Source organism: Ictidomys tridecemlineatus, chromosome 12 (genome assembly GCF_052094955.1).
Source record: "Ictidomys tridecemlineatus isolate mIctTri1 chromosome 12, mIctTri1.hap1, whole genome shotgun sequence".
NCBI classification, from domain to species: domain Eukaryota; kingdom Metazoa; phylum Chordata; class Mammalia; order Rodentia; family Sciuridae; genus Ictidomys; species Ictidomys tridecemlineatus.
The window spans coordinates 37,324,647-37,564,358 of NC_135488.1; the positions used below are offsets into that span (position 1 = coordinate 37,324,647).

Here is a 239,712-nt window from a genome sequence, read left to right on the forward strand (position 1 = left end):
GTATGTGTGAGTTCTTTTATCCTTTATTTTTCCCCAAGCAGCTGTGATAAGCAAGGCCGGAGTGCTCCATGCTCTCTTGCTTCACCAGCAGAACACAAACGTAGCTCCTCTGGGTCTTTTCTCATTCGGTCCTGCTTTTTTTTTTTTTTTTTTTTTTGTACTGAGCATTGAACCCAGAGGTGCTTTACCACTGAGCCACATCCCAACCCTTTTTATTTTTTATTTTGAGACAGGGTCTCACTAGGTTGCTTAGAGCCTTGCTAAGTTGCTGAGGCTGGCCTCAAACTTGTGATACTCCTGCCTCAGCCTCCTGAGTGACTGGGATTACAGTCCACCTTTTTTGTTTGTCAAGACTTTGGATTTGACCAGTCAAGGGAAACCCCATTCACAAACCTGTACATGTTCCGTTGTTCCAAGAAGGGATTCTTGCTTTTCTCTCCGGGTGTGGCATTTACTTTGAGGAACTAGGCTTTCCTGGCTTTGATGACATTTCCAACTGTGCACATCCTCTCCCGTTACCTTCCCACGGGCTGACTTGACCTTCACTGTGTCCAAGCCCTTCCTCATCTGTTTGGGTTTGGGGTTATAAGTGTCTCTCGAGTTCTTTGAAGATAGAGTTTTGTTCCTGTTTCTTAGTCTCTTTCTTACATTTGGGTGATTTCTCAGAGAAAAGGGAAATTGCCCCCCTCAGGCCACAGTTCAAAACCAGAAGGCTTACCCTCAGAGAGTCTTTTGCATACAATATCATTTTTGGTTTCAATTCTGCTTCACACTGTAATCTTTCAAGAGTCAGTTTAAGTCATGATGAGGGAACTAAATCAGAGTTTAAATTCAACCTTTTCTGGTGCTACCAATGCAAATAACTCCATGGAAGTAACACTCCAGCCCTCCGATCCTGTCGCTCATGGCTAAACACGCATATTACCTGCAGCGAGAGACAACCACATCCGGGTCCACGTCCCTGCCTGGCAACGGATAAGCATCCTTTGACATAAATTTCTAATGCCTCCCCAGAGCAGAAAGGGAAGCATGGGGAAAAATGGAGTGTGGCACTTTGCCTTGCTATTGGTGCCAATGTGGTCTGTGCCCACCAAACTCACGCTGAGGCTTGGTCCCCAGCGTGCTGATGTGGAGAGGTGGTGCCTTTAAGAAGATGAATGTTTTTTTCCCCAGGAGTGAGTGAGCTCTCACTGGAGCACCTTCTTGCTCTCTTGGGACTGGCTACGGCGAATTTGGCTTCCTCTGCCTGCTCTTTCACTTCCTTTTGTGCCACGTGACCTCCCTCACGTATGCGCTCCATTTCCCCGCGTGCTGCTCACCACTCTTGCCGGAATTCCCACCAGGTGAGGCCACCCACCATGTTGTCATGTGGCTCACACTTTCAGAGGCTCAAAGTCCAAGATCATCTCATCCCACCGGCTGAGCCTCTAAAATGGTGAGTTAGGTAAACCTCTTTATTTCATAAAAGTGCCTGGCCTACGGTATTTTGTTAGAGCCACACAAAATAAGACAGTTCTTCCGCGTGTTCTGAAATTTCAGCCTTTGCGAGAGTTGATGCTGTTTGGCAGAAGGACCTCCCTGTCCTGTTCCCGTTACCCAGTCTTCAAGCCAAACCAGAAGAATCAAACAGCCAATCGTCCGACTGGGGAGGACCATAGCATCCTGTGGCATGTGACACTTCTGTTGAACTGAATGCCAATTCTTTTAATTTGGACATGAAGCCCCCCAGCGTTCTGACATGCCCACTGCCTTCCCACTGTCTAGAGACCATTGCTGAAATGCTACAGTCTGCCAGGCAAAGCCCTCCACCCCAAGAAGCCAAAACTCATTGGAAGGAACTGACCAGTCGAATTCCTTTCCTTGTGTGATTTGGTGGCATCCTCTCCATCCCCCCTTGCTCCCTGGGACTGGTGGGAGCTGTTTGGCAGGTGTCCCAGAGCTGTGCCAGGGCTCATTCTCTCTCTGCTTGGAGTTCAGTTCTTTTCTTCCCTGAGAAGAAATCCTGCTTACCTTCCCAAGCCCCACACCGCCTTTCCTGATTCCTTCTTAGATGAACTTGCTTTCTGCCTTAGGGTCCTGGAAAAATCCATTCTAAATTGGAAGTGAAATTCATAACTTAGTCATATCAAGAATAACTCATTCTGAAGAAGGAGATCGGATCCTTTCCCAAACTCATTGTTAAGAAAAATACTTTCAGCCAGGAGCTTCCGACCCGTGGAGGAAAGTTGTTTCCTAATTTGGAAGACTCCCTGTTGGATTGGAAACCACTTTCTCACTTTGGAGACACAAAAACCAGCCCAAGTTTGTTTTGTGTGGCAGGAGGGGTGGAGGGCGCATTTCAAAAACATTCTGCCCGAGCAGAAGAAGCCAGACACCAACGGGTCTATTTATATGAGATCCTGGAAGAGTCAAAACGGATCTATAGTGACAAAAGGCAGATGGGCGTCGTCCGGGGGCTGGGGCTGGGGAGAGGACTGACTGCAGAGGCTGGGGGACCTTTTGGGGGGAATGGAAATGTTCTCTGTCATGGTTGTGACAGCGGTCACACTGTTTTTGTCAAAACACAGCAGATGTAATTTGTATGTAAATGACGCTTCAGTAAAATCGATCTAAAAGTGCCATCTGGGGCTAGGATCTGAATGGACAGGAATTCTTAAATAAATGAGAAAATGTATATATGTATATTTATTCATATACATGTACAAATTTTGTGTTTCTGGTTTTTTTTTCCTTTAAAGATCTTTATGGAGATCTAACTTATGTACCATGAAATGCACCTATTTGGGGTGGGGGGTGCAGCTCAGTGGGAGATGGTGTGATCTGCGTGCTCATGGCCCTGGGTTCAAGCCCAGCATCAAAACTCGGAGAGGCCCTGGGGACACGGCTCAGTAGTAGAGTATGGGCCCCGCATGCAGAAGAAGTGTTGGCTTCGACCCCAATGCCACCACGACTTTCTTTCCCCCGTCTGTTCTAAACATATAATCCAGTAACTTAGTAAACGGACAGCTGTGTGGCCACGGTCGCGATCCACCTGTGGACGATGTCCCTCACCCCAGTAAAATCTCTCGTGCCCTCAATCATGCTGATGATGTCAGAGCGCTCGGGAGCCAGTCACTCCCCCAAAAGGTGAAGGCAGTCAGTCCCCAGGGGCTGAGTGTGTGGTTTTGCCATCGACTCCCCAGCCTCTGGGGAGTGTGTGTGTGTGTGTGTGTGTGTGTGTGTGTGTGTGTGTGGCCTCACACATGGTCCCCAGGCCCCAGCACAGGGGACTTCCCATCCTTGCTGGCTTTCTGCAGATGCGTTCACAGGTGTGTCCTCTGTGTACCTCTGTGCACCCGGAGGGGCAGAAGGGCGCCTGGGTTTGTCCTTTGGGCACACCTGCTGCTCTCTGGGTCCTGCCAGTCCCAGGGCGGCCGAGGCCCCTCCCCCCGGCTGCCCTGCCCTGTCCCACCTGCTTCCCTGGATGTTGCCCAGGGTGCTGCTGGACGCGGCTCAGGCCTCTGCTCTGGCCAGCTGCCCGGGAGCAGGCCCAGGAGGAGCCTGTCCTGCAGTCAGCTGTGCTGGGAAGCAGCACAGCAAGAGACAGCAACACAGGGTCTTGGTGGGCCTGGGGCAAAGCCGGCCCCACTCTGGGCAGGAATCATGTCTCACCTGAAAAGACGGACAGGTGCCCAGAAATAGGAGATAAACTGCCATCCTAGCCACCAGAGGTCAGGGGACACCCTGACCAGGAGGGGGAGGACCGCCTGGGCCTGCCCTCCCTGCTCGAGGCCTGGACTCACAGCCTGACTTTGGACGCAGCTCCCCATTATGGCATTTAGGAAAGAGCAGAGTAAACCCCACTGACTGACACCCCGAATGCCACAGTCTCAGCCCCTCTGCGGGTAGCTCTGGCTCTCAGGGGTGTTGGTAACTGGTCTGCCCAGTTCTGAGCTGCAGATTGACCCCGGGACTGCAGTGGGTTGGAGACAAAGTGACAGTCTGCATGTCCCCGAAGCCCTGCTTTCCTTATTAAAAGCAGGGCTTTAAGGCTTCACCGTGGTGGGGGCTATGTCCCCCAAAAGGCTTCACAGTGGTGGGGGCTATGTCCCCGAAGGCTCATGTGTGGAAGGCTTTGTCCCCAGGGTAGTTCAGAGGTGCTGAGACTTTGGCAAAGCTGTTGGATCACCAGGGCTCTGACCTCATCCGTGGATTAATCCACTGATGGATTCAGTGCGGAATGGACTACTGGAAGGACCTGGGGACGGAGGGGGTGGGGCCTACTGGAAAGGCATGCCCTTGGGGACTACAGCTTGGCTCCCACCCCTTCCTTCTGGCACCCCCTCCGCACCTGATGTCCCCCCTCCACATGGAAACAATGGAGCTGGCCAATTGCAGACTGAACCTTGAAATCCATGAGCCAAAACATATCTTTTCTTCCCTAAGTTGATTTTCTCAGGTATCTTGTCACAGTGACAGAAAGTTAACCCGTGGGGCCATGTCGAACCAGCCAAGTTGCTAATGGGCTCCTTGGCTCATGAACTTTGCTTTTACAGAGACTATTTATTGGAGCAGGGCAAGAATAAAATGTGGATCTTTTTGTTTACAAAGGAGAAAGAAAGGCCCCAGCAGGGTGGAGACAGTAGAGGCTCCTGGGCCGGGGCAGGGAGTGGGAACTGAGCTAGGTGGCCTGCAGACAGCCAGAGGTGGGCCTCTGTGAGCTGAGAGGCCAAGCCCTTGGCACATGCTCAGTTGTGCCCCTGGACTCCACTCATACAGCATATATATATATTTTTAAAAAACCCCACAAAAACAAATAATTAAGAATTTCAAGGGAATTACCACGGAGCACTAAATCCAAGCACCAGCCTACCCTTGCTCATGGCCTTGAGTGGCTGACTGGTGGCAGGCTTAGGTATCGGACCTTGATTGCCATTTCTTCATTTCTGCCCAACTTCCCACGGGCAGGATTTGCACCCAGATGTGCCTGGAGTCCCCGAGGTGAGCAGCAAGGATTCAGCTCTGGACAGCAGCCAGCTGATGGCGGGCTTCCTATTTGCTGGCAAAACTCACTTCATCTTTTACTTCTCCTTGTCTATGGAATGGATGTGGAAATAGCTGCTTTTCAGAGATGTGGTAAAGGTCAAATGAAGTAAGAAGAAAACATATGATCATCCTTCGTATCTTGGGGAGTGGTCCTCTGGCCACATGGACACCCAAATCTGAGCTTGCTCAACCCCTTTATATAAAATGGCGTAGTGTTTGCTTATACCGCCCCCACCCCCTGCAGACTCGATGACTCATAGTAACCAATACAACGTCAGTACTACGTAAAGCGTGTGTATTGTTGGAGGCCATAAGGATGAGAAAGCAAACTCTGGACATGTTCAGATACCACACCGTATCTGCAGACGCCAATTTCCTCTTTTTCTTTGGCAGAGCAGGGCTGGACCCAGGGTCTCGTGCATGCTGGTCAGGCCTCCATCCCTGAGCCCCAGACCACTGGATTTCTCTTCTGAATATTTCTGATCCACTGTTGGGGTGAAGATGAGGAGGGGGAACCTGGGGATACAAATGGCCGATTGTATATTTAAACTCACTCTGTCATTTTGGGGTTTCTAGCGTCAAGCTTAGCGCCTAAATCTGAGAGAGAAATTCTCTGCAGCCGTGCTTCTTGAGCCATTTCTGTCATCCGTGATGGCCTCTGCAATATTTTTGACTCAGTGATGTTTATCTTCCAGCTCCCTCCCTCCTTTTCTTTCTTTTTATCTTTTTTTGGTACCAGGCATTGAAACCAGGGGCATTTACCCACAAAGCCACATCCCCAGACCTTTTTAATGTTTTATTTAGAGACAGGATGTCACTGAGTTGCTTAGGGCTTGGCTAATTTGCTGAGGCTGGCCTTGAACTCACGATCCTCCTGCCTCAGCCTCCCGAGCCTCTGGGATCACAGGTGTGCACCACTGCACGCAGCCTCTGCCTCCTTTTCTATAAAACCTTTTCTCCTCATGGCTCATGCCTCTGATGCACTCCCTAGGCAGTGGCCTATGGCTTCAGTTCTTCCAATTCTCCTTCTTAAAACTACCTGTTCAGGGTTCCCTTGGTTTAAGTCTCTGTATTGTCTTCAGAGGAAGCAAATTGAGTTACTGTTGTCATCTAAGCTAATATTTACATTAGAGCCAGTAACTTTATGGTCTTAACCCCAGGAATAGGCAGTTAGGAATCTCAGAGCCCTTAGAACTGGGGAGGTGTTTGTGACCAACTGAGGCAACTATAACAGAGCAGGACAGCTAGTCTGCCTTTGGGGGGTGGGAAGCCTTGTCCCACACGATATCTGGAAGGTGATGGTCGGCACCAATCTGCTGGGCTCCTGGGTTGCTGTTAGGTCAGAAGAAAAATTTCCAGGCGGCAGAGCTGAATGTGACCCTCTGGCTTTCCTTGTTTGGACATCATTACTTGATTTAAAAAAAAAAATCGAATGTCCATGCTTGTGAGTGGGGTGAGCCCTCTCTGGTTGGCTGGAGGCCCCCCTTCCTTCTTGCTTGCGGCCTCCCTCTTGGTGTGGTCGTTAGTCTGCGCCCTCCTTGTAGAGGTGAGAAGTTGGTTTGGTTAAGAGAAAAGTCGAGGCCAGAGGGCCTGGCGCCAGCAGGGCTCTGCTCCTGTCCCTCCTCAGAGCCTCTGTTAAGTTGTGCCTCTGGCCTAGGTGCGCCTTCGCTCCCAGCAGCTGCGACCTGGCCATCAGCTGCGGGTGGCAGCTTCCTAGGGCTGTGATTACAAAGTTCCCAAACCTGGTGGCTTGGAACACTAGGAATATGTCCTCTTCAAGTCAAGGAGGCTGAAGGTCTGACATCAAGGTGCTGGTGAGGTCCTTCTGTGGGAGGCTCTGAGGGAGGGTCCCGTCCCCGCCTCCCTCCCAGCTTCTGGGGTGCCGGCAAGCCCTGGCGCTGGCTCGGCCACGCTCCTCTGCAGCTTCTGCCTCGGTCTCCACAGGGCCTTCTCCTGTGCGTCCTGTGCACCTGTACCCATCGGCTGCCTGCCGTTCCTCGCCTTTGGAAAGACTTGATTGTTTCATCAGAGCCCATGCTGTGCAGCACGCCCTCCTCCCAATGCTTTCCATCAGCAAAGACCCTGTTTCCAAACAGGGCCACATTTCTTTTCGTTAATCATGATTTAATTTGTTGTTTTTAGATCTACGTGGCAGTAGAGAGTATTCTGACATGTTATGCATTCATGGAGTGTGACCCATTCCCACTAGGATCCCATTCCGGTACTTGTCCATGACGCGGAGTTACCCTGGTTGTGTATTAGATTGCAAAGAGGTGTCCCAGCCCCCCAACCCCGGGGGTGTCAGAGAAGGCCTGGTGGGGAGCCAGGATGCTCACCATCACCTGGTGACGACAAGGCCACCTCCCACGGTGTTGATGGAGCCAAACTCCTGTCCTGTCCTTCCTAGTCGAGAAGGTAGTGCCGACGACGGGGAGCCAGGACTTGGCCCTGCACCTTGTAGTGATGAGGAGACCACTCCCTTTGAGTGTCAAAGGAGGCCATCAGGGGACCTAAGCTTCTCCCATCACCTGGCAATAATGAAATAATGACCTGCCACCTCACTTCTTCTGCTAGACAGCGTCAAAAGAAAGCAACTAAAACAGTCTCATAGGGCACTGTCTAAGGTGTACAGGATTCAATAAAAATATCACTCGTTATTTCAAGAGCCAGACGGATCTCAAATGAATCAATGCCAGCACAGTAATTGATAGGAGAGGCATGTGGGTTATCTCACAAATATTTGAAAGCAGCTGTAATAAAAAGGCTTCGGTGAACAATTACAAACATGCTCGAAACAAATGAAAATCTGAAAATTCTCCCAAGTAAAAGCTATCCAGCACCAAATGAGAATTTTAGAATGGAAAAGGATAGCAATCAAGGATGCAATAGACAGGCCCGACAGCAAAACAGATGACACAGAGGAAAGATCAGGTGAACTTGAACGTGGAACAGCTGTCACTTACCCAAGCTGAATAGGAGGAGGAAAACAGACTTAAAAACCTACTATTTATTATTTTATAACAAAAGGTCTAATATTAATCTCACCAGAGGCTCAGAAGCAGCAGTGAAAGAAAGTAGGTCTAAAAAAAAAATTACTGGAAGATACAATAATTAAAATACTCCCTGAATTTGGCAAGAAACACAAACCTACAGATTGAAGAAGCCGAGTGAAACCCAAATGGAATTAATGTGAAAAAATCCACAGTGAGACCCATTACGTCAGATGTCTGAAAACTAAAGAGAAGAAGAAGAAGAAAAAAAAAATCTGGAAAGCACCAGAAAGAAGCAACACCTTATATATAGGAGAAAACAAGTTTAATTACAACAGATTTCTTGTCAGAAACCAGGGAGGCCAGAAGGAAGTGCCACCAAATGTTTTGAGTGCTGACAGAAAAGGATCATCAACCCAGAATCCTGTGTCCGGTCAAAACAACCTTTAAAAAATGAAAAGGAAATCAAGGAATCCTCCGATGAAGAGAAACCAAAAAATTTGTCACCAGCAGATGTATCCTCAAATAATGGCTAAAAGAAGTTCTCTAAACACAAAGGGAATATAAAAGAAAAAAAGATAAAAACCTTGAAAAAACAAGAAGAAACAGCAAAGTCAGCCGAAACATGATCTGCTCTCTTTTTCCTCTTGATTTTCTTTAATTATGTTTGTGATGGAAGCAAAAATTGTCACATTTTCTGGTGTGCTTCTAAATGTAGGTGGAGGAAATAGACGAGGCAATTATATTACTGACACCTTCAACATTTAATATACTAAATTTGAAAGCTATACAAAGGTGCATACTGAAATAAAAGTATGGAGAGATCAAAGCATAATTCTAAAACTGTTCAAGTAACCCAAAGGGAGTCAGGAAAAAGAAAACAGAGAAAATTAAAACAGAAAAGAAATAGAAAACAAAACAAAACAAAAAAAGAAATCACGGATTTAAGCCCTAGTACATTCCATGTGAACACTGGTCACAAAGAACCTGGGTGCGTTCACTTTCAAGAGCTGCAGCAACAAGATACCACGTGAGGCGGTTTGAGCATCAGGAATTTATTGTCTTACAGTTCTGGAGGCCAGATGTCCAAGATTAGAGTACCATCAGGGCCATGCTCCCTTTGAAGATGCTAGAGAAGGATCTGTCCAGTACTCTTTCCTTAACTTCTGGCAAGTCCTTAGCCTAGGGCGGCACAACTCCTATCTTCACAGGGTATTCTTCCTGTGCATTGTGTCTGTCTCCAAATTTCCCTTTTATATAATGGCATTGAGTTGTACTGGATTGTGGATATCACGTTAAGTCATTGCATCTGCAACAGCCCTATTTCCACATTAGGCCAAATTCTGAGATTCTAGGGATTAGGACTTCTACATTATATTTGGACTATACAGTTCAACCCATTCCACAGGAGAAACTACATTAATGTCAGGGAAGAGCAAGGAAAATTATCAGAGGTAAAGAGGAGATTTGCATAATAATAAAGGGGTGAATTATTCAAGAAGATATAGTAATCCTTAATGTGTATGTACCTACCAACAGAACATCAAAATACACAACACAAAAAACTGGTAGAACTGCAAGGAGACCCAGACAAACCCACTGTTACATTTGGGGACTTCAATACCCCTCTATAAGACAGAGCACCCCTAGCATGTGCACCAATCAGAGTGTAAAACACAAGAAGTAAAACTGGTAGGATTGAAAGGAGAAACAGACCCAGCAGGCAGACAATCAGTAAGGGCATAGGGAAACTGAAAAGCATCACCCATCAACCAGATCTAATTGACATTTATAAGCCCTTCCACCCAACAACAACAGAATACACCTTATTCTCAAGCTCAGTTGGAAGTTTCACCAAGACAGATCTCATTTTGGGACGTAAAAATGCATCTTAACAAACATCAAGGAGCAGAGACATAAAATATGGCCTCAAACCACAATGGAATTAAATTAAAAGTCAGTAACAGAAAAGTAACTGGAAAAAAATCATAAAAAGTTAACAACATATTTCTAAAAAACAAAAGGTTATTTAGGTTAAAGAAAACATCTCATAGGAAATTAAAAAAATATCCTGAATTAAATGAAAATTAAAATACAATTCACCAAAATTTGTGAGATGCAGGAATTTAAAGCATCAAAGGCATAATTAGAAACAAAGAGTAATCCTCATGACTTGGGAGGCTGAGGCAGGAGGATCCCAAGTTTGAGGCCAGTGTGGGCAACTTAGCAAGACCTTATCTCAAAATGAAAAAATAAAAAGGACTGGGGATGTAGCTCAGTGGTAGAGTGCCCCTGGGTTTAGTTCCCAGTAATGGAGACAGACTGAGAGACAGAGACAGAGGAAGCAAGGATATGAAGAACAAATTAAACCCAAATTCAGCAGATGAAAGGAAATAACAAACGTTTGGGCAGAAATTAATAGAGAAAATCAATGAAACCAAAAATTAGTACTTTCAAAAGATCAATAAAATAGATAAACCTCTACCAAGACTAACCATGAAAACAAGAGATAAAACACAAATTACTGATTTCAGAAATTTAAAAGGGGTGATCATTACTGATCTTGATGACATTAAAAAACAATAAAGTACCAGATGCAATCGTAAAAGACACACATCTGTAATCCCATCGACTCAGGAGGCTGAGCAGGAGGATCAGAAGTCTGAAGGCAGCTTGCACAATTGTGTAGTGAGACCTTGTCTTAAAATAAAAATAAAGAAAGAGCTGGTGGTGTAGCTCATTGGTAGAGCACTTCTGGGTTAAATCTGCAGTACTCCCCTCCCAAGGATAATAAAGGAGTACTAATGAACAATTCTATGCTAAAATTTTGATAACTTAGATAGAATGGACCTGGAAAACACCACCAAAATCTACAAAAAATCACACAAGAAGAAATAGATAATCAGATCAGGCCTGCATCTATTAAGAAAATTGAACAAATAATTTATAAATGTCCAAACCAGAAATCACCAGATTCAGAAGTGTTCACTGGTGAATTCTATTGAACATTTAAGAAGGAATAATATCAATTCTCTATCATCTCTTGATTGAGGAAATAAAGTGGGAGGAAATACTCCCTAACTCTTTCTATGAGGCTGGCATAATACTAAAATCAGACAAAGACATTACAAGAAAAGAAAACTTCAGATCAATATCAATAGATGAAAATATTCTGAACAAAATAATAGCAAATCAAATATACAGCGTATGAAAAGAAGCATACACAATGATCAAGTGGGATTTATTACAGGTATGTAATGCTACTTCAACATTTAAAAATCAGTTGGTGGGCTGGGGATGTGGCTCAAGCGGTAGAGCGCTCGCCTGGCATGCGTGCGGCCCGGGTTCGATCCTCAGCACCACATACAAACAAAGATGTTGTGTCCGCCGATAACTAAAAAATGAAATATTAAAATTCTCTCTCTCTCTCTCTCTCTCTTTAAAAAAAATCAGTTGGTGCAATCAACAAACTAAGAAAAATCATATGATCATATCTATTGATTCAGAGAAAGAATTTGACAAAGTCCAATACTTATTCATAATCAAACTGTTAGCACACTAGGAATTGAAGACAACTTCCTCAACATAATAAAGAACATCTACAAAATATCCAGAACTAACATTATACTTCATGGTGAAAAATAGATGCTTTCCTTCTAAGATCAGGAACGAGGTAATGAAGTTCATTTTTACTACTCCTATTCAACAGCACACTGGAAGTTTTAGCCACTGCAATAAGATGAGAAAATTAAAAGGCATATGGATTGGGAAGAATGAAATAAAACTATCATTGTTCACAGGTGATGACATGATTGTGTAGAGAATCCTAAAGGATCAACAATGACAGCGATAGAGCCTGTAACTAACAAGCAATTTCATCAAGGTTCTAGAATACATAATTAATATACAAAGATCAATCTTTTTTCTATATCCTGGCAATGAACAGTGGGAATTTGAAATTAAAATATAATACATTAATATAAAAGGAGTAAGAGGAGGAGGAGAGATAATAAAGTATTGTCAGTGATTTGAATTTTGTTTGATGTAAAGAGGTATCTTGTGGATTTTATTTAAAATTTCCCTGTGATATGTGATAGTGATCATCTTTTCATAGGTTTATTTGACATTTTTTGGTGAGATATCTTTTCAGACTTTTCTGCCCAATGTAACAAATGTACTACATTAAAACAATATATTAATAATAAGAGATCTTGTGGTGGGAAGATGGGACCTCTGTAATTTCTGATAAGGTTGTCTGAAAACTTATAATAAGAACTATTGATTTAAAAGAAGTCACACCTAAACCCTTACATAGCAATTATTACATTAAATGTAAATGGTTTAAATATACACATTAAAAATAGGGACTGGAATATGGATTTAAAAAGGTGATCCAAGTGTATGTTCTCTATAAAAACTCACTTCAAATGTAACAAAATGACCAGGTTGGAAATAATAGTATGAAGATATGTAAAGACTAATTAATGGAAAGAAGGAATGATTATAATATTGTTAGATAAAATGGACTTTAGAACAATGCAGAGTACAGAGAGTAATATCATATAATTATAAAAGATATTTCACTAACAAGTCATAATCATCCAAATATGTATATACCAAACAGCAGATCTGTGAAGTAGGAGAAGCAAGACTGATAAGACCAAAAGGACAAATAGACAAATCCAAAATCACAATTTTAGAAAATTCAAATCTTCTGTTAACAATTAATAGTGTAATAATGAAAAATCAGTTAAAAAAATTAGTCTCATCAACCGAGAGGATCTAATTGATATTTATAGAAAATTCCTTATGACAACAGGGAAATATACATTCTTTTAAAATATCCATTAGTACATATACAAAAGTAGACCCTTGGCTGGAAAACAAACCTCAACAACTTTAAAGGAATTGAGATGATAGAGTATGTTCTTCAATCACAGTGAAACCAAGCCAGAAATTAGTAATAAAATAATAGGAAAAAAATTTAAACTCTTGAAAACCAAAGACACTTCCAAACAATCCACAGGTAAAAGAGGAGCTCTTAAGGAAAAAAAAAATTAAATACATTGAATTGAATGAAAATGAAAATACAACTCATAATTTTGTGGGATATGGATAAAGTAGCACTGAGAGGAAGATTCATAGCATTGAGTCAAATATTAGAAAAGACAACATGTTTCAAATTAATCATCTAAACACCCATCTTAAGAATCTACAAAAAGAAACGTAAAATAAACATGAAGCAATTAGAAGGAGGGAAATGAAACAGATCAAGCAGAAATAAATAAAATTGAAAACAGATCAATAAAACAAAATTGGTTCTTTGTAAAGATCAATAAAACTTACAGACCTGTGTCAAAACTAATAAAGGAAAAAAAAAAGAGATAGTGCAGAAACCACCAATAAGAGAAATGAAGCCGAGTGTATCACTATAGCTCCTGCACATATTAAAAGGATAAGAGAATACCATAAACAACTCTATTCCAATTAATTTTAACCTTAGGTGAAATGGGCCTATTCTTCAAGAAACACAAACTACTGCAATGTATCCATTACAAAAAAAGATAATTTGAGCTGGGCACAGGGGTGCTCCCTGTAATCCCAGCAGCTCCAGAGGCTGAGGCAGGAGGATCGCTAGTTCAAAGCCAGACTCAGCATAAGTGAGGCACTAAGCAACTCAGTGAAACTCTGTCTCTAAATAAAATACAAAATAGGGCTGGGGATGTGGCTTAGTGGTTGAGTGTCCCTGAGTTCAATCCCTGGTACTCCCCCACGCCACACCAAAACAAATGAATGTGGGCTTAGGAAGAAGGAGCTAAGGCGGGCATCAATTGTAAACAGAACACTCTTCCAAAGTTAAGGCCAAATGAGGCCATGAGTTGAAGGAAATTTCACAACAGCTCAAAAGGAGAAAGGAATGGGAGGACTGAGTCACTACAGGGAACACTTGGGAGAGGCGTTTTTTTGTTTTTTTTTTGTTTGTTTGTTTTTGGTACCAGGGAATTGAACCCAGGTCACTTAACCACTGAGCCATACCCCTATCCCTTTTTATATTTTATTCAAAGACAGGGTCTCACTGAGTTGTTTAGGGCCTCCCTAAGTTGCTGAGGCTAGCTTTGAACTCACAATCCTCCTGCCTTAGCCTCCGGAGCCTCTGGGATTACAGGTCGGCACCACTGCATCCAGCTTCTGTAAGGTTTTCCTCCAGGGTAAGCAGCAATTTAGGACCAAAAAATTGGTATTATCTATCACATTGAATTAATAATGTCATTTATTAATAAATAAGAGGAATTAACATTTGTTAGTATATATGGATTGCATTTTATTGTATTCATTGTCTTGTTTCAAAAGTCTAAAATCATTTGTGTAAGGAAACGTCTAGTTTTAGGATTACGTGTGTGAGCAACATTTTGACTAGAATTCTCAGAACCCATACTGGAGGGCCACGAGAAAACTTTTTGTTTGAGCCTTGTGCAGTCATAGAATGATTTTTAAACTGGAAAGTTCTTCAGAGATTCAGTAGAGAGGAAACTAAAACCCCAAGAGATTAAAGGACTTTCCCAAGGCCAGACAGCTAATCCACAGCAGGGCTGTGAGGAGCATCAGGTCGCATGGTGTCCTGTCCGGGCCCCCTTCCAAGGCATGGCTGTTCAGAACTGTGATCCAGGAAGGTGGATTATTCAGCCCAGGAGGCCCGGAATGCAATGTCTTGTCTGAGACAGAGCTTTGTTTTTCCTTTTGCAGGACTCTGACTTGTGGGATACAAGTTGAAAGACAAGAAGTTTAGAGAGGAGAGTGAAAAAGACAACCCACTCCACCCCTAGCACCCTACCAAGGCCAAGGTCACTGCAAACTCCAGCTCCTGCCCGTGCAAGTACATGCCAAAGAGGGCAACAGCTGAGCCGAAGGGCTATTTTTAACATTTCTAAACCACCCTGGTTGCATGCCTTAGAAAATGGGCTACATAATGGTTCTCTGTTGGAAGGTTCTTTTTTGCTTTAAAAAAAAAAAAAAAAGATTCACTTTTCTAAGGGCATCTACACTGAAGGGCAGTGGATAAATTCTAAAATTCATCTTCTTGTTTTTAAACATTTAGTTGATAATGAAATGACAGCAGTATGGTAATTATTGATTTCAAACTTAGAAATTTCCCTGTTTGTAGGTGGAATTCACCTGAAACATTCTAATATGACCTATGTTCCATTGGTTCTAACCCTGCACCAAATATGCAGGGATGTTCCAAGCTGGTTTTTAGGGGTGCCCAGAGATTCCTTCCGAATGCTCACAAATGCATTGACTTAGTTGCCAAATGGGGTCAGCCCGTCCTACAGCTTGATTTCCTCTGTCCTGGCCCTGATACTGGTCTGACCTCCTGTCTCCCTTACCCAGGCCTGTTCCTACCCCGGCGCACCTGCTGGTCCTGCTGCTGTCTCTCTGAGAGCCCACTCCTTCCCGGTTAGTAGACCCCTGCACCGGCAGTCTACTCTGTGACCTCTGCCACCCTGGGCTGGCAGACTTCTATTGTGAAAGGAGGGACAAGATGAACTGGATTTAAGAGCTGGCTGCAACGTTAAGCTAAGAAAGTGGCAAAAAATCACCCAATGCAGAGAGTAGTTTTTATACTGAGGATGGGATGGCTCTGCGACCTTAAGGGTCAGCTTCCATGCTGGAACGAACGAGCGAGCGCTGGAGACAGCATGCACCTGGAATCTCTTTATTTTTATAGGGGGACTAACAAAGGAGTTTCATAGAATGTTCTTCACCAAATAAGGCAGGGATAAGGTTTCAAGGGTGGAGTCTTGCTTCCTGATATCTTGTGGTCAGCAGATTGATTGACATCTTGGCAAGTCACACCCATCTCAGGTGCCCTGTGGGACCTTAGGCAGAACTTGAGGGGGAGGAGCACCGGCATCAGGCGACCACCCCCCGACCGGGAGCCCGCAATGCCATGCCTATCCCCTCACATGGCTGCAATGCACAAGAGCTCACACACAGCCCATGGATGGACGGCCACAGGGAGTGGGGCGAAGGGTCTGTATGATGTTAAGATCATGAAGTGTAGACAGTGTCATGGAATGAACATATATATATATATATACACATTATATAATATGTAATATATATTATACTATATAATGTATATATATTATACTATTTAATATATATATAATACTATTTAATACATATATATATATATATATATATATATATATATATATATACACTATTTTGGTATTTTTTTGGTACGGGGGATTAATCCAGGGGTGCTTAACCACTGAGCCACATCCCCAGCCCTTTTTAATATTTTATTTAGAGACAGGGTCTTCTTGAGTTGCTTAGGGCTAAGTTGCTGAGGCTGGCCTTGAACTTGAGGTCCTCCTGCCTCAGCCTCCAGAGCCACTGGGATGACAGGCATGTGCCACCACACCTGGCTCATTTTTAAAATTTTAAAGCATTTTTCCCCCTGAAAAGGGGTCCATAGGCTTCCTAGACTGCCAAAGGGGTCTGTGGCACAGTGATTAAGAAACACTGCCCTAGAGGGTGGTTTATCATAAAGGATATTAGAAGTTATTTTTCATTTTTTGTCATCAGAGAGTTTATGCCTAGAGACAGTCAGGTTGTGAGCTCTGCTCTTGCAGAATGAGAAGACTCACTGGGACATCGCTTGTTAGTTCTACTAAGATCTTGGGTCCCATTTTTTCTTCCCTTGACAGAGGACTTTGTCATCTGACTTAACAAAACCCTGGTACTGGCTGGCGGAGTTTCCAGGTGGGGTTTTGAGTGTCCTTTTCCAGCAAGGTGCATGTCGAGGGCTGAGTTCTACCATCCAAAAAGACATCGAGGTTCTAACCCCTGCCACCTGTGAATGTGACTGTGTTGGAAATGAGTTCTTTTTTATTTTTGGTTTTTCTTAGTTAAACATGACAGTACAATTCATTTTGATAAAATTAACTACCCACACACTATATATATCTTATTCTCATTAGGACCACATTCTTGTGGGTGGACACAAAGGTGGGGTTCACGTCCGTGTTTTCATATGTGTCATAGGAACACTGTGTTAGATTCATTCTACTGTTTTTTCTATTTCCATCCCCCCTCCATCCCTTTATTCCCCTTCATCTAATCTTTTGAACCTCTCTTCTTCCCCTCTCTACCTTTATTGTGGTTAAGCATCCACATATCAGCCAAACACCTGGCTTTGGGTTTTAGGGGGGATTGGCTTATTTCACTTAGCACAATAATCTCCAGATTCTTCCATTTACTGGCAAATATCATAATTTTGTTCTTCTTTATGGCTGAGTAAATACTCCGTTGTGTATATGTACCACGATTTCTTTATCCATTCGTCTGTTGATGAGCATCTAGGTCAGTTCCGCCGCTCGGCTGTTGTGCATTGAGCTGCTATAAACATTGATGTGGTTGCCTCACTGTAGGGTGCTGACTTTAAGCCCTTTGGATATATGCTGAGGAGTGGGATAGATAGATGAGAGACAGATGTTAATCTTTATCCTAGTATGGATTTCCATAATACATGGATTCCATTCTATATGGATTTCTGGTTTTCCTAGCACCCTTTGTTGAAGAGGCTGTCTTTTCTCCTGTGTGTGTGTATGGGTGTGTTTGGGGGCCTTTACTCAGTGTGAGGTAATTGTATTTAAGTGAGTTTGTCTCTGTGTCTTCTATTCTGTTACACTGGTCTTCTTGCCCATTTTGGTGCCAATACCATGCTGTTTTTTTTTTTTTTTTTACTTTAGCTCTGTAATATCATTTAAGGTCTGGTATTGTTTCTTTTTTTTTTTTAAGAGAGAGGGAGAGAGAGAGGGAGAGAGAGTGAGAGAGGAGAGGGAGAGAGAGAGAAAATTTTTTTAATATTTATTTTTTAGTTATGGGCGGACACAACATCTTTGTTGGTATGTGGTGCTGAGGATCGAACCCGGGCTGCACGCATGCCAGGTGAGAGCACTTCCACTTGAGCCACATCCCCAGCCCCTAAGGTCTGGTATTGTGATGCCTCCTGCTTTGTATGGAAATAGGTTCTTTACAAATATAACCAAGTTAAGATGAGATCAAATTCCACAAGTGTACTCCGCATGTATGGTCCTTGTAGATGTAACCGAGTGACTCCAATATGACTGGTTCTTATTAGAAGTGGAGAAGGGACACACAGAGAGAGAATGACATGTGACCATAGAGACATTGATGATAGTGATAGGGCTACAAGCCCAGGGACCAAGGACTCTTGCTGACAACCAGAAACTAAGGAGAGGCCAGAGACTAAGGAGGACTCTAGAGTCTCAGGGGGAGACTTGCCCTGCTGATACTTCAATTTTAGACTTCTAGCCTATAGAACTGGGAGAACACATTTCTGTTGCTTTAGGCCACCAAGATGGCAGTACCAGGCTGGGGATGTAGCTCAGTGGCAGATCACTTGCCTAGAAGCACGCACAAAGCCCTGGGTTCAGTCCCTAGTGAAACACACACTTGCACATGTGCGTGCACACACACACACACATTGCAGTACTGTGTTACTGCAGCCCTGGGAGGAGTGTGTCCCAGTGTGTCTCAGGGACAATAGAGGGAAAGAGAGTGGAAAACCAATTGAGGTCACAAAACTGGTTTTGTGACTTTTAGAAGCTCGTTGCTAATAAGGTTTGTACACCAGGCAGGATCTGGTCTGAGATGAACATTAATGGTTGCATACCATCTGGCTGTGCGATTGTGGAAATATATAGTTCCCACCCACGTCCAACTGGCAGAGCCTAAAGCTACCCAAAATAGCCGTACAATTGTTTGTCCTGGAGATTGGCTTAACTCAGCAGACAGCAGGAGCCTCTCGCCCTTCTTGTGTTACCCTTGGCTAAAGCGGCCCTTATCTCACAAATGCTTCAAGTGAAAGTGTCTCTTACATTTTTGCTCCTTCCCCCCCTTTCCCCTGGTGCCCAAACATAAGTTTAGGGAAGACTGGGTATCTCTGTTTTCCTAAGGATCCCCCGCCCCTGGGGAAGGGCTCAAGTTTTTATGCAGCGATGCAGGAAGTCTGCCCAGCAGGTGTGCTAGACTTCCCTCTCTCCTGACTCCCAGGAGTGAGCAGGACCTGGGCCAGGTCAGGACTCACTTGGTTAATGCTGCAGAAGACAACCGTGTGGCCATGTATTAGGGCACCAACTCACACACCCACTTCAGAAAAAGACCTTGAGCCGGCAGGCAGAGGCATTCTGGGGCGCTGAACGCCTTCCCTCCCTGGTGTGGACCCTCCGGGAAGGGGTGGCAGAGGACAGGAACCAGTCAGGGCAAGGACAACTGGCTGTTTGGGTCGTCCAGGCCAGCATGTCCACACCACGCCCCTCCTCTGAAGTCCCCAGTTCCCTCCTGATTGGCTCATTTCCTGGAGGTGAGTCCTGAAATCTGCTGTGCTCCCAATGGGTCCATGAATAAAGCCCTTTCCATACATAAGAGCATTCCCCAAAGCCACGTGATCTTTCAATAAATAGAATCCCCTGGACTAAATGCAAAGCCAAATATTGACCCACTACATTTATACCCATGGAATCTAATCTTCATGTCAGAAAAATAACCTTCAACCCTGTTCCTGATTCAGAGAGAGAGAGAGAGAGAGAGAGAGAGAGAGAGAGAGAGAGAAATTGCTGCTCCTTTGGTCTCACAGAAAACCACGATATCTAGTTCTGTTCCCAAAATCAAGTTTCCATTAGAGAGAAAACTTGCCGAAAGTGTCCACCGATCAGGTAAATGACATTAATTAAACCCATCTTGCATCCCCAGAATAAATCCATGTGATCGTGGTGTACAATCCTCTCCATGCATTTCTGGGCTCTCAGTTGACTAGTATGGTGTCCAAGAGTTTTGTGTCTCTATTCATGAAAGATATTGGTCTATAATTTTATCTCCTTGTGACATCTTTGATTTAAATATCAGGGTTCTACTTGTCTCACAGAATGAGATGGGAAGTGTCCCTTCCTCATCCATTTTTTTGGACAGATTTATGAAAAATTGGTGTTAGTTCTTTAAATGTTTGTTGGGATTCACCATGGAAACAAGTTGGGCCTAGCTGGGGTGGTTTGGTTCTGTTTTTGGTTAATAGCTCTTTAATGGTCAGAGGTCTAATCAGATCTCCTGTTTCTCTTTGAGTCAGTTTCAGTGGATTGTGTACGTCCATGTGGCTTTATTCCATCCCATCCAGGCTGGCCAATTTGTTGGCCTTCAGCCGCTCATGGTATTTCCTTATAATGCTTTTTATCTCTGTGAGGTTGGTCACAACGTTCCTTCGCTCGTTCCTGATTTTAGCCTGTTTTTCTTTGGTGAATCTAGCTCATTAAAGGTTTATCAGTTTTGCTGACTGTTGGTGTCCCTGTTTTCCCCAATGTTTCTGTTGTTCACAACATTAATGTCTGTCCTGATTTCTTTGTTTCTTCCTCCCATTGGCTCTGGTATTTAGTTTGTTCTTCTTTTCCCCAGTGTCTTAGAGTAAACAGTTGGGTTATTGATTTGAGATTTCCTTCTTTTTTTAATATAGGAGTTTAGAGCAATGACAATCTCTCCTGCTCCAACGCACCCCATCAGGATTGCTGTAGGGTGTTTTCATCTTTATTCATCTCAAAGTGTTTTCTGATTAAACTTGTGATTTCTTCTTTTTAAATTCCGACGTATTATGGATTCCTCAAATTTCTTTCTGCTTATACTGCACTTTCAAGCATTTCTATTATCTTTTTAAAAACCCACTATTCTCTCTGTAGAAGCTCATTATTTTGAATCTCTGTGTTTTTTAATTTCCACTGGAGGTCATTTATATTCAGCTTAAAGAACTTGCTTTCCTATTTCTTTAAAGTGGAACTGGTAGCCAGGATTTCTCCTATTTTGTCTCTCATTGAATCTGTCTTTCTTTCACTCCAGCTTTTGAATGATATTTTGTTGTATAGAAGCATCTTGGCTGATAGTTCTTTTCCTTTAGTGCTTCAAATACATCACCCTACTTTCTTCTGGCCTCCAGTATTTCCAATGAAAAGTCAGCTGTTAGTCTTTTTTTTTTTTCAGATCTTTCATATAGAATGAGTCATTTTTCTCTTTTTTGCTTTCAAAATTTTCTTTTTGACTTTGGCCTTCAGCATTCTTACTATGATCTGTCTGGGTGTGGATTTTATTTGTGTCAGTGTAATCCTCCTTGTAATTCATCAAGCTTCTTGCAGTTAGATTGTTGGTAGGCTAAATGTTTGTTTTAAAATCCATTTTAGGACATTTTCAGCAATCATTTATTCAGACTTTCTGTGCTATTTTCTCTTCCTGTCTGGTACTCTAATTAGTATATTTTGGTGTGCTTAATGTTATCCCACATTTGCCTAAAGTTCTGTTCATTCTTTTTCCTCCTTTTCTCTCTCTGTACTTCATATCTCATAATCTCTAGCTATCTGAATTAGTCAGTTCTGATGACAATAACAAAATACCTGAGGCAACTAACTTTATAAAGAAAACTACAAGCTAAACCTTTATAAAAGGTTTAGCTTGTAGTTTTGGAGGTTCACAACTTACATTTTGGGAAGTTCAACATCCAAGATTGGGTGGTCCCATTGGTTTGGCCTCTGGTGAGGACAGCAAACCATGGTGAGAGTACATGTAGGAACAAATGGTCACATCTCAAACCAGAGAATAGAGAAAAAGAGAGAGATTAGAGTTCCACAGTCTCCTTCAAGGGAACACCCAATGACCTAAAGATCTCCTGCTAGGTCCCATCTCCTAAAGGTTCTACCACCTCCTCAATAGCACCACTCGAGGGACTAGGACTTCAATACAGGATCCTTTGGAGAATAGTCAACATCTAAGCCACAGCACTGTCTAGCTTCAATTTTGCCTATCCTTTCTACTGCCAGTTCAAATCTACAGTTTAGCCTCCCCAGTGAATTTTTCATTTAGGTTATTGTAATTTCTAACTCTAGAATTTCTGTTTTCTTCTTCTTCTTCTTCTTCTTCTTCTTCTTCTGTTTTTTTTTAAATAATTCCCATCTCTTTATTAATATTCTCTACTTCACGAGACATTATCATTGTAACTCCATTGACTTTTTGAAGCATGATTTCCTTTTGCTCTTTCAACATATTTATAATCACTACTTCAAGTCTTTCTCAAATTCAACATCACTTGTTCTTTCAAGTAAAAATGATGTTTTATATAAAAAAAATTTGGATAGTTCAGTACACAATACAAATGTTCTCACAGCTGATTTCCCTTGATGCAACCATTGTTCTTTGATCTGCAGCCACATACCTCCCAGTTTGTCACCCCGTGTGGGCGGAGATATGTCTCTGCATAATGATCCACATGGCCCTGAAGTAGAGATTTGAATCTGAGGATTTTTCCTCATCCTGTGAATCTAATTTTAGCACATTTTCAGACGACCATGATGAGCATAAATGGTTTTAGAATGACTCTAATTTTCAGTGCTTTGCTTAAATTATGGCAGTTGAAGCTTTCTGGACTATAACAGCTGTTTCGGAGGGCGAGACACAAATGCAGAGCGGTAGGGCAGGTCACCTGCCTGGGGGAATGAGACTTCACTGATAAGAACCAAGGCCCGTGGGTCATGAGGATGTTCGTTTTGATCACCCTTTTCTTGGATCCCCTCAAATGGTACTGGATTTGAGATGGAGGAGGAGATTGGAGTCAGAAACTCCTTCTTATCTTGAGAAAAAGAAATGATGATGATGATATGTCTAATAAGGAGCCCAAATTTCTAGTTGCAAAAAAATTCCCTTTTGACTACACCTACTATGTCCAGTGCAGGATCTAAAAATGACACACTCTCAACTATCACACACAAAGAAATGCATCAGATTCTTATCCAATTCAAGAATATTTTTAGCTGCTATGGTGAGAAATTTAATTAATTTATTAAAAGAATGAAACCAGGTAGTTAATGTGTCTTGTTTTGGAGTTTCTTAGTTTATTCCTCCTCCTTCATTGTTTTGACTTTTCTTTGATTTTCTCTTTTGGGTCCCCCAGCCTTGGTGCTGTGCACTGGCTGGTACCAGGTGGTGACTGTCTTTAGGATCTTGGTGAAATAATGTGTGTGCTGAGAGCAGGAGCTGAGTGGGCAAATCTGCTTGATATACCCATCCGTCAGTATTTATTGGAATAATTATCACTAAAGACCAAAATATCGATCAAGTCTTTTTCAATCAATATAATAAATTCAAAGAATAACTTGGTTCTGAGATAGTTTTGAGGAGGCAGGATATAACATTGAATATAGGTTGTATCTGTCTGTTTTCTGTTACTACAACAAAATACCCAAGGCTGGTTACTTTATAAAGAAAAGAGGTTTACTTAGTTCATAGTTCTGCAGGTTCAAGTGTATGGTGCTGAGAAAAGCTTGTCTCTGGTGATGCCTCAGGATGGATAGCATCTCCAAGGTAGGAGAGGGAAGAGATTACATGGTGAGACAGGAAGCCACTGAGGGGAGGAGCCAGGCTTGCTCTTTTATAACTCTCTTGAGAACTGAAGGGACCCGCAAGAACTATGCTAATCCCTTCTGAAGGCAGCTCCTCTGATGACCTGAATTCCTCCCACGAGGCTCCACCTCTTAAAGGTTCTGTACCACTCTCAACTTCATCCTAGTGGAGGACAAGCTTCCAACAGAGGCACCCATGCAGGACATACTCAAACCATCTCCAAACCACAGCAGGTTCATTGAAAACCCCAGCATAAAACTCACGGTTGGCCCAAGATGCAGGACAAAGGCAGAGTGGCGTAGTACTTGCTGTCTGTTGCCATACTTCCTACAAACATTTGTAAGTACCACCGCGTGTTGTACAGGGAGCTAGCAAACCCCAGGGTCTCTGACTTTAACGCCTCAGATGGAACAGTAGGTGAGTTCAAGGACAGACTCCACATGCCTCTATCTTGAGGCCTGAGCAGGTTCTCCTAAAGGAAAAAACGGCCACTCTCCCTTGCATTGTTTTATTGTCTAAAGACGCACCAACATACAGGTGGTGATGTGTTACATTAAAACCAAAAGGAACTGACAAATCAAACACAGAAAGGCCCCCAGGCCCAGTACCACCCAAGCTGGCCTTCCTGGTATTACTGCCAAAGAGCGGGGCCCAGGGTCTAGGTCCTGAGTAGCCCACAGACCTGAGAGTGGAGTGGGAGAGACAGCTTCATGGCCAGGGCAGCTGAGCGGGGCCTCTGGACCCTCCATGCACAGCACAGACTGGAAGCAAACCCTGCAGTCAGGTTGAATCAAAGGCATCTTGGGGTTCCGGGAGGAACCTCCCACGGGGGAAGTCCAGGCCTGGCCATTTGGGTAATAATGGAGTGAGAGCTCTGCTCAGTTTTGAGGTCTGTGTATTTTACACAATGAAATCCACGACTCTCCTTCGCTGACGCTTCTCACTTCCCAAGGTGGGTGGCAAGCAGGTCACTTGCCGAGCCAGCAGGATGGAGAAACCGGCAGCTTGAGATGTCCACTGTAGCCCCTGGGCCAGTTTAGATTCAGTTCTGCGACTCTTAGCATTCATGTTCCCGGGAGGAGCAGACAGGATGCTCTGGGAGCACGTGTCCTCTTCTGTGCCCCTCGTGGTGGGACATGCTGGCTGAGGGTCCAGGCATCAGAGGAGCCTTGTCAGCGACCCCACGGCAAGGACTTGACCGGGGTTGATCAAGAGAACTTGCAGCTAACACTGATGAAAAATCTTAATTTCCAAGCTTTAATTAAGTTAATTCAGAAGACATAAAAGAATGCTGAGTGAAAAACTTCTCTGTCCCTAAACATTTATTTTCTTTCTCCAGTTTCCTTCCAGAAATAGCTTATGCAACCAAGCAATCACATATATGTTCTTAAAGAAAAAAAAAAAATGGATCTGTGCCAGATTTTTATATGGTACATAACACTAAGTGTACATTTTCTTTCGCTTCAGGGGAAATGGTTTTCAGTTTTTCAAATTACAAAATCTGCATATTTATTATAGAAAATACACAAAGGAAAAGTAAGAAAATGAGAATTGTTCATTATGTTGCATTTGGACATAGCCTCGAGTGACCTCGGATTATTTATATATCCTTCCAGTACTTTTACGTGACATGGGTAATATATTTCCTTGGGGTCTTGTTTTGTTTTTCTCTTACTACAGTGAGTTGCAAATCAACCTTTCCAAGTCATTAACTGTATATTCTGGACTTTTTTTTTTTGGTACTAGGGATTGAACCCAAGCACACTTTACCACTGAGCCACATCCCCAGCCCTTTCTATTACTTTATTTTGAGACACCATCTCACTAAGTTGCTTAGGGCCTTGCTAAGTTGCTGAAGCTGACCTCAAACTTGTGATCTTCTTGCTTCGGCCTCCCATGCCTTGGGGATTACAGGAGTGTGCCTCTGCGCCAGGCTTGACTTCATTTTTTTTTTTCTTTTCATTTTGTACTGAGGATTGAAACACCCAGGAGGGCTTGACCACTAAGCCGCATCTCTAGTCCTTCTTTAAAAAATTTTATTTAAAGACAGGGTCTCACTAAATTGCTTAGGGCCTCACTAAGTTGCTGAGGTTAGCTTTGAACTTGTGATCCTCCTGCCTCAGCCTCCTGAGCCACTGGGATTTCAGGCCTTCACCACTGCACCCAGCTAGACATCCCTTTTCAGTAGCTTGTTTATATGTAACATGACTTATGTAACCAAGATCTCTTGTTTGAAACTGACTTTGGTTATAGTTTTGCACCTTTGTAAGCCTTAATTTGATATATAGTTAGCCTTTATTTATGGAGGACTTTATAATTTAGGTGAACATTTCCTAAGAGAAGAAGACAGTCCTTGTCTTGATTTTGTACGTCTCCAGGGCACTGGACCTAGCTAGATGAATCTGACTATTACAAGGACATATCTGTAATAAACACAAGTTTTAAATGTAATCAACCTCAGAAAGGATTGGGTTTCTGATAGAAATTGCTTTCTGGAAGACAGGATAGCCTTCTTTCACTTAGAGCTACAGATTCTATTGAGGATTCACCAGGGATCTGTTCATTCTATTTACAGAAAGAATTGTGACTTGGGGTCTTACATACAAAACAAAGTCAGAAGAAGGGCATCTGGCCTGGCGTAGTGGCACAGGCCTATAATCCCAGAGGCTTGGGAGGCTGAGGCAGGAGGATCACAAGTTCAAAGCCAGCCTCAGCAAAAGCGAGGCACTAAGCAACTCAGTGAGACTCTGTCTCCAAATAAAATACAAAATAGGGCTGGGGATGTGGCTCAGTGGCTAAGTGCCCCTGAGTTCAATCGGTGATACCCCTCCGCAAAAGAAGAAGAAAGGCATCTGTTTACAGTAAGCACACCCTCTATGATTCCCATTCAGTTGGGACAAAAGAATACATTTTGCATCCTGGAGAGCTGTAGGGCACCCAGACCACCTGAAACACACCAGATAAAATGCTTTCTGCACTCTACAAAACCATTTCACACATTATTAAAAGCTACTTTCCCTGCTTCTTAGGACGGAGTGTGTTTTAAACAATGAAGTCTGAAGGCTTGGTGAGCATGCGTGAGGTCCTGGGATCAATCTCCAACACTGTGAATGTCTAAAGGATGATGGTCACAGGCCTGGGGGGTTGTCGCTCAGGAGCAGAGTGCTTGCCTAGCATGCAGGAGGATCCGTCTCCTAGCACTAAACACTGAAGAGGATCGTCATGGACCATTGTGTTCTTGTTGATTATTATTCTCAGTGAAGCGGCAGAATCTTTGTAGCTTCTTCAGTCTCCAAGGAAGTCTTCTCCATTCCTAACCGTGAATCTCTAAGTAGGAACAAAGAGAAATGCTTCCAGGAAAAGGACCAGATGAGCCAGAAGGAGGGGAGAGAGAGCATACCTTTAAATGTGCGCTCCATTTGTGATTCAGCTGCAGTTTGACATTTCGAGTCAAGAGGGATATCTGGAGACCACTGCTGTGCTGACAGAGCCCGTGCTCGGCTATGGAGAGAGCCAGGGGGACAAGGACAGAGTGTGCCCCGTAGTCGTGGCGACACTAGGGCACTTGATGCCTTTCTTCTTTTGAAGGACACTTGCACCATCAGCCCAGGCTGGGTTTAGGCTTGTGCCTGTGGACAGCAGTCTCCTGCAAATCTCTGAATACATTTATAGAGAAGAAAATCTCAGGTCTTTTCTTCACTGGAAACTAGACTCTTGACTATTATCTGCAGAAGGAAGATATTTCTTGGGTTTGCCTTTCCTGGAAGGTATAAAAAGCTTTTCTTTTGAGACAGGGACTCATTAAGTTGCTAAGGCTGGCCTTGAACTTGTCATCTTCCTGCCCAATACCACCTCCCCTGCAAAAAAAGCATTTCTATTTGTGAATTTTTTAATGATCATCCTTAGAATGCTGATAGAAGAAGTTTCAATACTCTCAAGAAGACTACTTTTATACCTTTCAAAAAAAAAAACTGTTTTTTTTTTCTACAATGCATCATGCATCTGATCTCACAATGGGCCCAACACCCTAAAAAAATTACAGTTCTGGCTGGGTGTGGTGGTGCACACCTGTCATCCCAGGGACTTGGGAGGCTGAGGCAGGAGAATCACTAGTTCAAAGCCAGCTTCAGCAAAAGTGAGGTACTAAGCAATTCAGTGAGACCCTGTCTCTAAATAAAATGCAAAATAGGGCTGGAGATGTGGCTCCGTGGTTGAGTGCCCCTGAGTTCAATCCCCGGTACTTCCCCCCGCCACCTCCCCCAAAAAAGTTGCACTTCTGTCTTTCAGGAATAAGATACAGTCAGCCAAAGTTCATGAACTAATCTACATAAGCCTGGAAACATGGGCCACTGTTTTTTTTTTTTTTTTTAATTTTTAAACTTTTATTTTTAAATAATTGTAGACTCACAGGAAGTTATAAAAATAGTACTGAGAGTTCCCCATACTTTCCCCTCAGCTTCCAAGGGTAACACCTCATGTAGCTGCAGTGTACTCTCAAAACCAGAAAACTGGCATCGATATTGGTGCTATTGCTACGATTCTTTTTTGACATCTGACAGGGTAAGACCTGAAAATTGAAAACTAAAACCCATGAAAAGGAAGGAGTTCCATCTACTGAGATGGACTTGTCCCAGGTTTAAGTTCTCCACACCCCACCTGCTGATGCTGTCTGGGTTTTGTAATTTAAGATGCCGTCTCCTGTAAAAACTGCGAATCCCAGTCTCCAATAGGCAGGGCGGCCTCTGTGATCTTTTGCTCCTTGTCCCTAGCAGACAACTTTCCCTGGTGCCACTGAAGGGGAAGGGGGCTTCCTTGGGGGCCTCTCCTGGGGGTGTCTAATTTCTTTTCCTCCCTCCCTCCCTCCCTTCTGGTATCGGATTGAACCCAGGGCCTCACCTGTATCAGGCAAGGGCTGTACCACTGAGCCACATCTCCAGTCCTTTTTTAAAACATTTATTTTTCAGGTGTAGATGGACGCAACACAATGCCTTTATTTTTATGTGGGGCTGAGGATCGAACCCGGGTCCCGCCTGTGCCAGGCGAGTGCTCTACCGCCGAGCCACCATCCCAGCCCCTCCAGTCCTTTTAAATTTTTTTTTTTTTTTGAGACAGGGTCTTGCAGAGTGGCCAAGGTTGGCCTCAAACTTGGGGTCCTTCTGCCTCAGCCTCCCAAGTCGCTGAGATGAGAGCTGTGCCTCCCGTGCCTGGGTTGCTCACATGGATTTATTTATTGCTTTTAAAACCTTTTATTTAAGTGATTCTGGATTCATTTTTTTCAGGTTCCTACAGTGGGAAAAGAGAATCAGTTCTTGTTTTGTTTTTTTAAACTAGGAAACATCAACACTTTTCTCTACTCCTTTTGCCCAGTAAAAGAAGACCCGTGAAAGATGTCCAACTGAAACTCTCTGATCCAAGGAACTGGGGCTAATCATTAACCAGTTCATTGAAAATGTAGGAACCGTCACCAAAGAATGACACACAGATCTCCCGACTTCCTCTAACTTGGCTCAGATGGATGTTTTCATTCCCCGGTGTTTTGATGTTGGGTTGCAGGGGGAAAAATGTGCTTTAGTGGAAAACTATGCATTATTAATAGTGCCCCCTCTGCCTTATCAAGTTGATCTGTCAGAGTTATTGTAAAAATCTATACTTTGCTGGAACTGAGAGACGTGCAAACTGCCTCGTCAGCTAAGGATTGGCTTTCCTCTCCCCAGGAGAAAAGTCGGTCTGTGTCCATCTGCACTTGCCATTCCACATGACTCCTTATAGATGTGTTCTGTTTTGACTTCTTCTTTGCCCATTCCTTCATCTGATACATGGAATAAGATCTTTGACACGAATTCACTTTCACATCTGAATGAGTGTCCTTTTCCTTTTTCCTCAACTTTGACCAGGGTCAAGATTTTCTCTTTGAAAAATTGTTCACTGGTCAGAGTTTCTTCTCTTTCTCTCACAGATGACACCCAGACACCGATGATTTCCACTTCCACTCTCCATAGAGTGGAAATAGAGCTTCAAGATACCTGCAAGACAGTTTGGGATCGGAACACTTGTGGATTGACGTGACTCCTCGTTTCCTGTCCCCAGTCATTTAGGAGGGTCTCACCTACTCTGAAAATAATAGCAGTTACTTTTTGACTGTGATGGGTTGGATAAGATTTGCCCCCAGCAAAACTCATGCTGAGACTTGGTCCCATTGTGGCAGTGTTGGGAGGTATGGCCTGGTAGGAGGAATTTGGGTGGAGCCCCCGTGCATGGCTCAATACCCATCTGAGTTGAGTTCTCGCTCTTGTGAGACTGGATTAGTTACCTCTAGAGCAGATTGTTACAAAGTGAGTCTATTTTTGTTTGTTTGTTTGCTACTGTTGATGCCCTCCACCACACTATGACATAGCACGGGGGCCCTTGCCAGATATGGTGACCTTGACTTCCCTGCCCCCAGAGCCATGAGGAGCGTAAACCTCTTTTCTTTATAAATTTCCCAGTCTCAGGTATTCTGTTAGAGTCAGAGAAGATGGTCTGAGACAGCGGCATGGTATTTCCAAAGCATTCATCCTGAGTTTCATAGACATATAATTTTTTTCCCTTTTAGTACTTATTATTCACTAATTTTATTCAATCACATAACACGAGTCTAACCAGTTTCAGTGGATGTGAACATGAACATATCTGACATGGTAAACATATAACGCCGTTGGCTGGAGCAGGGCCTACACACCACTGACTTACCAGTCCCGGGAGCTTTCTGTGCTGTGGTCACTCTGAGGTGCTGGTTAACCCTGTGAGGACACCGAGGGAAGGCCAATTCCCAGACTGTGTGGCAGAGACTGGCTGACTGTCCACACACATCTTTCTCCCAATGTGCGCTCAGCTAGACCTCATATGCCAGACTCCCTGGAACTCCATGCTAGCCGATGGGGTTTAAGCAAAAGGGACAAATGTCTCTTCTAGGTCTGCCCCATGGAAACCTCCTCCTGACTCTCTCCAGCTTTCTTTCCCTTCTGCTGGATTGAGTGAGACAACCACCTTCAAAGTCGTTGATCAAGACGGCAGAGCCAAAAGACATTAAGAAGCCTGCTTCCGCAGATCACTGCTTGGAGGACGATCACATTTTGGCCTCTATCTGAAGAAGATACGAACTTCCTTGTGCTTGAGGCAGTCTGGATGTCTGGGTGTGCTTGGTACAGCAGTGAGCACCCTTGTCCCCGAGCTAAAGCTTCCGGGCAGCCCCACGGCTGACCCCTCTGTTTCTTGAGAGGAAGACCAGTCTTTCCGTGGGATTCTCTGCTCAAAGCACGTCCACAAGCGCAGTTAGTGTGACGCAGTGCCCCCCCCCCCATGGGACATCCTTCAAAAGGAGAGCAGCTGGATTTAGGCTTCTCCTATCTTTTCACAAAGACGCCTTGGGGGCCTACTGCGTATCAGGCCCTGTTCCAGGCCCTGCCAATCTGCAGCAAAGTTGACAAACAGTGGGGACAGACAGGAGCAAAATGACTGATGCTGTACAAGACAGCTGGAGATGTGTGCTACGAAGAAGGGCCATCAGGGAGGGCCGATGGAGAGCTGAGGAGGCAGGAGATGTCTGGGGTCTCCAGGGTCCTGGTCAAGGAAGGGCTCAGTGAGAAGGTGGTGAGGGGCGAGTCAATGCCTAGCTGGGGGAAGAGCCTGCCAAGAGGTCGGGTCAGAAAACACAAGGCCTCCTAGAGATGCACTCAGGTTAAAATTCTACTTCCAGGACCCAGTTTACGCCTAATCCAACCTGGGCTGGGGTGGGAGAGGATGTCTTCAATGGCCACGCTCCTGAGCACGCAGGCCCTGGTGCTCCTGTTTTCTCTTAAACTCCAGACCAGTACGCCATCACAGGGGGCTTGCTTGGCCCCTTGGCCACACCTGTGGTTTGGGCCATCTTCACTGTTTCTGCCTTGCTGCAGGACCACGGTGGCACCATTCTTGGTGGTTTGCATTCCACCTGGCTCCTCCTTCTCTATCTCTGTCCCGTCAGTCTGACCAATGAGACCATCACTTCTAGGAAAACTCAGGCTGATCAGGCTCCTCCCCGGAACCTCTGCTCCTCCCCTGAACCCCTGCTCCTCCCCTGAACCTCTGCTCCTCCCCGGAACCTCTGCAAGGTCTCTCTGCAGCCCTTTTCTTCGCAGCCCCTCCAAGTGCTACCCTGAGCTGCGTCTTCTGGGCCAGTCCATCCTGGTCCTCTGGCTCTAGCAGCCTGCATTGCTGTCTCCCCCGCAGCCCTGGGTCCAGGAGGAAGGTCTATGCCTCAGAGCTCATCCAAGTCCCTTCCCACAGATTCAAGCTCAGACAGATGGGGTCATTTTGAGACTGGGGGTTTGGCCAGCGTTCACACCTGAACCTTCCAGAACCACGTGGTCCCTGACAAACGAGAACCCACGAGGGCTCAGGAGTGTCATCGACTTGACCCAAGAGCAGGGTTTGGGCCCAGCATCTCTGGTTCTCAGCCCTTCCACATTCTTACTGTATTTTGGTGAGGTTACATATGACAGGAATTATTTAATTATCAATTGCTGCCACCTGTGTGGCCATTAATTCAGGTACCAGAGGGGGCGATGAGAAGACGAAGAGAAGACAAACAGACACACAAACAGAGAAAAAGCTGGGGCTTGGTGGGTCACTAAACCCCAGCAGGGAGGGAGACGGTGACCCAGAAGCAGCTCAGAACATTTACTACATAAGTTTTAAAACCAAAAAGGTTATTATTTCTTCGAAACAAGCAAAACCAAGATCATAGGTATGAGCAGCCCAATTATGATTATCAGCTTCTGCCCACAATTTTCTACCCCTGGGAAGTTGGTGTCGGAACTCCAAGGTCAAAAACTGATAGTTCTCTGGCTGGTACAGAATCCCCTTTTGAACAGGGTGTCACCATAGCAACTGGGCAATCTTTAATGGGCACCTTCGCACTGAAAGTTCCCAGGAGAGGTATTGCCTGTGTCCCAGGACAGCTCAAGAACCAAAATTCAGTCACTGCTCCCAACACTTCATGTTTGTCAGGTTTACAATTTATTTGGTTAATAATCCTCCAATTGTAAGTTGTAGTTAAAAGAAAGACCATCTTACTACAATTGTGCAGTCACGAGGTTCCCATGTGTGGGATGAGGGAATAAAGAACAGTATGCCCTGACTGTGTTCAGGTTGACAGAGCCGCGTACCAGAGGCCGGGTGACTTATAAACAACATAGATCTATTTTGCACAGTTCTGGAGGCTGGAAGTCTGAGCTCAGGGTGCCATCATGGTTAGGTTCTGGCGAAGGCCTTCTTGGGAAGCTTCAGAATGCCAGCTTCTTGTTGTGTCCCCACATGGTGGCCAGAGTGATGTAGCTCTCTGGCCTCACCTTGTAAGAACACTATTCCCATCATGAGGGCTCCACCTTCATGACTTTGCTACCTCCAAAGGCCCCACCTTCAGATACCACGACACTGGGAATTAGATTTCAACATATGAATTTGGGGGACATATAAACATCTAATCCACGTGGAGCCCCATGTACCAGGCCCTTGATTTTATACGGTCAACAAACACACTCACTTCAGTAAATGGAGTCACAGTTGCTTTTTTGGGGGCTTCCCTTTTCTGCATCCCGCCCCCAAACTCCAAAACAAAATAACAACAAAAACCCAAAAGAAGACCTCTGTCTGTTCTGAAGAAATCTAGAAGCGGAATGCTTCACAGACAATGTATGCATTTTTATATTTGAAAAAGCAATTGTTTATCCAGACATACGCCTGTAATCCCAGAGGCTTGGGAGGTTGAGGCAGGAGGATCCCCTGTTCAAAGCCAGCCTCAGCAAAAGTGAGGCACTAAGCAACTCAGGAAGACTCTCTCTCTCTCTCTCTCTCTCTCTCTCTCTCTCTCTCTCTCTCTCTCTTTAAATATAATTTTTTAGTTATATATGACACAATATCTTTATTTTATTTGTTTATTTTTGTGTGGTGCTGAGGATCGAACCCAGGGTCTCTCATGTGCGAGGCTAGCGCTCCACCATCCCAGCCCAAGACTGTGTCTCTTCATAAAATCCAAAAAAGGGCTGGAGATGTGACTCAGTGGCTAAGTGCCCCTGGATTCAATCCCCAGTAGCCTGTTCTCATGTCCTCCCCCACCCCCCAACCCCCACCAAAAAAAATAAATTATTTAGCTGGGCATGGTCGTGCACACCTGTAATCCCAGTGGCTCAGGAGGCTGAGGCAGGAAGATTGCAAGTTCAAAGCCAGACTCAGCAACTTGTGAAGGCCTAAGCGATATATTGAGACCTTGTCTCAAAAAAAAAAAAAAAAAAAAAGGCTGTAGATGTGGCTCAATAGTTCAATGCCCCTGGGTTCAATCTTTGTTTTTTTTTTTCTTTTTCTTTTTTAAAGTAATTGTTTAAAAAATATTCTTCTGAATTCAATCTGCTAGCATTTTACCTAGGAATTTTGTGTTTAGATCCATGGATGGGAGTGTTCTGTCTTCTCATGTTCTTTCCCTCAGTCTTCAAGGAGGGGGGCATCCTGATGTAAGTGCGTCAGAGTCCAGGACGTTGGTGGTACTACGTTCATGCGTTATGGGCTCTATATGCTCCTCCCTCCTCTGCAGAGCCTCCTCTCCCTCTTGATCTCACAGAAGCACTGGCAGTCCAGATTTCCCCTCCAGGCTTGGGAAGAACCTGGTGCAAAGATCTGAGCACCGAAGGAGAGAGGGTCTAGCCTGTGTCCACGGAGGGCTGCAGGTCACCTAGGATAAGGAGGACCCTAAAGCCCCTACGCCTTTGTCCACCTCTCCCAGGAACCCTAGGAAGAGGATGACCAGGGCGAGGCAAGATTCAGCCCATTCCTGAACGCCATTTCCATATGTTCAAAAGCTCATCCCAAGAGCAGAGTCTTTGCCAAGTTTTAGTCTTGGTATCTATTTTGAAGAGTGATTTAAAAGTGTCAAGCATGTGGGACTTTTGGTGTTTATATGAAATATTTTTTGCACCTTCTTAATTTATTATTGCGATATGATAGATGGCCTACCAGGCAGCTAGTTCCTTCAAGAGCAACACCCTGAGGCCAAGGAGTTGTTAGCAAGTCCAGTGGGAGGGAAGGGGAATTAGGAAACAGAGCGGCTTCATGTCCTTTGAGATGAAAATGTGTCCTGTTATAGATCCATTCAGCAGGCGTTTTGCTGGGGCTCCATTTCCAGCTCTCAGTGAGCACTTCAGGGGGAGATGACACAAAATTACTTTTGGAGAAGAGGAGACCAACAATTGATCAATACAGCATATAATTAAGAGGAGAAAGTGAAGAGTCATTGGGCCAAGATTCAAACTCTGAAACTGTTAGTGAAGTGGCCCTAGAGATGTTACTGAATCTTACATCTCAGTTTATTTATTTACCTATGGAGATATTTTCCCAGCTCCCTTGAGGAGCTTATCTAAGTTTTAAATAAGGTAATATATTTAAAGTGCTTAGAACATTAGTTTGGAATTCAATAAATTCTACCTTTCTTTCTTCCCCGCCCCCCCAGTTCTGGGGGTTCAACCCACAGCTGCTCTACCATTGAGCTACATTCCAGCCCTTTTTATTTTGAGAAAGGGTCTTGCTAAGTTGTGGAGGCTGACCTCAAACTCATGATCCTCCGACCTCAGCCTTCTGAGTCGCTGGTATCATAGGTGTGGGCCGCCTTGCCGGGCTCTGGCTATTGCTTATAAGGATTGATTCCATCTGGTAGAAGCGAACACTATAATCATCAAGGATGGAAGACTTATGCCTAAAAGCTTTGTTCCTCATGAAAACTGGTAGAGTGACAGCCAGGATCCTGCACTCCCTCCCCATATAATGAACACTGGACCCAAGAACATCAAGTATAGGTGATCCCTGACTCAGGATGTTTGATTTGTGATTTTTCAACTTTAGGGAGATGCAAAAGTGATAGGTGTTTAGTAGAACCTACATCTGAGTCTCGAATTTGGGTCTTTTTCTGGGCTAGTGTTACAGGGTATGAGATGCTGTGATACCTTCACTGGGGGGGGGGGGCGCCGTCCGAAGCGGACACTCCATAGTGTGTTGCGTTGCTCAACTATGGTGTGCGGGAAATTGGATACATTAAATACATTCATTTTTTGGCACTGGAAGTTGAATGCAGTGTGTTTAACCACCCAGCCACAACCCCAGCCTTTTTAAAAAAAATGTTTTATTTTGAAACAGGGTCTCTCTAGGGCCTCGCTAAATTGCTGAGGCTGGCTTTGAACTTGTGATCCTCTTGCCTCAGCCTTCCAAGTTGCTGGGATTACAGGGGTGCACCACTGAGCCCAGCTAAATGCATTTTTGACTTACGATATTTTCAACTTGTCATAATGAGTTTATTGTGAATGTAACTCCATTGTGAGTCGAGAAACATCTGTATAGACAGATGTCTGTTGAGACTCTGCCTTCCCCTGACCCACCTACCTCTCCCAAGGCTGCCCATGATGACCAAAACCCCCTTCCCCAAAAGTGATAAAAAGAGTTTAACAGAGACTGTTGCCTGACCCAGTTGCTCCATGTGCCCCTTTCCTCCCTTCTCTTCAGAGCGAGGGCCACCCTTTCAATTCCATCTCAGGCTCTTCCACATACTGCTATACAATTCCCTTGAATGCGCTCTCTCTCTTTCCTCTAGTTCCAGTTTTTGTAGTGGGTTTTGGAAAATTGCTTTTTCTCTTTTCATTCCATTTAACACTCTCTGTCCCCCACCAAAGATCTCAATCATCCAATCAGGGTCAGGGATAGATTTGTATAAAGAAAAAGAAAAACCACCCAACCTGAAAAGTAAACAGCACAAAGGTCAAATGACAAGGAAATGGCAGTCACAAGAGTGTATATGGTTGCTGAGAATGTGGTACTGATAGGTCCTCCTCCCAGTCTCAGAAGGCGGAGAGCAATTACTGGGGTTGGAGCCTCCAAGGGAAGGCTTCCCTGAAGGACCTGAAAAGCTGTATTTCCCAGGCTGTGGCAATCCCGATCAAAGGGGTGGCCTAGGAAAAGCCAGCCGTACTTAGAGGCAGGGACTAGTTAGTCTCTCTTGGGAGGTTAGTATTGGGTGAACCGATTCTTTAGTACTGTGTAGTTTAAAGATTTTTAAAAATTGTCTTTGGTTTTTGGAGATATGAACAGCAGAAGTCATTTTCAGGGCCAATGCTGTACAATCTTATAACTTTCTAGAATGATTTGTGATCCGAAGTGAAACTTTTCACTATTCTTTATAAGAGCACCTAAAAAGGGGTGGAGGAATAAATCTCTGTGGTTGAGGTAGACTTTTCTGTTGGGGACAGAATTACTTAGTTCTAATATTAATTGTGTCTTATTAGATCGTTGACTCATAAACCTACAAATGATCACGTTACTTCTTCAGTTTGAAAATCGAAATCACAGCATAATAGACCCCATACTAAAAGCAATACTTGCCTGTGGGATCTTTTATTCAGGATTTAAGGATGATTTTCATAAGCACATTTTTTTCTGGTACTAGTGCCTGAAAAAATCATGGTATATATTCTGAACCCTTGATGAGGCAAAACTAAAACAAGGGTTAAAAATAAAGTTGAATGGGGGAAATAATGCCTACAGAAATTTATTTTATATTTTGGTACCAGGGCTCCAACCCAGGAGTGCTTAACCACTGAGCCACGTCCCCAACCCTTTTTAATATTTTATTTAGAAACAGGGTCTCACCAAGTTGTTTAGAGTCCTGCTAAATTGCTGAGGCTGGCTTTGAATTTGTGATCCTCTTGCCTCAGCCTCCCGAGCTGCTGGGATTACAGGCATGCACCACGGTGACCGGCTGCCTACAGGAATATTAATATCTAATGATAAGATTTGTTTTTTTGTAACTGCAACCCAAAGTAACATTGCAACATCCTAAAGTTGCAATTGTAACAGTGCAAAGTTGCTAAGTTGCTACTCTCTGTTCCTTCTGTCTCAGCTCCACCCATGTCTGGTGGCTGAACATCTGTAACTGACGCTACTCTTTCAAGTTTCTTTCCCTCCACTGCACAAGGAAGAGAACACCACTTCACAGTGAGGAGGTGAAAACCACGCAGGGGCGAGTACTAACAGCCTGGCTCCTTCCCCGGGCTCTCTGCATATTTATTTGTTAACTTAATTCATTCATATCCCCCACTGCTAATTTTTCCCGTGGCAGTAGGCACAGGGGACAAAGCCATCCTCTCTGTGCGCTGGGCGTGGCCCCTGCGTGAGGAGGGTTCCTGGGAGGTGGCGGACGACCGCGTTCCCACCTTTCCCGGGAACTGGGCCCTAGACCCGCCCACTCCGCGGCCTGGGGCGCGCCCTGGGGGCGGGGCCGGACGGCGAGCCGCGCCGTGATTGGCTGTGTCCGAGCAACCGCGGCCACGCCTCCACAACAGAGACGTGGACCCGCTGAACCTTGGCGCAGCCGGCGGAACCTCGGCTTTGCCCATTAGCAAGATGCTTACCTCGCCCGCCCTCTCGGGTCCGCTGGGCCCTGGAGGGTGGGTGGGGGGCTGCTGAGCCGGAGCCGCTTGCCCTCCATCCGACATTGCCTAGTAAGTGGGGGACACCATCCCTGCCACCCCAGGACCTGCGAGGCGCTGAGCTTTCCATCCGGTGGCGCGGGGGGAAACTTGGAAGGTTTCCTAGCTGAACTGCAATCCTCCCAAGTGCTCGTCGACCTCCCCATGCTCACTTAACTGTGGTTGTCCAGGGACAGGTACCTGCCCATCCTGCCCTAGAGAGCTTTCTCTTGGCACCTTGCTCCCTGCAGAAGCTTAGCCACTCGGGCAGAGAACTAGCTCCCAGGTTTCTGTCTGTGCCACAGTTCAACATAAGGTGACCAAGTCCACTTGGGCTTTGGAAGTAATACGAGAACCAGGAAAACTAATTTCTAATAAATAGTGATCAATATAAATAAAACCTCAAAGTGATCTGCTTTGCACTAAAGCTTTCCACAGATTTCAGTTCCGGAAAGGCCTCTGGCTGCCTGCCATTCCACACGTGGTGTCACAATCACACCACTTTCTTTGACTCTTTTTATATGGGCATAAAACTTAATAGTTAGCTTTAGTTTCCATGTAGTTTCATCGCCTCAAGAGCTGTGCCTTTCTTTCTTCTCAGCAAGGGTCCACCCCCAAAGCTCTCTAATTATTCTTAGGTTTTCTCTTCTTGCCCCTATTTTCTCAATCCTGGGACAGTCCACTTGAGTCTCCTCACTGCTGCCAACATTTTTGGCTCTGATGATCACAGCCTGGCTTTGCCTTTTAAGGGCTGAAAAATGGGGTCTGTAAAGAATTGCAGCAAAGTACATCAAGGAGCGCCGGCTCAGTGTCCTTTCTTCTGGGAGCATGACAATTCAGAACTCTCAGAAATCACAAGACATAACCACCTCGCCTAGACTTTTTTTTTTTTTTCAGAAGATACCAAGAATAGGAAGTTTGGGAGGCTGATCCTAAAGCTTACCAAATGCTGAAGCCAAATTGATGAACTCTAAGTCTTGCATTGCCTCTCAGCCTCTTACCACATAGGATATGACCTTGTAGGGCATGGGACTCCCACCACCCCAAAGCAGCTGTGGGGCATCAGTTGAGTGCCCAGGACAGGCAGAAGTCCAGCAGGGATGGAAGGACATGGAGCCCCTACTTCCTTTGGTTGTGGCCCTTGGACTTAAGCCATAAACTTTCTATTTTCTCCAAAAGCTTTGCCTACCCAAGGCTTCAGCTCAGACTTTCACTTCCATCTTTTCCTCTTTCACTTCCTCCTCTTACTCAGGAAATCCCTTCCTCTTTCTTGAAATTCCACGATTCTTGGCATAACTTTTAAAACTTTGGACGATGTTCAAAATGGAATGTGTTACATTGTTCTGACTTCTGGGTTCTTTGGTCTCCCAATTTGAAAGTAATCACAGATGATAAAACCTAAATAACAGTAGTAAATAAATAGTATACTTATGTCCAGAATATAATGTCTATAGTTTAAAAGATAGCTGTTTCCCATTCTTAGCCTCCTTAGAATTGTGAATCTTTACTTGGTTTTGGAAAAAAAAAAAATCAGGATTCTGTCAGTAAGTTCCAAGTGATGGATTTAATTCTTCTCAACACTTACACAACACGCTTGCTGTATATAAGGCACTGTGCTGAGAGCCTTCCTAGAGTTTGCCAGTGCAGCCGCAGAACCTTCTTCTAGTCTAGAGAGGACACACCAGAAGTGTCCAAGGCCAGAGAGATGAAGTATCAAAGTAAAGGGGATCTGGAGAGGCAGCATTTGATGCCAGATCTGGAGGCTGAGATTCCCCACAGAATGCTAGAGATTAGCTTGGAGGTGGGAAAAGCATGGGTGGGGGGCTGTGTGTTGATGGGGTGGGATGGGGATTCCTTTGCTAATCCTGGCTCCAGGCAGGCTTTCTTGCTCTTAGAATAGTTTTTTTTTTTTTTTTTTAAATCCTATTTGAGTAGAAGATCCCTCCTGTTGGGAGATGCCCTTTCTCTTTTCTTCCTTGTTTTCTCTGGCTTGTTCCACTTTCCACTTCCTTTCATGTCTGACGGTACAGGTATTGTCAGGCTATAAACTCTGGAGCTGAGGTTTGAGTCAGAATGAATCATACATGTTCTCAGATGTTATAGAGCCAATCCCACCTTTAAAAAAAATAAAATAAAAAGTCAGATAATCCCAAAAGGAACTGGGGATGTATACCTGAGCTAAGCCGGGGAATTTGGCTACCTTTGATTTGGAATCAAGAATGTGTCCTTTTAAAATTAATTAAAATTTGAAAGCAGAAATAAAGAAGTAAAACCTCTTCCCTTTTAAACCCAAGACATGTAGCTCCCTCTGGCAAGAATGTAGGAGTGGGTGTGTTTTAGGGAAGAGGAAGATTAACTGGAAATGACGAAATAGTAAAGAAATCTTTCTTCTGAGCTTCCCTTCCTTGTTTCTATAGGAACAATTGACCCAATTTTAAAGAATTTTAGCTGTAGCCTTTGTGGACAGATTCCCCCAAAGAAAGTTGAAGCATATTGATCTGCCCTTGTTCTCATGATCTGTGATTTATTCTGAACTTCATAGTTCAAAATGACTGGAAATTTTGGATTAAAAAGGTACTTGAAATAAAAATGGATGTCATGAGCCAGGCTTGGTGGCACACGCCTGTCATCCCAGTGGCTGAGGCAGGAGATTTGCGAGTTCAAACCCAGCCTCAGCAAAAGTGAGGTGCTAAGCAACTCAGTGAGACCCTGTCTCTAACTAAAATACAAAATAGGCTGGGGATGTGGCTCAGGGGTTATATCTCCCTGAGTTCAAAAAAAATAAAAAAATAAAAGTGGATGCCGTGAAACAACATATAACACTAAAGGAAAATGGCTTTTAGATGGTTTCTTTGCACACAGCTCTTTCCATGCAGTAATTGCTTATCCATGCCTAAGTCCTACATCACATTTGATCCTTGGAGTAACCTGGGGTTCGGGCGTGCCACTTTGGTGTTGCTATGGTAAAGAGGTAAAATCACTTCCTAAAGTGGCATAACCGGCTTACACTGAGTTTGGATTCTAAACTTTTCTGCTCCTCTGTCATGTTCTCCAAATAATCTTGTAACACACTAATCAAATTGAGCCTTGTAGGCAGAAAGTGGGTTCTTTAACAGTACGAATGTATGTACCTTTGGAAGTCAACATATAGGAACAACACAAAGTCATACACAACTTGACATGGAAAAGTTAAAAGTTCTAGAGCGATAAGCCAGGAGGCACGTTGAGCCTGAGCTCTGAGAATAAAGGTTAATGCTATCTGTGTTGGATGAGGACCAGGAACCCTAAGAAAATGTGCTTCTACTGGAACACAGCTGTCGGCTTGTCCCATAGAATCAGGCTGGAGGAGGCTAGCTCTAAAGATAACAGAGTGGTAAAGCAGCGGCTTGGACTCCTGCTTCTGCCACTTACTGGCCATGGCAGAACTTGCAATCAAGTTCTTTATTCTCATAGTTTCTAGTTAGCATCACTAACCGTGTGGTTATGAGGAATCTGTGGGCCAGTGCTCATCAAGGGTTCCGCCCAGTGCCTGGCCACTGTGGAAGCTGCTGCCCTTATTTCTATTATAATAAAAGCCACAGAACACAGACGCTGGGGATGAATGGCCGGGGTTAGAATCAGAGTTACACCTGCTACCAGCCGTGAGATTGGGTGGTCTTGGATTCCTCATCTGCAAAAAGGGAATAAGAATAGTGCCTGCCTCCCGAGGTTATTATTACTGCACACACCACCTTGTTAAATAAGTGTTTGCAAACCACGGAGGCACTACTAACTTCTCTGCACACAGGCCTCCCTGGCTTGGGTCCAACTGATTTTTGTGTTTGACTGAATTTCCATGTCAATAAGACAGAGCAAAGAAAGGGTAGCAGATTAACAAAGGAAAGGAAATGAGTAGATAGCAATTCCCATCACCTGGTTGCTAACAGTGTCCGAGAAGGGGGAGGATCACACTTTCCAGCCATCCCTGGGTGGCTCTCTTCCCGCCTTTTGGTCAGGTACACCTGAGAAGAAAGGAAACTTTAAATCTATAAAGGGGCAAAACACCCCCAGAATGGTTACCAGCTTCCTCTCTGGAGGATGGGTAGTGTCTCTCTCTCTCTCTCTCTCTCTCTCTCTCTCTCTATCTATCTCTCTGTTCTATCTTTCCAGTAAAATTTGCTTTTTTGCTCTTGCCTCAGTTTTTCCCCAGTGTTTAATCTTCAACACTGGGGAAACGAGGATCTGATACTAATTTTCAAGACTGTTTTCATCATAGTATTGAGATTTAGGAAACACAGTTAAGAGTCTTAGAGGGCTGGGGTTGTGGCTCAGCGGTGGAGCACGCAACTATCAGATGCGAGGCCCTGGGTTCAATCTTCAGCACCCCATAAAAGTCAATAAAATTAAGGTGTTGTGTCCAACTACAACTAAAAAATAAATATTTCTAAAAAGAGTTTTGGAAAAGGGAATGTTTTTTGTTGTTGAAAAGTTTTACGGTCCGGGCAACCTTCTTATGCATCACGCTCTGGATATAGATGTAAGCAGAACTTTTCACACTTCCTCCAAGTCATCAGGCCCCACTCAGTTGTGGTGGGTTAAGATTGCATTACAGTCAGGCGTGGTGGCGCACACCTGTAATTCCAGAGGCTTGGGAGGCTGAGGCAGGAGGATCACAAGTTCAAAGCTAGTCTCAGCAATTTAGCGAGGCCCTGAGCAACTTAGGGAGACCCTGTCTCTAAATAAAATATAAAAAGGGCTGGGGATGTGGCTCAGTGGATAAACACCCCTGGGTTCATTCCCAATAATAATAATAATAAAAAGGATTGCATTACAGTGTGGCCATTCCCTTCCCCTGTGTATACTACTTTATTTAGGTGAGTTGAGAAAAGTTTAATAGGTTGCGTATTGCTTTGTGTCCAGTTGATCCCAGAATACCTGGTTCTATGAACCAGAATGTTTCAGTCCAATTTTAGAATGAAATCCCAGAAAATCAAACTCTGAGAAGATGTGTGCATGTATTCCATTAGGGCCCAACTGAGATCTGCTTCTGCCTGCCACCAGTCCCCAGTTAGCCACTCCGTCTGCAGACCATGCACACTTCCTCTATATCCTTGTGGGTGCAAAATGTCAGGTGTGGTTATAATTGGAATACTGATGTGTGATGCAGTTTCTGGGGAGAGATTTTCTGTTTATAAAAGCAATTCCTATTTTAGAAATGTTCAATATCCAACAATATGTGCTGGGCGCAATGATGCCTGTCTGTTATCCCAGCAGCTCGGGAGGCTGAGGCAGGAGGAAGGACCGAAAGTTCAAAGCCAGCCTCAGCAACAGCGAGGTGCTAAGCAACTCAGTGTGACCCTGTCTCTAAATAAAATTTAAAACAGTGGGGCTGGGGCTGTGGCTCAAGCGGTAATGCACTCATCTGGCATTCAAAGGGCACTGGGTTCGATCCTCAGCACCACATAAAATAAAGATGTTGTGTCCACCGAAAAACTGAAAAATAAATATTAAAAAATTATATATATATATATGGCTGAGGATGTGTCTCAGTGCTGGGGATTGAACCCAGGGCCTTGAGTGTTCCTGAGTTCAATCCCCAGTACCCCAAAACAAAACAAAGCAAAATAAAGCAAAACAAAGCAATATGCATTTTTGCAAAGGTGAAAAGAAAAATTTAAACAATATAGAAAAGGCAAAAACCACCCATACTTCTGCTACATATAGATAAGTATTGCAAACTTCTTGGCATATATCCTTCTAGATGCGTTCTCTCTCTCTCTCTCTCTCTCTCTCTCTCTCTCTCTCTCTCTCTCTCTCTCTCTCTCTCTTTCTCTCTCTCTCTGTATTGAATTTTATGGGTACCTCTCAGCAATATGTGTGGATATCTTTGCCAACAAATGTATATCTATATTGTAATTTTAACTGGTAAGTAGAATTGCATGTCATGAGTGTACTGCAATTTTCATGAAATCAGTCCTCTGTTGATTTGAGATTATTTTCAAGTTTTCAGGAAGTCTGAATTTGACTCAGGAGATCCCAGTGACTTGCATCTTGACTCAGAGATGGAGGAATCAGATTCATCTAAACAGCAGCTGCACAGACAGGAGGGACTGAGCAACACCAAGACACAATTGGTTGAACAGAGTCTCATTTCATCTGAGAAGTGGCTTCAACTGCATGGACTTAAGAGCAACAAATTGACCTTGAACCAGATTCTGTCGCAGATTGGATTTCCACACTGTGAAGGTATAGTACTCATGCCCAGCCAGCATGCTGCTGATGAGCCTTCCGGAAGGCTGGGTTTATCCTGAAGGCTCCCCGAGAACCTCAGGTCTCTGAACTTGCTTTGATCTGACATCTCTGTAAGTAGGAAATCCTTGTTCTCGCACCCTTAATGTATATTATATAGAAATACAGCTGTCAATCCACATTCTCATTGAGTAATGCTGAATTTCATTCTTTCATTTTTATAGATGAGACGAAAAATAAAGAGAAGTAATTTGTATTTATCCATACCCCAGCAGATGTCGTACTTATCCCTTGGGCGGTGAACCCCTTTGAGATTGATTGAAATAATCCCCTTCTTCCTGAAGACAATAGCTGGGTGTGATTTCAGGGAGCATGGTTCAAGTTTTTCTTAATGCATTGGCTGGAATGCTGGTGCTTAGCTCCCAGGGGCACTTTTCTCTGTAGGAAGCATGAACATGTATAAGGTTTTTTTTGGGGGATGGTGGGGGAGTGCTGGGGATTGAACCCAGGGCCTTGTGCTTACGAGGCAAGCACTCTACCACCTGAGCTATATCCCCAGTCCTTTTTTTTTTTTTTTTTTTTTAATGATACACTGAATTGGGTTGGTACAGAAATACAGGGTCTAAGAACCGGGATCACAGAGTATTTTACCATGGGTGAGATAGCAAGTGTGGAGGAACTGCCCTGTCCAGCACATTCACCTGATGCGCATGCTCCTTGATCTGATTACGATTACTAGGATTTTACTCAGTAATTCTGAATTAGTCAGTCAATCAATCAATCAAACAAATATTTATTCAACAGCTAGTGAATAACCAAGTGGGTCACCACTTCCTTTGAGACCTTTTCCATACCTGTACTGTGAATGGTCTAGGCGTGTGGCTGTTATAGAGCCATCGGGAGGCCCACCTGTATGGCAAGACCTGGCTCTTTGGGCCTCAGTTGTGCTTTCTTAATTACCCTTCCCCATGGGTTAATATGGTCTTGTGCTGTTAAATACCTTTTGAGTGGCAATATGCCAGAATCAGGGCTTGTGGGATTCCCATATAACGACACAAACAGAAAGGTTTATCTCATTTTCAAATAATTACAATTTGCAACTATAATTTAGTTATTAATATTAGCAAAACAGTGATTCCTTGTATTTTACTAGGGATTTTTCGTCTAGGTTCATCAGGGACATATTGCTTTGTGATTTTCTTTCCTTATAACATCCTTGTCAGGTTTCAGCAACAGGATTATGCCTCATAAAATGATTTGGAAGTATTCCTCTCTTCTCTATGTTCTGTGGGTGTTGGAACATGATCGATGATATATATATTTTTTTTTTCTTTAGAAGTGTGATGGAACTCGCTAATGGAAACGTATCTGGGCCTGGAGCTTGGTTTGTGGGAAGAGTTTGATTTTTTTAAGAATCAACATGGGGCTGTTTGGGCTTTCTGTTTTACCACGCCAATTTTGTGTTTTTCATGAATTTGACCATTTCATCAACGTTTTCTAATGCATCAAGAAAGCACTTTTCATATTATTTCCATAACAGCCTTGTAATCCCTGTAGGAGCCGTAGTGTGGTTTCCTGATATTGATAATGTGTGCTTTCTCTCCTTTTTTTTTTTTCATTAGTAAGTCTTAGTAGCAGTGTATCTTCTCAAAAAAGCCAATTTTGAGTTGTTTTTTTTTTCTATTTCATTAATATCCACCTTATTATTTATTTCCTTCTATCTACTTGGGATGTGTGTTCTTTGTTCTAGGTTTTTAAGGTATAAACTTATATAATTGATATAACTTTCTCTTTTTGGATCATCATTTAAAATTACAAACATGCTTCTAAGCTTTATTCTAACTGAATGCCATAAAAAATGGTTGGAAGTGTTGAAAACTATTATCGATTTAAAAATACTTCTTTCTCATATCCCACCGTCAGCTTTAGAGCAGCTTCATCTCCCCGAAAGGCAGTCACCCTGTGCTCCTCAGCTCTCACTTCCTCTGCCTGACCCCCACCCACCAGCTGTGAGGAATATGGTTTTGTCTGTCATAGATTTGCTTGCTATGGACATTTCAGATAAGTGGAAATCACAATAAGTGGTCTTGGGTCACTGGTTTGGTTCAGGTCTTAAAGATTCTCTACACTGTAGCACGTACCAGTTTGCTATTCTTTTTTATGGCCACATCATATTCCTGGTGTGGAGACACCACAGTGTGTTTATCCACTTACCAGTTGACAGGTGGAGAGCTGGGTTTTATCCTAGCAGGCAGTTAACTCGGCTGAACCCAAACTCCAAACTCTCTCCTGCTAAATAAATAGTAAATTGAACCCAGGGGAACTTAACCACGGAGCCATAGCCCCTTAATTAATTAATTAATTAATTAATTTTTAAAATTTTGAGACAGGGCCTCCCTAAGTTGCTTTGGCTGGCCTTGAACTTGGGATCCTCCTGCCTCAGCCTCCGAGCTGCTGGGATTACAGGCGTGTGCATCACACCGGGCTTGTGCCTTCCTTTTCAGGATGAGTGGTACCCCAGTTTTTGCCTGTTCCTGGTTGCCCTCCAGGGCCTTTGGATAGTTGTCTCTACGTTTCTTCCACAGTTTATCACTGTGTGAGGTTCAGCTAATCACATCTACTCCCGACCCCTGGATGCAGAACCCCACCACACCTCCCGTTCCAGTTGGCCATACAGCTTGAATGCTGCTGGCGACCTGAAGTCCCTCCATCAATGCCAGCCAGGAAGGTGAACCCTCGGAAACACAGATTTCCAAGTGGGAGAGGTCTCTCGAGCAGGGGTATCGCTGACCACGAGAGCTGGACCTCGAGGCGTGTGAATTTTATCACCCCTCGTGACGAGGGACCAAGCCTGGCCAGGGCGGCTATAAAGTTCAACCTGGATCTTTCCACCTTTCCAAGGTAGCTGTTACCCTTTCTCCCCAGAAAGGGGGAGGTGAGCAATGCCTCCGGCTGTCTGCCACCTTTGGGGACTTCACCACCACAATAACATCATCGTCATCCTATAGGAGCACTTCTGTGAAGCTTCAAGCTTATGTCCCGCGGGGTCCTTGTTGTCCCTAAAGCCTCTGTGGCCTTCTGGAAGTTCCAGGGAGGAGTAGGAGGATGTGTTAGGGAATGTCGTCTCGTCAGCCCCAAGCCCAGTAGGCAGCAGCTGCCGGACAGATGTTCATGAGGCTGGGCACCTGATCTGATAAGGAGAGCCCCGTGGTTCTGACTCCGCGTTGGGGTCTTCTGAGTCCATCACTCGCATCCTACGTTTCGTGCATTTAGTCGTGAGCGTCCGCTAGAGAGGACGGTGGCTAGATGATATCTAAGTGGAATTCTCCAAGTTCCAAAGTCTTCCAGAGAAGTTTTCAAGGATTAAACACTTTACCATGCCGTCCATTTGCCTTAGTTAATCTGGACGAGAGAACCAGGGAGCCAGGAGGGGAGCTCTGTTCTGCCTCCCAGTTGTTCATTCATTAAAAGATTCCATTTAAGCCTCTGGGGATGCTTCCCGATTTAGGACAGAACACAAAACATCACCAATTGTCGGTGTTGCTGGGGGTATAACTTGAACGGTGTCAGGGAAAAAATCATTGTGAGATACAAATAAGAAGCTTTGACCGTGCACCATTTTTCTTTCATGATAGGGTGCATTTTGACATATTATATATACACGGAGTGTGACTTATTCTGATTAGAATCCCATTCTTGTGGTTGAACATGATGTGGAGTTTCGCTAGCCATGTATTCACATATGAACCAGGAAAGTGATGTGTGATTCATTCTACTGTCTTTCCTATTCCCATGCCCCCATTTTCCTTTGTCTAAGCCTGTGAACTTCTATTCTTCCCTCTCCCCACGCTCCCTTATTGTGAGTCAGCATGTGCATCTGAGAGGAAACATTTGGCCTTTGGTTTTTTTGGGATTGGCTTATTTCACTTAGCATGATAATCTCCAGTTCCATCCATTTACTGGCAAATGCCATAATTTCATCCTTATTTATGGCTGAGTAATATTCCATTCTGTATATATACCACATTTTTTTTTTTATCCATTCATTTGTTGAAGGGCACCTAGGTTGGTTCCAATAGCTTAGCTATTGTGAATTGAACTGCCATAACATTGATGTGGCTATTTCACTATAGTATGCTGATTTTAAATCCTTTGGATATATACTGAGGAGTGGGATAACTGGGTCAAATGGTAGTTCCATTCCATGTTTTCTGAGGACTGTCCATACTGCTTTCCATAGTGGTTGCACCAATTTGCAGTCTCACCAGCAAAGTATAAGTGAGCCTTTTCCCCATTCCTCACCAACATTTATTGTTACTTGTGTTCTTAATATTTGCCATTCTGACTGGAGTGAGATGAAATCTCAGTATGGTTTTAATTTGCATTTCTTTAATTGCTAAAGATGTTGAACACTTTTTCACATAGTCGTTGACTATTCGTATTTCTTCTTCTGTTCAGTTCCTTTGTCCACTTATTGGTTAGGTTATTATTATTATTATTATTATTGGTGTTAAGCTTTTTAAGGTCTTTTTCTATCCTGGAGATGAATGCTCTCTCTGAAGTGCAGGTGGTGAAGATTTACTCCCATTCTGTTGACTTTCTCTTCATGTTCTTGATTGTTTCATTTGCTTCGAAGACGCTTTTTAGTTTGATACCATCCCATTTATTGATTATTGATTATTACCTCTTGAGCACCATGTTGATTGTCTTTCTTTATAAAAATGCAGATTATGTGGCTTCTCTAAGGAGACCCGTGGCTTCTCGCTATGCCGTTGGCCTGTTTCCGCAGTTCTACGGAGCAGAAGATGGCAGAGTGTACAACGTGAGTCAGAGTTGCCTCCGAGGCCAGGTCTGGTGACATGCTGAGGTCACCTCAGGTCACAGAGGGGGTGGCCATTCAGGTGGAAGGGTTCCTTTGGCCAGTGCCATTGATGAGCTCACAGCCCAGGAGCTGTGTGCAAGGAAGCCCTGGACCAGCAAGAGATGAGCGCAAAGCCCTTTTGGCCAGAGATACCTTGTGATACCTAAGGCCACGTCCAGGCCATGCTGGCAGCTCTTTCGTTAATTTAGGGCTTAATGACAAGGAGCAAAGCCTGTCCGTCCGTCCGTGTTCATCGCAGATGCAGTTTGCTTCTGAATATTTTCCATCCCAGGCTGGTTGAATCTGAGGATGCTGGAGGGCTGACTGTCCTAAAAGATGTCAACCGAGTCTGGCCCTCGGCAGGAACCCAAGCTGAATTCTCCAAGTCCCGACACTGGCCCCGCACCAGCTCCCGTGGGCGCCATCCATCCAAGGGCATCGCGGTTGGGAGGCTGGAGATTTTTCCTGCAGGATTTGGAGGATCGTTTGCAAAGCTGTTTTGGACCCTCAGCTTTTGCTCGCGTCGCTGCGGTCCGGGTGACTTATTTTGGCGCCCTCTTCTCATTTCTGCTTGTTCCTTTTATGGTCATCCAGCTGACGGCCAAATCGGAACTGGTCGACCGGTTGGCGGAGTCCTTAGAAGAGGCCCTGGAGAGCTGCAGGCGGCGCATGGACTGGCTCACCAGCGGAAGCCGGCAGGTTTTCGGGGTCATCCTGGAACAGCGCATCACCTTCGTGCTGGATTTGGGCGACCTCCTGGAGGGCGAGCTTCCTCTGTGCCAAGAGGCTCTGACCATGGTCCTGCGGGAGCAGGTGGCCCAGGTCGCCAGGTTCAATTTCATATGGTGAGTCCCCAGGGGAAGCACTGAGGGGGGGGAAGAGCCACAGCGATGGGCAGGTATTTGTCCTTCAGAGAGGCACAGCTCTCTCGGGCGAGGGGCGGGGGACCATCTTGAAAACTCCTAGAAGAGACAATTTTAGCAGAAAACTCACAATGAAAAACTATTAGGAAACTTTAATCTGCTCTGCACCAAGCATCTTGATGTTCTTGTTAAAAGAGATTTAGGGGCTGGGCTGGTGGCCCAGTGGTAGAGCGCTGGCCCAGCCCGTGGGAGGCCCTGGGTTCCATCCTCAACCCCACAGAAAAATAAGTAAAAATGAAGGTCCTGTGTCCATTTACAAGTATTCTATGTATAAAAGAGAGAGATTTAGGACCCGGAGTGCAATTCAGTAGCAGAGCCCTTGCCTGCTGTGTGCAAGACCCTGAGCTCAGTCCCCCCGCCCTGCAGAAATAGAGATTTAGAAACATACTTTTTAACTTAGGGAGGTTGAAAAATACGAGGATATGAACCCTCTGCACGTATTCAACAGATATTTAAGGCCATAAATCCCCTCGCTCAGTTTAGATTTTAGCTAAGACAATAAATTCAAAGGCCACAAACTTCACTTGTTTTTCCAGACCGAGTTTGCAACTCAAGTTGACCTCTCCTATAAGTTGACTTCTTTCATCCAAACGACAGGTGGCTGGCTTTACAGATTTTCCCGGATCTTAGAGTTTTCACAGCCAATTATTTACGGATTCCTGGATCGGGAAGAATTTGGGCCTGGGTGCTCACCCTCCATCTGAAGCAATGGTTGCACCTCCTGGAGAGGAAGCACCTGGTTGCCGAGGGGGAGGGGCATCCACTTGGCTCAGTTTGTCTTTTTTACATAAAATGCTTTGGGCTAAATAGAGGACCTCTTAGGGGCTGATCCTGGTGGTGTACCCCCCCCCCTCCTGTTTCTGCCGCCGGGTGTTATTAAAGGAAGCAGATGCTGAAGTTTGCAAAAGTTTTGCTTCCTTGGAACGTTTACTGAAGTGTACATGCCACTCAGTGCTCAGTTTTTCCTACCTGGAAAAGCCACACAGAAGGGACACTAGTGTGAGCTAGCTCTGCCTCTGGAGGCGGGCCATGAGCGACTGTCAGGCCAGTTTATTTGCAATTATAAGCACACATCCATTCAAACGGCTCCGCATTCTGGAGTTTTCCACCTGTTGTTTCCAAACTCAAACTCAATGGTTTTACCAAATTTTCTCAGGATTTAAAAACCAATGCTCTGTTGAATTCAAAACAATTCAATTTTTGATCTGAAAAAAGGTGACCGATGGGAATCTTTTTCAGAACAAGGAAATGTCAAGAAAGAATTGGCATAGTAGCACCCGCTTGTAATCTCAGCGGCTTGAGAGGTTGAAGCAGAAGGATTGAGGGTTCAAAGCCAGCCTTAGCAACTTAGTGAGGCCCTAAGCAACTTAGGAAGACCCTGTCTCAAAATAACAAAATTAAAAGCGCTGGGAATGGGACTCGGTGGTGAAGCGCCTCTAGGTTCAAAATCTCATACCCCCCCCCCAAAAAAGAAGAAGAATTAGAAATAAAATTTATGCAAAATTGTTATACTGTGAGTTTTTTGTGTATTTGTTGTTAATGAAAGACAGTTTCATACAAACCTGCCCATTTAAGAAAATAGCTTATCTGGATATTTTTAAAGAACTTGTTACTGTTTACATTTCTTAGTTTTTCTTATTCTCAAGTCAACATTGTTTTTCCTAGTCAGTGGGTTGTGGAAGATAATGTCACCTCAGAATTACGGGGTGCATTCAGAAGGTACACTTTCCTCAGCAAGACAGGCCCATCCTCACCAAGTTTTAAATTTTCCTGGTGACTCTGAAGGGCCTGGGAGCTGGCTCCTTCCTCACTGCGGAGGATACGACATTAGGAGGCCCATTGTTTGTGGCCCGGGAACTGAGGTTGGACATTCATCTGGTGGCACTGATCACGACCCTGTGACCACCCATGTGGCTCCTTTCAGGGTTACTCAAGAGCCTGTGAAATGGCAGGAACACGCCATCCCGGTGACCCGACAGTGCATAGCCGCTGCCTCGTGCTGGGTCCAGGAGCTGCGTTTTGAGCTGACCACGACGAGCGCCATCTGCCGCCTAGACGCTCTGCTGGAAGCTGGGAGAGACGAGACTGTAAGTGTGTGTCCATGGTCCGCCCAGGGCCCCAGGGTGTCTTCACACTGTCCTTCAGCTGACCTTGACTTCCCCACACCCGCAGCGTTCCCGAGAGGCCCCGGTCATTGGCACCGGCGAGGCCCCTGGGTGTTGACCTGATTGAACTCTGAATTTTGAGCCGATTGAGAAATCGTCTGCAGGGCCCAGAGGGGGAGGCAGGGAGCCGCCCTGGTGACAGTGGAGCTGGGCTGGACCGACCACACAGAGGCTCCCTCAGGCTTGTGCCCTGAGCCTGGCTGGGCTTCTCTGGGGTGGCCGGGGCTGGGGGAGCTGGTGCCAGGAGAGACCAGCACTGCTCACAGCCCCTGAGCATCGGGAGAGGACGGGGAGGGAGGCCATCGCTGTGCAGCTCCAACACATTCATTCCGCTCTCACCCTCCGGCCAGCTAGAGGCCACCTTCCTTCCCTGAGGGGAGGAGAGGCCAGAGGACTCTGAGGACCCCCTAGTGCTCCCAGAACAGCACTAGGGGGTCCCCGGCATCAGCACCCGCGTTCTGAGGCTTCCCAGGTCCTCTTCTTCGTAGATGGAACTGTTTTGTGCTTTCCGAGGTGAAGTATATCCAAGCCGAGGCGCCTCCATTCTTGATCATTAATGTACTGACAGAGGCATTTCGAAAGGAACCTTCTGGAAATAAAGCCTTACCCAGAAGGAGCGATTTTACATGGCAGTGTCTCGGGTCTCTTTCAGTCCCAGGATCACTGGGAGGACTGTGAGGGCAGTGCCAAGCTGGTAAGGGACTTTCTGGAGAGGAGGGTCCCCAGGTCCCCGTGGGTCTGCCCGCTGTATCCGCACTTGCTTCCCGGGCTCTGGAAGCCTGGCCTTTCTGTAGGTTTCCAGCTTTCCCCGGCTGCCTTCAGAAGTCCTGTCCTGGGCAAGCAGGCCCTGTGCTGGCCCCCATGAAAGGACCGCTCCCGGAGCTCACTGGTCTGCGTTGATCAGTGACGATTTGAAATGGGAAACACACAGTTTTCCTCGGAAAGCCAGACCCACAAATGTTTTCTGTTGAGGAAGAACCAAATACAAGCCACTTTGTTCTTTGGTCCTTCCAGATTGTTTCAGCATCTGTAAAAATGCCAAGATTCCCGACACCTTAGTATTGCATTTCAAGAAATGGGACGTTTTCCAGTCTCCTGGATGTGTGTGCTCTTGAGTGCGCCTTGAACCTGGCCGGCCGGCCTGGTGTAACTGCAAGATCTCCCTGGGACCTTGCTTCTTTCCCCTTCCTCCCTCCGGCTGGGCTCCCCTCTCTCTAATGTGCATCTCTAGCCTGGAAAATGAGGAGCGCTTCAGCGAGTCCCTGGGAGGTCCTACAGAAGAGGGGGAACCCAGGAGCGAGCTCGCAGGTGCTGATCTCCAAGCGCAACCCGCAAGCTCTTGACAAAGAGCTGGGAGCGCGTGGGAAATTCCAGGCGACACAGGCTGCTCTGTCCCTCTGCCCGCAGCCTCTGTCTGGGGTGGTCCCAAGTTTTCCTCCAGTGAGTGCAGCTGTCTCCTATATAAAAATGCCATGCCTGTATTCTTTTTTTTTTTTTTTAAGAGCATGCATGTGTATGTAAAAGGGGGGGGATAGGTTCCCAGGGTGGCCTGCTCCTCTGCTCCGGGCCCCTCCTGACCACCCCAGGGAGTTTCGCATTCCAGCATGTAGCTGCCATCTGCTAGGAATAGAAAAGATGTAAGGCTTAAGAAACTTCTGGAGCAGTAACTGTGAATTTCTCACACTGATGATTCCTCGGGTTTGCCTGAGCCTCTGCCCCCATGAGGGTGCACCAAGAGGAACCAGGACCGTGGGTATCATCCTGGGTCCAAAAATCAACACGGAAGCCTGGGTCTTGTATCAAGTCCATATGAGGACCGGGCTCTGTGGCCGCAGGGAGGCCGGAGACCCAGCAGGGAGCCCAGGCAGCGCGAGGGGGCCTTTGAATCGTGGCTCCCGTAATGGCACTTGAAGAACACCACTGACGGGCGGGTTCTTACTGAATCCCGTGGGAAAGGACCTGATGCCCGGGAGGGTTGTTGACGAGATGCCTGCAGGAGAGGGTTGCTGTCCTGCGAGCCCAGTGTGCTGACCGGCACGGGCTTCTGTTCTCCAGCCTCCTCTGTGCTCTGGAAGTCGGCAGCTTCCCTGGCCTTTCTGAGGAGGAGAGGTCTGTAGGGAGGCCCTGGCCTCCCCTTTCCCAGGTCCTTGGGAGAGAGGACTGTTTATCCCAGAGCCCTGGCTTAGGCCACCCAGGAAAGCTAACTGCCCTCAGGAGAAGGCTCCATGACGAGAAGACATCTGCATTTCCATTTTTTGTTCTCTCCCATCTGCCTGGTAGTCATGAATCTGTTTTTTTTTTTTTTGGGGGGGGGGCGGGGGAGCATTACTGGGGATTGAACTCAGGGGCACTCAACCACTGAGCCACATCCCTACCCTATTTTGTATTTTATTTAGAGACAGAGTCTCACTGAATTGCTTAGGGCCTCACTTTTGTTGAGGCTGGCTTTGATTGCACGGTCCTCCTGCCTCAGCCTCCCAAGCTGCTGGGATTGTAGACATGCACCACTGTGCCTGGTGAATTTGTTGGTTTTTTGGGTTTAAAAAAAACCATATTTGGGGCTGGGGATATAGCTCAGCCGTATAGAGTGCTCACCTTGCCTGTGGAAGGCACTGGGTTCGATCCTCAGCACCACATAAAAATAAAATAAAATAAAGGTATTGCGTCCATCTACAACTAAAAATATATATATTTTAAAAATCATATTCACTGAGAGACCTGACCTGCACCTTTCCATAAGGAACCTGTGCTGACGCTGGTCAATAAGCTGAAGGCCTGGCCCTGTGGGTGTGTGAATCTAGCATCTCATTTATTTCCTTCTGGTGGCTGGGACAGGATCAGATCTTTTCTTTGTGTGTCCCTGAAGCTTCCTAAGAGTTCTATAAATGTTTGTTGGACATTGATGGGATGAATTGGAAATAATGGTCACATGCTGGAGTTTGGGGGCTAGATGTGGGACCAAGAGATCTGATCCCCAATGTCCAGATTTGAGAATTTGGGGTTTTTTTCTTTTTTTTTTAAATTGGAGGGAGGTGGTCTGCTCAGGACCAGAGTGGTGAATTTGCTGAGCCTTGTAGGACCCTGGTGGGGTGAGGGTAGGGACAAGGACCCTGAAGCCTGAGAGGCTGGACAGTGGGTGGTGACCGATCAAAACGGGCCGAAGCAGGAAAGGGCTGTCGCAGGCACAGGGAAGACCTGGAGGCGCACCCTGAGGTCTGGCGTCTCCCCAAAGGAGCAGCGTTCCCAGGTCAAGGGAGAATTCTGCTGGACCCCTCTTCACTTCTCCTGGAGCGTGGGGATCTTGATACCCAGCAGGACGTCAGGCTGGTTCACAGAGGGCAGTGGGAACAGAGACGGCCACTCCCTGCTATTCCTTCCCCCGCCCCCACCCCAGAGCAACAGCTGGGAAGATGCCAAGGGCTTCATGGGTGGGCAGAGTGCCCACGGCTGTGAGGAGCTGCAGAACAAATGGCCCAGACGGAACAGGCCTTCCAAGCAACGGCGTGGAGGCTCCACCTTGTCTTATGTAATAAAAAGCTGTGAGAACTTGTGACTCACTCTTAGGAGGCCGAATGGAGCCTTTGCATTATTTTATCAAATTGGGTGCACATCAGTCCCTAGGGGAAAGCCGGCCAGCCGGGACGCTGGTCCTGCTGCTGGGTTTCAAGGCTGGCCCGGGCCCTGGGGGCTGAGCTTATGGCCATGGGTGAGCATTCCCATGAGGACAAGCCCCTTACAGCCACGGTCAGCAGTGTTGACATCGGGCGGAAGAGTCTGAACCCTTGGACAGTGGGGGAGCCCATCGGGTGAGCAGAGTGCCGGCCTGGGCCGCCTCCTCTGCCCCCTGACCTTGACTTCATCATTCCCGGATTCACGTTCATCTCTCGTGGGCGACCAGCCTTTCTGAATCCAACACTGCATGGTGGTCAGAAAGCAGGACAGAAGCTCCTGGGTCAGGCAGCCAGCTCCTAGGCCAGGTCAATCCACCACCCTAAGCCTCAGTTTCTTCATGTCTAAACTGGGCATGCTAACGGTAAAAGCAGGCTCCGCGAGGCTGTTGTGAACGCGGAATCAAATAATCCATTTTCACCTACGGTCCCAAGAAGCAGGTAACTGTAAAGCCGTTTTACTTTAAGGAGCAGTTTTGTCAGTTTGGAGAGAGAGGGGGATAGGTGTCGCGTTTATCCCCCTCTCTGTTTGAGACCAGAAAGGAGCCTGTCTGCAGAAGCGGGTGGAGCCGGGTGGCCTCCATGCTGAGCACGTCCCAGGGCCTCTGCAGCCCGAAAACATGTGATTCAGAAGCCGAATTTAATAAAGTTAATGAACAGTGAAGCATGCCACAGGCTCCGCGAAGGAAAGAAAATTCTGACTCACTGCTGGCCACAGCGATCTGGGGAGAAACCATCGCTGCCCAAGGAATGTGGCTGCTTGGGTTGTTGCCACACAGGCGGGGCTCAGCGCTGCCCACGACCCCGCGGCACGCGGTGCTTACCTCCCGGTTGATCTGCAGACACATCAGCCATCAGATCACCTGTGAATCCCAGAAGGTGCCCCGTGTCTGTCCCTTGTCTTGAGTCGTGTGTCATTTTAGGACGACCCTGTCCCCAGGATGCTAAACTTGGGCCCAGACACAGCTGAACAACTTGTCAACAGTGGTGCGGTGAAGTGGGACCTGTTAGGGCGTCCTCTGCCAGGTCATTTATATCAGAACAAAATAAGGTGCACTGGCTGGAAGAAGAATTGAGTTGCCTAAGAAGTCACTGGGAGAACATGGTTTCTTCCTCTATCTCCCTCTGCCTCCCAGGAGGCTGACTGAGAGGTTGGAGCTTGGTCTTCACCTCCCTGTGGTGCTCCTTCATGTCAAGAAGCTGGTGTTGAAAGATCGGAGAGATGAGGCTTGGAAAGGAGGGAGGGAGGGAGGTGTCACCTGGCTTCAGCTCTGACTCTGGCCCCAGTCCTCAGCCACCCTGCCCCCACCTCCACCCTGATTAGCTGGGGAACCAACTGTGAGTCCACCCCCCTCTGCCAGGTGAGTTGAAGTCCCAGGTTTGGAGTTAAGGGAGGACCATTTGCTAGCAATCTGCAGCTGGGGTTTGGGATGAAAGCAGGGAGAGGGTTGTGAATCCCCAAAGAGGGGTGAAACCTATTTATCCCTTAAAACGCCGCACACCCGCTGGGGCCTCATCCCCAGCTGCCTGTGGAGACCATCACTCAGGACGTTTCTGGGCTGAGATGACGGCTTTCCTCGCTCTCCTTGGTTTTCACTCTCTGAGGCTGGTGTAAGTACATGTGCACAGACACAAATGTCCGTCAACCACGAAGAGGAGTTCACTGTCTCCCTGCTGAGAAGTGAAGGCCCTGAGGCGAGGTCCCTGTCCCAGAGATCACAGAACTCATCAGTATCTGGGGAGATCCACGTCCTGGAAGCCAGTCTCGGGGATGCACAAGAGTGGAGTGGTGTGTTTGGGGGAGGACCCTGTCCTGAGGCCCACTTGGGTGGGCATCGGTCTGCATTAAACAGGGACCCCTTTGGGGGGATTGTCTTCCAGAATCCCTGGTTGAAGGTGTCTGTGGGGGGGGGGGCGGTCTGTGGCCCCTGACCCAGGTGGCTCACTGTATACAGTGTCAGCCTCGGGCGTGGCAGCGTGGAGTCAGCCTGGGGCCGGCCCGGCTCCCAACCCGGCTCCGATCCGCTCCCTAAGGTCAAGACAGCCTCACTTCCCCAGGCCTCTTGCTCCCTGGTGACAGGAGACCAGAGCAGGAAGCAGCTGGATATGCCCCCCATTCCCACACCCTGCCTCCGGCTGAGGATGGGCGAGGCGGCCCTGCAGAATTCTGGCACCTCCTCGGGAAGTGGCTAATGAGCTCCCTACCCACACCCCACAGCGGTGGTGCCCAGGCCTCCTTGGCTTCTTGATTTGCACACAACTGCTCCTAGATGTGTGACAGCCACGTTCTTCTCATGCAACCGTCGTCTCTTGGCGACAGCCCTGATCACCTCACTCGCTGACTTTACCTCCCAGCATCCCCACAAACATGGAGTACTGTCGCTATTCTAGCTGCCATTTTTTTTTTTTTTAAAGAAGTGGTTTTGTAGAGCGTATGTTGCTGATGAGCCCAGTGCCCGTCAGGGGCACGCAGGTCCATGAGTCATTGATGGGCACCACTGTTTTACAGATTGAGTCCATTTACTACTTCGTGGTGGGGGACATTCCGGCGGAGTCCAGGGAGCTTCTCCTCCAGAGGGCTTTGGACATCCCACATCCTGTGCACACAGTGTCCTTCAACGCCAGAGGAGAAGGCATGGTAGCTTTCCTGAAGGAGCTGAGCGCCAAGACCCACGGCAGGTAGGTGGGAGGACACTTATGGGGGACTCAAGCCGGTGGCCACTTAAGCGGGGCTCACAGTGGGTCTTGGTGGCCTTCTTACCCAGTCAGTTGCTGGATTCTCTCTCTGTTCTGTCCTCCTTAGTCTCTGTGTACCCTCCCCCGGCTTTTTTTCTGCATCCCATGTCATTCACACCTTTTCTGTTTTCTGTAGCTCTGATGCTTTGACTTTTTAGGGACTCTGACTCTGGAGAGACTGTCCTCCCAGGGTGAGCCAGTCCCTAGAGACAGCAAAGCACGGGCCTGGGTGCACCTGTCATAGCAAACCGACTCACCCAGAGCCCACCTCTCAGTGCAGGCTCTCGCACTCAGGACCACTGTCCTCCATGCCGATCAGCCCAGGGCTAGACACCAGACAGCTCAGGACAGACCCCACCCCCAGAGCTCACTCAGATGATTCAGATTAGCTAATCCTAAACCTGCTGACGATGTCTCCCCATCCCTTCCTATGGAAACCAGAATAAAGGCCCCTCACCCCTCTGCCTCCTGACCAATCCTGTGTGGCATGGTGTACTCCCTTTTCTTGGGAAGTATCTTAGTCCACTTGGGCAGTGTATTAGCCAGCTTTGGGTCACTATAACCAATGCCTGAGGTGATCAACTTATAAAGAGCAAAGGTTTATTTTGGTCCACAGTTTTGGAAGTTTTGGTCTGTGATTCATTGGCCCAATTTCTTTGGGCCTGTGGCAGGAGCACATGGCTCACCTCATGGCCAGAGAGCAAAAGAGAAGAAGAGAAAGGGATTGGGCACTCCTCAAATGATCTAAAGACCTTGCATTAGGCCCCGCCTCTTAAAGGTCCCACCATCTCCCAAGAGTGCCAAGCTGAGGACCTAGCTAGCCTTTTATACACGCACCTTTGGAAGACATTCTGGAACTGAACTCTTGCACGCCGCCATAACAAAATATCAGAGGCCAGGTGGGTTAAAGACAGAAATTTATTTCTCAGCGTCCTAGAGGTTAGGAGCCACTTGGTTTCAGGTGAGGGCTGTCTTCCTGGCTGTAGACAGCTGACTTCTCACCACAGCTTCACCTGGTGGGCAGAGAGCAGGTGAACTCTCGGGTTCTCCCTTCCTTTTCTTACAGGGTCACTAATCCTGCCTGCTCAGGGCCCAGCCTGCTGATCCCAGTCAACCTTTACTCTCTCCTTATGGACTCTGTCTCCAAATATAGTCATAGTGTCCTCTGCTCTGTCACCTGGGGCACTCTCTCTGGGCATGCTACAGCCCAGGGAGCAATTCACCACGGGAGAAGCTGTGGTTCCCTACTGACTGTGTGGAGGTGTGTTTTGAAGACAGGGGCAGATGTAGATACACCCTCCTGTGCCTGCCCAGGGCCCTCACAGCAAGGCTACCCACTGCCAGTGCTGCTTCTGCCTGCTCCACCCCTGCCCAGATACCCACGGCTCCTGGTTGCTCTGGCTCGCCTTGGGGTGTGGGCCCCAGATAGAGGACAGTTAATATCTGACCAGAAACAGTATGTCGTGGGCCTCTCAGCTTGCAGGAGGTGGTCCCAGCTTATGGGCCCTTCAGGTGGTCCCTAGACACCAAGTTGGTGTCTAGTGGCACCATCAGGGTAGCACTGCTGCATTAGAGTCGTATTATGTCACCATTAAGTGATTTTCTTCTGCACAAGGAAGGTGGTATCAGCCGGAGGAAACCTTCTCCTGCTCTCTTTTCTAATCTGAAGAATGGATCAGAGTGGAAAATCCTGGGCACCAAAGGCCTCACCAGACTCAGGGTGTGGGTTCTGCCAGGACAGACCTCTCCTGCCTCCCTCACCTGCCCTGCCAGGAGGTCACGGGAGGAAGGAAACTGGATGAAGCTCTCGCAGGGGCCAGGCCTGGCCAGTCTGAGTCTGCTGGCCTTAGAAGGGGGCACTGGAGTGAGATTTATTCATTGCCACAGAGTCTCCCCAGAACCTTGGAGGCAAGGGTGAGGCTTCCCATGGTCCAGGAGGTCCCTAGACCTCTCCTCCCATTTCTTTGCCCATCTATTCACCCCAGGCTCTGCTGTAGGATTTTCTGCATTGAACGAGCAAGAACTAACTGGCAGAGGCGGAACTCTTAGCATTACCAAGACCTTCTCTGCCAATCAAAATCTAATGCCCTGGTGCTGTTGACAATTTGGATTTCGGTTAGGGGGGTTTGGGCATGTGACAGCCCGCCACCCTGTGTGAACCTCACCAGCACTGGTCAAGCTTTAATGTGCACACTCACCCCGGGGGACATTCAAGTGCATGTTCTGACCCAGCAGGCCCAGGTCGGGGCATGGGGATGCGGATCCCTAACCCACTCCCAGGCCCTGCCACTGCGGTTGTTCTTTGGACCACACTTTGGGTAGATAGGCCCTGAAAACTTGCCTGGACAGCAATTCTTTTAACTAGCACTTCGCCTTGGGTCCCAGGCTGACTGAGGCCCGTCCGCAATGGGAGAATGAGCCAGTGCTGCTCCTATCCCCAGCCTTCAACAGGCCCACATGCGGATGGCTGCTACAGGGTCACTGCATTAAAATCCTGAGTCATCAAAACTATTGTCATGTTGGAATCCCAGGAACCAAAGAATAAACAGAAGAATAGAATATCATTTTCCAAAAACCAAAAAATACCATTTGGTTGAGCTAATTACCCTCTAATGAAAAGACACATCATCACGTAAAACCCCAAACCATTTTAGACCGGGAGGCTGAGGCAGGAGTATCACAAGTTTGAGGCCAGCCTCAGAAACTTAATGAGGCCCTAAGCAACTTAGCAAGACCGTATCTCAAAATAAAAAGTAAAAAAGGACTGAGGATGTGGCTCAGTGGTTAAACCCCTGTGGGTTCAATCCCTGGTACCAACCAAACAAACAGAAACAACCTCCCAAACCATTTCCAGTTCCGATACTCTCCTGCCTCCCTGTCTGCTGGTGGAAATTGATAGTGTGCAAAGGAAAGGGGCGAACATGGTGAGATCAAGATGCTCAGCCCTAAGGGGAGAGAGGAGGTTCACAGTCCTGAACACAGAGGCGCACTCACCCCTCCCCAGCTTCACGGGGAACGTCCTTGTGTTTCAGGTTCCACGCGTTTGCCGAGAGGACAGAGTGCATGGAATTGCCAGCTTTCCCCACGGAGGCTGGTGACAACGTGATCACTTGGAATTCAAGAAGGCTGAGAGGAAAGCTCCCCCCAGGTACCTGGAGCCCCAGAGGAGCCGCGTAGTTGTCCTTCTTAACTCTGGGTGATCTCTGTCACTAGGTAGGGACCCCCTTTCCCTTCTCATTAGGATGGTGGCGCAGGAGCAGAGCCCACAGATGTTCATGGGGGATTCCCAGCCTGGCCCAGGGAAATGGCCTCAGCTATGTGCGTTTACTCACCTGGGAACCTTCTGGAGGTGTGGCCTTAGGTGTGTCAATGATGGACACCTGCAATTCTCAGGAGGAAGTCCTGCTGTGGCTCCAGAGCCTGGGCTCTTCCTGCCCCTTGTGAGGGTGGAGGTCACACAGGGACCTTTATAGAGGCTGAATGAGCCTCCTTTTTCACTCAAGAAATGAGGCCACAAAACCAGCCAGAAATAGGAATGTGATCTCAGGGAGGTGAAAGATGGGAGTCTCTTTTTGGGCTGATGAAATTGCAAAGTGCCCAAGACACTGAATAAACGCTGCCAAGGAAAGCAGGGACGCAGTCTGCCATCTGATGGTTAGATGATGTGGCTCCTGACGAGTTAGCAGCTAAGAAAACCCACCCGTCTCCACCCTCCGGCACATCCGCAGACTCCTGGCTCTGCTACTGGCCACTCTTTGGAGGCCACACTGCAGCCTCCAGGTCTCTGAAAGATTCCTGTTGACCTAATGGTGTGGCAAAGGCTCTCTGGGACCCGGAGTGGGCAGTTAGTCCAAGCTCTTTCACAGCAGGGGATCAGGTTGGAAGCCCGCATCGGACACACAACTTCTCGGATTTAAATTCTTAGTGCCCTCTGGGCAGAGCAGGGGGTAGTTTCTGGTAGAACTCACTGGAGCACTCCTGTAGGTGACTGTTCTGATTGTCAAGTGGATGCCTCCAGAGAATTCGAGAAAATGCCAAATCATAAGTTAGATGGATGCTAATCTGAGAAACAGTTACTTCTGGATGTCCTGCTCAGAGTGACAAATAAGACTAATCCTTGGTGGGCACTGATTCAATCAGGGTGAAGGATGTATCACCGGCTTTCTAAGCCTTGCCAGTTACTGTGAGTGGGATTTGCTTTGGGTCTATGTAGATTTCTTGGTGTCTTTGTCTGTTTTCTGCTGCTGTAACAGAATACCTGAGACTCAGTAATTTATGAAGAGTAGAGATTTATTTGGCTCACAGTACTGGAGACTGGTAAATTCAAGGGCATGGTGCTGGCATGTGGCAAAGGCATTCAGAAGCAAGAGAGCAAGAGAGGGCTGAACCTGATTTTTTCTCTTTTCCTTTTTTTTTTTTTTTTTTTTTTTTTGTGTGTGTGGCTGGGGATCAAACCCAGGGCCTCACACCCGCTAAGCAAGCACTTTACCACTGAGCTACATCTCCAGCCCCTTAACTTGCTTTTAAACCTTCTCTCTCAATAACTAATCCAGGCCAGTCATAAAGACCTTAATCCGTACGTGAGGGCAGAGTCCTTTGGACCTAATCAGCCCCAATACTGTTGCGTTGGGAATTGAGTTTCCAGCACGAGGGCTCCGGGGACACACTCAGACCACAACATTGGCCATCTGAGTTGTGAGGGAGACCTGCCCGGCCCCATAGCTTCCCGTGGTCCACAGCCATTATCTTCCCAGCCCTGGGAAGCATCAAATTAAATGGCAGATAAATACCCTTGTCTCACAATGGAGGTGTTGGTCGTGGCTTGTCACTCTGAATCCATTCCAGTGATCACCCGTTCTGGGTTTGAGGGGGCAGAGTGTCAGATGCTCAATATGTGATCTTGTCTCCTCTTTCCGTCACAATGTCCCAGGATGCCAACGTTTCAAAGCCTACCTCTCCCACTCAAGAAGCTGCCCGGAAAACTGTGACAGACTCTTAAAATGTGTGGTCTCCCACTTCACAGCAGCTCTGTGGCCTCTGCTGCACCAAGTCCCTCTCCCCATTGCCACACGGGCCCCTGCAAGCACCTTATTGCTGTGTTTTCCCAGGCCACCCTCTAGTTGTGTGTGTGTGTGTGTGTGTGTGTGTGTGTGTGTGTTGGGGGGTGGCTTCCTTAGGAGATGATTTTGCCTCCATTGTACATAAAACAGAGACTATCCAGTGAGGGCTTGGGGAAGCATTGTTTATAGATCTATTTGGCGATCTTAAAGACTTTCCTGCTGTGATTGTCTTCTGGGGTTCCAATCATTGGTTTTCAGAGCTTTACACCAATGCAAAAACACAAACTGAGCAAAAACTATCTGTGATCCAAATAAGAATGGTCTTCAAATTGTATTAAAATATATCCTTGTGGCCATTTTTGAGCATACATTTCAGTAGCCTACAGCACATTCACACTGTGCGACCACCCACCACCACTTAAATCTAGAACTCTTTCCGCCTTCCCAAACTGGAACTCTGTACCTGTTAAACAATGGCTTCCCATGTCTTTGTTGCTGCTGCTATAACAAAATACCAGAGACTGGGTGATTTATAAAGAACAGAAATTTACTTATGTATTTATTTTTACAGCTCTGGGCACTAGAAAGTCCAAGATCAAGAGGGCTGGCAGATTCAGTGTCTGGTGAAGGCTTTGTCTCTGTTTCCATGATGGGGCCTTGTTGCTGAGACCTCCACAGGGGAGGGACCTCAGGTCCTCCCATGGAAGAGGAGGTGGAAGGGCAGAACAGGGCAAGTGGGAGCTCCCTTCAACCTTTGATGAGAGCACCAATCTCTTCTGGGGGTAGCACCCTCATGACTCCTGTTATGGTGTGGATGTGAGGTATCCCCAGAAGCTCATGTGGGAGACAATGCAAGAAGGTTTAGAGGTGAAATGACTGGGTTCTGAGAGCCTTTACCCAATCAGTGCATTGATCCTCTAATAGGGATTAACTAGGCGGTACCAGTAGGCCGCCTGTGGGGTGTGGCTGGAGGAGGTGGGCGTGGGGAGACGTGTCTTCGGGGTACATATTTTGACTCTGGTCCGTGGTCTGTGTCTGCTTCCCTCCACCACACCCTTCCACCTCCCCTCCAGCCCAGAGGGACAGAGTCACCATCTATGGACTGAGACCTCTGAAACCATGCGCCTCCAAATAAACGTTTCCTCCCAAGGCCCCACCTATGAATATGTCACGTTGGCTAATCAGGGCTCTCAACATCTGAATGCTGGAGTGCATTCAGACCACAGCACCCGCATCCCCTCCCCAGCCTGACAGACACCGTCCCCTCTCCCTTTGAATGTGCCACTGCAGGCCCCTCCTATTAAGTGGAGTCACACAGGGTGCGTCCTGTGCCTGGCTTCCCTCACCTTTGTCCTCACGGTTCACCGATGATGTCGCCTGTGTCAGAAGTTCCCTCCTTTCTAAGCCGGGCAGGTTCAGTGACATGTACAGACCACGTCCTGTTCATTCATCCGTTCACCTGTGGACACTTGGATGCTTCTGCAGCTGTTGTGAATAACACCGTTAAGTCCGCACTGTGCAAGCGTTTTTCTGAAACCCTCCTTTCTGTTTTTTTGGGTGTATACCTGCAGTGGGCTTCCTGGATCATATATGGTAATGCCATTTCTAATTTTATGAGGAAGCTCAAAAGCTCATTTCCCAATTTTTTCCACTGTTTTCCATAGTGGCTGTCCCGTCTTATGTTCCCAACAGTGTAAAATTGTTCTACAAGTTTGCCAACATTTGCTATATTCTGTATTTTTAATAGTAATCATCGAGTAATGCGTGGGAGATAGTGTTTCATTGTGCTTTTGATTTGCGTTTCCCTAATGACTAGTGATGGGTAACATCTTTTTATGTGCTTATTGAAATAAATATTTCAGTGATATATATATATATATATATGCCACATCCCCAGCCCTTTTCATATTTTCTTTTGACACAGAGTCTTGATGAGTTGCTTAGGGCTTTGCTAAGTTGCTGAGGCTGGCTTCATACTTGCAATCCTCCCATCTCAGCTTTCCGAGTGTCTGGGATTACAGGCATGCACCATCACACCTGGATGAATGCAATATATTTTTTATTAGAGCTTTATAGCTCTACATAGTAGTTGGGTTTATCCTGACAAACTGATACATGTTAATGCAATATTTTTAAAACTCAAAATTAATGCAAGAAAATCCATAATAATAAAAATAACAATCCAGCCCCCTTCTGTCTTTTGGAAATTAACCCTAGTCATTGTCAAGGACAGTTCTCTTGGGCCTTAGCCACTGTTCAGAGCTCCTAGGAGGTAGCTAAACCTCTGGAGAGAGGGTCTAGAATGGGACATCTGTTCTGGGGTCCCTGTTCTATGGCCTCACCAGCACAGGAAATCTCACTGCCGTCGCGCTGGGCTCTGGCTGTCAGGCTCATGCCGATCCTGCTCCTCCTCCCTGGAGACACTGCGCAGCCTTCTTTCCAAGGTGCTGCAAAGAACTGGTGCCAGTTCCCGCCTTCTCCTGGGGACTCCCTCATCTTCCCCAAACTAAGGGCAATCTCCTTTTAATCTGAGAAAAAAAAAATGTGGTTCCCTTAGGCTTCTTCAAAGCTTCTGCTTTGTAAACAATTAGTTCCTTTGTTTTTGATGTTTTAAAATACTTTAGGAGTAGGTGCTGGGGAATGGAAAACGAAAACAGGGCACCATGATTGGGTCGGTGAGACGAGACATGGAGAGCTAGCGTACAGGCCAGAAGTCACCGGGCCATATGTGGCTTTAGAGCACATGAAATGTAGCAAGTCCAAATGGAAACGGGCTTTGAGTGTAAAATACACATGGGATTTTAAAGACTTTGTGTAAAAAATGTAACTAGCCACATTAATAATTTTTAATATAGATTATATGTTGAAGTGATATTACATGTTTCAAGTATATTAATAATATTAAGTTTATTTATTTAGTTTGATTTTCTTAAATGTGACTACTAAGAATTCAAATACACAAGATTTGCATTGTACTGTGTCGCTGGACCTTGGGAAACAAATTCAGGATGTCAGGTGGAAGGAGATGAGAGGTGCAGTTGGATAGTAGGCGTGATTGATCCAGAGGCGGCAGCAGCCCCGAGTCCTTCCCTAGACAGACAGACAGACATATATATATATATATATAAAGGCTATGTCTTAAATGTGTAGATTCCTCAGGAGCAGACTCTAAGAGCAAATGTGAGCCCCAGGTCTCCATCTAGCATATGCAGGGACAGTATGCTTCACCTTTGGTGTATATTTATTTGTCTTTATTATGTGGCCACTCACTTATTGATATAAAACTGATAAAATATCCTTTGGACACTTAACCATCTACTCTCAGTTTTTAAATTCTATTATTAAATTCTCATTATCGATTTTAAAATTCCACAGTAACTCTTGAAAGCATGGTACACAATTCTCATGTTTTAAAAGAGAGCAAGATGTGTAAATATCAGAAAGTAACTTTGATCATCCTGTTTCACGCTCTTGCGTTACATGGGTTACGATATCATTGCTAGTCACTGGGCCAGGAGGATGAAGTCCACTAACGCTTTAAATGTTTAGCTCTTGTTCTTTCAAAGCACGTTGCTAGGTGTATTGCCTGCATTAGCTCATTTAAAAAATCACAACAGCCCTGGGAGGCGGGGGATAGTGTTACCTCATTTTTGTGTGTGTGTGTGTGTGTGTGTGTTTCTTTTTTCAGGAGCCAGACAGCCTGGAAAAAATTTGCAGAGATTACAGGGCTGGTATGAGAAGACTTGGAAGTCTGAACACACAAGTGTAGGACACTTTCCAGGCATAGTGTTGATGATTTGGAAAGTATAAGAAGGAGGAGATAAAAAAAATCCTTGCCACCCAAGAATTTTGCTGTTGAACATTTTGGTATCTTTCATCAGTCTTCTTGCTGTATACTTAAAAAATAATTAAAGCACAAATATCATATTATACAATCTGAACATGACATTTTCTACTTAATATTCTGGCAAGTATCTTCCTATTTTATCATAAAACACCTGTAGTTGACATTAAAATATCTAATCTTTCTTAAAGTTCAGTATCAATTTTGTCTAATATTTCCTATTGGACTTTTTCATTATTATAAATAATAATTTTTCATTATAAAAAATGATATTATAATATTTTGTTATTATAAATAATTTACATTTATCTTTTGCATGATATATTTATTTCCTCCTGTATTTTAGTATTTTATAAATTAAAAAATTTATTTCTAGTAGTGAAGATACTGGATCAAAGTGTAATCCCTCATGTGAATTTTGAAAAAATGGTTTAAGATGATTCCATTCACACCAGCAGTATATAAAGAATACCCATCGGAGGGGACCCAAATCAGCATTAGATTAGTATCTTGTTTCCTTTGATATTTTTCTTGATGAAGAAATTAATGCAATCACAGTGAGGAGTAACGGCTGCTTTTTATATTTATTGACTGCCTTCGAAAAGCATCTGCTTGTCTTTTGCCTGTTTATCTGCTGGGGTCATATGCTTATTGTCACGTCATCTCAACTTTGTATATATTAGAGACATTAACTCTTTAGTGTAATATTCATGGATATTTTTACTAGTTATGTATTTTTTTTCATTTTGGCTATTTTTTTATATGCTGCCTTAAAATTCGCGCAGTAACTCTAATCTCTAAGTCCTATAGCTCCTTTGTGATTCTATCCTCCTTCTCTTGGTTGTTTTTTTTTTTTGGTACCACGAATGATTGGACCTAGGGACATTTAATCACCGAGCCACATCCTCAGCCATTTTTATTTTTTATTTTGAGACAGGGTCTCGCTAAGTTGCTTAGGGTCTCAATATGTTGCTGAGTCTAGCCTTGAACTTGGAATCTTCCTGCCTCAGCCTCCTCAACTGCTGGAATCATAGGCATGTGCCAGCACACCCAGCTTCTTTTAGAGAGAGAGAGAGGAGAGAGAATTTTAATATTTATTTTTCAGTTTTTGGTGGACACAACATCTTTGTTTGTATGTGGTGCTGAGGATCGAACCCGGGCCGCATGCGTGGCAGGCGAGTGCGCTACTGCTTGAACCACATCCCCAGCCCTTCTTTTGGTTCTTAATAGCCTGAGTTTAAAACAAAAGCGAAAATCTTTTGGGCCCATCTAGATTTATTTTGAAGTACAATGTGATGTGAAGATATAGGTGGATTTGAAGCTAAGTATACAGCAACGTCTTCCTGCCACTCATCTCTCCTTCCTTTTGAAGTATGCTGTGTGTGGCTAGTGATGGGCTTGATCTTGGACCATCTACTTTGTTTCCTTTCCGAGTCCAAGGCTAATTGTGACCTTTTGACATTAACTGATTTTACCATCTGCCTTGTGTACTTTTTGTAGATGTGAAGAATGATTTTGATGCTATCCAAATAAACCATCATTTTGTATGTTGCTGGCCTGAACTTTTTAGGAGAGCGCACATGTGTGTTTGAGTTCAGTGCTCTTTCATTCAACACACACCGTTTTTCTCCAAATATCCATTGCCATTTAAGCTTCTTGTTTTTTTTTTTTCTGCCTTTTTCATTTTTCCCCTCCCCCCAGCATAAACTGGCTCACTCTAGTGATGCAATTTAAAAAGCAGACAGAAGACTGGGCTGTATCAGCAGTTTGCTTGCTGGCCTAGTAAAACCTTTAAAAAATTAGAACATTGTATTGCATTCATGCCATTAGCAATTGGAGATTTAAAAGGCAAAAACTATTCTCTAAAACTTCTTGAGGACTTTGGACTGCTCCAAAAAAATTGATAGAGGGTGGCTAAATTAGGTAAAGGCATTGTCACAAATCTGATTGCATCTAATTTTGATGTTTGTTACTTATGGTTTTGTAGATATTTATATGAATCTGCAATTTTTTCTTTTTTGAGGGGTGGGAAACAGGGATTGAACTCAGGGCACTTAACCACTGAGCCACGTCCCCAGCCCTATTTTGTGATTTATTTAGAGACAGGGTCTCACTGAGTTGCTTAGCGCCTCACTTTTGTTGAGGCTGGCTTTGAACATGATCATTCTGCCTCAGCCTCCCAAGCCTCTGGGATTGAAGGCATGCGCTGCTGCACCCTGCACAAATCTGCATTTCTTGAAACAGGTTTGACAAACAAGTTGTAATAATATCTGCAAATAAATTAACTAGGTATGAATTTTTATCAACTTTTAGAATGCACATATCTTTTTTATTTTTATTTTTTTGCAGTCCTGAATCAAATGCAGGGCCTTATGCATGCTAGGCAAGTGCTCTACCATTGAGCCACATTTCCAGCCCTATGGATTTTTACCAAATTTTAGGTCTTGAATTTGGGGTGGTTCCTTTCAACAACCTCTTTCCTTGAGAAAACAAAAAGTAGTTTTAGGCTGAGAGCAATTTTGTCTTGTTTCTTGTATCATTGCAAAGGCAAACATAGATATATCATGTAAAAGCATTTATTCTTCATTCTTGAACTTTTTAACGTGCATCCACACTTTATTGAACAATATAACACAAAGATACATTCACAAAGAGTGATTCTTCTGGCTTATAATATAAAATCACTTATTTAATCTGTGCTTGCTTTGGATTACTCTACATGCATTAACTCCTCAGAGGAATTTCTCTCCAAATTTAAATTTTCCCTTTTTGTTTTCTTGGATTGTGCTCTTCGGGGGATGAGAGCCTTTTCCAGTGTTTTGACACAGACAGTGTTTGCTGTTTAGGGTGAATTGCATTTTAAGTTTTTCTTACATTACCTTCTAGAAGTTCATGGCCAATCTTTGGCTGTCAAGAACGCAAAGATGGGGACTGGGACGGGGATGGGATCGAGCCCAAGCTCACAGTCTCTGCTGAGCCGCAGCCCTTCTAAGCACTTGTGCGGTGCGGCTCAGATGGGGTGGTGCCTCTCACCCCTGACCCTGTGGCCTGGTGCTGTCCACAGACTCTTGGAGGCACACCCTCCATTCATTTCCCTCTGGGACACTCTGCCAGCTCTGGGTCTGGTCCCCCCCCCCATTAGTCTGGAAGAAAATCCAGGTCCTCTCTTGCTCCCGCCGCCATCCTCTCCCACTCTCCACTGGGTGGGATTTAACAGCTGCTAACAGCTGGAAGCAGACCACATCCTCCTGGCTTCCCCCTTTCATTTCTGTCCTTTCGTTCTGCAGCTTCCCACCACATTTTATTAGGAGCAAGGTCCATCCCTCATGTCATCCCTAACGTCAGGTATCTTGTACTGAGGGTTCCTTGAGCTTCTTGGACCTATTGGTTTTCATCAAATTCAGAAAAACTCCAGCCATTTTTTTTTTTTAAATCATGCATCTACATGTCAACTCTGGTGTGATCAATTTAGAATGGCCGTTTCCTCCTTTAACCCGTGCCATCCGGTGTGTTCTTGTCATGGTCAAGAGCATAGGCACAGGAGCCAAGGCCAGCCTGCAGCCCCACTTGAGACTCACATTACACCCATTATCCAGAGCAAATCTCATGCCCAAGTTCAGCATCACTGGAGTGGGGAGGTCTGTCTACTGCACTCACACGCAGATAGGCAGGAAAGTGAAAATTGGGTGCCCGATCATACAAACTATTACGGTGTTTTGTTCCTTGGGGATTCTGGTTTTGGCCTAGGAAGCAGCGTTTGCTAGAAAGTGAATCAACTTTGGAATCAGACCTGGCTTCCAATCCGAGTTGTGTCACTAACTGTGAGCACAGCGGCAGGTTAACTCACCCTGCTGAGCTATGTTTCCTCGTTTTATAAAAATAGGAACGATATCATGTCACCAGAGGGGTTCCCAGAGAGGGGGACCTCCACTCAGGGCACGTGAGGTCCTTAGGGCACATGATGGAAAAGAACTTCAGCATGTGCCAGTTAGAGACATAGGCACTTTATTTGGGAAAGCAGATATACATTGGAGGGAGAAGTTGGGCCATTGCGGAGGGAGAGACGGCAACCCATTGGTCTGGGGTATTAGCATTCATAGAGGGACAGTAGCTAGGGGCTGGATTAGAGGAGGAGTCAGAGTGCAGCCAGTTTTTCCTGTGCTTGAGCACTGCCCACACTATGTTACTTTTTGAGGGCAAGGGCAAGGGCAAGGGCCAAGGACATGGGTTATGGTCATGGGCTGCTTTGCTCATAGTTATATTTCAAAACTTATAGACATTTCTTGTATTCATGGGGCTTCTCTTTTGAAATTCAGTATTTCTTCCTTTTTCTGTATCCCCCAATTTCTCTCTCAATAAAGTCTATGGCAATGGTTGTTGGGAGAATCTAAAAAAATGCAACGCCCATCAAGACGGTCAGCCCCCAGTGGACATTCGATGAATAGCAGCTTTCTTTTTCCTCCCTGCAATTCCAAACAGGCTTTTATCATAGACATCGGTTCTCGAAAGTGAGATGATTCTAAAGGGTAAGGTAGCCTTGACCATGATCGTGACATTAACTGGTTTATCTGCATACATAATTATGGGTGGAAATTAGAATTTGAAACCAGGAAGTGAATATGGGAATCCTAAACTGTGTCCTGATAGGAAATGGGTCAACGCAGATACTTGGGACTGACCGCTGGGGGCTCTGAAAGAAATCAGGAGCATTTGTCTTACTCAATGTAAATGGGATTCTATTGGAGGGACCTTTTTGGATGGCTTCACCTACTTCACTGTTGTAAGACTCAGATCAGCAAGTGGCTCAAATGCTACAAGGATATTTATAAATTGGACCTGATGATTTTCAATTTCATGCAGGGATGGATTGTTCTGGATTCGTCTGGGCTTGTTGCTGCTTTGGAAGGAACTTTAACAGCTGGTGCTATCCCAGGGCGGCATTCCTAATCCCCTGGGCAGCTGCTGGGGTGGCTGTGGGAGGCCTGGGAGCCCAGAGCAGGGGTCTGTTTAGTGGTGTGGGGACTCTTTCTCAGAAAGAAAAATAGCTTCAGATCTCTTGGGATTGGAGAAGCCTTCATCTTTTTAAAAAATTTTGTTCTTTTTAGATATCCATGACAGTAGAGTGTATTTTGACACATTATACACACGGAGTCTATCTTATTCTATCTAGGATCCCCTTCCTGTGGTTGTACATGATGTGGAGTTTCACAGGTTGTGTATTCATATATGCACACTGGGAAGTTCTGTCTTTCCCATCCTCCCAGCTTTCCCTTCATTCCCCTTTGTCTAATGCACTGAACTTCTCTTCTTCCCAACTCCTACCCCATGATTGTGGGTTAGCATCTGTGTATCAGAGAGAACATTCAGACTTTGTTGTGTGTGTGTGTGTGTTTTGGTGGGGGGATTGGCTTATTTCACTTAACATGATAGTTTCCACTTCCATCCATTTACTGGTAAATGCCATTATTTTATTATTCTTTATGGCTGAGAAATATTCCATTGTGTATAGACACCATGTTTTCTTTATCCATTCATCTGTTGAAGGGCACTGAGATTGGTACCCTAGCTTGGCTATTGTGAATTGAGCAGCTATAAACATTGATGTGGCTGTGTCACTGCAGTGTGCTGATTTTAAGTCCTTTGGGTACAGACCGAGGAGTGGGATAGCTGGGTCAAATGGTGGTTCCATTCCAGGTTTTCTGAGGAATCTCCATACTGCTTCCCAGAGTGGTTGCACCAATTTGCAGTCCCACCAGCAGTTCCATTCAGGAGCAGGCTTCATCTTTTATTTTGGTTCTCTCTTCCTGTTTTAGCTTCAAAGAATGTAATTAAACTGAAACAGTACAGATATATAAAATTATATTAGACTAAAAATTTTCCCTGTCATCAAGTAAAAGTCAATGATCTTGGCATTAATGTAGCTCCTCAGGCTTAATGAATCAATGACGTTGACAGGAGACTTGTGTGGGGTGGTAGTGGACTTGTGGGGTGGGGTGTCTCATGATGTCAGCCTCTTTGTGCTTGAAAATACAAGGAGCCAAATGGTGGTGAACACCTGTAATCCTAGCGGCTCAGAAAGCTGAGGCAGGAGGATCACAATTTTGAGATCAGCCTCAGCAGTTTAGCAAGGCCCTAAACAACTTAATGAGACCCTGTCTCAAAATAAAAAATTAAAAAGTCCCAGGGATGTGGCTCAGGGCTCCCACTTCAAGCCAGAGCATCATACCCTTGTGGTGGGGGTGGAGGAGGCAAATTGCAAACAGCTGAGGCATAATTTCAACTCACATGGTTTCATGGATACCACCCAAAGTACCAATATGCTGATTTATACTCAGGACACTTTTGTGGTTCCAGTAGGCCAGGGTGGGCACCACGGCAGCCCTTCCATTTCCAGCCTCATCCTCACCCATGGCAGACATCACTAATCAATCCACCCTCTCACCCCACCATGGCAGCCATCACTAATCAACCAATCCACATGGCTCTCCCCACTGAGCCTGCTTTAGCCCCTCTGGGCACAGCACTTGCTGGGCTAAGCATCTTTAATCACCAGTCCCTGTTTATAGGATTCTCTGTGCTCATCACTGGATTTTGCCTGGGAGACGAGGGAAAAAGACTTTGCAATGAATAAACTAAAAGGAGTATTAGGTAATAGCAAAACACAATGTTTCTTTCTGAGTGTAATTTTTGTTAACTAGGACTCTTGGCAAAATGACATTAGAAAAGCTGCTCAGCTCTACCAGCATTAAGTCCAAAAATGTTGTAGCTATAAAATATAAAAATTTGGTTGGTTCTACCTTTGGAAACTACCTTTTTCTGTGTGTTGGTGGAGAAAAATGTTTGAACTAAGACTAACTATTTTAAAACGAAATTTTATTTACTTGGGCATATGTCAGGTTGCTATGCTTAAAGAGAAAAAATAAACGAGTCCTGTTCTTGGCAGACTCTCGTGATCTTGAATTAGACATCTGGAGTCTAGTGGCCCATCGCTCCGGCTTGGCTTGGCTTCTTCGTTTCTAATCTCCAATTTAATTTAGAAGCCCTGGCTGGTGCCAGTTTATAGCTGTTTATACTGACAGCAGGAGGTTCTCAGACGACTCCTTCCTGCTTCCTAGAATTCAGCTCATGCGATGGATGGAGCCAGAGCAGCGGCATTTCCAAAATCGCTGCCACCTTGTAGTTTAGGAGGTGAGGGACCCACGTCCCCTGCAGCCTTGCTCCTCTGACAGTCAGGTGCCTGGCGAGTCTCATCGACTGCGACTGGTTAACAAATGTTTATTAGGGGCTGGGGATGTGGCTCAAGCGGTAGCGCGCTCGCCTGGCATGCGTGTGGCCCGGGTTCGATCCTCAGCACCACATACCAACAAAGATGTTGTGTCCGCCGAGAACTAAAAAAAAAAAAAAATTAAAAAAAAAATGTTTATTAAACACCTTCTGGGGGCTTTAGATTCCCACTAGGGGGTGAGGAAGAGGAGATTCAAAAGGAATTAACGATAAGGTTCCCAACTAGGGGACCCAGGACTCTGAGTGTCCCTTTGCAATTTTGACTTGCTCCTTTCCCTGTGACTCCAAGGCCCTGTTCACCTAAGAATGGTCTGGCTGCCCCTCCCTCTCCTCTTCCCCTAGTTCACACCTTCATCTGACGTAGGTGAAGACCAGTTTCCCAATTAGAGAGTACGTGCCTCAGGGCAGGGCCCCTGGATTCCTGCCCAAACTTGGGCTCAGCTTCTAATTCCTTGCTTAAGTCTAGGCTCCCAGCTGCAGTGCAGACTGCTCTGATTATGTTTGAATAAACTTGCTATGATTACAGAGTGAGAGATTCCACTCACATTTGTTATTTAAAAGTCAAGGGTAAAATAAATAAATTAATTAAAAAGTCAAGGGCATTGCTGGGCTCTGGGGACACGAAGATAAACACAGGAGGCCTCTTAAGGAGCCTATGTTCTAGAACAGCTATTTGGAAGTATTGACCAGGCATCAGGGATGTATCATGGTTACAAAAATGGATAAACATGGTTCTGTCATCAAGAAAGTCATGGTTTAAAAAAAAAAAAAGAAAGAAAGAAAGAAAGAAACTCATGGTTTGATAAGAGAATGCCTTAGTTTTCCATTGCTATAATGAAATACCAGAGGGTGGGTGCTTTATTAAGAAGAAAGGTTTATTTAGCTCACAGCTATGGAAGTTGAAAGTCCAAATCATATAGTTGTGGCTCTGGTGAGGGCCCCTTTGACTGTGTCAGATCACGGCAGATGGCATCATGGCAGGCATGTATGTGAGAAGGAGGGATCACAGAGAGGGGGGAAGCCAGAGAGACTGGAGAGAGACCAGTCTTGCTCTTCTGTAACAACCCTTGTATGAGAACTCACTGGGGGCCCAAGGGAACTGTCTTAGTCTCTTCCCAGGGTGGCATCCCCAGAGACCTCCCACTAGGCCCCTCCTCTTAAAGGGCCCAGCACCTTGCCCTTGGCCACGTTGAGGACCAAGCTTCCAACACATTAACCCCAGGGGACAAACCACATCCAAACCTTAATAGAGACGAACGTGCAGACAGCAGAAGCCCTGCCATGGAGAGCTCTCAGGGCTGACCCCAGCAGGCCTGTCCCGGGGGTCACTGCCCATGACCATTTCAGGGAAACTGAAAAGGGCAGCACACGGGATGGGGTCGGCTGACACAGAGCTTGCATCATGATAGCACCCGAGGATCCAGGATGGGGTTCCAGTGTGAAAGGAAGGTAGGGGCTCTGGAGGCCCACAGACCTGAGTTCCAATCCTGACCCTATAGATGGGCAGCTTTCAGCAAGTTCCTTGATTTTTCTGACCTCAGTGTGCCCGTGTGTGAAGCGGGGCGACTCACACCTTTGCTGTGAGCCCAGCAGTAGTCAGTGCGAAGCAGGTTCATGCCACATTTCAGTTTCCCCTTCTCTGTCCTCTCTCTCCATGCATCAGCAGGATGCAACCGTTATAAGATCCATCTAAAATAACAACACTCTTTTTTTTCCCAGTCCTAGAGATGGAGCCCAGGGGCCTTTAGCCACCGAGCCACATCCCCAGCCCTTTTTTGATTTCAATTCTTGATTTTGAGACAGAGTCTCACCAAGTTGCTTAGGGTCTCGTTAAGTTACCGAGGCTGGCATTGAGCTCTCCATTCTCCTGCCTCAGCCTCCAGAGCCGCTGGGCTGACAGGTACGCGCCACTGTGCCCAGCTAGCACTTGGAAAGCACGGGCAGTGGGTGGCCTGCGGTGGGCGTCCCCAACACTCTGCAGGGGAAACAGCTGACTGCTTGGGCAGTCACTCCGATGGGGCAGAAATAGGGGCATCTGTGTTTGAGAATATTGTTCTTGGAAATCACCCAACTTTTTTTTTTTTTTTTCAAGGAATGTTTTGGATAGTAAGAATTTGCTTACAGGCAGGTCCACCAGTTAGACTAAAACTCTGAGATTTGGTGGCACAAGAATCACTGGGATGCTTTTGGAGTTCTGTTTCCTGCATCCCCACCCTGAGCGTCAGTCTGGGGCTGAGGCAGGGGGATCAAGAGCTCAAAGCCAGACTCAGCAACTTCAACAAGAGCTACCATGAACTGGGACAGCGTGCTGATCACTGTGGGTATCCAGTGCTGGAATGTAATCAGCATTGATGGGGTTTTGTCAGAGTAAGTGAGTGGGTGATATCTTTTCAGGTGGACAGTCCCCCCGAGAAGGGGGTATGACACCATGGTCAGCTTCCTGGTTTCTGAGTCAGGCTCCTGGCATGGAGAAAATGATCCAGAACTTGCTTGCTCCTGAGTGACCCAGCAAAGTGGGGAACAGCCCTGAGTGTGTCAGTGAGACCCAGTGCCCACTTCCCTTGGATTCACCGCATCACTTACTCCCTGTGTTGGTATCTTATAAATGGCCTCACCCATTCTAAACAGACTTATTCAACTACATTCAATCCGGGGAAATTTTTCCCCCCTTGCATTTACTCTTTAGAAATCGCTTCTCTGTTCCTTTGCCTGGGTCTTTACCAGCTACCTGCCCCACAGTTCCCGAGGGTCTGGGCTTGGGCCTCTCACTGAGTAGAAGCTTTCTGACCGTAGGGATGGTTATTTTCAGGTCTACAACGTGACTTACACTGTATTACTTTTGCATGTTTTTATTGGGGGGGGGGCGGTGCCATAGATTGAACTCAGGGGCACTCAACCACTGAGCCACATCCCCAGCCCTATTTTGTATTTTATTTAGAGACAGGGTCTCACTGAATTGCTTAGCACCCTGCTTTTGCTGAGGCTGGCTTTGAACTCCTGATCCTCCTGCCTCCGCCTCCCAAGCCGCTGGGATGACAGGCCCGCGCCACCGGCCTGGCTTCCTCTTGCATTTTATAGTGTTCCACTTAGAGAAAGAGGACCCAGGAGACGGTACCACAGTCACAGATTAGATGATGGCATAAGTGGCTCATCCTTTGTATTTGAAATTGCTTCTGAGATAACACAAGGGCCCTTGTGAAACACATGCTCAGTGACCCAGGAAAACATTAGACACTTGTCCAGAGGGCGAGAGGACTCTACATTTGCTTTAAATTAATTAACAGTTAATTTTCGTGGGGTGGGACTGTGTGCAGTTCCTTTGGTGGTTGGGGCCTGGGGCTGGATCAAGTCAGCAGGAGTTCAATTGCCTCTCACCAACAGTCTGAACATACAATCTAATGCAAATAACTGGGATTTTTTTTTTCATTTTAACAAAAGCTACTGATTTCATCGTCTCCCACCTTTTTATGGAGGTGATATTCCCCCTTTGTCTGATCTAATTATCATTTTAGGTCTCTGGGAATTTTTAATAGCTTGCCATTTATTATCTTTTGAAAAACATGTTGTATGGCTTTCTGAAAATAGAAGCATGTGATACCTTTTTTCCTGAAAAAAACACTGCCTTTTCGTGGTTGTATTGGGACGGCTGTATGGGGGTTCAGGGTCAGGCAGACTGCAGACTCTGGGCCAGCTGGGTCAGGCCCTCACCTAGGAGTCCCACGAAATCCAGTCCACAGTGGGACCTGGGAATGACCCGGGGTTCAAGAGTTGCCACGGTGCTTCTGTTTGTGATTTTTTTCTTTGTTCCCTTTAGTTGTGCATGACAGCAGAATTCGTTTTGACATATCCTATATACATGGAGTGGAACTTCCCATTCTTGTGGTTGTACATGATGTGGAGTTTCACTGGTCGTGTGTCCATATATGAACACGGGAAAGTTCTGTCTGATTCTACTGTCTTTCCTATTCCCCTCCCCCTCCCTTCCCTTCATTCCCCTTTGTCTAGTCCAATGAACCCCCACACCCCCATAGTGTGTTAGCATCCGCATCTCAGAGAGAACATTCAGTCTTTTCTTTTGGGGGGTTTGGCTTATTTTATTTAACAGGATAGTCTCCAGTTCCACCCATTTACCAGCAAATGCCAGAATTTCATTCTTCTTTAAGGCTCAGTAACATTCCACTGGGTGTATGTACCACATTTTCTTTATCCATTCATCTGTTGAAGGGCTCCTAGGTTGGTTCCACGGCTTGGCTATTGTGAATCGAGCTGCTATAAACATGGATGTGGCTGCATCACTGTAGTGTGCTGATTTTCAGTCCTTTGGGTACATGCCAAGCAGTGGGGCAACTGGGTTGAGGGGTGGTTCCAGTCTCCACACTGCTTTCCAGAGTGGTTGCACCAACTTGCAGTCCCACCAGCACCGTCTGAGTGAACCTTCCCCCCTATTGGTCTTGATTTTAAATTGCTCTTGCCCAGGGCTAGTTGTCACTTGGCCCAGTGCCACACCCTCTCTAATGGCTTTCTCCCTCCTGACCTTGGAATGACAGTATTTCCAGTACTTCAGGGCAGTCTCGCCTCACTGTGGGATGGGGACCTAACGGGAATGTCACCATGCGTGCCTGGAACACCTGGGTCATAGCCCTATGAGCAAAGAACCTGCACCTGTCACATACCCCTCGGGAGAGCTCTTGCAGTAATGGGGCTGCCAATGACGAGGGGGGGGTAAGGCCACCAGAGAGGAAACAGTAGGTGCCCCATAGCTGTTTCCTCATCGTCAGTACAGATGGAAACCAGGAAGGAGAGGACTTGTGGCCTAAATCCCTGGGTCCTGTGGAGGGTGCGAAGGCAAAGTCTTTGTCCCTGTGCTTGAAACGTGTGCCGTCCAGAGAGCGAAGTGCAGACAGCACCCCAAGAGCTCATGCTACTGCGGAAGGAGAAGCTGAGCCCACGGCTGCAAGCAGCGGCCTGTCGTGTTTGTGGGGAACCGGCTTAAATGAGACTGGAGTCAAGGTCCTGCGTGTAACAGTGCCACCGTCCCTGGTGCATGCTCCTTTGCACTCTTTGGAATTGAGGCTGGAGTGACAACCAGCCAGGGACTTCCTGTACCCACAGCCTAATTCAGATGAGGCCTGGGAGTGTCCTGGCGGCAGGAGGACGGAGCACAGGGTTGTGGCCGGCGCCCTGGGGAGCGGGAGGCTGACCGCAGCTTCCTGGGGCTTCTAGGCAAAGCTTGATGGTGGCCTGGTCAGCACTGTGCCTGGAGTGAAGGCTGGGGTAAGCGGTGGAGGGCTGAGTCCTCGAGGGGACTGGGAGGAGAGGGCTGCAAGCAGGCTCCTGAGGGCAGAGTGTTGGGAGGGGGACGCCCTTGGGGACCTTGGCCCCCGGACTCACCTCCAGCACCATCAGTGCTGACCCGACTTGTAGACGGCACTCGACCTATCTTTGCTAAGTGAACCTGTTTATCTATGTTTTATCTGACAGGTGAGACGTGAATGTGACAGAGAGGTAGTGTTTGGGAGCAGGTGACTGTGACCTGTCCCCTTTGCCACACTCAAACTTAACTTGTCCTGGGCCTCATTTCACGTGTCAAATTAGCCATCTGGGCAAATCCCTATCAGACGCCAAAGAACCACAGCAGCTTCATGTGAGGAGGATCCCCAGCGTGGTCAGCATTGTGACATGAGCCGCTGTCACCCCATGGCAGATGGGGAGGTCCCAGGTGGCGGCCTTGGGGGCTTTTTGGGCTACAGGCTCTTGGGCACCTCTGCAGGCTGCGTGTTCTGCTGCGGTGTCAGGCCCCTCTGTGGTCGGGACAGAGGGCTACGTGTCATTTCCCAGACAATTTCAAGCTCACAGAGCCCTCTGGTGCAGACTTCCTGTGCCTCACCCCCATCCTCTTCCATTTCCCGCGGCTTCCTCTCCCTGGGCTGCAGCTCCCTGAGAAGTCTCTTAGCAGACCCCTGATGAAAAATGGCAGCACTTCCTCCCTGCCCCAGGAAGGAGCACCTTCAAATCCAACCCACCCTTTGTGCATTGTGCCTTTTAAACGCCTCTGGGGTCTTCAGCAACAGCTTGGTTTTGTCTTGGTTTAAAGCCAACCTCATTCAATGAGCAGCTTTGGTTTGGTCTGCTTTTTGACGGCCTGAGAGCTCAGCTGTCAACTGCAGGCACCAGACCCGGGGAGTGATCTCCTGGCTCCTGCCTGCACCCGGAGCCGGTCCCCTGCTCCTGAGACGCGCTTTCCTGTTCCTGGGTAATCCAGAGCCAACTGCATTTCCTTGGAAATGCGTCCTTGGATGCCGACCTCTGTGGTGCCCTCGCTTTCAAGATGTTGTCCATGAATCTAGAGGACAGCCTTGTCTCATTGAAACTTTTAAAGAGAATCCTGCTACTCAACACCTCCGGGCACAGGCGGGCGGCTGGACCTCACTCTTGGTCTTACGGGTGCACAGAAGCCCTGAGGGCTTAAGGTTCACATTTGGCAGCTGTGAGAGCTATTTTGGGAGTTCCAACTCTGGGCTCAGCACACATAACATGTCACTTCTTGGGCCATGGCTGTCTGCGAGCTGTGCTGGCCATCCATCTCTGTCAGGACCTGTCCCTTGCTATTAATACCCTCTCATCGGATCCAGCCAACTTTGGGAGGGCCTGAGCCCCAACATGCCTTTGCTCCTGCCCTGTCCTCATTGGCTACATTTTGAAAGTCAGAAACATCGACCCTGGTGTGCCACAGTCTGTCTTGGTGGCTTGGGGTTAGTCCTTGGGCTCTAGTGCCCCCTAGACCCAATGGTGGTCTTGCTGTCTGTGGTTCTAAGCTGTGAGGCATCCGTGAGCTATTATGGTCAGAGGGGTCTCGACTACTGCTGGGGGGCTACTTTTTAAAATCTTGAATTCTTTTTTAAAATTTTTTATTTGTTCTAATTAGTATGTATGACAGTGGAATGTATTTTGACACATCATACATGAATGGAGTATAATTTCTCATTCGCCCAGTTGTACATGATGTAGAGTTACACAGATCATGTAATCAAATATGCACGTAGGGTAATAATGTCTGATTCATTCTACTAGACTTCCTACCCCCATACCCCCTCCACTCCCTCCACTCCTCTCTGTTTAGTCCAAAATACCACTATCTCCCCCCCTCGCCTTATTATGAATTAGCATCTGCATATCAGAGAACACCTTTGGCCTTTGGTTCTTTGGGATTGGCTTATTTTGCTTACCATAATAGTCTCCAGTTTCATCCACTTACTGGCAAATGCCATAATCTCATTCTTCTTTAAGGCTGAGTAATATTCCACTGTCTATATATGACCCAATTTCTTTATTCCTTCTTCTGTTAAAGGGCACCTAGGCTGGTTCCATAGCTTAGCTATTATGAATTTTTGAGCAGCTATAAACATTGATGTGGCTGTGTCCCTGTAGTTGATTTTAAGTCCTTTAGGGGTATGGCCAAGCTGTGGGATAGCTGGGTCAAATGGTGGTTCCATTCCAGGTTTTCTGAGGAATCTCCGCACTGTTTTCCATAGTCGTTGCACCAACTTGCAATTCCACCAGCAACATAGGAGTGTGCCTTTTCCCCCACATCCTCACCAGCATTTATTGTTGTATTCTTGATAATTGTGCAGGGTCCCTTTCTGAACACCCATCCTGTTTCCAGGGCAACCTTACAGGGCAGCCAGGTGGGTGATGTCACACCCACATGGACTTCACTCCCTGTTCTGCCCCTTGTTTTTTCTGTGACCTTGGACCATTTACTCCAGTTTGCTTGGCCATACAATGGGTGCAGGTAGATTTCGCCTGCAGAGCAGTGGTGGGGAGAAATGAAAAACCGTCTAGAAGGACTCGAGCCCAGGCACAGCGCAGGTACCCCGGCGAGGACGGTGTCCGTCCCTGAAGAGTTGGACCCAGCTCTCGGCTTTCATGATGGTATCACCGTTGGGCTCTGAGCCGACGGGGATTCTGTGGAACAGAAGGGTTTAGTTTTGTGCTTTAATAAAATTTTACTGGAATGGAGTTTTTAAAACCCAGAGAACACATCTGCTGAGTTCTTTTCTGCAAGATCATATTTATTAGAAGCAAATCCCAGAGTAGGGACTCCCATAGCCCCTCGATGCTAAGTAGTGCTCAGCTGGTAGCCGGGCCGAGGATGTCACTGACAACGGTGGGGGCCGACATGGTTGCCTCCGGGGGTCTCCTTGGTTCTCCCGCACACAGCAGGCTCCGGCCAAGGGGTGCAGGAGCTTGGCTTGGTGAGGGCAAGAGTAGCAATGTGTCAGGCCCTCAGTGATGGTCCTTCCTTTTTGCCTTACTGGAAAGAAATTTTACTAGGAATCAAACAGATACTTCTCAACCAGAGACATACAGTCAGTCAACAAATATAGGAAAAAATGTCCAATGTATCTAGCAAATAAAAAAATGCAAATTAAAACTACACTGAGATTTCATCTCACTCCCTTTAGAATATTATCGAGAATACAAGTAACAATAAATGTCGGCGAGGATGTGGGGAAAGGAACACTCATGCACTGCTGGGGCCACTGTGGAAAGCAGTGTGGAGATTCCTCCGAAAACTTGGAATGGAACCACCATTGCACCCAGTTATCCCACTCCTTAGCATGTACCCCAAAGCCTTAAAATCAGCATTCTACAGTAATGCAGCCACATCAATGTTTATAGCAGCTCAATTCACAACAGCTAAGCTACGGAACCAACCGAGGTGCCCTTCAACAGACGAATGGATACAGAGAATGTGCTATCTATACACAATGGAATATTACTCAGTCACAAAGAAAAATGGAATAATAGCATTTGCTGGTAAACGGATGGAACTGGAGGGTTTATCATGCTAAGTGAAATAAGCCAATCCCCCCAAAGCAAAAGCCGAAGGTTCTCTCTGATATGTGGAAGCTAATGCAAAATACAGAGGAGGATAATAAAGACCAGAAGACAGATCCAAGGAGTAAACCAACGGGAATGAAGGGGAGGGAGGAGGGATGGGTAGGGAAAGTCGGTGGAATGACCCTGACATGACTTTCCCAGGTACATAGATGAACACACCGCGGTGACTCTCACCATCCTATACATCCACAAGACACTCATTTAAAAAAAAATTACCAATAGCAGAAAGACCAGTGGAGGGAGGCCCATGGAGATGGGAGGAAATGAGGGGAAGGGGAAGCTTGGGGACTGAATCAGAGCAAATCATGTTTCATGAATTTATAATCATGTCACAGTAAATTCCATGGCCAGGTAAACTGAAGAGAGCCAGTGAAACTTTACAAAAGAAAGAAGGAAACTCTCCCTGGGTTTTGACTGACAGCGGGACTGAAGGCCTCCTTCCGCCCTCTCACGGGGGCCAGGCAGCGAGGTGGCCGCGCTGTTTGGCCCACGACGTGGCTGTGCGGGGCGCCACCTGCTCCAGTCGCGAGGCCCAGGCCGCTAGTGCAGCCAACAGGCCTCAAGGGAGGCGCAGAGCTCCCACCCAGATCCGCCCCCATCCTTGGGACACAGCCTGGTTTGCCCGCCGTAAATCTGCTTCTCGGGGTCCCTTGCCACCAGAGGGGCCCTGGAGAGGCGCTGGCCCTGATGCACCCAAGCTCTTGCTGGGCCCAGGGGAAGGCGCCCAGGAGGCCTGACTCCATCAGGGGTGGGGTCGTGGGCCCTTCCGCCTCTGGACCCCGAGATGGACCTGCGCTTGGCATCATGAGGCCACCTTGCATCCCCAGGAGACTCTGAGGACAGGGGATGAGCTGGGATGGTGGAGCAGCATGGTCGAAAGACCATGGATTCATATATTTTTTTAATTTTAATTTTGAGAAACTTGTACATTCATATTCAATTATAAAAAGTAAGAGAGAGAAATGATAGAGAGACCCAAGTACCCTTGGGCCTGCTCACCCTTAATAACATCTTGCAAAAGTTAGACCATTATCCCACCAGTGTCTTGACTCTGGTGCAATTCAGATCCCTCATGGTGCACTTTAATTTTAATTTTTTGATACTGAATATTGAACCTAGGGGTGTTCACCACTGAATCACATCCCCAGCCCTTTTTATTTTTTTTTTTATTTTGAGACAGGGTCTTGCTGAATTGCTTAGGGCCTCACTAAGTGGCTGAGGCTGGCCTCAAACTTGGCGATCCTCCTGCCTCAGCCTTCCAAGTTGCTGGAATTACAGGCATGAGCCATCACACCTGGCTTTTATGTGGCACTTTTATTGTTGACCCATCTGTCCCCAGCCTCTGTGCTCTCTCAGTCTCTGGAAACCACTGATCTGTTAGTCTGGACCTTGAGAAAGGCAGACCCTCATCCCAGCCCCATGTGCAATGACCTGGGATCGACTCGTTGAGAGAGACAAATTCTAGATTAAGCTACTTCATTAAAACACAAGTGTCATAGTGAAAACTAACCCGTTAGTCGGACAGCAGAAGTCCAAAAAAGGAGGTCAAAGGCGCACCATGATGATAGAGTACAGGGAAAACTAGTGAAGCTGGTTTCAAAGAAGCAGAAAATCTCAGTCAGGTCTGGAAAGCATCAGAGACCACTGCGTCCTGTCCTTCCTCCTGAATCTCCCTCCCTCACAAGGGTGACTCTGGCTTTTCTGAGGTGCTTGGCTTTGCTTTTTCAGTGCTGGGGATTGAACCCAGGAATGCTTTACCCCTGAGCTACATCCCCCTTTTTCTTTTTTATGTTTTGAAACAGGGTCTCAACCAAGTCTCTGAGGGTCTTGCTAAGTTGCTGGGTCTGGCCTCAAACTTGCAATCCTCCAGTCTCAGCCTCTACATTTCTGGGATTATAGGCATGCATCACCACACCTGGCTTGTGAGGTGCTGTGGACTGTCTTTGTACTTTCCATAATGTATCTCAAAATATCTGGCTGCAACAAATACTTAGCTTACAACAATTTTTGCATCCTAAAGTCTGTGTCCGTGCCTTTTGGAGGTGACAGCATTTCCTTGGGGATTTCAGTTTTGATTCTCAGAGAGAGCTTAGTGGCAACATGGAATTGGATGTTCAGGAATGTTCTAGAAACTTGGTGGGACTGTGCCAGGCCTGCTAGGACCACAGGAGGGCTCCCAGGCTGTTTCGGGGGGCCGCTCACGCTGTGTTTCCCTTTCTAGGGGCTGGAGTCAGAGAAGATGTGTTTCTCATTTGGAAGGAGATGGAGGAGGCCTTCAGAACCCTGGCCCAGGTCCAGAGGCTGCTGGTCGAGCTCCCCAAGTCCAGCACGGCCCCGACAGACTGCGGTGGGTGCCATTTATGTCACTAGTGGGATGGAGTCATAAATGGTAGCCGTTGGGGCTGGGGGTTGTTTCCATGCTCCTAATGAGGAGAGTCTCTTGCTCAGCTTTGAGAAGCTGCTGGAGAGACAGCATGTGCACTGTGTGTGTGTGTGTGTGTGTGTGTGTGTGTGTGCGCGTGCGTTTAAAAAGAGCTGCACAGCAGTTAAAGCCGTAACAACGGATGTTCCTGGAACTGATGCAAGGTGTGCTTTGTCACAGGCCTCAGGGTGGAACCGGGCTCGATCTGCAGTGTGGACAAGTCGGGGTTCACAGCCACAGAGCAGGGTGGTGTTCACTGGATGGAAAATGAGTAGGGCGAAGCCTCAGGGGTAAGGGGATCAGGGCTCAGCTGCTCTAACAGGATTCTTGCTGAAGGCAGGCCTTGGTGATCAGACATCCCCCAGGGATGGGCAGGAGGAGGCTGCGAGAGATCAAGGGTGGGGGATTCTGGTCAGACTCCAGCTGGGCAAACCTGCGGGGGCATCTGCCTGTCATCCCAGTGCCCCAGGAGGCTGAGGCAGGAGGACTGCGAATTCAAAGCCAGCCTCAGCAACTTAGCAAGCAATGAAGCCGTCATCCAGTTCTCCTCCATCCTCAAGGTACCTCCAAGAGCACATGCCTCTTGGCAGAGTCTCCCCTAGACCAAGCTTCAGTTGGGCTCCTCCGCATCCTCTTTTCAATGAGGCCTCGACCTCTGGACTTCTGTGCTCATATTTGGATAGCTGGACTTTTTTTTTTTTGGTACTGGGGAGTGAACCCAGGGGGGTGCTGAACCACTGAGCCACATCCCCAGCTCTTTTTTTGTATTTTATTTAAAGACAGGGTCTCACTGAGTTGCTTAACACCTTACCATTAAGGAGGCTGGCTTCGGACTAGCGATCCTCCAGCCTGAGCCTCCTGAGCCTCTGGGATCACAGGCATGTGCCACTGCACCAGTTTGCAGTGCGATTGCTTTGCCAGGACCACCCCTTTGGGGATTCCAAAGGAGGAACCTGGGCAGGCTTGTTTAGGGGAGCCAATGACCCACTTGTAGGGTCACTGCACCCAAGAACCCAGACAGTGAGTCCCCTGTCATTTGGACCTCGGAAAATGAAGCAGACTCACGTGAACATCTCTGCCAGGGAGAGAGGATGGCAATTCTGCTGCGAAGGTGCTGGTACGGGGAGCTTTATGGCCTGAATTGTGCCCCGTCCCAGTTACGTTGACACCCCAGGTCCAACTCGACTGTTTTGGAGATCAGGCCTTTGGGAGGCAGTGAAGGCTCAAGGTGATCGCAAGGGTGAGGCCCTAATCCGGTAGCATTGGCATCTCCGTAAGAAGAGGGACAGCACCAGAGAGCTGTCTCCCTGCACAGGCGCACAGATTAAGGGAGATGCCGGGACACGGCTGGAAAGTCAGCCAGGAGGAACGGATTCAACAGAAAGCAAGCCAACAGCGCTCTCATCATGAACTTTCAGCTCCCCAAGTTGTGAGAAGGCAAATTCTCGTTGCCTAAGCCACCCAGCCTGCGACATTTTATTTACGGAAGCCCAAGCAGACTGCTGGAGGGAGTATTTAATTTCAGTGCAGTCAGGCCGAAGGGTTAACAGAAGGGTTTAGCTGCTACTTCACCGGGATACAGAAGAGCTCTGGAGCTCTGGAATTGGACAATGACCTATAGTTGTCCTTTTGTTTCAATCTAAAATGTACCCTCCCCCCAAAAAACCAAAGCCCAGAATTGCTCCAAGCAGATGTTTTCATGAACTTCTTTGAAGGTACTATTTTAATTTTCATAGGAAGATCTCATCAGGACAGTCTGTGGGACAGTCATCAAGCTTTTATGACCTCAGTTTGGCCCTGGTGGCTGCAGGTAGGGAGTCTGGCCCTCTTCTGTGCCCGCCCACAGCTCAGTGTCACTGATGTAGTGTCTCACTTAGTCCATGACCCTGCTCTGATCCTGGGTCAAGAGCTTTAGGAAAGAAATAGAAAGAAAAAGGCTTAGAGCTCACACAGACTCATCAATAGTGTTCGCCGTCACCAGCCTGAAAACTTGGCATAAGGTCTGGGGCCGTGGGTAGACCACGCTGGAGAGTCTTGCCTCCGTGACGGGGAATGATTAGCCTTCAACTGAGTAGCATGCTGGGCCCTCCCAAGAAAGCATCCAAGCAAAGCGTCAAGAAGAAATTGTTTCGAGGTGACATAACTGCAGCTCACAACAGAGTTCAAGATTGATAGGAGCACAGGACCATCTGGGGCCCAGCAAGGCAAAGTTCACAATTGGCATTCAAGCCAAGGTTACCAGGCATAAAAAAAAAAGAAAAATGTGGCCTTTAAAAAGGAGAAAAATCAACCAATTGAAACTGAGAGGTGAGACAGGTGGCATCTGAACCAGACCCTGCAGTGATCTCTCCTCACAGACACACCACGCAGAGCAGACGTTCATGCACCAAACAACTTACATAGGAATGAAAGAAATCAGGTATGAGCCCAGAGGGCCTGAGTTTGGTACAACAAAACAAGAAGATGTGTTGAAGAAGGCGGGGAGGAAAGAGTGGCTACTCTTGTCCCAACTCCAAATAGTCCAATGTAAAGAGACGCCTCCCACTTTGGGGAGGGAAGAGAAGTGACTCAGGCTTGAGACCGGAAACCCAGTGCCAGATCCACAATGGTAAAATCCAGTGCTGGGCAGAGCCCCATGCCCCTTACCCCCAAGCCAGGATCTGCGACTGACCACTGGCACTGGGAAGGGGGTTCAGCCAGGTGGCTGGCTGTCTCCACCAGACCTCCTCCAAACTCGGGCAGCAGAGAAGGGAGCAGGACCCCACACAACTGGGGAGCAGAACACGCAAGCTAGCACAGGGTTTTGTCCCTGGGCCTCTTTCTGGGAGTGGGCTGGTACCACTTCAAAATGTGAAATGGAACATCATCAAAAACTCAGCATGTGGGGAAAAATGGATGCCAGTGTAGCGTTTTCTTGTATATTGTGTTAGTTAACTTTGCACTGCTATAACCAGTCCCTGAGGTGCTCAAAAGGGGGAGAAGTTTATTCTGACTCAGAGTTTTGGGGGTACCAGCTTATGGGGTTGGCCCTGCTGGTTTGGGGTCTGTGGTAAGGAAGCACATCATGTTAGGAGCCTCAACTGAGGAGGCTGCTCTGTTCATGGCAGCTGTGAGTCAGAGAGAGAAATCAGGAGACAGGGTCCCAGTCTCCCCGTCAAGGACCCCCACCCCTACGGGGTCAGAAGACTTCCAAATAGGCCAACCTTGTGAAGGCCCCACCACCTCCCAGCAGTGCCATGGGCTAGGAACCCAATCTTCACTACATGGGCCTTTGGCAGATGCTCGTCCACACCATACCATATATTTTCCTTTGTTCTTTTGTTTCTATTCCTATCTTTACAATCATGTAAGATTGCTATCATTTCAAATAGATTGTTAGAATCAAAAGATCGCTTTGCATGCTTCATGATGAAGACAAAAAAATCTATAATAAAAAAATGAGAAATAATAAGTAAGGAATCAAAACACAATACTGGAGTAAATCACTTAACCACCAAGAAGAGGGAGGAAGAAAGAAAGTACAAAAAAAAATTAGAAAACAAGTTATATAATAGCTATAGTAACACTTTTCCTGCAATGTGACCTTAAATGTAAATGAATGAAACTGTTCAATTTAAACATGTAGAGATTCTGAGTGGATTATAAATAAAGATCCAACTATATGTCACTTCCAAGAAACTCAACTTTGCTCCCAAGGATACACATAGACTGAAAGCAAAGGGGGATGGAATGAAATATTCCATGCAAATGGAATCCAAAAGAAAGAAGGAGTAGCCATACTCACATCAAATAAAATCAAAAGCAGTAAAAAGATAAAGTCATCTAATAATAATGCTGAAAGTATCAATTTTGTAAGAGGAAATAGCAGTTCTACACATATATGCACCCAATACCTAAGGTGAATATCGACAGATCCAAAGATAGATGCTGACTCCAGAACAATGATAATTTAGGACTTTGATGCCCCACTTTTAGCAGTGGACAGGACATCTGAGCTAATAATCAAAAAAGCCACAGCAGAGTTAACTTGAGCCCTAAACCAAGTGGAACGAATACATGTCTACACAACATTCTGCCCAACAGCTGTGAACGATGCATTTCTCATCAGCACATGGAATGTTCTCCAGGACAGACCGTGTTCTAGGCTGCAGAACAAGTCTCAATAAATTTTAAAAAGTTGAAATCGTATCAAGTGTGTTTTCTGACCACAATGCAGTAACACTAGAAATCAGTAACAAGAGAAACTTTGAAAACTCCACAAGTCCTTGGAAATTAAACAACTTATTTTTGAACAATCAGTGGATCAAGGAAAAAAAAATCAAGGAGGGGGTTTAAAAATTTCTTAAAATAAATGAAAAAGGAGACCCAACATACCCAATCCTATGTGATACATCAAAAGCAAATGTGAGGGCTGGAGATGTGGCTCAAGTGGTGGCATGCTCGCCTGGCCCTGGGTTCTCAGCACCACATAAAAATAAAATAAAGATATTGTGTCCACCTAAAACTAAAAAAATAAATATTAAATAAAAAGCAAACTGAGAGAGAAGTTTATATCAATCAATGCCTACACAGGAAAAAAAAAAGGAGACAAAAATAAACTCCTAATCCTGAAACTCCAGGAACTAGAAAAACAAGAACAAACCAAACTCAAAATTGGTAGAAGGAAAGAAATAATAAAGATTAGAGCAGAAATAAATGAAATGGACAAAAAAAATACAAAAGAACAATGCAATGGTGCTGGTTCTCTGAAAATGGACAAGCTCTATAAATGAAGAAAAGGAGAGAGAAGACTCAAATGAAGCAGAGATGATAGGGAGACATTATCACTGATACCAAAGAGGTGCAAAAGATCATGAGAGATTATTATGAGCAAGAATATGCCAAAAAATTTGACAGCCTAGAAGAAATGGACAAATTCCTAGACATGTAACCTTACCAAGATGGAGTCATGCAGAAATAGAAAACCTGAAAAGACCAAAGCAAGCAACAAGATTGAATCTATAATGAAAAGTCTGCCCTCAAAGAAAACCCCTGGACCAGACAGCTTCACTGCCAGATTCTACTACACATTGAAAGAACTGACATCAATTCTCCTTAAGTTATTCAGAAAGAAGAAGAAGAGGAAGGAGCTTTCCCAAATACCATCTATGAGGCCAGAAGAAAAACTACAGGCCAATGCCCTTGATAGACATGGATGCAAAAATGTCCAACAAAATACAAGCAAACCAAATTGAACAGCACATTAAAAAGATTCCTCACCCTGATCAAGTGGATGCATCCCAGGGATGCAAGGATGTTGCAACATAAGCAAATCAATAAACATGGTGCACCACACCAGCAGAATGAAAGACAGTCATCTGGTTATTTCAACAGATGCAGAAAAGGCATTTGATAAAAGTCAACCTCCTTCATGATAAAACTCTGAGCATATTAGGTATAAAAGGAAGATAACTCAACATAATAAAGGCCATTCATGGGGGCTGGGGCTATAGGTCAGTGACAAAATGCTTGCTTAGCATGAGTGAGACTCTGGGTTCCATCCCCAGCACCATAAATACAATTAAAAAAATTTAAAAGCCAGTAATCAACACTATACTGAATAGGGAAAAGTTGAAAACTTTCTAAAATCTGTGTCAAGGTATGGTTGACCACTTTCACCACTTTTAGTCAAAATAGTTCTTGAAGTCTTAACTGGAGCAGCCAAGCAAGAGAAAGGAAAGAAAGGGGTCAGGGACAGAGAAAGGGCATCGGATTTGGAAAAGAAATCAAATTGTCACTGTTTGAAGGTGACATCATCTTATATATATAGAAAATTTAAAAGCTCCACTAAAACAACATGAGAACTAATAAATGAATTCAGCAAAATTGCAGGATACAAAATTAACCTACAAAAATCAGTAGAGTTGCTACATGCCAATAGTGAACTATCTGAAATAGAAATCAAGAAGGCAATCCCACTTACAATAGTTTATTTTTTAAAATAAATTTAAGGAAAGAGGTGAAAGACCATTGTATACATCCACAAGACTGGGATCCTTATTAGAATAAGATATATTGCATGTTTGCATAAATATGTCAAAATAGATTGTACTTTAATGTATAACTAAAAAGAAAAAATTAAAAAAAAATCTGTCTAGAAAAAAAAAGAAAGAGGTGAAAGATCTTAACAATGAAAGTTATAAAACATGGATGAAAGAATTTGAAGAAGATACAAAAAATGGAAAGATAGCTTATGTTCATGGATTGGAAGAATCAATATTGTTAAAATGTCCATCCTACCCAAAGCAATTTACAGATTCAATGTATTCCCTCTAGTGCATCAATGACATTCTTCACAGAACTAGAAAAAACCCAATTCTATAATTTATAAGGAATCAGAAAGAAAGAAAGCCTGCAAATAGCCAAAGCCATCTTAAGCAAAACGAACAAAGCAGGAGCCATTACACTTCAAAACATGCTTCAAAGCTGCTGTAATCAAAACAGCATGACCACTGGCATAAAATAGACACATAGATGAATGGAAGAGAATAGAGAGCCCAGAAGCAAAACCATCACCAGCCAACTGGTTTTCCACCAAGATGCTCATAACACACCCTGGAGAAAGGATATTCTTTCAAATAAGGCTTTCTTTTAAGAAAATAAACCAATTTCATTATTGGTTTTAAGCAAATTAATTAAGATGCTTCTCATTTTCTCGTGTTCTGTATTCATGGAATTTCTTGGATCTCTGGGTTTGTGGTTTTGATCACGTTTGGAAACTTTTCAACACTTATTAATCCCATCGACTGTATATTTGAGTTGTCCCATGGCTCCCCAAGGCTCTTTTATTTCTTTTTCAACTTTGGGTACCAAGTTTCAGTGAGTGCCTGGAAAATGAGATATCCAGCTTCAGAGGGGTGAAACCAACCAGCCCTCTATCTATCACTTTAATATAAGACCTGAAACTGTGAGACTGCTAGAAGACAACCCACGGGAGATGCTTCAGGACACTGGGAGGGGCAAATGATATTTTGGACAATTCTCCAAAAGGACAGGAAACCAAAGCAAAAATGGACAAGTGGGATTAGAACAAATTAAAAAGTTTCTGCTCAGGAAAGAAAACTGCCGCAGTCCAGCTGGGCAAAATACCGGGAGGTGACCAGCAACTTGAAGGTTGAGGCGGGAACCGCTTTATTGCGGAACAGCAGAGGTATATATACCTAACTGATGACACACAGCTTGACTCAATTAGCATCATCCAGATACAGCAGTCAGCCAATAAGGAGTCCCCACCATCTTAATGGCTCCGTGGCGTTGCCTCACAAACCAATCCTCCTGGCAAACTGCCAGGCGCCATCTTGACTTGATTGCGGCCCCCAACAGAAAACAATCAACAGAGGGCAGAGACAGCCTTCTGAATGGGACATGCTTGAAAACTGTACGTCTGACAAGGGCTTGATAGCCAGAACATCCAAGGAACTCTAAGATCTCAACAGCCAAAATGAAATAAAACAGCCCAGTTAGAAGACGACACACAGATGGAAAACAGGTGTGTGAAAAAGTGCTCGACATCCCTGATATCACCAGGGAAATGCCGGTCGACACCACACTGAGCTGTCATGTCACCTGAGCAAGAACCACTGTCTCAAAAGGGGAAAGGTAAAAAGTGCCCGGGAGAAGGTGGAGTAAAGGAAACCCTGGGCACTGCTGGCGGGGACGTAAATCAGCACAGTCATTGTGGGAACCAGGGTGGAGGTTCCCCCCAAATTAAAAATAGGGTGAGGACCTGATCTAACAATCCCACCACTGGGTAGGTAGCCACCAGAAATGAAAAGCCAGTCAAAGGCCCATCCGCACCTCCATATTTATTGCAGCACTATTTACCAGAGCGACGCAGTGGAAACAATCCAGGTGTCTATCAAGGGATGAACGCATGAGGAAAATGTGCTACGTAGACCCAATGGGATACTAGGATACTAATCAGCCTTAGAAAGAACGGGATCCTGTCCTTGTGGCCACATGGATGGAACTGGAGATGGCGATGTTAAGTGAAAGAAGCCAGGCACAGAAAGACAAGCATCCCATGTTCTCCCTCGTGGGAGATCTAAAAAGCTGAGCTCATCAAGGTTGGACAGGGAGAAGGGGTGGGGACGGATCATCGGTGGGTACAAAGTTTCAGTTAGTTGGCGGTGGGAAGTGCCCGTGTGCTGTTGCACCAGATCATAGATGGCAGCCATGGGCCGTACATTGCAGGGAGCTGGAAGAAAGACTTTTGAGGGCTTTCATCATGGGGATGATGAATGTAGGAGATGAATATTTTTGACTGAGGCAGGAGAATCGCTAGTTCAAAACCAGCCTCAGCAAAAGCGAGGCCCTTAGCAACTCAGTGAGACCCCGACTCTAAATAAAATACAAAATAGGGCTGGGATGTGGCTCAGTGGTTGAGTGCCTCTGAGTCCAAAAAACAACAACAAACCACGTTTATTTTAAAAATGGAAAACTCATACATTAGAATTCACTGAAAGGGTATTCAAAGTTATTATGTGTCCCAAAGTTAAGAAAAGACAAAGAAGATAGAAAAGTGATACATATTAAACTGTTAGAGACAAAAATTTAAAGAAGGAAATAGATGCAAAATTCCAAATGGGATCAAGGGTAGATTAGACGTGGCAGGCAAAAGAGATTAGTGAACTTGAAGACAGTGATAGAAACTATCAAAAACGACACACACGTGGGGGGAAAAAGAATGTAAAAAATACAGAGAAATAAAAGAGCCTTGGGGAGTCGTGGGACAACTCACGAGCCCCAAATATACAGTCAATGTGATTACTGGGGAGAGGAGACAGAGGAGAGGGGAACGGAAAAATACTTAAAGAAATAAGTGTTGAAAAGTTTCCAAACGTGATCAAAACCACAAACCCAGAGATCCAAGAAATTCCATGAACACAGAACACAAGAAAATGAGGGGCATCTTAATGAATTTGCTTAAAACCAATAATAAAATTGGTTTATTTTCTTAAAAGAAAGCCTGAAAGGTGACCAGAGGTGTGTAGTGGGCGGGGGGATGTTATATGCAAAGAGCAAAGAAAGGGTGACAGCAGATTTTTCATTCAAACAAAGGGATGGTGGGAGCGGTACCCTCTCTTTCAAAGAAGAGAACCTCAACAGTCCACTCATAATTCTGCATTCATTGAAAAATTCCTTTCCAAAATAAAGGCAGAATAATGACATTTTCAGACATACAAAATCTGAAAGAATTCATCATTAGCATGTATTATTCATGGAGTGATAAATTTCCTGATGTTAGACCAGGATAATTTGAAAATGTACACTATACATTTTTTTTTTTTTTGGTACTGGGGATTGAATGCAGGGCCTGCTACCATTGAGCCACACCCCCAGCCCTTTTTAATTTTTGAGACAGAGTCTCCCTAAATTGCCAAGGCTGGGCTCCAACCCGTGATTCTCCTGCCTCAGCCTCCTGAGTCATTGGGGATACAGGTGTGCACCACCGCACCCAGCTGAAGATATACCCTGTTAACCCAAACAACCATTAAGACCACAAATACAACAAATGAGATAAATGGAATTTAAAGTATTCAATTGAAAAGCTGTCAAAAAAAAAAAAAAGAAAAGAAAAGAAAGAAAAAGAGCAAACAGGGCCAATAGAAAACAGATAACAAGATGATAAACATAAACCAATCATTCATAATGTTAAACCTTAGCAGTTTGTACATTTTACATGTGTATGGGTCATTTTATGTTGATGGCACCTTAATGCAGCTTACTGATAAAGGAAGAGAGGAGGATACGGCTTACTCCTGAGGTGCTGAGCTGCTCAGAGACATTGGTTTAAGTTTGCATCTGTGTGTGTGGTCCAGGCACGATTCTCAAACAGGAAGGTGGCTTTTGTCACAACATATTAAAGCATTAATCCACAGCCAGGGAAGCTGTACCCTTCTGGGACCAATGCTGCAGCTCAAGATATTTCATGGGCTCCTCATTGGGAATAACCTTCACAGCCATTTTGTGACCCACCAGAGCTAATTAGCTGAATCATAGTGTGTAGTCACGCTTTAATCAGGAACAGAGACAGCCCAGAGACTTCCACCCGAAACTTGAGATTTGACTCAGACTACTTAGTATCAAAATATCAGACTTAATGTAAAAAGACCAGGAAGTGCTTAGAGGCTTATTCAAGCTCCGTGGGCAGTCCCAATAGCAGCTTCATACAAACTTTGAGCACATTTTTTTTTTTTTAGCAGATGGATGAAGCTCATTTTCATTGACATTGTATTAAATAGCCACTGAGATTTTTTTTTTTTTTTGGACGGATGGGGGGGGGGTAGCCCTGGATGGCAGGGCTTTACAGATTTAGAGTTAGGGAGATTTAGAGTTAGGGACTTAGAGTTAGACACAGATTGAGAGTTAGGGAAATACTCAACCTCACTTTACCCATCCTGCCGTGTGATGCTGGGAAAGACACTTACCGTTGCAGAAAGCTCCGTCCTTGACTCTGACACCAATCCATTAACGAGGACACAGTTTTGAGCTAAAGGAAAGAGAAGGTTTATTGCTTTGCTAACAAAGGAGAAACAAGGGGACTCCTGTCCCAAACGCTATGATTCTGCCCATCCTCAGGAACAGGGGGCTTTTATAGAAGTGATTCAGAGAATGAGATTAGGGAGGAGCGATCAGAAGGAGAAGATCGGGGGAGAAGTTTAGGGAAAAGAAGATTGAGAAAAAGAAAAAAAATGTGTAAGTTTCAAAGCCACAAGGGATATAGTCAAAGCATCAGGTGAACCCCTGTTACATTCTTACTGTGCCTCAGTTTCCTTATTTGCAGACTGTGGATGAATATTAGTGCCTACCCCATGGGACTGTTGTGAAAATACCTGCAAAACGCTTAAAAATGTGCTGGCAAAGGCTCAGTGGCTGAGTGCTCCTGAGTTCAATCCCTGGTACAAAAAAAAAAAAAAGTTAGAATGTAATGATAATTTAAGAAAAGGTTTATCCGTGTGATGTTTTGTTTATTGAGTGCTTACTATATGTAGCTCTGTGCTTGGTGATGAACACAGTGGTGAGTTAAACAGACATGGAATAGGCCCTCACAGAGCAGGACCTGTGAGGACCATTGCTTGCTCAGTGAGCGGAAAATGAGATAAACAGCAGAAGTATCATTACCAATTTTGATTGAGGAGAAGTGGGGGCTCCAGAGCTATTCTCTGGGGCCAAGGGAAGCTTCCCTGGGGAAAAGGACTTTGGAGGTGATACCTGGGGGTTGAGGAAGTAAGTAAATGCGGCGAAGGATGGGAGTGAGGGCTAGTATATCCCTGGCAGAGGGAGGGCATGGGCCATGGCCGAGGCTGGAAGACACGCGGCACTGTAGAGGAGCTGGAGAAGATGGACGTGGCTGGAGCTCAGAGCTTGTGATGGGTCTGGACGGGAAGGCAGGGACCAGATCATTCAAGATGTAGAGTCCCTGGAGCTAATACCAATCGTCAGCCCCTAGAGGATTCTAAGCAGGGAAATAAGATCAGATTCGTATTCTAAAAAATAATTTGGGCTACTGGGTGGAAGACACATTGGAGAGAAGAAGGCAAATAAGGATTGGGGAAGAGAGTTAGATGTAATTTAGATGAGACATGATGACATCCTAGGATGGGGGGTAGAATGTGAAGATGATCCGTCCGTGAACAGGTGTGAGGGTCGTTGAATTGGCAAGACTCGAGAGTGAAGGAGATGGAGGAGTCAAAAGTAAGTTCCTTGGTGCCATCCACCAAGCAGAGAAAGAGCTGGAGGAGGACAAGGATAAGGGGAAGAGGATGAAGTTGGTTTGGACCTACTGAGACCGGAGCATCCTTCAGAGACCCGCGGAGAAGTAAGGGAGGCAAGGAAGCATGCCAGCCTGCAATTCAGATGCCCGAGTAACGAACCAACGGGCTGAAGTGAACATGCGTGGTATAAAGGTGAAGAGGGCACATCAAGTGATGATCTCATGTTTCTGATCTTTGACCCCAAGTTTTTTTTTTTTCATTCTGATATGCATAGAAAAGAATGTACCATTTGAGTTTTCAATTCCATACCAGTAGTGGATGCCCAACCAGGTCATTAGAAAAAGACTCTCCATCAACACAATGACTTGAAAGCAAAATGTGAGAGCAGAACAGACTGCTTGACAGAGCACTTGTACATGGCTGCCTTCCCAAGGCGTCTCCTCCCTTTGCTGAAACAGGACTGCAGAGGAGATCTGGGCAGAATGAGTTCTGGTTTCTTATACAACCAGAAGCATCTTACACACGGGTCACAGTGCTCACACTTCAATACAATAATAGTGTCTCCCAGAATTCACATTTTCCTCCAGCATGGCTTTATACCTTGAAACCGCCTTCATAGTCCAGTGAATATTGACAAGGCTGATTAATAAAGCAAGAAGTGAGAGTGTGAGACAGGATCAAGATGATATTGACTCAAACATGCATGGGTAATGAAGTCTGTGTCTCCCCGACTGAAAATACACACAAAAAAAATATCTGCATTAGAGTCGCCTGTAATGCTTCCACAACTCAGAATTAAGACTCAATTTTTTTTCCCCAACATAGGAGAGCTGGACACTTAGAATTTTATTGATTTGACGTACTTAGTTTAGCAAAGATATTGGGATGCAATGATTCCAGGCATGATGTAATGCCAAAGTTAAAATCATGTTAAAAAGTGATTACAGAAAAGGATAACAAATCCAATAAGTAGTTATATTCAGTATTTTTGAGTCTTTTAATTATGAAAACACTAAAAAATGTGTAGGTGGAAATAGCAGTTAAAGATCTCTGGGAATTCTCTCCTCCATAAAAGCAATGAGGACATTGTTAATTTGGAAATTCATCTGGAAACTAACTGAAAGTATGCAGTCATCTGAGGAGTGTTTCGCCAAGAAAAGTGACTGAATCTCAGTAATGACATTAAGCTTATGGCATTTTAATTTTCCCTATTTATACTCCCCCTTTCTAGCACTTCACTAAATGTGAAGATAAACATCTGTGATCCTAGTGAGAATCAGTAGCCCAGCAGTCATAGAGTGGGGCAACATGGGGCTGGAGTTCCTTCTGGGTCTCATTCTTAGGGAATTCTCATTATTTGACCTGTATGCTCATTATTCGGAAGATGCCATTTGCAAACCATCTTTATTTGACCTGACTGAGAGCTTTCCCAGTGGGAAAAGCCTGGGGGAAATTGTCAAAAACAATGAGAGGTAACTGATTAGCTTTGTGGCTGCCTGAGGCTGTGGACAACAGTTAAAATAAACAATAGGCTAGACTAAAAGCATAAGGGAGAAGCTGGGGCTGAGTTCTATCAGAAGAACTCTGACATGGAATCTAGAAGACCATGCACAGAAATTGACAAGCTGTTCCTAAATTCATATAGAAATGCAAGAGACACATAATAGCCAAAAATAATCTTGGGGGAAAAAAAAAACCAAACCAAAGTTGGAGGACAAAGTACTACAAAGATGTAATAATGAAGACGGTGAATTACTGGCATAAATATAGATGTAGATTAATGAAATAAGATTGAGATTACAGAAGTAAATCCACACATTTATTGTCAATTGATTTTTGACAAGGGTGCCAAGATGTTTCAATGGGGAAAGAATAATCTGTCAATAAATGGTGCTGGGACAGTTGGATATTTATACCCCAAAAATGTACTTGGACTCCAACTCCTACCCTATACAAAAATTTAACTCAAGGTAGATCAAAGACCTCAGTAGAAAAACTAAAAAACTTGTAGAAGAAAACCTAGGTGCAGTTTATGGTGTTAGGTTAGGTAATGATTCCTTGTTATGACAAATTGGGGAAACTATGGAGCACTCTTTACAACAGCAAGCAAAGAAACAAATAAGCAAATTGGAGCCAAAAATATTTACAAAGTTTTAGACTTCAGTGGACACTGTCAAGAAAGAGAAAGGACAACACTCATAATGGAAATATTTGTAAATTGTATGTATAATACGACTCTAGATCCAAGACAGATCGAGAACTCTTACAACTCAACAATAAAAAGACCAACAACCAATCCTCTCTGCTGACCTGTGAATTTCAGGACACTCAGTTTAATTTTCCCAAATGCCATTTTTTTTTCACTTCTTAATCTCAATGTGTCCACATTGTACCAGACATCTGGAATTTGTCTGCTTATCTTGCCATGTCCTGGCTATTTTTAAAGGAGTAGTTGCTCAAGGTACAAATACTTTCGATTTATTTCAAATGTCCATTAAACTGTGGCTTTTTAAATTCTTCTGCACTCCGTCAGTGGTTTCTTCTCAGTCTTCACAGGGCTTGGATGCCACCTGACTATTGCTCTTCATTGCTCAGCCGCCGTCGGCAGGTGCTGTAGACTTTGAGTCTTTGGATGGGCCTTAGCTCCTCTCCCAGGTCCTTTCCATTTCTGGTACTTTATGTTCTCTATTTTGACATTTGCTTTTTTTTTTTTTCCTCTATGTTTTTTATTTCCTTTTCCTCCTGCTCCCACCCCAATGATCACAGGAATCATGGACACTTAGTGTTGGAACCATTTTTCCACTGGTTTATCAACAAATGGGGGAAACTATGGAGCCGTCTTTACAACAGATTTTCCTTGGATTTTATGAGGAGGAAGGAAAAATGGTTTTACAATATTCCAGGGGAGAAAGAGCTAGAATTTATCACCATCCTTCCTCATTCTCTGACTGTCACAGCTACATGCTCTGGTAGGCTTCCCAAGGTTCTAGGACAGTCTGCTCAGCAGACTCGAGAACTGGCCATTTGGAGGTGGTCACATGGTGGACATGTGGTTTCAGTCCCATCGCTGCTTCCTGTTTGGCCTTGGTCCTCACGTATACAGACCCAGGGGCACCCCCAAAATTTTACCAGAGTCTCCTCAGTGAATTAATTGGTTTTGTGGAATATGGCTGTGTTACTGCTGTGGAAAGTCCTCCAAAGCTCGTGCATTGGAAGCATGATCCCTGATACAGTCAGGTTCAGAAGTGGGACTTTTAGGCAGTGAGTAGGGCTCTGATCTCATCAGTGGCTTAATCTATTTGCTGGATTAATCCATTGACGGTTGAAAGGGCTGCTGGGAGGGGAGGTAGAGCTGGAGGAAGTACGTAGCTGAGCGCAAGGCCTCAGACTACACTTGGTCCCTGGATCTCTCTCCTTCTCTGTGTCCCTCTCCTTCTTGGCTGCCATGAGCTGAGCAGCTCTCCTCTACCAGGCCCTTCTTCCATGATTCTGTGCTCAATGGTGTTGGCTGGCCATGGACTGAATCCTCTGAAACCGTGAGCCATTAATGAACAACTTTCCTCCTCTAAGTTGTTCTTGTTGGGTAGTTTGGTCACAGTGATGCAAAACTGAGTGACACGGTTCTCTTCCTCCATCTCCTCTGTCCTCCTTTTCTGAGATGCTCTGAAGTCCAGCACGTATGCCCAGCACATGGTTTTTAGCAAGTGCAGAGTCACAGAAAATATCAGGCCATAAGTATGGCTCAGGGACTGGCTGCTCTCTCGTGCCCTGCTGTGACCACCTGTCTCTGGGCTTCTGACCAGGCTGGGCTTGCTCTCACCTTCAGAGGACCCTTGTCCCTGCAGCTGCTGTCTGTCGAGCTGGCTCGCAGCAGAAACCATACCCATCTTACCAGCAGGTGGGACCCAGCTTCCGATACCTGAGAGCAACTGTCCTTCTCCCCACCTCCCAGCAGCCCTCAATCCTGTTTTCCTTCTCTCCTCCTTCGCTTCCTTCCACTTCTTTCTCAGCTTTCTTACGGCATCGTCTTCCTGTGCCTTCCTGTCACGGTGGCCAAAGGTTTGGTCAGTGTCTCGTGGCACCTGTGACTGGTAGGGGTGTTGGACACTGTGTCCTCTGATGTGGTCTATAAAATACAAAAGCATTTGGGAATCCTGCTTGGGTGGAGCCTCCTTGCCCATTCCCAGGGGGGGAAAAAAAAAGGTTTAGAAAAGACCTGTGACCAAGAAACCCTTAAAAGTTGATTTTCAAGTTCCTCAAACTTTCTGCGTGATGCACCTTGTTTCTGAGTGGCAGCCGCCGGCATGTGTGGGAAATGGTGTTGGTGGATCCTGGTGTTGGCCCCCTGCAGTGACTGAGGCTGCTCCCCAGTTTGGAGCTCTAGTCCATTCATCTGGTGATAGTGTCCTTGAAAGGCCCTGGACCTTGTGTGTCAGGAATGAGGGGCCAGACAAGTAGCTCTCTACGGGGGAGGATGGGGGAGGGCAGTCATGGGGTAGTAAGCCCTCCATACCTGTAGGCCCCCAGGGAACTGTGCCTTGCTATAGGTGAGTGAAGGATGGACCAGGGAGAGGGAGAGGGAGAGGGAGAGGGAGGGGGAGGGGGAGAGTAAAGGGGTGTGTGAGGGGGAGAGAGAGGGGGAGGGAGGGGAGAGGGAGGGGAGGGAGGGGGAGAGGGAGGGGGAGAAGGAGGAGGAGGGAGGGAGGGGGAGAGGGGAGGGGAGGGGGAGGGGGAGAGGGGCTGGGGGAAGTAGGATGGAGGGACCAGCGAGTGCCGTGGTGTGACATGCTCTGCCATCTGCTCCCCTTGCCCATCACTGCAAGGAAATCTCAAGCAATCTGTCAGGTGGGAGAGAAGAGCCCGCATTGCCTCTGCTGGGAGCTCGGGGCTCCGTGGGGGAGAATCCATGCAACACTTTTAATTAAGAAAACTGCAGGGGAATGGAGAGGCCCCCTTAGTAAGTGACGCTAATGACCAGCTGACGCCCTGCCCCTCCCTCCCTGGGGAAAGTGAGGCCCGGCCACTAATTGGTCTAATTAGCCCTGAAAAGATGAGATTTCTCTCACTTCTTTCCGGATTCTTTTTTGTGATTGATCAGTGGCCCATTCTCTCCTTGTTGGGGGTCTTCACCTGAACCCCTCCTTGGGGTGGTTAATTGGGGACTCTGAATCCTGCCCTCAAGGGGTGCACCCCCTGGTCCCCGGGAAATCAAGGAGTTCCACACGAGTCCTTGGCTCCTTCAGAACCCTGGCAAGGGTTGGTTTGGGCGCGTTTCTAGGAAGTTCTCTTTACGGGAAACTTGAATTCAGGCTTGAAGGGCTCTCTCATCTTTTAAAAAGAAGACAACCAAAACAGAGGAGGCATGTGTTGCCATAGAAACGACTGAATGAGAACTGTATTTCCTACCACGTCTATCCATCAGGAGAGAGGGGAGGAGGAAAGGCATCTGTCTCTGCTGCCAGAGAAGAAAGAGCGAGACCCGGGTCTTACAAACCAGGACTGGGCCAGGGGCTGGGGATCCTGCAGAGAGTCGGTGCCCGAGGATGGGGGTGTTGTGCCCCTTTTACAGAACTCAGGTTTCCTTTCTTCTCCCGTCCCTTTCTCCCACCCAGCCTACTGGGTGACCCAAAGGCCGGAAGAGAGCCAACCAGGAGGTGCTGGCTTGCCTTGTAAAATGTGGTCGAGGCTGTTGGCAACCAGGAGGCCGTGGGAGTGCCATCGACCCACTCCCTTTTCTTTGAGGCCACCAGTCCTTGCCCCTGTCTCTAGAGGAGACCAGAGACTGGCAACGAAATTAACAGTTATTGAGAGAGGACCGCCATGGGGAGGCTCCTTCCTCTCTTGGGCTGCGTCCTGGGGCGGAGGGGAGGTTGGGAGGGAATCCGCGGAAGGCCAACTGCGCTCCCTGAGAAGGAAGGGAGAGATGGCCCTGGGGTGGAAGGGCACCAGGAGTGTTCAGGGTGCTGCTCAGTGGGGCTTTCGATGCTAGTCTGGTATAAAGTTCAAAAGCCCAAATCAGCTTCTTTGACAAGTTCCAACTCCAACAGACTGCAGAATGAAATCTTTGAAAGGCATTCTGTTAAAATGTGAGGGGCTGGCTTGGATGCAGTGTTCATGGGCAGCTCCAATTATTGAGGGATAATTGCCTTGAAAGTGTTTTATTTCTTTGAATCTCCTGCTAATGATGTGGCCCCTTATGTACAGCAAAGAGTATGTGTGGGTAGTATTTTATTTCCCTAACAGCGCAACTCTTTCATGGCAGCCAGTGCTTTGTATCCTCAAGTTCTTCATCTGCAAATTCAACCCACAACGGACCAAAAAATATTTGGAAAAAAGTTGTGTCTGTGCCGAACATGTGCAGATAGTTCCCTTGTCATTATTCCCTGAACAAGGCAGCCCGACAACCATTCACCCAGCTCTGATACTGTATTAGTTAGGATAAGCCACGTAGGGATGACTTAAAGGACAAGGGAGGATGTGCCCAGGTTCTATGCAAATAGGCACCATTTTGTATGACAGACATGTGCATCTACAGACTTTATAAACTGGTACCAATCCCCTGCATATGCCGAGGGAACAACTGTACAGATGGCTTCTGGAATCCACAAAGGGACTGTGCCTGGAGTTGGAAATATTTGGGTAATTGACAAATTCTGGGTTTTTGATGATTTGTGAGCCTCGGGAAAGTTGTCCTATCTATAGCTCCAGGCATCAGGGCTGACTTATGAGGCTTCTGAGATACCAGAGCTGAGGACCATGTTCTTAGTAGGGACAAATTTCCCCCCAGGCAGTGGACTTCATGGGAAGCATCCTGCCAGCCGTAGCATGTTGATAGACTTCACCTCTCTGTAGGCTGTGTATCCCTACTTCTCTTTTCCCCCCCATTAAATTACTCAGAAATGCCTAGCAGATACGAACTTCCATCTGCCAAGGTTCAAAAGGTCAAGTGGGGTGTCCCATTTAAATTTGAGCAAGTAGCCCAAGCTAGTAGGTGAGAAGGCCAGGACTCGAACCCACAGACTCTGACCCTAAGTATACGCTCTCCTGACGCAAGGCCCTGGTCTCTCGTGCAGCTCCACCCAGGCACCAGGCCAGTCGACTTCAGTAGAGGAGGAATGAGATGAGAGGTCTTAGGTTCCTGCTGTCCAGTCTTGGGTACTGACCCTCTGCCAGTCCTGCTTTGGACGGCTGCTTTCCCGCAGTGAAGCGTGGCTCACAGAGGCACGTCCCAGCCTGGTGCGCAGGAAGCTGGGGGTGTGACGTGAAGGGTCGGTGTGGAATGAATGGCTCATGAACTGTGATTCCAAAACCAGAGTCGGGTGTGGAGAGTGAGTCGAATCCAGAAGACACCTGGGACTCTAAGAAGTGGCTCCAAAAGTATGGTCTGAAGGCCCAGAAGCTGTCGTTTTACCACGTCCTCGCAGACTGCTCCTTTCGCCATGCTGATGGAGTCGTTGAGATAAAAGCCAAGCCCGAGGACGAGTCCCTGCAGACCAGTGCGGTAGGTGAAGCGAACTTGGGGCGGGGCGGCTGTGGAACTCCCATGGGACCCTAGCAGATCAGAAGCCCAGGGCAGGACCACATTGAAAGGCAGCCAGGAAGGAAATCAGCTCCTGTTTCCATGAAGAAAGAGGTTCCTTCTGCTTCCTGCCCTATTCTTCTCTAAGTGGTACCCTGAGGCAGAGATCTTGTCTGGGAATGGTTTCTGGTAGTCTTAGTCTGTTTTGTGTTGATGTAACAGAATACCTGACACTGGGTACTTTATAAAGAAAAGGGGTTTATTTAGGCCACAGTTTTGGAGGCTACAAGCCCCATATCAGGCAGCCACTTCTTCTTGGCTTCTGGGGAGGGTCCTCTGGCTGCATCCCAACATGGCAGAGAAGTGGAAAGGGAAATGGACATATGTAGAAGGGGGCCAGGTTCTTCACTTTACAACAGGCGGCCGACGAGAGCGCTAACTCACTCTGCAAGACCAGCATTAATCTCCTTCAGCGGCAGTGCCCCCATGACCTTCCAATAGAGCCCCTCCTTAAAGGTTCCACTACCTCTCAACACTGCCACCCTAGGGACCTAGCTTCCAGCACGCAGACCCTTGGGGGACATGCTCCAACCATTTCCAAACCAGAACACTAGACACATGAATTATGGATGAGCCATTGGCTGGGCCTGCAGAAATTCAGGCATTAGAGTCTGAATTATTCAACATTATGTCAAAAGAGAGGACTTGCAGTCTCCCACATTGAAGGGAAAGAAGCCACTGCGGGTGGGTGCTCCAAAGCAAGCATTTCGGTGGTTCTTGACTTTTCACTCTCTCAAAGGTGCATGACTCCTGTGACTACCAGCCAGCACATAATGGATTCCCAGTAAATATAAAATCACTTTCTCCAAAGGATTGTGGCCCCAGATGAGTGTGTATGGAGAACGTTGAAAGCTGTAGTTCCATGGTGCTGAGTGGTTCTCATGGAAACAGAGCTTCTCACGGTGCCTGACTCTGGCTCCCAGTGGAAGGATCATCTCGTTCACAGCGGTTTCCACACTCTAGCATCACACACGGGAGCCAGTAGGTCTGAGTGGAGCCCCAGGATTTGCATCAACAATGTCTTCATTTGTTTTGTGTTACCAAATACCTGAGGCTGAGAAATTTATAAAGAAAAGAGGTTTATTTATCTTACAGTTCTTCAGATCAAAGAGCACGGTGCTGGCACCTGCTTGGTTTCTGGTGAGGTCCTCACGCTGTGTCAATTCATGGCAGAAAAGAAGGAAAGTGGGTGCAGGTGGAATAGCACCCATTTGAGAGACTGAGGGGTAGCTGCCTCTTTATGGCAATTCCCTCCAGGGGTCAATAACCCAGTTCTCAGAGAGTGCATCCCACAAGAAAAACCCAATCTCTCTTAACCACCTCATCGCCTCTTAGAGGACATCACCTCCCTACGCCACCACCTTGGGGACCAAGTCTCAACGTGGTGGGGATGAGCCATATTCAAACCTTGCAAATGACAGTCCCCAGAGGACCCTGAAGCCACGGGTCCAGGGACTGCACTTTGAGAAATAGCCACATGTAGAAAAGGAACCAAAAGACTTGAGATCAAAAGTTTAGAAGTACAGAAAGACTTAAGAAGTGTCCCAATAGGAAAGAAAATCAGGGTAAATTGAGGCTTCCAGATTGTTAAAACCTGAGAAAAGCCATTTCAGGAGGTGCTGAAGCCCCAGGTCCGCACCAAGAGGCGAGAGTCAAACGCCAACCAGAGCAGACCTGCTGGTCACTCGGCTCCACGGAGCCCAGCGGGGAGGGAATCAAAGCCCTCCGCAAACACAGTGTGGAGGCTCTGCTTGACATCAGGGTCATCGCTGAGACCTACGTAGATCCAGGCACGGGAGACTCTGACGTGTGTTGTGTGGCTGACCACTGGGCCCCGGGAAGGGCTGTTTCCCTCCAGCCGCTTCAGCCTCACCAAGTTGTGTCCTTGTCCTCTTGCTGCCGCGTGCTTACAACAAACTGCAGGAGAAAAATATAAAGTTTAAATTAGAAAAATGCAGAATGCAATTGAATTAGAAAAATGCAGAATGCAAGACCTGTTTCCTGGCGTCTCCTAGGATGCAGAGTCATTGCTGCCTTGCAGGGAAGATCTCATTTGTGTCTCCCCGCCCCCCCCCCCGCCCCGCCCCCACTGCCCCAGCACAGTTTTCTAGTTTAATAGACATTATTCAGTCAGTAATGATCAGGAAATTATACATAACTAAATTTCCATTTTAGAAATACATTAGACCCTGGATATTTAAAAACTATTAATCCCTGTTGATTTGGCTGTGGTCAACCATGAACCGTGACCACGCGTTAGGCCTAGAGCTAGCTGTAGGACCGATTTCTTCCTTACTGTTTCTTGACAATTTAAATGACATTTTAGGGGGTCAGCTTGAAGAATTTGCCTTATAAAAGGGATCTTTTGCCTCAATTTTTTTGTGCTAATAATAACATGGCAAAGGTTGAGAATGATAGAGTATAGCTCTTCTTTTCCACAAACACCGATTTTGGAAAATATCCACACATAATGATGTTGATATTGGGGGGGAAAAGGACAGTTCTACTTCTAGTATTTAGACTATGAGTCCCCAAAATGAATTCAACCCTAAGATTGGGATGTGGATAAAGCAGATAGAAGCTGTGTCTGCCCCGTGGGCTCTGCCTCTGTTTCTTTTGTTCTCCCCTTTGTCCCTCTCTAAGGGACAAGGACAATTGTCCCACTCCCTCATCCTTTTTTTAAACATCATTATTTTTAACTTATAGACAGGAAATCTTTATTTCACCCATGGTTCTGGAGGTGCCAGGACAAGACTGGGCCACCAGGCTGACGTGGGCCTCTGTGGAGGGCACTGGCTGGCAATGGCTGGGACCCCCTCACCTCTTCGCTGGTCTCTCTCTGCGCTCATTCATTCATTCTCCTCTTTCTGCTTCACAGCGATAATGCCCTGTCTCTAGAGCTTTCCATCAGCAGATCTGCATTTGGTAAACTGCTCCTGTCCCCATTGTTATCATTTCCCCATGCATAAACTCCCATCCTGGGCGAGCTGCTGTTTTGTTTTGTTTTTTAGTTGAACTCATATTTGCTTCTGGCTTTGCTTCCTTTGTTTCATTCCTGGGCTTCTCTTTAGAATTCAGTTCCTCAAAGGACTTGTAGACACGCCCTCTCTCCTCCCCTTCCATTCTCCTCCAGCGCCCTCCTGGACCCACTGCCACCCAGAGGGGCTCCCCTTTCACTCAGAGTCGGCCAGCATCCTCTCCTGCCTCTCCGATGCCTCTCCGTCAGCCCCCAGGCTTTCTGAAGTCGGCTCCCTGGCCCCCTTCCTTGTACATTTCCACCTTCATCTCACACGTTCTTCCCTTGCCCACTCTCTCTGGCTATGCTGGTCTTCCCAAGATCCCACAGACACGCCACGCAAACTCAGCTCTCCAACTCCCCCGGGCCTGCCTGTGGCCGCCTGGCTCCTTCAGGTCTTTGCTCCTATTTCACCTTCTCCATGAAGTTTTTCCCCTCACTTTTAACCTGTCCTGCCCTCTGCCCTCTGGCCTGGCAATCTCTCTTCTCCTTCCCTGCCATATTTTTCTCCAAAGCCCTGGGCAACCTCTGGCCTACCACATTCCGCTTGGCTCATGATCTGGCTCTTCCCCTGCTGCTGTGAGCTCCATGCGGGCAGGTTCGGGGGTCTTTGTTGTGGATTGTATTCCTGGTGCCTGGCATGGAGTAGGGACAGACCGTGTCGCTGATGAGAGCAGTCCTTGTGGGAGCCTCTGTCCCTGAGCCAGGTCTGTGTGTCCCATCTGGGGCACTAGACGTGGGAGGGGGTTCTTGGCTCCCTGGCTTCATTGGTGGCTGGGAGCAGACATGGAAAGAGGTTTTGGGGGGACTCAAGCCCCACCTCCTTCAGCATGGTCTCCCTGGCCCTCCGGCGCACTGTGAGCTTTCTTCTTTGTCGAAATTTTCTTAGTCCCCTCTGTCTCAACCCAGTACCAGGTCCTGGGTTATCTAATAATTATCTAATAATCTGTACTGTTCTCTCTCTCTCTCTCTCTCTCTCTCTCTCTCTCTCTCTCTCTCTCTGTATTGTCTCCCTCTTGCTGGAATCATTGGCTCCTCTAGGCACAGATGGGATCATGCATGTCTTTCTGACCACTGTGCCTGACACCTAGCACCCTGTGGAGCAGGCACAAGGGCGTGTGTATGTGAATTAATGATTGAATGATTGGATGGTGGGGATGAGTACAAAGGGCCATTTCCATCAGGCAGAGGTGGGGGTATCATCCTGGGGACCTTTCTTCTCTGAATGGTTTCTGAGTGGTTTCTGTCCTTGCCCCTACCTTAGGAGAGCAAGAAGAAGACAGTCCATGCAAAATACTGCAACAAGTTCATCCACGCTGCCTGGAAGGATGGGAGCTTGGTCCACGTCAACATCACCAAGGAGAAGTTCAGGTGGTACAGTGACAGAGTCCACACAGTGCTGGCCCGGATCCGGAGGAGGTTGGTGTGTTCCCAGGAGGTTCACAAGTTCAAAGCCAGCCTCAGCAACTTAGTGAGACCCTGTGTCTAAATAAAATATATAAAAGGGCTGGGGACGTGGCTCAGTGGTTAAGAGCCTCTGGCTTCAATCCCTGGTACCAAAAAAAAAAAAAAAAAGAAAGAAAAGATGAAGTAGCCATTAAACACTGTTAAGTCAAGGTGGCTTGTCCCCTGGTTCATGATGGCCTTGCTGACAGCAAGGGGACATCTGTGACAGCAAGGGGACATCTGTGGATTCCGGTTCCATCCTGCCTTGGTGCCAGTGCAGGTTCTTAGGAAGAGCAGAGGTATGGCTCACAGTGGTCATACTTTGTGTCGCTGCAGGAGGCTGTGCCCTGGGTTTGGGGGGCCATAGGTAAATTGCAGACCACATTTCCCTTGCCTTTGACTCTTGAATGTTCTCTTTCAAAAGCATTTCATTGTACCTGTTGCAACGTTGGGCAATCTTAGAAAGCAGCTGAGACATGTATATAAAAATCAACAAAAAGGAACTTGCTGTCATCCATCCCTCTCGGTGTGGGTGGGTTCTTAAAATCTGATGGTGTTCATGCTGCAGGGCCCCACCCCACCCCCACCCCCACCCCCACCCCCGGAGGATGATCTGCCTGAATGCCTTCGCCTTCCAGGGAACAGGGGACAGTGTGAGACCCCGAAGACCAAATGCATTTAGACGCGTGGGGTCTGAGATCTGAGGGAGCTGGATTGTAATCTCAGCTCTGCCACTTGCTGTGTGACCCTAGAGGAGTTAGTTCATGTCTTCGGGTATCGGGTTCCTCATTTATCAAGTGGGGACAGTAATGCCATTCATAAATTAGATGCTAAGTCTAATGAGTTTTAACCAGTACCAGCCTGCAATAGCCACTTGAGCACGAGATGCCTCCCTCCTCCTGTGCTTTCTGTTAGGCACCCTGAGGCTGCAGGAACCCACCTACCGGGCCTTCACCCCCAGAGCGCAGCCTTTCAAAACCCAGCAGCCCCATGTCTGCAGCTGCCTCTGCTCAGGGTCTGGAGCTGGCTGCCTGCAGGGAGTAGCCTGGATTGCAGATCTGGGAGGGATGCCACCAGGCCGCCTCTGGGTCCCTTTGTCCTTCTCCCCACAGATGTCAAGGATTGTTGGGAAGTTCTTTCTTCCTCTACTTTCTGGAAGATATTGTGAAGACTGGGTATCGTCTTCCTTGTCCATGTTTGGAAGAATCTGCTCCTGACGCCGTCTGAGCTGGGAGTTTTCTTCTCTGTGAGAAGGTCTTAAAGGAGGCATTCGATTTCTTTAAATGCACGTGGACCTGATGTTGACAACTAGGGTCACTTTATTTTCCAATATGCCCGGCTGAAGGTCATCCATTTTGTTGATCTTTTCAAAGAACCAGCTTTTTGTTTTCACTGATTTTATGTGTATCTCTACACACACGCACACACACATATGTACACACTTATACACACATACATATACACATAAGATATATAAAATTATATGTCATGTAAAATATAACATGTATTATGATAACATATATTATGTAGTATTGTATCATGTATAATTGTGTATAATATTCCATTGAATTCTACTCTTTATTATTTCCTTTTTTCTCCTTGAGTTTGTTTCTTAAAATAGATTCTTAGATCCCTGATTTAAGACCTTTATTTCTTTATTATTTACAGAACAAGTTTTTGATTTTATAAATCTCCCTCTGGATACTTCTGTAGTTGCTGCTCATAGATTTTGATATGCTGTATTTCATTTTCTTTTCTTTCTTTCTTTCTTTTTTTTTTTTTTTGTACTAGGATTGAATCCAGGGCTCTTAACCACTGAGCCACATCCCCAGCCCTTTTTATTTTTATTTTATATATATATTTTTGAGACAGGGTCTTGCTATGTTGCTGAGACTGGCTTTGAATTTGTGATCCTCCTGCCTCGGCCTCCTGAGCTGCAGGGATTGTACTTCATTTTCAGCCTCTTCAGAATGTTTGCTGATTTCTCTTGTCATTACTTCTTTGGCCAACGGGGTATTTATAAATGTGTTGTTTACTTTCCAAACCTTTGTGGATTTTCCTTATGATTTTTTTTTATTATTGATTTCCATATTAATTTCACTGTAGGCAGAGAAATGCTGTATGATTTCGACTCTTATCCATTTATTGGGACCTGTTTTGGTGAGCTGGAATATGAAAAAAAAAAAGTTCTGCTTCTGTTGGGTGGAGTGTGCTGTAAACATCACTGAACTGGAATTGGGCAGCCGCGTTGTTCAGGGGCTTCCATATTGTACTCATCTTCTCTTTGTTCTATAAATTATTGAGAAAACAGGGTTGAAATCTCCAACTGTAATTTTGGATTCGCCCACTCCTTTCATTTCTGTCCATACTTTTCCTACCTTGAGGCTCTGTTAGTGGACCTAGCATCTTGAGGATTGTTAAATTCTTTTGGATTGAACCCGGAGTCCCTTAACCACTGAGCCACATCCCTGGCCCTTATATTTTATGAAGAGACAGGGTCTGGCTGAGCTGCTTAGGGCCTCACTGAGTTGCTGAGGCTGGCTTTGAACATGTGATCCTCCTGCCTCAGCCTCCTGAGCTGCTGGATTACAGGCATGCGCCACCTCACCCACTTCAGCTTGCTTTTGATTATTGTCTACATAGTTTATCTTCTTTCCTATGCCTTTACCTTTAACTGTCTGTGTTATGTTTACCTGGGTTTCTTATAGACAGAATATGTATGAATATCATTTTTAAATAAGTCTGGAAAGTTTTGCCTTTGAACTGGAGTGTTGTGATCATTTACATTTAATTTGATTAGTGATTTGGTTGGATTTAAATCAGGCATCTTGCTATTTGTTTTCTGTTTGTCCCTTTTTTTCTTCTTCCTCTTCTTCCTCCTCTTCCTCCTCCTCTTCTTCTTTTTTTTCTTTTCTTTTGTTTATTTTTATGGTTCCACTTTTATCTCCACTATTATCTTACTAACCCATCTCTTTGTTTTGATACATATAAATAGTTGGCATTTACAATACAATATGCATTCTTAATTTATCACAGTCTGTCTTCAGATAACATTACACTACTGCATGTATAAGAATCTTGCAACTTTCACTTCCCTCTTCTTTGATTCTTTTTTTCTTCCCGGTGCTGGGGATTGAACCCAGGGCCTCACACTTGCCAGGCAAGAGCTCTATCCCTGAGCTACGTCCTCACCCCCTTCTATACTTTACTTCTGCACGGGCTATAAACCCCACAATGCTTTACAAATGGCCCACTGTCTTCTAACTGGATTAAATATCCAAATACATATATTTTACATTTATCCACATACTTGGATATTTCTGTTGCTCTGTTTTCCTTCCTTTGGATCCAGAATCCGCTTGGCGTCATTTTATTTCTTCCTGAAGGAATTCCATTAGCACATTTCCTGGAGTGTGAGTGATGAATCTTCTGCTAGCGGTGAGTTGTCTCAGCTGTTTAAGTCTGAAAAACTCTCAGATTTACCTTTACATTTTGAAAGACAATTTTGCTAAATATAGACTTCTAGCTTTAAAATGTATCTTTTGTCACTTTAAAAATCTCCCTCTCTTGTCTCCTGGCTTGGCTTGCATGATTTATGATTAGAAGGCTCTTGCTATTCTCGGGTCTCTTCCTCTCCATGTAAAATGTACTCTTCTGTCGCCGGCTGCTTGCGCGATTTTTCTCTTTGTCACTGGATTTCATCAGTTTTGTTATGATGTACTCTGGCGTGGTCTTCATGTCCCTTCTCTTTGGGTTATTTGATCCTCTTGGATCTGTAGGTATATCGTTTCAATCGAAATCAGAAGCATTTTGACCATATTTCTTTTGTTTTTAATTGCTTTTATTTTTTAAATGCATGACAGCAGAATGCATTACAATTCTTATTACACATATAGAACACAATTTGTATATAAAGCATATTCACACCATTCATGTCTTCATACCTGTACTTTGGATAATGATGTCCATCACATTCCACCATCATTGCTAACCCCCTGCCCCCTCCCTTCCCCTCCCACCCCTCTGCCCTATCTAGAGTTCATCTATTCCTCCCATGCTCTCCGTCCCTACCCCACTATAGGTCAGTCACCTTATATCAGTTGTAGTTGGACACAACACCTTTATTTCACTTGTTTATTTTTGTGTGTGGTGCTGAGGATCGAACCCAGGGTCTCGCACATGCAAGGCAAGCGCTCTAACGCTGAGCCACAACCCTAGCCCCTATGCCACATTTTTAATCCATTCATCTATTGAAGGGCCTTTAGGTTGGTTCCACAGTTTAGCTATTGTGAGTTGTGCTCGAATGATTTATGATTAGAAGGCTCTTGCTATTCTAGGGTCTCTTCCCGATGTGGCTGTGTCCCAGTGGTATGCTGTTTTTAACTCCTTTGGGTAGAGACTGAGGAGAGGGATAGTTGGGTCAAATGGTGGTTCCATTCCAAGTTTTCCAAGGGATCTCCATACTGCTTTCCATATTGGCTGCACCAATTTGCAGTCCCACCAGCAATGTATGAGTGTGCCTTTTCCCCACATCCTCAGCAACACTTATGTTGTTTGTCTTCATAATTTTTGTCATTCTGACTGGAGTGAGATAGTATGTTAGAGTAGTTTTGACTTGCATTTCTCTAATTGCTAGAGATGATGAACATTTTTTCATATATTTGTTGATTGAATATCCTCTTCTGATAAGTGTCTGTTCATATCCTTGGCCCATTTATTGGTTGAATTATTTGTATTTTTGGTGTTTAGCTTTTTGAGTTCTTTATATCCCCTAGAGATTAGTGCTCTGTCTGATGTGTGAGGGGTAAAAATTGGTCCCAAGATGTAGGCTCTCTGTTCACCTCACTGATTGTTTATTTTGCTGAAAAGAAACTTTTTAGTTTGAGTCTATCCCATTTATTGATTCTTGGTTTTAATTCTTGAGCTGTAGGAGTCTTATTAAGGAAGTTGGGACCAATCCCACATGATGAAGATTAGGGCCTACTTTTTCTTCTATTAGACGCAGCATCTCTTGTCTAATGCCTAGGTCCTTGATCCACTTTGAGTTTTGTGCATGGTAAGAGAGAGGGTTTAATTTCATTTTGTTGCATATGGATTTCCAGTTTTCCCAGCACCATTTGTTGAAAAGGCTATCTTTTCTCCAATGTGTGTTTTTGGCACCTTTGACTAATATAAGATAATTGTAATTTTGTGGGTTAGTCTCTGTGTCCTCTATTCTCTACCATTGGTCTACCAGTCTGTTTTGGTGCCAGTACCATGATGTTTTTGTTACTATTGCTCTGTGGTATAGTTTAAGGTCTGGTATAGTGATCCCACCTGCTACACTCTTCCTGCTATGGATTGCTTTAGCTATTCTGGGTCTCTGATTTTTCCAGATGAATTTCATGATTGCTTTTTTTTTTTTATTTCTATGAGGAATGCCATTAGGATTTTGATCGGAATTGCATTAAATCTGTATAGTGCTTTTGGTAATGTGGTCATTTTAATAATATTAATTCTGCCTATCCAAGAGCAAGGTAGATCTTTTCATCTTCTAAGGTCTTCTTTGATTTCTTTCTTTAGGATTCTGTAGTTTTCATTGTATAGAACTTTTACCTCTTTCATCAAGTTGATTCCCAAGTATATTATTTTATTTTTTGATTCTAAAATGGGGTAGTTTTCCTCATTTACCTCTCAGAGGATTTGTCACTGATATACAGAAATGCCTTTGATTTATGGTATTGATTTTATAACCTGCTACTTTGCTGAATTAATTTACTAGTTCTAGAAGTTTTCTGGTGGAGCTTTTTGGGTCTTCTAGGTATAAAATCATATTGTCAGCAAATAGTGCTAATTTAAGTTCTTCTTTTCCTATACGTATCCCTTTAATTTCTTTCGTCTAATTGCTCTGGCTAGTGTTTCAAGGACTATATTAAATAGAAGTGATGAAAGAGGGCATCCCTGTCTTCTTCCAGTTTTTAGAGGGAATGCCTTCAATTTTTCTCATTTAGAATGATGTTGGCCTGGGGCTTAACGTAGATAGCCTTTATGATGTTGAGATATGTTCCTGTTATCCCTAGTTTTCCTAGTATTTTGAACATGAAGGAGTGCTGTATTTTATCAAATGCTTTTTCTGCATCTATTGAGATGATTGTATGATTCTCATCTTTGAGTCTATTGATGTGATGAATTACATTTATTGATTTCCTTATGTTGAACCAACCCTGCATACCTGGGATGAATACCACTTGATCATGGTGCACAATCTTTTTGTTATGTTTTTGTATTCAATTTGCCAGAATTTTATAATTTTTGCATCTATGTTCATTAGAGATATTGGTCTAAAGCTTTCTTTCTTTGATGTGTCTTTGCCTGGTTTTGGAATCAGGGTGATATTGGCCTCATAGAATGAGTTTGGAAGTGCTGCTTCTTTTTTTATCTCCTGAAATAAAAGAGTATTGACATTAGTTCTTCTTTAAAGGTCCTGTAGAACTCGTCTGTTCCTGGGCTTTTCTTGGTGGGTAGGCTTCTGATGGCGTCTTCTATTTCATCACTTGATATTGGTCTGCTTAAATTGTGTAGATCTTCCTGATTCAATCTGGCCAAGTCGTATGACTTAAGAACTTTGTCAATGCCTTCAATACCTTCTATTTTATTGGAATATAAGTTTTCAAAACAATTTCTAATTATCCTCTGCATTTCTGTAGTGTCTATTGTGATATTACCTTTTTCATCATGTATGCTGGTAATCTGAGTTCTCTCTCTCTCCCTCTCTTCATAGCATAGCTAAGAGCCTGTCAGTTTCATTTATTTTTTCAAAGAACCAACTTTTTTGCCAATTTTTTCAATTGTTGTTTTGTTTTGATTTCATTGATTTCAGCTCTAATTTTAATTATTTCTTGCTTTATACTGACTTTGCTGTTGATTTGTTTTTCTTTTTCTAGGGCTTTGAGATGTAAAGTAAGGTCATTTATTTGTTGACTTTTTCTTCTTTTAAGGAATGAACTCCATGCAATGAACTTTCCTCTTAGAACTGCTTTCATAGTGTCCCAGAGATTTCCATATGTTGTGTTTATGTTCTTATTTACTTCTAAAAATTTTTTAATCTCCTCTTTGATGTCTTCTGCAACCTATTGTTCATTCAGTAGCATATTTTTTTAGTCACCAGGTGCTGGAGTAATTTTTATTTTTTGTTTTGTCATTGATTTCCAATTTCATTCCATTATGCTCTGATAAAATACATGGTAGTATCTCTACTTTTTTGTATTTGCTAAGAGTTGCTTTGTGGCATAGTATATGGTCTATTTTAGAGAAGGATCCATGAGCTGCTGAGAAGAAAGTGTATTTGCTTGATACAGGTGGAAATATTCTATATATGTCAGTTAAGTCTAAGTTTTTGGTCTTATTATTGAGTTCTGTAGTTTCTTTATTCAACTTTTGTTTCAAAGATCTATCCAGTGGTGAGAGAGTTGTGTTAAAGTAACCCATGATTATTATGTTGTGATCAATTTGACTCTTGAACTTGAGAAGAGTTTGTTTGATGAACATAGCTGCACCATTGTTTGGGGCATATATACTTATGATTGTCATGTCTTGTTGGTGTATGGGTCCTTTGAGCAGTATGTAATGTCTGTATTTATCCCTTTTGATTGACTTTGCTTGAAGTCTACTTTATTTCATATGAGAATGGAAACCCCTGCTTGCTTCCACAGTCCATGTGAGTGGTATGATTTGTCCCAACCTTTCATCTTCAGTCTGTGTATGTCTTTTCCTATCAGATGAGTCTCCTGGAGGCAGCATATTGTTGGATCTTTTTTAATCCAATCTGCTAGCCTATGCCTTTTGATTGGTGAGTTTAAGCCATTAACATTTAGGGTTACTATTGAGACATGGTTTGTATTCTCAGCCATATTTGTTTATTTGTGTTATTTAACTTGACTTGGTGTATTTTCTCCTTTGATTAGTTTTTCCTTTAGTGTAATACCTCCCTCTGTTGTTTTTTGTTTCCTCTTCATGGAATATTTTTCCAAAGATGTTTTGTAGTGTTGGTTTTCTATAAGTTTTTTTTTTAACTGTTGTTTATCATGGAAGGTTTTTATTTCATCCTCAAGCCTAAAGCTTAATTTTTCTGGATACAAGATTCTTGGTTGGTACCCGTTATCTTTCAGAGTTTGATATATGTTTTTTCCAGGATCTTCTATCTTTTAGGGTCTGTGTTGAAAAATCTGCTGTTATCCTAATTGGTTTTCTCCTATATGTAATCTGATTCCTTTCTCTTGTGGCTTTTAAAATTCTCTCCTTATTCTGTATGTTGGGCATTTTCATTGTGTGCCTTAGTGTGGGTCTTGTGATTTTGAACATTTGGCATCCTGTAGGCTTCTTGAATTTGGATTTCTAATTCATTCTTCATGTTTGGAAAGTTTTCTTATATTATTTCATTGAATAGAATGTTCATTCCTTTGGTTTGGATCTCTATGCCTTCCTCTATCTCAATAACTCTTAATTTGGTCTTTTTATGCTATCTATATTTCTTGAATGTTCTGCTCATGGTTTCTTACCATTATCATTGTGTGGTCTATGTTCTTTTCAAGATTATATATTTAGTCTTCATTGTCTGATGTCCTATCTTCCATGTAGTCTACTCTGTTGGTGATGCTTTCATTTGAGCTTTTAATTTGGTTTATTGTTTCTTTCATTTCAAGGATTTCTATTTGGTTGTTTTTTTTTTTTAAGAACCTCTATCTCCCTGTTTAGGTGATCTTTTGCTTCCTGGATTTGTCTACGTAGCTCCTTGTCGAAGTGATCTTTTACTATCTGCATTTGCTCTCTTATATCTTCCTTGAGTTCACAGAACATTTTAACCATGTACATCCTGAAGTCTTTCTCTGTCATTTTTTCTTCTGTGACTGCCAATAATTCTAATGATGTGGTGTCTTGATTTGTTTGGGGCACTTTCTTCCCTTGTCTTTTCATGTTGCTCGTGTGTCTCCCTTTCCAGCTCTTGGGTCTGGGTTGTTATTGTTTTTTACCCTATAGGTTTGTGGTGCTCTTGTAGGGTTCTAAGACCTCTCCTTTGTGGGGAAGGACAGTGTTAACAGATCTCAATATCAACAATATATCACCTATGAACAATTTGTTGTTATTAAGACATTTACAGTTTAGTCTCAATGTACAGAAATGATGGATTCAATTATTATCTAAAATATAATCAGTAGTTTTGTAAAAAGGTTTATAGTTGTGATGGTGGATAATAAACTAGGGGTAAACAATAATGTGATGGTGGACAATAAACATAGGACGATATGCTGAGGAGGTAGGATGTGAGGATATAGAATTAATATATCTTAGGAAGTGTGAAGGAGACATCTAATGAAGAGGGTTCGTAGCAAGAGAATTGACCGGAAGTAATTTAGGGTAGACAAGTACATGGGAAGACAGTAGAGTATACAAAACAAATACACATATGTATTTAGAAAAATACAGATGTTAAAACAGTAAAATTTGGAGGGGGAAAGAAAAATGAAAGAATAAAAAGGAAAAGAAAAAAAGGGCATATACAACACTTCTATAATATATTATTCAGATGACTCAGTCCTCAAAGTCCTATTTCATGCAAAGTTCTTGGTTTCACATATGTTGGGGATATGAAGGCCGAAGGATAGAGGGGTAGAAGAGAACAAACAAACAAAACCTTGAAGGGAGACGCCAGGATTGTAGCTAGCTTTAGAAATCCGTAACTTTTCTGCTTCTCTTCTCATCCAGTAGGTGGGGTCCTCTGTTGTAAGCTGGTGTCTCTGCCCTCTGGATGCCGGGAGTGGTACCCACCAGTCCCTGCAGAAAGTCTGCACCTCACAGGTCTCTTTTTGGGACCGATCGCTCCTATGATATGAGCGCCCTGGACTATCTCCCTCTCTTGTCTGGAGATTTCCCAGTTCCTGGTCTCTCCTCTCCCCTAGCAATCAGTTCCCAATTGAGGACACTCTCACCCCGGGGCTCTCGTGGGAGGCTCCCTGGTCGCACTGCACACCTGTGTTGGGCACCTACTATGTTGATTTTCCGCTGCTGGGGAGGGGGTAAGGTTGCAAACCTGGTACCTGGCCGCTGGAGATCCGATTTGGGAGCTGCCCGCACCTAATATGCTAGAATGTTGAATCAAGATGGCAGCAGTCTGCTATCAGCACCCGGGTGTCTGGTGAGGTGGGAGGAGCCTGGTGAGGTGGGAGGAGCCTGGTGAGGTGGGGGGAGCCTGGTGAGGTGGGGGGAGCCTGGTGAGGTGGGGGGAGCCTGGTGAGGTGGGAGGAGCCTGGTGAGGTGGGAGGAGCAGGGCGATGGCATTGTGCTGTGGGTAGGTAGCAGCTGAGTGACTTGCGTGGGAGTGGAGCGGAGTCTTGGCGACCTAAAGATGTGTTCATGGGTGATTCTGCTAAGGTGCTTGCGGAGCCTTGTGTGGGCCGGAACCTCAGGCTTTGGGTCCTGCTCCAATGCTGAGGCCCTGAGCCTTGCGTGGGGTCACAGAACTGGTGATATCTGTGGCTATTTCTTTGAAAAAATCTTTCCCTGATCTTTCTTCTCCAACTTTTAATGTATTGTTAATATTTTGCTGCATATTTTTCATTTCAGATATTGTGTCCCTCTGTAAATTCCACTTGGATCTTTTTTACGTCTTCCATTTCTCTATTTCTGTTCCTACTTCTCCTTCTTGAACACATGAATTACATCTCTAATGGTGTGTAGCCAATTCCATTGGGTATGTTCTTTTGGGGTCCGTTTCTATTGATCACTTTGTCTTCTATCATGAATCATATATTCCTGTTTCTTTGTTAATTTTTTATTGGATACCAGAAATTTTGAATTATACCTTGTTGGGAGCTGGATTTCATGAGTTTGCTATTGTTTGTTTGTTTTGTTTTGTTTCTTGGTACCAGGGATTGAGCCCAGGGATGCTTAACCACTGAGCCACATCCCCAGCCCTTTTTTATTTTTTATCTTGAGACAGTCTCCCTCAATTGCTTAGGGCCTTGCTAGTTTGCTGAGGCTGGTTTTGATCCTCCTGCCTCAACCTCCCGAGTCAGAGATTACAGGCAAGTGCCACAGTGCCTGGCCACTGTCTTTTTATGTCTGTTCTGTGATGTGGTTCAGTTACCTGGAATCAGCAAGACCCCGAGTCTTGTTAGCACAGGTCCACAGTTTATTCCAGGGCTCATTTAGTCCTGTGACAAGCTAATGCCCTTTGAGAGCTCCCCTGGATTCTCCCTGCATTAAGGAGGTATAAACGGCCCCTCTGCTGGTTGAAAGGCGCTTTCTTCCTAACTTGTGTGAGCTCTGAGGAGTTGGGCCACGTCCTCCTTCCCAGTGATTGGTTCCCTGGCTTCAGTAATTCCTTCCCCAGCTCTTAGTCAAAATCTGGAGGGCTCTTTTCTGCAGATCTCTGGAGCATGTTTCTCTCTGTCTCTCCCCATGACCTCAACGCTCTCCCTCTTTCTAAGCTTCTGTGCAGTGACGGCCTCTTCAATATTTCTCCCTACAGATTCTGGTTGCTTAGGTCTTACTGAACTCCGAACTGCTTCAGGTCTTTTCTCTCCCTTCCTTCCCTAATCCTAACCCTTCAGGTTTTCCTGGCAGCCTTGAACTTCAGTAACATCCCATGAGGGGCCACAATAGCAGTCCCACTCACACAGCCACCTGGGGCTCGGTTGTTACGGGGCCCTGAGCTGCCTGATACTGTCCATAAGCTCCTTAGAAACATCAGGCATGTTCTGCTCTACCATCTTGATGGTAGTTTGCAGGATTAGAAGAACAAATGTTCTGAATTCATAGCTGAGGTTCCCAGCTGAGGTGACTAGTAGTAATTTCCTCTTGGCTTTAGCTCCCACGTTGGGTTTCGTTTTCTTCCTACTGATTTCTTAGTTCTGTTTTACTTGGATGGATGAGGGTCCGTGGAGGGGGTTGGAAAGGAAGCTGGCCCAAATGGAGGATTTTCTACAGAAAAACTTTAAAGTATCCATTCACTGAAGATTAGGAGTAGGCAATGTATCCCACAGCTCTGGCCACGGAAGAGCATCATTCCATTGTAAGGAAGATGATCTCATGGCCTGCCGGCTCTGACCATTCTTTTTGAAACTTTTTCCCGCCTAGGATTAAATGGCTAGAGGACGGGAGCCAGATCCTCTTTGGAAAGGTGCGTGAGGATTGCGTCTACGTCCTCATCGATACGTCTCACTCCATGAAGAGCAAACTGGACTTGGTGAAGGACAAGATCATTCAGCTTATACAGGTCAGAGGGCGTGGTCAGGTCTGTGCCTTCAGGGCCTGTGTGTTGCAAATGCATTGGCACCAACCACCGTCCAGTGGCCACCAGCAGAGGACAGGGAGGTTTTACACCCCATGAGGATGCCAGTTCAAAAAAGGATTCCCTCTGCCCATTAGAGAATCCTCAGTTCCCCTTTGAAGCAGACCTGTCCTCTATTGGGTCCTTTCAGCCTCCTGTGGGTCACTGAAGGGAGATCCTATAGCCACTGCTTTAGGCTTTCTCTCTCCTGCATCTGTGATACAGCGAAAGCTCTAGAAAGCCCTGTTGTTTCCCAGATATTTATTATATTAGCCCTTTTATTTTAATTTCCAGCATTTATTATGAATGAGTGTGTCCCAGGGTAGATTCATGGGAGGATACATGAGGCTGATGAATAGGAGCTCGCTCCCACTTCTGACTCTGCCTGCGCTGGCCGCAGGTTGTCTGACCTGAAGCAGGTCCTGACCTCAATTTCCATGTCCATGAGTGTGCATGATCATGCTCCCAGGGTCTGTTGTATCAGCTACAGAAATAATCGTGGGGAGTGTTTGAAAATAAATAAATAGATAATTAATAAATATAATAATTACCATATTAATATTATTATAATTATTATATTTATTATTCGTATTTATTATAATAATAATAATAAATAAATTCAGCTTTTGATCTGACCAAGCTGCGGGGGAGAATGATGGACAGAGAAAAGGCAAGTCAATAATCTGTAACTGAAAAATGGTTTTTCCCAAAAGATGGTGATCAAAATGATGAAATCATTTCAGGTTTCTTTTTTTTTTTTTTTAAAGAACATTATATTCAGTGTGCACATTTAGCATACCATTAATATCAGTATTAAAGTCAATATTTAATGCCACATTATATGTATAAACGTATACATATTTGTGACATCTATAATAAACATTCATACCTTCTTATATACATTTGGAAGGGTCTTGGCATTCAAACTATGTATAGATTTTATTTAAATGCCTTTTGTACCAGAAAAGATTTTTTTCTGTTGAACATAATTTTTAAGCTTCTAGAACTGAAAATAGATATTCTAGTGATTAAATATATTAGGCTAAGAGCTGCCCTGAGCTTTTCTTACATTTGAGTGGTTTTATGGTTAAGTAATAATTGTCTCTTACAGGAACAGCTGAAATACAAAAGTAAATTCAATTTTGTGACTTTTGATGGTCAGGCAGTTGCTTGGCGGGAAAAACTTGCTGAAATCAATGAAGATAATTTGAAAGCAGCTCAGTCCTGGATTAGAGACATTCAGGTAAAATAGAGATGAGATCTTGGTGAACAAACCTGAGTTTTTTCAAATGTGTACTGAATTTATTCACAGGATAGGAATTCTTCTTCTTCTTCTTTTTTTTTTTCTTGGTACTGGAGATTGAACCCAGGGGCACTTAACCACTGAGTCACATCCTCACTCCTTTTTATATTTTATTTTGAGACAATTGCTTAGGGCCTAAATTGCTGAGGCTGGCCTCAAACTTGTAATCCTCCTGCCTCAGCTTCCTGAGCTGTGGGGATTACAGCGTGTTGCCCCCTGCCTGGCTGGATAAAAATTCTTGAGAAACATTTTGAGCTAGAGGATGGCAGTACTTTCACATAGACATTCATTTTGTTTGTAAAGGTCACATTAATTTCATCTCAACAGCTAATATCTTAAGGTTTAGAGAAGTCTCTATTCACAGAACAGCCATCCCTCAGTATCCACCGGGGATTGGTTCCAGGACCCCACCCACCACACACACACACAAGGATATCAAAATTCCATGGATGCTCAAGTCCTTACAAAAAATGGCATCGTATTTGCATAGGATCTGTACATAGCCACCAGCCTACTTTAAATCACCTCTGGATGATGATGCCTAATCCACTGCAAATGCTATTACATAGTTATTATATTAGGGAATAGCAGCGAGAAAGTAGTCTTCTATGTACAGTACGGACTCAGTTCCCGCCCCCCCCCCCATTTTCCATCTGTGGTTGGTTGAATCCTTGGAGACTCGTAGATACCAAGGGCTGGCCGAGCTGTTTCCTGATGGGTCCTTGGCTCAGCTCTCAGACACTTAATGAAAACAACTGTCAAAAAATAACATTTTTTTTGTTCTCCGTTGTTCATTTCTGTCTCATGGGACACTTCATTATCATTTCGAAGGATCTGTGGCAGATCTTCACCGTGAACTTTGTTCAGGAGAAATGAACTTGTGGAGATGGGCAGTACAGTCTGGGTGTGCAGGGCTGAGAGCTAGAGGAGGAGGAGGCCAGCAGGACACAGGGAGAGGGCGACAACGGCATCCCTGCGGACCCGCGTTTCCTTTGCAGACCTTGAGAGCTGCCCGTCTTGGTGTTTCCCATTCAGGAGGAGTTTCCTTTCCCTGCATCCCTCAACTAGAACTTGTTTTGATTTTAAAAGTTCTACAGAACCACGTGGCATGCCAGATACTTGAAAGACACTAAAATCGAAACCGAGTTGTTAAAAAGTTCGATATCACAAACATCTTTAGAGTTGGCCAGAGTCCCAGCTTTGACAGGAGGGCCACAAATGGACAGCAGCAGACCTCCCTAAATCTCCCTAAATTTCCCTAAATCTGATGCCAGGATGCATCAGGGTTCCCTTGGGATTTGAATTTTTTAAATGAGAAAGGGAGGAGGAAGAGGAGGAGGGGAAAATATGTTCTGGTGTGTTCTAAAAGAAATGATAATACTGATAAGTTTGGGGTTTTTTTTTTTTGTACCAGGGATTGAACCCAGGGGCACTTAGCCACTGAGCCACATCCCAAGTCCTTTTAAATTTTGTATTATTTAGAGACAGAATCTCACTGAGTTGCTTCAGGCCTAACTAAGTTGCTGAGGCTGGCTTTGAACTTGCAGTCCTCCTGCCTCAGCCTCCCGAACCTGTAAGATTTTGACCTGACTGGCCACCTTATCCTGGGAAAGAGTCTGAGGTTCATGCCCAACTTGTTTAATTTCCAGAAAGAATCAAGGAAGCTACTTATGATGACACATGTTCTCTCTTACAAACTATAGAAAATATCTTGTTCATTCAGAACCCATTATTTTTTAGGGTTATGATAACAAAATATTATGTATGTAATCTCAGAGGATAAATAATGAACAAACTCAATCATCTATTTAGATTTTAGTCCTTGGGCCAAAACCATAATTATAATTGTTTTGGGAGAGCATAGTTCTGCTATCTTTAAAAATCTGCATTGCTGCTCCTTGCCTGGTTACTGAGTGTCTGAATGCAAAAATGAGTGTCCAATGCAAAAGAAAATGTGGTATATATACTTAATAAAATATGACATGGCCCTAAAAATATTATTTGCAACAACATTATGCAAAGAAAACATTACATGAAGAGAAAAAATCTAGTACAGGAACACAAATTCTGCATGATCGCATGCATAGATGACATTGAAAATTGTTGAACTCATAGACACAATAGGTGGTTATCAGGGCCTGGATGTGGGGGACAAGAAAGAGGGAAAGGTTAGTAAGGTGGTGAGTAAAGTTTCAGTTAGACAGGAAGAATAAGACCTAGAGATCTATTCCACAGCGTGGTAACTATAGTTAATAAGAACATGGACTTGAAAACAGCTTAGGGAGTAGACTTTGAATGTTCTCATGATTAGGAAAAACAAGTTAATGGATATGTCAATCAGTTTGATCTAATCATTTCTCAGTGTATACACATATCAAAGCATCATGTCACAGACCATTAGTATGTTTAATTATTACCAATAAAAATAAATGAAAACAACAGTAATAGAGATGACCAAATTCTCCCGTTATTCTTTGGCTAGTTTGTCTAGTAATCGATTATGTACACCCAGTACACCACTCCTTGTGTCCTGTACCTGCTCTGGGCTGGTCTTGTGGAACAGTGGACACAGCCATTCTGAAGTCCACAGAGGGGAAGCCTGGGTCAGCACCCGCTGGGTAGCTGAGGGTGAGGCGTGGTGAGAGGGATTGGAATAGCAGGTACGAAACAGGCACCTTGACCATCTCCCTAGGTCCTGTCCATCTGGCTTGCTCCCAGCTCTCCACCATCTTTTCAACATGGCCCACCAATGGCTGGTCAACCAAGGACTAATGAAACTGGACTCGAAAGGAGAAGTTGTTCTAATGACCCTCTGAGCTCTATCTCTGCAGCCCAAATCCTGCACAAAGGTTTAGTTTTGTTTTAAATTTGAAATTTGAAATGATTTTTACAATATTTGCCAAAAAACAGTACAGTATTCCAGAGCCTTTCTCCTAACTTTCCCTAACATGAACACCTGACGTGGCCGTGGTTATTTACCAAACCTAAGAAACTCACATCGACACTATTAAGGAAAACACAGGCTTCAGAGTCCTGTGAATGTCCCTTCTGTGTGTCAGAATCTCACATTACATTCAGTTGCCATGTCTCCTGTCTTCTTCAGTTGGTGACAGTTCTTCTGTCTTTCCTTGACTTCCATAATCTTGACACTTTTGAAGAATTCTCGTGAGATATTTTGTAGAATGTCCTGCAGTTTGGTTGGTCTGATGCTTTCTCACAGTGAGATTAGGGTTATGGATTTTGAAGAAGAATCTCACCAAGCCATCTGCCTTTCCCAGCACGGTACCCAGGCACACGGGATGTCAAAATGTTGACATTGACCATTTCACTAAGGTGGTATCAGCCAGGTTTCTCCCCTGTAAGATTAGGATGCCCTCTTGGATCACTCTTATTCAATATGAAAGTCCTAGCCATTGTATTGATGCAAGAAAAAGAGATAAAAGCTATACAGAAAATCATTTCTAAGCATAGATAATATGATTGAAAATCCTAAGTAATCTATCACAAATCTCTTAGAACAAGTGAGTTTAGTAAGGCCGAAAGATGCAATGTCATCATACAAATATCAATTGTAATAAAACAAAATTTAAAAATTAAAAGTACCATTTACGATAGTAACAAAAAGACCTAAATAAGTGAAGAGGGAGAGACAGGGTTAAAATGTCAGCTCTCCTGAATTTGGCCTATGGGCTTAATGCTATCCCAATCAAAATTCTAGCACATTTGTTTTTTGTAGATTCCGACAATTGATTCCAAAATTTATAAGGCAGGTCCAAGGAACTAGAATAGCTAAAAATTTTTGAAGAGAAGAAAGAGGATTTGTGACAGGTGATTTTAAGACTTAGTATAAAGTTAAAGTAATAAAGACAGTGTGATGTTGGCAAAAGAAGAAACACCTCATTGGATGAAATAGAAAAGACTCCCCCAGGTAGATCTGTCCCTTGCCTCACTGGAGATTGGTCCATAGAAGTTACAATTAGGCAAGTAGGTCCATTACCAATTAACCTGTGGCTCCAAATTGGAGCCAGAGGTTATCAATGTGAACTCACAGTGTATTTAATGTAGATACAGATAAATAGATACAGAAATCCAGATGTTTATAGATCCTGGTTTTATATATGAGAGGAAGGATAGGAAATATTATAAATAATTTCATGCCCTTAAAATCAACAACTACATATATATATATATATATATATATATATATATATATATATATATATCCCCACCCCCATCCTCAGTGATTTCTTTCCACTGAGAAGGTCTGAAAGTAATGAAACAATCCAGTAGCAACAAGCACATCAAGTACCATGATCAACTTGGTTTCTAAATATTGTTACCGCTGTTGACCGGTGACGAGTCCTTGCTTCTCCAATGTTGAAGAATAACACCAAAGAAGCACGCTGAGGCAAAGTCAGAGTAGAAATTAGAAGTTTATTAAAGGACAACAGAAAAGACTTCTCCCGGAGGAATAAGGGAACCCAAGAGGTGGAATCCATGGAAGTGCGGTTGTCTCCCCTTTTTATAGTTTTGGTGATGGAATCTAAGGGGGACATAACAGCTGATATCCAGAGCTCCAGCTTGGCTATTCTTACATCTGTGACAGTGATTAACCAGGGTGCTTTTTTCAATATCTATTTTATTATTGCATTTTTCCCACATCATAAAGTTCTATTTTATTTTTTGAGCTCATACAAACCTAGGTTAATGTTTTTCTGATCAGTTTTATTTTTTGACTGTGGAGTTTTTAAACATTGCAATGGAGATTTCACCTAGGTAAAGCTACAAGGCCTTTATTGTCTTATGTGTTGTATGTTATGTGTGCACACTTCTGTTTTGTGTTGTATGTCTGTATGTGTGTATGTCCATGTTTCATATATGAGGAGCGCTCATGAAAATATGGATTCAAATTTTTTTTTTATTCACGTGATTTAAATGGTTTAATTTAAATTAGGTAAACAACTGTTAAGGATTGTTTTTAAAGGTGGTTAACAGATCTGTTTGTTTACTAATTTAAATTAGGTAAACAGCTGTTAAGGATTGTTTTTAAAGGTGGTTAACAGATCTGTTTGTTTACTTTCACCTTTCTTTTTCATTATATTTAATAATTCTGTTCAGGATAATGTCTCTTTAGCATCATTGCCAGAATTCCCATCTCCATCCCAATGCCGGTGAAGACTAAGATAAAACCAAACTACAGCTTCTATGATAGCTATCACAGTAAACTGTATAAACTGATGCATCAATGAATATAACTCAACAAGTAATGCTCAATCAAGGACTCGATTTACTTTGGGAAGAAATGGACATATTGATAGACTCTTCCACTTTGAACTGCCTGCAGAACTTGCCTGGACTATATATCAGTTGTATGCATTGTGAACTATTGTTTGGTGCAGCGAATTGTGGTACTGCTGGCATATCTTTGCTGATGGTGTCACCAGTGATGCAATTTTTCCAAAGAAGCCGTCAATTGGCTTGGTGTTGTGGCATTTCTGTATCCTCCTCCCTTCTACTAGTGATGGTCTAAAATTTTGGGGCCAACAGAGGTGAGGCAAAGAACCTCACCCCCCCACTGGCACCAAGGCTAAATTTGGGGGCCAACAGAGGTGAGGCAAGAACCTCACCCCCCCCCCCACTGGTGCATAGGCCTATCCACAAGCATGGCTGAATGTCAGTGACGGGTTGATCTGATTGCAGTGGTATCAACCTAAGACAGGAGGCTGACGCCTAGAGGTCAGTTTTTCCCATGACGGGTAAGAACCATATGTTGAATTGGACAACCTACCAGGCACGGTCCTTAAGCCACATTGCTTGTTGTTTAATTAATCAGAAGGGGGGAGATGCTGAGGGCCATTGCTAAGTAGGAATGATGCATTGAAATTTCCTTGCCAGCATACCCCATGTTAAATGTGACTTTGCATGTGTCTTTGAGAAAGGTGACCCTGCTCAAGGACCAGGGTGGACCCAGGTTTAAGGTGTATCCTTCAGGTTTTAGGAAGTATCCCGGTTTAAGATAATTTGGGTTTAAGGCATTCCCAGTTTAAGACAATCTGGGTTTTAGGGAAGTTCGAGGTTTAAGGTTATTGCTGCTGGGTATAGGGCGTTTCTGCTGCCTGAGTTCCCATTGAGTTCTCGTGGAATTGAGAAAGTATTTTGGGACGTGAATGCGCGGCAGAAAAGGGATTTCCCCAGAATGTGTGTGGAGGCCGGTGTGAGTTGGGGAATAAAGAATTGCTGTTTGAATCTACAAGGTGTGTGGTGGCTTGTGATCTTGTGCCCAGCCAAGACTGCGGCAACTTATTTATATTATTTTTAGTACTTCGCTTTGCATCATTAATGATTGTTCTAGGGATTTTCCTTGTAATGATTGTCCTGAGTAGTTTGTAACTACTGGTTTAAGTGCACAAACCTTACTTCCATTTAGGTCCCCTTACTCTCACTATTTAAAAAATGTAATTAAAGTCTTTCCTTCATAAATATTACATACCATATTAGATGGTGCTAAACTTTTGTTTCAGTCATGAAACATGATTTAAAAAACTCATGAAGTTAAGAATTGTCTATTAGGTTTACTTCTTTTTTTCTTCAAATATTTATTTTTTAGTTTTAGGTGGACACAGTATCTTTATTTTATTTCTACATGGTGCTGAGGATCAAACCCAGTGCCTCACGCATGCTAAGCAAACACTCTACCACTGAGCCACAACCCTGGCCCCTAGGTTTACTTCTATGTTTACCCATTCCATTGTTCTTCTTTCTTTTTCTGAAAGTCTAATCTCTCTTCTCTAAATGTTTTCTTTCTATTTGAAGAGCTTCCATTAGCCATTCTTTAAGGACAGGTCTTCCAGAAATAGAGTCTCATAGTTCTCAACCCGGGAAGATATTTACACCAGCTATATCATGATTTATAGTTAGCAGTTCATTTATTTCAGCCCTTGAAACACAATGTGTTTCAGATAAGAGGTGACTGTCATTGGATACTGATATTCTTTCATAGATGCTACAGGTACTATTTTCCTTTGGCTGTTTTAAGAGTTTTCTCCTTTTTAGTTTTCAGAAATTTAAATACAACATGTACTGGTGTGGATTTCTTTTCTTTTTTTTTCTCTTTGGAGTTTTTCTTAACTTCTTGAATTGTGTTTTTTGTATCTTTCACCAAATTTTGTGATATTTTTTAAAAGTCATTACTTCTTAAATGATTTTCAAATTTTTCATTCTTTCAATTCTTTTTTTTTTGAAACTCTCATAGTAGAAAGATTATGTCTTCTTTATTAACTCACAGATCTCCAAGGCTCTTCTGCTTCATCAGTAGATAGTTTTCTCATTCAAAAGCAGTATCTCTGGTTCTTGGTATGATGAGTGATTTTTAAAAAATTGTATTCTGGACAATTTGATAATTATGTCAGGAAACTAATCCCACTTAAATCTTCTCATTTAGTAGGCATTCACTGTTTAGATTTAGCATGTTTGTTCTGGTTTCAATCTGCAAGTTTCATTCCATTGACAATTTGGTTTTTGGAGCCATCTTGTGCTCTGAAATCCCATTTGCTGCTGTCTGCAGGGGTGCCAGGTACTTGGGCTGCCTGCTGTTTCTGGGTGACCTCCAGGGGTGCAGGGGCAGAAGTTGCTGCCTGAGGGAAAGCAAGTCCCTCACCTGGCATGTGCTCTCTGGGAGTTATCTCTTTTTTAAAAATTTTTTTAGTTGTAATTTGTACAATATCTTTATTTATTTATTTATTTTTATGTGGTGCTGAGGATCAAACCCAGTCCCTCACGCATGCAAGGCAAGTGCTCTACCACTGAGCTACAGTCCCAGCCCCTCTGTCACCACCACTGTCACTATTGCCACCACCACTGTCACTATTCCGGCCTCAGAGGAGCTTTGCAAATAAAATTACTTGTCAAATCCTGAGCAAAATAGGTGTCTGGAACCCCCATCATCTCTTCTACCTAGCTTACTGATCTTTTTTAAAAAAATATTTATTTAATTATTAGTTGTAGTTGGACACAATATCTTTATGTATTTATTTATTTATATGTGGTGCTGAGGATGGAACCCAGAGCCTCGCACGTGCTAGGTAAGCGCTCTGCCGCTGAGCCCCAGCCTCAGCCACTACTGATTATCTTCCCTGCCATCTCCACCCTGAGAAGCCTTTAGCTGCCCACTCAGAGCAAGATGCATCCTGTGCTGGGCATGGGCCGTGACAGCTCTTGCCCAGTATTTGCTGGTGGTTTTCTAGGCCTCCTGCACTGCCTGCCAACCCCGCCTCCAGATACAAAGTTTGGTCTGGCTTCGTAAGTTACGTCCCCTACCTAGCAAAATGCTTGGCAGGTGGGACTTCAGTGCTTACTGAATATCCACAGAAAGGAAGTAAAATCAGATGAAGGTGACCGAGGTGAGAGCAGCTGGGTGGGTCAGGGCGCAGAGGGACCCATTGGTGTCTGATCTGTGGCCTGTGGTGAGGCTTGGGAGACACCTTGGGCAGAGGCTTGGATGCATGTTTGGCCATCAGTTTTGGTTCTCTTCCTATCCTGAATCTCTGTATGGGAGGCAGAGCCTGTTCACCTGTGGAAGTTGGGGGTCCTGGCCTCCCATCAGCTGGAGAGAGCGTTGCATGAACCAGGCCCCACCAGGCAGAAAAGCCTCATGGGCTCTGAGTTGCAAGTCAGCGATTCCAGATGGTGCCAGCAGGGACTCCATGGCAGTGATGGCAAGTGCAGTCTGATGTAGCTCCTTGGGTGACAGGGACAGCAGGCTGCTGGTCCAGCTCAGAGCCAGCAAGTCCAAAGTTGGCGAGGCAAGGCGTATCATCTGGTGCTTGGCAGCAGAGCTGCAGCGGGGTCCCAACAGACAGGTCTGTGGCAGGATCAGAGGCCTTGCTCCCAGTGTGAGGTCCTAAACCACGTTCTCCTGCCAGTTGGGTAAGGCTGTGAGCCATCCCATGCCCTTTCCATAAATTCCTTTCTTCTTGGGTCAACCACAATTAGTTTTCTTGCTTATAATTAAAGCTGGACTGATACCCTGAGCCGGAGAGGAGTGGACAGGCTTAAGGAAACAGTTAGGAACCTCCAAGTCCTGTATTTCTTACTAATAGTCTCTTAGTATTATTTTTGCATATTAAGTAGAGTGCATTCCAGCTGGGCGCCGTGGCACATGCCTGTCATCCCAGTGGCTCGGGAGGTGGAGGCAGGAGGATCACGAGTTCAAAGCCAGCCTCAGCAGTGGCGAGCTACTAAGCAACTCAGTGAGATCCCATCTCTAAACAAAATCCAAAATAGGGCTGGGGATATGGCTCTGTGGTTAAGTAACCCTGGGTTCAATCTCCAGTATAATAAAAAAAAAAAAAAAAAAGGAAAGTGCATTCCAGCGAATTTAAATTTGTCTGAAAGTCCATCTTTTTCTATATTGATGAAGCATTCAAAAGATTTTCTAATTTATAATTGTTTAATATAAGTTAAATATCATTCATCTCTCTTAACATATATCATGTGTATAATTTTACCTTTTTAATATGAAGAGTTGTGGATGGTGTTATGATTGATATAATGTGTAGGAGAGAGAATAAGCCATAACTTATTCCCTTTGATTCTGATTCTGACTGGAACAATCATCCCTTAATAGCCCTGGAGGATTGGCTCTAGAATCCCCCAGGATACCAAAATCTGCAGATGCAATCGTATTTGCTTATGCACATATCCACCTGTGTGCTTTAAATAACCTTTAGATTATTTATAACACCTACTACAATGTAAATGCTACATAAATAGTTGTTCAACTGTATTGTTTAGGAAATAATTAGAAGAAAAAAGTCTGTACATGTTCAGCACAGATGCAAATTTTTCCTCAAAGATTTCCAATCCATAGTTGGTTGACTCCATGCGTATAGAATCCATAGATTTGTGCCAACTGTATTTGTATGTTTATGTCTATGATATATAAAACAGCATTTAGTCCCCCACTCAATACCATGCGCTTTTGTAAGACCTAATGTGCATGTGAACTTCTGTAGTCGCTAGAACCTATTAGATATATCCCTGTGCTATTGTTAGATTGCTAATGATATTATGCTCGTGTTTGCCAAATGTTGGGTATCGTGAGTAAATCTGGGTTTGAAAGAAACACAATCCCTACCAGGGTGCATCTGGGCTGTGTGTTTAAGCTCTTTTGACAGCTGGATGAGATGTAACTGAGTTAGCGTCCCACGAAGAAACCCAAAGATAAAATTGCATTAAGATTTCTGTCATCAAGACAGGAAACCCACAGTCCTGGCTGCTAACAGTTCTTGTACTGCCTAGAAAGAGACTTTGGTGACACACCCAGGGATCTGGTGTCTTGAAATCATTGGACTTAAATTATGATTATTATTAATTTTTTTAGTTGCAGGAGGACACAGTACCTTTATTTTATTTATCTTTATGCGGTGCTGCGGGTATAACCCGGTGCCTCAAGTGCTGTGGATATAACCCGGTGCTAGGCAAGTGCTCTGCCACTGATTATTTTTGGAAGCAGAAAATAAATACCTCTCATTTGTGAGATCTCTGGGTACCTCTTCTTCCCCACAGGTTGGAAGCTCCACCAACACCCTGGATGCCCTACGGATTGCTTTTGCTGATCGAGAAACACAAGTGATCTACCTCCTGACGGACGGCAGACCTGATCAGGTTCTTATTTTTGAAGTTGGGACCCCCAGCACACTGACAGTGAATGCTGAGAATGGGTTTGGGGGACCTTTTTTGATGACTTTAAAGAAGTGGTTGAGAGGTGGCTTAGGGACCCAGAACCAGGTGAGAAGCCGCACTGGGGAATTCCTTTGTCTGCCTCAGCTCTGAGGAGCCCTGTGACACACACACCAACCCCGGGAGGGGAGGCATCCGCCTTCTGTTGGCGTCGGGTTACACTTTACTACAAACTGAGAGTGAGGAGAGTCTCCCCCCAACACACACCTTTGAGGACTCCATCTAAACATGTCACTGCACAACATCCTTGGCTTCGCCCCTAATTTTAGCACAGTCCTCATTTAAACAAAGCATGCCTTTCCAGTGAAATGTTCTTTGTTTTGTTTAGCCCGACTGGGAAATATTTGAAAGGTTCTGGAGAAGCCTGTTCAGCTTCTCTTGAGCTTTGTGAATGAAAGACGACGAGGGTTGCGGCCCTTAAATAAACACAGGGATTTCCAGGCCAGCACAGTGTAGATCACCCACTGGAGTGAATTACTATCAACTGGTTTCCGTCCTCGACAGATGTTTACATAGGCAGACTGCTAGGCAAAGATCCGAGAATATCCTGTGTCGGATGGTTCATGGAGTAAAGCAGTTGGAATTCTCCCCCCTCCGCATGGGCTGTACGGCAGAGAGGCAGCATGTAAAGGGACATTTTATTTTGAGTGGTTTTCCCATCAACTTCGCTGTGTTTTCGATTGGGAAGCAGATTCTTGCCTCTCTCTGACATTCCCCGTGGGATACCAGGGTTAGAGGCTACGCAGGTGAACCATAGCTCATCCTGCCCGAGGGGCGTCTGTCCTCAGGGGGACGAGCTGGACGTGCCTAGACGGTTAACTCTGATACAGTCCGGGGAGCCGGGCTGCCCGCCCGAGGCCAAGGCCCCGGGAAGGATGAGAGCCGTAGGAGATGGAGAGACCAGGGCAGGGCCCACCGGGGAGACCACACTGCAGCTGAGTCTGGGAGGAGGAGAAGGAATGTTCTGATCAGAGGAGATGAATGGTGACCTGAGCAGGAAGGACAGAGGTGTGGACCTGGGGTGGAGGCTGGGTCAGAGAAACAGGCTGAGGCAGGGCTGAGGTGAGAAAGTGGGGTTAGGGAGGTGTGAAGGTTCCTGCGTGCCCTGTTAAAAGGGTGGGCATTTCTCAGGGAGAACCTGGTCCATCCAGGCTTTAGAAGCATGCCCAGCAGTGCCAGGGAAAGGCTGGCTCTGCTCTGCCTCCTGCCTGCACCTTGGCAAGGGCTAGGAACGCCCAGCGGTGGGCAGCAGCAGCAGGAACAGGGAGGTGGGGACCCTCTCCTGAGGTCAGATGGCAGCCACAAGACATGTGACTGGTTTAGGAGCAGGAATGGAGTGAGGAGAAGGTGGGCGCAGGGCAGAAAGGCATCGAGGCGACCCATTTCCAGCTTCCCCCATTATGTGATTAAGGATCGACCTTTAAATTTCAGGGAGCAGGAGGTTTGCCGGTGCTGGTGTTCTGCGCGTGGAGTGCTGGGATACTGAGTTCTGGAAACACGAGGCTGGATCTGATTTGGGAAAGATGTTGGCTAGGCGTCCCGATTGAAGGGTCATCTAGACAGGGCGTCGTCTTCTTTTTAGTAAACTTATTTTCTTAAGGTCTGCATTAGATGAGACTTGGAAAATATGGATAAGCATAAAAGAAGTCGATTGAAATCACTCGTGATTGAATTCTGTGTTCTGCTTTGTTTTCATCTAATGGTCAAAACACGCCTTCCAAGTCACGAGGAATTCTTCAGAGGCCTCCTTCTCGAAGACTGTATCACATTCTGTTTTATGGGCTTAAGGATCCATTTTGTTACTCAGTTTTTGAATAGTCACACATTCACGTGGCCCGAATCCCAAAGGTACAAAGGGCATATGGGGAAGTTCTCCCCCTCCCCCCACACGCCAGCTAGGGGGCAACGGAAGCCACCAGTTATGTCATGCAGGCAGAGATGTATCGACATGGAGATTCTGTCTTCAAATAAAACAGACGCTAGCGCATTCTCCACGCGATTCTGCACCTTCACAGGGACCCTGAGCTTAGGAGCGCTTCGAGTCGAGCGACTTGGCTAAGCAAATCTTTCTCTGTGCTGCTTCTTCCCATTGACGTGTGAGACCTGGGAAGACCAGGGCCCCGCCGGGTTGCTCTTCATGCTGTCACCGTCTGGCGGTGTCCCTTCATTGAGTTGAAATGACACATCTACAAAAAGCCCCGTATCCCTATGTGAGGAACCACTGTTTCGGTATTTTTCTATGGCAAACAGCAAGGGTTCTCCCACATCTTTGTCTTCCTTTCTCTCCCTCTCGTTTCTATTTCAGCCACCCGAGATGGTGATAGAACACGTCAAAGTTTTCCAGAAAATTCCTATTTACACCATTTCCTTCAATTACAACGACAAGACGGCCAATGAATTTCTGCAAGAGCTTGCTTCTCTGACGGGAGGAGAGTTTCATTCTTATAAATTTGGTGGCAAGGATCCCATGCCTCAGGAGGCTCTTCAGGTAAGAGCTTGATGGGCTAAGCGCAGAGTGTCCATTTATTTTAACACGACCAGTGGAGGTGCAGGGGCAGTCAGCACCTTAGTGAAAAACAGTAGCCACAGAGAAAACCAAGTCAAGCAAACAAACTGGTCAACAAGTATACCAGCATTCCCCAGAAGTGGCCCCAGGGCTGAATGTGGTGGTGCAGGCCTGTCATCCCAACGGCTCAGGAGGCTGAGTGAGTCTCTAAGAAACTTAATGAGACCCTGTCTCAAAAAGTGGCGGGGGGGGGGGGGGGCACCATGCCTTACATGGCTTAAAGTACTGTGGAAACCCATGGAATATCCTGGCCACCAGGATTCCAGAGTGCGTCCCTTGGATTCTCAGAGTGGCTTCTAAAAAGTCATTCCCAGCTTCCCATATGCTCTGGTTAAGTCTCCCCATGGAGAGTGGAGGAAGAGCCATTGGTTCAAAGTCCTTCCCGTCACTGGGTGTCCGTTCTGCAACCAGATCTCCCAGTTCGTCTGGCGCTGGGGCTGGGGATGGAGATCAGTGGTAGAATGTCCCTGGGTTCAGTCCCCAAGGACCACCTGAACTGGGGCACAAACTCCATCAGGCTGTGGGCACAGAGGCCCGGGAATCTTAGGGCAATGTGTTTTCTTCTAAACTTTTTGTTATGGAAAGTTTCAAAAGTCTCAACGTGCAAGGACCCCAAGGAGACCATCACTCAAATTTCACAACCATCAACATTTTGTCAAACTTTAGGGATCTGCATTACGTTCAAGGGTCCCTGGGGCTCATGTGCGAGGTCTGTTAACCATTGCTATCTACCCATATTTGTGATACTTTCAAAAATTCCCAATGTAGGGTAGTTGTCTCCTGACTTCTCAGACTATGTGACCATGTGACCATCGGAAAAAGCAAGAAGTTCTCAGGGGTTATCAGGGGAGACTAAGTACGATTCTATTTGCCAATCCTCCAATCTTGGCCAGAGGGTATGTACTTTAAGAATGCCCTTCTAGAAGCTCAGTGGTAGAGCGCCTGCCTGGCACGTGTGAGGCACTGGGTTCGATTTTCAGCACTGCATATAAATATGATAAAGGTCCATCAATAACTAAAAAAAGTTTTAAAAAAGAATGCTCTTCTCTATAGGAGTGTGCTTCTTGAATTATTGTATGCCCTGGGGTGAAAGGTGGGCTGCAGACTTGGAGAAGGTCTCTGCAAATGACATATTGAACAAAGAGTGTGAAGAGCTCTCAGCACTCAACAGTAAAAAGCAAAACATCCCATCAGAAAACAGGCAAAACACGTGCACACACGTCATAGAGGAGGATCATGGTGTCAGATAAGCTCATGAAAGGGGTTCAGAATCATTAGCCTTGGAGGAAATGCAAACTGGATCACCATGAGACATCCCTGCACACCCTTCAGAATGGCAAAAAATCAAAGACTGTGAGAAAACCGAGTGCTGGGAAGGGTGAGGAGAAACTAGAAGGATCAACACACTGCTGGTGGGGTCGGATACTGTCACACCCATGCAGGATGCTAAATGAGAATGGCTGACTCTACCTTGCATCTTCAAGGACATGGAGGAAATGGGACCCTCACGCGTTACTGATGGGAACATAAACGGAACAGCCATATTGGGATACTTTGATAGTTTCTTTAGAAGTTTGACATCAGCATCTGTACGATCCAACAATTCTACTTCCCACCGTGAGAAATGGAAGCAGATGTCCATACACAGGCTTGCACACGAAAATTTAGAGTTTTATTGACAGTAGCCCAGCCCTGGAAATAGCTCACCTGTGCATCAGCAGGCAAATGGATAAATGTTGATACTTAGCATACCATGGAATCATCCTCAGCAACAAGATGAATGTGCTCTTGATCCATGCTGCAGCATGGGCGAACCTCAAAATGATTATCCAAGTGAAGGAAGCCACACAAGAAAAGAGCATGTGCAGCAGGATTCCGTTTATATAGAATTCTAGAAAATTGAAATTAACATATCATAGCACAATATCCATGAGAAGTTTCTCAAGAATTGGGAAGAGGGGTTGTAGGTGTAGGCAGGAGGGCAGATTTGTCATGGAGTAGGAGAGAATTTGGTGGGGGTGGCAGATACATTCCTTCTCTTGATCATCATAATGATCTCAGGGGTGTGAATTTTGAAACTTGAAGCCGTACCCTTCATTTATGTCCAGTTTATTATGTGTGCAATACCTGTCCATAAGTGGGTTAGAAATGGATAAGACAGTATAAGAATCCCGTGGAAGTCTTCGGGTTCTTCTTTTCCCGACGCAGTCCATTTTCTGCTAGAGATGTTTGAGATGGGAACTCTGATGCAGCCTCACAATGTCCTCACCTCTCGTTGCAACAGAATGAAGATGTGATTCTTTTGGTTCAGGAGATGGAGCAGGGCTACAGCGACCTGGAGAAGGTGCAAAGCCTTTATTCCAAGTCCTTGATCATGGACTGGTGGTACCACGGAGAGAAGGAAGAAAGCAAGTGAGTTCACGGGACCCCCCGCTGACCCCTGCCCGGGGGGGTCCTCGCAGACACTATCCTCGCTCTCCTTGACTTCCCTCTCTAAAATGCTTCAGGAGATTTATTTTAGTGTAAGAATCACATAGTATAGATGAATTAGGATTTTTTTTTTTTTTTTAGCAGAGAGAATAATTTAATAGCAATCCATGGTCTTGAGAAAGCCACTTTCATGCTCTACCAAGTGCGGACAGGTCCCCTAACCCAAGCATTGTCAGGACTGAAAGGTGCTGTACAACGAAGGAGCTTTAACTTGGAGATAAGGCGGCCCCGGCCTGGGCTTCCCTCAGAGGGCTCTTGGTGAGGGCCTAACTTGTCCATCACTGCGGGCCTCATTCCTCGTTGCTCTTTCTTTCTTTCTTTCTTTCTTCATTTGCTTTGACACAGCGTCTCGCTAAATTGCTGGGGCTGGCCTGAAGTTGGGATTCTCCTGCCTCAGCCTACTGAGTAGCTGGGATGACAGGCGTGCACCAACGTGCCTGGCTTTAGGTTCCCCATCCTTGACTTGGAGGCTCGAGTGGGAGGGTTTTGTTTTCCAGCCTATAGTACAATACAGTTCTAATTCTTAGTTAAACCCCAAATCAAAAATATTCCCAGGCTGGGGATGTGGCTCAGGCCGTAGCGCGCTCACCTGTCATGCGTGGGGCGCTGGGTTCGATCCTCAATACCACATAAAAATAAAGATATATTCCCAACTCTCAGGAAATGTGTCAGAAACTCATTAAGATGATTCAAGGGTCTGTGACCAGACATTCCAGGGTCACAGCCTACCCTGCCAAGAGGGTATCTTTTTATTTAAGAGCAAAACGGAAAGAAACTGAAGAAAAAAATAAATCAGAATTTCTTGTTCATCAAAATCGACTGTCTTCCTGTTAGCAGACCAGCATTTTACTGTATTATTTTTCAAGTATTTAGGAAAACATAGGTACATCTTCTAAACTCAGCAAATTTAGACAAAAAAAAAAACCAAGACTCAAACAAATGAGCTGCTCTTAAATGGACATTCCCTTCTGTGTACTTTCAGGCCTGTACCTTAAATCCATTCTTACCCTTTTTAATCAAATTTGAGATCTCAGGATACAAAGAGCAGCTGTTTCTTAGAAAGTTGACATGGTCAGTTGGCTACGTCTGCTATTTGAGTGGTGGATGAAGTCCTTTTTATTTTTATTTATTTTTTGTCTGTTTATTTTAGCTTTATTTTTAAGGGCTGGCGGGAGCAGGTCCTGGAGTTGGACAGAGAAACATTTTAATATTCCCCTAGTACATGATGGGTGACCTTGGGCAAGTCACAGAATTTTTCTGGGCCTGAGTTCCCTCCCCAGGGTGGATTAAATCAGAGTGTGTCCAGCACATGATAAAACAGTCTTGCTTAACGTGATGGGAAGTACTAACCATAGCCCTTCATCCTGCAGATACCAGGCTTCCGAACTTCCTTTTAACTTAACTTAGGAAAAGTTATTTCGCCCTCTTATCTGTGGTCAATCCCCAACTACCTCTTTCTAGTTTTTCCAGCAGAAGAAAATATTTAACACCCCCAAAGGCTTTTTCAAACATCTATTGAGAACAGGTTGAACTCAGGGGACCTGGGACGCACATGAAGGTGCGCTTCATCTTTCCGCCAGGGGACGTACCCTGTGGGGACCATCACACAAAGGATCCCAGGATATGGAGTGGGTGCTTTGTGGGGGCATTTGGTGAGGTCTGAGGCGGGCTGGTGAAGGAGAAGGAGCACATTTCAAAGTGGTAGAGTGGGAGAATGTTCTGGAAACCTTCCTGTCTGTGGCTGGTGTGTTCTGAGCTTCAGAGAAAGAAATGTGTCAGAAAATCGTCAAGCATTTCTGGATCTTTCTTGGCTCCAGATCTTCCCCAGAATGGATGGCCGCCATCTCTTCCTGGGATGGGGAGGTCCAAGGTGGGAGTTTGCCTCCTCTGGCTTTTGTAAGAGCTTGCTGGTCGACCTGACCCTGTGATTAGAGAAATGGGTTTCTGTAAATCAGACATGCAAATACCAGGAGGTCCCTCTGTCAGCCCCTGTATCAGCCCTACCTAGTTGGTCCTCCCACCCTGGTGCCAATCCATTAAGGAGTACATGGTTTTGAGAAAAAGGAAAAAGAAGGTTGATTGCTTTGCTCTGAAAGAAGAAACACCGGGGACTCTTGTCCCAAACTCTGTGATTCTGCCCCATTCACCAACAGGAGTCTTTTATGGAGGTGATTCAGAGAAAATGAGATTAGGGAGGAGGTTAGGGAAAAGAAAATTGAGAAAAAGAAAAAAAATGTGCATTTTAAAGCCACAAGGGATATAGTCAAAGCATCAAGTGAACCCCTGTTGAGGGTGCACAGGTGAAATTTCCTGAGGAACAGAAAAGGAGAGTGAAGAAGTTTCAAGAAGACTGTGCAACTTCTACGGGGTCGCCCAGTGAGGAACAGACCTGTGGTGGGAGCCACATGTTCCCACTGACTCCAGGACTGGACCCCTGTTTCCTCTTCTGCAGGGGCAGAGGGTAGATGGCTATTTTTAATTCCAATAATGGAGGGCCCCTTTCTTTAAATTTGCAGTATTCAACACGAATGCATTTATTTAAGTCTTCCTTCTTGGTGGAAATTTTCTTTTTATTTATTTATTTTTTCTTTTTCTCTCTTCGTCTGTGTTTTATCTAAATACAAACAGGCATCAAAAGGAAATCTCTTCTATGGTTGCAACCCCAGAAAAATGTGCTAAAGCTCAATCTGATGTTGAATCAACACAAATCTTACCCTTCAATATATTGAAAGTACCCCGGGACCTCTCAAGTCAGCAGCAGAAGAAAGGCCTCCATGCAGGTATCAGTGAACACAATGGCTTCTTTCTCTTTGCTGGTTTCCCTTCAATACAAGAACATAGACTAGAACCCAGCACACAGGGAATTTCTTTCCAAACCCTAACCTGTGGGGTTTTATTGTTTGGGTGGTATTGGTGATTGAGCCCCCGACCTTGTGCTTTTGCACTGAGGTAGCCTCAGCCCTCTCAACCCTCACGGGGTTTTTCAATTACAATTCTTATTGAGATGATTATATATTTTCATGATCCCCTAGAACTACCCTCAACCCTGCTTCCGCCCACGGTAATGTCTTTCGAAATAATAAGCCAGGATCCTGACTTTGATATAATTCACAAATCATAGGTTTTCCCAGTTTTATTTCTATTTTTCTGGGGTGTGTGCGACCATCTGTGTTTAAGAAGAATTTCATCACCAGAGGAATCCTTCCTATTGCCCTTTTATAACCATATCACCTGCCTTGTGTATCCTTTCTTAAATTGGCAACCAGTAGGTCTCTATTTCTAAAATGTTGGCATTTTAAAAAATATCGTGGTGTGACCTTTTGGGACCGGCTTTTGTCACTCAGTACTTCCTTGGAAACTCACCCAAGTTTCTGCCTGTGTCAGTGGTTCATTCTTCTTCATCGCTGAGTATTATTCTGAGAAATGGATGTACGTACCACAGTTGGAGCGTCTTCAGCATTTATCTGTTGAAGAACATCCAAGCCATTTTCAACTTCTGACTGTTACCAATAAAGCAGTTTCTGAACATTCATCACAAGTTTTATGTAACATACATGTTGGTATTTGGAATAAAATGTCCAAGGGTGTGATTTGCCAGATCATGGGGTAATCAAACGTTTCATTGTTAAGGATATTGCCAAACTGTTTTCCAGATTGACTGTACCGTTGGGCACAATGAATGAGTTCATCGGCACGAGCTGTCACTATTTTCTATCTTAGCCCTTCTGATAGTGGCTGCATCCCCCTAATTGCAAATGATGTTGATCCTCTCTTCCTGGGCTTATTTGCTCTCTGTGGATCATCATTAGTGTGTGCCTGTGTTTTGCCCATTTTCTAAATGAGTGGTTTGTCTTTCCTGCTGATTAGAAGAGGTCTTCATATCGTCAGGATATTTTTTCGCTATCTGTATCTTGTCTTTTCATCCCCTTAACAAGGTCTTTTGCCAAGCAAAAACTTTTAATTTCAATGAGTCCAGTTTATCAGTTTTTCCATTCACAGATCCTACTTTTGGGGTCAAATCTAAAAACAAATGTTAATTCTTGAAGATTTTAGTTTATGTGGTTTTTTTCCCCCAGAAATGTTATAGTTTTATGTTTTACCTGTAAGTCCATGATTCATTTGAGTTTTAGGCCAAATTTCTTTTCCTTTTTGGCCTATAGTTATTGCTTTAGAAGTATTTACTGAAAAGGCGGTACTTCAATTAATTCATCTGAACCTTTGACAAACACCTTTGGGTATGTTTGTGTGAGTTAAATCTAATTTCTGTATTCTACTCAATTGATCTAGTGTCTGTTTCTCTGCCAATACCACATAGTCTTGATCCATGTGTTTACATGGTAAGTTTTAAAACCAGGTCCAGTGATGCTTTCAACCTAATTCTTCAAAATCATTGTAGCTTTTCTAGGACCTGATATGTATGTGTAAATTTCAGAACATGTTTGTCTATGTTTATAAAAAAGATCTTCCTGGGATGTCTTCTGAGTAGCATTAAACCTACAGATCCATTTGGGGAGAACTGTCATTTATAATGCCAGTTGCTCCAGCCCATGAACATGGTATGTCTCTTCCGTTAGTCTTTTTTTGATGTCTTGCAATAGCATGTTGTAACTTTCAGCATGTAGGTTATGTAAAAAAAATGCAGGTGATTTCTTTTTTTTTTTTTTTGGTGCTGGGGAGTGAACCCAGGGCCTTGTGCATGCAAGGCAAGCACTCTACCAGCTGCATTATATCCCTAATATAGTGGGGTTTTATGTGGATCTTCAACCCTGTGGAACTCAATAGTCCTAGAAGTTCTATTGTCTCTACAGGCAAAATGTTACCTGCAAATAGAGTTTTATCTTCTCCTTTCCAATCTTTCTAACTTTATTTCTTCTTCTTGCCTTGCTGCAATAGCTAGAACTTCCAGTACCATATTGAAATAAGAGTGGCCATCCTTGCCTTTTATCCCATCTTAGGAAGAAGGAATTTAGTCTTTTCCCATTCTGATTTTAGCTATATGTGGTTGCACATATTGCTTCAAGTTGAGAATGTTCTCCATATTCCTAGCTTTCTGAAAGTTTTTATCAACAATGGATGCTGGATTTTGGCAAATGCCTTTTCTATATCAATACGTGATTTTTCTTCTTTTGTCTATTGATATGGCAGATTCCATTATGTCCCTTTCAAATGATGAGGCAGCCTTGGATATCTTGAATATTTTCTGCTTTGTCTTGGTGTGCCATTCTTTTGGTATGTAGCTAGGTTTTGTGAGCTAAAGTTTTGTTGAGGATTTTTGAATCAAAATTGCTGAAGGGTATTGGTCTGTAGTTCTTTCTTAATAATGTCTTTGTCCAATTTCGGTATCGAGCTAATATAGTCCTCATCAAATGGGTTGGCAAGTTGTCCTTCCTCTTCTATTCCTGGAAGAAACTGATGTAATTCTTTTAATGTTTGGTAAAATTATCATGGAACCATTTAAATCTACAGAGTTCTTTTTCAGAATGTTTTTCATTATGAATTCAGTTTCCATAATGGTTTCAAATTATTATTATCTTGTTTAAATTATTATTTCATCTTTTTTCAATGTTAGAAGTTAATAGGTTTGGGGGAAGAGGTTCATTTTCTTCTACTTTGTTAAATTTGTGAGCACAAGTTGTTCATGATGTTCCTTCACTTCCTTTCCATTGGCTGCAAGATCTGTACTAGTGCCCCTCCTTTCTTTGTGCCTTAAGTCTATCTTTTCTCTTTTTGTCTTTTTCATTCTTGCAAAAGGATTCCTTTCCTATTTCCTCATTTGTTTCAAGAGAATTAGTGATTAACCATGAAAGCATCTGAATGGACAGCTTCTTTGAAATCCCTGTTGGATAATTCTAATTTCTGACTCATCTTGTTGGCATCAATATTGTTTTTTTTTCTTTTCTAATTGAAGATTTGATTCTTAGTTCCTGAAAGACAAGTGATTTATTGTAGTATCCTGAACATTTTGAGTATTATTTGGGGGACTTTGGATCCCATGTAAGTCCTTTATTTGGGGGCAGTGGCCACTCTGTTTAAATTTAGCAGTGTAGGCCTTGGCCTGCTCTTGTGGGCTGTGGTTGCCATGGTAATTTAACTTTTATAGCCTTTGGGGTATATTTCTGGTATTATTATTTTCTTGTTTTTCTGGCATCTCTGGCTCTCCTTTGGGTCCCTGCTGGTTTTGCCCAAGGTGGCAACAGAGGTCTCCTCAGACCAGAATGCTGGGTCTTCCAGTGTGGTGGCTTCTCCCACTGCTGTCCCTTGGGAGTCCCCATGTCTCTAGGCAGGAGAATCCAGCCTTGACCTCACAAGGACCTAGAGGCATCCTGGAACAAACCATGAGCTACAACTCAGTCCCTTGTGAATAACCTGTCCACTTGCTCCTGATGTCCCTGTACAAGGGAGAAGTGTCTTATGCTCCTGGGAAAAAGACAGGTTTCCCATCCCAGGCCAATTGGTGGCTGCGTCCCCAGTACCAATCAGTCCTGGCTGCCTCACCCAGTAAACCTGAGTCTTGCCAGAGCTGTTATTTGCTACTTGTTCAAAACATTTCACGTATAAAAATCCTTGGTATCGGGCAGGAAACCAGGTACTGGATTTTTTTATTTCATTTTCACTTTCAAAGCAGAAGAGTGCTGAAATGGAGCTGCTAAGCAGAGTCTGGGGGAAGAGTTAGGTGCTTGAATCCACTGCTACATGAATCTGTTTTTATTCAGTATCTTCGGGGTGTGGCACTAGGACATCTTTTTGTATGGGGCCTTTGGGAGCTAGATTTCATTTTCCTTTTGCCACAGTCTTGTATCTGGAGGGGTTTGCCTTGTGATTGTGGACAAGGTGGCCTGCCAGTGAGGTCAGCAACAGGAGCTCAGCTCTCCCATGAAGGTCATTGATCTCTTGCTCACGGACACAGCTCCCATGAAAATGTGTCTTTCTTCACTCCTGGCTACAGGGGCAGCAAGACCAGTCTCACCTTCTTGTTGCCTAGAAAGAAAAGGCAATGAGCACCAGATAGCACAGTCCCATCTCCATGCATGGAGACCGCTGGTGCCACTGTTCTGTGCAGCAGAGAGATCATTTGCAGATTACTGGCTAAGCTTCACTCCCACTATCTAATTTCTTATAGGAGAGAGTGAGTCCCCCTCCTACATTGAAAACACAGATGCATTTCTTTCATGAACGCTTATAGAGAGCCTTGGTGCTTGTGAAGAACACAGAACACATTTACAGTCAGTGTGTGTGTTATCAAGGATGGAAAGGAACTGAGATACCTTGTAACAGACTCATTTAATGCTCACAGATTCAATATCACCATTGAACCACTCAAGGGACCTACAGAGGGTTAATAGCAATTAAATCAAGTCTGAACAGCAGCTGTGGTAGGCAGAATTTCTAAAAGGGCTCACCAAAGATGTCCTGCCCTAAACCCTGCAGCCTCTAATGACAAGACATTGCTCTAGAGGTTATGTTACATTGACTCAAAGCCAAGGTATCCAGGGGGTCCAGAGTGGTCACATGAAATCCCTTGAAAACTGGTGGCAAAAGAGAGAGGGAGATTTGAGCCGTAATAGGAATTCAGTGCATCATTGCTGGCTTGCAGGTGGCAGAAAGCAGGAGACAGGCTGCTGGCTGAGGAAACGGGAACCTCAGTCCTGCAGCCACAAGGATTGCACCTGCCGACAATGTGAGTGAGCGTGGAAGTGGGTTTCTCACCAAGAAGAGCACAGCTTGAATTCTGATACAGGGATCAAGTCATTGTCACAGCACTCGGTTTGCGTCAGGGCCACCCCCCCTGAAGACTGGGACACTAAGGTTGCACTCTTCTTTTAAGGATTTAGGGAAATAGGTGCATTGAATCAAGTATCTCTTTCCACCCCAAATCCCTTTAATCCCTCTCCCTGTGGTACCCACAGAATCAACCAAAACCAGCCTGCTCAGAAGCCAGATGTCCGCCCTCAAGAGCCCACCTAGCAGTGAGAGAAAGGACTGTCTCTCCAAATCCAGCAGCTGGACCCTTTCTCTGAGTGACAGAGGCAAGTACACGAGGGTCCCCGTCCCGGGATGTGCTGGCCAGCCTCCTTTGGCCCCATGTCCCTGTTCTGAACGAGCCGGATAGGCATATGTTGGGGGAAAATGAATCACGATCTAAAGGTTCTCAGATTGCTTCCCATTTGGAGGGCTCCCCTGTCAGTCGGTTCCAGCAGCCTTGGTGCGCCGGATTCCTTTGGGCTAGACCTGTGCTGCTTGCACTTTGGTTCAGGACACACCAGCAGCTTAGGGCCACTCTGTGCTTCAAATTGGAACCTTTTATACTTCATAGTGTGTTTATTTTCTTCCCATCAGTCACTGGTGGTGCTATCTGATGATCCCCTCTCTGCCCCAAATTGTTAGCCTTTGGGGGCTAAATATAAAGAAAACTTGACTTTTCCACTTGGAATTTATTCCTATTGATAAAATTATTCTTAAAATCATAAATTTTTAAAAGTTGAAGTTCCCATATTATTTTCCCCATACATAAAATAGTTAACTAAATAACAAATCCCAAACACACAGACACACGGTCCCCTACTCATGGCTGATGTGCACCTGTTGTCACTCATCAGAGCCTAATCAAACCCTGTTTTCAGGGCCTGCTCTGTGCGGCATTTTTTCCCTCAATGTCACTTACCTTTCATATCTCTGCTACACACACAGATTCCATAAAGGGCTTATCAAACGATGACGAGGATTTGATTTCTTAGGGATTTAGCCAACCCATTTAACCCCTCCCTCCAGATGCTCCTCATTCAGTGAGGTGACATCCCTTTCCATTCATAAAACCAAGGACCTACAAGGGCACACTCTTAAAACTCCAGATACTGACTTCAAAACTTGCCTAACAAGTGTGAACCTCAACTAGTATGACCCTGTGCATTTTGTCACCTACCCGCCATTGTCTCTTCCACAGAGATGAGCATCCTGCTGACGCATGAGTATCCGGACGACAGATCGTCAGCTAGATGGACTGGAGAGGGAAGCCAAGTCTACGATGACAAGTGAGAGCCTTCCTTTGAGGAGGATAATTTCATTATGCTGTTGTTCATGACCCATCGAGACAGAAGTTTTAAAACCCCACAATCCCCTGTTGTTAGCTTTTCAGAGGTGTCCTCAGAGAGCTGGCTTCAGATCCACGGCCTGGTGGCCAGGAAGCTCACCATCATGGACGCCTTGTCAGGGACCATGGTGCCCCACAGCCCCACCTACGTCCCCATCTTGGACAAGCATGTCTCCTCCAAGGTCTTTGATGAGGTAACCCGATGGTCTTCATGTCGCCGCTTGGGATATGTTTAGTTTTCTGTTTAAATAAAAATGAACCCAGTGCAGTTTCCTGCAGCTGTAACAAGCATATTTCAGCCATGGGAAGAAATCGTCCTTAAGGCAGGGACAGGGAAAGAGAGAGGCACTCAAAAGTCCTTGGTTTAAGTTGAGACAGGCGGCGGAGGGCTCGTCCCTCCTGTGGAAGTCCAGAGCTGCAGAAGTGCTTGGAAGCCTAGCGAGCACAGCATCCAGGATCAGATGAGTCTGGAAGAACTTGGAAGCGGTCCCGTCCTTCCTTGCTTGCCATCTTCCTGAATTGAGTGACTTCTTTTTCATCCTAAAGCCCTCCACAGGAAAAGTCAGAGAGTGGGAGAGAGACCAAACCACAGAGAGTGATTGGATAGCCATGTGCTCCAGGAGAAACAGCCTGGAGCAGGGGGCGGGGGGGGGGGGGGGGGGGCTGACGGGCCAGGCAGACAGCCGGCGCTTCCCTATCTGCAGGGTCTGTGTCTGCAGATTCCACTGGCCGCATGTTGAAATACCCAGGAAGACAATGGCATTGTACTGGACGTGTGCAGAGGGGTTTTTCCTTGTTGTTTTTCCTTAAAAATTCATTGTGGCAGCAGGTACAGTGGCACACACCTGTAACCCCAGCAGCTTGGGAGGCTGAGGCAGGAGGATCAAGAGTTCAAAGCCAGCCTCAGCAACCTAGTGAGGCACTAAGCAACTCAGTGAGATTCTGACTCTAAATAAAAGTATGTGTTAAGTGGTTAAGTGTCTCTGGGTTCCATCCACAGAACAAAAAAAAAGAAAGAAAGAAAAAAAAAAAAACCTCAGTACTGCATAACATTTACATTGTTTACATTGTCCGAAGTAGTATAAATCATCTACAGATGATCTAAAGTGTACGGGAGAATGTGCATGAATTGTATGCAAAGACCATGCCATTTGATATAAGGCATTTGAGCATCTGCAGATTTGGTACTTGCTGGTGAGAAAAGGGGTTCCTGGACGCTGAGGGATCCCCCCAGGTACTGACGGATGATTGTACTGAAAAGTTACCATCAAATTTGGCAACTAGGAAGTCCTTGTCCTTAGCAAGAACAATTCCAGGTTCAAAGCCAGCCTCAGCAACTTAGCAAGGCCCTAAGCAACTTAGCGAGGCCCTGTCTCAACATAAAAAAATAAAAAGGGCTGGGGATGTGGCTCTGGTTAAGCACCCCTAGGTTCAGTCCCTGCTACCAATAAAATAAAATAAAATAAAATAAAAAATAAAAACAAAAGAACAATTTCAGGGAGCCTGGAGGCTCCAGTGGGACATGGAACACCAAGGAATATAAATGTGGAGACTGGGCTCCACTGCTTCCCGGCAAAGGTAGCAACTACTGCTTTATAGTAGCTAAATGGAAACAATGTCCTTAAAAGGCCTTTCTCATACTTAAATATTTAAGGAGGAAATGATAAAATGTTTGGAACTTGCTTCAACATAAGCTGGATGGTGGGAGTAGTGGGGGAGGCCAGGAGTGGGTGAAACACATTGTTTATAGTTGATAATTGTCGAGGGGGAGGCTGAATGTACTATTCCTTCTGCTTTTTGTGTATTTGAGATTTTCCATAAGAACAAAGTGATAAAAATCAAAAGCAAAAAATCTTTTTAAATAGGAAAGTTTAAGGCCAGCCTCAACAACTTAGAGAAGCCCTAAGCAACTTAGCCAGATCCTGTCTCAAAAAAATAAAAAATAAAAAGGGCTGGAAATTCGGCTCAGCTTTTAAGTGCTCCTGGGTTCAATCTCCAGTACCCCCCCCCCCCGCAATAAAGAAGAAAAAAAAATTATATCTCCCCCGAAGTCAGCAGGCATCTTGCCAACGTCACTGTTCCTACTCTGGCGGTTGAGTGTGGCCTCATTTCCTCTGGTTCCTGCCTACTTTGTCTCAAGATTCCAGAAGCAACAGAAAGGTGAACATTGATTCAATTCATCCAGGAAACTTGGTTACCTTTTCTTCATGTTCTGTATATTTCTTACATTAGTATCCTTGAGTTTTTATTTAGAACAAGATATATTTAGTGAAGTCTTCCTGGAAATAGACTTTTCCTGGGTTTATGACTCTTTCTAAGCCTCCCAAGAACTTGAGGCACAGTGAAAAGTAAATTTCTCAAAAATCAGGAAGTGTAAGCAGAAAATCAAAGAAAGAAGTCATAAAGGAAAGATTTATAGACTGAATATATAGAAGCGTTTTTTTTGCATAGAAACATAAATAAAATGAAGACAGAATTCAGAAAAATATCTGTAACATATGCAACAAAGGGTCATAAGAGTATTTTATATGTGTATGTGTGTATCTGTATAAATCAGTGTTCAGCAAAGATACACACAAGCACACATACCCATACCACGCAGGAATACGAAAATGATGTACACCTTAGTGGAAAATCTAGGGGAAAAAACTCAAAACTACGTACAAAATTACTTACCTTCCCTGGTTACCAAATAGTATGACTTAGAAAAAAATGTAAATTGGAAATCAGTTAGACACCCTCCCCCAACGAAGTGGTAAGGTCAAAAACTATTGATAAATACTAATAGCAAAGCTAGAATGAAATGAGAAACTTTACGTCCTGCTAGTAGGGGTTTTAATTAGTGTAAGCTTATATACAATATCTTCAGATCCTTAAGGGCTTAAAACATTTACCCTTGTAAATCCATATATCACTAGGAATCTATGTAAGTAAATACTTAATTAGAGATATTGACGAATACATGCAAAGAATAATTATTGATGGCTTACATCTAAAAATAAGAAACTTGAAGTCAATCTAAATACCTACTAAGTACATTCCTATAATCACATATTGTATACTCATTAAACATATTTCTGAAGGATAAGTAATGACCTGGGTAAAATCCTCAATATTATACTGAATGGAAAGATCAGGGCACAAAACTGCAGGTGTCGAGTGTTGACCGCTGGGCTATAGGTGTGCTCGGCACAGGTGGACAGAGTAACTCCTCATTCCCTTCTTTCTTTTATCAAATGTTAATAGTTTGGCTGGGGGTGTGATTGTTGGTAATTTTTTTTTTAATTATAGATGGACCCAATACCTTTATTTTATTTATTTATTTTTATGTTGAGGATCAAACCCAGTGCCTCACACAGGCCAGATGAGTACGCTACCACTGAGCCACAACCCCAGCCCCTAATGTTTGTTTTTTATTTATATGCTTGTATGTTTTTATTGTAGATTAACTCTGAACCTACATGAATTACATACTGAGGAAAAGTTAAGAAAAGCAGAATTAACAGCAAAAGAGAAGACGGCGAAAATACAAAAAGAACTCGATTGTTAATTAGTTAATTAGTTTTTTTATCTGATGAGTGATGTATGAATAGATTTTCAGCATGAGTAATTTAACCCATATGAAAGTCTTCAGAGAAATCTCTGGATGCTTCTCTGACATGAAGGGAACACTGAATAGTTTGGTGAATTTCCTTCTAATTCTTTTTCTATACACACACGGATCAATGTGTGTGTGTATATAACATGCTATTTATACATAATAATTTTAATCAATATAAATAAGGCAATACCATATGGATTTGCTGTTTGGTCTTTTGAAAAATGTGTCTTAGAGGGCTGGAATTGTGGCTCAGTGATAGAGCGCTTGCCTGGCATGCGTGAGGCCCTGGGTTTGATCCTCAGTGTTGCATATAAATAAATAAATAAAATAAAATAAAAATCCATTGACAACTAAAAAACATTTTAAAAAATGTGTTTTAGAGACCTTTCCACACCATAGATCTGGGTAAGTCTTACTCTCTTCAGTTGCAATGTTCTTCTGTATTATTAAGGGACACCTACATCATGTCCCTCCTTCCCTATAGATTTCACTGCACACAGATTTGTTGGCACATGGACAAGACGACCTTTGGGAGATTCCCTCCAGTGGGATTGCTGGACCCAAAGGACCTGTGCATTTTCCATTTTGACGGGGAAGTCCAAATCATTCTCTAAATACATTTTACACTTCCACCAGTCTGCACCCCACAGGCAGTGTAGGATAGGGCCCTTTCCTGAAGAGGAACCCTATGATGCTGTTGGTGATATGCTTTGTGGGTGTGGAGATGCGCTGGTGGTGCTGAAGGTGGTGTGCGGGTATGAACTGTTCTTCAACCTGCCCTCCCTCGCTGGCTCATATGCTGTAGAAGCAAACAGAGTAACTTAGTCCCACAGACAGAAATCGGTTCTTTGGGATGCATCCTATGCATGTGTGCTCTGGGAGGAGCATTATTACTTACTCTGAGATTGCTATAGTGTGAGAAGAAGTAATGCATACAGTGGGTAGTACTTAGAGGCGTTTAGTTACATGCCTTCTGCATGCCGGTGCTGGGCTCTGGAATACGTGCCAAGGAGGACAGCTGACGTGCGGGAGAGGCCCCAACTTGATTCCTTATCAGGGAAGGTCGGTCTTAGCAGGTGTCAGCGTCATGAAGTGGAGGAGTTGGAGGGTCCCTGGCAGGGGCTGCTGTGGGACAGCCTGTGGGCCAGCGTTTGTTCTGGGAATCCTCCAGGTGGATGAAGGGAGCACCTTGGCTGAATTGAGGAGTTTGAACTTCATCCTGAGGGGAATGAAGGGCTCTCAGCAAATTAATCTGAGGTCCTGGCTGCCATGAGCAGGCTGGGGGGAGAGGAGCGAGGTTGGGAAGATGCAGGGGGGGTGGGGGAGGCACGCCATGGGCAGCCCAGACCTAGTGGCGCCCCGAGTGGATCCAAGGCCATTATGGAGTCAAGTGGACAGGGCCGAGCAGTGTGGCTGGCAGAGAAAAATGTCAAGACTGCTATCCAGATTGCTGCCTGGATGACCTAGAAGGAAGAGGACGGGAGGGGAAGTAGTGAGAGTCCTGGTGTTAGAACATTCCAGTCCTCTGCCCCTAGAAAGCAAAGCCAAAGGGGGTGGACATTTTCAAGGGACAGGCGCCAGCTGCTGCAAACCCATCCCCTCTTATTGGTAGGAAGAGCAAAACTCTTGGTGGTGCAAGACATATACTGCAATAAATCTCAATTTTATCATCAAAGCACACACTGTACTTAAAATATTTTCAAGTTTATTTCATTTTATTGGTACCGGGGATTGAACCTCAGGAGAGTTCTGCTTCTGAGCTACAACGCCAACCTTTTATAATCTTTTTTTTTTTTTTTTTTTTTGAGATGGGGTCTTGCTCAATTGCCCAGGCAGGCCTTGAATAGACCATCACACCCCTGCAAAAATTATGTTATTTTTGATTGACAAATCATAATTGTATACATTGATGGGGTACAATTTGATGTTTTGATATATGCACAATGTGGCATTATTCATGATTAAATTAAGCTCGTTAACATATATATCACCCCCATTGCTTTTCTTTCTTTTATTTTTGTTTCTCTCTCTCTGTTCCTCTCTCTCTCTCTCTCTCTCTTCCTCTACTGGGGATTGACCCCAGGGGTACTAGCCTGCTGAGCTACATCCCCGTTCCTTTTTCATTTTTTATTTTGAGAAAGGGTCTCATTAAGTTGCCAGGCTGACCTCAAACTTTCAGTCCTCCAGCCTCCTTGGTTGCTGGCCGTGCACCACTGTGCCGGAACTTGCCTATTCTTTTTTAATTTGTTCCTTTTAGATGTACTAACAGTAGAGTGTATTCTGACATATCGTACACATATGGAGTACAACCTCCCATTCTTGAGGTTGTACGTGATGAGGAGTTTCACTGGTCGTGTGGTCATGTATGAACGTAGGAAAGTGATGTCCGATTCATTCTACTGTCTTTCCTATTCCCATCTTCCCTCCCTTCCCTTCCCTTTATTCCCTTTTGTCTAATCCTCTGAACTTTTATCCCCCCCCCACCTTATTGTGGGTTAGTATCCGCATGTCAGAGAGAACATTCAGCCTTTGGTTTGTGGGGGTTGGCTTATTTCACTTAGCATGATATTCTCCTGATCCATCTGTTTACTGTCAAATACCATGATTTCATTATTAGCTGTGTAATATTCCATTGTATATATTATACCACATTTTCTTAATCAATTCATCTGCTGAAGAGCACATAGATTGGTTCTGTGGTTTAACTATTGTGAATTAAGCTGCTACAAACATTGATGTGGCTGTGTCACTGTAGTATGTTGATTTTAAGTTCTTTAGGTGTATAACTGCGTCAAATAGTAGCTCCATTCCAAGTTTTCTGAGGACTCTCCATTGTGCTTTCCAGAGTGGTTGCACCAATTTGCAGTCCCACCAGCAATGTATGAGTGAATCTTTTCCCCCACATCCTTACCAACATTTATTGTCACTTGTATTCTTTATAATTGCCATTCTGACTGGAATGAGATGGAATCTCAGTATAGTTTTAATTTCCATTTGTCTGTTAGTTTTTTTTTAATGATGACATTGCTTGATTTTATTTATATGTAGAACCTAAAAAAAAAAAAAGTTGAACTCATAGAAATAGAAAGTAGAACGATGGTCAGCTGGAGTGGAGGGGGTCCCGATGGGAGTGTTGGTAAAGGGTTCAGTTTCAGATAGGCAGGAGGAATAGGTTTTGAGATCTACTGCAGAGTAGGGTAACTAGAGTGGAAAACAATGTGTTCTATTCCAAAATAACTAAGTAAATTTCAAATGTCTTGCATTTTTATCTTTTATTCCCTAATATTTTCTCTGACTGGAAGAAACCCTCAGCTATAAATAGAAAAGAAAATAGGGATAATATCTAAAATATCCCCTACTTCATTATATATATAGCTTTTTGAGATTTGGACCAAACATTTTATGATCAAGTAGACCAGAGCTGGAGGGCACCATGCTTGCACCTCCTCTGGCTTCACTGGGAACTTTGATTGACACGCCCTCTCCTGTGAGTGGCCACGTCTGCCTGGGCTGAGCTGTGAAGCAGCGTTGGATTTTGTCCCCTCTGTTTCTTTCATTCATGACTTATGATTGGGCCCGCTCTTCTTCTGGAACACAATGCAGTTTCAGTTTTTAGTTTCCTGGGCCAGCATCAAATCTGTCACCTTGGAAATGAAGTGTTGAGCAGCGAGGTTGCCCTGGCAACGCTTCATTACAAGATGCAAAGTGAGCCAGATCATTCTACCTCCCCTCTTGCAAAAAAGATTGGTCCGTCACCATGTCGTATACAGGACAAAACGGCCTCAACCGTCTGAGGAGCCTAGAATTCGAAGCTCTTCATTGCTAATTGCTTTGAAAAAAAAAAAAAGATTGGAATCATCTGGAAACATCTGTCTGCATTCTGGAGAATCTGCATCACCATCCATCATCAGTGTCTCCATCCCAGCTTTCTCAGGGTCCCATCAAGGCTTCCTGCTTTGATTGATGCTGGATTGTGTACATAGATGTGTACGTTTATGCCACAGCTCTATCATTTACTCCTGAAGGACTGTGACAAGGTCCCTAATCTATTATGGGACGGACCCTCATCACACACTGGGCTCTGAGAGAAGCACTTAATACCACTCAAGTGTCTCATCTGAAATTCAGAGCAGACTGAGCTGTGGCTGGTCATCCTCACCTAGCTGACAAGGAAATCAGGTGCAAGAGATCTGGAATACTCCCAAAGTCGTGACATCTTGTTGCTTTCCACTACAGTGGCCTTGAACATAAAGCTATATATTGATTGAAAAGCTTTTTAAAGTAAAATTTTTAAATGATGGTTATTGCAGAAGATAATGTGTGTGTGTGTGTGAGTGTGTGTGTGTGTTTATAATTCTTTTCATTGTACAGAAAGATCAGAAACTACAGGTAAGTGGAAAAGAAAGGAACAATAGAGTTAGAATCCCCCAGGGGCGACTCACCTGGCGCTTTCTCTGGTTAGACCTTTTCCACGACACATATTTTTTGCTTTTTGGTTTTGTTGTTCCCCAATGAAGTCAAACTGAACATGTTACTTGGTACCTGCCTTTTGCTCAGCATCTCTCATGAACATTATGCACTGTCAGCACGAAGCTCCTCAGCTCTTTACAGGTCTGAATTAAAAATGCTGAGATACCATCACCGTCTCCGTAACAGGTTTTCATGGGCTTACGAGTGACCTTCTTCACCCGCCGATGTGCCAGTTAATTTGGTGGCCTGCCTTCTGCCTGTTCTGTGGAGCTGAAAGCTGAGGACGTGTCACGTTAGCACTCAGCGGTGTGCACCACTGCAGTAGCTATTGCATCCTTGGTATTTATTCATGTGGGATTTGCACTATTTGCCTGTTCATTTCACACATCCAATCAGAACCTCTCCTTGGCCGATTTGGTAGTAAGTTCTGGATGTTTAATGGAAACACTGCTTTAGTTGAAAAACAGTGACATTGGTGAATTCAGACAGGATTGAAGAATAAATATATAAATAATCTCTATTTTCATACTGTTTTCTCAATTTCAAAATGTTTGGGATGGTTCTAGTTTAGCAGGTAATAGCTGTGTCTGTAGTTTGGTATTGTGTGTGTGTGTGTGTGTTTGTACCAGGGATTGAGCCCAGGGGCACTTAACCACTGAGCCACATCCCCAGCCCTTTTTAAGATTTTACTAAGAGACAGGGTCTCACTGAGTTGCTTAGCACCTCGCTAAGTTGCTGAGGCTGGCTTTGAACTCATGATTCTCCTGCCTTAGCATCCTGAACTTCTGGGATTACAGACATGTGCCAGGGCACCCACCTATAGTTTTGTATTCTATTTTCTTCATTTAGTTTTGAATGCTTTTCCTCATAATGACCATTTTTGGATGAATTTTAATGATTGCTCTACTATTCAATAATATGAACTACTACAATTTACTTAATTGTTCCCCCTGTTATTAGGTAGCTTATTTGGAGTTTAATGAATGTCCATTTTCCTATGTCTTTCACTAAAGCAGAATAGTAAAACAAAACAAAACCCCAAATTTTTCAGTTGCTATGTAAAAATGGTACCATATCTCATTTTAATATTCAATTATTTTATCATTTGCAAACAGTTTTCTTATATAAACTAAATACAGTTCTCAAATATTTTTTATATTATTCATATACTTGGCATATTCTTAAAATATTCTTTTAAAATAGTCTTAAGATATTCTTTAAAAACAACAAAGTTATGCTTCATCCCATGCTTCAATGACCAAGAATTTAAATTTGGTAGAATTCAAACTTATTTATGCTTTATAATAAGATGAATTTAAAAGAAAAAGTCTTGGGGCCTTAGTCATTATTCTAATTTGTATATAGTTTTACTCTCTTGTGTATTCAATAAATGATGACTTTGTACATGTATTGTGCCAGTAACTACTATTTTTTAAAAGATCCTAAAGAACTCTGGAGTTTGATATGGAAAGAGAAGCCATATAACAAAAACAGCAATAAATGCATTTGACTATAAAGGAACTGAATGAAAAAGTATGCAGAGACTGCCTAATATCTGTAGAGAGTGAGGATAAATACCATTGTCATTATTAATAAAGTTGTTCTTGAAATACAAGCAACCACAAACGTTAGCACAGATGTGGAGGAAAATTGCTGGTGGACTGTAAATTGGTGCAACCACTCTAGAAAACAGTATGGAGATTCTTCAGGAAACTTGGAATGGAACCATTTGACCCAATTATCCCACTCCTAAATTCATACTCAAAGAACTTAAAATCAGCATACTACAGTGATACAGCCACATCAATGTTTATAGCAGTTCAATTCACAACAGCTAGACTGTGGAGCCAACATAGGTACTCTTCAACAGATGAATGGAAAAAAAAATGTGATACACACACACACACACACACACACATACACACTGGAATATTAGTCAGCCATAAAGAAGAAGGAAATTATGGCATTTGCCAGTAAATAAGTGGAACTCTAGACTATCATGCTAAATAAGTCAATCCCTAAAAACCAAAGGCTGAATGTTTTGTCTTATTTGCAGATGCTAATTCACAATAGGGGTGGGGTGGGGGTTAGGGAAGAATAGAAGTACTTTGGATTAGACAAAGGGGAACAAAAGGAAGGGAGGGCATTGGGAATATGAAAGATACTAGAATGAATGGGACATCATTTTCCTATGTGCGTGCATGATTACCCGACCAACGTAATTCTGCATCGTGTACAACCAAAAGAATGAGAAGTTATTCATGTATGTAAAATATGTCACATACATTCTCCTACCACGTATAACTAGTTAGAACTAACTTTTTTTTTAAAAAGAAGACCTCATGAGAATGTCAAAAAATAATTTTTAAAAAAATTGCTCTTGAGTGCAGTGGTTGCCTTTGGGTATTTGATCTAACAGAAGATCTCTAGCATCATCAGCCCCAATTGGCCTGACCATGAATTCTAGCAGTTTCCTCTGCGTCTGTGGTCAGGACCTCTCCTCCCTCTCTCTCTCCCCCTCATTCTGTCCCTGTCTGTCTGCCTCTGCACTCACACAACCCTCACAAACTCTTGTCCCAAAGGGTGTGACCCTCGGTACGGATTTGGTAAGGCCTCTGGGTCAGCCTCAAGAAAATGGAAGCAGCAGAACCTGGAGGCTTCCTTTTGCTATCAACTACGGACCACAGGGTCCCTCACTGTGTTAATAAGCGAGCCACATTCACAAGTGGCATGGTCGGGGGCTTTGATTATCCTCAGCTTCCTCGCGAGCCCCACTTCCCTCCCCACTGGCTGGCTTCTGGTCCCCCCAGCCCTGGGAACGCCCCTTATGACCTCAGAGTCACATGAAGTTCGACATCATAAAGAGGGTGTCGCGTCTGACCTGCTGGGCCAGCACCATGCTGTAAAAACTAAGACCACAGACAGACGGTGTGGGGTTATGCCTTTGTCTTTCCCCAGATCTGCATGCAGAAAGCGGGGAGGAGTGGGTGCCTACAAGCCAATTTGAATGACCACACTGAAGTCGGCCCTGACCATGGAAGGCATGAGATCCAAGTCCGCAAAAGAGGGAAGTAGCCCACGGATGGGGTTTCTTAAGCCCAAGAGTCCAGATGATGGTGGTGAAATGTTGTAAAGTTCCTGAGTATTCAGGGGTATGGATTTACAGCCGAGGCGTTAGTTGACAAGCTAGGAGAGCGATTTATAGACTTCTAAAGTTTGGGTTTTTTTTTTCCCCCCCAAGGGAGATAAAAATGTGTCTTTCATTCCGCAGAGATGAAAGCGTGTATGACCCGTAGCTCTATTTTGAGAGATGTTTGTTCCCCACGAACACAAGCTTCGGTCTCAAAGCCTAGTGGTGCCACCTTTAACCCAGTGTTCCGGTCCCTTCCTTTTGACCAGATTGTTCAGAAGCCACTGGCTGGTTCTTAAGTAGCAGGGTTGGACCATGTGACCTGTAACTTCATTTCTTTCTCTTTGGTTTTCTAAATCTTTGCCAGTTGGTGGGTTTGTTGGAGTCTTGACGGTTTAATTATAAAATTAATTTATGTATTTGAACAAAAACTAATCATTAATTGATGTATTGGAAAAAAAAAAAGAACTAAATAGTTAAGATTTAAGTCCTACCCGCCTCTCTTCACTTGCCCTGAATCCCAGATTTTGAGAAGTCATCGCAGTTGGTGATTGTAAACCTCATCTTATTCCTGTGTTAGATATGCTTTAAAATAAAGCATCGCAGATAAAGTGGAGGACCCTATATCACCGTTTTTGATCCCATCCTCCCCCCAGAGGTAAACAGCAGCCTATATTTCTATGTATGTTTTAAAGCTTTTAGTACAAAGAGCACTAAAGCATTGTTCTCCAGGTTAAAACTCCTATTGTCAAGGGATTAAAAACAAAATGGAGTCACATTTACTCGTGACACAGAAAACAGGCGGCCACTGTTTATCAGACCCCTGACCGGGCAACAGCTGAAGCTCTGAACCCTGCTGCAGACCCCCCACTCCAAGCAAGCTGACCCTTAAAACACTGTTGACCCTGACCTTCTGCATGATGGACCTCCTCCCCCAGACTACAGAGACGGAGACCACACCCAATTCCTTTCTCACAAACAGCTTGACTAATCATGGTCTGGCAGGTAATGCAATCTCCAGTCCTCAGAAGGGTAAAGCTGGAAGTAGAGCTGCCATTTTGTAAAATCTTGGAGGCCATTTCCCCAATGTTGCCTCTCTGATAATCTGTTCTTTTGAAATTTCTATAATATGAAAGATTCTCAGTCTCTTTATACATATACCTACCTATCATCTATTTATCTATAATTTTTGGCTTTTGGCCTTTCTGTGATATAGAAAGGGGAAAGGCATCCGGTATTATCATTCACCCATTCTTAAAGACTATTTTTTTGTCTGCTCTAGAATTTATTCTGTTAAGATCCATCTTTGTTTCAGTTCCATTTTTTTAAAGATAGGTTTTTAAATTTTTTGTAGTTTTTTTAAAAATATAGTTGTTATTTTTCATCTAAGTTATTGGAATAGTGGGCAATCATACTTCTTAATTTTTCTTTGACATCCATTGCTTCTTGTGGCACTTGAGTAAAGTTTTGTAGTTTTATCTTTTTTGTCTTTGAACAGCTTAGTTGTAAGTCATTTTAATAATAATTAAAGTCATGTTTAGAGATGGCTCATAAAATTAATTTAAGTGCATTGACGTTTTGTTTGTTAATTTCCTCAACTAATATTTTTGGCATTTGTGTTCTTTTTTCTTTGCTCTTCTATTTGAAGTTGCCTAAATCCATCCTCTTGGCCCTCAACACCAGGGACAACACCATGGACATTTAGGGCGTTGGTTCCTTGGTGATATTATGGCTCTCACAGAGACAAAAAGTGGTCTGGTTTAGTGCCTGGTTGTAAAACCACAGGAGTGTCCTTTCACTAGGCAGGGCCTTCTTTCGGGGCTGAGACCTTCGTGCCAGTTGACATGAGTCACTGATGTGACTTCTTTACCAGAGCACTCATGGTCCCATTTGGTCCTACTTGCTTTGCGGGCACTGAGCTCCCACTGCTCTGCCATCTTTGGAGCCAGAACCAATAGCCACGGCTTAGCCCTGCTCACCATTCACATTTCTGTCCATCTTTTTACATCCATCTTTTATCAACTATGCTTCTGTCTTTCTTTTTCTTTCTTCCTATGAATTATTTTATTAAATAATAATAACAAAGTTTTTGGAAGATTTTAGTGGCAGGGAGGAACAGAAAACCATGAAATCTATCATCCTAATTAAAAGTAAAATATTTACTTCTTCAGAGCAATGAGAAGTTATGCTCCATTTGTGTACAATGTGTCAAAATGCATTCTCATGTCATGTATAACTAATTAGAACAAATTTTAAATTTTTACTTTTTAAAATAATTTCCCACATTTCCAAAATATCTTCATGTTCATTATGATCAGAATATCATATGATTTTGGAACAACGATAGTACAGCTTAGTATTTTCCTATTTGATTTTTTCTTTTTGTTTAAATGTTAAAGAATAGAATATACCTATATTATTATTATTATTATTATTATTATTATTATTATTATTATTACATATAGGAATCTTACACATTGCCCAGGCTGTTCTTAAATTCCTGAGCTCCAGTTATCCTCCAGCCTCTGCCTCCTAAGGAGCTGGGCCTACAGGGATGCACCACTACACCCAACTTGGAATATATCTTTTGATGAGTATATATCTATCCATTTATCAACAAATATTTGGTGAGGGCCTATGAAGTTCCAGGTACTGTGCTAGGTGGTAGCAGTTTAGTAGTGACTGAAACAAAGTTCCTGCACAGAGCTCACATTCTGCTAGGGAGAGATGGGTAATATGCAAATAGGCAAATATAAAATGATTAAGATGAAAAGAAGTCTTGGGAACAGAAGAATATGACAGAGGGTTCTGGTTCCAGGGAAGATGGAGTGAGTCCTTCACCCTGTTTCTCCACTTGATACAACTATAAATCCTGGACAGAGTACTTAGGTGACCAATAAACTGACATGGAAATGGTCCCGAGAGAACTGGGGAGGAATACCAGAGTTTGAAGTTCCACCCAATCAGAGAAAAGTTGACCATTTTTCTCCCTGGAATTGACTGGCATGGAATCAGAGGTATCCCAAATCCACAAGTAAGCACCAGGTGCGGGAAGCAGAACCCAGAAAAGTCTCTATTTTTGGTACTCTGCTATACTTGGAGCCACTATTCCTTCCTCGTTTGCCAGCCAAGAGGAAAAATAGCCAAGAGATATGAACCAAAATCAGATATTCTCAAAAGAAGGAAATATGAAATAAATATATTAAAAAGATGTTCAATTCAACTAAGTCACTTACAAAGAAGCAACAATGAGATCCATTTCCTTTTGGCAGGTGTGTGCTTAACAATGTATTAATAATAATAATAATACAATATTAACATTGTTATTATTGCATTAATAATATGTATCAATAATACAACAATAATAATGAATTATTAATAATTTTTTCAAATTTTTTATGAACATGTAATAATTATGTATATTTAAGGAGTCCTATTTTTTATTGCCTGCTCTTTCCAACTTGATAGATGCTCTTGGAAATCATACTCAATGCTAAGTAGGGTTTCCTGAAGAGATTTGGGTGTTGTGATGATGTGGTGTTTTAAAAATGTAGTTTTAAAATATAGAGTTTTAAGACCTGGAAGGGAAAAGTTAGCAATGACATCTGATCCTTATGGTTCATGACTCCCTCCACCTTCCACTTTTCTACATTTACAAGTTGTTGATTTTATAGTTGGAAAAACTGCCCACGGCCCTGCAGCTCCAGCTCTGCAGGCACGTGGGGACCTGTCAAGTGACACCTGCTTTCCTTTGGTTTCGGCCTGTAGGTATTTCCTCTGGCACACGTGTGCAACGACACGAATAAGATGACACTGATCAATCCCCAAGGAGTCAAGCTCAATATCTACAAGCAGAAAGTGGAGCAGGCCATTAAATCCTATGAAAAGTGAGTACTAGTCCCGACCGCTCTTCAGCCGACGCGGAATTTGTTTCAGCCTGTTTTTTCTCGCGTGCCCTTGTTCGGCTTGAGTTTTTGTTTGTTTTTAATCTGAAGCAGCTATTTAAAAATCATCCAACATTCATATAATAAGCAGCTATGTAGGGGCTTCTTATGTACCCGAATGTTCCCAAGAGTTCTCAAGAAACCATCTTCCCTTTCCAGCCTCGACAGAAGCCTCATGTTCCGTTAGCTTTTCCTCTTGGCCCAGTGAATTGGGTCATTTCCACATCTAACGTTCTGTAAAATGACTGTGGAAGATCACAGAGCCAGCCCTCCCTATCTGTGGGGGTCTGCCTTGGCTGATTCAATGACCCATGGATTGAAAATATGCAAAAGAAAAAAGTTGCATCTGCGCTGCACATGAATAGACTTGCTTTTCTTGTCATGACTCCTCAGACAATGCCCACAGAACAACTATTTACATGGCATTTACCCTGTGTTTGGCATTATAGGCAATTTAGAGATGATTTTAAGTGTACAGGAGACTGTGGATAGGCTCCGTGGACATACTGGGTATGTCTTTTTATGGAAGGGCTTGGGCATCCTTGGATTTGGTGTCTGGGAGTAGGCAGGAGGTCCTGGGACTAATCCCCATGGATACTGAGGGACAACTCTATACAAATAGATTATTATTTGAAACTTTCTGTACCTCCGGGCACGGTAGCACACGCCTACAATCCCAGCGGCTCAGGAGGCTGAAGCAAGAGGATCATGAGTTCAAAGCCAGCCTCAGCAACAGCGAGGCGCTAAGCACCTCAGTGAGACCCTGTCTCTAAATAAAATAAAAAATAGGGCTGGGATGTGGCTCAGTGGTTGAGTGCCCCTGAGTTCAATCCCTGGTACAAAAAAAAAACAAAAACAAAAACTTTTTGTATCAAGTTCAAGATGACCAAGCTGACTCAACAGTGCCATCTTCCACCCCAGCATAGAATTAATCCTTGATACACAGCTCTTAGACCTGGACTGTGCCCAGATTCTTCAGGCAAGACTGCTCTTCCTTCTGGAAGCTGGGCTCTTGTTTTTTTGTTTTTTATTTTTCTTTCTTTCTCTACTACATATGAGAAAAAATGAAATAAAAACACAAAAGTCAATGATGTAGCCAGGCCAGCATTTATTAATCTCTAGTCATTTTGTGGTGGGCCTACTATGTGTTCAAAATAAGTATAGGCACTCATTCATTGCTCGTGGGACTCCAAATTGGTGCAACCAGTCTGGAAAGCAGTATGGAGATTCCTCAGGAATCTAGGAATGGAACCATCATTTGACCCAGCTATCCCACTCCTAGGTTTATACCCAAAGGGCTTAAAATCAGCATACTACAGGGACACAGCCACATCGATGTTTGTAACAGTTTAATTCACAATAGCTAAACTATGGAACCAACTTAGGTGCCCTTCAATAGACGAATGGATAAAGAAAATGTGGTGTCTACACACAACAGAATGTTACTCAGCCACAAAGAAGAATGAAATTATGGCATTTGATGGTAAATGGGTGAAACTGGAGACTATCATGCCAGGTGAAATAAGCCAGACCCCAAAACCAAAGGCTGAATGCCCTCTCTGATATGTGGATGCTAACCCATAATAAGGGGGAAGGGAAAGGAGGTATAGAAGTTCATTGAATTAGACAAAGGGGAATGAAGGGAAGGGAGAAGGGATGGGGACTGGAGAGATAGTAGAATGAATCAGATATCACTTTACTACGTTTGTGTATGAACACACGACCAGTGAAACTCCACATCATGTTCAACCACAAGAATGGGAAGTCGTTCTGCGTGTGTATGATGTGTCAGAATGCACTCTACTGTCATGTATACCTAAAAAGAACAATTTTTTTAAAAGTCAGAAATAAAATAAATACCACTAAATTAATATATAAAAATGTATGTATCCCTTCACAGAAAATATAAATAATATACATAATTATTTTTTTTTTTTTTAAAAAAAGAAGAAAGTACAGAGCTTGACTCCTGCCTACAGGGAGTGCCAATCCATCCCACTAAGAGGCCTTGGCCTACCATGTCCGTCACAGGCCTCTCCAAGCCCCCTCCAACTGGAGCCTCTTCCATTGGGCCTCCCTTAAGAATCGAGGCCATGGCATGTGGGCTCCATCAGTGGCCTCCGTGGGCTCCTCAGCTCAGGTTGAGGGCATCTGTTCCAAAATGCTTAGGATCGCAAGTATTTCAGATTTGGGATTCTTTTTTCCAGATTTTGGATATTTCCCTATGTAACATGAGCTATCCTGGGGAGAAGACCCACGTGCAAATAAAATTCACTTAGGTTTCATAAACGCCATATATACACAGCTGGGAGGTAATTTTGAGCAATATTTAAAATTATTCTGTGCACAAGAGTTTAGTGGTTTGGATATTTTCCACTGTGGTGTCAGGTGGGGAAGGTGGGCAGGTTTTGGACTGGGGATGTTTGGATTAAGGAGGCACCTCAGCCTGCCCTCCACCTTTCTGTCACAGGTGGGACAGGCTATTCCAAGGCTCACCCTTCCCCATGGCTCTGATGCTTCCTTCGGGCATTTTCCGAAGGGCCTTCAGGAACTTAGCTCCTCTTCCTGCCTTGCTGCTGTCCCGCCCTGGGCCCCCCCATCCTTCTTGCCTCAGCACCCATAACCTCCTCGGAGGGGCCATTCCACAGGCCCTCTCTACTGCCCACCTGCATGTGGCCCTCAGGGGACTTACTGCTACTGCCCAGTCCTCAGGCTTGCTGACCACCTCCGCTCCTAACCCGGGGCTGTTAGCTCCAGAGCCAGGGGCTGGCCAACCTTGTTTCCCCCTTATCTGCTCCTCCTTGCAGGTGTTTGTATATTTGACCATTTAATTCAAATTTGATATAATTCCAGTTCAGTTGTTATAATTTTTCAAAGTCAAGTATTCCAAATGTAACATCATAATACCACTCAAATTCTAATGTTGTTTTCTTGTGTGATTCAGATATTTGTGTCCTATAATTACCAGTCTGTGCAAGCCTGGCGCCCGGCCACCAGCTGGAGCTTTGGGGTCAGACAGAGCCTGTAGGTTTCCCTCAGAGCCCTGATGCTCATGCCGGGCAAGTGTATGACATTCGTGAGCCTCAGATTCCTTATTTACAAGAGAACTCATCTCACAGGGCTCTCACAAGCCGATGTAAATCATATCTAAAGAGCAATTAATGTGAATTACTTCCCCCTTTCCTTCCCCGACTCTGGTGATCATAAAGTAACCATGAATGCATGCACTGTCCTTGTCACAAGGCTCTTCCCACTGGGCTCACATTTTCCCCAAGGCTTCAAGAAGGACAGGGACGCCCCATTCCCGAGCAAAAATGTGCTTCTTTCTTAAAAGCAAAACCCCCCAGATGTACAGATGTGGTAATGATTCATCCCGTTTCCTACTTCTGAGTGAAAAACCTTTCAGTCACTGCAAGTTCAACATCTCCGCTCCGAAAATCCAAAATCCAGAATGCTCCAAAATCTAAAAAGTCTTAAGTGCCCATATGATGCCCAAAATGGAAAATCTCACACCTGGTCTCATATGAAAGATCAGAGCCAAAATGCAGGAACACTAAAATATTCTGTCAGGTTACTTTCAGGTTGTATGTATAAGGTGTATATGAAATATAAATGAATTCTTGCTTAGGTGATGTGCTCTCGAAAAAACCTCTCCTAAAGGGTTGAATTAAAATTCGGGACATGCGCTAGCTAATCGGATCCACATTCACCAATGGTGTCTGCAAGTTTCCAAGCCTGGCCCTTCTTTGGAACCTGGGAACAATGGACATGGAGTTATTTCTGGTCACTTCATAGGTGATCAGAAATCTCTCACTTCAGCCTCTCAGTGCCAAGGACAAGTAATGGTATCCTTGTTTTATTGACGAGAAAACATCTTCAAAAGTTCTGCCCCGTGGGCTCAGCCAGCAGCACAGGGATGGATATGGAGCTCCCAGCCCAGGCCCGTGCTGGGCGGGAGCCCTTGTCCACTCCCCATCCCCACCACACTGAGCCCACTTTCAAGTGGAGATTTAAGAGGGGGTTGAACATTTCTTTTAAATAAGAGCACAACAAAATGCATACTATAAATCTTTTCCATAAGTCTCGGGAGCCTTGATTATTGTTACAGGAACCACGTGATTAAAGAAACCCAATTTCCAAATTGACCCCAAAGAACCAGAATACTTCGGTGGGACAGAAGCACAGAGTGGGCACATTCCCTCCTCCTCTCTCGCTATCACTTACAGAGCACCTACTTACAGAGCACAACATAGAATCCTGTCCCACGTGATTCTGTGCTGTGCTCAGCTACCTCAGGGAGTCCCCACCGCTACCCCAGGAGTTCTAACTGTTGCTGTCCCCATTTGACAAAGAAGTTGGGCACTGCCCAGAGCCACATGACCAGGAAGAGGAGATGCTAAGTGAACTCTGTCCCAGGTTATGCCCACCCCCAAACTCTTTTGCCCTGTCCCCCTCTTTTGCCCTCCAGATGGGCAAGCAGGGCAAGAGAGCTCTGCCTGAGGTGTGTTCTCAGAACCCTGCTCCATAGGTGCTGGCTCCTGTGGCTAGAAGAGTAACACTTCCAGTGGCATTCCCCCACCTCCTTATGTTGAAGATTTTTTTTTTTTTTTCGTGGAATCCAGACTCTCCTCACGGTCAGGGTTCTATGCCCTGCAGCCCACAAAGCCTGCTTTGGGGGTAATAACATAAGGACACAGAGCTGGGTGAGACCCTTGGAATGAAGCATCACTGATTAGTAACAAGGAGACCAGCTGGAACTACCCGACGGGAACACCACTGGCTGCAACCTCCTCCTTTGCTCTTGGGTTGACAGTTCCTCTCTGAAGACACCATCGGTGATGGGCTTTGGTCTCAGCATGTGGACGTGAATGAGCCGTGTGCTGTGGGTCCCCGTCAGTGGCCTCACCCAGAGCACAGGGGGTCAAGCTAACCTGTGTCCCCATCCTTACTTACAACCCTTTTGCTCTGAAATTCCAAGTGGAAGAATCTACAGAGGCAAGATGAGGCACAGTCATTTTTCCTTAGGATGTTTGGAAACTTGTTAATGCAGACATGATGAGGACCAGTTTGTTTGCACTTACTCTGATTAAGCTGAGCCGAGCCATTCTTTAATATTTGGTGGGATCGCCGCAGAGCCTGGAGGCTTCTGCACCAGTGCAGAGGGAGGGAGACTCTCAACGCCCAGTTTTTTTAAGATGACGTTGGCAGAGTCCAGAGTGATGGGGCTGGGCTTGGGGTCCCCACGCAGTGCCCTTTAGATCCTGGGGCCAGACTTTTGCCGTGAAATGTATTATTGCTTCTAAATTGTTGTTGTTGTTTTTTAAACAGGCGCTTGAATAAAATCGTTTGGCAAGCATTATCTCAAGAGGAAAAACAAAAGTAAGCCCTTCTATTCCCTCCTCACTTAAAAAAAAAAATTTCAACGAAATTCGGGTCAGTAAAAATCCATAATTTTGAAGTGTATAATTCAGTGGTATAGAGAGAATTCAAAATGTTGGGCAAACTACCACCTCTTTAGGTGCAGAATCTTTTTATCACTGCAGACAGTGAAACCTGGTATCCATGAAGCAATGGCTGCCCACGACCCCTTCCCCAGCCCCTGGTATGCACTAGTCTGCTCTCTGTCCCTACGAATCTGCCTCTTTGGATGAATCATCAGAAAGGAATCATACAGCAGGAGACATGGTGTCTGCTTATTTTACTTAGTTAATGTGGAAACGTGATGTTTTTCAAAGCTCATCCAAGCTGTAGCATGCATCAGGGACTGAATACACACACGTATTGAAAACACACACACACACACACACACACACACACACACACACACAGCTCTGTTTGCCTGTCCATTCTTCCATAAGTGGGAGTTTGGGTTGTTAGCACTTTCTGGCTATTATGAATAATGTCATAAATAACATTATGAATGTCCTTGTGTAGACGTCCCTATGGGAACATGTTTTCATTTCTCTTGAGGATATGGCCAGGAGCGGACTTGCTGCTCACGTGGCACTTCTATGCTTAACATTTTGAGGAGCCTCTAAGCTGTTGCCCCCAGGGACTGCTCCATGTTGTACCCCCACCAGCAGCCTACAGGCATGTCCCACCAGCACTGGCCGCTTTCCTTGAAACAAAAACAAAAACATTTAAAGTCATCCTAGTGGGTTTTATGTGTGACCATGTGGCTCTAACAGACATTTCTAATGACCAATGATCCTGAATGTCTTTTTACATTCTTGTCCATCTGCATATTTTTGGTAATGTCCACACAAGTCCATTACCCGTTCTTAAGCCAGGTCATATTTTGGTGGTTGAGGTGTGAGTCTTCTAGATGTTAAGCACTTATCAGAAGTAGGATTTTCCCATATTTTCTCCCACTCAGTAGTTTGTATTTTCATGTTCATCTTAAACCCTTTTCCCGCCTATATCCCTTGTGGGCGGTGGGAATGGGGTTGCCCTTGGTGGATTGGGCTGGCTGAGAAACAAAAGCTAAGGGAAATAAAAAACAGCGGAAAAACCACAGAACACAGAAAGTAGTTTCAAAGCGGGTGCAGGACGGGCAAGCTGATCAGAGGGATCAAGCTTCTACACCAAGATGGAGCCCGTGTCTGCCTTATTTATATCAGGAGACATCAAAGAGATTCTATAGAATGTTCTTCCAAAAAAAAAAAGGTTAAAGGTGGGCTGTTCAGTTCTAGTGGGTTACGCCCATCTCTGGAGCTACTATGAGGAACCTCCCTAGCAGAGTGGAGGGAAAGGTCATGTGCATTGGCAATCTATTGCACGGGAGAGCCATGGAAAGTTCCCAATGCCAGGCTCCGTCTTCCTGGCTGCCTTGCCAAGAGAAGGTCCTCATATACTCACGGACGGCTTCCCGCACCTCTTTATGTCCAAAAGCTTTTAATCATTTGAAATCCAACTGATCTATTTTTCTTCTGTTGTTGTTTATGCTTTTGCTGTCTTACCTGAGAATCCACTGCCGGATCCGAGGTCATGAAGAGACCCCACTGTTTTCTTGTGTATGGTTCTAGCTCTCACATTAGGTCATCAGCCCATTTTTAGTGCAGTTTTGTAGATGGAGTGAGGCAGGGACCTGACTTCACTCTCCTACTGTGGCTATCCAGTTTTCCCAGTGCTCTTTAAGAGCCTTCTTTCCTCCCTGAATGGTCTTGGTATCCTTGTCAAAATTCAATTAGCCATGAACATTTGAGTTTATTTCTGGACTCTATTCCATGCCATTGGTCAATATGTCTGATTTTATGCCATTAGGGCATAAAGCATAAAACATAACAGTAGGGCACTGTTTTGATTTCTGTAACTTTGCAGCACACTTTGAAATTGGAAAATATGAGCGCTTCAACTTTATTTTCTCTTTTGAAGTTGTTTTGACTATTCAGGGGCCCTCAAAAGTCCATATGAGTTTGATGATTGGACTTTTTATTTCTGGAAAAAAAGTAAAGCCATTGGAATTTTGATAAGGATTACTTGAATCTGTAATCAATTTGCTTGGGGAGTCTTGGGAAGTATTGAGATCTGAACAATATTAGGGCTTTTAACCCATGGATACAGGATGTCTCTTCATTTATTTAGGTCTGTAATTTTCCCTTAGCAATGTTTTGTAGTTCTCAGTGTGTAAGACTTTCATCTTTGTTATTTTGTTCATTTGGATTCCATTGTAAATGGGATCATTTTCTTAGTTTTTGGTTGTTCGTTGCTGGTGTACAGAAACACAACCAATATTTGTGGTTTGACCTTTCACCTTGCAACTTTGCTGAATTTATTAGTCTCCATGTTTTGCAGGTGCAGGATTCTATAGGATTCTCTGTAAATGGGAACATGCCATGTACACATAGAGTTTTGCTTCTTCTTTTTCAATTTAGAGGACTCTCTTTCTCTTATCTAATTGATTTGGCTAGAATCCTGTGCAGCATTAAGTAGCCATGAAAGGGGACATTCTCATATTGCTCCTGAGTTCAGTCTTCTTTCACCACTGAGTGTAAAGTTTTTGTTTTTGCACTGAGGATTGAACCCAGGGCCACTTAACCACTAAGCCACATCCCCACCCCTTTTTATATCTTATTTAATAGAGACATAGTCTCACTAAGTTGCTTAGGGCCCCTCACTAAGTTGCTAAGGCTGGCTTTGAACTTTTGATCCTCCTGCCTCAGCCTCCCAAAGCACAGGGATTCCAGGTGTGTGCCACCTCACCTGGTGAATGTAATGTTTTATTATGTTTAGGAAATTTCCTTTCATTTCTGCTTTGCTGACAGTTTTTTTTTTTTTTTTTTTTTTTTTTTTAAAGAGAGAGTGACAGGAGGGAGAGAGAGAGAGAGAGAGAGAGTTTTTAATATTTATTTTTTAGTTCTCGGCGGACACAACATCTTTGTTGGTATGTGGTGCTGAGGATCGAACCCGGGTCGCACGCATGGCAGGCGAGCGCGCTACCGCTTGAGCCACATCCCCAGCCCGTTGCTGACAGTTTTTATCATGAATGTGGTGTTTAATTTTAAGTGCTTTTTCTGCAGCTACAGAGAGGATTGGTATTTTACCCCTTGCCTATTGATGGGATGTAGTAAAGTAATTGGTTTTCTTAGGTTGAACCACCCTTGCATTCCTGGAACACATCCCACGTGGTCCTGGTGTGTACTCCTTTGACTGCTTTGTTGGGTTTGATTGGCTAGTGTTTTGTTAAGGAAATTATATTATAGTGTTTCTACATGCATAAAGGAAAATGGTCTGAAGTTGTCTTTGGCATCGTTGCCTCAATTTGTGATCAGGGTTAATTCTATGGCGACTGACAAGTGTTCCCTCTTTTCTATTCTCTTGAAAAGTCTAAGTAGGGCTGGTGTTCATTTTTCTTCATATTTTCATGTTCTTCATATTTTCTTCATTTTTCTTCGTATGTTTGATAGACCTTTCCCACGAAGCCATCTGGTCTGGACTTCCCTTTCTTGTGGGTGAGGAGGAGGAGGGTTGATTCCTCATTCAATGTTTCTAACTATTATAAGCTATTGAAATTATCTGTTTCTTCTTGGGTCAGTTTTGGTCATCTGTATATCTAGGTGATTTGTCCATTTATCTGATTTTTTGGTGTATAACCATTCATAGTCTACAATCCTTCTAATTTTTGTAACTTTTATGTCTGTTGTCTAACTGTATCTGTATATGTGTGTCTGCTCTACTCTTCCTGTTTCTTTCTTCTGCTGACTTTAGGTTTGGTTTTCTCTTTTTCTGGGACCTTAAGGTATAATGTTAGGCTGTTTATTTGAGATCTGTTATTTTTTTTAATGCAGTATTTACAGCCAAAATTTTCCTTCTGAGCACAGTATAGCATAAGTTTTGGTATATTGTGTGTTAATTTTTATTCATCTCAAAGTATTTTCTAATTTCTCAAGTGATTTCCTCTTTGACCTGTTGTTCTTTGTGATATTTAATTTTTATGTATTTGCCAAATTTTCAGCTCTCTCTTTGCTATTATTTCTAGTTCTATTCCATTGTGATACTTTTGTGATTTTGATCTTGTTTTGCTTTGTTTTGGTACTGGGGACTAAACACAGGGGTGCTTTCCATGGAGCCACACCCCCAGCCCTTTTTATTTTTTTTTGAGACAGGATCTTCCTAAATTGCTTAGGGCGCCTTGCTAAGTTGCTAAAGCTAGCTTCAAACCTGCAATCCTCCTGCCTCAAGCCTCCTAAATTTCTGGGATTTCAGGCATGCACCACCATACCTGGCCTGATTTTGATCTTTTAAAGCATTTTGAGAATAGTCATGGATTGATACATGGTATGCCCTTGGAGAATATTAAAAGTGTACTTCAGAATATATGTTCTGCTGTTACTGTATGAGGTATTCTGTATATGTCTGTTGTATAACTGATTTATACTGTTTTATAATCTATAATTTCCTTTTTGATCTTCTGTCTAGATGTTCTATCCATTACTAGAAAGAGTCTCCAGCTATTTTTGTACAAACTGTCTGTCTCCCTTTAATTCAGTCAAGATTTGCTTTACTTATTTGTGGGCTCTATTAATGGTTGTATGATATGTTTATAATTTGTAGATCTTCTTGATTTAATATTTTTATCAATATCAAATATTATCCTTTGCCTGTTGTAACAGTTTACGACTTTAAATTTCTATTGTCTAGTAACGGTTTAGTCACTCTGGGCCACTCCTGATTATTGTTTACACAGAATATCATTTTCTATCCTTTTACTTTCAACCCATTTGTGTCTTTGGTTCTAAAGGGAGTTTCCTTTAGTCAGCATTCGGTTGGGTCATTTTTTTTTAAATTCTGCCAATCTTTGTCTCTTAATTGGGGAGTTTAATCCATCACATTTAAAGTGTTTACTAATAAAGGAGGACTTCTGTGCTATTTCTTTATGTGTGGATGTATCATTTATTGTGCTCCAATATTTATATTTTTCTGGTCTACTATTTTGATCGCTATTCATTTCTTTTTCTGTGTACTTTTTAGTTTTTCTTAGTAGTTCCCTTGGGGATCACAGTTAACACTAAACATTCATAATCCTCGAGTGTGAGTCAATATCTAATTAGTTTCAATAGCAGACATTCACTCTCTTCCTCTGTCACTTCATGCCCTCTCTTTCTCTAGTTATTTCCACAGATTACCTCTTGTATATTGTGTATCCATTAACATAGAGTTATAATTATTATTGTGTTATTGTCTTTTAAATAATATACAAAACTTAAAGAGTTATATACCAAAATACAACGATACTAGCTTTTATATTTATATGTCATTATTTTTACCAGGCATGTTTATTTTTTTATATGGCTTAGTATCCTTTTATTTCAGCATGAAATGTTCTTTTTAGCGTTCTTGTAGAGAAAGTCTATTAACAACAAACTCCCCTAGCTTTTGTTTATCTGTGAATGTCTCAGTTCTGTCTTCATTTTTGCAGGATGGTGTTGTTTGATATATAATTCCTGGATTTTCTTTCAGTACATTAAATAGATCATCCTGTTACCTTCTGGCTATTACAGATGATGATGAGAAATAAAATGTTAATATTCTTGAGGATTCTTTATTTATGACAAGTCACTTTTTCTTGTTTCTTTAAGGATTCTGTTTTTGGGAACTAGAGGTATAGCTCAGTGGTACAGCGCTTGGTTTGGTCCCCAGCACCAAAAAAAGAAAAAAAAAAAGTTATTTTCTTTGTCTTTGTCTCTCTGTATTTATACCCCTTAAAATTTGCTGAACTTTTTAGGTTGTGTAAATTTATATCTTTCATCCAATTTGGGAAGCTATCAACCAATGTATATTCAAGTGTCTTATTCCTTCCCCTTTTGTCACTTTTTGGAACAAGGTTCCTTGGACTCTGTTCATATTTCTTAATTTCTTTATTCTTGCTGCTTCTCAAGCTTGGTTATCACAATCTTCCCGTAAGTTCACTGATTCTTTTGCCTACTTAAATCTGCTATTGAATGGATTTTTTATTTCAGCTATTACTTTTCAGCTTCACTATTTCTATTTACCTCCTCTTATATTTTCTGTTCTCTTGTTGTTCAGACACCATTCTCTTGATTTCTTTGAGTTCTCTTCTCATGGTTTATTTCATCTCTTTGAGCACATTTAAGACAGTTAAGTTAAAATCTTTGATAAGTAAAGCAAACATCAACCTTTTTATCAGGTTTTTGTTTTATTATGAATAGGACATAAGAATTCTTGTTTCTTGATAAAATTTTTAGTTAACAATTGAACATTTTGGATATTGTAATGTGATACCTCTGGAATTCAGAATCTGCCTCGTTGCTTAATGAAATGATCTGGTTGTCTAGTAAGTGTTTTTCCAAACAAGTTTTACAAAAATCACATTCCTTGTCACGTGTGTTTCAGAGAAGTCTCTGTTCCGTTTTCTCTGTGTTCAGCCAGTGACTGGGCAGAGATTTCCTGAAACACCAGCCTCTTTCTTCATCAAGCATTCACTCCTCTGGATGCTACAGGTATTCAACTAGATTCACGAGTTTCAAAATGGTTGATTCTGAGTTACAGCTGGTTCACTAGTTTTGGTAGAGAGCCTAGATCTTGATTTTTCTTATTCTGCCATCCTCCACAAGCTCACTTCACTTCTCACTTTCTAAAGCAAGGCGTTAAGTGAGTTCTGTGCTTGCTGCCCCCTGATACTTGTCATTTCCTTATTTAACCTTCATAATTCATAGATTATCTGGTTTTACCTTCCCTGAAGGCTGCCTGTGGGCCTGCAGAATGAAAGCAGGATCAGGTGAGGGTCTGCCCTGAGGAGTTTCGCGCCTTGTCAGAGTCACACTGGGTGGATAGACAGTGACTCAAGACCGAAGAAAACAGAGACATTCAGAGTTCTGGAAATTGGTGTTGAGAATGGATTGAAATGTCAGGCAGAAAGATCCCTTCAGCCTGACCCAGGACTGTAGAAAGGGAGGTAGGAGAGATGTGTAGATCCTATTCGGCCACGACCTCACTGAGCACCAGATGTGTGTCAGGCCTTCCAGGAAGCACCTCACTCCCATTGTGTCATGTCACTCCTGTGACACCTGTATGTGAGGGGTATCAGCCCCAACTTTAGCAGAGGGGAGGGGTGCAGCCATCTGTGTTGGAAGATGCCCTTCAGACAATTCTGAATTGAGATAAAGCTTAAGAATCCCTGGTGCAGGGAAATTAAGTCATGTTCCCAAAGTCGCCCGGCTGATAGCTAACGGTATCCGGATTCTCTCCCAGGCCTGCCTTGCCCTACAGCTCTAAATAGTTCATTAAAGAAGCCCTTCTTCTAGCACCATTTCAAAACCCAGGTTTTTATATACTGTATTCACATATGCCGAGGTTCTCTGTCTTGGTTTGTGAAAACTGACAGATTTGTTTGATCTCTCTTCATTTCACACATGCTATTCCCTCTGCCTAGAATGTCCCCTCCCACACTGTCTGGGTGACAGGCTCTTTGTACTGTCACTTCATCAGAGTCTTCCTGATCACCCTAGCTCACTCTCATCCTGACGCACTCTTTCTCTCCCCCTCTCAATATTTCTTTATTTCTTTCTTACCATTTGTCATGATCTATAATTACATATCTTCTGTATTTCCTTGCTTATTATAGTCTCTTCCCATCAGTAAATTGTTGGGTTTTTAAAAAAATTTTATGTTTTTTATTAGTGCATTATAATTACGCAGAATATCAGGGTTCACTGTGAATATTCATGTGTGCACATAACATACTTTTCCCCATTTCATCTCTCCACTTCATTCCTCAGTACTTCTCCTTCTCCTCCATTTCACCTTCCCCCTGATCCCCTTCCTCTACTCTACCGGTCTCCCTTCTATTTAAAAATATTATAATTATACATAAAAGTGGGGTTCATTATGCACATAGCATAATTTGGATGATTTCATTTCCCATTACCTCCCCTCCCTCCCCAGACTCTGAACGTCGTAGGGCCTGGTTTAGCTATTTATTCATCAGAGAAATACCTCATGTCTATCAACACGCTCTGCCCGGCACAGCACAGGCCTGCAGTAAATACTTACTGAATAAATTAATGAATGAAGTCTGTATGCAGGATATTTACCAGATATGGAAATTTTAAGTATTTTCACCATATAACTTTTTCATGCCTTTAAAAGTTTTGACAGTTAAATTCCTTTATCTAAAGTTAGGAAATAATATTTTTTTTCCTCCTTTAAAAACTACCTGATACATTAATGTGTCACTTGACACCAGGGATATATTCTGAGAAAAGCAGCAGTAGATGTTTTTACCATTGATGAAACACTGTAGCACCTGCTTACACAAATGAAGATGATGAACGTCCCTAGTTGATGTAATCTTATGGGACCATGATATGTTCCCATCAACGGTACATGAGTCTCCATTACCCCACCTCCTTGCCAGCTCTTGTTATTTTCAGTCTGATTTCACTTTTATAGTGACCATCCTTGTGGGTGCGAGGTGACATCTCATTGTGGTTGCACTTTTATTTCACTAATGATTCGACATGTCAAATATCTTCTCATATGCCTTTGGGCCATTTGTGTATCTTCTTTGGAGAAATGTCTATTCAAGTCCCTTGCCCACTTCTAAAATTGGGTTGAGTTATAGTTTATTATATACTCTGGATATTAACCAAGTCTTGGGTACATGATTTACCTACATTTTACCCCATTCTGTAGGTTGCTGTTTCACTCTGTTGATACACAGCTGTTAATGACTTAAAATTTATTAAAGTTTACTGATGTTCTTTTCTGTGGAACGCTTCTAGTAAAATGTTCAGTTCCATTGTATTCTTCAGTTCAGAATTTTCAATTTGTTCTTTATTTTTAAAGTCTCTTTTTGTTCACATATCGCTTTTCTGATTTACTTTGTCTGCTTTCTCTGTTAGCTCATGAAGCATCGGTAGGATATTTTTACAATTCTTTGTCAGGTATCTCCATTTCTTTAGTCATGGTTTCTGGAGATTTATTTATTCTTTTGATTGGACCATGTTTCCCTGTATATTTGCATGCCTTGTGATCTTTAGTTGACATTAGAGTACTCGGAAAATAATTTAAAAGACACCTCTCTTAGTTTTTATAGGCTGGCTTCTTAGAGGGGAAGGTCTTTCCCAGCCATCCTAGCTGAAGATCCTGAGGGTCTCCCAAACCCTTTCTGGAGATTTGTATTTTCTGGTCTTGTGTGTATAATTTCCCAATTAAAGAAGTTTGCTCCTATTTTTTCCTCAGGATTTTGTGATCTGTGATCTCTTGCTCCCCATGATGCGTGTCACAAGTACTGCTGTGTCTCTGATGCTGTGGCAGATTCCAACCTGGCATCTGAAACATGCCACCACCGTTACCTTCAGCCCTCCACGTTAAACAGGACAGAAACTAGTTCTCTAGACAGAACCCCAGAAGACAAGAACTTTGGATGCACATTCCACTCTCCCTTCCCAGGGAGAAGGCAGAATTTGGGAGAATTCTTCCAGTTATTCTGCACTGTTTGGGGATAATGCAATGAATTTTCTGTCCCACTTAGATAAGACACCTCTGGGCTTTGTACTTGTTTGAGATGCTGTGACCAATTTGGTCTGTACATTGTTAAGTCAGTGTCTCTGTGTGGCAATAAGGGCTCCAGGCTTCTTATTCTACCATCTTACTGATATCAGTCTAATTTAGAGTTTTAATAAGAATTTTGTGTTGTCTGCCGGAGAGAAGTTTAGTTTGCAGACTTGAGTCCTGTAGCTGAGTTTAGACTGCACTCCCCCAACATCTGCCATCTAAAGGGATAAGGTAAGAGAGTGGGGATTAAGAAATGTCTTTCTCCCTACCCCTCTTCCGTCAGGAGCATCTGACTCAGAAGCTTCAGCGACTAGAAATAGATACCAGGAGCAAGGCCATACTCCATGCTAGCTTTACCCAGAGACCCACAGCTCAAAAAATGTGTCTTCTGTTCTTTGTCTATCAAACAGCCTAGCCAGAAAGTTGAGGCATATTTAGGCTTACATGGAAGAACAAAGATTAAAAGAGCTAGAATGAGCTAGCAGAGTTACTGCACTGTAGCAAATATTTGGGTTTTGTTTGGCTTTGCCTTGTTTTGTTTTCCAGAGTCACTGCTATGCCTGGTTGGGTGAAATCTCCTTGAATCTCATATTTGGTTCTAACAAATGTTAGGCCTAGGGAGAATAGAATAGGCTCCAATCTTCTGGGAAATGTTACTGAAAAAATTCATGTCTATCAAACTTCTTTAAAACGAGGTGATGGGCAAAAGCACCTCCAGTGATTCACGGAGGTGGTTGTTTCAACCTATGCCAGCTACCAAAGTCCTAATAGACGGGAGGGCACGGCTGTGACTCTGTCATCTGAAATCTGAGAGTTGACTGAGGAAACCATCTTATCCTATTTTTCTCTATTATAGTCATTTTCTTTTCCTTTTGTTTCTTTTTTTGGCTTTTAGGTTAGATGCAAACAAACCAATACGATACTTGGAAAACAAGACGGCTTTAAACAAGGCATTGGAACGGTTGAATTGGCCCATTTCATTGAAAGAACTGTCAATGCTGGAGAATGAGATCCTGGCTGGAAAAATGTATATCCAGCAGGCCATGGAGCTGCAGGGGGCGGCCAAGAAGAGCTGCATAAGCAAGTCACTGGTTGAGGTGGGTGCCGCAAGCTCTCCAGATGGCCTCCTCCCTGCCCGTCCCATGTCAGGGGCCTCCCATGTTGGCCCTCCCTCTCTCTCCCACCCTCCACCATACCAACTTCTCAGAGAGTCGGAGCCAGTCCAGCTAAGATCTCACTACCTTTTAATCATAAAGGAAATGTCATTTGACTTTAATGTGGTCTTATGTTTTAAGACAGCACATCTTTTAATTTGAAAACCCAAACTAAATGGAAGTATAATGTAATGATTAAAATCCTGGACTCTGCCAGGTGCGGTGGTGCACACCTGTCATCCCAGTGGCTCAGGATGCTGAGGCAAGAGGATCACAAGTCACCGTCAGCCTCAGCAACTTAGTGAGGCACTAAGCAATTCAGTGAGATCTTGTCTCTAAATGACATGCAATAAGGTTGGGGATGTGGCTCAGTAGTCGAGTGCCCCAAGATGAATCCCTGGTATCAAAAAAAAGTGAGACAAAGGCCCACCATCAAATTTACCACCTAATCTTTGTGTGTTCTTGGCTAGTCACTGTGTCTTTTTAAACTTTAGTTTTCTTATCTATAAAAATAGGAGTAGTAATACAAGCCACATAGGGTCATTATGAGGATAAAATGAGCATGTCAAGTACTCAGTACTGAAAGCCCCACATAAGTGTTAGCAATTACTATTATTATTGCTATTAGAATAAATCTAAAAAAGGAAAAATAGTTTCTAATCCAACTGCTGTCTGAGTACCACTTTGGAGCATTTCCTTTTATCTTTTTTCCTCCTCAAAAATGTGTTTTTATGTAGATTGAGCTAGAATATCTACAATCATTTTATATGTTGCTTCTACTTAAGCCTAACTTCATAAGTTTTCTTTTTTTTAAATGCTAAATCTTCAGATGGGCATGTTTGGTGTTCCGTCATATCTCCACGGCGTGTTTACACCCTGATGTATTTAACTCTTCACTGAACGTTGGCCGTTGGGGTTGTTTCCAGTGTTCCACTCTCTCTCATGTTTTTATGCCTCCTGGGTTTTGCATAGTTGGGTTATTTTGTTAGGTTACATTCTAGGCGAGGGATTCCCGAGTGAAGGGCATGAACACTTTTCTGACTGTGTTTGGGTCTATGGACACGGAAAAAAATCCATCTAACATCTTACTGAACCCTAGATAATTTTTTGGTATTCCCCCTACAATAGTCTGAAATTCATTCCCAAAGAGCTCACCTTTGGGCTTCATCCTCTCAGTTTCAGCCTTTGCCAGGTGAAGCGGGTTTTCCTGAGTTCGACTTCTGTGTTTGCTGTCTTGGGTCTTTTGTTTTGTCTGTTAGTTTTTCTTTCATTTTACTTTTTTTCCCTGTGCAAATCACAATCTCCCCTCCAGTATAAAAAGCTGTCTCTTCTGCGTAGACCTCTAAGATTTTATCATAGATCATTATGTGTCCATCAATGTTATTCTGAGAAAGTGACTCCCTTAAAGAATTACTCAGTGTTTCCTTGAAAGGCACCATGGGATGCCTCCAGATATTTCTGTTCCTATGGGCCTTGCTCATCTCAGGGCCCCAGAGACACCTAAGGGAATTACCCGCCTCTCCTCAAAATATGCTCTTCACTCACGTATCCCCTGGTCTGTTTGCTCTTTTTTTGTGTGGGGGTTACCAGTGATTGAACTCAGGGCCACTCAACCACTGAGCTGCATCCCCAGCCCTCTTTTGAACTTTATTTGGAGACAGGGTCTCACTGAGTTGCTTAGTGCCTCGCTTTGGCTGAGGCTGGCTTTGAACTTGTGGTCCTCCTGCCTCAGCCTCCCTAGCCGCTGAGATGATAGGCGTGGGCCGCCGTGCCCAACTTTGTTAGTTCTTTCATTTACTCACTAAAATATTAATGAGTGCCTGCAAGGTTCGAAGCACTATTCCAGGTACCTAGGGCACAGAGAACACAACATACTAAATCCACAGTAATGGACAGACCATTACTGGTCCACTGCTGAACTGTGAAGACACCACGACCTAACAAAAATTTTTCTAGCATTATTCTTTTATCTCTGCTTTCTATTAGATATTCAAATAGGAAGTGTTATAAATGGAGTTTTTTTTTTTTTTAAAAAAAAGCCTCCTCTGACTCAGAACAAAGATAGTGTGTTCTACTGAACTTGTTTAGAATTCGGGCCGTCCAAAGCTCAATGTTTACAGGATGTGAATTCATCAAATTAGTTTTTCTGTTTCTGCATTCCCTTTCCACAATGTGGGAATCAAAGCAATTTCCATACACCCTGCCTTCAAAAATATTTGTTAAAAAAAAGTGGTTATTCCCTGCCGTGGATAAGATTCCATGCATGGCCCAGGTGAACCCAGGCCAAGGAGCCTGTTTTATTCTCTCCCTCCTTGGGGTCTCCCGAGTGATACTGTGTATTACTTACAAAATACACTGGAGATGTGGGCCAGCCCAGTCGAGGAGACGTATTAGCATACAGCATCACTGCCATGAGGGCTGAGCCCTTGTCTGGCCCAATTTGCAGCTGTACCCGTCGCACCAAGAGTAGCCTCAGTAGGCACCAGCAAGGGTATGGAAGGAGCCAAACCCAAGCCCTTGAGCGTTGTGAGTGCGACAGCAGAGGCAGATGGGAACACCACCAGTTCTGACTGGGAGTCGAGGGAAGCTTCCAGGGTGAAGGTCATCCAGTCTGTTCTGGAAAGCTCTGTAGGCCTTGGGGGTTGGGGTGTAGAAGATGTTCTGAGTGAAAGGAACAGCCTGTGCAAAGCAGGTGGGGGGTAGGGAAGAAGATGGGACGTTCACCTGGAGAAAAGATAGGAAAGGGAAGATGGCGGCGGGGGCTTGGAATTGTCTGTGAGGATCAGAGACTTGTGCCTAGGAATGGATCCCCAGGCAGGGGTTTTCAGCAGATGGAAGACTCCGACAGATTCGCGTCTCCAGGAGGTTACTTTGGCAGTGAGAAGAGGCCCAGTGTAGAGGGAAGAGACCAAAACCATGTACCACGCTCCCAGTGGAGGTGTTGAGTCCTTGAGCCAAGGGGGAGCAGTGGAAGGGACAGGTAAAGAACCACGCATCTCTGGAAAGCCAGAAGTGTCAGGTGAGCCAGAGGTGAAGCCCAGGGTGTCCAGGAAGGTGTCTGTCCTGGACACTGGAGGACAGTCACTGTTAACCACTTCCTCACTAAGGCCATTGTTCCCCGGGAAGCCCATGTCCTCACCTCGTCCTTCTGTCACCCTTACCTCGTTTTTGTTGACTTTCCAGCACATTTCACTACCCAGCGTCAGGGACACACTTGTCTGTGGTCTTTCTTCTCCACTAGGATGAGCGCGAGGCCGGGTGTTCAGGTCCTCCCTCCCAGAGCCTGAGCCCGCGGGAGGCACTACCCAGGCACTCGGGGGGATTTCAGGAAGTCAAAGAAGGACAAACCGAGAGGAAGAGGCACAAGGAGGAGGGGAGATGATTAGGAACGGGATATTCTTCTTGGTCCTGTTGATTCTTAGGTGTCGACAGGGCATCCAGGTGGGAAGGCCAATGGCAGAACTCTGGGAGCTCCCAAGAGAGGCCCGAGCTGCGGATTAGCTTGAAATCCTCTGAGGTGCGAGAGAGGAAGAGGAGACAGTTGGGAGGGACCAAGACAGAAAAGCTAGAGGAGCAGAGAGCTGCGGTGTGATCCCGCTGAGGACCTGGCTGGGAGTCGGGTGTGGGGGGTCAGACAGACTTGAGCCAGTCTCTGCCCTGCCACCTTCTGGTCATGTGACTTAATCCCTGTCCACCTCGAGGCTTCCTCGTATGTGAAATAGGAAATTCTAAGTCCCAACCTGAAAGATGGCTATTCGACAAACCACATCCTGAGCTTAGGACCGCGTTAAGCACCAACAGGAAATGCATTCTGCATATACACGCCATGATGGCCGTTTCCATTATGCAAGTTGGTATTGAGGGACTGTGGAAAAGCCATCCCGAACGGTGTCTCAAAGCCATTCAGTTTGTCCAGAGGAAGCTCACACACGATGCTGGCCAGAAGAACGTCAGGGGCATCGTGGGAGCAGAAGCAGTTTGCAGTAAGTGGAGAAGGAGGTGGGAGTCAAGGAAGCCAATCTAGGAAGCCAAGAGCTTTATTTCCAGATCTTCTTAGGGTAGGCAAGGAGAAAGGGGTGGCAGGACCCTGAGAAGTAGGTGACTGTGGGACAAGGCATTCTGTTTGTACAGTGACATCCCAGGTCCACTGCTGCCCTAGCTACTTCTTGGCCAGAGACTAACACTCTCCTTTCTCTGCCCTCTCCCTGCTTCGGGCATCCAACCCCCCTTCCATCTGCTCAGGGTGAACCCCACAAGCCAGGACAGTTGTCCACAGGAAGTGAATAAAGGGGTTGTCTTTGTTAGCCCATCTTCAGAGTTCTTTCCACTGCCACCTTCTTCAAGGGAAGATTTAAACCAATCTTCCTTTTGACCAGTGTGATATATTCTGGGATTTTTGAATTACATTTCTTCCTTATTTTATTTTTTGGTACTGGGGATTGAACTCACTCGACCACTGAGCCACATCCCCAGTCCTTTTTTGTATTTTATTTAGAGACAGAGTTTCACTGAGTTGCTTCGTGCCGCGCCATTGCTGAGGCTGGCTTTGAACTCACGATCCTCCTGCCTCAGCCTCTTGAGCCACTGGGATTACAGGCATGTGCCACCGTGACCCAGCCTGAATTACATTTTTATCAGGCACCCCTGATTTATTTTCATGACCCATGAACAGGTCAATTTCCAGAGTGAAAAACTTTGGTGGGACCAAAGCTCAAAACTACAAGGCATTTTAAAATCCCAGGGTGCAAAAATTCACAGATGCAGAGATGCACGTCATTTTTAACTCATTCATATATTAATATAGTCTCATTTTAAATTCTTTTCACCAAGGCAAAAAGATTTTGATAAATGATCAAATGTTGGAGAGGAAGAAACCTTGTTAACCATAGAGACCCCCTAGAGTTTATTTATAATGTGCAGCAAAGATAGATTAAAGTGCCTTTGGAGTGGGATCCCATCAGAAACACCCAGCTGGGTCCAGAAGGCTGTGGTCGCTGCATTTGCATCACCCCAGGGTGCACCATGGAGTTGGGTCATTGGAGGCTTTCTGGTACCCTCCTCTGCAGTAATGTTGGCACCCAACAAGTTGCCTCTTTGGCTCCCGAGTTTGGGACAGCACCATGATTTTTCCATCAGTGAAGTCTAGAGGTGGGAAGGAGTTGTGGCTTCAGATGTCTCGTGCAGATGGCCCTGGCTTGCTTTTAACTCTCAGGTTTCCATCAAGGGGCACTGGTTGGCCCCAGACCAGACCTAAGGTGAGAATCATTCTCACCTGCTCTGCAGGTGCCCCCACACTGAGCACATTCCATGCTTGGCTATGGAATGATTTCCCTGTTTCCATAGTCCACTGGTCTTAGGGCATCCCTGCTGACAGGTGCTCACCGATCACATCACAGAAGGGAAAAGTATAAGTCTAAATTTTTAAAATTCTCCTTGCAAATTCCTGTTGCTAGCCCCCCTCTGGTTGCCATGATTACAGATCTCACCCTCACAGCTGAGCAGTGAAGGGCATCTGTAAATTATCATTAACCTTTCCCCGGTCTCCCAGGGAGCCTGGTCTAGGGCAGCCAGCTGTGCTGTCCCAAACATTTTCTCAGTAAATATGGATTGTCCTCCGGAACAAATCATACAGAATCCAGACCAAGAAAGTCCTCTCTACACCCATGCCTTTGATCACCTCGGAAATTCTGGATGCAGAAGATCTTTTTAAAATTGTAAGCAGCTGCAGGCCACCGTGAAGGAGGCCTTGGAACTGTACCCCGTACAGCTGGCTGCATGTGTCTGCTTCTCAAAGCCATGACCAGTGAGGCGTCTGGAGTCCATGACTTTGAGGAATGTGGATTGGGCACTCTGCCCCATGAAAAACTACCCAGGAGAAAGAGTGTTGGGAGAAAACGCACATAGGGAAGGGGGGTGTTTGAGGCTGGGTGGGTTGGAACTTGGAGAAAGAAGAGATACACTTTGGACGTGAGAATATTATACTGGATTGTGACCTTGACGTTGTGCATATGAGAGAATGTTAATTGGGGAGATTAGAATGAAATTTCTTTGAATTATATTAAATGAAGTCAGACTCTCTACAGTTGTGATATTTGCTTCAAAATAGCAATTGGACCAAAGTGGAGGAGAATCACCCTTGACCTCCAAGTCAGCCTCCCTCATTCCCTAAGCGAACACTTCAGTCTGCTCTGCTGACAGCCAGATCTGGTAGGAAGACCAGCTCCCTAGTGGCTGTGAACTGTTCTCTGACAGAGTAAGACCTCTGGGGTGAGGACAGGGGCTCACAAATCTGTGCACGGATGACATTGCCATCCTAGAAAGAATGGATGTCAAAGAGAAAATACCTCTGACCTCACGATTGTGCTGTATGAGCTAGAGATTTAAAGAGACAGTCCTGCTCAGGAGCTCCTGTCACTGTGGGAAATTAGGGAAGGGAAGAAAAATTCCCACAAATTGTATTTGAAAAGTCTTCTGTTTAGTACCCACCTGCGCAGGAGCAGGAAGATGGGTACCAACTCTGGGGATCTCCGAGGTGGCAAAAGCAGCAGCCAGGTTGCTTTTGCATTCTGCGGCTGAAGGCTCCGTGCCCCTCCTAGCTGGAGATTGCATCTGATTGACAGGTGGAGGAAGGTCCAAGGCAATCAGCGGGGGGTACTGGGGCACCCGGAAACTGGCAATAGCAGAAAGTTGTTGAAGGAGTAGAAGGAAATAGTCACTGGAACCCTGAGAGAGAGCGCCAGGGTGACCTTCAGGGGCAAGAGAAAGTCCTAGAGAACAAAGAGCAGGGAGCCGAAGGAAACCTGAACCCTGATCTTTCTCCTCCTCCTGCTTTCTGATCTCTGCCAGTGCCTCACATTGGCTGCCCCCTTCCAGACTCCAGCTGGCTGGGGAAATAGTGGGGTATGGTCCTCGCGGGCCAGCCTCCGGGGCCACAGAGCAAGGCATGCTGTCGTCTCATGTGAGGTATGAATGCATATCTCCGCACGCCTCAGGGGTCCCCAGGTGTCTGGTGGTGGTCCACCTTTCAGGCAGTGACACCAAAGTGGCTCCAACAGGTGACTTTTGTTTATCTCTGCAGTCGCAGAAATGGATACCTGCATCAGGAACATCCAAATCTCCAAATCTTCAGTCATTATCAGTATTACCCATTCATATTTCAGATTTTTTTTCTCTTTGATTTTTTTCCCTGAAGAGCAATCAAGAAATCTCCATCTTTTCATAAAAGTCCCCCAAGTCGCTCTTCACATCTGCTTGGCCTTTTTATTTTCAGCATGGTGACGTCTGCTCCCCAGACCCCGCACCGCCCCTGGTCCCCGGAAACAGCCCCTGGAGAGGGCAGTGGAGACTTCGGGGAAGGCGAGGGTGCATTGCTCACACCTTATTTTCTAAATTCCCTGAGGAGATGTGAAAAGAAACAGCTCCACTAAAGCAACTCCCCTCTGGTTTCTAAAGCAAGGCTAAGTGACCGAGGCTGCTGCATGGGAAGAAGTGTTCCCTTCAGCCTTGGACTCACAAGCAGTGTGGTCACCTTTCCCAGCGGCCCCAGCCCTGACTCTGCACGCATCATCTTAATTAAAGCAGTCATAGACTTTACTGCTCATAGGACAACACGTGGACATGGAAGCATTAGTATTAAGCTGTTTTTGGTGTTAAGACACCTTGGGGATTGTGTGCGGTGGAGTTCAATGATATGGGGTGGGGAAAAATAATGCAGTAGTAGTTTCTCAATGTGATTTTTTGAGCCAAGGTCTAGTTGGAGTTAAATCAAAGAAATGTGTTCTGTACCCAGCATGGAAGCTTAGTGCTTACCCAATGGGAAATTTTAAACATTTAGTAACATCACTGTCTTCACTAATGCAAACCCAGGGGCATGACCTTGAAATGAAGCAATGAAATGAAAAAAGGGTGACATTGTTCGGAGCCCCACCATTCATCACCTGATGATTAAATCTGGCACAGAAGTGAATTGGATTCTCTGAATTTTATAGACAAGGCTAAATCAAATTACCCAGAGGACAGCATCTCCCCATCATGTGACTTCCCCACTGAACTGGTTTGTAGTTATTCTCAGGTGCCTAAGCCTCAAGAGATGTCAGCTTATTTTAGGACAGCCATTTTTATTTCTCTCTGTCTTTCTGTCTCTCTCTTTTCTGATTCTTGTCTTCATGGATTTCTTTTTTTTCAGTACAGTGTTTTGTTTAGTGTGTATGTGGGGTGAGTTACGGCAGGAAAGGACTGGGCTGGGGGTGTTCTTTGGTGTGAGCTGTATACCTCCAATGTCTTTTGCAAGACTTACAGCAGCAGAATATCATCTTTCAGGGACAAAGCTGTCAGTATTCTGGCTGAAGGGTTGGCATGTCTAGCTGCCCTGATGAGATGTCCCCATCCTGGGAGGCCCCTCTTGTCTCTCTCTGCAGGACCAATCACTGTATTAAAACCCTACTGGGCTCGTGGTTGCCTGGGCTCCTCTGCTTTATTGGTGGTGGAGCCCAACTGATCATGCCGTGGTACAAATGTGTATTAAGGAGTGAATGGCTCTCTGCACACAGCTGCCTGCTGTGATGTTGACCAGAAATGAATTTTTGCCCAAAGTAAGAATAGCTGAAACCAAAAAGAGTGAATGTAAGTTACTGGTACAAAGCCCTAACAATCTGTCCTGACGTTTTTCAGGTACACTCACAGGTATGTGAATGGTGAGAGGGAAATGATACCTCTAGCCCTTTAGAAAGACACTTTTGCAGTGTTATTGTCCAAGCAGAGCAAAGGCCTGTCTGGAGTGAATGGCTGTTCTATAGTGGATGAACTGGAAAGTGAGTCAATAGAAGGAAAAAAAAAAAAAAAACACCTTATTATTCCAGGCAACTGACTTCACAGATTTGTACCTCTAACACATTCTGAAAATGTAAAAAGTAATCTCATCAGTTAGCTTCTGGCTAGGACACTGAGAAAATCAATATTTGAAATCCAGAGATAAAAGAGGGCTAGTTAAATAAATTATGTGAGCATACTCACATAGCATTTTAAGAAGGAGCTTTAACTGAATCTAGATATAGGTTCTAAGAAGCAGCTTGGCATACTGATGAACCCTGAAGGGGGATGATCCCTTTCTGGAATCAGGTCTGGAATCAGTCTGGACATTCTTCTGGAATAACATGCTGTTATTTGGAGACAGGGAGGCTGTCAGGTGGCCTCGGTGACCAACCGTACCTCTCTGGCTAGCTGGTCTTTGATGTGAACACTGGTGCCAGGAAGCAAAGTGGTCTTGGAAGTCAACTTATGTAAAAGTGAGGTTTTTAAGCAACAGCTGTTGACTTGGCATGTTCTAGATTCTAAATGATCTCACTGGAGACTACATGGACTCTCTCATTGAGTTGCTGGTGGGAGGAAACTTTGGCGTGGGCCTGTCTTGGGAGGATGGGAAGTCTGTGCTGCTTGTGTGCAGAGTTCTGGCCCATGTTTTCCCCGCGCTTTGTAGAAACTGCAAACGAGGGTGGCCTTCCTGCTTCCCTGGGCCTTTTGTAGAGATGGCCTAACTGCAGATTCAGCGCCTCCTGGACAGAAAGACGGAATCAGAGGAAGCCAGAGATCCTTTAGTTTGTCTGCTCATTTGCATATTGCAGGGATGAAAAAAAAAAAAAACCTGGGAAGATTTGAAAAGATACTGCCCAAACTCTGGCACAGCCAGCTTGGCAGCAATGTGTCATTTCTCCTGTCCCTTGAGGCCATTTTCAGACTGCAGTAGGTCCTTCTCAATCTTCAACAGGGAGAAGGGGGATTAGGATTTTCCCTCTTGATAAAAGCCCCAAAATAAACAGCTAGCAACCCCCATCCACCACTGGTGACATGCTGATTGCCTCAGAAAAGAGACAAATTCCAGGCTTGGGAAGAGCCCAAGCAAAATCTGACCAGTTGGGAATACCACAAACAAAGAGCAGTGTTCTTCATACATGTTTGCCCACGGCTTCAGAGACTACCGCAATGAAAGGCTGAAGACTTGAAAATATTCCACAAGTCCTTGAAGAGATCTTCACCCCTCAGCTTACTAGCTCTTCACTTCCGAGAACCTGGATCTGAATCTTCACCTCTGAGGAAATAAACCAGACTCTCACTTCCGCTAATGAACCTGAAAAGCATCTCCAAACAGATTCCAGTGATGGATGGCTACAGCAGAGCCCTGTCACAGGCACGTCAGGGCACCATGGAAATGAGCCCACTTATTACCAGAACCCAAATTGTATGGAACATGAATAATGATCCAGTGGCAAGTGGTTTCTGAGACTGCCTGAAATTATTTAAATTTTTATAGTCAATTGCCTCATAAATTAGAGACTTCCTTAAGTGGGGGCCTGCAGATGAACTCATAAAGTATGCATTGAATACTTTATTTATGATATAACACTGCAAATACATAGCTGTGGTTATTCAGCTGTAGTACTGCTAAAAGTGGCATCAAAATGCCTATGGAAATACTTTATGCTGGGCTTTGTGTCATGGAGAAAATGAGCATTTGATAGTCTGCAAAGAGGAGAATCTGCAGAATGATCTTGCTGGGTACTCTTGAGATGGAGGACTAATTTCTTTTAAAAACTCAGTAATTAGTAAGGTAATGGTAAAGAAAAAAAGATAAAAATCTAGGATGGGAAACCCCTGTTTCTGTGACATGGCAATTTGGAGGGAAAGGCTTTTTTGATTTAAAAGGATATTCAAGGCTGGGGATGCGACTCAATATAGAGTAAAAAATGTCTCTTCTTATTTATTCAGCCCGCTAGATGCAAAATGCCATGAGTAGTGACATAAATCGATCAGAAATAAGTAGCCACTTATATTTTTCTTTAAAAGTAAAATCAGATTTAGGCTGAAGCAGGAGGACCCCAAGTTCAAAGCCAGCCTTGGCAACTTAGCAAGGCCCTAAGCAATTTAGCAAGACTCTGTCTCAAATAAAAAATAAAAAATGGGCTGGAGATGTGACTTGGTGGTTAAGCACCGTCTGGATTCAATCCCTGGTACAAAAAAAAAAAAAAAAAAAAAACTGACTTAAACAAAATCAAAAGCCTAGATTTGTAGAAGTATGATCACTGGTCATAAAATTTTGTCTTTCAATACAATGTTTTTTTTTAACTGTAAATGAATGCAATGCCTTTATTTTTATTTATTTTTATGTGGTGCTGAGGATCAAACCCAGTTCCTCACACATGCTAGGCAAGTGTTCTACCACTGAGCCACAACCCCAGCCCAATTCAGTGGTTTTAATAAAATCATCAGAGTTGTCAGCCACCACCCCAAATCCAGTTTTACCACATTATCCTCATCCCCAAAAGATCCCTCATTCCCATGTACTATCAACCTCTGTTCTACCCACACCTCCAGGTAACCACTAATCAACTTCTGTCTCTATAAATTTGCCTTTTCTGCATATTTCACATATCAATGGCTGCATTATATTCTATTGTATACCACATTTGTTCATCTATTCCCCAATTAATGGGTAGTTGAATTATTTCCATCTTTTTATTATTATGGACCATGCTGATATGAACTTGCACATAAATCTTTGTATGGTTATAAGTTTTCATTTCTTTTGTATTTATACCTAATAGTAGTATTTATTGGTCATATGGTAAGTTTATTTTTTTCAAAGTATCAAGCTTTTTCAAAGTGTTAAAAATCAGTTGGCCAAAAATATAAGGATTTATTAATAGACTCTCAATACTGTTCCTTTTTGGCACATGACTATTCTTACATCAGTACCATACTTTCATGGTTAAGTGTAGCTTCATAGTAAGTTTTGAAATCAAGAAGTGTAAGATCTCCAAATTTGTTCTTTCTCAGAATTGTTTTGGCATGTCTGGGTCCTCTGAATTTATGTGTAAATTTTAGGTCACCTTCCAAATTTCTGAACAACAACAAAGACAAACATACTAGGATTTTGACATGAATTATATTGAACCTATAGGGCAATTGAAGTCAAATGGCTCTCTTAATAACATCAACTTTGATCCATGAACATGGTATGTCACTCCACTTAGTGATGTTTTATAATTTACAATGTATAGGTCTTTCACTTAATTTTATAAATTCATTCCTAAATGTATCTGTTTGAATGCTAATATAAATGAAATTTTTCTTAATCTCATGTTTGGATTATTTATTTCTAGTATATAGAAAAATTAATTTTTATTTATCTTATAGCATGATACCTTGCTGAACTTGTCATTAATTCAAGTAATTTTGAGGTGAATTCCCTAGAATTTTCCAAATATAGATTATATAATTTATAAATAAATATACCTAGCTTTACTTGTTCCTTTTCAATCTGGATTTTTTTTCTTGCCTGATTATACTGGTTAGAGCCTCAAGTACAGTGTTAAATAGAAGTAGCAAAAGTGACTTTCCATTTTCCAATCTTCAGGGGACGTTTCTCACCATTATGATATTTGCTGTAGGCTTTTCATAGATGCCTTTTATCAAGCTTAAAGTGTTCCTTACCTTCTACTCTTGAATTGTTAGGAGTTTTTGTCATAAAAAATGCTGGGTTTGGATAAATTTTCCTTCTTCATGCATTGAAATTATCATATGGTTTTATGGCTTATTCTGTTAAGATGGTGCATTACATTAGTTTGATATTCATTGTTCTATTAACATGATTTTAAACCATCTTTGCATTCCTGGTGTAAATCCTACTTGGCCAATGTGTAGAATCCTTCTTATATGTTGCTGGGTTTATTTGCTAATATTATCTTGTGGATTCATGAAATATATAGGTCTGTAGTTTCCTTATCTTGTGATATCTCTGTCTCTCTCTTTTTTTTTAATTGGGATAATGCTTTACCTGCCTTTTTCTAATCTATGGATCTTCCAGTTTTTGTGGTTCCAAGGGGCTCCTCTGTTCAGTTCTCCAGCCAAAATTCTGAGTATATTTTGTTTTCTTTTACCCAGAGATCAGTGTCATGCTTCTACTTATTTTACTTGTATCTATGGACTGATTCCACTTTCTTTGGACCACAGTGCCATTATACAAACCAGATTTCCCTCCTTCAGAGTTCTGGCTCCTCTGGGCTCATGTTGCCAGCATTACCACAGGATGGGTTTTGGGGACTAGGGTACAAAATTGGGTTAAAAGGAGATAAGAATTTCTTCATCTTCTGCAAGTATTAGGAGTCCCCTTAAACCAGAACTAGAGGATTTCTAAAGCTGTCTGCACCTGGTGCCCAATTCTGGCTACCTGGAGATCAGGCCACTAGAGGGAAAATATAATAAACACATTACTGGTTATGAAGTGCTTTGAATTCTTGCTTTTTTTCCCCCAACTTATTTATTACTATTTGATTTTCAGATTTCTTGAATAGATTTTTTAAAATCCAGAAACTAAACTTTCTATAAGCCTACACTATTTCATTTCTCTAGCAATTAATTTTTAGTATAGTTTACAAGGACATTAGTCCTCAACTTGATTGATTGGGAATTAGAAATAATTACTATTCTGGATGATGAAATGAAGGCTTTGTGGAGTTTGGTGGGGGAGGGGCAGGTTAGTGGACATTGAGTCTTTCTATTAACGATCAGTCATCAAACATAGAAAACAGAACTTTTGATAGCAACAAAGCAGTCTTTCTTTTGCTGTTTCTGAAATTTCCTGGGGGGTGAAGTCTTCACAGAAAAGTTATAAGTGAGCTGGTCCATGAGGGTTTATCTGGAACAGAAAAAGGATACTGTTTTTTTCTTCTTCTTCTTTCCTCTATGTCCTTCAAAATTAGACACTTCTATTGATCTGTCTTAAGTACATTGTCTCTTTTCTCTGTTACATCAGTTCTGCTACTCAGTAGATATTTATCCTGATATTATATATTTTTTACTTCCAAAGTTTCCATTTTTTATACTTTCTATTTCTTCATTAGAAGAAAAAACTAAATAAATTTAGAAAAAACTAAATAAGTACATTTCAAGAGTATTTACTTTTACATCCTGGACTGTGTTTATAATTGATGATTATAAACCCTTCCTGGACCAGCTCACTTATAACTGATTTATCAGTTATTCCAACATCTGGGTCATCTCAGTGTTGGGATCTTTGGGTTGCCTTTTACCTTGAGAATTGCTCAAATTTTCTTGCTTTTTTCTATGTTTTTAAATGTGTGGTGGACTTTTTGATAATGTGTTTTAAGAGTCTAGATTTCAGTTTTCTGGAGAAGGCTGAGTTAGTTTGTTTGTTTCCATCTAACTTGGTTAGGGTTAGAGTTCCATAGTAGTGGTTCCCATGTCATTTCTGTTTTAAAAAAGCTGGGTGCTGTTTCCTTTTAGTCCACCCCATGCTTGCCTTATTCGGCGGGGTTCATTCTGTCAGTCTGGGACTTGGACAATGGTATAAACTTTAGCTCAATTCTTGAATCCTGGGCCTTGTTGCTTTGAGTCTTTCCTGCACGTGTGCACTTCATGAGTAAGTCCTGGAATTTGATTCATTCATAGAGAGAAGAAAAGCATCATCTCCTCCAGCTATTTCCTTTCTGAGACTTCCAGATTAATTTTTAATTTTTATCATAGTATTTATTTCATAACAACTCAAATGCATAGAAGAGCTCTTGCTAATGATAACAGTGTCCCTGCCATCTCAATCCTACTTCCCAGAAGCAACTTCTATGACATATTTGTTTTTAGTTCTTCTCTTCAAACTCTTTTTATGCCTCTATTTCATGATTAATCATATTTAAACAATATTTTATGCCTCTGTACGAAAAAAAGTGATAATTTACCCTTGTCAGTCCCTCTCCCAACATTGTTAGTTGTATTTGCAATTTTTTACTTAATATATTTAAGCCTATCTTTTAGATTCATTAAGTTTCATAATCTTCAATTCCTGAATCCACATGGTAGAGATCTTGATGCCAGTGATTTTTCTTTCTTCTTTCAATTCCACCTTCCAAGAGCTACATTTAGACCAGGGTATTGTCAGTATTATGCTCTTCCCAAAGGCTCACTGTAAATTTTAAGGTTGTTTTAAAAACCATTAAACAGTGTTTGCATCATTATGATATATGCATAACTGTTGTTCAAAACTGGTACAAATCACAGTTTAGTGGTACATGGCCCTCTTGAAGTCTTGTTTGATATGTCAACCAATTAAAGAATGTTAACAGCATCAAGAAAATAAATTTCTTTACCTTTTATCCCTTAGTATTCAAAATGATGCCACAATTTTGCTTATGTTTGAGTCATTACTTTCTGTTTATTTTAGATAGATAGACAGGCATGCTTTTATAGATGTATGTGTGTTTTTCTAGGATTTCTATGTCCTCTTTTTCCTGGGAGACTTCCTGATGTCTATGACCTGCAGAAAGCTATCATTCTGAGATTTCCCTTTCCTGTTCCCTTGGGATGAATCCTACCACTTCCTGGATTTTGTGTTTCTCTTTCTTCATGCCTTCATTTTGCTGGAGTACATTTTCAAATAACTTACTAACATAGGATGAATGGGAGGGAGTTTGTGCTTACGGGCATGACTAGCAATATCTTTACCTTGTCATTTAATTTGATTGACATCTTTCTGGGGTTTAGAATACCAGGTTGAAAGTTCCTTTCTCAAGGGAGATTGAAAGGACATCCTATTCCTTCTAGTATCCACGCTTGCCCCACCAGGAGCTATGAGAACAAGGGCAATCCATTCATTAGCCAATCTCAACCCATGCATTTCTTTCCTCTTTGTGTGTAGGTGATTTATAAGAGTTTTTCTTTGTCCTGAAGGGGTGGGATGAGGTATTATATTTCTAATCACTGTGCTTTCATGCTTGTCTCCAAGTTGCTAACTGATGATTGACTTTTCTGTTAAAGAACCCATTCACCTCCCACAATTCTACGAAGGTGATGGCACGAGTCCTGTTTCTAGGTAGTCTTTGGTCCCCAGCTTTAAGACTATCATAGATTTTCTGGAATTCTAGTTGCATATATGATTTTTTTTTCTGTATTTCCCTTTTCTTCAGTTGGTTAGTCAATTCTCCTTTCACCTGGAGCTAAGTATAGATATTGGGGAAGATAGATAGTACACTTCCCAAGAGGGTGATTTTTAATTAATATAGAACAGAAGGTATTCCAGAGTGAGTATATAGCTTATGTAGGTGTGGTAATTCTTCAATAGTGCTGTGCTCAGGAAAGAATCCCAGGTGACGTGAGACTTGGGATTTTCACTCTCTATACTGATTTTTTCTCTTTTAATGACTACTATTGGTCTTTTTCAACAACAGAAACCTCAAGGAAATCCTACAAAGAAAACCAAACCAAAAAAAGTAGATCCCCTGAAAGGCCAGAAGGTTATTGCAAGATGTGATGAAAATGGCTTTTATTTTCCAGGTAGGCTTGCTTTTTACTTATTTATTTATTTTTTTGTGAGACTCTTTTGTTAAATAATTTGGCACTAGAGACCACTAAGGTATTCATAAGTGAAACAGTGATAGGTTTTCTCATCACATTGGGGTGGGGGGGGGCGATAGCCAGAAAAGTGTATTTATTTTAACTCTCATTTGCTTAGCAAATATATTTTTATTATATACCTACTATGTTCTATTGTGCAATATTCTGAAAGTGCTGGTCTGATACAGTAAGCAAACACATGAAAACTCTTGCCTTTCTGGAGGTTATTTATATCTTAAGGTGGGAGACAGACAAGCAACGGAACAAGTACAGGCGGGTTGCATGTCAAGAGACAGTGCCCGCAGAGAAAAATCAGGCCACAGGGGGTGTTGAGAGTGTCAAGGTGAAGGTCGCGGTTCTAAATATGTGCTTAGCCCTGCACAACGAAGAGCTCTGGGGGAAGGTGACACAGGATAAGGACTCAAAGGAGGAGGGCACGCCATGAAATCACCTGAGGAAGACAGTCTGGAGGCTGGAGCAAGCATGGAGAGTTGGGAAAAGAGCAAGCTCGAGGGGAGGAGGGAGCTAGGGGAGGAGCTGGGGGAGCTGCGGGAGGAGCCAGCAGCCAGTGTGGCTGCACCTTAGGGGTCTGCCCATCGTTCCTGGGCGGATGTGGTTCCTGAAAGAAATGAGCATCTGCAGCCCAGCGTGCGTGGGGGTGTGAAAGACCTACTAAGAGGGTCAGAGAGACCCGCTAAGACCACAGTCACATGCAAAACCCAAGGTCACACTGGCAGTTTATCTTATTTTATTTAATCTTTGTGTGTGTGTGTGTGTGAAACTAGAGATTGAACCCAAGGGTCTCTGTCACGGACCACACCCCTAGTCCTTTTTGTGTTAAGATAGGGTCTTGCTAAGTGGCCCAGGCTGGCCTTGAACTTGCATTCCTCCTGACTCAGCCTGGAAAGTGTCTGGGATGACAGCGTGTGACACTGCACCCCACCTGTTGACAATTTTTTTAAAATGTGTAATTAGAGATCATTTGCTCTTAGTAGCTGCATGGGATCTGGCTAATTGGGAATTTTAAATTTGCAGCTGTGATCAAATTTAAATAAGTTGGGGTAAAATATTGGAATTTAGTCATGTAACTAGTAATTTTGATCAGTGACTAGTTAGAAAACACTGACTGCCAGATTAAATGACAGTGTGTGGGAGAGCTGGATGAACTTACTAGTTGTGTCCTCTCCTCTCCAAAGTCAAGTAATCTTTAATGGGAAATTTCAACTTTACCTTGATAGAGTTAGTTTTTACAGAAAATAATTTCAAGCTTATATAAAACAGTTGCGAGAAAAAATACAGAGAACTTCTGTGTGTGCTTTACCTAGATTTACAAATTTTTAACATATGATCACATTTAATCACATACTTTTATTTATTCTCTCTGTCTCATCTCTCTTTCTCCTCCACACGTACACATCACACCCATATATCATTCATGCTGAACTATTAGAGGTTGGGCAACACTTATCATGCCCCTTTGCCGTTGATACATCAGTATATGTTTCTCAAGTACAAGGAAACTTAACACTATTATAGTCCTTTAATCTACAGATTTTGACTTCGCTAACTGTCCCAATAATGGCTTTTATATCATTTTTTTCTCAGTGCAGATCCAATCCAGAATCCCATATTGCATTTAGTTAACATGCCTCTTTAGTCCTCTTTAATCTAGAGTCATTATTTAGCTTTTTCTGTCACTCGTGATGATAGTGACGTTACTGAAGAGTAAGGCCAATTATTTCATGACATGTTCCTCAATTTGGACTAGATTGGATTCAGTGTGTATGTTCTTGGTCAGAATGTTACCTGAGAGACCTTATTCAGGCGACATTGCATCTGAAGGCACATGATGTCCATCTGCCCTCATTAGTCCACCTGGTCACTGTGAGTTGCTACTTTCCCTCCTGCAAAAGAGAAGGACAACAGAGTGATGTAGGGCACAAACACGGCACCCATGGGTGAACCCCTTTCTGGAAGCTGTTACTCCCAACCTCCTAAACACATTCAGTGAAGAACAGCTGCTTGAAAATGCGCCCTCAGCCCAAGGCAGCATTGCACCTGCCGGATCTGGGTGCCCCTTCCTAGAGGCCAGGTCACACTGGAACAGAGCTGGGCCGGCTGGCTATTGGCTGCCACCCGCCAGGGCATGGCAGGGACTCCCAGGAGAGTTCCATGTTCCAGGGGTGGTCGGGGTGGACTGCCTAGATGAGGAACGACTCCCTTGTACAGAGTGGAAGTGGTCAGGGCTTGTCTGGCTGACAGGCAAGACGCCTTTCAACACCGCATCCGATGGTGGCTGGTGGGACTGGCTCGCTCCTCGTCCACTGGCAAGAAGTGCCTTACTTGGGGAAGCTCGGGGCTTTCTGTTTGATGCCACAGGACAAGTTACAATGGAAGAAAACAGGGGCATGTGTGATGTCTACATCAGAAGACCCTGAGCTTTGGTTTATTCCGATTGGGCCCCTTCCCTCTTCTCGCCCTAGGACCAAAGGTCCCCCAGTTTCCCTCCGCCTCAGCTTCCCTGCCTTGACAACTGGAATTAAAACCTACCACAGCCTTTGTGAGACCGTCGCCTAGGTTAAGGGTGGGAAGAGTCCGTCTAGTGTCCACTGAGAGCCCCTCTGAGGAGATCCAGCCACTGCAGTACTCTCTGGGGCGCAGGCAGCTGTTGTCACATTCACAGCTGAACGGAAGTCACAGGCAAAGGGAAGAGGCTATGACAAGGGAGTGTGGGTGGCTTTGAAGTGGAGATGGCCAGGACTCTCCAGCCTGAGACTCCTGTTTGGAAAAAAGCTGGAGAACTACGCATGCACCTTTCACCCAAGAACCAACTCACACGGACTGCCTAGACTGTTTCACCAATCCTCGGACCGCTGGGCCTGGACAGCATGTTTGCTGGGAAGCTCAATGGAGGTGTGTTCCCCTCCCCCCAGCCGACTACAGGACAGCTCCTGGCTGAGCTAAGAAGCTGACTCCTACCCAGGAAGATGCCTAGGCCAGACGGCCTCCCCCAGAAGGAAGACCAGAAGCCTGGAGGTTCTTCTGCTTGCGCCTTGAATCAGTCCTCAGATGGATTTCAGAGCCAAGAGACATAGTCTCAGCTCTCTGGCATTGGGGGTAGAGAGAGAGAGAGTGCAGGAAAGGGAGGCCCAAACTTGGAGCTGAACTTGGTCCTAACTCAAGAATTGGTAGCAGTTCCTTAATAAGATGGAGACTGAGGCCAACCCTGAGTCCTCTGGCTCTCCCAGGATATAGCTAGCAGGGGTCCTGGTGAGGCTGGTCTTGAAGATAATTGTGAGAAACTTACCCACATGTACTGATATTATAGAAAGAAAGAAACAGAATTGAAGGAACTAAAAAGACGTCATGAGCTGGGTACAATGGTACACGGCTGTAAATCCCAGTGCTCAAGAGGCTGAGGCAGGAGGATCACAAATTCAAAGCTGCTCTTAGCAATCTAGCAAGGCGCTAAGCAACTCAGTGTGACCTGTCCTGTCTCTACATAAAATACAAAATAGGGCTGGGGATGTGGCTCAGTGATTGAGGGCTCTTGAGTTCACTTCCTGGTACCCAAAAAGAAGAAGAAAACAAAGAAGAAGGAGAAGGAGAAGAAGAAGTCGTGAGAACACAAAGTCTACATGCAAATGATCCACGGCAAAGATAAGCAGAGGTTTTATATGGAAGAAAAAAGTAATGTCAGCTTCGTGGGACACACAGCCTCCGTCCCAGCTTCTCCACCTTGTTACCTTCTCATTTTTCTAACACCAGATGAGAAGCTGATTCAGGTGGAGTTCATGTTTCCTTTATACTTTCACAGTTTAGTAGCACCTTTTTTCTATCTTTGGAGAAGAAAACAGGGCTAAAATAAATAAGTAAGGGAATGAGGCAATAGCGGGTGTCCAGAGGGAAGATGGTCTCTGGGGCTAGCGTCCCACCGCTGGAAGGCAGCTTGTGGCGACCGACCGACAAACAGGCCTCCTGCAGGCTCCCAGCTCCAGCCCAGAGCATGCGCTTTGCCACTCCACAAGGCGCAGCCGGGTAGACCACGTTCACATTATTTTCTAGAGAAACCAAAGGGCTATGCTGATGGAAGCAGCCAGGTGCTGTGACTCGGTGGCACTCTTGTCTTTATATCTATGCCGCCTTTGACTCCTTCCAGGGATCGTGAAGAAGTGCCTGAACCCCACCCACGCACTGGTGGGCTTCAAGTATGGAGACACCAAGGTCGTTCCCACCTCCTTCATCACCCCCATCGGAGGCGCCATGCCCTGCCCGCTGCTGCAGGTACCTGCTCCATTCTGTCCTGGGACCCTTCCCACCATCCGTGCAGTGTAAGATAACAGAAGATAGCAAGGCACCGTTTAGCACTTTGCTGATTCCAGATGGGCTGATTCCAGGGAGCTTATGTTTGGGCGGGAAGAGCAGCGGCCTCTGTTTCTGGGACCTGTCACCTGGCAGTTTCTTTGCTAGTGACTCTGACCTGCCAGCTCCCACTGATGTAGCTCAGGACTGTGCAGACTGACTTACATTGCACCTTGTGGCTCTTGTCGATTGACAAGACGACAGATAAATGGGGGAAGGGAGTCTCTGTGGCTCTTGACACTCTAACTGCAAAAGATGACATTATATGGTATGTAATACCAAGGAAGGAGACAGTGCTTCCTTAACATTGTAGTCAGTTGACATCAGACTGTGATGTAATGCACAGTGGCCCCCAGTGTGCATTCCACAGATGAGTCAGACTAATGTGCTCTCATCTGCTCATCAATTCCTAAGGGCTATACTGTGTCTGGCCCATCCTCCTGCCACTGTCCTGGCACCGAGGCCAAGGTAAGGGGAGGCCTTGCAAAGTGCAATTTCTTGCATCATATGAGCCAGGAGGAAATAGAGCATTTCACCTTGGATGTCTATTCCTATGTCCCTGGCCAAACCCATGGTGCACTCAAGGCACTTTGCCCCTGATGGCTGGTCAGTGCCCAGCAGTCTGTGTGCTCCTTTGCAAAGTTCCCTTTCTGCTGCAGGTGACCTGTGGAACTTTTATCCATGCCTTCCAAGTGTGCACTTGGGAGCCACATTGACCAAACGTGCTCCTTTGCTTTGAGTGGCAGCTCTTCTGATATGCAAGGAGACACCAAGTGTATCTCTGAAGTCAAGCACCCCAAACAGGTTCCTTCAACAAATCTCATAACATGTGGTTTCCAGAACTCCCACCATCCTCCTGGCTGTCCCTGGACTTTTGTCAGTTGGCAAAGTCCTACCAAAATGGGGCTTCCCCAAACTGACCCTAAACTGACCAGGTGTGCCTCACCAATGAATCCAGAGAATTCTGGAATGCATTCTTAACAGGAAAAAGAAAAGGAGGTATTTGAATTTTAGCCCCAGTACTTCCCAGTCATGCGGAGTATTTTGACACAAGTTTCTATCAACATTGTCTGTGAGATCTGTGAACATTATCTGCTCTGATATCTGTTCTCCTCTACAGGTTGGAGATTACGTGTTTGCCAAAATTGTGATCCCCAAAGGATTTGACTTCTATGTCCCTGCCATTGTCACAGCACTTCCAAATCCAGATACAAACTCAGAAAAATTCTACACAGTTTTAAAGTGTAACAACCGTAGAGTAAGTAGACTTTGGTTTAGAAAATCACTGTCCTGCTAGAAAGTAGCCTTACCCTGGACGTCCCCTCACCCTTTTCTGGCTTAGCCAGATGTTTCGGGAAAGTCTCTGCCTAGACACACCCTGGGTTTGGATTCTGGCAGGAAAACTCTGTCCCCACTGGGGTAATCATGACCACCCTGCTCCTGCGCTGAATGATCTTTGACTCTGGCCAGACTCTGTTCTGCATTTGACAGCTGGACGGGCTCACTCTGGGTTCTTGGGGTGTCATTATCTCCCCCCTCCCCGTCCTCCTCCTCCTACCTTGTTCTCCTCTGCAAGCCCTGCAGATTCGGGCATCTCCCAAGCTTCTCCCAGTCCTGTCCTCCTTTGCTACCTCATGGCCTGTCTCTTGGGATAAGCCTTGATCTTTGGACACCTTCTCTGGGCCAGGCATAGTAGCCCCTGCTCTCACCCTGAGCTCCAACCCTGCATTTCTTGCTGGGTTCTCCTGGACGGCTCCCTCTTGGTGAACCACAGGCATCCCAAAGTGCGGGGGTCAGAGGCAGGGATGCCCCTCTTCCTTCATCCCTCATCAAGGAATATCACCCCTGATTCGTCGCCTTATCCCTGCCTAGGAAACCCCCGCCCTGGGAATGGCAGGAATATGAGGTCAAGTGGAGCTGGGTGGAGAGAACATAGGCTTTATGTTTTAAAAAGCTTGGATTCACTGAACCCTCTGGTGTGCTTTCTAGTGGATACCTGACCTGGGCAGGTTGCTTCACCTTTCCGAGCCTCGGTTTCATTACATAAGAGATTTGTGAAGTGTTGTGTTTTCCGTCTGACCCGGGGAGTTACATCTGTCTTCCAGATGTAATGCATACTGTCGGTATTCTTTTTTTCTAGTCTATTGCTTGTCTTTTAATTTTAGGATCTCTGTTTATACAGATGCTTTAAATTTTAATATGGTCAGATGTATGCATCCTCTCCTGTATAAATTGCCTTCTCTATGTTTTGTTTAAGAAATCCTTCCTTAATGATATATTTCTCTAAAAACTTACCTGATTGAGACTTCCCACTGGACCCCTTCTCCCACACTGGCTTCCTCACCAAATTTCCAACCCTGACTTGTTCCTCTTTATACCCTCTTCCTACGTAGCCCCTAATGGAAAGAAGGTTCTCACGGTGTTTTTTAAAAGTACTTGAATGAATGACATTCCTAATGAAAACCAACATTGCCTGATGGACCACTTAACAAGCCTAAAAAATTGATTGGCAAGAGAAATAGATTGGTGAGAAGAGAGCAAAACAACAGGGCTAACTTTATTGAGCCCTTGCTATGTGCCTAGGGTGATGTAAATGCTCTCTGGGTTGCGAGTGGCTGAATCCTCAGCACACTGTGAGGTGGGGACTGTCATCCCATTTTCAGATAAGGAAACTGAACCAGAGAACTGAAGTCACATATCTGGGTAAGTGATTGAGCAGGCATTTCAACCCAAACATCTGGATCCATGGCTTGCACACTCAGGCACTGTGCCTAACTGCTTCGTCTGCAGAATTAAAATATCGAGTAAATTCTTGACTGTACCATGAGGTATTTCCATCAGGAGATGGGGCAAGGAAAACCAATTTTAAGGTTGAGGGAAGGGATGAAGATAGTCAGAGCCAGTGGACACCAGAGCGCTGTGTCCTACTAACAAGAGAAGAAGGTGTCTTCCCACCAGTCCGTGCAAAACCATTTTGTTAGAGAAAGTGGAGCAGGCTGGCAGGATGGAGAAGGGGCCAGCATTCCTTGTCATGACACGGTTCTCTGGGAAGAGCAAATCAAAGGACATCTGAGGAGATGTCCCCAGGCATACCCCAGGGTTTGGGGCGAGATGAGGCAGTTAGCCCGGGTCGGGGGGACCTTGGAGTTGACCCACAGGGTACAGTGTCCCTGAAGTCCAGAGAGGCATGCTCAGGGGAAAGGACACTGGAGTCAGTGCTGTCAGCGATCCTTGGAGACCCCACAACATTGAAAGTTGGGCATTTAGCCAAAGGGTGGTGGCTGCAGTTGTCATAGAGATGGCCAAGGCTGAAAAAAGATAGAATGGAAGGTGGTTATACAGAGAGAGAGAGAGAGAGAGAGAGAGAGAGAGAGAGAGAGAGAGAGAGAGAGTGTGTGTGCATGCGCGCGTGTGGGTGCCATGTCTTATGTGGGTAGATTTGACAGCTGACCCAGAACGTGGAGAAATGACAGAGCCGATTCAACAGTGTTTAATTCCGTAAGTAATCATCAAGGGAGTCTCTGAATCTAACCTGCTGTCTCCCAAGTGTCACCCTGACTAGGATAATGACTGGTAGTTATTATCGTGGGTTGGGTAGAATAAAATCATCTCTGAATTGTGGACTCTCCTGATTTAAACTGAATGAACACTTTTGGTGTCGTTGCAGGAATTCTGCCCTCGGAGTGCACTCATAAAGATCAGCCAAAACAAATATGCTCTCTCTTGCTCTCATATAATTTCACCCCCACTTCAGGAAAATCCAAAAGGGTAAGTGTGCCCAGCCTTCATCCCTTGGCTCACATCTGTGCCTCTGGTCCTATTTGTAGGTGGAATCCCTGGCTTCCGCACATGGGGGAGAAAACCAGAGGGGAAGCCTGCCCACTTAATGTAGCTCTGTGACAGCTGTCCCTTCCACGTCATACTTCTCTGTGACTCAGCCCTCCGTTGGGCTCTAATCTCAAACTCCACATGATTCCACTGCCCTTCAGAAGGGCATTTGGTCCCGTCATTTTTGGGGGGGGGCAGGAATTAAAGCCCTCCTCATGAGGAGGCTCTTGGGACCGTTACCTGCTGCCCATCCCTTGTTGGAAGGCAGAAGTGAGGGGCTGGCCCTGGCTTTCAGTGAGAGGGGTGGGGACAGGCGGTGGTTTCCAGGAGCTGCAAATTTGGGGTGAACAAATGTTACTTTTTTATTTCATTTATTTTTGAGACAGGGTTGCTTAGTGCCTCCTAAATTGTGGAGGCTGTCTTTGAACCTGCAATCCTCCTACCTCAGCCTCCAGAGCCGCTGAGGATAGTGGGATTTCTAAGAGCTGTGGAGGTGGATTAACACAAATAGCGAGAAGAGCAGGGGAATTAACACAAATAGCCTAAAGAGCAGGGGGGAAAGCAACCCCAAGTCTGTGGGGCCAAGAAGGGTGTCAAGGTTGAAGTCATAGAGCCATGACCTGGGAGTCAAAAGTGTATGAGTAGAGATAAATGTAGATTCTGCGCAAGGGCTGCGGAAACACTTTCCAATTTTACTTAGAGTTCACGGGCTGTCTTTGGGTGGGAGCCGGCCTTTATTGTCTTGATGGCCTGACCTTCAGCTTCATTACAGAAACCATCAAAAATTCTCTCCCTCCCCTTCTCGTGCCTGCCCTTTGTGGGAATTCCTGCCTCTTCCCGTGATGTTGAAGAATCGGCGTCCCTCCTGTCATCCGAAGTTGATCTATCAGGTTCCAGTGGCCTATCCCACTGCCTCGGATCCTGGCTCTAGGGGTCATCATCCCTGGATACTTGGATTTCTTTCCTTAGTTCCTCTCCACTGAAGGCTTCACCCTTCAAAAAGCAAGTTTGCTTTCCCCTACCATATACACACCCTCACACACACACACTCACACACACACACACACACACTCAAACACAAAGGCCTCCCGTGGCTGTGGTCCAGCACCCTCCTTCCCTTCTCGGCCTCTCTCTGTGCAGTCCGGCAGACTTGGCGTCTCACTCTCTTGCCTTCTGTGCCTCCCTACGCCTTGGGCATCAGCTTCACCCCAACCCTCTGCAGAAACAGTTCTCACAGAGCTACTCAGGACCTCTCCCGGGGCCAAACCAATGAGCTCTTCCCAGGCTTGACGGAGCTCGCTCTTGGGATCCCATGTGACAGCCGGCCACTCCCTCCTCCCTAGCTCCCTGGTCTTGAAGCTCGCCATCACTCTCTCTGAGTTTCTCCCTGCTTGGCCTCACCCACGTGGCTCCCGAGACTCTGCTTACTCTAAGGACCCCATGTCTCCTCCCATCCAGGCTGTTCCCCTGGGCTCTTGAGTCAGGACCCCAAGCCCTGAGAGGGGGACCTCCAGTGGGTCTCTAGAGAGTGCCCCGTGGTTGTAATGCACACTCATGGTGGCTAACGACAGGGAAAGGACATTGGAAGCTAAAACTGGGTCCATCGCTCACCCACCATCATTTGTCACGTGCTCTGGGAAGATTGAGCACGTGACAAATGAGCTTTGTCCTGCCTTTGTCAGGCTAGGGGTGGTAGAAGGGTTAGGAATGTCCCCTGCTGGGTCTAGCATAAAGTAGGTGTTTGGCACATGGTGGGAAAAGCACTGTATCCAACCACCCAATGGGTATTTCTACTCAAGGGTGCAGAATGGCAAGTTGAGCCATCTAAACCGAAATTGTAGTTCCCCCCAAACCTGCTGCCCTCTCCTCCTTCCTCGTCTCAGTTCGCCTTTCCACCTACCCGTCGGAGTGGTCCTAGCAGAAATATGCCGGTCATCTTTGCTGCTACTTGTCCTTCGCCCACCACACACCCCAAGTCTCCATCATCTGTCTCCAGGTTTTAGTGGTTTCAAATTGCAGGTATTTTTCAGCTCTCTGTGTTGGGTCAGGAGCTCGCATTTCTTCCAGCCTTGTTTTGTCACAAGCCCAGGCATTGTTCAGGAGAACTGAGCTGGGTAATCTTCCTCACATGCAAATCTGCTTTTAAGATTCCCTGACTTAAAAATCCACCCCCTCCCTGAACGCCCCTTCTTATCCTATCTTAGCCTTTCATTGCCGTGACCCAGCCTGCCTTCCTAGCCTCACTTGTCCCTAGCCAGCCTCAACCAATCCTCCTCCGGGGCACACTAACCACACACACACACACACCATGCCTTTTCAGGTCTCTGTGCCTTTGTGTAAGCTAAATCTCCCTGCCCTGGAACGGTACTCCACACCCTTGGCCACCTGGGGAATTCCAAGATTGAGCTCAGGTGTTCCACTAGTCTTCAGGAACCTGGCAGCCAGCCCTCCCAGTAAGGTGATCCTACTGCACCCTGTAGAGGTTTTCATTAAAGAAAAATTTTATAGCTAGACATGGTGGCTCATAACTGCAATCTCAACTACTCAGAAGGCTGAGGCGGAAGAACAACAAGTTTGAGATTAGCTTGGGTAACTTAGTGAGATCCTGCCTCGAAATTAAAAATTTTCTAAAGGGCTGGGGTATAGCTCAGTGTCCCTAGGTTCAATTACCACTAACAAAAGAAAAAAAGAAAATTTCCCTTGTGTTGGATCATGTCTTAGTCCATCTTCTGTTGTTACAACAAACTGCCTAAAAGCTAAGTAATTTATAAAGAAAAAGAGGTCTATTAAACTCCCAGTTTTGAAGACTGAAAGGCTCAGATCAGGTGGCCCCATCCATTTGGCCTCTGGTGAGAGCGCTAAGGTTGTATCACAACTTGGTGGACACCATCCAGTGGGAGTGCATATAACAAAGATTATGGGGTAAAACAGGAAGCCAGAGACTGGAGAGGGGCTAGTCTTATTCTTTTATAACCGCTCACTCTCACAAGAACCAGCTCACTCCATGAGAACAACATTGAGTCTCTTTTTAGGGCCAATCCTCCAATGACCTAACCACCTCCCACTAAGTCCCACCTCTTAAAGGTCCCACCATCCTCAACATCATCATATGTGAACCTCTGGGGAACAAACAACATCCAAACCATAATAAACTATGTGAAGTCCTTGAAGGCCAAGGCCACATTCTGTCTGCCTCTGAAGCCCAATTTCCAAATCTGACTCACAGGCTATGCCCACTGACTCTTTGAAGAACAACTCAAAAAACAAATAGATGTTAGTGTCAGCACCCAGTGGTGATCCTGCAGGGCTACATAATTCCACAGAGAATGTTTCCTAAGTATGATTATTGAGAATATATGCTACACTCCTTCATCCTTTGTCTAAATAGCACATTTCTTTTAAAAATAATAGTGGATTTTGTGTTAGTCTCAAAACTTCACTCAAAAGGTATGGTATGTGGGGTTGAGGTTGTGGCTCAGCAGTAGAGTGCTTGCCTAGCACATTCGAGGCCCTGGGTTTGATACTTGGCACCACATAAAAATGAATAAAATGAAGGTATTATGTACAACTACAACTAAAAAATAAATATTTTTAAGAATATGGTATGTAAATTATAGTACATTATGAAGAAATATGAATAGATATGTCCAGGTGCGGGCTGTTGTCCCTAAACTCAACATTTTCAATTGCTATTTGTTCATTAAAATTCATTTCTCTCAATGCTGAGAAAAGCATTTGTTTCCACGTTTCCAAGGCTTTATTGAAAGCCCTTAGCTGCTAATTTTCTACTCTCACTTCTAGGGCTTCACACAATGAATGTATTCATTGACTGACTCCCTCCTCTCCCATTGTAATTTCCACTGTTTTTCACACTTCCTGCCTTTCTGGGTGTTAAAGGAGTCTGAATTTAATTCTCCTAAGCAGAGGTCACATTCAGCCTGCTAAGTTCAGAGCTTAATCTGTCCATTTCCATAATCAGGGCTGGCAGAGCTGAGCTCAAAAATAAAGATGTAGGGTTTATTTCTATCTACCCTGGAATTTCCTTGTGATAGGTCTTTCACTGGGGGCTCTTTCTCACTTTATAAATGTGCCATCTTTTAATGAGGCCAATTAAAAAAAATCTTGGTGCTTTCTTCATGGGCCATTAAAGAAATGTATTATAGGTAACATCTCCAACAAGTCATCATTTAACTAAATTTAATTTTAAAATATTGAATCAAGTATCCCATCCATTTAGGGCAGCTAAGACAGGGATCTTTGGCCCCAGACAGCTGTGTGCACCCGGATGCCTGATGTCTAGCTCTCCGTCTTCTGGCCCTCCTCTCCTTCCTCCTGGGGGCCTTCAGGTGCAGGTGACTGACAATATTCCCTGAAGGTCCCTCTTCCAATTTCTGACTCAGGAATGAAAGTATTTGGAGAGCGAAGGGTTCAAAATCAATCAAATACGGCCGAAGCTGATGCAAATTGTCATTCTTGATTCAAGATCTGACGCCGAAATGATCTTGAAGACTCTTAGCAAGGTTGGCTTGCAGAATAAGCTACACCTCTTGCCACGCTCCAGTGACTGGTTCCCAGAGGAGATCACTGACAAACCCGTATCTACAATGTGAAATGACTGAGGCTGGCGCTCATTTCCTCTTTTGCCAAGGCCACACCCGAGAGTGGGTCTCAGTGGAGGGAAGTGACTGCCCTTCCCTTCCTCTGTCCCTCAGGAGTGTCCCTAAACTTTCTTCTACATGCTGTGACATCACAGTCATCTTTTCCGAGCAAAAGATATATATATATATTCTCTAACGTATCCATAACTTCCCTCATTTAGAGAACACCCATGTAATTTCTCCCAGGAAATGTCAAGCAGAACAGGAGGAAATTCCCCCCATTTAGCATCCTCTGTCCTCCTGTCCTCACTTGGCAGGGGACTCCTTTCCCTGGCTGCCTCCCCTGGGGTCCTGTTCACATAAGGGGACTGTGGCCTCTGGCTGCTGCAGGGGAGAGCACCGAGTAAGTTCCATGCTCTGGCTTCCAGTTTTCCCCACGGAAGGGAACAGCCTCCGCAGGCGTTGACCGTCCACAGCTTGGGTTCTGGCAGTCCTGAGCCCAGTCCACACACCTGATGTTGCGTAACTGGCTGGAAATCCCTCCAGCGGAGCTGGAGCCAGACTTGAGCAAGGCTTGACAGAGCCAGACTTGAGCAAGACTCCTCCTTCAGAAGACCCTCTTTAGAGAGGGAGCATGATCTCTTTTTAAAACTTCTAACATTCCCAATGTGCTCTCAGGAGAGTCAAATAAGATCAGTCATTTTCTGGGTGCTCCAGGAAAACCATCCCGTACCTGGAGCAAGTTGTTGGGTCCTGAGACCCCGATGGTGAGGAACTTTCTTGTCTTGTTGCTTGAGTGTCTTAGTGACCTCGTCGTGAATTTGGCTGCAGGAGGAGACCCTCCCAGGGCTCAGGTGTGTTTGGCTGGGTCTATGGTCGCTTCCCAATTCCTGCTTTTCTCTCTTTTGAGCAGTTGAGTCATTTTCCGTGTAGCCATTTGGACTTGGGAGTATGTGCCAATAGAAGTGGTAATTCCCACCTTGTTTCGCTCCCTGCTTTACTCCGTGTGGTGTGACCTCACGTTGTCCTCCTGTCAGAGTGAAATCAAGTCACTGATTGAAACCTGAGGTTCAGCAATGCCTCTGACTTGACACGAGACGAATCGCTTCCTTCGGTCTCCCCTGCTCACTCCTGACAACTTTTTCCTTGGAGGGAGACGTGCATTTGAAATCAATATTTTAGGCAGTTTTTTCACTGCTGTGACCAAAAGACCTGAAAGAATGATTTTGGAGGAGAAGTTTATTTGGGGCTCCAGGTTTCAGAGGTCTCAGTCCATAGACGGTCAACTCCATTGCTCGGTGTCTGGGATGAGGCAGGACATTGCAGCGGGAGGGTGTGGGGGACATGGCAGCTCAGGACATGACAATCAGGAAGCAGAGAGAGAGTGTTCCTCACAGGGATGAAATATAAACTTCCAAAGGCACAACGCCCCCTGAGACCTACCTCCTCCAGTCACACCCTATCTGCCCTCAGTTACCACCTACTTGGTCCCTATAAGGGACTAATGCACCAATGGGGTTAAAGCTCTTGTAACCCAATCATTTCCTCTCTGAACATTCTTGCATTGTCTCACACATGAGCTTTTAGGGGACACCTCATATCTAAACCATAACAGTCATTAAGCCTCTGTACGTCATTAGCTCCTTTTCTCCTTTCTGGTCAGATTAGGAGCCCCATTTCCTATCCTAAAGCAAAGTCTTGAGAAATGAGAAGTTCAGCAATAAACCCTGTCTGCAAGCGTCATACATTATCCACGGGGCGAATGCCATTGGCTACTCTCAGGAAGTGCGCCGGGGTGTCCTGACACTTGAGACAAGAGAACATAAGGCATCACAGAGATTCACTGACCCTCAGGGCCAATGGTCTGCCTCTTCATTTTCTTTCCCTTCACTGTTGAAGCTCAGAGGCCTCCCGGTCCTTCTCAGACATCTGCTTGGTGTCTACTTCACAGGTCTTCCTGTTCTTTATGTCCTGAGATAGCCTTGCTGACAGACACTAAGGGCAGAGTTGAAATGAGAGGAGCAAGCTAGAATACTGGCAAGCTGGTGGTGCTTCCTCAAGCAAGTGAGGTGGGTTTTGACCTCAGAGAGTATAGAGTGGGTGCTCAGTGCTTTCTTCCCGGAAGTGGGACCAGCCCCTGCTGAAGAGCCAAGGAAAACAAACACTGTCCCCTCCCTAGCTGGAGCATGCACACACGTTTGGCCCATTTATCTTATTACAGGTCAAGCCTCCCTTATCCAAAATATGACATGCTCTAAAATATGAACTTTTTGAGCACTGAAATGACACTATGAGTGGAAAATTCCACACCCAACCTCATGTGAGAGGTCACAGTCAAAATGCAGGCACATCAGAAATACGGTATAAAATCACCTTGGGCTTATATTAGGTATATATGAAACACAAATGAATTTTGCATTGAGACTTGGATCCTATCCCCAAGGTATTTCATTATGTATATAAATTTTCCAAAAAAATTTTTTTAAATTCTAAATCTGAAACACTTCTGGTCCCAAGCATTTCAGATGAGGGACACTTAACCTGCCCAACCAGCTCTGTAGCTCTATAGCACCTAATTCACTGCCACTCTGATATGAGATTGAGCTAAAGAAAGCCACTGAGTCCCGGGTCCTTCCCAGGTTTGCTGATGGAGAAGGTCCACCAGCAGGAAGTCGGGATATGGCAGCCCTTCCCCTCTGCACAGAGTGGGTGTGAGTTGAGCATCAGAGTGAGGGGCATGGGTTGAGGGTGGTAGGAGCTTTCACATCAGATTCACACCTACCCTGCTCCCCACCTGTACCCTATAGAGGGGACGTCTCCTCAGAAAATGTCTTGAACTTGATCAGCATCATTCTGGAGAGTGACATACAGAACCCAGACAATATCTGCCTGATTAACCTAAAGACTTTTCCTTGATCCAGACTCTCTTCTGTTCTTAATCATGCCAACCTGTTTTATTCTTATTCTGGAAAAAAAAAACCCACAGTTAATATCATTTATAAATTAAAGGTGAATGGAAAGAGTACAGAAACCATCCATAGTCCCACATTTCAAAAGTCATGACCATTTATATTTTGGTGTGTTTTCCTCTGCTATGTTGATTCTTATTTTTCCTCAAAACAGAAAGCTTTCATTTTTTTCATCATAGATGACAGTTGCAACAAAATTCTTTAAAGGTGGAGAAAGTGTCAGTTAACAGTTTGACACAAGGTTTCCAGGCACCCTTGCATATTCACAACTTGGCTTATTTTTCCATTAACACATCTTGTTTCATTATTGCCTATCTAAAATTCCACTCTTCAGGTGGCCCATAACGTATCCACATGACCAGTCCCAACGGAAGCTATATACTTGGTCTCTCTTCCTCCTCTCCCCCTTTGTACCTCCTTCCTCCCCCTCCACTCCCTCCCTACCTGGCAGGGAAAGTAGGTTCCCCTACAGCCTTATTTGATGGGTGCTTTCAGTATGTCCAGAAAACTCTCTGCTCCCATGCCTGTTGGTCTTCTTTCTGAAAGATTACAGGTTGTAGCCTAGACTAGGGGATCGTTCCTCATTACATGGTAAGTAGAGAAAGGATGTAAGAAGCAGACCTATTAAGAGTCCACTCTGGAGGGGGGCAGTTCAGGGTGAAATGGTGGGTGAGGTCTTGGATCTCACAAAGCAGGGTGGTAACCAGGATGTGGGAGTGCCGCACGATTCCAGGACGTCTCCTAACCCTGGCATCACAGAGCCCCGTGTCCACACAGGGACCGGGGTCTGTCACTGGCCTCCTGAGGAGCCCACTACTGCAGGCTCAGGCCAGTGTTTTAGTCTCTCTCCGGAATTCTCTCCCGAGTCTTGGAGCCCATCTTTGAAAATTATCACCTGCGCTGACTCTTGAAGGAGGGATTTGAATGGTGGAATTTCTCTTGGGAAGTAACTAAAAATCTTTTCCCAGTTTATTCTCTGTCTCCTGTCTTCTTCCAGAAGGATTGGAAGAAGTCACGATCCAAAGTTATTCAGAGTAAAAGCCAAACAAAACACTACGCCGAGGGAAGGGAGGGGGACCAGGTGATCAAAGTGCTTGATCCTGACATGGGAACCAAATAAGATTGGTTATTTGGTACCCGATGCCAGGCAGCGGGTACCCTGACATCCCTGAAGACCCTGACCAAGGCTGAGCTCTGGAAACAAGGAGCCATGGTACCATGGCTGGAATGAGGTCATGGTCTTCCCAAGTGAAGGGCAAACACTTCTGGACAAAGAGGCTTTGTCTGGGACATTTCCCAAATCATATGTCTAGCTCCGTGACTTCATGGTGGCGCCTAAGTTTTTTCAATTAAATGCAATTAACAGTCAGATCATGGCTGGCTTTCGGGAAGTGTTCCCGATGGCACACCCTGGATCAAGACCTGAGAGAAACCCAGGGCAACGGAAGGCCGTCTCTGTGGCTCTCCAGTTCCAGTGTGAGGGGGCCAAGCTGGTCCCCTTGGGTGGAGACAGGGTCAATGCCGAGGCGGCATTGGTCAGGACTCTGTCCAAACGTCTCCGTGAGCCCAGACAATCCTGCAGCTCCACGAGGCTCAGACCACAAAGGCCTCTGGGGGTGAACTGAGCAGCGCCAAGCATCAGCCCCCAGGGCTCCAGGACGTGGCTCCAGAGGACAGAGAGCTGGGAAGCCCCCGTGGGGCTGGATTAAACCCCTTTCTCTCTCTCTCTCTCTGTCTCCAGGAAAGACGCAGAGGCCAGGGAATCTACCTTCGTACTCTGCCCACTGAAAGAAGCTGAGTCGGGGGATTTAAAAGAGCCCAAACAGGAGAACCCAAGAAGGAAGAAGAAGAAACCTGCTAAGAGGCCGCCTCTGCAGGAGGTGGTGTCTTCAGATTCGGATGACTCTTCCCGTGGCACCAGGTCCCAGGAATCCCATCCCAAGCCATACCCCAGCCCAAGGTGGGGGGGGGGGAGGGGGACCAACCCCCCACGTCTCGGCGGCGACCCTTTGAGATCTCTTTCAAGAACAGTGCCTGCGAGGTCAATTCCAGACTCCACACAGAGTAGATCCCACCACAGCAAAGACACTAACCCCCAAATAACGCTAACCTCCACTTCCCCAGAGAAGGCCCGAGGCCCGAGGCCTAGGACTCAGCCGGCCATCGCTGCCACTTGTCCACCTCCAGCAGCCCCGCCCTGTCCTCTCCAAGGCACACAGCAGCAAAGGGCTGAGGACCACCGCTGAGAAGCCTTAAAAAATAGTCTAGTGGCAACTAGGTTTAAGAGAGCCAGGATTCCCTCCAGGCAGCCCAAGCCTCCGCCACTGGACACTATGAAGCAGCCCCTCACTGAGGTAAGGCCGCCATCCTGCACCCGAGCCTTCCCTGTGGGTAGCAGAGGCCTAGAGCGCGCCCCTCTCCTTCCCCGACTCCCCCACCCGTTGGAGCGTCTGGGTTCCCACCTTTCCTCACTATTGTTCATCCCAGGGTCTTCCCCGTCTTCACAAAACTCTTCTGGATTTTCTAGTACATGGTCACACCCAGGAGTTCTGACCTGACAGATTATTGTCACAGGATTTCCCAACTGTTTAGCAGGCAGAGCACTTAACCATCCAAGCCCGCCGCCTCGTTTTAAAGTATCATTCCCATCTGAATTATTAGGGACTTTGTCACTCAAGGTTGAGGACTGAAATTAAGGCCTGGTCCCTTGTCTGAGATCATCAAAACTGACCGTTCTCCGAGTTATTGTTTTTCTGAACATTTCTATTGAGCCCTTCCTCATTATTTTTGTCTGCAGTCTGTTGTAGGTACCTCTAATTGAGTGCAGAACGAGAATAAAAACTCTTACGTTGGAGACATTTGAAAACTGTCGGGCTGTTCCTTGATCACTGTATTCTTTGAACACATCTGAGCAATGCCGTATAAAAGTCCTGGGTTCTCTCCTAATTTCAAACCTGAGCTGGCTCTCTCCAATTCCCTTTGTTTCTAGTTAGTAACAACCCTAGGGATGGATAAAAACAGAGTACAGATTGTTAATAAGGAACAGATGAAGGTTTTGTTGTTGTTGTTTAAAAGTGGTGTTCACATTCCTGAAAGTTCAGGGTCACCAGGGTTATGATAAAAAAATAAATATCGAGAGGGGAGTAAAGATGGCGGCGAAGGGAGTGCATCACCCCAGTGCGCCGCATCACTGAGCCAGTGAAAGAAGATATGAAACGGCTGAAGGATATCTTGTTGGGAATTTCCAGTGAAATTGAGGCGCTACAGAATCTAATAGACAGGTTTTCATCGTGCGAGGTTCGGCAGTGGGAGCTCCATTTCTCCACACGGAGGGTCGCATAGCCTGATCGCTCCGCGGCTGGTTGTCTGTGGCGCGCGCTGGGGATCGGCAGGGTGCCGGAGCGGGAGAACAGCGAGGAGAGGGAGAACAGCGATACGGATTCGGAGGGCTCCTGCCAGTGATACATCAGCAGCGCTTGGTGCGGAGTTCCGGCTTGAGACAGAGGAGAGAAGCGGTGGTTCCAGTCACCGGTCTGACCACGGAGGACGGCGGCCGCCATCTTGGAGAGATGATGTAATCATCCCATTGTTCTGCTGATCTCAGCTCATTCAGCTACGGAACAGGTGAATTCAGGCTGGTATTTGCCTGCGTCTAGCAGACAGATTTCTTGCTCAGGATCGGGACTGGGGATCTTGTGGAGAATACTCTTGAAGGCTCGTGCCTGGCAAGGCGTGCGCCGGGCACTGAGCAGCGGGACTTGGGTTCCCGGGACTTGGGTTCCCGGGGCTAACCGGGCCCAGGTCTGAGGAATCTGCGGAGACTGCCTGTGAAGGCGAGCTCCGAGTGGAGCGTGCGCTGAGCTTGGGGCGACTGGGTTCTGACTCCCGGGGGACAGTTTTGGCCTGGGGCTGGGGAACCCGTGGGGGTCGCTCGCTGGAGCCAGCTCCCAGCGGAGAGAGTGTATCTGGATCGGAAAGGCGGGGTTCTTGCTACCTAAGCTGCTTTGGCCCAAGGCTAGGGAACCGGCGGTGACTGCTTCTCGGCCAGGGTCCTGCTGGGTGCTGTGGGGGCAGAGTGGAGCTTCCACCTGCGCCCAGAGCAGGCCAAGTGACCTGCCGGCGTGGTATCATGAAACCCCAAATGCAGCTGGGGCTGAAGAGAGAAGCCGCCCACGCCTAGAATAGGACCAGCGACCCACTGGCAAGACAGGCCAGGTAGCTTGCCAACGTGGTGGACACGTAACACTGAGGCAGTCGCGTCACACTGGTTGGAGTGGGGGTGGAGCAGGGTCGCCGCCCGGGTCCGGAGGGGGCTCAGCGACCCGTTGGAGAGGTAGTCAGGGACCCCCATTGGGAGTGGGGGCTGTGCAGAACTGCGACCCACCGGCCTAGAGGTCTGCCAGCGTGGTAGACACATCACACCAATTGGAGTGGGGGCACAGCAGAGCCGCCACCCACATCCAGATCAGGACCAACGACCCCAGGGCGTGGTAGTTACGTTACCACAATTGGAGTGGGGTCAGAGCAGAACAGCCACCAGTGCCTGCAGTGGGGGCAGACCTGCGACCAATTAGCATGGTAGACAGACCACCCTAATTAGGGGAGGAGCACAGCCACTACCCACCCTGCAAGGGAGACTTCCCAACTATACAAGAGCAATATAAATAAATAGGAGGTAAATTTCAAAAACACAACAGTTGCACCAAGCAGAAAGAAACGCGAGCAGTATGAAAAGACAAGGAAAGAAAGGACCACAAGCAATGCAGGTCAACTCAACTTTAGAAGAGGTAATAGCTGCAACAGAAGGAATGTCAGATAAAGAGTACAGGATATATATGCTTCAGATGATCTGGAGTCTCAAGGAAGACATGAGACAGCAAAATCAGACAATGAAAGATCACATTGACAAACAAATCCAGGAAGTAAAAGATCAATTTCACAGGGAGATAGAGGTAATAAAAAACAAACAAATTGAAATCCTAGAAATGCAGGAATCATTAAACCAACTTAAAAACTCAATTGAGAATACTAACAGCAGATTAGATCACTTAGAAGAGAGAACATCAGACAATGAAGACAAAGTATTTCAACTGGAAAAGAACATAGACAGCTCAGCAAGTCTGCTAAGAAACCATGAGCAGAACATCCAAGAATTATGGGACAATATCAAAAGACCAAATTTAAGAGTCATTGGGATACAGGAAGGCACAGAGCTCCATACCAAAGGAATAAACTGTCTATTCAGTGAAATAATACGAGAAAACTTCCCAGACTTGAAGAATGAGACAGAATCACAAATCCTAGAAGCCTACAGGACACCGAATGTGCAAAATCATAAGAGATCCACACCTAGACACATTATAATGAAGATGTCCAACATACAGAATAAGGAGAGAATTTTAAAAGCTGCAAGAGAAAGAAAGCAGATTACATTTAGGGGCAAACCAATCAGGATAACAGCTGATCTCTCAACACAGACCCTGAAAGCTAGAAGATCCTGGAATAACATATTTCAAACACTGAAAGAAAATGGGTTCCAACCAAGAATCGTGTATCCGGCAAAATTAAGCTTCAGGATAGAAGATGAAATTAAAACCTTCCATGATAAACAAAAGTTAAAAGAATTCGCAGCTAGAAAACCATCTCTTCAAAAAATCCTTGGCAAAACATTACAGGAAGAGGAAATGGAAAATAACATTGAAAACCAACAATGGGAGATAGGACAGTAAAGGGGGAAAAATAGTCAAAGAGAATAACAAATCAGGTTTAGAAACATCAATAAACAAATATGGCTAGAAGAACAAATCATATCTCAATAATAACCCTAAATGTTAATGGCTTAAATTCACCAATTAAGAGACACAGGCTAGTAGAATGGATCACAAAAGAAGACCCAACAATATGCTGCCTACAAGAGACGCATCTGATAGAAAAAGATATTCATAGACTGAAGGTGAAAGGTTGGGAAAAATCATACCACTCATATGGAATGCGGAAACAAGCAGGAGTGTCCATACTCATATCTAATAAAATAGATTTCAAGCCAAAGTTAATCAAAAGGGATAAAGAAGGACACTTCATACTGCTCAAGGGAACCATACACCAACAAGACATAACAATCATAAATATATATGCCCCAAATAATGGTGCGGCTATGTTCATCAAGCAAACTCTCCTCAAGTTCAAGAGTCTAATAGACCACCATACAATAATCATGGGAGACTTCAACACACCTCTCTCACCACTGGACAGATCTTACAAACAAAAGTTAAATAAAGAAACTATAGAACTCAATAACACAATTAACAACCTAGACTTAATTGACATATATAGACTATACCACCCAAAATCAAGTAGTTACACTTTTTTCTCAGCAGCACATGGAACCTTCTCAAAAATAGACCATATATTATGTCACAGGGCAACTCTTAGACAATATAAAGGGGTAGAGATAATACCATGCATCTTATCTGATCATAATGGAATAAAACTGAAAATCAATGATAAAAGAATGAAGGAAAAATCAAGCATCACTTGGAGAATGAACAATAGGTTGCTGAATGATCAATGGGTTTTAGAAGACATCAAGGAGGAAATTAAAAAATTCCTAGAGTTAAATGAAAACACAGACACAACATATCGGAATCTATGGGACACATTGAAAGCAGTTCTAAGAGGAAAATTCATTGCTTGGAGTTCATTCCTCAAAAAAAGAAAAAATCAACAAATAAATGATCTCATACTTCATCTCAAAATCCTAGAAAAAGAAGAGCAAAACAACAGCAAAAGAAGTAGAAGGCAAGAAATAATTAAAATCAGAGCTGAAATAAATGAAATTGAAACAAAAGAAACAATTGAAAAAATTGACAAGACTAAAAGTTGGTTCTTTGAAAAAATAAATAAAATCGACAGACCCTTAGCCATGCTAACGAAGAGAAGAAGAGAGAGAACTCAAATTACTAACATACGGGATGAAAAAGGTAATATCACAACAGACACTTCAGAAATACAGAAGATAATCAGAAATTATTTTGAATCCTTATACTCCAATAAAATAGAAGATAGTGAAGGCATAGATAAATTCCTTAAGTCTTATGACCTGCCCAGATTGAGTCAGGAGGATATAGACAACCTAAACAGACCAATAACAATAGAGGAAATAGAAGAAACCATCAAAAGATTACCAACTAAGAAAAGCCCAGGACCGGATGGGTATACAGCAGAGTTTTACAAAACCTTTAAAGAGGAACTAACACCAATACTTTTCAAGCTATTTCAGGAAATAGAAAAAGAGGGAGAACTTCCAAATTCATTCTACGAGGCCAACATCACCCTGATTCCGAAACCAGACAAAGACACTTCAAAGAAAGAAAACTACAGACCAATATCTCTAATGAACCTTGACGCAAAAATCCTCAATAAAATTCTGGCGAATCGGATTCAAATACATATCAAAAAAATTATACATCATGATCAAGTAGGATTCATCCCTGGGATGCAGGGCTGGTTCAATATACGGAAATCAATAAATGTTATTCACCACATCAATAGACTTAAAAATAAGAACCATATGATCATCTCGATAGATGCAGAAAAAGCATTCGACAAAGTACAGCATCCCTTTATGTTCAAAACTCTAGAAAAATTAGGGATAACTGGAACATACCTCAACATTGTAAAAGCAATCTACGATAAGCCACAGGCCAGCATCATTCTGAATGGAGAAAAATTGAAGGCATTCCCTCTAAGATCTGGTACAAGACAGGGATGCCCTCTCTCACCACTTCTGTTCAACATAGTCCTCGAAACACTGGCCAGAGCAATTAGACAGACGAAAGAAATTAAAGGCATAAAAATAGGAAAAGAAGAACTTAAATTATCACTATTTGCAGATGATATGATCCTATACCTAGCAGACCCAAAAGGGTCTACAAAGAAGCTATTAGAGCTAATAAATGAATTCAGCAAAGTGGCAGGATATAAGATCAACACGCATAAATCAAAAGCATTCCTGTATATCAGTGACAAATCCTCTGAAACGGAAATGAGGACAACTACTCCATTCACAATATCCCCCCCAAAAATAAAATACTTGGGAATCAACCTAACAAAAGAGGTGAAAGATTTATATAATGAAAATTATAGAACCCTAAAGAAAGATATAGAAGAAGACCTTAGAAGATGGAAAAATATACCCTGCTCATGGATAGGTAGAACTAACATCATCAAAATGGCGATATTACCAAAAGTTCTCTATAAGTTCAATGCAATGCCAATCAAAATCCCAATGGAATTTCTTGTAGAAATAGATAAAAGAATCATGAAATTCATATGGAATAATAAAAGACCCAGAATAGCAAAAACAATGCTAAGCAGGAAGTGTGAATCAGGCGGTATAGCGATACCAGACTTCAAACTATACTACAGAGCAATAGTAACAAAAACAGCATGGTACTGGTACCAAAACAGGCGGGTGGACCAATGGTACAGAATAGAGGACACAGAAACCAATCCACAAAACTACAACTATCTTATATTTGATAAAGGGGCTAAAAGCATGCAATGGAGGAAGGATAGCATCTTCAACAAATGGTGCTGGGAAAACTGGAAATCCATTTGCATCAAAATGAATCTGAACCCCTATCTCTCGCCATGCACAAAAGTTAACTCAAAATGGATTAAGGAGCTTGATATAAAATCAGAGACACGGCATCTGATAGAAGAAAAAGTTGGTTATGATCTACATACTGTGGGATCGGGCCCCAAATTCCTCAATAGGACACCCATAGCGCAAGAGTTAACAACTAGAATCAACAAATGGGACTTACTCAAACTAAAAAGTTTTTTCTCAGCAAAAGAAACAATAAGAGAGATAAACAGGGAGCCTACATCCTGGGAACAAATCTTTAATCCACACACTTCAGATAGAGCCCTAATAACCAGAATATACAAAGAACTCAAAAAATTAGACAATAAGATAACAAATAACCCAATCAATAAATGGGCCAAGGACCTGAACAGACAGTTCTCAGAGGAGGACATACAATCAATCAATAAATACATGAAAAAATGCTCACCATCGCTAGCAGTTAGAGAAATGCAAATCAAAACTACCCTAAGATACCACCTCACTCCAGTAAGATTGGCAGCCATTAGGAAGTCAAACAACAATAAGTGCTGGAGAGGATGCGGGGAAAGGGGCACTCTTGTTCATTGCTGGTGGGACTGCAAATTGGTACAGCCAATTTGGAAAGCAGTATGGAGATTTCTTGGAAAGCTGGGAATGGAACCACCATTTGACCCAGCTATTCCCCTTCTCGGTCTATTCCCTAAAGACCTAATAAGAGCATGTTACAGAGACACTGCTACATCGATGTTCATAGCAGCACAATTCACAATAGCAAGATTATGGAATCAGCCTAGATGCCCTTCAATAGATGAATGGATTAAAAAAAATGTGGCATTTATACACAATGGAGTATTACTCTGCATTAAGGAACGACAAAATCATAGAATTTGGAGGGAAATGGATGGCATTAGAGCAGATTATGCTAAGTGAAGCTAGTCAATCGTTAAAAAACAAATACCAAATGACCCCTTTGATATAAGGGGAGTAAACAAGGACAGGGTAAGGACGAAGAGCTTGAGAAGAAGATTTACATTAAACAGGGATGAGAAAAGGGGAGGGGAGGGGAGGGGGGATAGTAGAGAATAGGACAGACAGCAGAATACATCAGACACTAGAAAGGCAATATGTCAATCAATGGAAGTGTAACTGATGTGAAACAGCAATCTGTATACGGGGTAAAGTTGGGAGTTCATAACCCACTTGAATCAAACTGTGAAAGATGATGTATTAAGAACTGTGTAATGTTTTGAACGACCAACAATAAAAAAAAATAAATAAATAAAAAATAAAAAATAAATAAATAAATATCGGAGAAATCTACTTCCAAAAACAGAATAAGGGACATTAGCTCAACATCAGCCTAGGAATAGGACGCAGTAAGGAAGGAACGGAGGATGGAGGAAATGACGGACACAAGGCAGGGGGAGTGTCTGGGGAGGCATGCTGCCTGCCCCCAACTCAGATCTGTCTCTCCAGCAGGAAGGTTCTAGAGCAATCCTCTGCTAGTGAGAGCTGTGTCTGAAGGACGCAGGGTGGTGTTGTACGTAGTAGAGAACCGGAGGAGGGGTAGGAAGGAACCCACCCATCACGTTAAGCTGCGGGCATCATTCCATTATTCAGCAGGCAGTAGAGTACTGACAATGTGTCAGGCTCCAGAGATGCCATCAGACACCTGGAAGATGCTACCCCCTCTACATCCCTTCTCTCTCCCTCCATCTGCACGTTCTTACTGCACCCATGGCTGTTGTCTGGTCAGGGGTGGTGTGCAGGAAGAAAGGACTGCAGGGCAGAAGGACATCCTAACGGGTCTCCGTGTTACACTGCCATGTGTGGCATATTTTAGAAGACATGTTTAATGATGCCTAGTTCAAAGAGATGGGGGGATTCGCAATCACAACCAAGTGCTTCCACTTCCAGCCAACAGAGAATAACAGAAATTCGATTTCCACTGGAGACCCAAATTGAAATGCCTGATAAAATGCATGGAACCCAAGAGTTTCCCCAAACCTTGGCCACCATGCAAACAAGGACAGGCATCTTTGAGAGACAAAGGAGGTGAGCTGTTGGAGCAGCCCCACTTGTTCCCTAGAGACACACGGGTCCAGCTGCAGCAGAGGGAGGGGGGAGCCCGGGCAGGGCCCTGGGCTCCTGAGCAGAGGAAACGGGACTAGGTCCTGAGGAGACCAAGGCAGCTGGGGTTCACAGGGTCGAGTGCTGGAGGGAGAGCTTCAGAGAAAGCTCTGGAGTTTGCAGAGGGGCCCCCTGAGACACCCCTTGAGCCCAGTACTGATCAGCAGGACTGCAAGGCAGTTACTCAAGGCTGAAGGGAGGACCTCCCGAAAAGACTGGAAGGAACAGTCGCTGCAGCGCACACAGGGCTGGGACTGGTTCCTGTTTCCTTTATTCAGAGAGGAAAACCTCCTTCCTTCAGGCCTTCCAGTAATGGGCTAGAAAGGATTTGCCTCCATCACGGAGCAAAACTGGCCTTAGACTCAAATGCTCCTCTGGCCCCCTGAACAGGGTTTAAAAGAAAGACCTGGAAGGATCACCGTTTCTAATTAACTGTATCCCTGAAAAAAGATCAGGAATACTTAACAGAGATACAAAAATATACACCATCTCACAATGTCTGGCATCCAAAGATTAGCTTAAAGACAGGCATGCAGAGAAGCAGGAAATGCAGCCCGGACAAGGACGAACACAGCTAGAATATCTCAGAAATGGCTTAGATGATGGAGCATTCCAGAAATGTAATTGTTGGATTTATAAAAGGCATTATATTGAAGTCCCTTTTAAAGGTAATTGACTGTATAGAGTAATGGTACTCTGGTGCATTAACACATTTCCATCCATCCTGAACACCCACCTCGATGTGTTCCTCAGGGGATCGGTGCATTTGATTTTTCACCAATAAATCTGCACTTTGGGCACACTCAAGAAGGAAATAAAATCCACTCTTAAAACAAAAACAATAATGCTAGCTGTACATTCTGATTTCATGGTCTCCCTATATAATTGTCATGAATCACACGCCAGGGGCGGAAGCGTGGGGGTAGAGAGTGGTCGAAACCTCACAGACACGGTCTCTGGAATGGGCACAGAGTGAGTCCTTGAAAAAGAGAGAGATGCTCTCCAGAGGAAAGGGTCAGACGTCCAAGAACAGAACAGATTTGAGGCTAAGGAACGTATAAGACACGTGACAGCTGGGAGAAGGGCACACCTTTAAGACCTACTGCCTCTCCTACTTGGGTGGCCCAGGCAGGAGGATCACAGGTTCAAGGACTGCGTGAGCAACTTAATGAGACCTGGTCTCAAAATAAAAGGGATTGGGGATGTAGCTCAGTGGTGGAGCACTTGCCCAACTTGTGGAAGACTGAGGGTTCAATCCAGAAAAAAAAGATCAGTAACCAAGTCACCTACATTCTTACCTCTATATTTTGTTCAACTCCGGAATTCTATGACTCACTGACCTGGTCCATTATCAACTCAAACCAGTTCACACAGATGAAAAACTGTCCTTGTAAAAGGAAGGGACGGCGGATGTAGCCCTACAATTAAACAAGAGGGAATAAGAATTGGAAAATAAGTAAAGATATAGTTGCACGGGATAAAAGAGTATGCCTTAATAACCTGAGAGAATCATAACACAAATCCAGAATCCACACAAATCATAGCACAAATCCACAAATAAAAGAATTCAGTTAGATAGCCAGATGCAGTGGCGCATGACTGTAATCTCAGCGGCTTGGGAGGCTGAGGCAGGAGGATCGTGAATTCAAAGCCAGCTTCAGCAACAGGGAGGTGGTAAGCAACCAAATGAGACCCTGTCTCTAAATAAAATTCAAAACAGGGCTGAGGGTGCGGCTCAGTGTTTGAATTCACCTGAGATCAACCCTGGTACTCAAAAACAAACAAACAAAAGCAATGAGGATAAAAGGATGTAAATTTAATACACAGAAATCAATATATACAAATCATGGGAATTAATAGGCACAAAGCATGACCAATTAGAAGACATTATTGATAGAGAAATCTTATTGCAATAGCAACAAAGTTGCTTCTCATTATTCACAGTAGTTGTGTTCTATAAAATTGTTTTGGACACTAAATACTGAATCATTGCCCACAGGGGGAACTACAGGATTCTGGCAAATCTCTGGTCATAATGTTTTCTTATCCCCTACCCCTGGTACTGGGGATTGAACCCAGGGGTGCTTTGTCACCAAGCTACCTCCCCAGCCTTTTTAATTTTAAACTTTTAATCCTCCTGCCTCAGCCTCCTGAGTAGCTGAGATTATAGAGGTATGCCACCACATGGGTCTCTGATCACAATATTTTCATTAACCAGTTAGTGTATAACTTTGCTTTATAAGTATTTCTGATTTTAAAACCCCTTATTTATTTTGTTAATTACATCCACCCAATACACTAAAAGCATGAATGAATCTTATCTAACAAGTATTCTCCAAATGTATGTCAGAGACTTAAGAATACTAAACAGCATCTCAGCCCTTTTTAACTGTGAAATCAATAAGAATCACAAAGAATACAAAAAAAATAGCAGTAAATACACCATTAAAAAGATACATGTTTATGGTGGGGGGAGTTAAATGAAAGTGTTGAGTCAACTCAAATTTTTCAGAAGTGAAAAATTTGCAAAAGTGCCTTGAGCATTGATAAAATATATTGTATCCAGTAGGTAAATCCACAAATATGGAATCTCTGAATGGTGAGCAAAGTCTGTATCTGGAAAAAAACATGAAATGCACAAAAGAATTATGCGAAAGACTTTAAAACGCTCCTGAACACAAAAAATAGGCTTGAACATCACTTGTTTTTAGAGGGGATGGCAAGACTTCATGGAGATGATGGTAGTTCTGATTTCACTTATAAAATGTAACATCTTCCAAAGGAAATGGTGAATGTTTTATGAAACTTGAAAAGTTGACAGCTGAGATGAAAAAACAACCACATAAAAATAGCTGAGAAAAATACTGTAAAACAAAAAGACGTAAGGAAGGACTTATGCTAACATAAAACCACTATAACACATCTCCTGTTAAAACAGCATGGCACTCACACAAGAAAAAACACATGTACTGAAGGAATAATGCACAGCCCAGAAAAAGACCTCAACTCCATAATATTTGGAAAATTATAAAGATGGCATCTCAAATCACTGGAACGTTTTAGTAACTGGTACCCTAGAACAATTGATAGCCATTAGAAAATAGTAAAATAGGATCTATGCCTCACACCATGTGCAAGAATAAACTCCAAATGGATTCAGGTCCTCAGTGTAAAACAAGAAAGCAAAAAAAAAAAAAAATGTGGAAACACTAGAAGAAAATATAAGAGAATTCCACTATAACATGCGTGCAGAAAAAGGCTTTCTGTGACTCAAAATCCTGATGCAATAAAAAAAAAATCACTAACCTTGTCAACATAAAAATGTGTTTTTTTTTTCAGAATGCATTACTAAAAAACATCATAAGCAAAGACAAATGACAAACTGGGAGAAAGTATTTGTACTATCTATCACACACAGGATTAATGTCCCTAAAATACAAAAGAAAAAAAAAGCTCTTAAAAATTTAAGGAAAAATAAGGCAAATGATATGAACTATCCACAAAGAGATAAGAACAGATGACAGAAGTTGAAGTTTCACTTAAGAAAACTCCCAATAATGCACCAATGGGAAGTGGTCACACAAATCCTTTCACACACAGCAATTTAAGACCTGGATAAAGTACTTCTTATAACTATTTAAAGGCACAGTCAATGTTCAAGAGTAGAGAGAAGCTGTGCTACCACTAGAATGTCCAGGTCCTTGGTGTGTCACGGACAGAGAGTTGAGCAAGACACACAGAAGTAACAGGCAAAGCACTGGTTTTTTGAAGGTGAAGGTAGCGCTCCATTAGGTAGAGCACAGTGGGCTGAGAGAGAAAGAGATGCTCAAGGCCCCAGTGTCTGGAAATCAGGGTCTTATATCCTGAGCTGTGGGGCCTTCTTTTCCCTATACAGACCTGATGGAAGACCTTACCCCATTTGTTCCCATTGGTTACTTGAGGAAATTTACTTAGAAAGCTGCCCACTTTACTCCCATTGGTCCTTTTAAAATATAGATCCTGTGGTTGGAGTTGTCATGGTGATAAGTTCTCACTGGAGGGAGTTGTCATGGTAATGGGACTCACTGTAAACCAGGGCATGATGGTCTCCTTGTCCTGTCCTCCAGCAGCTTCTTTCTACTGAGTCTCCACCATCTTGGTATCCCCAGAATCCTACCTCACAGCTGGAGGAGAGTTGATTCTCCAAAAGAGGCAGCTGGAACAGGTAAGAATTGTCTGAAGATGGATTCATAAAAATTACTCAATCCAAAGAACAAAAAGAAAAAAAAATTGTTGAAGACAAGTAAAGAGAACCTCAGAGACCTAAGAAATGATTCCAAGTGTGTCAAAGCAGGGATAATTGGAGACTTAAAAGAGGCAGAAAAAGAGAAAGGAAAACCCAAATTTGGAGACATCAAGACTGAAAACTTGCACAATGTGGCAGAAAACATTAGTAGATTCCAGGACCCTAAGTTTGATAAACACAAAGAAAACTGCCGCTGGGCACATCATAGTCCAATTGCTACATGAAGATAACCAGGAAATCTTGAAAGTAGAAGAGAAAAATACATCCCATTCAAGGGGAACAGTGATAAGATTATGGATGACTTCTCAACAAAAACCATAGAGACCAGAATATATTCAAATTAGGTATTAAAGTGCAAAAGTGTAGGAAAAAATTTTTAAAACCTGCCAACAAAGAATTTTATCTCCATTGGAACAAAACAAAAGAAGTTCTACTTCTGGAAAGTTCAAGAAAACTCCTAACAATCCTTTGACAGACAACTATGAACTTTGGACAAAATACTCCCCAGAGAATCTGGAGAGTGACCAAAACAAGCAGATGCTGTTGTCATGTACTTTAGCTTAAGGGCAGGCTAAGGCAAGACATGGTGAGTACCCACGAGGAGGCTTAACCTCTCAATCAAAACTTGTAGTCTTTCTGGCTTGAAAACACAGAAGTTTAAGGAAACTATAACTGCTGGAAAGTTCAGAGAGAACATCAGCAAGAAGGGATCTAGAGACAGGAAACCACATATTTTGTGTATAAATTCAACCCAAGTGTCTGACCAACACGGTAATCACATATGCACACACAGATTGTGAACAGATAGGCTGATGTTAAAAACCTCAACTCGAACTGCTACCAAAGATATCAAGAGTTTTCAGTTTAAATTCAACAAGCTTCGTTGTCTGCTAAAACAAAGATTTCTTCTGAGGAATGTAACAGAATCCAGAGTGCATTTACAAAGTCTGGGATAAAATTTTAGGTCACTCAACTACATAGCCAGGAAAATGTGATACAGTTTCAAGAGAAAAAGTCATAAGTCAATTAAGCCATCCTGACATGACCCAGATGTCAGATTCAGATTAGGGCTTGATAGCAGCTCTAACAACGGTCTTTAAGGTCAAGGGAAACATGCTTTTAACAATTTATAAAAATATTAAAAATTGAGGGGTCTGAGGTTGTGTCTCAGCAGTAGAGCACTTGCCTAGCATGTGTGAGGCACTGGGTTCGATCCTCAGCACCACATAAAAATAAATAAACAAAATAAAGGCATTGTCCATCTACAACTAAAAAAAAATAAATAAACATCTGAAAATTCTAGAGCTAAAAATATAACTTCTTAACTTAGAAAAATCCACTGGACAAGCTTAAAAGCAGAATAGAAATGACAAAGAATCCATGATCAGACATTGATCAATGGGAAATGTCCAGACTGAAGAAGAAAGATATTTTTTTCCCAAAAAATGAACAGGAGTTTAGGAAAACTGTGACAAAATACCAAAAGAACTAACATGCAGGCTGGGGTTGTGGCTCAATGGTGGAGCGCTCGCCTAGCACGTGAGACCTGGGTTTGATCCTTAGCACCACATAAAAATAAATAAAGAAAACAAAGGTATTGTGTCCAACTACAACTAAAAATATTTTTAAAAAGAACTATCATGCTTTGTAATTAGAGTTTTTAAATGAGAGGAGAGAAAGAATGGGTAGTGTGGATAAGGGGTGGCAGTATTTGGAGAAATAGTGAAAATTTCCCAAATTACTGAAAGACATAAATTTATAGATTCAAGAAGTCTCTAGCCAATCCCTAACAGGATGATAAGTAAAAAAGCATCCCTTCATAATCAAAATGTTGAAAACCAAACAGAGAGAATTTTGAAAGCTGCTAGGAAAAAAAAAAAAGGCGCAACATATAAAGGGAAAAATCATTTGAAACCAGTGGATTCTCATCAGCACATATGGAGGCTCCAAGGCCACAGAACAACATCATTAGTGTTGAAAAGAGAATAAAAATTTGCAACTCAAAATTCTACATTTGGTGAACATATCCTCAAACATGAAAGCAAGATAAAGACATTTTCAGATAAAAGTTTAAAAAAAAGAGAGAGAATTTTATCATCAAAAACCATGCATTACAAGAAATTCTAAAAGAAATTCTTCAGGGTGAAGGGAAATTAAAACAGAAAATCAGATCTTAAAAATGAAATTAAAAGCCAGACACAGTGGCACACACCTGTAATCCCGTGTGGCTCAGGAGGCTGAGGTGGGAAGATTGCAAGTTCAAAGCCAGCCTCAGCCCTAAGCAACTTAGCAAGACCCTGTCTCTAAATAAAATATTTAAAAAGGCTGGGGCTGTGGCTCAGTGGTTATGTGCCCCTGGGTTTGATTCCCAGTATTCCCATTCCCCCAAAATGGAATTAGCAGCATTTAAAATGGTAAGGGTCTAGGTAAATATTTTGAAAATATTTTTCCTCTAAATGGTCCTTATTCCCCTATAGACAGAATAGACAGGGCAACTGTAGCATGAAGGGGCAGCTGGTAGAGTGGTAAATGGACATATAGGATCACAAGGTGTTATGATTTGGATAAGCATCCCTCGAAGGGGAGAGTAGGACCTGGCCCCTTCTTCTCTGCTTCTTATCTAATGTTTTTAATGGGTAAGATTTAAAAAGAAGATATATGATTTACCATGAGTGCATGAAGAACTGGTCCAGAGCATTGGTCATCAGGGAAATCATGGTAGCAACTCTGTGTCAACTTGGTTGTGCTACAGTGCCCAGTTATTCACACATCAGCCTAGGTGTTGTGATTACAGTCCATAATCAGTCGGCATAAGGAGAGGAGAGTACCTAGATGGTCTAAATGGGCCTGGGTCAATCAGCAGAAGGGCTGAAGGGCCAGGCTGAAGCTCCCTGAGTAGGAAAGGTTCTGCCTGTGAACAGCAGCTCCTTCCCCTGTCCCAGAGCCCCGGTTTGACTGACCTGGAGAATGCATAGTTGGCTGCAGGAAGGATATAACCCGGCAGCCTTCAGGAGACCCTCGAGGAGACAGCTCACTGCATCTGCCAGTTGCTGTCCTGTGTTGTCTGGACCCTGCTACACTCTGGGGCTGAGACATGAGGGTCACCAGGTTCCAAGGATGGGCTCCCCTGGGGGCCACTCAGGGTACAGGGACAGCTTGCATCCCCTTCTAGCCCCAGCCTCTGGAGAGGGCTCATGTCTCACTGAGGGGCCCTTTCACTGTGCTTTTCTGGGCACTAGGACTTATTTAGAGGAGAAGGATCTGGAGATTTTCAGAGCGGGGTGTGTTCTGGGGGTTGGCCGTACAATGCCCTCTGTCCCCTTCTTTTCTACAGCTCTCTTGGTTCACGTATTTTTTTTCTACACCTTGTGCCCATCAGAGACACACCTCATTTGCTATTTTTCTACAACCGAGATTCAGGAAAAACATACCATGTCCCACTGACACTCAATTTGCAAGGCACAGGTTTTCTGGTCCCAGGGCAGTGATCTGCCTGCAGTCTGCTTTCTGCATGAATTATCTGTATTCATGTCGAATCATTCTGGACAGCTCTGGGGAGGCCGCTACAGCTTCTGCTCACTCCTGTCAAGGCTTAAAAGAGCAGGCGAGGTGAGTCCAATCAGTGAGCCTCCTCTGAACCTGGCCGGACAGGTCACTACAAAGCTTCACCTTCGATGCAAAAGACTGAGGAGCTCCGTGCTACCAGTGTGTGTGTGTGTGTGTGTGTGTGTGTGTGCTTCTTCTTAATTATGGTAAAAAAACACAAAACAAAATTTCAAAATTTACCATCTTTTGGGGGGTTGGGGGTGGTTACTGGGGATTGAACTCAGGGGCACTTGACCACTGAGCCACATCCCTACCCTATTATGTAGTTTATTTAGAGACAGGGCTTCACTGAGTTGCTAAGCGCTTTGCTTTTGCCAAAGCTGTCTTTGAACTTGCAATCCTCCTGCCTCAGCCTCCCGAGCCACAGGGATTACAGGCGTGATCCACTACAACCAGCCCAAATTTACCATCTTCTCTTTTTAAGATGTACAGTTCAGTAGTGCTAAGTCTATTCACATGGTGGTACAAATTCACTTTCATTTTAAAAGTCACTGTGCCATCCTGTGGATTTACACATGGTCTGCTGGGGAGTGTTATGGGACTTCTCCTCTGGGATTTTTTTGGAGGTACCACCTCGCTACGTTACCAGAGGCCTCCATGTATGTTTCTCTGCTTCTAGGGTGTATTTGAATGTAAGTGATTCACCTCCAGCCAGGAATCCAAAATGATATCCTTACGTGTGAGTCTTCCCTGCAAAGTAGGAATCACTTGAGGCGACAACTGTGGTGTCTGTGGGTTGCACTTCTGTGGGTTCAACCAACTGGAAGATTTTCAGGCCAAAAAAAAAATGGCATCTGTACTGAACATGTACAGACATTTTTTTCCTTGTCTTTATTCCCTAAAGAATACTATAGAACAACTTGTCACACGGCACACTGCATTAGGTACCATGTTACCTAGAAATGATTGAATGAGTACTGGAGGTGTGCACGGGTTATATGCAAATACCACACCACTTTATGTGAGGGGCTTGAGCAGACAGATTCTGATAGGCACGGGGTCTTGGGGGGAATGCAGTAGAGGTACATTAGAGACTTAGAATAAAGGGAGAGATATATACAAAAAGAAATGCCCACAAGCCACTGAGGTGCAGGAGGCCCAGCTGCAGATCTTGAGTGACGAGTCTTCAGCCTGTATCCTTGTAAAATGAGGGAAATACATAAACAAAGAGAAAAATAGTCCCAGATTGTGTGGCTCCACCCTGGCTCCACCTCCACCCTGGCCCCCAGCTGCAGCCCTTGTACAAATACTGCACCCCCAGTCCAGAGAGGGGCTTCTCACTCTCAAGATGGCCCACTTGAAAAGTGCATCTATTTCCCAAAGAAACCTCTGACTACACATTGGTCTCGACTCGTGCTAAAATTCTTTTCCATCACATCTGCCACGAACATTGGTTGTCCTGAGCTGGAGTTTCCCTTCCCTCTGGGGACTCCTTGGATGCTTCTCCAGAGACATCTCTTCTCCCATGACAGAGAGACAACCTAGAGTGAAGGTCTGAGACTTTAATGTGCCCGTAAATGACAGTGGACAAGTCCTGGAGCCCCCCTTCCAGGGGTTAGAACTTGGTGATTACGGGGTGGCACCTGGCCTGCTGTGACTGCCACAGGTCCTGGCAGGATCTCCAGGAGTCACCCTTGGGGAACCAGACCCCAGGCAGGCCTCAGAAGAGGGGGTACCCCAGGCAGGCCTCGGAAGAGGGGGTACCCCAGGCTTCTCCCACTCCATTGGAGCCCTGAGCACCCTCCCAGGAGTCACTTCTTGACTGTCCAGCTTCAGGTTCCTAGAGAACGTCCTCCGGGGACCTTGAGTGAAAGCCATCCCTGTCTCACAGGGCAACTGTGAGGATAATCAGTGGGAGACATAAAGTAAACCTGGGTTCACGGTCCTCTGTCACTGTTGGGGCTGGCCCCAAATGGCTGTAGTTAGGCTCCCTCGCCAAGACTTCTCCTGGGCTGTGCTATGTGTGTAGCCAGGGCTGGGATCTGGCTGTTAGGGTTAACCGAGGCCAGAAACACTCTCATTCAGTGCCTACCCTCAAGGTCATCAACATAACTTGTGAGCATGCACCCCCTATGTAACCTGTTGGCCGCAGGCAGTGGGCCTTCTGTGTTTGGCCTGCATAAAAAGGGTATTTGGAAAAGACTTAGGGACAAAATGGGGGCTCGGCTGGAAGCTAAGTTGAGGCTGGAGGCTGGAGGCTGTGGCCACCACTGAGTAAAGCATGTCTACTATCCTTACAGCATCTTGCTTCCTCTTCTACCTGCCAAGCCCCGAACCTGGTTTCCTGGGTCTGATCTCCCACACGACAGGGCACTCAGGGGACATGCAGCCCAGGGGATCTAGCTAGAAAGATAACAAATATTTTTATCACAAGAAGCAATCATTGGTGAATCCAAATCAGACTTGCCGTTTAACCTTGGGCTGGTCAATTCCCACTCTGAGTCTTGGTTTTCATATCCGTTCAATGGGCAGATTGGAGGTGGAGAGCAGGGGAGGAGACCTACTGTAGCCAGCGACCCCGAAAGAACCCTCTAGATCTGTCTCCAGGATACTTCTCTCCATGCTTCTTTGAGAATAAAAATAAGCGTTGCTAGTAATCATGGTGCCCATGGACACACAGTGGGAGCTAGAGACACGGACCACCACAGGGGTGAGTCACAAGTGTAGTTCTGAGCCTCAGCTCATGACCTGTCAGCTTTGCATGGCTGAGATCAGGGTACCATGATGTGTTGTGAATGTCTGCAGTACGTTACCTTTTGCACAGGCCAGACTGGGGCGGAGAATACCGGAAGCCAGTGAACATTCCTTTAGGTAACCAATCAAGCCAGCGCCCTCCTTTTATTCAAGAAGCTAACCGGGGTCCTCTTATCCTTTCTAAATGGAAGCCCCAAGAAAATTTGCCTTATCTGCACACTCATCAGACTCTATTTCATTTCCATCACCATTGGGTCACAAGATCTCGGCGTCCAGCATCCAGCTCACTCAGGACAGGAGAAGATCCAGTCCAGTCGTCCCCAGGGGTCAGAAGAAGCCATGGTGTCTGGGGACAGAGAGGGAGGAGAAATAAAAATGAGGGAAGAAGGGAAGAAAGAGGGATAAAAACAGAAAGGAAAAGGTGGAAGGGGAGGGAGAGAGGGAGAGAGGGAGGGAAGCCACAGAAAACAAGATAATTCCTTCATCGATCCACTTGGTGACGAGTCGGAATTCAAACAGAGAAGGAAAAATGCAAACCCCACGCTTCACAAGGAGCGAACGGGAAAGGCGAAACGCACCCCTCTCCTCTGAAATGTATTGCTCATCATTCCGTGTCACTGCAAATGTGTGCGCTGTGTCCGCTCTCAGAGAAGCAGGACACATTTGCATGATCTAAATGTCACCTAGATCTTGTGAATCATAATAAACCCCTGAGCCATTCCAGAAGGTTTGACTCATGTTCCCTGGAAACCTTTGCTTTCTCTGCTGGGCCCCAGCCTAGAGCCTGAAATTCCAGGTGCCATTGCAAGGCAGCCGGATCCCCCTCAGCAGCCGCTCTCCAAAACCCCCAGGACAAGCTGAGGGTGGACCCCATCCCTGTTCCCCAGGGAATTTTAACATCCAGCATTGAGAGAGAGAGGACAATGAACATCTGCAGGATGAGAAAGGAGAAAAGGGATTATGTCCAGGTAGGGGAAGGGCCATCTCCTCCCAGACCACTGAGACTGACCACTGTGAGGATGCTCAAGGCATTTTGACATCCAGAGGGGAACCAACTCCTCCCTCCCTCTTGCTCCTGGAGCTCAGTGTGCAAAGCTAGGATCCTGTGGATTCGGCCAGTTTCAGAGTCGCTACCATATGCTCAAATTTAAGCCCTGAGAGCCATGAAAGTCATCGAAAGAGGCAAGGTCTCTGTCCTGTGGTGTTTAACAGCCTGGTGGGAATGGCAGAAAATAAAATATGAGCCCAGTCAGATGGAAATCAGTGTTGTGCACAAAGATAAAGCAAGAGGGGAGGTGTAGAATCTGGGGGTGGGTACAGAACAGGGAATTTAGGAAATGTTTTCTTGAAAAAACGATGTATGAGTGAATATGCAAAGGAAAGGAAGAAAGGGGCCCCATGAGAGCTGTGCCAGACAGAAGGGAAAGCAGGTGCAAAGACCCTGGGGCAGAAATGTGCCTGGCTGTTTGACGATTAACAAGGAAGGAAGTGAAGGGGCAGGGGGAAAGCAAGCAGGGGACCATGTAGGAGACAATTACAACGATCCAGTCCAGTCATGAGGAGGACTTGCACAGGTAACAACGAATGTGGCAAAAACCGAGCAGAATTGGGATTTGTTTAAAAGTTAGGTGATTTTGCTACTGTAGCAGATATGAGTTACAAAAAAGAAGAAAAGCCAAAGAGGGTTCTAAGATTTTTAGGTCTAAGTCACTTGAATGTTAGCAATTTCCATCTCATTGGCATAACGAGAAGGTCTTTTGTAATCCAATTGAAATTAGAGAAGGTGGCCAGGGAGTGAGTGGAAAGGGAAATGTTTGGGGATGAATTCTCCCCTCCCCACCTTGGCACCAAAGATGCCCCAATGTCAGCCCACTCCCACTGCCAGTCACTTTAAAATCTAATACAATTTTGTAATGGGGTATTGCGTCAACATCCAATAAGCTGCGTACCTCTCAAGTACTCAGCTCGATGAGTTTGACAGCCACAGACACCTGTGACACTGCCCCTCTCCACCAGATATAGAATATTGCCTGCACCCCAGAAAGTTCCTTCCTGACCCCGTTACTGTCAATCCCCCATCCAGATCCTCAGGCAACTCGTATTCTGATTTTCTCCCAACCTAGATTATCTTAGCCTCTCTAGAACTTCACTTACGAGAATCAGGCACACTTGACGTCTGGCATATTGACCTCAACGTGTCTATGAGGATGTAGATCTGTCATCTTCTCCTTTGCCAAGAAGTATCCCATGTTTGAATCCATCACCATCTACTTATGCATGCACCTATTCATGGACGTTGGGTTTCTTTCCAGCTTGGGGTGATCCTTCCTAAATAAAGCTACTATGAACATTTGTGTACCATCTTGATGCCATATGTTTTCATTTTTCTTGGGAAAAACACCAGAGATGGAAAATGTGAGTTCGCGTGTAAGTATACATTTAACGTAGGAAGAAACTGCCAGATAGTTTTCCAAACTGCGCCACTTTGTATTTCTACTACTGGCGTAGGCATTGTTCCACATCCTCCCTGGGTCTCTGGGCTGTCAATCTTTTTAACATTAGTCATGCTAATGGATGCGTGTGAGCATCTCATTGTAGTTTTTTCATTTGCATTTCAAATTTCTAATTAGTATTTTGACTACTAATGGCACTGAGCACTTTTCATGTGTAAATGTTCCATCCATTTATCTTCTTTGGTGCAATGTCTGTTCAAATATTATTCCCCGATCGTTAATTGAGTTGTCTTGTTATTATTGATTTATATAAATTTTTTTATAGACTTTGCAGATGCGTCCTTTGTCAGATACATGTGCCGTGAATAGTTTGTCTGGAGCTTCTCTGTATACTTTCTTGCTTCAACATTTACTTTGAAATAGCTTGAGACTTTCAGAAAAAAATTGCAAAAACTGTCCAAAGAATCTACGTATTGCCTTTACTCAGAGCCCATAGATGCAAATATTTTCCACGTTGGTTTCATTAGCCTCTGTTTCTGTCTGCCGTGCACACATGGTGTGAGTGTGTGTGTGTGTGTGTGTGTGTGTGTGTTCCTGAACTGTTTGAGACTGACAGATGATATCCCTTTATCTCTAATATTTCAGTGAATATATTCTAAAAACAGGGACAAGAACAAACTCACCTGCCCACACCCAAATGATAGACCAAGAGACACAAGGTATAGCAAAAATGAGGCTTTCTACTGACAGTCTTGCAAGATGGGGTGTGCAAGGTCCCTCCCTGGGTTCCTTGCTGAGTTCCATAGGGGGTACAGCCTTCCTGAACTAGGTTTTACTGCCTGCTCTTGGGTTATCCAAAGAAACGTACCTTTAGTTGTCCTCTCCTCCCTTTGTTCTCCCGTGGCAGGAAAACCTTCCTGGGTTGCCTGCATCTTGCCCTCTCCCTCTGTTGGTTAGACCAGCCCCTTCCCTGTCACCTCCTGTCTGTCAAGGGGCTGTGAATTTGTCACACTCCAGTGCTAACTGCTTTTAACTCTCCATTCTGCTCTCCCTGACAGCTGCCTACCTTACACCCCAAGGCATTTCACATTTAAGGCTAAATTCAGTATTCTGAAAATGGACCACTGGACTTTCTATTTCTCCCTCGTCGCCGCAGTATAATGATCAAGATCAGTATTGACACTGATTCAATATGATTATTTAACCTGTGGACCACGTTCAATACTCCCCTTTTCTCCCAGAAAGTCTCTTGGTGGCAAAATTTAAAAAAAAAAAAAAAAAAACATTGCTAGATTCAAGGTCCCACATCAAGACCACGCAGCGTTTAGTTTTCATTTATTTTGAGTCTCCTCCCATCTGGAACAGTTCCTCAGTCTGTCTGTCTGTCTATCACGGTTTATTTTTATTGGCATAACTTTGAAGTGCACATAGCATTTATTTTGTGGAACCAGCTTCTTCATTTTCTTCATGGTATCTTTTGAGGAAGAGAAATTGCCATCCCAATTAAGTACAGCTTATTGGGCCTTAGTTTTTGTTTTTTAAAGGTTGGTGATTTCTGTGTCCTAAGCAAATTTTTCCTACCTTGAAGTCATGGAAAGAGACTGAGTGTTGTTCCTAGAAGCATTAGGGTTCTGGCATTTAAATTTAGATAACTTTTATCCATCCCAAATTAATTTTCCTGCATGGAATGAGATGAGGCTGAGAAACCTTGTTCTAATGCCATTTCTTAAAGATGGATTCCCTTTCCCCAGTGAATTAATTTGGTAGCTTTACCAAAAATAAATTGACCATAGATGGCTCTTTTTTTCCTAGAATTTCTATTTTGTTCCACTAACCTGTTGCTTAGGACAAAACCAGACAGTTTTGATTATGGTCTTGAGATCAGAAAAATCAAGATGGTTTTGTCTAATGTTCCTTTAAATTTCTGTAAAATTGTAGAATCCAATTTCTTCAAGAAAGGCTGTTGAGAATTTGATTGGGTCTGTATGGAATCAATAAATCAATTTTTGGGGAAAATATATTTAAGTTATTGAGGTAAACTTACATTTATTTAATGTAAGTTAATTATTTAAGAATAATAAGCTTATTATTTATTTATATCTCACATTTATTTAGGTCTTTTGAATTTTCTCGTATCAGTGTTTTTTAAGGTCTTACACAGGGTGCTAGAATTATTCCTAAGAAACTGATGTATTTGGTGCATGTCAATAGCATTTTTTTTATTTTATTATTTTTTTATTGGTTGTTCAAAACATTACAAAGCTCTTGACGTATCATATTTCATACATTAGATTCAAGTGGGTTATGAACTCCCATTTTTACCCCAAATACAGATTGCAGAATCACATTGGTTACACATCCACATTTTTACATAATGCCATAATAGTAACTGTTGTATTCTGCTACCTTTCCTATCCTCTACTATCCCCCCTCCCCTCCCCTCCCATCTTCTCTCTCTACCCCATCTACTGTAATTCATTTCTCTCCTTGTTTTTTTTTCCCATTCCCCTCACAACCTCTTATATGTAATTTTGTATAACAATGAGGGTCTCCTTCCATTTCCATGCAATTTCCCTTTTCTCTCCCTTTCCCTCCCACCTCATGTCTCTGTTTAATGTTAATCTTTTCCTCCAGCTCTTCCTCCCTGTTCTGTTCTTAGTTGCTCTCCTTATATCAAAGAAGACATTTGGCATTTGTTTTTTAGGGATTGGCTAGCTTCACTTAGCAAAATCTGCTCTAGTGCCATCCATTTCCCTGCAAATTCCATGATTTTGTTATATTTTAGTGCTGCGTAGTACTCCATTGTGTATAAATGCCACATTTTTTTATCCATTCATCTATTGAAGGGCATCTGGGTTGGTTCCACAGTCTAGCTATTGTGAATTGTGCTGCTATGAACATCGATGTGGCAGTATCCCTGTAGTACGCTCTTTTAAGGTCTTCAGGGAATAGTCCGAGAAGGGCAATAGCTGGGTCAAACGGTGGTTCCATTCCCAGCTTTCCCAGGAATCTCCATACTGCTTTCCAAATTGGCCGCACCAATTTGCAGTCCCACCAGCAATATACAAGAGTACCCTTTTCCCCACATCCTCGCCAGCACTTGTTGTTCAATAGTATTTTTAAAAACTCATTTTCTATTGTTTGTTGTTAGAATATAGTACAATTGAGTTTTCTCCATTAACTTTGCAGACTGCAATCTTGTTAAGTTCATTTATTAGATTCATGATTTTTTTTGAAGATTTCATGGTGTTTTCTACATACATAGCCATGGTCTCTGCAAATAATGACAGTTATTATATCTTTGCCATCTTTATGCCTTGCTTTTCTTTTCCTTGGGATTGCACTTGCTAGGACTTTCAGTGCAATGTGGAACACGAGTGCAGAAAGTGAATTTTTTTAAAATATATATATTTTTAGTTGAGATGGACACAATACCTTTATTTTTAAATGCCTTTTTTAATATTCATTTTTTTAGTTATAGGTGGACACAATATCTTTATTTTATGTTTTACATGGTGCTGAGGATTGAACCCAGTGCCTCACACGTGCCAGGTGAGCACTTACCACTGAGCCCCAGCCCCAGCCTGAAAGTGAGCATTCCTGACTTGTTCCTCATCTCAGTCTCCAACTGGACAAGATGTCAGCAGCAAGCTTTTCTAGAATGACTTTTATCAGGTTGAAGTTCCCTGATATTCTTAATTTGCAGAGATTTTTTTTTTTTCCTACATGAAGGGATGTTGAAGTTTGTGATAGAAACCATACAGCCTGAAGCCCAAAACCTACTATCCGTCCCTGGAAAAAGAAAATTCTGACCTGTTCTCTAGAGAAAAATATCAAGAATGCAGTGGTTCATGGTGTGTATATCACTTTGGATCCAATGAAGAGACTGAAACGGTTCTGTCTGATATGTGGAAGCTAACCCACAGTAAGAGGTGACGAGGGAAAGAATAGAAGTTCAGTGGATTAGACACTGGGGGATGCGGGGAAGGGCAGGGGGATAAGCAAAGGAAAGACAACAGAATGAATCTGACATAATTGTCCCATGTGCACATATGAAAACCACA

The 239,712-nt window shown here is 44.3% G+C and overlaps 1 protein-coding gene, 2 long non-coding RNA genes and 1 other non-coding gene across 7 annotated transcripts; 1 reads left to right on the plus strand and 3 right to left on the minus strand.

Annotated features, from left to right (window-relative positions):
• Nucleotides 1–37,850: 37,850 nt before the first annotated feature.
• On the plus strand, nt 37,851–214,717 carry Vwa3b (von Willebrand factor A domain containing 3B). 4 transcript variants are annotated; one of them, XM_040270772.2, is made up of 28 exons: nt 37,851–38,026; nt 43,976–44,218; nt 48,949–49,043; nt 49,677–49,927; nt 51,930–52,092; nt 58,348–58,517; nt 61,607–61,722; nt 85,888–86,013; nt 105,158–105,345; nt 109,704–109,858; nt 122,000–122,138; nt 123,304–123,435; nt 134,062–134,160; nt 136,541–136,723; nt 139,086–139,213; nt 141,920–142,071; nt 147,199–147,318; nt 148,233–148,320; nt 148,417–148,573; nt 163,349–163,467; nt 168,853–168,903; nt 179,438–179,639; nt 195,929–196,034; nt 200,254–200,378; nt 201,577–201,714; nt 204,124–204,224; nt 213,593–213,772; nt 213,976–214,717. In XM_040270772.2, exons 2-28 carry the CDS (start codon nt 44,035–44,037, stop codon nt 213,998–214,000), a joined length of 3,693 nt encoding a protein of 1,230 aa, XP_040126706.2. In that variant the 5' UTR covers nt 37,851–38,026; nt 43,976–44,034; the 3' UTR covers nt 214,001–214,717. The 4 variants fall into 4 exon arrangements, with proteins under 4 accessions (XP_040126706.2, XP_077884631.1, XP_077884632.1 ...); XM_078028505.1 differs by having other exon boundaries at nt 213,593–214,717; XM_078028506.1 differs by lacking the exons at nt 163,349–163,467; nt 168,853–168,903; nt 179,438–179,639; ... (4 more) ...; nt 213,593–213,772; nt 213,976–214,717 and adding an exon at nt 159,409–160,573.
• Nucleotides 44,706–44,778, minus strand: Trnat-cgu (transfer RNA threonine (anticodon CGU)). Its single transcript has one exon. It is a non-coding gene; the product is annotated as a tRNA-Thr (tRNA).
• Nucleotides 196,826–206,784, minus strand: LOC144369259 (uncharacterized). The gene is made up of 2 exons (XR_013428731.1): nt 206,185–206,784; nt 196,826–197,998 (listed from the first exon to the last, which is right to left on the minus strand). It is a non-coding gene; the product is annotated as an uncharacterized LOC144369259 (long non-coding RNA).
• A 16,718-nt stretch (nt 214,718–231,435) lies between the features above and the next one.
• LOC144369261 (uncharacterized) lies at nt 231,436–236,592 on the minus strand. The gene is made up of 2 exons (XR_013428733.1): nt 236,517–236,592; nt 231,436–233,541 (listed from the first exon to the last, which is right to left on the minus strand). It is a non-coding gene; the product is annotated as an uncharacterized LOC144369261 (long non-coding RNA).
• Between the last annotated feature and the right edge of the window lie 3,120 nt (nt 236,593–239,712).

Bases quoted from the DNA above. Each gene is read 5' to 3' on its own strand.
- Vwa3b (XM_078028505.1), top strand. From the start codon at position 44,035: ATGGAGGAATCAGATTCATCTAAACAGCAGCTGCACAGACAGGAGGGA. The intron at 52,093-58,347 runs GTAAGTGTGTGT...ACTGTTTTACAG, and splicing joins AAGCTGGGAGAGACGAGACT to ATTGAGTCCATTTACTACTT. The intron at 148,321-148,416 runs GTGAGAGCCTTC...CCCTGTTGTTAG, and splicing joins AGCCAAGTCTACGATGACAA to CTTTTCAGAGGTGTCCTCAG.